General features: G+C 44.3%; 2 protein-coding genes and 1 pseudogene across 5 annotated transcripts; all 3 read right to left on the reverse strand.

The window, feature by feature from the left end:
* Positions 1–81549: 81549 nt before the first annotated feature.
* Positions 81550–82354, reverse strand: LOC307053178 (annotated as a pseudogene). Its single transcript has one exon. The product of its transcript is annotated as an uncharacterized misc_RNA (transcript).
* A 4489-nt stretch (positions 82355–86843) lies between these two features.
* On the reverse strand, positions 86844–177737 carry RYK (receptor like tyrosine kinase; the record flags this gene model as incomplete). Its single annotated transcript, XM_079704561.1, is given in 18 exon segments — positions 86844–87979; positions 89122–89258; positions 104790–104949; positions 105110–105219; positions 106184–106316; positions 111748–111817; positions 117040–117126; positions 118408–118533; positions 121488–121588; positions 127376–127520; positions 131192–131245; positions 134671–134805; positions 136534–136633; positions 147507–147628; positions 177172–177193; positions 177196–177396; positions 177398–177442; positions 177444–177737. Coding segments are annotated over 18 exon segments (2154 nt in total). The 3' UTR covers positions 86844–87867.
* Positions 177738–275276: 97539 nt separating this feature from the next.
* AMOTL2 (angiomotin like 2) lies at positions 275277–288347 on the reverse strand (the record flags this gene model as incomplete). 3 transcript variants are annotated; one of them, XM_079704303.1, is made up of 9 exons in its annotated part: positions 275277–275407; positions 276160–276336; positions 276906–277123; positions 277893–278194; positions 278984–279279; positions 282961–283053; positions 283418–283562; positions 284604–284901; positions 287614–288347. In XM_079704303.1, 9 exons carry the CDS (start codon positions 288345–288347, stop codon positions 275349–275351), a joined length of 2322 nt encoding a protein of 773 aa, XP_079560429.1. In that variant the 3' UTR covers positions 275277–275348. The 3 variants fall into 3 exon arrangements, with proteins under 3 accessions (XP_079560429.1, XP_079560428.1, XP_079560430.1); XM_079704302.1 differs by having other exon boundaries at positions 277893–278200; XM_079704304.1 differs by having other exon boundaries at positions 276160–276339; positions 277893–278200.
* Between the last annotated feature and the right edge of the window lie 11 nt (positions 288348–288358).

Genomic DNA, 288358 nt, shown 5'->3' on the forward strand with positions numbered 1-288358 from the left:
CAGTGCCCCCCTGGGCAGAGCTGCTCACCCTCCAACACCCAGGCCCAGGCAGTGGCTGCGGGGCTGGCTGGGGGCTTTCCCCTGGGCCCCAGAGGCCACTTCCAAGCCTCTGCTCTGTGAGCCCTGCCTCTTGCAAGGCTTGGACTTCCAGCCCAGGCCCCCTCAGCCTCTCCTCATTGCTGTCTCCCAACCTTCCCCAGGCCCCTCCCCTCATTTTCCAAGGCCGTGACTCTGACTCAGAGCTTTTCCTCTCGGCCTCCACATCACTGCGCCCGGGCAGCATGGATATCCACACGGACTGACCCCCAGCCAACCCCCTCACCGCATACCCTCAGTCCTTGACCTCCTCCACTTCGGAGGCCTTTCCCTCCCAGCACAGGGGTCACCTGCAGCCACACGCGGGGTGCCTCGCTCCCCTGGGAGCTGCTCCATCCCCGGAACACCCACATTCGACTCCGGCTCATCACTCTGCACCCAGCCTCGCATTTCACAGAGTCGAGTCACACGGTGCTTTAATGCCTTCAGTTCTCCCATTTATCTGTCCCCACCTACTTCCACTTCCTTCCAGCCTAGAAGCCAGAGAATTTCCGGCAAGGGCTATCCCTCCTCTTGACCAAGAGTGGCCAACCCTCAGGCTGTGCCCTGGGTCCATCCCCTTCTGCTTTCTTGGGCAGTAATTTGCTCCTTCAGATTTCCTCCCTCCCCACTGCAGATTCAACTCCCTCTCATTTCTGAACCTCCTCCTTCAGCAGGCTTGCTTCTGTTCCCACGTTTCCCCACATTAACAACAGAGGAACCACTCACCCCTTGGCCTCCACGTGCCACTGTCCTGTTTTTTGGTCCTCTTTTACGGTCAAGCTTCCTGAGATTGTCTCTGTTTTCCTCACCTACCGCTGATGGCTCAACCCCCTGCAAACTGGCCTGGGGATTGCACCATCACAATGGACTGCTCGTGACAGGATCACCAGGGACCTTGTTAACTTATTCCCTGGGCGTCTGGGTTCTTCTCCTGGCAGGCTCTCCGCAGCCGTGAACACGTGCTCGTGGAGGCTTTCTTCCGGCTTAGTCTGCACACAGCCCCCTCCTGCTTCCCCTGCCCCGACTCCGGCCGCCCCTCAGGCTCTCTCCCAGCACCCTCAGGGTACATAGCCTTCAAACACCCATGGGAGCTTCTGAGAGGCCAAGAATTTGCATTTCTTACAAGTTCCTGGGTGCTGCTGCTGCGGCTGGTCCACAGACCACGCTTTGAGAAGCACCATTTTGGAGGAAAGTGCCTTGTCCTGAGCCCCTCGGTGAATAAAACAGGCTCATTGCAAAGTGGGGCCCTGCCACCCAGACTGGGAGAAGGTTCTGGCTCCACTTGGGCTCGGCTTACAACAGTGAGGCCCTTGACCTTGGGTTGGACTGACTCTTCTCTTGGCTCATTTTCCAACTTATTCTTGGTCATCGTTGCTGTGGCTAGAGAGAAGGAAGTAGGTATTACTGGTCATTACTGGTGCTAAAGGTGGAGGCAGGGGGCAGTGATGGCCCTCCGAGGGGCTCTGCCTGCTCCGGGGGTAGACTCAGACCTTCCTTTCTTACCGCTGCATTTTATCTATGCCACATGCTTTGTGGTTTAAAGGCACACAAAGCTATGCTTCCTCAAAGACCTGGAAAAAAGTATCTAATAATTACATTCAGAATTATTACTCAGTTTCCTCTAAGGCCATGAGCTCCCTCCCCAGCACCCACTTCTGGGCTGAGGGTCAGAGGACCCTCCACGCAGGGCAGATGCCCCCCTGAATAGGAAACAGAGTGAACTTATTCCTGCTGTAGGAGCTCGCTCCCCAGGGGCTGAGCCTCAGACCTGCCTGGCTCCTTTCTCTCTGCCCCAGCAGCCTTCACTGTGAGCCCCTGCCAAGGGTCTGACCTGTTTCCCACAGCTGGCGTGGACTGGCGGGCTGATGGTACCTGCACAGGAAGGAGGGCTGGCATGCTCGTGCTCATGAATGCATGAAGCCACTGAGGCAGGGGTTGAATTTCTTTGCATGAAGCCTAAGAGCGACGCTTTCTTTGGTAAACACTGTAATAACATGGTACTCACTTCCTTACCGCGACTCAGATCTGACTCAGTCATTCAAAACAGCCACACTTTAATACAGCCCATGGAGCAGTGCCTGGATCCTTGCCTGGCACTCAAGAGATGCTCGATAAATATTTGTTGAGTTAATGAATGCGTTCACTCCAGTATAACCTGTCCATTCCAAGAGATCTGACGCGATCCCGGCTACTCTCAGCTAAACTGAGTTTTTCCTGTTTCTTTTTTTTTTTTTTTTTAACATCTTTATTGGAGTGTAATTACTTTACAATGGTGTGTTAGTTTCTGCTTTATAACAAAGTGAATCAGCTATACATATACATATATCCCCATATCTCCTCCCTCTTGCGTCTCCCTCCACCGTCCCTATCCCACCCCTCTAAGTGGTCACAAAGCACCGAGCTAATCTCCCACTAGCCATGCGGCTGCTTCCCACTGGCTATCTATTTTACATTTGGTAGTGTATATATGTCCATGCCACTCTCTCACTTCTTCCCAGCTTACCCTTCCCCCTCCCCGTGTCCTCAAGTCCATTCTCTACGTCTGCGTCTTTATTCCTGTCCTGCCCCTAGGTTCTTCAGAACCTTTTTTTTTTTTAGATTCCATATATATGTGTTAGCATACAGTATTTGTTTTTCTCTTTCTGACTTCACTCTGTATGACAGACTCTAGGTCCATCCACCTCACTACAAATAACTCAGTTTCGTTTCTTTTTATGGATGAGTAATATTCCATTGTATATATGTGCCACATCTTCTTTATCCATTCATCTGTCGATGGACACTTAGGTTGCTTCCATATCCTGCCTATTGTAAATAGAGCTTGCAATGAACATTGGGGTACATGACTCTTTTTGAATTATGGTTTTCTCAGGGTATATGCCCAGAAGTGGGATTGCTGGGTCGTATGGTAGTTCTATTTTTAGTTTTTTAAGGAACCTCTATACTGTTCTCCATAGTGGCTGTATCAATTTACATTCCCACCAACAGTGCAACAGTGTTCCCTTTTCTCCACACCCTCTCCAGCATTTATTGTTTATAGATTTTTTGATGAAGGCCATTTTGACTGGTGTGAGATAATACCTCATTGTAGTTTTGATTTGCATGTCTCTAATGATTAGTGATGTTGAGCATCCTTTCATGTGTTTGTTGGCAATCTGTGTATCTTCTTTGGAGAAATGTCTATTTAGGTCTTCTGCCCATGTTTGGATTGGGTTATTTCTTTTTTTTGATATTGAGCTGCATGAGCTGCTTGTAAATTTTGGAGATTAATCCTTTGTCAGTTGCTTCATTTGCAAATATTTCCTCCCATTCTGAGGGTTGTCTTTTCGTCTGGTTTATGGTTTCCTTTGCTGTGCAAAAGCTTTTAAATTTCATTAGGTCCCACTTGTTTATTTTTGTTTTTATTTCCATTTCTCTAAGAGGTGAGTCAAAAGGATCTTGCTGTGTTTTGTGTCATAGAGTGTTCTGTCTGTATTTTCCTCTAAGAGTTTTATAGTGTCTGGCCTTAGATTTAGGTCTTTAATCCATTTTGAGTTTATTTTTGTGTATGGTGTTAGGGAGTGTTCTAATTTCATTCTTTTACATGTAGCTGTCCAGTTTTCCCAGCACCATTTATTGAAGAGTTTGTTTTCTCCATTGTATATTCTTGTTTCCTTTATCAAAATTAAGGTGACCGCATGTGTGTGGGTTTCTCTGGGCTTTCTATCCTGTTCCATTGATCTATATTTCTGTTTTTGTGTCAGTACCATACTGTCTTGAGTACTGTAGCTTTGTAGTATAGTCTGAAGTCCAGGAGCCTGATTCCTGCAGCTCCGTTTTTCTTTCTCAAGATTGCTTTTGTTATTCGGGGTCTTTTGTGTTTCCATACAAATTGTGAAATTTTTTGTCCTAGTTCTGTGAAAAATGCCATTGGTAGTTTGATAGGGATTACATTGAATCTGTAGATTGCTTTGGGTTATATAGTCATTTTCACAATGTTGATTCTTCCAATCCAAGAACATGGTATATCTCTCCATCTGTTGGTATCATCTTTAATTTCTTTTATCAGTGTCTTATAGTTTTCTACATACAGGTCTTTTTTCTCCTTAGGTAGGTTTATTCCTAGATGTTTTATTCTTTTTGTTGCAGTGGTAACTGGGAGTGTTTCCTTAATTTCTCTTTCAGATTGTTCATCACTAGTGTAGAGGAATGTAAGAGATTTCTGTGCATTAATTTTGATCATCTCAATAGACGCAGAAAAAGCTTTCAAAAAAATTCAACACCCATTTATGATAAAAACCCTCCAGGAAGAAGGCATAGAGGGAACTTTTCTCAACATAATAAAGGCCATATACGACAAACCCACAGCAAACATCATTCTCAATGGTGAAAAACTGAAAGCATTTCCTCTAAGATCAGGAACAAGACAAGGTGGTCCACTCTCACCACTATTATTCAACATAGTTTTGGAAGTTTTAGCCACAGCAATCAGAGAAGAAAAAGAAATAAAAGGAATCCAAATCGGAAAAGAAGAAGTAAAGCTGTCACTGTTTGCAGATGACACGATACATATACATAGAGAATCCTAATGATGCCAGCAGAAAACTACTAGAGCTAATCAGTGAATTTGGTAAGAGTAGCAGGATACAAAATTTATGCACAGAAATCTCTTGCAGTTCCTGTTTCTTTTAATCCTTCCCTTTTTAAAGTTCTCAGATGGGGCATAAAACAAACCCCCTTTCATCCTGCCAGGAAACATGGAGCAGTCATGTGCAACCAATGCACACTTGAAAATCCCTAGCCACGGGCTCCCTCTGCACTCAGCCAACCCAGGCCTCCCTCCATGGGCCCCACCCCAGAGGGAGCCCCAGGCTACCTTCTGATGACCCCCCCAGTGGGATGTAAGTGCTGCCTCCCCTTCTCTGGAGATCTAAAACTCCAGGAATCTGCAAGGGCAGGTGTCCCCTAATGATTGTGCTGGTGTCCCTCCCCTTGTAGATTCCTCGTGACATGATGCCCCTTGTTCCCAGGCCTCAGGAGATCTGGGGCCTCAAAAGAGGAGTAAAGAACAAAGAAGAGCCAGGGATGTGAGCCAGGGGTCAATGAAAGATGTTTTTAAATAATTGATTTTGTCGCCAACTTGTAAAATAAACTTGCTTTTTGGAGCCAAGAGTTGGGAAGACTGCACCCAGCTCTGCTTCTCTTCATGCCCAGTTTCTCTTCTTGATCGGGCTCTCAATGCCAGAACCTCACCAATGCAGGCATAGCCCTCCCCTGTAAGGAAGTCACAGTCTTACTGGGCAGACAAAGCCATCTTCATCAAAACGGCCATGCAATGTGACCAGGTGGCAGAGGTAAAAGAAATCACTCTACAGCATGTCATGGTATCATAAACGGTTATTGGTGAATTTGGTGTCATATTTTTCTAGTTATGAACAAATTAGAAAAAATTTCATAACCATTTACAAAAATGCTAAAGTTTGTGTAGTTAAACTCATGTCAAGTACCCCCCACTGAAAGTGGTCCTTTCTTTGGGCAGTGTTGCCCCAGGCCCCCAGCCTTAGAAGACTCCCCGTGTGCTGCTCCAGCAGATGACTGTTGTCCCCTGAGGCCAGCCAGGCGGGCAGGGCTCATGCTGGATGGGGTTGGGCAGCGCCGCCCAGCTGGGCCATGTGGCCCAAAGTCAGAGCCCCAGGTTTCCCTCTCTGGGCTTGGATGCCTGACTTGTTGGAGGAGAGCCTCTGCAGCACAGGGAGCAGGAAGTCCGTTCACCAGTCAGCCGAGGCCGGGGTCTGCCGCCCTCCCACCCTGGCCCTTTGCCTCCACAAACAAAAGGCAATGCAGCTCCTCTCTCTCCCGTTCCTTCTGTCAACATCTGATGCAGTTCGTGACCTGGCATCTTCAGAGAAACCAGGACGAGAAGAAATAGAAGTCAACCTGCCAGCGATTTCAGCCCAGACTGATGTCGAGGGAAATGTGGCTACCACCCCTTCGAAGCTGGGGAGCAGGCAGGAACCCAGTCCTTGACCCCTCCCAGGGCTGACTGGGGCATGGGCACCTCCCCAGAACCCTGTGCTGTGATGCAGGGCGGAGTGTGTTGCAGACGTCGTCTTTTAGAGCAATCATCCCAAAGTGTTTCACAAGCATATGAGTAAAAACATCAGCTTAAAGTGTGATACTTTACAGGAAAAATTAATAAGCTTAGCTAAGTTTTCAAATATTGGATATTTTTCAATAAAGTTGATTCCATTTGCATATCTCCAATCCACAAGTATTATTAAGAAGATGTATTATTGAAGATGAAGAATAGAGAAACCTTATTTACTATTTAACTTACAGATGCATACAGTGGTATCATTAACCTGGATAACATCCAGCTCCGAGCTCACGTGGGAATCAGTCACAGAGATGCTCACGGTGTCTTCCACACCTGAGTGCGATGTTGAGCTGAGGGCTCTTGTCATGCTGCCTTCTTCCTTTCTAAAAATGTGTTCGAGCTACTATAACAAAACACCATAGCCTGGGTGGCTTATAAGCAACAGAAATTTACTTCTCATACTTCTGGAGTCTGGAAGTCCAAGATCAAGTCATCAGCAGATTCTTGGTTCATGGACAGCATCTTCTCGCTGTGTCCTCACAGGTGGAAGGGGCAAGGGAGCTCTCTGGGATCCTTTTTATAAGGGCACTAATCCCATTCTTGAGGGCTCCACCCTCATGACCGCATCGCCTCCTAAAAGCCCTACCTCCAAATACCATCACCCTGGGGGTTAGGTTTCAACATATGAATTTGGGGGACACAAGCATTCAGCCTATAGCAATGCACCAAGAAGAGGAAGAAAAGCAAGAGACATGGTGAAAGCATAAACTCGGAGCACTATGCAGCTGGTGACCACTGCAAAAACTGATGCACTGGAGTGACCTCTGGGGGGATGAGGGTCTGGGTATCAGTAAGATTGGCTAGAGGCTGTATGCACTTTCTAGAACCCAAGAGAGGGGCATTATGCCAGGAGCGGCCTGGGCCTACCCACACATATTGACAAACCTCAGTTCTTTACTGCCAGTTACAAGCTGCTTGCAGAGCCTCTGACACTGGATGGCATGCACCAGTGGATGTAGGTGCCAAGTGAGGGTCCCCAGATAAAATGCCGGATGCCTAGTTCAATTTGAATTTCCAACAAACAACAATTTTTTTTTAGTATAAGTATGTCCCAAATACTGCATGGGACATGCGTATACTAAAATATTATTTGTTGTTTACTGGAAATTCACATTGAACTTGGTGCCCTTTATTTTTGCTCGCTAAATCTAGCAACTAGCTACACTAGGTGCCTGACGGCCTTTCTGGACCAAGTCAGGGTGCTGATGGCAAGCATCCACCTGGCCAGGCCTCCCCAGACACTCAGGTCAGGGGTGTGATCTGGTCAGGTGACAGCAAAGCCACTCTTGAGTGACCTCCTAGAGAATGGGGCCATTGAATCCATTCCACAAGCAAGGGTCCTCATCCTAGCATTTCATCTCAGACACAGGTCAGTGGGGTAAAAATAAACAATAGCCAAATTTAACGTGAAGATTGTGGGTGAAACTGAATCTAGATGCTTTATATCAAACGTGTTACTGTTTCTTTTTCTGAGGTCACAGTTGTCAAAAGTTTAATGGGAGAAGGACTTAAAAGAGAGTTCTCTCTATCAACTTTTTCTGCGAATTGGGAAAAGACTAGCATTATCTTATTTGAAATGCAGAACATACCTACTCCAGCCTGAGAAATGTCAAGGATCCACCAGGACACAGCTTGTTAGCAGACTTGCAGCACAGACGGACACCTCGGAAGCGATGGGAGAGGGATCCAGGAGAGCAAGCCTCGGGCAGAGCTGAACCATTTCACAGGGACCAGGAGAGGCGCAGCCGACCTGAAGGCAAGCGGTGTTTTGGGGGAAGCGGTGTTGCCTAAGGATGCACAGTATCTGTGGGGGCACACGGAGGCCTGGGGGCTATGTGTGTCTGTGGTGTTGTCATTGTTGGGGGCGCTCTGGAGAATGCAGAGCCCAGATGACTGGCCATCAGAGCCCCAGGCCCTGGGAGGGGGCATGGGAAGCTGAGGGCTGGTAACCCAGAGAGAAATCTGGGTCTGCTCATGGCCTGCCCTGCCACACAGAAGAGAGCCTCCTGGGAGTAGGGGGGACCTGTCTGAAGGGTTGGAGACTAAAGCTGAGAAGCCCAAGTTTATTACCCTGGGAGGAGTCTTGGGGGGACCCCAGGGCCTGTCGGGTGAGTGTGGCCTGAGTGGGAGTGGTCAGGGCCTGCCTGCCACCTGACCGGGCAGGAGGGGACAGTGGGGTCCATGACAAAGTGGCCACACAGAGGGAGGCGCCCTGCGTGGCCTGGGGAAACAGAGGTGTAGGGAGACACGCTGCCTGATTTAGACTGTTAGCACACGGGTCAGGGGTTTAGCTTCTGCCTTTACTTGCTGTTGGCCCATTGGCCAGATGTCTCCCCCAATGCCAGGCCTGACAGCTGGGTCTGGTCCCAGCTCCGGCACCATCTCTGTGTTACTTTGGACAAACCATGCCTCCTCTTGGGAGCTGTTTTCTCAGCAGCACAAGGAGACCCGTTCCATGTGCTCTGGGAAGTCACAGCCTCTCCCATCGGGTGGGCCGTGTTGGCCCAGCAGAGCCATTGGCATGGACCAAGTAGGTTCTGGGCCCGCGGCCTCCACGCAGGATGGCCCGCCTTGGCACCTGAGCCAGGCACCCACCGCCAGAGCTGCCCCACTTTTCTCGGTGTTTCATCAAGGGAGTCTGAAAGTGAAAACAACAGAAAGAAAAGTGAAACCAGCCTCCCCTCCCTGGGGGACGGGCAAAGCAGCAGCTGCCCAAGTGGCACAGGCAAAGGTCACTCTGTGTCCCTTGAAATGAAAACCCAGAGAAACCTTTGGGACTTGCTCATTCCTGTCTTCCATCAGCGGTTCCTGTACGGCTCTGGTTCCTGGGACACAGCAGGCCCCGTAGAGGCTCTCACCACAGCCCTGTCAGCCAGGTGACCTGCTGGCTGCACTCCACACCCCCATCCTGCGCTGGGGCCAGCTGAGCCGCTGAAGACAAAGGGTCATCTCCCCACACGCCGGCCACACACAGAGTCACAAACACGCCTGGGCACGCACGGCCGTCTGTGCACGGGGCCACACTCACACCTGTGCACACGACCCAACCTCAGCCACCCCTGCAGCTGTCCCCAGACACAAGCCTGCACGCACCCACTCTGCCATGAGCACGCTCACATGCACGGACACAGGACCCCCTGTACTCTGGCACAGCCACCCTCCCTATGTGTGCTCACACCCAGTGCACACACACACACAGACAGGGGCATGGCCTCTCTGCCGATGGCCATCAAGCCCCTGGGGCTGCCGTTCCTCTGCTGGATGAAGCAGGGACACCAGCTCTCTCCCTCCACTGCCGTCCTGGAATGGTCTCCACCTCCTTCCTGAGCTCGACCCACGGGGCAGGGCCCCATAAATGCATTTCGTTCTGTTTGCACTGACCCAAAGGGCACTTGAGACCCAGCCCTTCAAAGACCAAGCCACCACCTACCAGCTGCTTTTCCCACACATTTAACATGAAGCGCTGGAGGAACTTGCATCCTGGCCCCCTGGGCTCTAGGGCAAGTCGATATGGTTCTTTTTATTTCCACGTTAGAGAGACTCTTGCAAGCTGCCAGAAACACAGGCACTCCAGTGGGTTGGAGTGATGGCTGTTTTTTGGAGAGGAAGACAGGAAGGACAGAGGGCGATACACAGGCAGGACCTCAGCACTGTCCTGAAGTCAGGACTTGGGTTTGGGTTTAACACTAAGAACACTGAGCATTTGTTGAGCGTCTGCCCCGCCTGGGTGCCGGCACGGCCCCCAGACACCCAACGTGCGTTATCACATGATGCTTACAGCAGTCTTATGGAATAATTCCCATCACCGGCCATTTGAGGAGGATGGTGAGGCTGAGAAGGTCTGTGACTTGCCTGCAGTCCTACAGCTAGTAAGTGCAGGGCTGGGATGCAAGCCCACACTGTCAGGGACCCATCCATGTGCCCAGGAGACCCCCTCACACTGCCGCTCCCAGAAGCTGGCGTCTGTGACTCTTGCCCTGGTGGATCTGCCTTTCTCTCATGATGACTTCCCCACACCTCTGCGTGTCTGTCTGTCTGTCTCTCTGCTTCTCACTCTGTGTGTCCCGATTTAAAAACTCCCTGACACCCTCAGTGTCAGTCGGATTCCAGCCGGTGGGAAACAACCTGAAAGCAAAGCCAGCAAAGCACTGGCCAGACTGGGCCCACACTCCAGCTCCTTCCTTTCCCACAGCGAGCAGCTGCCTTGGGGCAGGGCCCTCAGCTGTGGTCAGGACAGCCGGTCACTCTTGGAGCCCCTGGGGATGGGCCAAAGGTTCCACCGACCACAGATTGTCTGGTGTGGTTTCAAATACTGTGACTGGAAATCTGTCCTGAACATATTTCTTGTTTTCCTGACTTCATAAGATGCATCTAGTAAGCATAATTGAATATCTACAAAAATTAGTCAGGATTTGATGGTTCCTGGGACATCCCTCTGCATTCCAACTGCAACAGACAGCCGAAGCGGAAGGTACGGAGAGCTGATGTGTGGTGGTAACCAGGAAACTCCCTAAACGTCTTTTTAAATATTCCTGATGGGTTATTTGCCTTCATGTTAACATGGAGGCCACAGCGAGGAGGAAATTCCCTGGCAGTGGGTTCAACGAGCTTAGGTGGTGTCGTAGTATCCGCTGCAAATGCAGGCAGGCCCCCTGGGAGAGGCGGCTTCCTTCCCGCAGGACCTTCCAGCCCAGGCTGCAGAGGGCCGCCCGCACGGAGGGGCCTCTGGGCGCGCCTACACGTGAGGGGCCCCCGGCCAGCTCCTCGGTCATCTGCCTTCCCAGGAGCTCCCCCCGCTGACAGAGAACAGAGGTGGGGCCTCCGGTCCCTCAGCCCCGTAACACCTGCAAACACAGGCTGCTGATCCACCCTTGGAACTGTCAGGAAAAGCCCATTTCAATTTGGTCCTTTGCGCAATTAGATTAGAGGCCACACAGACCTCGACATCAGCGTGTGGCCCAGCTTCTGTTAGAAAACATCCATATTTGCAGAGGAGCTTGAAGGAAGAAGCAAAAGTCCCACACCCTTCACTGGAAATAATTGAGTGGGCTGGAATATTCACACCCAAAGCTACAGTCTGAATTCTGGACCCCGTCCAATGTCAAACAGAATTGCCTGTGGATCTGAAACCCCGCGTGCCAGCAGCTACCTCGGAGGCAAGGCTTTTACAGGACAGCCAGCTCCTTGGGGGCTGTGCCCCGTGCTGACCAAGGACTGACCTCTGGAGTCTCCTTCAGCCCAGGTGGCAGTTGGGCGCAAGGCCGTGGGGCTGGAATTCGGACTTCTCTCCCCACGGGCCTGGGCACCTGGGTGTGGGCAGCCTGGGGAATGGTGGCCTGGCCTGCAGTCTCCTGTTTTCCTAGGTCAGGAGCCAGTCAGATGAGGAGATGGCCTCAGACCACATGTTGCAGTGTGACAATTACACGACAGTAGACTAAGGCGCACAGTTACGGCTCGATTTTTTAAAGGTGTGTGTGGGTGGCCTTGTTTTGCCAAGGAAGACCTTGGTTTTTTCCCCCTTACTCTGCAGAAGAAATAAGATATATTCTACCACGGTTTCACAGGACTCCTAGCCCAGCACCTGACTTGGAAACTCTTCCAAGAGGGTCCACATTCATAACGTTGATATGTGGGTCTCAGTGCCCTGACCTTTAGCCTGCATTACTGACAGAAGCAGTTTAAAGGGGTGTGTGACCTGAAAGGGGGACAGGGTGGGAGGTTCTGGGGGGGCAAGTGGACCGACCATAGGCCACGACTAAACAAATCTGGTGAAGGAGAGGAGGGTCTGGAGACTAGCTGCCCCAGCGGAAGTGACCCCTGAGAGGAGTGAGGACCATCCTCGGGCAGCCCCCCAGTACCCCACACTCTCACGAGAGGGACCTGCACCACCACTGCCCAGAGGCAATTCCTCCACATGAGCAGATCTCCCAACCCTGAGAGCCCAGCACCCCAGACAGGGCCTCGGAGCACGTGAGGGACGAGGCAGGTGGGCACGGGGCCCTGGGTGTGCGCCAGCCCTTTCCAGAGAGAACAGACTCCTCTCCTCGGAAAAAGGTGAGCAGAGGCTGCACTTTCCATCCCAGTCAGTGTGACCAGGACCCTCCCAGACACCCGCTCCTCGGGGAACCTGAGCAAGGTGTGTTCCTGAGGGTCTTTGTGCAGAGATGGCCCCCACGGTACCAAGTGGACTCCTCTTGAATTACTGGGTATTTCACTGAGAGACACAAATGGACAGCTCCAGGACCGAGGGAGGCAGGGCGTGAACGCAGGGCCCTGGGGGACTGGCGTTGGGGTCAGTATGTGTGTCTGGGGAGGAGTTTCTGAGCAGGAGAGGAGGTGAGGGCTCAGTTCCTGGGCTTCCTATCATTCCATGATCTCATCCAGACCTACCCTCTCAGCCTCCTAGGGCTGCTGTAACTACAGTTCTGCAGTCCCGCAGGCTAGGGGGCTTTTATGCCACAGAACCTTATTGTCTCACAGTTCTGGAGGCTGGAAATCCAAGGTCAAGGTGTCGGCAGGGTTGTTCCCTCTGAGGCTTCTCTCCTTGACTGGTAGATGGCCGTCTTCTCCCTGCATCTTCACGTCGCCTTCCCTCCGTGTGTGTCCATGTCAAAAATTCCTCCTCATATAAGGCACCAGCCATGTAGGATTAGAACGACCTTAAGGACCTCTTTTTAATTTAATTATCTCTTTACAGACCTTACTTCCAAGTGTGGTCACATTGTGCGGGCAGGGCTTCAACATGTGAATTTGGGAGGAAGCACTCCAGCCCATAATACCTGCCGAAGCAGCAAGCTTCTTAACCCGGATGGCAGCTGGGCACCCCACCCGTCAGGGCAATCCTACATTGCCCACAAGGTATTTCACATGTGCTTTCTCTTTCAATCCCTATAACCTGGAGTCAACAGAGAAGGCAACCTTGTCTCATTTCACAGATGAGCAAACAGAGGTCCTGAGAGGTGAAGTCAGTGGCCCTGAGCCCCCTGCCAGGAAGTGAACTTTCTGGGCTGAGTCTGGGCCCCTCAACTTCTCGGCACTGTTCCTTCAAACTCACTGTTCCAGGGACCAGAACATTTCCCTCCAAAGAAGGAAGAAAGTATTTTCTTTGAGAAGAGCTTCACACCTGAGTCAAGTTTGCAGGCACCCACTCTGCTCGTCCTATTTAATGTCCCAGAGCTTCACCTCGTAACCTTTATTTGCTAAATAAAGTCACTTCTCCCTGCAGTTGGCTCTCATGTGGCCGCCGTGGGCCAGGCGCTCTGCAAAGCCCCTCATGTGCGTTATATCAAAGTATAAATCAGGGCTTCCCTGGTGGCTCAGTGGTTGAGAGTCCGCCTGCCACCTGCCGATGCAGGGGACGCAGGTTCGTGCCCGGGTCCGGGAAGATCCCACATGCCTCGGAAAGGCTGGGCCCGTGAGCCATGGCTGCTGAGCCTGCACGTCCGGAGCCTGTGCTCCGCAATGGGAGAGGCCACAGCAGTGAGAGGCCCGCGTACCACAAAAAAAAAAAAAAAAAGTATAAACCATACTTCACAGATGAGAAAATGAAGGCTTAAGGAGGTAAAACTGAACAGCTAGTCAGTGCTGGAGGGGGGCACTGAACTCAGATCAGAGCGATTCACAAGCCCATGTCTTTCTAGGGTAGTGACCTCAGCAAATTCAGTTATTCAGCAAGTGTTCATTAGGGGCCTGCTGTATGCCAGGCACCGTTCAAGGTACTGTTCTAGCTGCTTGGCGTTCATCCGTTTACAAAGGAGACACTGACCACTGGCCTTATGGAGTTAGAGTTTTCCAGAGGGAGACAAACAATAAGCATAATAAATAAGTAAATGTGTTATACGTTGGAAAGTGGTAAATGCTGTGGAAGAAAGAAAGGCAGCAGGGTGGGGGTGATCAGGAATGCTGGGCTGGGTAAGGCCAGGTTGCAGTTTTGAACGGAGTGCTCGGGGAAAGCGTCCGAAGCACAGACCGGAGGGAAAGTAGTTAGACCGTGAGGATGCCTGGAAACGAAGGCTCCAGGCAGAGAGAAAAAGCGCAAAGGCCCTGGGCCAGGAGGGTGCCTGGTGCGTTGTAGGGACAGCAAGGAGGCCCTGTGTCCAGGTGGGCAGGGAGGAGGGTGCAGGAGGGGAAATCAGTGCAGAACAGGGCCAGCTGGGCGGGGCTCACGGCCAGTGCCAGTGCCTGGGCTTGGCTTTCAGAAGTGGGACCTCTGCAGGGCTCTGAGCAGAGGCGGGAGGGACGTAGTCTGACCACATTCCAGTGGGATCCCTGCTGCTGTGTTGAGGACAGACGGCGAGGGAACAGAGAGGAAGCAGAGACACCAGTTAAGAGGCTTCTGAGATAATCCACACAGTGGCTTGGACAAGGTGGTACTGATGCGGAAAGTGCCAGATTCTGCTGCTGTTGCTGCTGTTTCTCCCTCTCCCCATCTCCTCCTCCTCCGCCTTCTTTTTGGAAAGTCTATGGAATGCAGCTGACTGCATTGCAGTCCTGGAGTCTCCACTGAGCAGCTCTGAGGCCAGAGGAAGCTGCTTCAACACTCAGAAAATCAGTTTTCTCCTTTAGAAAATGGAGTAAAATGGGGTTAACGATGCCAGCCTCCCAGGGCAGCTGGAGAATCACCTGTGGATGGATGGATGTGGGGCGCTTAGCAGGTAACAGATGCTCAGTCCCAGCTGGCTCTGTCCGGGCCCCTCCAACTCCAGGGCCTGAAACCTGCCTCAGATCGCGGGGCTCTGAGCCCTCGTCCCCCTGCCCCAGATGGGAACCCCCCATACGTGGGGCTCACAGATGGATGCAGCCCTTTGAGAGGCCCCAAAGGCAGAGCCCGTAGTCATGGGGGAACCAGCTTAGAGAGGCCCAGGGACCCGGGGATGAGCTTCATGTCTTCTGACCCTCAGGGGAGGGAGCTGTGGGCGAGCACTGGATTAGGAGTCCAGTAACCTGCATTTCTTTTCTTTTTTTAAAAATTGAGATAAATTGACACATAACATTACATTAGTTTCAGGTATACAACATAATATTTGTATTATGTTGCAAATGGTCACCACAGTAAGTCTAGTTAATAGCAACCTGCATTTCTGCATCAACTCTGCCAGGTTCTAGCTCAGTGTACTTGAGAGACAACTTCTCTCTGGGCCTCAGTTTCCCCATCTGTCAAATGGGTTGACAAAAATCTCCGTGCTTCTCTCCAGATTTCTGGAGGTTTTCTGGGCCTGAGGGAGCCCAGACAGTTGTGGAGCCGTGGAGTTACTCACTTCCTTATTTCCTACATGACTTGGCCCTATTTCCTGGCATCCACCTCTCCCCAGCCAATTACTTGGTCTGAGCCATTTCTGCAGGAAGGGCTGGTGAGCCGAGCTGGGATCAGAAAAGTGCTGGGACAAACCTGGGCTACACAGCTTAACGCCCTCCCCTCAAGATAGGCGCCGCCTCTAAGGAGCTGTGTGGATGGAGGGTCATGGAGATCCAGCTGGAAGGTCTCTTAGAGCCTCCCATCTTACAGCTGGGGAAGCTGAGGCTAACAGAGGGTAAGGGACTTGTCCAGGGTCTCACAGAGGTCACTGGAAACATCTGGTTTTTAGCTTGTTTTTTTTAAATAAACAACGAACAGCTTTATTCAGGTGTAAGTGGCATCCATTAAACTCCACATGAAGTGCACAGTTGGATGAGTTCTGACACACATATACCCCCATCAACCCAGCTCCACAATCAAGATGTTTCACATTCCCATCGCCTCCAGAAGTTTCCTCATGACCCTTTGTCCCGTCTCCCTCACCGACACTCCAGGCAACCTCAGGTCTGCTTTCTGTCCCTTTGAGTTTTTGCATCTATTTTAAGGGAGCGCTGACAGGGCTGGCGGGCAGGCTGGGTGTGGCCTGGGAGAGAAAGACAGCGGGGCCACCAGGACTGTGGCCTGAGGACTGGAAGGCTGGAGCCACCGTCCTTTGAGGTGAGAGAGGGGGAGCTTCCCAAGCTCAGCTCTGGGCACGAGGCGGGCTGTCCAGTCATCCCCGTGTGGGGAAGGGTCGGGGTGGTCAGCCACAGGAGCCCTGAGTCCCAGAGTCTGGGCTGGAGACTTGCAGAGGACTGGAAGCCGGGGACTGCCAGACCTCCAAGGAGTGAGCGTAGGCGATGGCCGGGCCCTGGCCTCCCACTAAGTGGTCGGTGAGGGGCAGCTCTCTAGAAAACGTCTGCTTCCCTCCAGGGCTCAGGCCTCCCCGAGCCCTGGAAAGGGGGCCCTCCAAGGGCAGAGTGTCGTTCAGTTTGCCCAGTGCCCGCACAGGGCCTGGTCCCTGGGAAGAGCTTGGAACACGTTTGTGGAACAACTGGGCCAGGAGGGCAAGGAAAACTCTCCTCACCTCTGCAATGTTTGCAGGAACCATTTCTTCGCAGAGCGTGAGTCACAAGAGCAGGATCTGTGACCCTTCACAGGAGGGCGTGTACCCAGACGACGACAACCGCTTCCCGTGGGCCTCACCTCTGGCCGGAGTTTTTGCAGAAAAGGAAAAAGCAAGATGACATTTGACTCACCTTTTGCAAACATTCCCTCAGCTGACCTCCCAATAACCCCATCAGTTAGGTCCCTACTTGACAGATGAGGAAAGTGGGGCTCCAGAAAAAAGATGGGACCAGATCTGAACCCACTGTCTCTGAATCCACTGCCACCTTGGTGACCCTTGGTGGCACGAAAGTTTGAGCAAATCTGCCTTTGGCCGTCCCCAGCGGAGCGCTGCCCCCTTTCCAGGGCTCTGCTCTCTCTGCAAACCTACTGCAAGACATTTTGTCCTGTTTGGACTAGCCACCCTATCTCCCTGCCCAGCTTCACACCTTGGCACTCCATCCTGGCCTTTCAGTGTGAGCCCACACTCCCCAACCCTGCCCTGTCCTCAAGGACCTTCTCTGGGCCATGCATAACTTCTCCCACCCCAGGTGTGTGCAAGGCCTCATGGCAGTACCTTCTGGAAACCCCAATCCTGCTAGAACATTCAACTTACCCGATAAACACAGTTGGGCAGCTCCCACAGTGTCTGGCCTGGCACACGAGAGGCAGGTACTGTCCTAGCCGTCCTGTGCCTGGAGAGGGGAAGTCCGTGGGTCAACCTCAGGTCATTCACTTTGACCATGAAGCGTGCTCTGAAGGAAAAGGTCAGGGCATGGGACAGAGGGACCCGCCATCCCAGGGTCCACAAAGGTGTTCCGGGGAGGGAGGGGAGGGCTGGGGCTGAGGATGAGCAGAAGTCGCCAGGGGAAGGCGGAGGAGAGACTGTTCCAGGCAGAGGAGGGAGGGGCCCGGCTGGGAGGGACAGAGAAGGCCTCTGTGCCTCGAGAGGGGACACCAGGCAGGGTGACTGGGGATGTCCCGATGGGAGGCGGGACCAGAAGCGGTGTGTCTCATCCACCAGAAGACACACACACCTTTCCCTCAGGCGGCTCGGTGGCTGGGGCCCAGGCATTGGGAGCGGGCAGGGGCCTGGGGCCTCACGGCACCCTTGGAGAGGGAGGCTCCCAGGTCAGTTCCTGCTCAGCAGAGGCCAAGCAGCTCCAAGAGCTTTTCCCAGCAGAGAAGGGGGTGCCAATCCCCACATCCTGTCCATTGCCGGCTCCATGCAGCCCAGGAGGCCTGGACCTTCCATCTGCTGAGTTTTCTGAGTGAGGCGGAAAGGCCAAACCCTGGAATGTGCTGACCTCTGCCTCCTGCAACGCCCAGGAGCTAAGGCCCATTCTTCCCAGTGCCAGAGCCCTGCTGAAGCCAAGGGTGGGCACGGCCCAGCACGGGGCAGGGCCAGGCAGGAGGGATATTTCCACTAGGATGGTTCCCAGAAGGGCCTTGGCTCCCCAGGGCCTGCTTCGCCGTCCCCAGCATCCTCCCCTAATGAGGAGAGGAAGGCCCCTGAGGCCAGGGTCAGCACGGCACACCGCAGACACCACAGGCTAGTACTGGCTCACTGCTTCCTGGGCAGGGCCCTGCCGGAGCCCTTGAAGCTGGCAGCCCTGGAGCGCCTTTCAGGAAACTTCGCAGTTGGTTTTGGAAACCACTCCCTTCGCACAGGAACGGAGGTATGGCCTGTGTTGGGAGGGAAGTCACCGGAGGCTGGAAGGAGCAAGGGGCTGCAAGGCAGGGCCGGGGTGTGGGGAGAACACCAGCCTCCGAGGAAGCCCACCCTCGCCCTCTGCAAGCCTCAGGGGCCTTATCTGTGAAATGGAACCCACAGTCGCTCTGCCAATGCCGGAGAAAGGGTTTGAGGTCACAGGAAGCTGTACGGTGCTTTCCAAGTGTGAGGTGAGGCTCTTATCAGGGTTGGGTCACCCTAGCGGAGGACACTGAGGTAAGGCAGGGACAGCCTCCTTGCGGAGCAGAGAAGCTGCTAAGCTGGGGTTCTCTGCTGCCTGAGGGCACAGCGGGACCCACAGAATGAGGGGACAGGCAAGCTCTGAAAACTCTCAGAGTCCCTGATTCTGAAACACAGAGCCCTGGGAGCCCAGATGAACTGAGCTCCGAACTCTCCCGGCAGGCCAAGACGTGAGCTTGCACTGGGGCTGGTGGTTCTTAAGGGTCACACACAGAGCCTCAGATTCCCGTCTGTGAGATGAGGAGTTGGACCAGAACTCTGACACATGGAAAGTGCCCATCCGTATCCCACGAAGGAAATTCCCTGCAGTGGCTGGAGAAGGAGGGGAGAGGAGGTGCTCCGGGCACCCAGGCCTGGGGCCCCCTGTCTGCCGGGCCAGCCTCCCTCCCTCCCAGAACGGCCCAGGAGCTCAAGACATGGCCAGCGGGTGGGTGTCAGGCCCCTGGTCAGGTTTGCCGTGTTTTGCTGTGTGGCGAGTCCTGGCCTGTGGTCAGCTGTCCCCCATATCCAAGGCAGATTTCCCAGGAGTGAGCCCTGAAAGTGGCTCCCAATTTTGCAGGAGGGAGAACAAACTGATTCCAGGGAAGGACTATTTTTTCTGGAACATTAAAGACAGCTGTTGTTTCTGCAGCCTGCAGGGGTGCCCCCCACCCTGTCATCCCCAGGGTGGCCGGGCCCTAGACCGTTGGGACCTGGGAAAGACCCTCTCCTCCATCCTTCCCTCCCAGCCACCCCCCTCACTTCCAACCAGCAGCCCTTCTGTTGGGATTCTCCGCCTTGGACTCGCTCCCGGGAATTTCTGGAAGCATCAGATGGTACAAACAGATTGTTTTCATTATGATTATTCTGTGTTTAACCTCCTGGCCCTGTGTCACCAAGAACTGAGGGCTCTTTCTTAGAATTGCATGGAGTGAGAGGCCTTTCTTTCCTCTGCTCACCCCCTGAATCAGTCTTATTTCTCTTCCCTCAATTCTGGATCTCTCCTGACTGGATCCAGTCCTCTGCATGCCCACCCCTAATCCTGCAGTCTTTGTCTGATGAAGCCTTGGGGTCTCAGGGCAGCAGACAGGCCCCAGTGACCCTGCCCTCCCGCCCGACCTGCACCATTATCAAATCCTGGCCTCTCTCTGTGGCTGCTTCCCAATGTGAAACCAGCGTCTTTGAACCTTCCTCCAAAAGGCTTAGGGGATCCGCCAACATTTGGTCTGAATGTTTTTAATATGAAGATTTTCCTATTCCTCAAAATTGTAATGAAAACAACACACCCACACAAATGTGTTACATACAAATTTTAGTACATTGAAAACTACCAACACATTAACTTGCGCTGCTGCAGGAATGTGTTCTTTGTGCAGATCCCAGAACAAAACCCTTATTTAATTAAAGGTGGTCCTAGGAGCAGCAAGCAAGCTGATAAAAACAAATGAACAAAACAAACAAACAAAACAATGACACTTCCCCCCCCCCTTTTTTTTTTTTTTTGCGGTACGCGGGCCTCTCACCGCTGTGGCCTCTCCCGCTGCGGAGCACAGGCTCCGGACGCGCAGGCTCAGCGGCCATGGCTCACGGGCCCAGCCTCTCCACGGCATGTGGGATCTTCCCGGACCGGGGCACGAACCCGTGTCCCCTGCATCGGCAGGCGGACTCTCAACCACTGCGCCACCAGGGAAGCCCAACAATGACACTTTTAACAATTGCAAATACTTCTCACTGTGAAACAGGATTTTTTTGATCTTGTGCAATCAAAGTAGATGGCAGTGGTTCTCACCTGGGGCGATATTGCTCCCCAAAGCACACCTGACAAGATCTGGAGACGTGTTTGGTTTTCACATCCAACGGGTAGAGGCTAGGGATGCCAGCAAACATCCTACAGGGCACAGGACAGCCCCACAGTAAAGAATAGGCTGAAGAATTCTGATATAGGGGGAGGTGTTGGATGCCCAGGTTGGCATAAGACTCTGATTGATTTCTGTAACCCTGGATTTCAGGTGGCTCTTTTCATCAAAATGGCCTTACTGTTCTCATCAGTTGGCTTCATAAGTAAACACTACAGATAGGAAGGCATCAGATAAAGCTTTGCTTAATAAAACACTGTTTCCATGGGGTTCCAGGTAAGATTCTTTAAATACAAAAATCTGTAGCCCGTGTCCAGCCGGGCTGGTTTCTGCTCATCACGCACCCGACAGTCTGACTCTCCCGCTTCAGCCTGTCCCACTCAGCCACCCTCTGGCTGCAGCAGAGACACAGCCCCCTCCGGGCTTCCTGACATGTAGGAAGGGGGCTAACCATGCCGATGGACCGCGGGCTCCACGGGAGCAAGGGTCGTGCTCTGCTTTGTGCCTGGCGCAAGTGGGTGCTCATTGAACACCCATTGAATGAATGCGAAACTTAACCCCAAGGTCTTCGAGGGCCTGGAGGGTGGGTCGGGCAGTGCTCGCAGCCGCTGCCCTGCACTGCCCTGCTGCTCTTGGCCTTGCTGCCCACGTCGCCCATGAGGAAGTCCTGAATCCCGTTCCCAAGAGACTGGCTCCTTGAAAGGGGCCTCTGGACGTCACAGGCTCACCTCCCTTCCCCAAGTCCTGTGGTCGGGAGTGTCTGTCTGGACACCGACCGGAGTGGCCCCCAGTCTTCCCATTCACCTTTGAAGGCTCCTCCCAGCTTCCCACGCCCCACGCCCCCCGCCCCAGGAGCCTCATTGGGGGATGGGGGTGCTTGGGCTGGTGCTCAGAGATACGTTCATCATCCACGGCCTCCAAGGCTAAGGGACGTTTCCAAAGTGCCGTCCCTTCCCAGGGCACAGGGCAGGTTCCCCGGGAGTCATCAACAGCGTCCACCTGTGCCGCTGGGAGCCTCACCCGGGTGGCCAGGTGCCAGCCTGACAGTGCAGCAGCCCCTCCCTCAACGAGCCATGCTCTTTGCTCGCTGGCGCCTCCCCAGGCACCTGCAACGTGCCAGGCCCTGTGAGCGCTCGAAGTTCACCCCACCCGAGGTCACGATCCTCCACTGTAGGGAGGAGGTTTGTAAGTCCAAGCCCCCTGAGGTAGGTGTCTCAGCCCAGCACTGTTACGTCCCAGCAGAAGTCACTGCTATACTGTTGCCTGTGCAGGGAACACTAGGGAACATGACGGTCGAGGCAGTGGTAGGGTGGTGGGCTTAGCACATGGTCAGGGACTTTGCCTTAGTCATCCTTGAACCCCCAGAGCAGGCCTGTGAATGTTTGCAAGGCCCTGTGCTGTGGTGACAGGATGGCTGAAGCCCCACCCACTGTGCGCTGGACCCCCTGCCCTGACCATGGGCCTCCGTCACCATGCGGGCTCTCGAGTTGGGCTGCGAGGGCTCCCACCCTGGCCCCACCACTCCCAGCTTGTGCGACCCCGTCTTGCCAAGCTTAGGTTTCCCCGACTGTAAGACGGCACAACAGTGTCACCTACCTCATTTGACAGTTGTGAGAATCAGACGGTATAATCCACGCCAAGCGCTTAGAACGGTGTCAGGCATACATCGGTGTTAGCCACCACCATCATTCTTCCTGCAGAGTCCTGCAGCCTGCAGGTCAGACCTGGCCACTGGGGGACCCCTGTTTACCTCCCGACTGCTGGGTCCCTGTCTTGCTTCACAGCCCAGCCCTGACATGGCTTCTTCAAGGAGGAGCAGGAAGCACCCCTACCATGTGGGGAGCAGCCTCTTGGGAGGCACTGCTGTGTGGCCAGAACAAAGCCTCAAGCAGCAGTCTCCAGAGAAGCAGACACTTGAGGATCTTTCCGGCCCCAAAGTTACAGACGCAGAGACCCACAAAGCACCCCCCCACCACTTCCTCACTGAAAGCCAGAGTCTGCTGGGAGGATGGGGGTGCTCCAGGCTCAGCCCTGACCTCTGACTTCGGGGAAGAGCCTCCTTGGAGAAGCTATTCAACTTGCAGAGACCTTGTGGGAGGGGAGGGGATGTCCCACCAGGACACCAGGGGGAAAGGGCGTTGTTTACATTTCCTCGGACTCTATTGTTTCAGAGGACACAGCATGGCCATTTCCCACAACAATGGCGGGACGGAGTCAGAATTCCTCACGTCTTGCAGTTGAGGCCGGGCTGGCTGGGTGGTTTGTTTATAACAAAAGTCATCATTTTACCAAAACTATTTACTCAAAACTATCTTCCCGTATCAAATTTGAGAATTCTGGTCTAAATGTGACAAGTGGGTTTACTTGCAACAGATGGTTTTCCTGCAAAGACTGGCCAGGCTTGGTTAGGCTGTTGAAGTGAAAACAGTGGCCCTGCAGGCACCCTACGTACAGGGAGGCTTGCAGAGCAGCTGCCCTGCACCGCGGGCCCGACGGGGAGCAAGGCTTTGTCTTCCTCAAGCCTGTGTGTCTAACCACCACGAGTTACGGGCTTGGAGAAGAAACGGAAGCCCGTTCAGTGATGAGTCAGACGGCGAGGCTGAGGGGGGTATCCTAGGTCCGTCCTGGACACCTCAGTACCTTCCCCATCTCCACCTTCCAGGGGCTCAAGGCAAAAACTGGAGCCTCTCTCCCCACCACAACTCCTGCTGGCCCTTCCTTCAGCATCTGTCCAGAGCTGGACCACCTCCCATCACCTCCACGACGGCCACCCTGGCCCAAGCACTACCTTCTCCTACCTGGGTCATTGCCGTGGCCTCCTCCCTCGTCTCCCTGCGTCTGCCTTTGCCCCTCTACAGTCTACCAGCTGGAGAACGATCATTTTAAAATGTAAGTCCGAAGTTGTCACTCTTCTAGAATGTTCCAGAGTCCAGAGGACCCTTCCCAGCTCACATGGAGCCAAATCCAAAGTCCTTTCTGTGGCCTGTACGGTCGCCCCCACCCCCAGCGCACTCACCTTGGTCCCCTCGCTCACCCCTCCCAACGTCCCTGCACAGCCCAGCTGTCCCCTCTGTTCCCACAGGGCTTCCCTCACTTCCTTCGAGTCCCTGCTCAGGTATCCCCTCATCCCTGACCATCTGGACAACTGCCAGGGTCCACCCCACTGCACACCCTGGTCTCCTCTACTATTTGCTTCATAGCCTTGCTGACACCTTAGCTGCTGTCTGCTTATCACGTACTTGGTCATCATTGGTCTCCCTCCCTAGAGCATCAGCTCCTCAGGGGCAGGAAGTGGTGGTATTCACGGCTCCATCCCCACTGCCCAGCCGCATGCATGGCAGGAGCTCGAAAAACTCTTGTTGAATAAATGGTGACTAAATGAGTGAATGCCGAGAGCAGCCCCAGACAGCCGTGATTCCTCTCTGCCCACCGCTGACGGAGCCGGGGACTGCCAACCCCCAGACGGGCCAGCAACCAGGCAAGTCAGGAGGAGAAAGCTCAGTCCTCCTGCATGGTGGGGACTTGTGGGCCAAGCCCTCATCCATCTCCAGCTCCCTGTTTCTCAGGAGTTTAGAGAAGATTAGCCAGGAGATACCAAGAGAGGGAAGTTACCTGCTGAGGGTTCCCAGTCACACAGAGAGTGGCTCCCCATGGAAAGACCGCGGGTCCACAGATGAGGCCCCGGGTTGTCGCAGACCCGTGGCTCCAGGTGCCACTGGGGGCCCGAAGGACTGGGTGAAGACCTGTTCCTTCCGCACTTATAATATTACGTCACTGGTGTGGGTGTTAGGTTGGGGAGCAGCGTCAGGGAGGGCTACTCTGTGTAAGTGTTGGGGTTCAGCGCAGTTCTGTGTGAGACAGAGGAATGCCTTCGGTGGCCTTTGGCTGGTCCGGCCGGCCAGGGAAATCATTCCAGAGAACGAGGGCCAGAGAGCACACTCTCAACTTCCACAGGCGATCGTGAACTTGGGAGAATATTCCAGGTAGAAGAAACAAAATACAATAAGAAATAACAAAACTGTTTCCTGAGCAAAGGTGGAGAAGCTGGAAAACAATCCTGTAGGTTTCATGGGTAATGTGTGGGATTCATGCTGCGGGTGGGGGCTAGGGGTCAGGAGGAGGCGATCAAATGTTTCTCTAGCACCTGCTGTGTGCCAGGCCCTGTGCTCAGTGCGAGAAGACGAACCAGGCCCGATTCTCCCCACGCTATCACACCTTGCACAAGGCAGTGGGTGTCAGAAATATGTGTGCAGCCAGCATCACGTACACACACATACATGCTTATGCACGTACACAATGCACTTCCACACACACATACATGGAGAAGACATACTTGGATGAGAGCTTACTCAGTGGCCCTTGTCAAGTCTCTAAAACGATTTCTCCCAACAGAAAACAGGCAGTGGCACTAGATCCACAGGGCAACTCACAGGCTGCACCCAACTCCCCTCCTGCAGGCCCCTGGAGGCCAGCCTCCCGCCCTGAAACAAGTCCCTTCAAGTGGCCCTTGTTCCTTCCAACTAAAGCACCCAGCTCCTTCCTCCCATCAGAAACGTTGAGAATCTAAGGTGTCATCAGTGGGAAAAAGCAGGGTGCGGAACAGCGTGTGAGTAGGTGGATTCCATTTGTGATGTTAAAAGTCGCCGTAATCATGGATGTGTGGGTTAGCTCTGGGGGGGAAACAAAGATCCTGGCAGCATGGGGGTGGGGGGCTGGAGTGGGAAGGAGAGAGATTTCGTTTTTACTGGGTTTTATAACACATTTTGAATTTTGTATCAGGTTTATGTATCAGGCTTATGTATTACTTAATCAAAATAAGAAACTAATTCATAACATTAAAAAAATGTTATGAGGAGTCAAGACTGCCTCACAGGCAAGTCTCCAAGCATGGTGGCCCACAGGCCTTCCTCACCACTGGGTGCCGGCCAAGTGCTGTGGGCCCAGGCACATCACGGGCTCTGGCCAACTCGTACACAGAGCGTCCAGGCTGGAAGGCACGTGGAAGCCCTTGGGCAGGGGGCCTGGAGAGCCAGGCGGCGTCTGAGCTGCTCCCACTGTGGCAACCCAAGGAGGCTCCAGTCCAGATGTTTGCTCAGCCCTCGAATGGCTCTGTTGGAGCATCGTGGTCCCAGGAGAGGAAGTCCCATTGGCCAGTCCTCGGTCTGATGCCCGCCCTCAGCTGCATCAGAGCAATAATGGGAAGGGCCTGGGGCTGGGAGTGGACATCCTGCCTGTGCCTGGGATCACCCTGCCAGGGCTGTCCACAGAGGGGAAGCTTCACTCACTCCACTGGGTGCTGCAGGGTGCCAGGCCACCACAACTGGCTGAACATCCCCCGCAGGGGTGATGTAACACAACGCACTTGAAACTACAGGGTGGAACGTGGTGGTGGACAGTCAGATCAAAGGAAGCACAGATTGAGTGACCAGCCACAGGAGACGGCTTGCATCCCCACTGACAGAGTGCCCTGTGAGAGAAACGAATTGGGTCTTCAAGAACTGCTAAGCTATTCTGAACATGAAGTTACAATTTCAGAGGCAATTAACGGGATTCAGTTGTGTGACTCACATTATAAGCCCATCAGGGCTAAACCTCCCAGTGACTGGTGTGCCACACCCTGGGCCTGTTTCTTGGCAGGAACTGGAGAGCTGATCACCGGTGATGCTCCCGGGGAGCATGTCAGAGGTGGGTTGAGAAAGTCAGCCACCCGAGAATGTCAGAGGTGGGTGGGTGGATCCCAGCATGTTCCCGAACCTTCTGGCTGAGTGGCTTACTTCTTGGCAATCTTGCGGTGCCCTGCAGTCTATGGAAGGACATTTCTCTTTCATGAAAATATTGAAATAATTGGAGCTGAGTGATGCAAGTCTGGCCTGAAAATCCCTGCCATGAGTCCTGAAGCTGAGGCTGTCAAACACCAGTGTTCTCACTCGCTTGGTCAGTATTAAACAATGACTTTCTCCTATGAATAAGGATGATTAAATCCATTTTCCTGGGATTGCTTTTTATTACATGAAAATCTGTATTTTGGAATAGCTAATAGGCTAACTATACACCTAACTATTGTTATCAATAAGATAACAACCATACTGTGGTGGCCAAGGGGCTTTTCAGTTATGGTCGATACCAAAAAGCCAAAGGCCTTATGAAAAATTATTCCTGGTCACAGACTTGGAGAAAGGAGCCAAGCACCCCCAACATCCCTTGGCATCAGCCGTTCAAGATGAAGGCTCCGTTTTAACTTCAAAACATTTCTTCTGGTCCCTTCTGTGAGAAGAGCTTGTTTTGTTCTGCCATGTATTCTGCCTGTCTTCAACCTCCGGCAGAGATCCCTGGGGCCCTCAACCCAGGCCTGTTTCCCCAAGAGAGTGACCAACTGCCCCAGTTTATGTGGGACTGAGGAGGTTCCCAGGGCATGGGACTTTCAGAACAAAAACTAGAAAAGTCTGGGGCAAACCAGGACAAGTTGCTCAACTTGTGATCAGCTATGATCATTCAGTCCCATCATAGTTGCTTTCTCCACTCTGAACCACAAGGACAGGGAGGGACAGTGTGGTCTTCGCAAGAATAAGTCAACTCCCAATCATTTCTCCCACATGGTGGTCCACCTGCTCCAGACTCTGTCCCAAGGGCTTTTCATGTATTACCTCATCTCACACTTTCCACAAATACTTTCCCCAGGAATCCAGAGAGGTTAAATGACTCATCCAAAGTCACCCTGACAATAGGTGGAGAGGCAGGAACGGGGACACAGGTCTACCTGACATCAAAGCCTCACCCTTCACCTGGGAACAACATGCATATAAACCAAACAATCATTCTACAGTTTCTTGCACCACTTGTCTTTTAAAACTTTGCTCAGGAAACCCTAAAAGATTTCTGAAACACTTTGTACTGTCTCAAAATTTAACTCTACAGTATTTTATTATAAGTCTAAATTGCTCTAAATATAAATAATTTTTGATATATTGTAAATATTAAATAAACTGCCACATCACTCTTTAAAATGTATGCAGTGATGGGAATGCAAAATAGCACAAACTCTAAAAAGGGGAATTTGGTAATACCTAGCAAAATTACCTGAGTGTTTATCCCTTTACTCATCAACCTTACTTCTAGGAATCTATCCCAGAGATACACTAGTAAAAAATACAAAATGACATATTGTAAGACTGAATCACTGTTTATAACAGCAGAAGTCTGGAAATCCACATTTCCAGCAATCAGGGACTGATTTAATAAACCACAGCATGTCAATACAATGGAGTTCCACGCAGCTATGAAAAGGAATGAGAAGAATTTCTGTATACATTTTTGGTATAATAGGACATGTGTTGTCCTATGAAAAAAAGGCAAGGTGTAGAATCATGTGTATAGTATACTACATTTTTATATAAGGGCCGGGGAAATATATGTATATACATATTCATTTTGTCTATATTTTAAGACAAAACAACAACAGTTGAAGAGGAGATAAAAATGGTATCCTGCATGGAGAGGGAGTGTAAGGGATTTAGGGGAAGAGACTGGGAGCTGAATTTCTCTGAATTTACCTAACTTTATAGCTTTGACTTTGGAATCATGTAGCTGTTTTACAGAATAATTAAAGAAAATTAAATCAAATGAACCTAAGTGGCTATCAAGCTGGTGGCTTAACCATACAGAGAATTATTAAAGTGACATTAAAATACAGTAATTTGGCTGAATATTAAATCTTAATCTTAAATAGAAATCTTAAGTTGCTTAGTTGCTTAAGTTGCTTAAGTTGCTTAGTTCAGTAATCATACTGTGGTGATAATATTAGTAATATTATTTTGAAACTATTGTATATTAGGATAAAAGAAATAATTTTGTTAGTGTTAATAGGAATCAAAATTTTCAGCATAAGAGAAAGGAGGTACAAATACAAAATTTTAAATGTTAAGTCAAATTCTGTAATCTTAAAGTTTAATGTGAAATATTAATATTGACTCAATTTATTTTTATGTTAGAAAACAAATACTTATTTCCTAGCTCTGCCCTCTGAAAAGACCTAGAATTAATGACTCATCCAGTAGAAATGAGCACTCCTAGCACCCAGATTATGGTCTCTAAATACCATCTCCCAATAAAAGGCTTCTGGGAGAAATGTCCAGAGTCTGAAGTAGGAAATTTACAAGGTGAGCCTGTAATACCTTGTTAAACTAGAAAGAAAGGATGCTACCCAAGACTATTAGGATCATGTCAGAAGATCACAGGAGTCAAGTCTTACCGGCCAGATAGACATGAAACAATTTGAGCATCAAAATGAATAATGACTGCAATGAAATTTTACATCAAATATACTTAAAATAACTGAGTCCATACATAATAACACAAACACAAAAACACTGACTCAGATCATGGGCCTGGAGCACCCTTGCATGTCTTTTATGGGTAGGCAAGGGATGCAAGCCCCTGGCCACTCGTTGCCCAGACCATTTATCAGGGTTATGTTAACAGAGAACAACCTTGGGGATGAGCAATATCTCCCTCCAGGACAAAGGTGACTCCTCATCCTCTAAGCTAAGTGTTTCTCCTCGCAATGCATCTGCACTGCATGTATGGCATCCACCTGGGCTGCTCTGTCTTACCCCATGGGACCTGGAAGACAAGGGGACTGACACTTACATGAAACCATGTTGCTTGCTGTGACGTGAATAAAAGTCCATTGTTTCTGACCCAGGAGTTGCGTGTCTTCAGCTGACATCCATGAGACTGTGGCAGCTAACTTGATGGCTCTTTGTAAGTTAAGATCCCAGACAGACACTCATCCAAATCACTGGTCACCTTTAGAAGTTATAAGGACACCAGCTTATTATTTTGAAAATTAGTAAAAAGCAACCATTTATGGCAAAACCGGCACAAACTATACTTCAGGGTAACTAAATAGTTGACATAGGAAAGTTCTTTATAGAAGGATCTTAGCTAATAAATTCAAAAAGGGTGGATAGAATTCGAAAGTCACCATTTTGCACACCCTAATGTAATAATGAATCTAAGCAACGTTCATTAATGACTGTCCTTTAAAACCACTAGCTAGAATGTTGTTGAAAAACTCTGCAGGGCAACACTCACACAAACAAAGACAACAGGCATTTATGTGACTTTTGCTGCAATAAAATGAGAACGAAATCACACCATCTATGAAGTGTTCTTATAGAAAATCACCTACGAACCTGATTAAACCTCCAGACCTAACTACCATTCACAGGAAAGAGAGGGAACAGAGAAACCTGTGAATGACACCAAGAGGGTGCAATCAACAAAGTCCGGAATATGGGAAACTCTATAGTACAGATGCCTTGGTTTCTTCAATAAATAAAAGACCAGGAAAAAACAAAAAGAGAGAGGCAGAACTGCTAGATATTACAGGAGACTTAAGAGATGTCAACTAAATGCAATGACTTTGCGAACTTTGTTTGAATCCTGATTTAAACAAACCAACTGTAAAAAGGCACTAATGAGACAACTGAGGAATTTAAACATGATGGAATATTTAATGATATTAAGGAATAATTGTTAATTTATTGTGTCACAATAGTATGTGGTTATGTTTTTGAAGGAGTCCTTACTTCTTAGAAACTGAAATACACACAGATGAAATGATATCTCTGGAATTTACTTTAAAATAATCCAGTGGCCCAGAGGCCGGGGAAGAAGTGGGAGTGGGGCTTGGAGATGAAACAAGACCCATCATATGTTAATTATTAAAGCAGGTCATGGGCACAGGGGGATTTGTTTAATATTTTCTTTACTTTTGTGATTGAAAATTTCCATAGTAAGAAAGTATTTTTAAGCAAAATGGTACTATTTCTGGGCTTCTTAAATAATGTAACTAAAATCCAAATACACAAAAGTTATGTGCTTGATGGAATTAGAACAGTACATCAAATCTGAGAAGAAGAAATTAATCTATTGAAGCAAAGCCGATTTTCTAAAAATTGTGAGCATTCCATCCTATACAACATTTGGGAATATTTTGTCCCACTCCCATACCTAAGTAGACAGCCTGCTTTTACTTTACTTTCTAGAAATTATTAGCATAAAGAGAAGGTAAAAATACTGTCAGTCATGTGAAAGACATTAGAGTTTTGGATACTAAAAGGGGACTGATATACTTGAAAAGATTGGAGCCTACTGGACTGGGGGTAAGCGGGCGTGTGCCGGCTCACACGCTCTCCTGGCTTCCTCCGCCCCAGCCTCCCACCCCATCCCCGAATCCACTAGGTCTCCCCACTCTGCACCGTAAGCCTGCTATCGGGCCCTCCTGGGTACAGTTTGCTCAGGTTGATCCTCCCCTCTTCTCTCTCTTTCTTTGCCCATCTCTCTCTAGCTCCTATGTCGGGGCCTGCCGCCCTAGGTGACATATATGGGAAGGGGTGGGTGACTGGCCCTGCCATAAATCTGCCCACAGGGAGGGGGACCCAGTCCTCCCAGACTTCAGGGAAGGGCCATGATCTCTGACCCCCTCCTCCCCATGGGCCTTCCCCTCCGTCCTCACTTTTCCACCTCTGGGTCTCCAGGTAGGCCTTCCTTCATTGTCTCTCCAGGAAGGCGGCCTCCTGTGTATCATTCCCGGGCCCAGCAGGAAACCCACATCAGCTCCTGCAATGTGCTGGCCTCCTGGAGAAGCTGGCCAGGCTGGGACCCCCCTGAGCCATCGCAGTCATTAGCAGGCTGCTGCCCACGATGAGAGGAGGTGCACACGGAATGAGAGGGGACAGCGTGGAGGACCAGCACAGGACAGCGCGTGGCGGAAGGAAAAGGACGGCTTGGATGCCCCTCGAGAGGGCACATCTGCAGTGCTCAAAGAAGGAACAGGTGAGTCCAGAAGATGACGAGCGGATGGTCAGCAGGCACTCATTAGGGTGGGGGGACCGCGGGCTAATGAGGAGGAGGAACAGCCAGGGGGAAGGAAAGCAGCCAGTTACTGCGTCATTCATTCCAAAAACAGATGCAGTGAGAGCCCCTGGCTGGGCTGCAGTGCCTGAGACAGAGTCCTCCAAGAGAAGGTTCCCTATTCAGAAGATATCACAGAGCTTGTGCCTGAGGGACCACTATGAGAGCTCAGGGCTGGGGGCCCTCATCAGGGTTCAGAACCTGGGGGACCCTCATCAGAGCTCAGGCCTGGGGGACCCTCATCACAGCTCAGAGCCTGGGGGACCCTCATCAGAGCTCAGGACTCCTCAGGGCTGGCCCTAATGCTCCATGGCTTGCTGGAAGCCACTTGTCAGAGTTTCAGTGTTTCCACACCTTCTTGATAACAGGGCCATACACCCTCTCCAGGCACTCAACTCCTGTTGGGAAAGTTTGGTTGGAAGTACAGTGAGATCAGGCCAGGTGAGAAGAAACGAAGGGCCTCCCCAGGGCTCTGGCCTGAGGCCAGAAGCTGGCCAGTGTGCGCCTGCAGAGAGGAGGAACCATCAAAGAGGAAGTCCCCCCAGATGAGGGGCCGGGAGTGACAAGGTTGGCAGATTTCTGTCTGGAGGGCCTCTGATGTCCCTGACACCCCTCAGCATCCCCACTCCCACCCCGGGGCAGCAGCACGGGCAGAGAGGCTGTGGTCCGAGGAGCATCAGGTCCCCAAAGTGGAATCCCTGTGAGTCCAGCTACCCTGATGCATCTCACTCAGAGGCACTGAGAATCCCCGCCATAGCTCTGACCACCCCACTTCTGGGTTCTCTAGGGCAGAGTGGGACATAGGCCTGGAGTCAGACTGGAGGACAGGTAGGCCAAAAGCAGGAACATTTGATCTGACTGGCAAATGTGCACAGACTTGTCTTACAGTGGCCCTGTCAGCTCTCACTGTGTCCTGCACACACTCTGTCACGGCCACTCAGCTGTCTGTCCTCTGTGAGGGTGTGTCGCTGTGTCTCCCCGACTCAGCGGTGGAGCCAAGCTTACCACAGAGGAGTGAGGGACAAAGCTGAAGAGAGGAAGAGAAGAATGGATGATGCCTGTGGCCTTGGGAGTCCCCCAGGAAGTGTCCTGCTTCTTTGGACCTTGGCTCTGTGACTGCAGAAGGGAATGGCACTCAGCCAAGCCCAGAGCACTGCAAAGTCAGACTTCCAGGGGAAAAATGTCAAAGCACTGAAGTTACTCAGTCCTTGAGTGAGAGGTTAGCCAGGGACTGGGATCCGCTTTTCCGGGAAATGCCCAGCCTCTGCCCAGATGTGTGAAGAGCCGGGCTCTCCAGATGGCCCGGCCAGCATGAGTGTGCATCCAGAGTCTGCTCAGCAGAGGCCCCATGGCTCAGGCCCCGCACCGCCACTGGATTCCAGTTCAGAACCTCCCGTGGGGTCAGTGAGCCTGAGCCGGAGGGCTCAGGAATTTACACCGTCCAAAACAGAGGTCCTCACCGGGGGCTGCAAATCAGGGTCACCTGGGGCGGGGGAGATTTCTAAAAAGAGTAATATTTCTATCCCACTCCAGACCACCCAGAGTCTCTAGGGTGGGACCCAGATCAGGGGATTACAACGTGCAGCCAGGACAGAGAGCTCCTGGCCCGTCTCCTGACATGTGAAGGTGGGTATGGGAGGGTGACCCTCCAGCCACAGAGCATCTCAGCGAACTGACTTAAATTCTGCCGTCACCTCTCCTGGACCATGCATCAGTGTCCTTCTAACTAGCCCTTATTCCCAAGAGAAAACACAGACTCCTTGGCCTGGGACCCGGCCGAGTGCCCACCGTCCAGAAAACAGCCCTGAGCGATACGGCATGTCTCCCAGGGGTGCTGCTGGGTCTGCAGCTCCTGACAGCGTCAGAGAAAGGGAGAGAGACTGCAGGGGTAAGAACATGGACTTATGGTCAGTTGGGCTTCAAATCAGATCCTGCGACCTTGGAAAAGTAACCTCTCTGAGTCTCTTTTTCCTAAAATGAGGACGGAAATTCTGACTGACTCAGATTTAAGGTGAAGCATTTAATGAAGAGACCCCAACTGGCACCCAGGAAGGGCTTGATACAAGGAACTGTCGTAGCATCAACGTGGGCCTTAACGTGTTATCTGCTGCAAAGGGGAACTATCTTTGGGGAGGGGTGTCGGTAGTCTGTCTGCCTCCCTGTGACTGGCCAACAAGAGTGCTGGTTCCTGCTGGTCAGGCTTTGAAGGAGGTAGAGTCCAGCCCCAGAGTTTAGCTCGTCATGAGAAAGCCCTGCCCAAGGCCACCCTGGAGGCTGAGTAGGAAGTCTGCCAGAGTGAGCTGATGTTTGGGGACAGTTCCGGAACCCACTGAGTCACAGCCCTGGCTTCTGCAATACTTGGACGCCTGGAGGCTGGAAGAAAGACACCACAAATGTCACTTGCCCATTGCTCAGGAATGTCAGAGGGCATGAAGGTAAATCCAAAATTCTGTGGGATTACAGAACCCCTATCAGAACCCCCTCCTTCCCTTGTGCTGGGGATGAGAGAAGCACAACTCTGGGCTAGGCTTCCAGCCAAGGATGCTGACTCACACAGGATGACTAGGTGACATTTGTGCAGGTGTGGTAAGAAGTGGCTGACCGTGCTCAGCTTATCAAAACTACTGGAAAGAAAATCCTCTGAGTCCCATCCCTAAAGAAATGAATGAAGATTGGTTTAACTTTTATGCCTGAGAAATGGGACTGTGGCCTTCCCAGGAAACCTTCCCTGACTGCCTGCTATACCCCCAGTCTACCCTCGTCCAAGTTCCTGTTACTCCGATGCTTGCTCCATTGGCCATTTGCATGACTGCCTCCCCACTGGATGGCAAGCCCTGTGAGGCAGGCCTGTGTCTCGATCATCACTGTACCCCTGGCACCCAGCACAAGGCTCCTTCCAGTACAGCCTATGAGGCCCCAAACGTGGAGTGAGAACATTCAAACACCAGGCTGGACCCTGGTCTCCAGATGGCACAAGCAGACACCCTGCCCCCTCCAAAGCCAAGGAGGCTGCAGCTGACCCACTCTGACCTCAGGACCACCTAGACTTGACACACAGCTCATCAAGAAATCAGCCAACTTGGCTGCTGGTCAGGCTAATCTCTCTGGGGTCTCCCCAGCCTCCCCAGCTTGCTAGTGTAGCCTTTTAGAATGGGATTTGTGCCCAGTGCCCCTTTGAGACTGGCCTGTGTGCAGTGGCGAGGCCCTGTTATCTCAGGGAGGGAACAGGAGTTTGGGCTGGGCAAGAACACACTTCCTGGAGGGCAGGGCAACCTCACAATGGGAGAGGGCAACTACCCTCACCTGCCCCCCAACAACTCACACAGCTTCCTGTAGTCTACTCCCTGCAGAAGGGGGTGTCTGAGCTGTGAGGTGCGGGATTTCATAGAGCCTCCTCAGCCTGGACTAGCAGGCTCTTGGGAGGTCTTTGACTTTTACTCTGAGTGAAATGAGAACCACTGCAAGGTTCTGAACTAGAAAGAGATAAACTCTAACTTATCTGTTCACAGGATCCATCTGACTGCTGTGATGAGAATAGACTGAAGGGGGCCAGGGCTGGAAGTGTGAGACCTCCTAGGGAGCTATTGGATCCTGACATTCAGTGTGCACTTCCTGTGAGCCAAGGCTTAGTCCTCACAAAACAACAACAAAAACCCACTGTAAAGTTGGTATAATTATAATCACACTCTTTATAAATCAAAAGATTGAGTCAAAGATGTTAGGTAACTGCCCAAGTATACAGCCAGTAACTGGTAAAGTCAAGATTTGAACCCAGGCTTTCTGGCTTTAGAGTCCACACTTTTAACCAGCTTGCATTTCCAAGAAAGAATCAATATGATCTAATAATGACATGATGTGGGAACTCAAGAAAGAAACCAAGAAGGATCCTAAGATGTTTGTCTTACCACTTCTAATCAACATAATATTGGAGGTACTTGCCCGGGTGATGACGTAAAAAAAAAGAAGTAAATGAATAAAAGTTAAAAAGGAAGAAGTAATACTGTCTTTATTTGCAGACAACATGCTCTTATATGTTGAAAATCCTAAGGAATCTACCCCCAAAATTACTAGAAGCAATAAGAGAATTTAGAAAGAGTGCAAAATACAAGGTCAATATTTAAAAATCTATTTTATTTCTATTTACCAGCAATGAATAATTGGAAATGAAATTTTTAAATACCAATTACAATGGCATCAAAAACATGAAATACTTAGGGACCAATTTAACAGTATGTACAAGTTCTGCTCACTAAAAATGACAAAATATTATCAAGAGAAACCAAAGAAAACCTAAAGAAACAAAGAGATATACGATGTTCATGGGTTGGGAGACTCTACATTGTTAACATGTCAATTCTACCCCAGTGTGAGTTATAAATCCAATACTATCTCAATTAAAATTCCAGTGGGCTTTTCTCATAGAAATAGAAAAACTGATGCTAAAATTAATATGGAAATATTAAGGATTTAAAAATAGCCAAAATAATCTTGAAAGAGAAAAACAAATTTGAAGAACTTATACTATACTTGATTTTCAGATATACTGGAAAACTACAGTAATCAATAAAGTGTTATATAGACATAAGATCAATGGAACAGATTAGAGAGCCCAGAAATAAACACACACATATATGGTCAATTTATAGTCAACAAAGATGCCAAGATAATTCAGTAGGAAAAAGGGTATCATCTTTTCAACAAATGATGCAGGAACAACTGAATATCTGTAAAGGAAAAAAAAAGGAACCCCAATTCTTACTTCACATCATACACAAAAATCAATTTGAAGTGGAGCATTTACCTAAATCGAAAAGTCAAAACTATACAATTTCTAGAAGAAAATATAGGAGTGAATCTTTGTGAACTTGGGACAGGCAAAGATTTCTTAGACAAGACACATAAAGCTTAAAAGAAGTGATCACTTAGATTTTATCAAAATTAAAAACTTCCATCCTTCAAAAGATACTGTTGAGAAAATGAAAACACAAGCCACAAACCAGGAGAAAATATTCACAATACAAATATTATACAAGAGATTTGTATCTAGAATATATAAAGAACTCTCAACTCAATAATTAGATGACAAACAACTCAATTTTTTAATGGGCAAAAGATTTAAACATACTTTATAAAAGAAAATGTATGAGTGACCAATAAACCACATGAAAGGATTCTCAGAGCATTAGTAATCAGGGAAATATGGATTAAAACCACAATGAGAAACCATTGTACATCCAATGATTCAACAGAATGGTTTAAATTTAAAAACTGATAATACCAGACGTTGGCGAGAATGTGAAACAACCAGAACTTCCATACATTGTTCAGACATCATGGGAGTGTAAAAGGGTACAACTGCTTTGCAGTTTCTTATAAAGTAAACACATACTTGCCATGTGACTTAGCAATTCCACTCCTAGGTTTTGAGAGAAATGCAAATGTATGTTCACGAAAAGACTTGTACACAAATACAAATTTATAACAGCCTTATTCACAATAGGCCCTAAACTGGAAAGAACTCAGGTATCCCTCAATAGATGAATGGGTAAACACAATGCAGTATATGCACACCATGGAAGATTACCCAGCCATAAAAATGAACCAAATCCCTAAAACATTATGCTGAGCAAAGGAAGCCAGACACGAAAGAATACGTACTGTAAGATTTCATTTATGTGGAATCCTAGAAAAGGCCAAACTAATCTATAGTGACAGAAAGTGGATCAGCAGTTGCCTGGGGCTGGGGTTGGTGGGGATTGGCTGAAACGACCTGAAGGAACTTTCTAGGGGTGATGCACATGTTCTATATGTTGATTTGGGTTGTGGCTACTCAGGTGGACACATTTATTAAAAATCCATCCGAGGGTACGCTAAAACGGGTACATCTTATTGTATGCAAATTTATAGTATCTAAAAAATGCCCTAGGGAGGGGGAAGGGTAAGCTGGGACCAAGTGAGAGAGTGGCATGGACATATATACACTACCAAATGTAAAATAGCTAGCTAGTGGGAAGCAGCCGCATAGCACAGGGAGATCAGCTTGGTGCTTTTTGACCACCTAGAAGGGTGGGATAGGGAGGGTGGGAGGGAGGGAGACGCAAGAGGGAAGAGATATGGGGATATATGTATACGTATAGCTGATTCACTTTGTTATACAGCAGAAACTAACACACCATTGTAAAGCAATTATACTCCAATAAAGGTGTTAAAAAATTTTTTAATAAAAATGCCCTATAAAATTGATTTTAAAAAATTAAGAGAGAATAGGAGGAGAACTAGAGGCAGTGGGTATAGGGTGGGGGGAAGTTGTTTGTGGCTGGTGCAAAGCCCAGTGCTTGCAATATAATAAATTGTCAATAATTGTTCTAATAAATGAAGAGGGGCTGGAGAAGGAAGGAGCAGCAGGAGATGACACTGGGGAGAGAGAGAGATTCCCCCAGAGACAGGGCGCTCAGGAAGACAAGGTAGCAGTGTGGCTGCTACCAGCCCTGGCTTGGGGTCTCTCGGCCACCCACCAGCTCTCTGCCCTTCCCAGACCAATGTCTCCACGAAAGGGAATGCTGACAGGGCCGACTGCAGGGATGAGGTCCAGGCGAGATCATTCCATGTGCTCAAGGCCTGAGCACATCCCTGGCCTCAATCGATATTAGATGTTATTATACTAACAACAAAGATGTCCCACAGAGATCTGCTGGCCCCCTTTCTGCTCTGGACGTGACCTAATGAGCGCATATGTGTCCCTGGCTTCTGCCTCCCTGCCCTGCTCTTCCTGACCTTCTCGGGCAGCTCTCAGCCCTGGGTGAGGATGTGCTGTCTTTCTCTGTGGCTGCTCCACAGACGGGGAGGGAGGATGCCTGCCTGGAGTGTCTGGTGGTCCCCGAGGAGGTCGGCAGCTAAGCTCCTGAGGTACTCTCCGCTGCTATGCTTCTCCCGGAATGTCTTCAGATGGGATTGGATACCACACGGGACTACTTCTTTGGGTATATTGTTTGTCCCAACATCAGAGGCCTCTCTGGACGCAGGAGCCCCAGACCTCTGTCCCTTGCCCTGCGAAACCACAGGGATGATTTTTTGGTCCACAGAGATGACAGTGGGATGATGAGTAACACTGGGGCGTGCTCCCCATCTAGGTCTGTACCTGAACGGCAGGAGGAGGTACAGGTCATGGAAGCATCGAGCTGGGAGGAAACACAGGAGCTGCCCTGCATTTTCCAAGTGCGGTACGTGGAATCGCTGCAGGTAGAATAGGATACACCTGTTATCCTAAACTTACCTTTTGATTTTTATGGACACTTTCTTTTTTTTTTAATTAATTAGTTAATTTATTTTTGGATGCGTTGGGTCTTCGTTGCTGTGTGCAGGCTTTCTCTAGTGGCGGCGAGCGGCGGCTACTCTTTGTTGCGGTGCACGGGCTTCTCACTGCAGTGGCTTCTCTTGTTGCAGAGCACAGGCTCTAGGTGTGTGGGCTTCAGTAGTTGTGGCATGAGGGCTCAGTAGTTGTGGCACACAGGCTTAGTTGCTCCGTGGCATGTGGAATCTTCCCGGACCAGGGCTTGGACCCGTGTCCCCTGCATTGGCAGGCGGATTCTTAACCACTGCGCCACCAGGGAAGTCCCTATGGACACTTTCTATTTATGTCAATTTTTCCATTTATCATAAGTATACATGGAGTTTCCTTTTCAAATCATTGCACTTAAGTTTTCATTATAATAGGTCTTTAATAGGTTTTTAAAAAAGAGTGTTGAGCAAATAACAGATGATTCTATGCAAATATAGCAAAAAACACAGATAACACGCAAATGACTGAAATCTAGAGAACACTGATAGACCAACTCCCCATCTGTCAGATGGGAAGCAGAGGCCTCTGGAGGTTGCACAAAAGTCTTAATAGCGAGATTCTTAGTGGTAAATCCAGAGGCACCTAGGAGCCCTGATCCAGAGGTAGTAGTCAAAGAGGGCAGGGTGGGCAGTGCTGAGCTGATCAGTGCTGTAGGAGGGGCCCAGACCCAGCAGACACTGTGGATTTTAGGGCTCCCTCCAAGACCCCCAGAGCATTCCCCAGGGTTATGGAAACCTTACCCTTGGCGCCTTCAGCTGCTTTCTAGGGAGCACAAAACAAAAAGGCACTCACCCTCATGCTTCTCTCTGTTTAGTCACCAACCCTGACATTCCTCAGCCAAACCCTAGGCTGACAGGAGCGAGGAGAGGGGTTCCTTGTCCTGAATGCCAGGAGCCCACCCCTTGCCTAGCATTAGGGCCTTTGTGTTAGTGGACCAACACCAACTGCAGAACACTTGTGTCCCCAACCCAGGCAGACACTTACTCGTGGAGTCCTCCCAACAGTCATAGGAGGTGGGCCCCATGGCCATCTGCCTTTCAGAGATAGGGAAACCGAGCCTCAGAAGTGTTCAGAGCTGGTACAAAGACCAAAAGGTGTCAGAGCAGGCAACTGAACCGGGTGCTGAGGTTAAATGCTGTTCCCCGCCACCCCCTCCCATGGCATCTTGGAGCCTTGAGTTCAGTGCAACCAGGGCCATTCCCTGTAAGGTGCCAGGCACCCTCTCCAGCCTCTTACTGGCGTCTCCTAGGGCCAATCCAGCTTGATGGAGTGTTTGCTGTACCCACTTACCCAAGGGCTGGGAGCTGATCCCCCTTTTACAAATAAGAAAACTGAGGCTCAGAATGATGAAGGGATTAGTGCAGGGTCACACACATGGTGAGACCTGGGAATCGAAGCCAGTGCAGAAAGCTTTCCCTCCAATCTCCAGAGTCCCTAGGAGAAGGGAGACCCTTGCTCAGAGAGGTCACCCTCACAGGTTGGAGAGAGAAGCAGTGCCCCATTTGAGGTACCCACTCTCTGCTGCCTAAGTGTCTGAGGCCCAGCATCCTGGAGAACCACCCCAGGTAAACCTCACTCTTCTGGGCTTACCTTCTAAAGGATCTCAAGTCCTGGAAAAAACAGCATCCCCAGGCAGGGGGCCTCTAAAGACAGTAAGATCTCTCAAGCCACTGCAAGCTCCACCCAGGAAGAAGGTCGTTTCCATGAGGCAGCAAAGAGGGCTGCCTGGGGGCAGCCCAGGCCTGGGTTTGAATTCCATCTGAGACATTCACCCACTATGTGTCCATAGCCACATTAATTGACCCCGCTTTGCCCATCTACCTACCTATAGTATATGGATAATAATACCAACTTCAGACGGTAGCTATAAAATATGCAACACCTCTGGCATAGTGCCTAGAATATAGCATGTGCTCAATAAATCAACAATAATAGCAGTCACTGCAGTAATTGTACAAGGGTTAGCCATGCAACTTTTTTGCTCTCACAGCTTCTTGATCCTTAACCTTCATTCAATCCTAACTGGTATTCTAACTGTCTCTGAACAATCCTTTTTTGGGGGGGGGCTCTATATCTTTGCTTATACTTTAGCGCTTCCTGAAACACCATCTCCTTCCCTCTCTATATGCCTAAACTTTATCCATCCTTCATGGCACAGCTCTTCGTGGATCTTCCTTATAAAAGAAGCGGAGCTGGAGGGAAGAAATCAATAGTCAGGCAGGGTATGGAAGACCAAGAACCATGGCCCAAAGCTCTGGAAGAATCTGAGGCCTGGGGCTGAGGTATCTGTTCAACTACCTTCAACTCACCACCCATCCACTTCCCTCCCTCCCACCCAGTCACCTAGAGACCCAGCCACTTACATCTTACCCTCCCACCTGCTCGCTTGCCACCTGTATCTGCTCTCTAACAAACAGCGCCAAACCTCATCTGTCCTTTGTTCTCTTTTCCCTGTTTTTTGGCCTTCTTTTGGATCAACTTAGAACTTTTTTCATGTCCTCCTCCTTTATTGGCTTATAAGCAATAACTCCATGCTGTTTTAGTTGTTACTTCAGAGTTTACAGTATACATATAATATTTGGCATCATCTACTTTCAAGTGATGTTATACCATTCCATGTACAGATAAGACCTTACAATAATATATTTACATTTTCCCTCTTTAGGTCTTTGTGCTATTGCTGTCATACATTTTATTTCTCTATGTGTGTGTGTGTTTTTTTTTTAGATGTTGGGGGTAGGAGTTTATTAATTAATTTATTTATTTTTGCTGTGTTGGGTCTTCGTTTCTGTGCGAGGGCTTTCTCTAGTTGTGGCAAGCGGGGGCCACTCTTCATCGCAGTGCGCGGGCCTCTCACTATCGCGGCCTCGTTTGTTGCGGAGCACAGGCTCCAGACGCGCAGGCTCAGTAGTTGTGGCTCACGGGCCTAGTTGCTCTGTGGCATGTGGGATCCTCCCAGACCAGGGCTCGAACCCGTGTCCTCTGCATTAGCAGGCAGATTCTCAACCACTGAGCCACCAGGGAAGCCCTTCTCTGTGTTTTAAATGCCACATTACATTGTTTTTATTTTTGCTTTAAACAATTATCTTTTAAAGAGATTAAAACAAAAACAGTCTTTATATTTACCCACATGGTTATTATTTCTGGTACTCTTCATTCCTTTGTGTAGATCTGGATTTATAACTGGTATCATTTTCATTCTGCTTGTAGGACTTATTTATTTATTTACTTTATTTTATTTATTTATTTGGCTGCATTGGGTCTTTGTTGCTGTGCTTGGGCTTTCTCTAGTTGTGGTGAGCAGGAGCAGTTCTTCATTGCAGCGTGTGGACTTCTCATTGTCATCGTTTCTCTTGTTGCAGAGCACGGGCTCTAGGCGCATGGGCTTCAGTAGTTGTGGCACACAGGCTCAGTAGTTGTGTCTCGTGGGCTCCAGAGCACAGGCTCAGTAGCTGTGGCTCACGGGCTTAGTTGCTCCACGGCATGTGGGATCTTCCCAGACCAGGGCTCGAACCCGTGTCCCCTGCAATGGCAGGCGGATTCTTAACCACTGCACCACCAGGGAAGCCCAGGACTTCTTTTGGTATTCCTTGTAGTGTAGATCTGTTGGTGATGAGTTCCTTTTGGATCTTTATACCTAAAGAGGTCTTTATTTCACCATTTTTGAAAGGTATTTTTACTAGGTAAAAAAATTCTCAGGTTACAATTCTTATAGTTCAGTACTTTAAAAGTTTGATAGGCTATTTCTGATTTACATTTATTCCAACAAAAAATCTATGGTCTTTTCCTCTAGCTACTTTTAAGATTTTCTCTTGTTTTGAGCAATTTGATTATATCTTGTACCTTGGTATAGTTTTATTGTTCCTTGTGCATGGGATTCACTGAGTTTCTTAAATATCTGGATTTATAGTTTTTACTAATGTGTCCATTAGTTCTTCAAAAAATTTCTTTTGATAGAACTACCATGTGATCCATCCATCCTACTTCCAGATATATAACCAAAGGAGATGAAAACACAATCTTGAAGAGATATCTGCAGTCCCACGTTCATTGCAGCACTATTCACAATAGGCAAGATGTGGAAACAACCTAAGTGAATGGCTAAAGAAGAATACACAGCGCACACACACACACAAACACACACACACACACACTGGAATATTATTCAGCCATGAGAAAGAAGGACATTCTGCCATTTGCAACAACATGGATGGACCTTGGGGCATTATGCTAAGTGAAATAAGTCAGACAGAGAAAGACAAATACTGTGTGAGCTCACTCATATGCAGAATCTAAAGAAGCTAAACTCACAGAAAAAAAAGTAGAATGGCAGTTACCAGGGACCAGGGGGTAGGGGAAATGAGGAGATATTGGTCAGTGAGTACAAACTTTCAGTTATAAGATGAATAAGTTCTGGGGATTTAATGTACAGCATGGTGATTATTGTTAGCAACACTGTATTTTTACAATAATACTGTGCATTTGAAAGTTGCTAAGAGAGTAAATCTTAAATGTTCTCAACACAAAGAAGAAATGGTAATTATGTAATGTGATAAAGGTGTTACCTAATGATATGGTGGTAATCATTTTGCAATATGTAGGTGTATCAAATCAACACATATACACCTTAAACTTACACAATGTTATGTGTCAGCAATACCTCAAAGCTGGAAAAATTTTTTTCACCTCCTCTCCTTCAGGGACTTTAGGATACTTGAAGTTTTCCTACAGCCCACCGATATTTTGTTTGTTTAGTATTTTTCCTTTTTGTGTTTCATTCTGGGTATAGTTTCTATTGCTCTGTCTTCAAATTCACTAATCTTCTCTTCCACAATATCTAATCTACCATTTGTAGCATCCAGTGTATTTTTTAAAAATCTCAGACATTACAGTTTACATGTCTATAAGTTCAATTTGAGTATTCTTTATATTTTCTATGTCTCTATTTAACAGTTCAGCCTTTCATCTATCTTTCTGAACAAATGGATTATAGTTCTAATAACTGTGTTAAGGTCCCAACCTACTATAAGGAGGATAAATTCTATAGAATCTATAGAATCTACCATCTGTAGAATCTATCATCTATATTATTTCTGGGTCAGTTTCTAATGATTGATTTTTCTCTTCATTATGGATCATACATTTCTGCTTCATTGGATGTCTGGCAATCTTTGAATGTATGCCAGACATTTAAAATTTTACCTTGTTGTGTGTTATTTGTTTCCATATTCCTATAAATATGCTTGACTCTTGTTATGGGACATGATTAAGTTACTTAGATCCAGTTTAATTCTTTCAGATATTGCTTTTAAGCTTTTTTAGATAGGGCCAGAGTAGTGTTTAACTTAGTAGAGGGGCTAAATTTTCCCCACTACTGAGGCAAACTCACCTGATAACTTGTGAATTATGTACTTTTCCTCTGGATGTTGAAAACAAACATATGTCTGTCCCTGTGTGAGCTACAGGGATTTTTCCTCTGATCCTTTTTGGGCAATACTTTCTCCAGCCTTGTGAAATTTTCTCATATTCATGCACTGGCCAGTACTCAGGTGAATACTGCAGGAACCTTCTACAGCTTTCTAGACTTCTCTCTCTGTGCAACTCCTCCTCTCTGATGATTTGCCCTGCAAACTCAAACCACCTGGGTCTTCCAAATCCAACTTTTCAACCTAAGGAGACCACTAAGCTCTCCTTGGTTTCCTTTCTAAGAATTAAGCTGGGACCATCATAGGGTTCACCTCATTTTCTTCCCATTTTTCAAGAATCACTGTTCTTCATTGCCTAATATCTAATGTCTTAACAATACTGTTTCATATATTTGTCCTGATTTTTAGTTATTTTGGGTGGAAGTAAATCTGGTCCATTAATCCATCTTGGTCAGGCTTGGAAGTTGTAAATGTTCACCTTTTGATAATGAACATGTTTAGTCCATTGTGCTTGTTTCCTTGAAACTTGCTGCAAATACCTTGGCTGCTGACAGATGAGAGATGATCCCAGGATGTTCTGTACATGGAGGAATGTGGGGTCCAGGCTCACCTCTCACTGCACTGCCACTGCCATTCTGATAATTGTTTTAAGTATTGAACAGTTAGAGCCAGTTTTTGTCCAGGCTGTTGTAGCTTACAAAATTTAATTCCTTCAAACACTGGGTTGCTAATCTACTTGCTTTCAGTTCCATTTATTAATCATAACTAGGGTTTTTTCCTGGTCATAGTTCTCAAATCCTGAAGTGCTTTCCCACCCCTCTCCTTTGCCTCTCTCTCAATGTAAAGGCAGCTACTTTGAGCCTATCCAGCTTGAACAAAAAAGACCAAAATTTAAAATTTTCCCTGAGGGCTTTATTCAACTGATAAGTTTTACTGAGCCTTTATTGCTCAAAGCTTTAAAAATACTATCTCTATTTGGGGCTTCAAAATACTTGTCTTTCCCTCCTTTCAAGGTGCCAAATTTCTGGAATCTCCCAATTTCCTTTCATTTCAACATTTACACTGGCTGAGTCTTTCCTGAATGCACATCATCCTTGTAATACCCTGCCATCAAGGCCAATAATATCCACACATATTAATACTCTACTTCCCATCTTTTTCCTTGGTACTGATGACTCATTAAGCATGGGATCTTCCTCTCACATTTCAAAAAATGATGATTTTATGAAATGTTTTTTGTCTAACAACATGGATCTCTATTTCTCCAGCCCCCGGCATAGCTTCCTCACTGCTTACCACCTACTGCTATGCTAATGTCACATACTGTAGGATTTAATTTCAGCAAGACTCCACTTCCTTTACCAACTTCTGTATCAGTCAGAATGGACTGACAACTATAACAAAACTAAATCTCAGTGGATTAATACAAAGACTTTTTCCTCCCTCATACAAACAAAGTGAATGTTCCTGGTTGGCTGTCCCTTCCATCTTATGGATCCTCCATCGTCTTGCAGCCTTCTTCTGGGTCCTTTGTATTCAGATAGCTGCCTTATAGATAATGAGAGCAGCCAAGAACCTCATGGTATATCGTAGGAGCTGGGCCAAGAAGTTGAATTCCATTGATCAGAACTAATCACATGGCCCCACCCAGAGGCAGGGGACACTGGGATATGTAGTCTTCCCGTGTGCCTACAAGAAAAAGTAAATGACTTCACAGCACTGTCCAAGTGCTTACCTTTACACTCACTCATCTACCATGAACCCACCAAGAACAAAATGAGAATATCAACAAAGAGAAAGAAAGTATTCAAAAAAAAAAAAAAAGAAACAGAAATTCTTGAACTGAAAAATACATTAACTGAACTGAAAACTAATGAGGGGTTCAACAGCAGACTTGATCAGGCAGAAAAAAAATCAGCTTGAAGAAAGGTCATTTAAAATCATCAAGTCAGAGGAGCAAAGGGAAAAAACTGAATGAAGAAAAATGAAGAGAGCTAAGGAACTTATGGGACACTATCAAGTGGCCCAACATACACATTGTGAGAATCCCAGAGGGAAAAGACAAAGAGAAAGGGGCAGAGAGTTTACTTGAAGAAATAATAACTAAAAATTTCCCAACTCTAAGGAAAGAAATGGACACACAGATTCAAGAAACTCAAAAAACTCCAAAGAGAACCACAATGTGACATTATAATCAAACTGTCTAATGTCAAAGACACAGAGAGAATCTTAGATGTAGCAAAAGAGAATCACAAACAAGGGAGCCGCCATAAGATTTTCAGTGAATTTCTCAACAGAAACTTTGCAGGTCAAAATGAAGTGGGATGATATATTCAAATTGCTGAAAGAAAAAACTGTTGGCTAAGGATACTATATCTGGCAAAACTGTCCTTCAAAAAATGAAGGAGAAATTAAGACTTTCCCAGATGAACAGAAGCTGAGAGAGCTTATTACCACTAGACCTGCTCTAGAAGAAATGCTAAAGAGAGTTCTTCAAGTTGAAATGAAAGAATGTTAGCAACATGAAGCCATTTTAAAATATAATAATCTTGCCTTTGCACAGCAAAGGAAACCATCAGCAAAATGAAAAGACAACCTAAAGAATAGGAGAAAATATTTGCTAATGATATGACCAATAAGCGGTTAATATCCAAAATATATAAACAGCTCATACAACTCAATATCAAAAAAATCCAAACAACCAGATTAAAAAATGGGCAGAAGACCAAAGAATGAGAGATGGTCAACAGGTACATGAAAAGATGCTCAACATCGTTAATCATCAGAGAAATGCAAATCAAAACTACAATGTGATATCACCTCACACCTGTCTACTTGATAGCTATCATCAAAAAGACCACAGACAACAAATGTTGGCAAGGTTGTGGAGAAAAGGGAAACAAATGTTCATAGCAGCATTATTCACAGTTGCCAAGATATGGAAACAACCTTAAGTGTCCATCAACAAATGAATGGATAAAGAAGATGTGGGGGCTTCCCTGGTGGCGCAGTGGTTGAGAATCTGCCTGCTAATGCAGGGGACACAGGTTCGAGCCCTGGTCTGGGAGGATCCCACATGCCGCGGAGCAACTAGGCCCGTGAGCCACGACTACTGAGCCTGCGCGTCTGGAGCCTGTGCTCCGCAACAATAGGCCGCGATAGTGAGAGGCCCGCGCACCGCGATGAAGAGTGGCCCCCGCTTGCCACAACTAGAGTAAGCCCTCACACAGAAATGAAGACGCAACACAGCAAAAATAAATAAATTAACTAATAAAAACTCCTACCCCCAACATCTTCTTTAAAAAAAAAAAGAAGATGTGGTATGTATATATACAATAGAATACTACTCAGCCATAAAAAGAATGAAAATTTGCCATTTGTAACAACATGGATGGACTTGGAGTGCATTATGCTAAGTGAAATAAGTCAGACGGAGAAAGACAAATACTGCATAATATCACTTATATGTGGAACCTAAAAAATACAACAAACTAGTGAATATAATAAAAAAGAATCAGACTCACATATATAGAGACCAAACTAGTGCTTATCAGTAGGGAGAGGGAAAGGGGAGGGGCAAGATAGAGGAGGGGGACTAAGAGGTCCAAACTAGTATTCATAAAATAAATAAGCTACAAGGATACATTATATAACACAGGGGATATAGTCAATATTTTATAATAACTATACATGGAGTATAAACTTTAAAAATTATGAATCACTATGCTGTACATCTGTAACTTATATAGTACTGTACATCAACTATATCTCAATTTTTTTAAGTAAAAAAAGAAAGAAAAATGTAAAAAAAATAATGATATCCAGTAATAGTAAATACATGAATAAATATAGTAATCTTGATGCATGGAACTTATATACACATGTGACAAAAAGCATTTTTTAAACCAGAAAACCTATGTTATGGGAATACAATGTAATTTGAGACATCAATAATATAAAATAGAGGAAGTGGGGAGCTGTAATGGAGTAGAGATTTTTGTATGCAACTGAAGTAAAATTGTTATCACTTTAAAATAGAATGTTATAGTTTTAGGAGGTTTTATGCAAAATTGCAATGGCATCCACAAAGAAAACATCCATAGAACATACACAAAGGGAAATGAGAAAGGAACCAAAGTATATTACTACAAGAGAAAAATAAAGAAATACAAAGGAAGGAAGGAAAGGAAGGACAAAAAAGCTACAAGACATACAGAAAACAGTTAACAAAATGGTAACAGTAAGTCCTTCCCTCTCATTAGTTACTTTAAATGTAAATAGTTAAACTCAACCAAAAGACATAGATTGGCTGAATGGATTTTAAAAACAAAATCAACAAAAGGGTGTCTTTAAGGGACTTACTTTAGACCTCAGGACACATTATAGGATGAAGGTGAAAGGATGGAAAGATATTCTACAAATGGTAACCAAAAGAGAGAAGGAGTACTAATATCAAAAATAAAAATATACTTTAAATCAAAAACTGTTACAAGAGATAATTCACCAAGAAGATATAACAATTATAAATATTTATGCACCAAACCTCAGAGCTCCTAAATATATGAAACAAACTGCAGAGTTGAAGGGAGAAATAGACAGCAACACGATAATAGCTGGAGACTTCAACACCCCTATTTTCAATAATGAATAGAACAAACAGACAGAAGATCAATAAGAAAATAGAGAACCTGAACTTGAACAATATAGCAATTGGACCTAATAGAGCACTCCACCTAATAACAACAGAATATACTTTCTTCTCAAGTGCACTTGGAACATTCTCTATGACAGACCATGTGTCAGGCCATAAAACAAGTCTTAACAAATTCAAGATTGAAATTATACAAAGTATCTTTTCTGATTACAAATGGAATGAAATTGGAAATCAAAAGCACATGGGAAACAAAAAAATTCATGAATATGTGAAAATTAAACAGCACACCCTTAAACTACCAATGCACAAAAGAATAAATCACAAGAGAAATTAGAAATGTAAATTAAAATACAATATACCAGCACTTATGGGATACAATGAAAGCAGTGTTAGGAGGGAATTTTATAGCTGTAAATGTGTATATTAAAAAAGATCTCAATTTAACATCTTAAATTTACACCTACAGAAACTAGGGGTAAAAAACTAAACCCAAAGCTAGCAGAAGCAAGGAAATACAAAGATGAGAGAAGAGATAAATGAAATCGAGAATATAAAAACAATAGAAAAAATCAATAAAATTGAGATAAATTTTTGAAAGATTGATAAAATTGACAAAATCTTAGCTAGACTAACTAAGAATAAAAGAGAATACTCAAATAACTAAAATCAGAAATGAAAGAGGAGATATTACAAATGATGCCACAGAAATAAAAACAATTCATTTTTTATATAAAAAAAAGAATACTATGAACAATTGTATACATAAATTGGAAGAAATGGATTAATTTCTTGAAACGCACAACATACCAAGTCTGAATCATGAAGAAGCAGAAAATTTGAGCAGACTAATAATGAGTAAGGAGATTGAATAAGTAATCAAAAAGCTGCCATTGCTGCGAAGAGGGAGAGGGTGTACCTACATGTAATGAAACCAGCTCAGACCTGACCCTCAGGGCTCCTCCTCCAGCATCTTGGGATCTGACACTGACCCAATAGGGCAGTGACAGACACTGAGAATAGGAGAACTAGACACTGATTCATATCTGGCTCTGGCTTTAGCCCCTCCATCTCCAGCCCCACCTCCCGCCATCACACTCTTTGACTTCAGACACAAAGCTATAAAACAATGGAACAGAATAGAGAGCCCATAAATAAATCCAAGCACTTATGGTCAATTAATCTATGACAAAGGAGGGAAGAATATACAATAGAGAAAAGACAGTCTCTTCAATAAGTGGTGCTGGGAAAACTGGACAGCTAAATGTAAAAGAATGAAATGAGAAAATTTTCTCATACCACATATAAAAATAAACTCAAAATGGATTAAAGATCTAAATGTAAGATCAGAAACCATAAAACTCCTAGAAGAAAACACAGGCAGGACACGCTTTGACATAGATTGTAGCAATATATTTTTGGATCTGTCTCCTCAGGCAAAGGAAACAAAAGAAAAAATGAACAAATGGGACCTAATTAAACTTAAAAGATTTGTACAGCAAAGGAAACCATCAACAAAATGAAAAGACAATATACTGAAGGGGAGAAAATATTTGAAAATGATACATCTGATAGGGGTTAATCCAAAATATATGAACAGCTCGTATAACTCAATATCAAAAAAACACCAAACAACCCCATTAAAAATTGGGCAGAAGACCTGAATAGACATTTTTCCAAAGAAGACAGACAGATGGTCAACAGGCATGTGAAAAGATGCTCAACATGGCTAATCACCATAGAAATGAAAATCAAAACCACAATGTGATATCACCTCACACCTGTCTATTTGATGGCTGTCATCAAAAAGACCACATATAACAAATGTTGGCAAGGATGTGGAGGAAAAGGAACCCTAGTACACTGTTGGTGGGAAGGTTAATTGGTGTAGCTGCTATGGAAAACAGTATGCAGATTCCTCAAAAACGAAAAATAGAACTACCATATGACCAAGCAATTCCACTCAGGGATATATCCGAAGAAAATGAAAACACTAATTCAAAGAGACACATGCACCCCAATGTTTATAGTAGCTTATTTACCAGAGCCAAGATAAGGAAGAAGCCTAAGTGTCCATCAACAGATGAATGGATACAGAAGAAGATATATATATTCCAATATATACATATATATGTATTCCATATGTATATATGTATATATCAGAATACTACTCAACCATAATAAAGAAAGTTTTGCTTTTTGCAACATGGAGGCTATTATGCTTAGTGAAATAAGTCAGGTGGAGAAAGACAATACCATACAACTTAACTTATATATGTAATATAAAAAATAAACAAATACATAAATATACTGAAACAGAAATAGATTCACAGATATAGCGAGCAAACTAATAGTTACCAGTGGGAGAGGAAAGTAGGGAGAGACAAGAGAGGGGAAGGGAAATATGAGGTATAAACTACTAGGTATAAATAAGCTACAAGGATATATTGTACAACACAGGGAATATAGCCAATATTTTATAAAACCATTAAATGGCGTTTAATCTATAAAAATACTGAATCACTATGCTATACACCTGAAAATAATATAGTACTGTAAATCAACTATACTTCGATAAAAAAAGAAAATTAAGAAAACAAATCCATTTACAATGGCATCAAAAAGAATCATATCTAGTAATAAACCTAACCAGAGAGATGAAAGATTTGTACACTGTAAACTACAAAACATTGTGAAAAAAATTAAAGAAGATACAAGTAAATGGAAAGGCATCCCATGTTCATGGATTGGAAATTGTTAAAATGTTTGTACTACTTAAAGTGATCTACAGATTCAAAGTGATCACTATCAAATCTCAGTGACATCCTTTGTAGACTTAGAAAAATACATCCTAAAATTCATATGGTACCCCAAGAGACCCTGAATAGCCAAACAATTTTGAAAAAGAGAAACAAATTTGGAGGTCTCATACTTCCTGATTTCAAAACATATTACAAAGGTAGAGTAATCAAAACAGTGTGATATTGGCACAAAGACCAATACATAAATCAATGAATAGAATAGAAATCCCAGAAATAAATACTCACATATATGGTCACATGATCTTCAACAAGAATGTCAAGACCAGTGAGTACGGAAAGTATAGTCTTTTCAACAGATAATAGTAGGAAAACTGAATATCCCCATACAAAAGAATGAAGTTGAACCCTTACTTTACACCATATACAAAATTTTACTTAAAGTGGATGAAAGACCTAAGTGTAAGACTTAAAACTATAAAAGTCTCAGAAGAAAACATTAGGGAAAATCTTTATGATATTGGAATGAATGTTTTCTTAGATATGACACCAAAAGCATAGGCAACAAAAGCAAAAATAGACATATGGGATTACCTCAAGGTTTAAAACTTTGGTGCATCAAAGAACATAATCAACAGAGTAAAAAGAGAACATAAAGAATGGAAGAAAACATTTGCAAGTCATATATATGATGAGGGTCTAGTGTTCAGAATATAAAAAGAAATCCTACAACTCAACAAGAAAAAAATATAATGACCCAATTAAAAACGGGCAAAGAATTTGAATAGACATTTCTCCAAAGATGATATAACATGGCCAAAAGCATATGAAAAGATGCTCAACATCATTAATCATCATAAAAATGCAAAGCAAAACCACAGTGAAATACCACCTCAGAGCCATTAGGATGACAATTACTAAAAAAAAGAAAGAAGTAGAAAATGACAAGTATTAGCAAGGATGCATAGAAATTGGCACTCTTGTGCACTGTTAGTGGATTTGTAAAGTGGTATAACTGCTATGGAAAACAGTATGAAGTTTCTTCAAAAAATTAAAAATAGAACTGCCATACGATCTAGCAATCCCACTTCTGGGTATATATCCAAAATAATTGAAACCAGGGTGTTGAAGAGATTTTTTCACACCCATGTTTATAGAAGCACTATTCACAATAGTCAAGAAGTGGAAGCAATCCACATGTCCATTGATGGATGAATGGGAAAACAAAGTGTGGTGCATACATACAATATTATTCAGCCTTAAAAAGGAAGAAAGTCCTGTCAACATGTACAACGTGGGTGAATCTTGAGGACATTATGCTAAGTGAAATAAGTCATCACAAAAAGACAAATATTGTATGATTCCACTTATATGAGGTATCTAAATTAGTCAAATTTATAGAAAAAAAAAGTAGAGTGGTGGTTACTAGAGGCTGAAGAGAGAGGGATAGAGGAGTTGTTTAATGGGTATAGAGTTTCAGATTTGCAAGATGATAAAATTCTGGAGATCTATTTCACAATATGTTAATATACTTAACAGTACTGAAATGTACACTTTAAAATGGTTAAGAGGGCAAATTTTATGTTGAGTGGGTCTTTTAAAACCACTATTTAAAAAATGTGTGTAGGAATAAATAAAAATGAGACCACTAAATTTCAAACCCTGTGATTTGTAGCCAAACACACACTCAGAGAAAAACTTATAGCCTTAAATGCATTTATTAGAAAGGAAGGTTAAAAATTAATGAGGGCTTCCCTGGCGGTGCAGTGGTTGAGAGTCCACCTGCCGTTGCAGGGGACGCGGGTTCATGCCCCAGTCTGGGAAGATCCCACATGCTGCAGAGCGGCTGGGCCCATGAGCCATGGCCGCTGAGCCTGCGCGTCCGGAGCCCGTGCTCCACAACGGGAGAGGCCACAACAGTGAGAGGCTCACGTAACGCAAAAAAAAAAAAAAAAAAAAAAAATTAATGAAAGAAGTTTTAAACTCAATAAGTTCAACAAACAAACATATTAAAAACTATAGACCAAAGATAATACAAGAAACATGTCAAAGTCAATAAAAACAGAAAATAAAAATAAAAAATTTAAAAGAAGTGATCAATACAACTAAAAACTGGTTATTTGAAAACTTCAATAAAAAAGACAAATCTTTGGCAAGTGTGATCAAGAGAAAAAAATGACAAAAAAAAAAACAGTTAAAAAAAAACCCCAATATCAAGAACATGAAATAAGACATAATTTTTGGAGAAGAATATTTTTCAATTATGAAAGAATTTCCATATACCAGATTTTTTTCTCACAGGTTATTACAAAATATTGGGTATAGTTCCCTGTGGTATACAATAGGTCATTGTTTGTTATCCATTTTATACATAATAGTGTGTATATGTTAATCCCAAACTCCTAATTTACCCCTCCCTCCTCTTTCCCCATTGGTAATCATAAATTTGTTTTCTATGTCTGTGGGTCTGTTTCTGTTTTGTATGTAAGTTCATTTGTATCATTTTTTTGTTTTAGATTCTGCATATAAGCAATATCATATGATATTTGTCTTTCTCTGTCTGGTTTAATTCACTTAGTATGATACCCTCTAGGTCTATCCATGTTGCTGCAAATGGCATTATTTCATTCTTTTTTATAGCTGAGTAATATTCCATTGTATACCACACCTTCTTTATCCATTCCTCTGTCGATAGACATTTAGGTTGCTTCCATGTCTTGGCTATTGTAAATAGTGCTGCTATGAACATTGGGTGCATGTATCTTTTAGAATTATGGTTTTCTCCAGATATACGCCCAGGTGTGGGATTGCAGGATCATATGGTAGCTCTATTTTAGTTTTTTAAGCAACCTCCATACTGTTCTCCATAGTGGCTGTACCGATTTACATTGCCATCAACAGTATAGGAGGGTTCCTTTTTCTCTACATCCTCTCCAGTATTTATTATTTGTAGACCTTTTGATGATGGCCATTCTGACCAGTGTGGCCACTGTAGTTTTGATTTGCATTTCTCTAATAATTAGCGATGTTGAGCATACTTTCATGTATCTCTTGGCCATCTATATGTCTTCTTTGGAGAAATGTCTATTTAGATCTTCTGCCCATTTTTTATTAGATTTTTGTTTTTAATATTGAGCTGTATGAGTTGTTTGTACACTTTGGAGTTTAATTCCTCATCAGTCTCATTGTTTGCAAATATTTTCTCCCATTCTATGTGTTATCTTTTCATTTTGTTTATGGCTTCCTTTGCTGTGCAAAAGCTTTTAAGTTTAATTAGGCCCCATTTGTTTAATTTTGTTTTTATTTTCATTACTCTAGAAGATGGATCCAAAAGATACTGTTGCGATTTATGTCAAAGAGTGTTCTGCCTATGTTTTCTTCTAGGAGTTATATAGTATCTGGTCTTCCATTTAGGTCTTTAATCCATTTTGAGTTTATTTTTGTGTATGGTGTTAGAGAATGTTCTAATTTCATTCTTTTACATGTAGCTGTCCAGTTTTCCCAGCACCACTTATTGAAGAGACTGTCTTTTCTCTGTTGTATACTCTTGCCTCCTTTGTCATAGATTAATTGACCATAGAGAGGTGCATGGGTTTATTTCTGGGGGAAACCTGAATTTATGGATGAGTTTCTTGGAAAATATTTGAGTGAGGATTACACAATATATTTTTGTTGCATATAAATTATAACTTAATTTTAAACATAAATAATAAAACTTGTTTATCCTTCAATGATTTCCCTCTACATAAAACACCAGGATCATATACTGTGCATAGGAAATCTATCAGACTTTCAAAGAACAGATGACAATAGCTACGAGCCTAAAAACTTGTAGACAGTTTCTCAATATAACTCTGAAGCCAAAAAGTGGCAAGTGTAGTACAATGAAATGAGAGTATAGAGTGGTTGCACTTATAAAGTTACATTTAACTTTTATAATTATTAGAAAATCAAATCTGGATCATATCAAAAGAACAATATGTTATAACCAAATAGAGTTACCTCAGAAATATATAGGTGGTTCAACATTAGATAACTTAAAAATAAACGTACTATATTAACAGATTAAGAAGAAAGGGAAAATGACCTTCTTAATTGATGCTATAAAAGCATTCTTTTAAAGTATCTCTCAGAAAGCTACAGAAGACAACAGAGTAAGTGAGGAAACACTGGAAGTATTTTCATTAATGTAAAATAACAAGGCAACTGCAAATATTGAAGATTGTCCTAAAAGGCTTTTTCCAAGGGAGAAAAATACAAATAACATATAAACCCAGAAAAAATATAAACAGACAAAATTGTCTAACTGTTGGTAATATAATCAAATACATAGAAAATTTTATAACATACCAATTGATAAATTGTCAGAACAAGTAAGAGAGTATAGCAAGTAACTTTCTTTTACCAGCAAAAATCATTTTAAAACTATAATAGAAAAATTCCCATTCATTTTTTCAAAAATCTGTAAAACTTCTATTTCTACTTTTCTAATGTGTAATAATAATAATAATAATTTTGAATTGTGAAAGACATATGGAGCAAATTATAAAATTTTGGAAGACATACAAATAATAGATTATAGTTGGAAAATATACTGTGATAGTGGATGGGATGACTGTTAACATGTCAGTTCACTAAGATGTAATTATTAACTGCAATTACAATAGAAACATTTAAAGGGATTTTATGAGAGATTCCAAAATTCATCTGAAAGAGAGAATCTCAAGAATATAGAAGATGATTTGAAAAAACAATAAAAAAGTGATACATGAGGAATGTGGCCTTTAATATAAGAAAGCATACTGAAAAGCTATAATAATTATAACTGTATGGTGTTGATTCAGGTATAAACAAGTAGATAATTAAACAGAATAGAGAATACAGAATGAAACCTGTGGATGCATAGGAATTAAATATATTGAAAGTTGCATTGCAAAAGAGTTTTTGAAAGCATAGAATATTCAATCAACAATTTGGAAACAATTAACTATATAATGTGGAAGTGGAAACAAAGTTGCCTTATCCCTTCACAAATATGAACTCATCTATAAAAGTACTAGGAGAAAATTTAGGCTAATATGTTTATTATAATTAGCAGATAAGAAGGAGTTCTTAAGACATAATTTTAAATTGCAAATGGAAAAAACTAACGAATTTGATTATATAAAAACAAAGGAGAAAAAATTAGTGATAGACTGGGAGAAGATGTTTGCATAAAACATATCAGCTAATAAATAATATCCAGAATATATAATGAACTACAGTGAAAAGAAGAGACAAAAGAGACAAGCCACCTGTCTAGAAAAAGGGCAAAAGCTATAAACTGACAATTTCCAGGAAAGGATATACGGATGGGCCTAAAACTTTAAGGGAAGGACCCTTACTCTTTTATCAGAGTTATCTGTAGTCAAAAGAGCACCCCAAAAGAGTGAGACAAACCCACTTTGCTGTTTTTTTCCCTCTATCTTTCTGCCACTTGGCCCAAGACATGGGTGCAATTGTGGGAAGTGGGGTAACTAGAGCTCCAGCTTTAGTTTTCTAGCCAGAGGACCACAATGGGGAGCCACAGGGAAATAAAAAGTATGCGGAAGTTTGCAGAGAAGAGGGAGCTTGGTAGAACAAACCCATGAACTTGTTTATGAAATCCTGGGCTCACCTCTGAATTGTGCATGCATAGATCTAATTCTACACAGCATACCAAGGGTTTTGAGAACTAAACTAAGAGATAGACTGCCTTCCAGGACCCAGACTGACCACTAGGTGGCATACATGCAGGACAGATCTGAATAGCACTGCAAAGGCTTGAAAATTGAACTTATTTAAAACCACAAATGACAGAAGGCTGATTGGAGTTTGCAGCCAGAACTGAAGTGAGTCGATTGCCTCTACAAACAAAATTTCAACATTATATATAGAATTTAAACAAGACCCAGTATCCCATAACATAATAAGCACAATGGCCAGGATGCAATCCAAAATTACCTGGCATACAAAAAACTAGGAAAACCACAACTCTCATGGGAATAGACAATCAACAGATGCGAACATCAACATGACATAAATATTGGGATTATCTGATAAAGACTTTAAAGCAGCTCTTATAAAATAAGAATGAAACTGTTAAAATGAATGGAAAGATAGAAAGTCTCAACAAAGAAATAGAAGCTATAAAGAAGAACCATGTAGAAATTTTAGAACTAATACAATAACTGAAACAAAAACCTCATTGGATGGACTTTTAGTAATAGAACGGAGATGACAGAGGGAAAAGTTGTGAATCTGAAGATAGATCAGAAGAAATTATCCAATCTAAACAACAGAGAGAAAAAGATTGGGGAAAACAAATGGACAGAGCCTAAGAAGCCTGTGGGACAATATGAAACTGTCAAACTTTTTTTGTCAACACAGTTGCAGAAGGAGAAGAGAAAAAGTGTAGTGTAGAAAAAAAATACATGAAGAAAAAAGGCTAAAAAACTTCCCAAATTTGGTGAAAAATATAAGCTTATAGAGTCAAGAAGTTAAATTAACCCCAAAGATAATAAACCCAGAGAAATTCATGCTAGACACTTCATAATTAAACTGCTGAAAAATAAAGAGAAGGGAAAAAATCTTGAAAGCAGGAAGAATAAAAAAAAAATGATGCATCGTTTATTCTAGAAGAACAAAGAGTCAAATGACTATGGATTTCTTATCAGAAACTGAAGAGGCCAGAAGGAAGTGGAACAACAGTTTGAAAGTGCTGGGGAAAAAAAAAAGTGTTCTGATTATGGTGGGTGGTAATAAAAATCTATACCTGTTTCAAAACTCATAGAACTATACACATTTTCACTTGTTTTTGCAACAAAAACAAGTTGCAAAAAAAAATTACAGTTCAGGAGTAGACTTCATCAATTAAATCTTACTTCTACACAGAAGTAGTTTCTTTGCAGCTTCTTCATTTGCACTCTCAGCTACCCATATGGTTAAAGTTACCAAGTGTGTTAGATGTTCTTAAAGCCACTAAAACAGCCTCTGCTTGCATTACAGTTAGGCACTTCTGCAGAATTTTTAGCTTTTTTTCTTAAGGTCTTCACATCACACTAAGGTTTTGTCTTTAATTATAAGAAAGCTTGCCTCTCATGGCTTCAAAACACTAACATGCTGGAGAAAATCACATGCAAATTAGCAGAGTTTCTGAGTTATGCTGACATCATTGTTTATCAATCATGTGTGAGCTAATCATTAAAGAAACATTGTAATGGAACAGACTGTATTTGATAACAATGGGAAAACATTACACGAAGTTAAAGTGTTCTAAGGTCATTTTTGCCCAAGAGGTAAGTAAAGGTATTGACTAATACTGATCTTTGGTAAATCAAAGATGAATGTTATAATTTTCTGAGTAAATACTAAAATAATGAAAATAGAGTGTATACTTAGTGTACTTAGAAGCTAATTGAGGGGAAATGAAATTATTAAAATAAATACCTACTCAAAAATAAGAAAAGAGAGAAAAGTATGAGACCTATGAGACAAACAGTAATCACATGGATTTGAATTAAATTGAAATATACTAGTAATTAATTATCTAACTACATAAAATCAACACAAAAGTGATGTTATTTACAAGCTATATGTTATAAAGAAGCAGCAACGTAAAAAGGAGGAAGGAATATATCATGTAAATATTAACTAAAAGAAAGCTGGCTTAGTCAATTTAACATACCTCTATCTGTAACTGATAGAAAAAGTATACTAAAATCAGCAATATTTTTAGCTCATTTGAGCGACGCTATTAAGAAACTTGACCTACAGACACATTGTTGTACTGGACAACTTATAGATACATGTTCATTGTAAGCACATGTGGAACATTTAGAAAAATTTACCATAAAGCTATAAAACAAATTTGAAAAGAATGAAAACACATAGAGCATGTTCTGTGACCACTATGCCACTACTCTAGAAATTGACAACAACAAAAAAGATAACTAGAAAATTTTTGTATATTTTGATATTAGTGAATACACTCCTAAATAACCAGTGGGTTAAGGAATCATAATGGAAATCAAAAGGTATTTTGAACTGAATAATAATTAAAATGGTAAATAACAAAACTCATGTGATCCAGGGACTTCCCTGGTGGCGCAGTGGTTGGGAATCTGCCTGCCAATGCAGGGTACATGAGTTTGATCCCTGGTCCAGGAAAATCCCACATGCCACAGATCAACTAAGCCCATGTGCCACAACTACTGAGCCTGCGCTCTAGAGCGCACAAGCCACAACTACTGAAGCCCACACGTCTACAGCCCGTACTCCACAACAAGAGAAGCCACTGCAATGAGAAGCCCACACACCACAATGAAGAATAATTCCCGCTCGCTGCAACTAGAGAAAGCCCACCCACAGCAATAAAAACCCAACGCAGCCAAAAACATATTTTAAAAAAACTCATGTGATCCAGCTGAAGCAGTATTTAGAAGAAAAGGTAGTGGCTGCAATGCATATATTAGAAAAGAAAAAAAACACTTAAAATAAATATTTGAATGTAGAGAAAGTGCAAAACAAATCCAAATAAATGCAGAGGAATAAAGGAATTTATGAAATAGAGATGCAATAGAGAGGATCAGCAAAGTTAGAAGTTTATTATTTGAAAAGATTTTGAAAATTGAACTCTGATAAGACCTGTCATTAAAAGAAGAAGGCACAGTATCCAATATCATGATTTTAAAAAGTGAAATAACTACAACACCATGGACATTAAAAGTATAACAAAATAATTTTTAAATATTATGTATAAATTTGAAAGTTATAGGGAAGTTGCTAGGGAAAATATAACTCAAGGATGATAGAAAACTAAATATTCATAGGCTTCCAAAGAAATTGAATCAGTAGTCAAAGATCTTGTCACAAAGAGAACTCCAGATCCAAGTCACTTCAACAGTGTCCACAATTAATCAAGAAATAAATAATTGCAACCATACATGAACTCTCCCAGGGAATAGAAAAGAAGGAATATCCCCAATCCATTTTTCTTTTTGGGAGTTGGCATCAAAACCCTGATGCCATAATCTGACAAAGAAAGTATAAGAACAGAAAATTAGAAACTATTATCACTCATGAACATAGATTTTAGAAATCATTTTAAAAAATGCTATTATATCAGATACTGTACAGCGATATACAAAAAGAATGCTACATCATCATTAAGTTGCATCATTCAAGTAATACAAGATTAGTATATTATTAGAAAATCAATCAATCAATTAGTTTGCCACATAACAGATTAAAGACTGTGAGGTCCATCAATACATTTTGTATTGTGTTGTTGTGATGGTTGCACAACGGTATAAGGTATTAGAATTAATAAGAGAGTTTAGTGCATTTGCTGGGTACAAATTCAATATAAAAAATCAATTATATTCCTTCAGCAAGGTTACTGGATACAACATCAACATACAAGAATCAACTGTATTTCTATATACTTGCAATAAACAATCTGAAAATGAAATTAAGAAAACAATTCAATATACAATACCATCAGAAAGAATAAATACTTAGGAATAAAGATACTTAAGAATAAATTTGGGCTTCCCTGGTGGCGCAGTGGTTGAGAGTCCGCCTGCTGATGCAGGAGACACGGGTTTGTGCCCCGGTCCGGGAAGATCCCACATGCTGCGGAGCGGCTGAGCCTGTGAGCCATGGCCGCTTAGCCTGCGCGTCCGGAGCCTGTGCTCCGCAACGGGAGAGGCCACAACAGTGAGAGGCCTGCGTACCACAAAAAAAAAAAAAAAAGAATAAATTTGACAAAATAAGTGCAAGACTTGTACACAGAAAACTACAAAACACTGTTGAAAGAAATTAAAGAAGCTTTGGAAAGTCATCCCATGTTCATGTATTGGAAGACTTATTGTTCAGATGGCAGTACTCCCTAAATTGACCTACAGATTCAAAGCAATCCTAATCAAAATCCTAGCTGGGGTTTTTTCTTTCTTTTTTTTTTCAGAAATGACAAGCTGGTCCTAAAATTCATGTGGAAATATAAGGGACCCAGAATATCGAAAACAATCTCAAAAAAGAAGAACAAAGTTGGAGGACTTAAACTTTCTGATTCCAAAACTTACTACAAAGCTACAGTAATCAAGACAGTGTGGTGCTGGCATAAGGATAGGCATATGGATCAATGGAATAGACTTGAGAGTCTGAAATAAACCCTAACACTTATAGTCTCTACATATTTACCTATTCTGGACATTTCATATAAATGAAATCATATAACATGTGGTCTTCTGTGACTGGCTCTTGTCACTTAGCACAATGTTTTCATGGTTCATACTTGTTGTAGCATATATCAGTATTGCGTTCCTTTTTATAGCTGAATAATATTTTGTTGTATGGATGTACCACATTTTGTTTATCCAGTCATCATATGATGGACATTTGGGTTATTTGCACTTTGGGATATTATGTAGAGAGTTTAGAAGTCATCACCCTCATTCTCGCACAAGAAAAAAGCTAAATGAACTGGAAATCAACAACTCTTTTTAGATCCACAGAGAATTGACATCATAGGGCAACCTGTTTCCCTGAAAACTAGAGAAACAGATGGATACAGAGAACCATATCTTACCAGGAGAATCCCAGGACCAGAAGCTTGCAGCTGGAGCCAGTACTGATAGGAACACAAACTATAATTGACAAATTGCTGGAAGCTCAATAGACGAGCTTGAGAGCAAAAAACTCTGGAGGGGACAGTTGTGGGGATTCCCAACACTTTTATTACTTCCAGGAGCCCCTCTGAATCTCATGTGAAGATTGGAGAAGGTTCCCCTCTTGCTTCTGGCAGAGGAGGGAGAGAGTAACCAATTTAGAATATGCCCAGAGCTCTCTGTTCTCCTTAACACTGCCTGCCCTCAAGAGAAACTATTTTACCATAGCCTGACTGACTTGAGTTTTGCCCAAGACTAACCACCCTGAGGAAAGGAAAATATTCAACTCCAGTCCCATATAGCCTTCTGTCTCACTTTTAAGGGGTGAGGGAGCTGAGAAGCACTTATGATGCTCAGGGACACAGACCTACTAAAAGATTGAGATCCAGTCATAGTACTATAGAGTGCGTCCCCTTCCCCACACCTCACCTACACATCTTCAGAACTCCTGTACAACAACAGGGGATTACTCATAGCTAAAAGGTTGCAAACCTCAGGCCCTATTTAAGAAGGAGTCTCTCAGGAAACTTAAGGACAACAGGGCAGACAAAAACAAGAACACTAAAAGAAATTTTAGCCTCTGACACCACAGCTACAGCAAGTAGTAAACACATCCTAATTCCTAGATGGATAAATATAAAACCTCACACTAATGCCCTATTGGTTCATTTTACACAATATATCATGTCCAGCTTTCAACAAAAAATTCCAAGGCATGCTAAAAGGCAAACAACAACAACAAACAAAACACCCAATCTGAAGAGACAAAGTATCAGAACCAGACTCAAATATGGCAGAGATTTTGGAATTATCAGACTAATTTAAAATAACTATGATTAATACACTGGGGGCTTTAATGGGAAAAAAAATGGACAGCATATAGAAACATGGGTAGTGTAATCAGAGAGATAAAAACTCTGAGGTAAAATCAAAAGGAAATGCTAGAAATGAAAAACACTCTTAACAGAAATGAAAAATGCCTTTGATGGGCTTGTCAGTAGATTGGACATGACAGAGGAAAGAATTAATGAGCTTGAAAATATGTGAATATAAACTTCCTAATAAAGCAACTATACACCAATAAAAATTAATTAAAAAAAGAAACTTCCTAAATTGAAAAGCAAAGAGAAAAAGAAGGAAGGAAGGAAGGAAGGAAGGAAAGAAGGAAGGAAGGGAGGGAGGAAGGAAAGGAGGGAGGGAGGGAGAGAGAGAAAGAAAGACAGAAAGAAAAGTAAGGGGTAAAGTCATTAATCATTGTAATGAACTTACCCCTTACTTTGAACAAGGGGGACTACAGAGAGTATAAGCAGAAAACGCCTTTATTCCTGCCCCTGGTAAAATTTCCAGCAGGTTCCATGGCTTTCTGATCACTCTTGAATAATAAAAATCTTCCAGTCTCAAGAATCCTATAATTAATATGACTAGTCCAGTGCAACAGTCCAATCCTTCTCTCTTCACTGTCAGCTTCTCCTGCACTGCCTGGCAAACATTGCTGGTCTGGAAGTGCTTGTGGAATGGATTCTCTGAGCCTCAGTTTCCTGATCTGTAAAACAGAGGTATTTTACACTGCATTGCTTACCTCTCAGGGTTGAGGTGTACAATAAGGAGAATAAAGCGGCAGAGCATGTCACTTCCTGAATGTGTGACCCTCTGGTGTGTCTCTAGGGCTCTGCATACATGCTCTTTCTGGCCAGGAAGACTCCTCCCAAATCCGCTTCTCCTGGCCAGCTCTACTCTTCCTCAAAACTTGGCTCCTGGGAAGCCTTCCTGACACCCCCGGCTGAATTTGGGGCCCCTGCCTCACATTGCCCTCTCTTGGAGATTGATTGCACTGTTTGTGCTTGTGTGTTCTTATTGTCCTCTAAGATCCACCAGCACAGTCTGCAGTGGTGTTTGTTGAATAAACAGAAAGAGAGCAGAAGGGAGGAGTGTAATAGTCCTTGATAAGCGGCGATGAGAACTTAGCGATGTGAGGTTGGTATTATTGGCAATAAATGAGAGAGGGGAGAGGCAGGCGAGGAACGAAAGCAAGAAGAGGGAGAGGCAGGGTGGGAGAGAAAGCAGAGTGAGGGCCAGAGGCAGAGCAGCTACCCAACTCACAGGCTTCTTGTGAGAGTGCAGGGGGCAAAGGGAGTGGGGCCAGCCCTTCCCAGTCTCCTCCAGAGCAGCTGGAGGAAAGAGGAGGGAGCGGGGTTAGGAGGCTGGGCAGCTTCTCTCTCCCTGCTCCCTGCTCTCCCTCTTGTTCACTGTGGCCCAGCCCTTCTGTGGGTGGCCTGTAGGCAGGTGGGGGGGATTTAGAATAAGACTGTCTACAAAGAAGTTCTCCCAATTTCTTCTTCCTTGCTCTTCCCTTGTATTCTTTTTTTTTTTTTTTTTTTTTTTTTTGCTGTATGCGGGCCTCTCACTGTCGCGACCTCTCCTGTTGTGGAGCACAGGCTCCGGATGCACAGGCTCAGCGGCCATGGCTCACGGGCCCAGCCGTTCTGCGGCATGTGGGATCCTCCCGGACCAGGGCACGAACCCGTGTCCCCTGCATCGGCAGGCGGACCCTCAACCACTGTGCCACCAGGGAAGCCCCCTTGTATTCTTGAAATGGAACATTCCTTGGACATTTTCTTTATAAGTTCTACATGTGGTGGTCTGTCTCAGACTTGGTGGAATCTGATTGTCTATCACATCGGTGACTCAGACAAAGTGAAGAGTCCCATTTTAACATTGCTTACGCTAGTTTAAAAAATGGCAAAAGGAAATAAAACGTACAGCACTAAGAATGGGAGAGGAGGCCACCAGAAGAATTTGAAGAAAATCAGAGGGGACCATCCTGATGGGCAGAGCAGAGGAAGCAGCCACAGAGGTAGATGACTAGCAAGTAAGAACCACTGCTCACGGGGGCCTGGGAAGACTCTGTTGTCAGAAGGTACGGGCACAGTGGGCAGGAGACAGTGGGGAGGAGAAATCGTGGCGAGTCTTAGGCCCACCTGGAAAGAATTGTGTCCAAGAGAACATCCACCGTATGCTTGCCTCTGTCTTGAGTAGGCACAACAGTAGGCCAAGATGGCACCCACCCAGGCCAAACCAGAAGGTGCCCTATAAAAGAAACTAGACAGGATTTGGGGGGAAGCCTGGGGTTCCTCGGGCCAGTGCTGCCATCCCAAGAAAAGACTTCCCCATTTTGGGGGGGGGCTGGAAGAGAAGTAGTCCTGGTCATGACCTCTAAATGGAATCTTGCCAGTCAACATGCTCAAGGCTCCAACTTGGAGAGGGCTGTTGAAAAAATAGATCCTATGCTGGTAGAGAAGACCAATAAGAGCCACCTATATTAAAACACAAATCCTTCATTCACAGATATAAATGGATAGCCAAGGATCCCCAGATCTTTGAGTAAAACCAACAACCCATAAAAAAGAACCAAGATAAACAAACAGAGCTATGAACCCAGGAGAAACGGGGATAGTGTGGGGAATAGGAAATAACATTTAAAAAGATCTACTTAGTATCCTCAGTGAGGTTTTAGGAGGTTTTTCTTCCATAGACAAAGGAAAAAATCAACCAAAAAGAGAAAATTGAAAACAATAAAAATGTCCATGAAAATTAAAAATGTAATTGTCAAACTAAAAAAATGCAAAGTGTAAGTAATACCTGAGAACAGTAATTCTCAAAATGTGATAACCAGCCACCAGCATCAGTATCACCAGGGAACTTTTTAACATGAAAGTTTCTGGGTTCCAGTCCAGACTTACTAAATCAGAAACTGGGGGTGGGGCTCAGCAATCTGTGTTTTCACAAGCCTTCCAGGAGATTGGGGTGCACCTCAAGTTTGATAACCACTGAGACCTAAAACACAGAACAAAAAGATAAAGAGGTGAGAAACATGAGAGAAAAATTAAAAGATCTAGAGAATCAATGCAGGAAGAGTTATAGAAAGGGAAAACAGACTTCCGGGGAGTACACAATCAAATACATAATTTCAGAAAATGTCCTTGAACTACAGAAAGATACAAATCTTTAGATTTAAGAGTTTCCAGGGTTCTATCCCCTCAGAATTGCTGGGAAGTTTAGAGCTAGTACATGTAAAGAATCTGTAAAGAATCATGTAAAGAATCTCATAGCACAAAGCAAACACTCAGTAACTGTTACTCCCTTCTCACTCCTTGGGTGCTTGGCATGTACCCTTCCAGACCTCTCTCTACACCTTTATAGAGTCCTGCTTGTAGTTTATTTTTTTCATAAAGTTCATCTTACTGTACATAGTGTTTTGCAACTTTGTTTTTTGCATTTAACAAACAGGATGTTCTCCAGGTCAGTTCCTCCAGATTTACTTTAATTACTAGGCAGTATCCATACTTCACCTGCCTCTTGTTGATGAGTTTGTGTCTATTTTTGCTACAGTTATGAATAATGCTCTACTAAGTTTCAGGTCTACCAACAGTATGTGAAGGTACCAAATTCCTTCACCATCAACACTTGATATTAAAAGTGAGTTTAATTCTTGATACATGTTATTAAAAAGAAAAGATCCCCTTGCTGCATTTTACTGCATCTCCCTGACTTCAGAGGAGATGACCTCTTTCTTGTGTTTGTGGAACATATTTATGTTCGCCTCCATAAATTTTACATTCATATCCTTTGTCTAGTTTTTTTCATATCAGGTTGTTTATCTTTTACTTATTGTTTTATATGTTCTGAAAATTAATTTTTTTCTATTGTATATTTAACACATTTAAATTTGTAGCATAAGGTTGTTTAATATTAATTTTTGAGAAGGTTGTAAGATGACTTTCTAATTTAATTTTTCTCCAAATAGATAATTTTTCAAAACCAGCATTTGAATAGTTTTCTTATCTTAAGAAAATATCATTTAAATCATTCCCCCAGGGACTTCCCTAGTGGTGCAGTGGTTAAGAATCCACCTGCCAGTGCAGGGGACACGGATTCAAGCCCTGGCCCGGGAAGATCCCACATGCCATGGAGCAACTAAGCCTGTGCACCACAACTACTGAGCCTGCGCTCTAGAGCCCGTGAGCCACAACTACTGAGCCCATGTGCCACAACTACTGAAGCCCGCGCACCTAGAGCCCATGCTCCTCAACAAGAGAAGCCATCACAATGAGAAGCCTGCGTACCACAACGAAGAGTAACCCCCACTAGCCGCAACTAGAGAAAGCCCACATACAACAACAAAGACCCAACACAGCCAAAAATTAAAAAAATAAAAATTTATAAAAATAAAAATCATCCCCCCATTTTCACATGTAAATGTGCCCAATTCTGGCCTCTCTATTCTGTTCCAGTGATACATTTTTCAAGTCCTTAGTAATCTACCCCCCCAACCATCATCACTACTACCAATCACCATCAGTGTCTATGTTTTCAAAATATTCTTATCTATTCTTGAACATTTTTTCTTCCAGATAAATTTTAGAATAAGCCTGCTAAGTTCATTTTATTTTACATTCACTTACTAATTTTTCAACATTCTTCCTTTGTATAGATCCAAGTTCCTGACTTATATTATTTTCCTTCCCTCTAGAGAACTTCCTTTAACATTTCCTGTAAAAAAAAAAAAAAAAAAAGTCTACTGGCAACAAATTCCCTCAATTTTTGTTTGTCAGAGAAAGTCCTTATTTCACTTTTACTTATGAAGGAAATTTTGCAGGGTAAAGAATTCTAGGTTGGTGAGGTTTTTCTCCCTACATCTTAATTTCACTCCACGATCTTCTTGTTTGCATGTTTTCTGAGGTGAAGTTAGATGTTAATTCTTACCTGTGTTCCTCTGTAGGTAAGATGTTTTCCCCCTCTGGCTTCTTTCAGACTTCTTTTCTTTAGTTTTGATTTGTTGTAGATTGAAAACGATACGCCTAGTCTTTCTTCCCTCCTTCCTTCCTGCTTTCCGTCCCTTCCTCCCTCCCTCCCTTCTTCTCTTCCTTCCCTCCCTCCTTCCTTCCTTCCTCCCTCCCTTCCTTCATTTCCTTCTTTCTTTTTTGGCATTTATACTGCTCGATGTTCTCTGAGCTCCTTCCTAGATCTGTGGCTTGTCTGACGCTAACTTAGAAAATTTTCCAGTAATTACTGTCTCAAGCGTTTCTATGTTCCTTTCTTTCTTCTCCTTCTGGTACTCCCATTACATGTATGCTACACATTTTGTGTTGTCTCACAGACCTTGAATATTCTGCTCTTTTTTGATTGTTTGTTTTGTCTTTTAGTCTTTGTTCTATTTGCTTTTCAGTTTTGGAGGTTTGTATTGAGATATCTTCTAGCTCAGATTCTTTCCTCAGCTGTTCCTGTCTACTAATAAACTCATCAAAGGAATTCTTCATTTCTGACATGCTTCTGATCTCTAGCATTTCTTCCTCTGCTTACACTGCTCATCTGTTTTTGCATGCTGACTACTCTATACATTAGTGCCCTTAGCATATTAATCACAGTTGTTTTAAATTTGTGGTCTGATAATTCCAATATCCCTCCCACGTCCAGTTCTGATGTTTGCACTGTCTTTTCAAATTGTTTTTTGCCTTTTAATACACCTCATAATTTTTCTCTTGAAATACCCAGCTCTAGTCAGCTCTAGCCTTCCACCTGGCAGAAGGGAAATTCCCCACTCTAGCCCCCTCTAGCCATTCTGTCCCACTGGAATTCCTCCCACATTCATTTAAAAAGTGCTCATTTATAACTGTATTGAACTTATTAGCTAATTTGGGAAGAATTGACATGTTTATAATTTCGCATCTCTGTATCCAGGAACATGTTTGACATCTCCATTAATTCAGGGTTCCTTTTTAAAAAGTTCAATAACTTCAGTAATGTTTGATAGGTTTTTATATAAGTCTCTCACATTTTTTGACCTGTTTATTCCTAAGCATATTATATAGTTGTTTTTAAAGTTATTTTTTATAAAATCCTTTAAAAAAAATCAGGTACCCTTATTGGGTATTGTTGGCTTCTTGGAATGCTAATGGTTTTAGTAAGTTATTCTTTACTAGGCCTCTTTCCTTTGTTTTTTGTTGTTTTTGCTTTTTTATTAGTTCCAATAGTTTGTCTGATAGCTTTATTAGTTTTAATTGTCAGTTGAGTCTCCTGCATTTTCTAGGTACATAATGAAATAATCTGGAAATAATTACAATTTGTGTCATCCTTCCTGCACCACCACCCGCCCCCCTCCCTGTATTATTTCTTATTCATGTCTTACTGTCCCATGAGATTTTGACAAATAAGGCCAGGCAGAACATGAGGTCACAATCCAAATTTATGGACCACATGCGAAAAGAATCCACCGCGAACTAAAGTCAGCAAAAGCATGAACAGCTTCAAATTTTTAAGACCTTCAAGAAATGGAATTAATAGATCCAGATTATTAAAAAGGGATGTGTACAATAATTAAAGAAACAAAAGGTGCAATGAAAAACATAAGCAACTACTTAGGTAAAAAGGGGTATATTTTTACAAGAAAAAAAAGAGAGCTTTTAGAAATGAAAAATACAGACACTGAACTTTAAAACCCAAATTCCAGGGCTTCCCTGGTGGCGCAGTGGTTGAGAGTCTGCCTGCCTATGCAGGGGACACGGGTTCGTGCCCCGGTCCGGGAAGATCCCACATGCCGCGGAGCGGCTGGGCCCGTGAGTCATGGCCGCTGGGCCTGCGCGTCCGGAGCCTGTGCTCTGCAACGGGAGAGGCCACAACAGTGAGAGGCCCGCGTACAGCAAAAAAAAAAACCAAAAAACAAAAAACCCAAATTCCATTAAAGAACAGAAGAACCACAACCGAAAAAAAAAAAAAAAAGAATTGGTGAATCAGAAGCTAGGTTACAAAAAGCTACCCAGAATGCAGTACAGAAAGTTAAAATGAGGAAAAATATTAAAGAGAGGTTAAGAGCCATGGAAGGTAGGAAGAGGCAACATTAGACTTCAAAATATTTGTTTCTCCCTCTTATTGTTAAAGATTAATTAACCCAACACTACACTCTACTCCTATATCCACACTTGGCATTCCCTCCCAGACAACAGGAAGTTAATCAAATGCTTACTGTAGCAAGTACACTTGCACAAAAATATATTTTCCTTAGATCTTCGAAAATAATTTCAAGGCTGCTTCCTGGTATTCTGTGCCTAGATGAGAAAGTATATTTGTAACAAATGTACTGGGCACTTTCTAACTTTGCTGCATAAAAATTTTTGAAAATAAATCAAGGAACCTAATTCTTGGGGCAAGAAGGAGTGAGGGAAGGCATTTGTCATGAAGTCACCGTGGCAGTTGCTGAAGCCTCCCTTCCATGGTAGGTCAGCCAACAGTGTCAGCTCTTCAGAATGACATTCTAAGTGATGTTTGTGCTGGTGAATTAGAGCAGGGAGTCGATGATGTCTAGGTCATGGGTCATTTCCTTAGTGGCTCACGGCCACAGGCAGCAGCCCAACCCCAGTAGGCGCCTTGTGGTCTCAGGTCTGGGTCCAGAGGTCAGGGTTGTTGGGCTGACGTTGTTATCACTACTAGAAAAGCAACTCCAGGAACTCTAGCTGGATCATGTACATGCTTAAATACAGGTTGAGTGAATGCATAAACATATGAGCCAGCACTATGCTATGCTGTGGGAAAGGCATCCCATCAGTTGGTCTCATGGAAAAACTTCCTGCATATGGACATCTCACCCGGTAGATCAGCATTAAGGATTAAGTCCATCCTTCTCTCTCTTTTTTTCCAGGAGTGTGTGTCTTAGAAACCAACCTTGTCTCCGGCATACCTTTCTCCAGGGCTTTTGAATACATTTAGATTTTTTTTCTGCCAGTAGGAACTCTTGGAATAATGAATTCCATATGTGTCTATTTCTCGGTGGGAAGTGGGAAGATTACCTTTATTTGGTCAGTAAAATGACTCTTTGCTCCAAGAAATCATTATATTTCATAAGCCCTAAGTGCTAGAAGAACCTGCAGAGGAGAGGGTGGACTGGTCCTTCATTGCTTAGGGAGCTTACAATGTTAACAGACTCCAAAATACACGTCTTTGATGTTCACGTGAAGCTATGCATCCATACTTGTTGAAGGAAAACATTTCTCATACCAATTTTTCAGAATGCTTAAAATACATGCTTGAGTGATTTTCAAAAAAGGAAAAAGAAGGTAGCTCTGGTAACCAGGGTAGCACTGGGAAGAAAATGGGAACAGGAGACCCAAACAAGTTGTTATTTTCAAACACTGGAGGAGGGGCCGAGGGCATAGGAGAGGTTGGCCCACAGGCAAGACTCTCAGGAGGATGGGGGCTGGAGAGAGCTCGTCAGAGACCCAAACTTCCGCCCCTGGATGGCTCAGTAAGAACCACAGCAGATGGAGTGAAGGTAGCTCCCTGGGGAGGCCCTGATGGAGGACTGACAATGGAGAGGACGAGTTTTGTGTTGTCTGTGTTGGGTCTGAGGTAGCTGTGTGACATCCAGGTGGGGATGTCCAGGAAGAGATATTCAAAAGGCCTGGACCAGAGCCCCAGGTGTGGAGGTGCTGGGCACAGAGCAGGAATCTGAGCATAGAGGGAACACCTTAGGGACACGATGGAGAACGAAGACTGGGGGAGGAGCCTCAGGAAGCCCTCACATTTGGGGGGATGGGGGAGAAAGGAGTCTGTGTAGAAGGTAAGAGGAAGAAAAGACCCGGGAGAGAAGCACTGAGGGAAGAGAGGGTCTCAAGCAGGGTGATGTGGTGGGTAGGGCCAGGAGGAGGAGGACTGAGGACACCGAATCTGGTCGCCTTGGGAGTCTTGGGACCTGCAGAGGAAGGCATCCCAGAGCGTAAGGACACTAGTCCCAGGTCAGGGTGCTGACACCCGAGGAAGCCAAGAGATGCCCCAGGGGTTCTTGAGCCCTCCTCTTCCAGGCAGTGCGATGGTACCAGGCAGGGGAGACTGAATGGAGAGTGGAGGGAAGTCCTGGATCGAGGAGGGACCACCAGAGATGGGAAAATCACAGGGAATGAAGACCACCCTGGGTGGGAGGGGACAGTAGTGTTGGCAAGAGGGAGAGATGAGCAAGGTCTTTAGAGAGAGGGGAGGGGTGTCCCAGGAACACGAGGTGGACTTTTTCGAGAAAGAAAGGGGAGCCGCTGACTGGGGCTGAGTCAGGGAGGGGGTAGGGGAGGGAGGGGCCAGCAGGGGGGAGAGGGCTAAGATGATGAGGGGGCAGGAAGGGCCAGAGTGAGGGAGAGGACAGGAAGGACAGTGTGTGGGATACCAGCTGGACAGACCACAGTACAAGGTGACTCGGGACAAAGAACAGCTGGGCTTCTGAGAGGGCCCCTGGCCTGGCCTGCAACTTAGAAAAGGAGCCCGAGGTCATGCTGGGGCCAGCCTTCCTTATTCCTGAGCCCCAGGGACCTCGAGGCCTCCAGGTGACCACCCAGTGGTGGCTTCTTTTCTGGGAACACTCCCCAGCCCAAGAAGCCCTCTGTCTAGTATAACCACCCTGGCCTCGCTCTGTTTCCTGTGGTTTCCTCCCTTCACCCACAGCTTCCAGGGGAGGGAGGGATACTTCCTGTGCAATTCCTTCTGGAATTCCTGCCCAGGCTTCTGGAGTCTGCAGCTGCTGTGGAGAATCAAGCTGTGCCACACTCATCCACTGTGATGATCCAGACAGGCCTTTGGTCGGGAGGGTCCCCCGTCACAGGATGGCTCAGGCAGCTGTGAGGAGAGCGGCCTGGAGTCGGGGAGGCTGGAGGGTAGCTTGGTTAGGAAGGGCTTGCGGTGTCCGGGCAGCAGTGATGGGGGCCGGGACCAGAGGGCTGCTGACGCGGTAAAGAGAAGTGGAGGTGCAGGGACGCGTTTTAGAAGGAGGGGATTGAGCAAGGGGCTGAGAGAAAGAGGGGAACCAAGGCTGCTCTCTCAGACCAAGGGACACTGAACGTCGTCACCTGAACAGCAGACTTCCCAGTAAGCCGTGTACTCAGTGAGCGTGGGACGGCCCAGAGGGTTTTCTCCAAGCCTGGGAAACCTCCGCAAAGACAGCAGGTGTCTGTTTTCCTGAGACGGGCAGAGGGTGGGTAGGGCCTCCAGACGGGAGCATGAGAGGGGCCGCTTCTCCGGCCCAGCCTCTGCAGGGACTTCCACGAAAGGTTCAGGGTCAAACCTGAAGCTCCTGGGGGAGGTCCCGCCTCATGGGACCACCTCAGGCCTGACCCCCCAACTTCTCCCAGCTCCTGCCCTGGGTGCAACCATGGTAGTGTGGGCTGGGAGGCCAGGCCAGACTGCTTTCACCATCCTGAGAAGAGAAGTCCCCCTTGACCCAATGTGATGCAGCTTCCCACAAGATGGACATTTTTGGTTTTCATCTCTGGGAAATGGAGTATTTGTTTTCCAACAAACAAATTCTTGGATAGGAAGAACTGGATTTGCAAATAAAAGTTTTAATAAAAATGGCGGGATTAGGGGAGGAGGGCAGCCAGACGGTTTCCAGCTGATGCCACAAAGGATTTCCTTACTGTCAGGATGAGGCTCAGCCTCAGGGTGTGTGCAAAGCTGCAGTCATACTCTGGGACCAAAGTGGTCTGAGCCACTGGGTTTGGGGGGGCTGGGGGGTGGGGAGCAGAAGTTCACAGACACAGGCTTTCTTCACACCAATTAGAAAACCAAACTCCAGGACAGAAATGATGGCCACTCAGAAGAACAAGGGCCGCACGTGTGCACGTAATCCACACACAAACCCTAGCAGCATTCTGATCCCACAGACAGTGGCTCGAGCCGCTCCCCCTTAGAATGGGGGCCACTGCCCCTCCAGGGACCACCCCATGTCTCTGGAGATGCTGGCAATGCCCTCCCCAAGTGTTTAGGCTTTGCAGGTTTTTACCGGGCCCTCGAGGAAGGCTCTCTGGGGCTGGAACCCTGGGGGCGCCCACAGTTTCAGAGCCTTTCCTCCCATACTCATTGCACCATAACTGGCTGGTTATACACCCTAAGCCCCCTCTTCTGTCCTCCCCTGCTACCCCCACTAGACTGTGAGAACAGGGCGGCTTCCTAGCCTTCTTCATTCCCAGGGCCTGGCAGAGCTTCTCAGTGTTCTAGTGGAATAAACAGACCAATGACCAAATACTCAACCAACTGATCGAATCCCTTGGGTACAATATAAATTTATTCCTGAGTGGTGAGGACAAACAGCCGAATTGTATCTCCCTAAAAACCCCTCCTATACCCAAGGCCTGGCAGGAAGATAAAGCCATGATGGGGTGCCTCGTGCCCACGCGTCACAGCCACAGCACTGAACACAGCACGGGAAGCAGCTGGGCAAGCTCTAGATCTGCTCATTCTGCTCTCCTGCACATGACTGATCAGCTGACAGCAGGTAATACACAGGTTAGCTATGCTCTGGTATGAAAGGATGAGATGAGCTGGGCCAGTGAGATGGCCTGTCCCAGAAATTTAATGTGAATACAAGCGAAGAAACGGCCGGTTAGTTGCAGATACGTAGTGTGTACATACAGGATTAGGAAGGCCCAACTGGCCGTATGTAAGCTTCAGTTACAAACTATAAATAAGCAGAGAAAGAAGCTAGCTGGTACCCAGAGAGAAGCCAAGAGGAGGCTTTATAAGGCTAGGGATCAAGTACAGCCTCTTGAACAAGGGAAACAAAAGCAAAAATAACCAAATGGGACTACATCAAACTAAAAGGCTTTTGCACAGCAAAGGAAACTATTAACAAAACAAAAAGGCAGCCTATGAATGGGAGAGGATATTTGTAAACCATATATATGATAAGGGGTTAATATCCAAAATATATAAATAACTCATACAAGTCAACATCAAAAAAAACGACCCAATTACAAAATGGGCAGAGGACCTGAATAGAGTTGACATTTTCCGAAGGCGTATAGATGGCCAACGTACACATGAAAAGATGTTCAACATCACTCATCATCAGGGAAATGCAAATCAAAACCACAGTGAGATAGCACCTCACACCTGTCAGAATGGCTATTATCATAAAGACCACCAATAAGTTTTGGCAAGGATGTGGAGAAAAGGGCACCTGTCATGCACTATTGGGGGGAATGTAAATTGGTGTAGCAGTCACTATGTAAAAGAGTATGAAGCTTCCTCAAAAAGATTAAAAATAGAACTACCATCCAAACCAGCAATTCCACTTCTGGTATTTTTCCAAAGAAAAGGAAAACACTAATCTGAAAACATATGCATCCCTATGTTCACTGCAGCATTATTCACAATAGCCACGATATGGAAACCATTGAAATGTCCATCCATAGATGGACAGATAAAGAAGACGTGGTGTGTATACACGCGCACACACACACACATACACAAACACGAATATTACTCGGCCATAAAAACGAAAGAAATCTTGCCATTTGCAACAATATAGATTATAGTAAGTGAAATAATTCAGACAAAGACACATGCTGTATAATTTCACTTATATGTGGAATCTAAACAGCAAAAGGACAAACAACACAGAAACAGACTGCAGAGAACAAACAGGTGGTTGCCAGAAGGGAGGGGGAGGGGGATGGTGGGAAACAAAGGTAACTGCGAGGTGATGAATGCTGACTGGCTTAACTGTGGTGATCATTTCAAGATGTATGTTCACAGGAAACCATCACACTGTACACCTTAAATACATACTTTTGTCGGTTACACCTCAATAAAGCTGAAAGAAGGTTTTAAAAATTAAATTGTAAAAGGACAGTCTCTTGGGGGAGATGACATGCGTGGTGGTTTCTGCAGGTGAGGGGTTACCTAGATGGATGGGGAGTGGGGGTACGCTGCAGCAGTTACAGGAAGGGAGATTACATGTGAAGGCACAAAAGGGATGTGTGTCTAAGAACCACTGGCTTCGTGAGTGAGTAGAGAGCAAGGGAGGGGAAGAAGGTGCGTGTGAGGGGGACAGCAGGGCCAGATGGTGGAGGGAACTGTGTGCTACGGTGGCAAGTCTGGCCCCTGCAGGGAACGTTGAATACGCTCCGGGAAGGCCTCACCTCTGGACACCCCCATCTCACCATGTCGCCCTCCCAAACCCACGGCTCCACCATCTCCCAGGACTAGGCCACCTCTAGACCCAACGCCAGATCACACTCTACCCACAAACCACTGACTCCTTTCATCTCACATCTACGCTGCAACCTCTTAAAGACACAAGGCTCCAGGCCTTCAATATTCTGGTCTACCTACCTTGCCCAGCTGGAACTCACAGTTGACCATCTGAACTACATCTCACCAACACCCTAAACTCTCCTGCACTGCTGTCCTCACACCTGTCCAGAAAACCCACAATCCTCCACCAACCCCCCAGTCAGCCTTCTCCCCTGTGGCAGGCTCCTAGCTGGGCCCCAGATCTATTCTCCTCTTCTTCCACAACGCTAGAGTTTTAGTTGGTGACATGGCTGCCCAGCTAGACCCATTTCCCAGACTTCTCTGCAGCCAGGTGCCTAAGTTCCCACCAATGGAATGTGAGCAGAAGTGATGTGTACAACTTCCCTCTCTCTTACCTAAGAGGAAATTATTTGCTTTCCACTTCTGCTCCTACCCTTTCAGGAGCTGGAACACTGATGTGTAGAGACCCAGCTCTGGCCATGCAGCCACGTTAGCATAGTCTATGGAATGGTAGAACAAGATGGAAGGGACCGAGGACCCTGAGCGGTCCTGAAAAATGAGGCACTCCACCCTCCTCCCTTTGCACTGTAACATGAGAGAGAAATAAACATTTATCATATTTAACCCACTCCTTGTTACAGCAGATTCTACTACTGTCAAATGTGTGGAGAACAATACCATAACCCATCAGGGCAGTCCCGTGTCCAGGCCTCAGCTGAGGTCCACCTGCACTTGATCCTGATCAGCTCCCTTGCAAATTTCCCCTAGTCAAAGCTTCCAACTTTCATGTTTATCAGGCCCCCATCCAACCTCTCAGTCTCAACAATCCTGTCTTATGGCACAACAAATGTGGAGACCACCAAGCAGGGTCTCCCACCATGTTCTACACACCCCTGCGGTCCTCTCCTCTTATCTCAATGGTTGGTGTCCTTTTCTCTGTGCTCTGATTAGACTCCCTGGATTAAATTCACAGCTCCACTACATGCTACCTGTGCAACCCACCTCAGCCTTCCTTTCCTCAACTGCAAAATGGAGGTGACAATACTACTTAACAGGACTGTGGGGACTAAATGATAATGCATGAAAAGCAACTAGCACAATGCCTGACACATAGTCAGCAATGGGCACCTGCCACTAACATCAATGAAACAAATGTGGCCACATCACTACCTGATGGAGGCCCTCCACTGAATCTCCGTCACCTACAGAACACAGTCTAAACCTCTCAGCATGTTAGGCCCTTCATGACACATCTGCCGTTTACCCCTGGAATCTTCTCTCTTGCTACTCTCTGCCTTGAACACTATGTTCTAATACCAAACTGCCCACAGATCTAAAAAACAAAACAAAACAAAAACCCATTCATGGATTAGACACATATATATTAAAGTGCCCACTTTTGGAGCGTTAGTGACTACTCCAATACTCTACTACTATTCCCCTTCCTGGAAAAAAAAACACCCACCTCCCTAAAAATCACCATGAGAAAAAGCCTATTTTTCATCCTGTGTCTGGGAAATGATACTGAATTCAGTTTCCTAAAGTAAAAGTTAGGTTACCCTTCTTTCAGCTTTAAAATGCGATGCTACGCTAAGATGGTTATGGGGGAAAAAGCAATCTTTATATCTACTTTTAAATCTTATTGTTTAATGCACATGAAATGTTGTATCCCATGGAAAGGGAAGGAGGTTCCTTTCAGAGGGACATTTGACACATGAGCCAGATGGTGAGGCCGGCAACAGGATGTTGAAGAGTAGGAAGACGGCCAAGGTGGCCAGCAAGGACAGTGGAGATGGGGGCAGGCCCTCAGGGCGGAGCCAGTCCCAGATTTCCACAAAGCGCGCGGCACCTGGCTGCAGCCTCCCGTCTCTTCCTCTTCCTGCCTTCCCAGAACAGGCAAGAGGGACCCTAGGGAGTACTTTCCACGAGACAGGAGTCTGCTTAGCCAACCAAGAATGCTTGTCAGATCACATAAAGCTGCCCTCCTTTCAGTCAGGTCACCTGTGGGTCTTTCTAAGGGGAAAAAAAGAGCAAAGGCCAGAGGGACGCTGCCTAGAGATCCCAACACAACACTTAAACACAGGTTTATCAGGACACTGCACTTCCTGACGAAGAGATTACAGTCAAGTCAAACCCATTCTGGCCTGAGCAAGTCAGAGTTAGAGGAACTTTATTCAGAATATGAACTCTAGTACTTTTCTGGGGCCAGGGCCTATGACCAATTCCTCCTCAAGTCTACAAGAGTGTCCAGAATGTCCTGTTCTCTGAGTTATGTAGACAACATCTAAGGTGTTCTTTAGATATATAGTAAGTAATGCTATCACCAAATAGTTCCAATTCAAAATTAACAAACCTTATATGAATGCAAATAGTCTTTAAAAAGGCATATAAAATATAGTCCAATAGATTCATGTGATGTTTCATTAAATGAATAAACAAATGTTTAAGATCTTTTAATAAGAATTTTTATGGAGACAGATAGCTAATCTCTAGCTTACTTCCAAAGGCCCTAGGTAGTCAGACCATGAAGCTAGAGGAAAGGCACCTGGTGGGAGATACTGCAGGCCAAACACTGAGGAGAACAAAAATATCCCTGCAAGGCCAAATCTATAAAGTGGTGGCAGAATTATGGACTCGTGGAAAATAGTAGGGCCGAGGCCAAAGTAACAGCGATCACGATGGAATAGTAGGGTTTTCTGGACATAGAGGCTAAAATGTTACCTGGTAATCCCTACCAGGCTTTCTCCTCAAATAATGGCAGTACTTACCAACCTGAAAACTAGCTGACTGGGCACTCTCTACATTGGCAAACACTCCATAACCACTGCACCTCCTCTCATACTGACAATACTCTGAAGCAGTGATATACTGCTAAAGGAGGCCAGATACCAGTCCCTTACCCCATTTCTGCACAGGGGCAGACAATGCTAGCTGCCCACCAACAGCCATCCCTACTTTCCTACCAACAGAAGCCAAATTTTGTTCAAGGTAAGAATGTGCTCAACTAAAATGTTTCCTCAAATGTGCATAAACTGATGAATGGTGTATATATATATATCCATTACAACAGAAAATTTGGCAATAAAAAGGAATGAAACCCTGATATATGCTACAATATGAATGAACCTCAAAAATGTTATGCTAAGTGAAAGTAGCTAGACATAAAAAAGTCACATATTTGTATGATACCATTTACATGAAAGGTCTAGGATAGGCAAATCTAGAGAGACAGAAAATGGATTTGTGGTTGCCGAGGGCAGGGGTGGGGATGGAATTAGGAGTGACTGCTAATGGGCATGGGGTTGCTTTCTGTGTTGGTAAAAATGAATTCAATTGTGGTGATGATTGCACAACTCTATGAATATACTGAAAATCAGAGCTGTACACTTTAAATGGGTGACACGTGAATCAAATCTCAATAACGCTGTTGAAAACAATCCAACCAACCCGATCTCCCAAGATGCTGGACTGCTAGGGGTGCCCATGTGCCCATGTTCCGTCCAGTAAGGTGCTGGTGGAGGTATACGATGGGAAAGTCGTCGCCTCCAAAAAGACTCAAGTAACTCATGCCTTTTGCCTTTCACCTTTTTCTCATCTCCTTGCCTACTGAAAGTCTAGGCCCTGGGGGCTCCCTCAGAACAAAAACATGTGAAAGATGACAGGGCAGCAAAAATGGAGGTAGCGGGTAATGGATGATATCCTGGGATCACTGCACGAGCCCTGGTTTGTCTCTCTCTGGAACTGTTATGGGAGAGAAATAAACCTGTATTTCATTAAGTGATTATAGTTGTATTTCTATCACTTGCAGCCAAAGGCTATCCCTAATGATGCACGCCTATGTAACATCAGCCTGGGCTGATTCTTGGAGCCAAGAAGGAAAAGGAAAAAAAAAGTAGACTCAGAAAGACACAAAATAGTTGATTCCAAATGTAACATTCAGACACCATGGAGTCGGCGTTAATTTTTTTGTTTAAAGGGTAAATAGTTATTTTCAAACTATACATGTTTTTCCCAATTCTTGTATACCCCCAAGGGAGTGCTTACCCCTCTCTAAAAACAAATCGCTAAAAAATGCTTTAGTTTTAAAATACTGATGAACCAAATACGAGCAAATGGCATATTATTTTTTTTTTGGAGGGCCTGGTTCTTTATTTCATAAAGACATTTATCAATGTTCAGTATCAAAACAGTGACACTATTGGTTTTTCTTTCTCCCAGTCGGCCCCCAGAGACGACACCAAAGGAGAGTACATTTTAAGCCAATTTTGCTGTAGGATGCACACCTAACTGACCTCACCAAAAAGGGGGGATCGGGTAGGGAAAGAAACTTTAAAAGATCAGCACACTGCCAGCCCAGACTGTAGAGAGCTCTCATAGCCAGGTGGGGTGACCAGTGTGCCCCAACCCCAAAGAAGCAAAGTTTCAAAATAATGTAAGATTTAAAAACACTTTTGTACATAAGCTATTCAAGATTTCTCCAGCACTAACTGATACAACGTACAATGAGATGGCACTTTTAGAGACAGCAGCTTCAGACCCAGAAAAGGGTGATGAGTTTCATATGGCTAAATCAGTGGTAAAACATAATTTTCTTTACTTTCTTTCAAGGAGGCAGGAGAGCAAATAAGTGGTCACCTCAAAATAAGGGGCACATGATCCATTCTGTGGGCGGTGGGGAAAGGGTTAGAGCTGGGACAAGGATTTGGTCTCAGAGGTCTCACCACCTTAATTTCGTTTGGTCACTTCTGATGGAAAAAAAAAAAAAGTTGCCCCAAAATACTGTAAAGCTGAAAATCTGAACAGTGTTTGTTTTTGTTTTTGGAGAACTCCTTCTGGAATCACCTTTCTGGTTTGGCAGGGACTTTTTGCAGAGCAATGAGGTTTCCCAGAATGGAGCCCTTCTCTGGGCTGTTTGGCTCTCAGGAAGGCAGGCCCATACCTTTTCCCTCCTCTACGGAGAGGGCAATATGCATTAAGCTGAAAAGTTACCTTCCAAAAGTGAGAAAGGGATTAGACTGCTGCTTCAGAGCTATGGAAGTATCTGGAATGTTTTACCAATGGCTGCTACATCAATAACAAAAAAGGTAATTACAAAATGTGTACATCACAGCATGCTTTTGAAGACACTTAGCATTGTGCTCACATTCCCTTAAACTTTGTTCCCAAAGGTGCTCAGCCTCTAGCCCAAATGGAATCTCTGGGGACGGGCAGAGAGAGTTTGGCGAAAAGGACCCAGGGGTGGGGGTGGGAGACGTGGCGAAAGGAGAAAGCAGCCTTCCAGTTAAAGATCAGCCCTCAGCTTAAAGGTCAGCTTCAGGCAGGCTGGCCTCAGAGGGGTCAGAGGGAGGGGCGGCGCAGGGCGGGACTGGGGCGCTCTGCATCTCATCCAGGTCAAGCAGTCTGGTGCAGCATCCTTTGTGTACAGAGGTGCTCCTCCTTGGTGCATATCAGTTCATCTTCCAAATCACCAACTGTCTTTTCCAGCTTGGCTACCTATCTCTCAGCAAACGCAGCACGGGTCTCTGCCTCCTTGAGTTTATCAGTAAGAATCTTTCTCTCTTCCTCTTATGTCTTCTTTTTGAGGGCACGTTTCTTCAGCAGCGCTCAGACACTTCAGCTTCTGGTCCATCAGTCTGACCTGCTTATCCGTCTCTCGGCAACGGGACTCTGCCAGCTCAGCTCGCTCGTCTGTGCCTTCCAAGTCTCCCTCAATAACCACCAACCTAAGAGCCACCTCTTCATACTTCCTATCTGCTCTTCTGCAATGTGCTTAGCTTCTTTGAGTTGGAGTTCCTGGAGCTCCAATTTTTCTTCCTCTTTTAAGGCTCTGTTTTCAGTAACCTTCATGTCTCTCTCGCTGTCATCAGCAGCTTTCTCGGCTTCCTCCAGCGTTTTCAGGGCAGCGGCCAGGCGTTCTTGAGCGCAGTCCAGCTCTTCAACCAGCTGGACCCTATGGTTCAAGGAGGCCACCTTGGCCTGTTCCCGGGCCGCCTTTCTCCTCCACTTCCGCAGGAGGCACTCGGCCCTCTCCCCCGTGTCCCTAGCCTGCTGCTGCAGAACCCAGGTCTTGTGCTTCACCGCCTCGGTGGTGGTGACCCCGACCATGGTGCCACCCGGCCCCTGCTCGCCTTCAGGTTCCTGCCTCCTCTGCCGCGAGCTGCAGTTGCTTCTCCGCCAATGGCATATTATTATTTGCTCAAAGAGGAATCATTTAAACTATAATCGATTCCCAATTTTTTAAAAAAATACGTTTCTAACATCTGTTCTTTGAAGGTTAGAAGACATCTCCCATTAAACCCTTTAGGCCTGGTCAGCCTTAATCCTTAAAGAACAGCACTCTGAGAGAGAAAACAAAGGCCCAGAGTTTCAGTTTACTTATATATACAATGTATGTTCTCAGTACACTTATGCATGATGTTCATGTGTCCCAGAGGATTAAGTTCAATGTTATTCTGAACTATTAAGGGCAAAAATAAACGTAGAAACAAAAATTATTAACAAGCAACTGTTTATGTTTTCCTTTTCTAGCCCCATAAATTATATCACCTCCTTTTTATCGTATGGGTGGGGGTGCAGGGCATGGGAAAGTAACACCTGGAAAAGAATCTTCCACTCAAGTCAATGAATTACTTCGAGATGATTATTTCATGTACAACTCCAAATAAAGTTGACCTTATAGAAGTATTAAACAGAATCTGCAATCAGGCTGTTTCTGTGACCAAAGAAAAAGAAGGGAAAATGAAGTATCAATGAAAAGGTGGCTGGGGGTGGGGCTGGGGGGTACTTAAGCCAGCTCTGGGGTGGGATATGGTCTTCCCTACCAATCTGTCTTTTTATTTCATGCTTTATTGGTTTATATTGCATAAAACTTTAACCCTTTAAATTTGAATATAAATATCACATTATAATAGAACACAGTATTTTAAATGAGATGTTTTACAGTTACCTTTTTTTTTTTTAAGCCTAACTGCTCTCATGTGCAAATTTAGGTGTTTTTACTTACCAATTCACTAAATACTCAACCCTACCATGTGTCAAGCACTAAGTAAGCCGTGGAGATTCAGACCTGAGTGAAACACAAGTTTCTATCCTCAAGAAATATAAACAGCCAAGTGATAAAAATAAGCCCCCATCTTAGCTTTGTCAGAATGTAAACCCAGGGAACAAGGCTGAAAAGCAACTATGGCAGAGCCTGGAGGAGTGGGGTGAGGTGTCAGGGGAGTCTCTTGGGCACCGGGCAGTCTGGAGTAGAGTGTGGCACAGGCAAAGGAAAGGACACATGAAACAGCACCACGCTCAGGCAGGAAGGTGGTAAGCTGGTGAAGCAGGAGGGGACACAGCAGAGACGAGGGGAGGCTGTGTACACATAGGTGCTCTGAACTCCACTCTGAAGGCTCTGGGAAGGGGCTGAACGGTTCTGAGCAGGGACAGCTCAGTTTTAGGAAGCATTGCTCTGGCAGAGGCTGGTTGGGTGGGATACAGACCAAGGCCAGTCCAGCAGTTTCAGGGCAAGAGGTCAAAAGATGATGACGGTAAGCAAGACCATGGCAGGTCTCAGGTCCTAAGGACGCAACCTCAACAAAGGCAGGTTTTCATATAATGGAAACGTTTAAAGCTCTGTGCACCACTTCCCTTCACCCTTGCATTTTCCCCCAATAAAAACATAACCTTTACCATGAGAGGCTGGTGGCTAGAGTGGAGAGGCTTTCATGCTTGCAGATCAAATGACAAGAACGAAGAGTATTCCACACCCAAAGGGATTTTTCTCCCTCTGCTCGCCCATTCCCATCACCAGTGAAACATTTCCTGGAAAACAAACATGCCCCGTGCCTGCCCCCGCAACCCCCCACCCCAATACTTCTTTGATCTCCTCTAGCTCTGTTCCATTTCCCTTCACAGCAAAACTTTCAAGTAGGGTCTCCACTGTCCCACCTAGTATTACACGTCCACTTGCTCCAATCCCTACAGCCTCTGTCAATAAATGCATAATGCCAAATCCCACACAGGCTTCTTCTTCCACTTTGAAATACTTTTCCTTTTAGATCATTAAAAGCTGGAGTTACCAGGACCCTGTCCCAAGACCTCCTCTCCATCTACACTGGCTCCCGAAGCAAGTTCATCCAATATCATGGCTTTAAATATGGTCTGTATGTTACACTCCTACATTTATATGTTCAATGAGACCTGCTCCCTGAGCTGCAGGTTCTCATCTATCTACTCAAAATCTCCACTTAGATGACCAATTGGCATCTCGAACATGGCTTACAACAAATTACTGATTCCCCCTGCCAAAGCAAAATCCTGTTCCTCCTAGAGTTTTTTTTTTTTTTCCATCTCAGTATATAGTTTGGCCATACAGCCAGACCATATGTTCAAGCTCCAAACCAACTAGTTATTCCTGATCACTCTCTTTCCTTCTCCACCCCACCCTCCAACAGCCAATGGATCCAGGCCCAATCTGCCCCTCCCAATCTCCTGCACTACTCAAATTAGTCCAAAACCATTATCTTTTCTCTCCTAAACTATGCAACAGTTTCTTATAGTCTCATTGCCTCCACCCTTGCCTCCCTACAATCTAATCTTCACAAAAATGTTGGCATAATCTTCTGTAAACTGCAAATCAGATCACGTCACTCCCTTATTTAAAAACTCCTTGACAGCCGCATGGCACAGGGAGATGAGCTCCAGTGCTTTGTGTCCACCTAGAGGGGTGGGATAGGGAGGGTGGGAGGAAGATGCAAGAGGGAGGGGATATGGGGATATATGCATATGTATAGCTGATTCACTTTGTTATAAAGCAGAGACTAACACACCATTGTAAAGCAATTATACTCCAATAAAGATGTTAAAAAATAAAATTAAAAGAGTTTTTAAAAACTCCTTGAATGAAATCCCACTGTACTTAGAATATAAATGTGTCCCACAGCTTACAACCACCCCCAACCCTGCTCCAATGTCTGTTCCTACATCTCCCAGACCTCTTCCCTAACTACATTCTAGCCACACTGGCCTCTGTTCTTTTCTTCCAGTGGCAGCAGCTGGAGGATGAACAGAAAGGGCTGACACTGGAGGCCAGCTCATTCCTGCTTTAATGCTTCTGCAATTATGTCCCTTCTGCCTGGATCTTCTCATAGGTGGCTTTTTGTTACTCAGATCTCAGCTCAAATGCCACCTGCTCAGAGAAGCCTGACTAAAGACATGTAAAGTTATTCTCTATGATACCACTCTGTATTTGTTTTTATAGCACTTACCAAAATCTTACGTATGTTCATTATCTGCTTCTTCTAACCAGAATGTGAGACCTAGAAAGGGAGGAACATCACGTCTTGTTCCCTGCATACCTTGAAGGCCCAGATATACAGTGGGTGCTCAATAAATACATAATGAATGAATAACCCAATCCTCCTTACTTCTATAAGTAAAATTTTCTTACAATGGGGGTGTTACGAGAAAGGAGAGACTATAATAGAGCTCTTGGTCACTAGAGCCAGCTTATACCACATCAGTGCTTTGCTAATTTGCTTCTTTCCTATAAAAATTACATTTTCTACAAAATCTATTCAGGAATATTCACAAACCACTGGAACAAGACCAGCCATGGAAATCTCGTAACTGCTCTCTTCACTGAAGTCAGTGACTCCAAGTAGTTCCGCAAGAAAAATCTATTTAAAGTCTTAAACCGCCTCTAAAACAAATATACATACACAAAATAAAACAGCTTACAAACAGAGATATGGTTAAAGGCACCACACATCCAAGCAAACTGAGAGCACCTCTTACTCCATGCTAATTTGGGACAGAAGTCAATGACAGCACTTTTCTCTTTGAACAGATCTTGTGCACAGAACTGTGATATATAAAAAATGCACGAACCTGAGCACATAAAAAAATGCACTGAATGTTGGAAGGGATGCTAGAGCAGAACCACTCACTTCATGTGCATAATAATACATAATAAATGCCATAAATAAATATTTGTTGACTGAATGCCTTCTAAGATTGCAGCTTGTCAACCAAAACTTCTGTAACTTACAAAGTTCAAAGAGCTTTGAAAAAGCTGGCCCCTTAGGGGGCTGAGTATTTCATAAAACCAAAGAACCAGTGTTAATAAATGGCATACAGAAAGATCATGCTCTTGGCCTGCTTGTGACAGAGCACGTACCATGTGAGCTATTTTCCCAGATGTGCTGCTGATTCATAAAGCTCCTTTAGGAACAGCCAAAGCCTCCAACTGCTACGCATTCTCTCCTATGTACCTGTGAGAACGGGAGCAGAGGCAGGCCCGTGCACGCCTAGCTATTAAAGAGGTCCATTCAACTCTGCCTTAGGCCAACTCTAGCCAAGTATAAATATATACATACCCGGAATTTAACGGCTCTGGAGAAAAGTTTCAGTGCTGTAATATTTCCTTGTAATAATAATCTCAACTTTTTATTAGAACCTGGAGGCCGAGCAGAGTCAGCTGCACTTGTGTTAGGGCTTGGGAGTCTGAGTGAGACACCCATGAAATGAAACAGGGCTATCTAGCTGTTGTGTGTTCAAAGACTTACCAGACACAACCAATCATTCATTATGAACAATATGTTCAATGCTGTCATAATATAAAACAAATCCTTTAATTTCTCAGGTGTTTTTAAAAAAAACATTTTATACTTAAGCCAGCCTCGAAGATAGGTACAAAATCTATCTGTTTACATTTTTTTACTCAAAACAACTCAAGCACCCATTCTGTGCATGGCACTATTCTAGGTGCAATAAAAGGAATTCCTAACCTTAGAAACAAGATTTCACTTTCTGGAATTGTGTTGTCTCCTTTTCCAGAGAGTAAAAATAAATAAGATCGCCACTGTTCACTACTGACCTGCCCCAAACCCACTTCTGGCTCACAGAAATGCTAGGTTCTGCCAAAATTAAGATGTTTCAATGAACTCAGCTCCTACTTCCCCCAAAATAAAAAAGGAGAACTCCTTTTCATTAAAAAAATAAAAAACAATTCTCCATGGAAGGGCAGTTTCTGTTTCTAATAAGTATTTTTCTCTTTTTTTCCCCTCTAGCTTTTCTTTAAGTTTTCTTCCTCCAATATTGCCTTTTCCTGTACAAGGCAAACCGACATCTTTTTCTGTTTTTCTTTTCCTAAGAAAAAGTACTGCATCTTGAAGAGAAACCATTCCCAAGACTAGTGATAAATATTAAAACAAACAAACAAAAAAAACTTTAAAGGTGAATCACCTACATTACCTTGATGAAGTAAAAAAATAAAAAGCAGTTGCACTAAGGTAGCTATTCCAAATATCTGTGTTTAAACAATTTTAGAAACTGTTTATTTATTTTGTAAGAATGTACCCCTAGTCCAAAGTTAACTATGTTTAAAAAAATTTTTGGCCAAAAAATTTACAAAAACATTTTCAGTTCAACCTAATGAAAGTGATATCTAGAAAATATTTGACATCATAAAGTCTGCCTTAGATAGTTCCGATTCTAAAGCATTCCTAAGGCACGGTGCTCTGGAAGACAAATGTGCTTCTGCGGCGCTGCATGGCGTATGCGGCATCCGTGACTGGCTGCAAGTGAGCCCTGGCAGGCTCCTTCCTCCTGATGCTGGGGGACTGTGAGAGGAGTCAGACGTAGGCCCCCAGGGCTGCATGGAACTCTGTAAGACACTGGACCAGCTGCTGGAACTTGGGCCTCTCCTCCGGATCTAAGGCCCAGCAACAAGCCATCACAGCAAATCTGCAGAGTGACAAGACCAGAAAATTTGGCTAGTGATGATATAGTACTCCTAACCTTTTGGTCAATATGATACCAGTTATGTTGTCTATCTAAATGTGGGCGTGGAGAGGACAATATATTAAAAAAATCAATCAATATTACTATCTGTTGGCAGAGCTAAAATGAGTTATCTGGATGATATCTGTGGATTTCAATTCTAAAACATGTCAAAATATATCAGCAAATAGAGATTGTATATAACTACCTAAAACACAGTCAAAATAATAACCTGTGTTATCCTGTACAGTTGACTCTTAAACAACACAGGGGTGAGGGGTGCCGACTCTGCATAAAAATCTGCACGTAACTTATAGTTAGCCCTCCATATCCCCAGTTCCCCCTCATCCGCATATTCAGCCAGCCACGGACCATGTAGTACTGTAGTATTTATCACTGAAAAAAATCCACACATAAGTGGACCCACATAGTTCAAACCCGCATTGTTCAAGGGTCAACTGTATTTGAGTGCTGAAAGAAAGAACTTGGAAAAAGAGGAACCTTTAACTAAACTGTAAGAATCCTGGATCTATAGCAAAATCTGTGCAAAAGCTGCCACCTTGCCACAGTATAAAAACCTTCAGGGGATTCTGGAACTGAGACTCAGTCACCCCTGAACAGCCTCCTGCCCACTCCGATCCCATTATATGGGAAGACTAGCTATGTGATAAAAGCAGGAAACAGGAACTATCCCACTCACCAGACCAGAACATCTTCCTTATACGTATATCAGTTCATACCAGCTGGCAAGGCACAACAGCAATGAGAAAGGCTCTTTATAACTAAGGATGTCCTTAAGGCTGTGTAGGTCCTCACTCTACACAGGAAAACCAACAGTGTTCAGTGTTTTCTCACTATGTACATAAGTCTCTTGGATTAATCACTACAAATATGAGATGCAAAAAGTCCTAATGTCAAATGCATTAAAAAGAATGAATGAGTCTGGCTGACTTTGTAGTTTCTCTACAGGAGTATAATTCAAGTCCAAAGAGGCATTATTCTCAAAAGGGAAGTCTCTGTATGAGTATGGACACCTGTTCTTTTTCTTTTATCCAAACATCGTAAATGGAATGAAATCCATGTCTTCAAGCTCAGAAAAAACTTACAGTTCATCAGGACAGTTGATCGGCTGGGCTATTCGGTAACCGTCTTTCAGGTACGCGGCCATCTCAAACGGGTCGATGTCCACGTAGGGCGTTTGGCCCAGAGTCATGAGCTCCCACAGTGTCACTCCAAAGGCCCACTGAGAAGAAGAACAGCAACACCGTGAGGGGATATTTAAAACAGCTGTCAGAGTGCTGCTGCCTGTGGCCAGGTAGGGACCAAAAATAGCAGATTGATCAACTCTTTTTTTTTGTGTGGCATGTGGGATCTTAGTTCCCAGACCAGGGATCGAACCCACACCCCCTGCATTGGAAGCGTGGAGTCCTAACCACTGGACCACCAGGGAAGTCCCAGCAGATCAATCAACTCTTAATGAAAGCAAAATGTTATTTATAAAAAGAAGTCTACCATACCCAGTTAGATTCTCTTGTTGGACAGAAAGGAACATTTTAATGAAAGCATCCTTCAATGTGAATATCATTATTGTATATTCTAAGGTAATTAGAGCCATTGGAATTATTCTTACTGTTGATTACAAGCCCCACCACCCAAAACTGTTAATTAGGTCTAAACTTTTCCTAATATGTAAATGTGTTACTTTAAATACCATAGCTAGTCTGCATAGTTGAAAAGTGGAAAATGCAAATCATGTAAAATATAATGTCATGGATTTTTACTATATTCAGATAATTTAAATTAACAGATGAAAGTATACTGAAAGAATATCTTCCAACCTTGCTTGGGTAAAATATCAGATTTATTTAAAATCAACATGTAAACTATTGGTAGGAGCAGAAATCATAGGCAGTGGCAACAGTGCTCAGTCATGGTCCAGCCAGGGCTCCTCAGTTTGCCTGTGGCTTCTGGGCAGTGTGTGGACGGCAGGAATATGTCTCCACAAAGCTGCTGCCATGAGGCGGAGCAGGACTCAGACTGGGGGCTTCCACTGATCTGCTGCCACGCATGGGCCTTGAGGTCAGGAGAGCTGAAGGTGGATGAGGAGGAAGATACCTGTGTACCATGCTATCGTGTTTATGAATACCTTCAAGTTCTAGACATTTTTTTTTCATTTTTCTTTTTGTTTCTCTTTTAACTTTCACAATGAACCTATGAGAATCACCGGTAGCCCAATTTTACAGATGAGGAAACAGGTTCAGAGAAATAACTTGCCCCCAAAAACAAAGTGAAGGGGGGAAAAAAGGAAAGGGAAAAAGAGGAAAAAAACACACAAACAGGTCTGTTTATAAAGTCTAAGCACAATGCATCAAATTTTAAGTTATTTTGTTCAATAATAATGAAATACTATCTAAAGTATACAGATTTTTTAAAGCCTTATATTTGTGAACAATAGTTTTCTTATTATAATCTAGGCAAATAAGGAAACAGTGGAATGATACCTTAGAATATTTTTTAAAACTGTCAGTGGAGAATTCTATACTAAGCCAAAATGTACTTGAAAAATGAAGACAAAATACAGTTTTTCAAACAAAAGCTGAGAGAATATGTCACTGGCAGACCTACACTTCAAGACACGTTAGAGCAGTTCTTTATGTGGAAAGAAAAAACACCAGTGGGAATTTGGATCTATACAAAAAATGAAGAGTGCTAAAAATATATGAACAACAACTAGGTATTTTTTCCTCATTTAAAAATTTCCTTAATAGACTGTTTAAAGCAAAACCCCATGCACTATGGGGTTTATAATATAAATGGATGTAAAATGTATGCCCGTAATAGCATAAAGGATGGAAGGGGATGAGTGGAAATACTGTATTGTAAGCTGCTTATATTAAACATGAAGTGGCATAATATTCGAAAGTAGGTGTACACTGTAAGCCCTAGAACAGGTTTCCCAACTTCAGCACTAGTGACACTGTGGACTGGATGAGTCTCTATTGTGAGAGGCTGTCTTGTGCATGGCAGGATGTTTAGTTCAGCAGCATCCCTGGCCTCCACCCACTGGATGTCCCAAGTTGTAATAACTGAAAATGTCTCCAGATATTGCCAAATGCCCCACACCCCCAGGAGGGAGGGTGCAAAACTGCCCCCAGTTGAGAAACCCTAAGCCAGACTGATGAAAGAAAATAAAAAGACACAAATAACCAATATGAGGAAGAAAAGAGGGAACAGCACTACAGATCCTACAGACATCAAAGAATATTATAAGCAACTCAACTCTATGCCAATAGATTCAATAACTCAGATGAAATGAACAAATTCCTTGATATATACAAGTTACAAAATAGATACAAGAACAAACAGAAAATCTATACAGCCCAATATTTCTTAGAGAAATTGAATTCATAATTTAAAATCTTTCCACAAAGAAAACTCTGCATCCAATTTCACTGGATGAATTCTATCAAACTTGAAAGAAAAAAATACAATTATCAGTTTCCTAATACAATGTTAGTTTCCTAGGGCTGCCATAACAAAGTACCACAAACTGGGTGACTTAAACAATGGAATTTGCCTCACAGCTCTGGAGGCTAGAAGTCCAAAATCAGGGTGTTGGCAGGGCTACACTCACTCTGAAACCCACAGGGGAGAACCCTCCCTTGCCTAATCCTACCTTCTGGTGCTTTGCCAGCAATCCTTGGTGTTCCTTGGTTTGCAGCTGTAGTACTTCAATCTCTGCCTCTGTTTTCACACAACATTCTCCCCTTGCATGCCACTGTCTCTTCTTATAATGATATTGGTCATATTGGATTAAGGTCTGCCTTAATTATGACTTCATCTTAACATTATATCTCTAATGACCCTGTTTCCAAAGAAGGTCACATTCTGAGGTATAGGGGTTAGAACTTCAACCTATCTTTTGGGGGAACACAATTCAAACCACAGTACAATCCTACACAAACTCTTTCAGAAAACAGGGGAGGATGGAACACTTCTCGACTCATTTTTAGGCCAGCATTATCCTAAATACCAAAACCAAAGAGTTTAGCTTTTTGAATTAATTGTTACCATTAAGGGAGAACAACGGCCATCCTTGAGGTCTGTGCTCTGGGAGGAGGGAAGAGACAGGGATCAGATGCAGATGGATGTATATTTTTTAAATCTTCATAGAGACAGAATCTACTGGAATTTCCCTAAACCTATTGGCTTAAGGAGAATCTTCTGTTCTGCTTAAAAATAGAAAAACGATTTCAAATTAATAAAAGTTAAAGGAAGGTGCCTGCTGACATACAGGTGTTTGTCTTTAAACTTTATATGAACTTTTAATAATGACAGTAATTAGTCACTGTAATGCTTAATTTTTAAAATAGTGTCCAGGGCTTCCCTGGTGGCACAGTGGTTAAGTATCCGCCTGCCAATGCAGGGGACACGGGCTCGAGCCCTGGTCCGGAAAGATCCCACATGCCACGGAGCAACTAAGCCCGTGTGGCACAACTACTGAGCCTGCGCTCTAGAGCCCGCGAGCCACAACTACTGAAGCCCGCCTGCCTAGAGCCCATGCTCCGCAACAAGAGAAGTTACACAATGAGAAGCCCGTGCACCTCAATAAAGAGTAGCCCCCGGGGCTTCCCTGGTGGTGCAGTGATTGAGAGTCCGCCTGCTGATGCAGGGGACACGGGTTTGTGCCCCGGTCCAGGAAGATTCCACATGCCGCAGAGCGGCTGGGCCCGTGAGCCATGGCCGCTGAGCCTGCGCGTCCAATGCCTGTGCTCCGCAACGGGAGAGGCCACGGCGGTGAGAGGCCCACGTACCGCAAAAAAAAAAAAAAAAGAGTAGGCCCCGCTGGCCTAGAGAAAGCCCGCGTGCAGCAATGAAGAATAAATAAAATCTTTATTTATTTATAAAGCACCCAAAAAATAAAATAAAATAAAATAAATTTAAATAAATAAATAAAATAGTGTCCAATTGCCACAGGGAAGGTAGTTCACTACACAGATGGAACAGAGCCCAAAGAAGTGAAGCTAGTTGGAAGGGTGTTCCTACCCCTTATTTACAAGATGAGATGGGTCTGTTCTTATTCACTGATTGTGGTAGCAGCTTCGGGGAAGGAATCATCAATCCAAACTAGATTTTGAAGGAAGAAACAATAAGAATTGGTAAGAAGTGGATACTGCCACTTGATGAGTAACCCCATCCACTGACAAGGGATGTTCTAACAACTTCTGACTGCAAGACTTTCATAGTAATGCTGGTGGTATCTGAGACCTGGACTGTACACAGGTACCATAACAGTACAAAATATATAAGATGACTTTTAAAAAATACTTCTTTCACATTGTTGTATCCACATTATCACTAAGCACCCATCTCAGTTTCTTATGTTACATATTGCAGCACTAAGAAACACCGAAAAAAGAACAATAAAGCCAAAGGGAAAGTTGAAGTTTCATTTCCTTACAAGCCAACAACCAAAAAAAGTGATTAATTACATGTTGGCTCACCAACCCTCTAAAAAAAATCAAGACCAAATAGCACAAGGATAATTTGTGGAAAACTTGCTCTCTAAAGTCTTCTGATAACTGAACCATTTAAAATTTAGACAGACTTATTCTTATTCTCTTGTTTGACGTCTTTGGAAAGGGGGCAATGAGAAGGTCAGCCTCTTTTTTCCAGAGTTTTATAAAACTTTTATAAAAGGCTCTTGCTACATCCATTTAAAGAACATGTAGAGAATAACAGTGTTCTTCTATTCATCTTATTTCTCTTCTCCCAACTTGTGTTATTTTACAGCTTCTTAATATATAGGATACAAAATTTTTTTTTCACTAACAACTTATACAGATGTGACTTGTCAAAAAGTATATAATACTCGGGACTTCCCTGGTGGTGCAGTGGTTAAGAATCCGCCTGCCAATGCAGGGGACATGGGTTCGATCCCTGGTCCGAGAAGATCCCACATGCTGTGGAGCAGCTAAGCCTGTGTACCACAACTACTGAGCCTGCGCTCTAGAGCCCGCATGCCACAACTACTGAGCCTGCGCACCTAGAGGCCCCCTGCTCTGCAGCAAGAGAAGCCACCACAATGAGAAGCCCGCACACCGCAACGAAAAGTAGCCCCCCGCTCGCTGCAACTAGAGAAAGCCCATGTGCAGCAATGAAAGACTCAACACAGCCGAAAATAAGTGAATGAAAATTTAAAAATAAATTTATTTTAAAAAAGTATGTAATAATTATTTTTTACTCTTTGATGTAATGTTCACTAATGTTGGGACTATTCAGAGATTTCCATTCTGTTACTTCAGGCTGACCTCAATATATTACATATGATGAGAAAAAAATTTTGTCCAATTCTAAATGATCTCATCTGACCATAGCAAAAGCATAATCAAGTGTTTTATGGCTAGGCCTTTCTGTTAACACTAGAAACCTAACATCCCTTTCTCATATATGGAAATGGGTTCAGATGACCAAAGTGGAATTAACTTAATGTGGCACAAGTGCTTTCCAAGCTTGAGTAATAAGAAAAATCACCTGGAGTGTTTGTTAAAATTACAGATTCCTTAGCCCCATCCTAGTAATTCTGAGGCCTGGAACTCAATACTTTTAAGAGTCCTAGCTGGGTCTTAAGATCCTGCAAACGTAGGAACTAGTCTTAGATGTGTTAGCAGTGGTGGTCAGACAGCAAAGACAGAAGACAGTTTTTATGTATTTTTATTGTAGTATGGCCAACATACAATAAACTGTTCGATTTGATATATTCTCACATATGTATACAGATCTGAAACAACTGCCACAATCAAGATAATGAACATATCACATATCCATCACTTCCCAAAGATTCTTACAGCTCTAATCCTTTCCTCCCAGTCCTCCCACCACCGCCCCACTATCTCCAAATAACCATTAATCTGCTCTCTGCCACTAACATTAGTTTGCATTTTCTAAAATTTCACATAAATGGAATTATTAAAACTGTACATTTTGTCTAGCTTCTTTCACTCAGAATAACGATTCTGAGATTCATCCACGATATATCGACAGTTCATCCCTTTTCACTGCTGAACAGTAGTTCATTGTATGAATACAGCAGTTTACCCACTTACCTGTTGATGGACATTGAATTATTTCCAGGTTTAGCTACTAAAAGTAAGGCTGCTATGAACATCTGTGCCCAAGTACTGGTAACGACATATGCTTTCACTTACCTAGGAGCAAAATGACTGGATATGGTATGTACGTGTTTAATGTTTTAAGAAACTGCCACACTGGGAATGGTCCCTGGTGGTCCAGTGGTTAGGAATCTGCTTTCCAACGCAGGGGATGCAGGTTCGATCCCTGGTCAGGGAACTAAGATCCCACATGCATGGGGCAACTAAGCCCACATGCCCCAACTGCCGAGCCCACAGGCCTCAACGCGTCACAACTTCAGAGCCCACGTGCTGCAACGAAGAGCCCTCGTGCCACAACTAGAGAGAAGCCCATGGGCCACAATGAAGATCCTGCGTGCCACAACTAAGACCCAACGTAGCCAAAAATATATAAATTAAAAAAAAATTATTAAGGATAAAATATCTCATACTTAAAAAAAAAAAAACTGCGAAACTGTTTTCCGAAGTGTATGTACCATATTACATTACCATCAGCAGTATAAGAGAGCTACCGTTCTTCCACATCCTTGCAAAGACTTCAGTCTTCAATTTTAGCCATAGTAATGGGTGGGGAATGGTATTTTGTTGTGGTTTTAGTTTGCATTTTCCTAATGATTAATGATGTTAATCATATTTTCATGTGCTTATTTGCCATTTATATATCTTCACTGGTGAAGTGTCTGTTCAAATATTTTGCCCATTTTTATATTGGGTTGCTTTTTTATTACAGGTTTCCCCTGCTATCTAAAAGTAGAGCATTCTTATGAAAGCTTTTGTAAACAGAAGTGCCATAAAGTGAGGCAGCAATTACTTTAGAACACATCTTACTAACACATGCACAATATAAATCGAGATAAATCACAGATGCTCACAAGCACAGTTCAAAGCCATGGTGGCTTGATGCTGAGATGCTGAGTGTAGTGTCTGGGGAAGGAGCTTGGCGGGGCCACTCTCACTGCCTGGGCTGCAAGATGCCTCTATAATGGCTGCTACAAAACAAACACTTGAATGCTATTTTTTGCTTTTCACCTTTTTTTCTGTAAAACCAAAAATCTTCTTTGGATTCCTCTTGGTTTGTGAAAACAGGTACTAACATAGGTCTTTTGTAAAAGCGAAGTGGCATAAAGCAAACTTTTGAAAAGTGGGGAATACCTGTACTGAATTTTTAGAGTTCTTTATATATTCTGCAAATATGTCCTTTACCAGATACATGATTTGCAAATATACCCTGAGTGTGACTTGTCTTCTCATTCTCTTAACACTATTTCAAAAAGTACAAGCTTCAAATTTTGATAAAGTCTAATTTGCTCTTTTACAGATCTTGAGTTGGTGTCTTGTCTAAGAAATCTTTGCTTAAGGCAAAGCTCCAAAGATTTTCTTCTATTATTCTCTTCTAGAAGTTTTATAGTTTTAGGTCGCGCACTTAGATCTGTGATTAATTTTGAGTTAATTTTTGTACATGGAGCAAGGTATAAATTGAAGTTCATTTGTTTTGTAGCTGGATATCCAGCTGCTCCAGGACCATTTGTTTAAAAGAGAATCCTTTCTCCATTGACTTGCCTTTGCACTTTTGTTGCAAATTAGTTGTCCATACATATGTGGGTCAATTTTACATACTCTATTCTGTTCCACTGATCTACCTATCTACCTTAAGGCCAATACCACAACTGTCTTGATTACTGTAATTTGAAATCAGACCCGTAACTTTCTTTTTTCAAAGCTGTTTTGGCTATGGTTCTTTGCCTTTCCATATCAATTTTATCCATCTGTCAACTTATACAAAAAAAAAAAAAAAAAAAAGAAAAGAAAATTAAAAGCCTGCACAGATTTTCTTCAGAAATGTGTTGAATCTATAGGTCAACTTGGAGAGAACTAACATCTCAATATTGAGTTTTCTGGCCAACAAACAAGGTACACCACTCATGTAGGGCTTTAATTTCTCTCAACAGTGTCTCATAGTGTTCATCATATAGGTCTTTCACAATTTTTGTCATATTTATTCCTAAGAATTTCATATTTTATGATGCTTTTGTTTTTAAAAAACTTTAATTTCTGATTTTTATTAGTATGTAGAAATACAACTGACTTTTGTACATTGATCTTATATCCTGTAATCTTTCTAAACTCATTTATTAGTTCTAGTAGCTATTCTGTATATCACATTGGATTTTCTTCATAGACAATCAAGTTGCCCACAAATAAAGAGTTACTTTTTCCTATGCAATATTTTCTTGCCTTTTATTTCCTTTTCTTGCCTTAGTGTACTGGCTAGAACCTTGAGAACAATACTGATGAGAGTGGGTGCCCTTGTCTTGTTACTGTTATTAGGTAAAAAGAATTCAGCCTTTTAGCATTAAGTATGATAACAGCTATAGGGTTTTATTTTTGTTTTTGTAGATGCCCTTTATCAGACTGCTAGGAATTTTTACTAGAAATGAATTTTGGATTTTTTTCTAATACTTTTTCTGCATCTACTGAGATGATCATATGGTTTTTCTTTAATATGTAGTACAGTGAACTGCACTGCTTGATTTTTCAAATGATTGAAAAAGCTTGTATTCTTGGGATAAAGTCTATGTGGTCATAATATCATTTTTAAATATATTCACGGGTTCTAAACTTCTGTTTAATTTTTGCATCTGTGATCATGAGTGATAATGATTTGTACATCAGTTTCAAGGTAATGTTGACTTCACACAATGAGTTAGAAAGTATTCTCTCCTCAACTTTCTGAAATTGTATAGAATTTTTATTATTTCTTCCTTAAATGTTTGAAGGCATTCAGCAGTGCCCTAGAGTTTAATCTAGACCTAAAATTTTCTTTTGGGGTAGGTTTTTAACTAAATATTAAATTCTGGGGGAATTACCTGGCAGTCCAGTGGTTAGGACTCCACACTTTCACTGCTGAGGGCCTGGCTTTAATCCCTGGTTGGGGAACTAAGATCCCACAAGCCACGCAGCAAGGCCAAAAAAAAAAAAAAATTCAATTTTTATATGGCTATTCAGAGTATCTACTTCTTGAGTGACCTTTGAAAATTCTTATCTTAAAAAGAATTTGTCCATTTCACCTAAGTGTCTAAATTTATTGGGAAAAAGTTGTTCATAATATTCTCTTACTATTAATACCTGTGAGAATCTTTAATGCTATCATCTCTCTCTTTCATTATATCGTTAATTTGCAACTTTTTTCCTGATTAGTCTGGCAAAAAATTCATCAATGATATTCTCAGAGTTAAGCATTGGTTTCACTTGATTTTTCCCTACTGTTTTTCTTTTTCATATTTCACTGACTTCCATCTAATCTTTATTATTTCCTTTCACCTACTTACCTGGGATTTAATCTGCTCTTGTTCTAGTTTCTTAAGGTGAAAACTAAGGTCACTAATTTGAGACTTTTCTTCTTTTCTAATATTGACGTTTAATAGTATACATGTCGCCCTTGAGCAGCATCCCCCAAATTTTGAAACGTGTCTTTACTTTCATTCAATTCTAAGTACTTTATAATTTCCCTTTTGATTACTTCCTTGACACATGGGTTACCTGAATGTGTATTATTTAGTTTCTAAATATTTGAGGATTTTCTAGATTCCTTTTTGTTATTGTTGTTGTTTTAATTTATTTTTATTTTTGAGTGCATTGGGTCTTCGTTGCTGCTCGCGGGCTTTCTCTAGTTGTGGTGAGTGAGGGCTACTCTTCATTGCGGTGCACGGGCTTCTCACTGTGGTGGCTTCTCTTGTTGCAGAGCACGGGCTTCAGTAGTTGTGGCTCATGGGCTCTAGAGCACAGGCTCAGTAGTTGTGGCACACGGGCTTAGTTGCTCCATGGCACGTGGGATCTTCCCGGACCAGGGATTGAACCCGTGTCCCCCGCACTGGCAGGCGGATTCTTAACCACTCTGCCAGCAGGGAAGTCCTAGATTCCTATTTTTGATTTCTAATTTAATTCCATTGTGTTCACAAAACACTACTTTGTGTGAATTAAATCCTTTTAAATTTATTGACTTGATCATGATCCAGAATGTGGTCTACCTTAGTAAATATTCCATGTGAACCTGCAGATATGCATTCTGCTGTTGTTGAAGTGTACAATGACTATATAGAAAGTGCATTTTGACTGCATTAGGTATTGAATTTAGTACATGTTGCTAACTCAACTTCAAAAATCAGCAATCTTTAGGCACAGAGTGTCCTACATGACTGAAAAGAGACCAAATCTGTCCTAGGATCTAATAGTGGATGCCTACCAAGCCATCACACATATCTGCTATATATGGTACTTTCCTCCACTGTATCAGATGCTTAGACATTGCTCTATCAGAACACTGGGGCTATTTGAAGGGGATATTAAATAGAATGATAAGGACAAGGCAGGAAAGGAAAGGAAGGACATGGTCACAAGATCTCTTAAGGAAAATATCTATTCTCAAGGAGAGCCAAATACAGAAAATAAATTGAGAGCAACTACTTGATCACAAGACAGGAACTGGTCACTCTGAAAACATATTAACTGTTCCTAAAGTAAATCCATTTATTCCTCATTCCCAGGAAATATTAGGACTATTTCATAACACTAAACAATATTTTCTTAATGTTAATAAAATTAAACTTTAAATCTTTATTTCCTAAAGTAATGTCTGAATGATTTTTTCACCTCTCCAGCTTTTTTCTAATGTTTTTTAATCAATTCATCTTAACATGAATATTTAAATAGTAAGTCTAAGATTGTTGATGTGTAAAATGTACAACCATAATGGAAACAAATTAAATAATGGGACTCTAAGTATTATTCTAAAATTAATAATGAAGAAATGGAGTAAAATAGAAAGTTTTCTATTCTTTTAAAAATAATAAGCATTCTCTGAAAACTATAGCTCTCTCTGATACCACAGTAGTTCAGAAGACCTCTCTTCATGGGCATATTATGAATGTGAGTTTCTCCTGCGCAAGTCTGTTCAGGGTTGTGGCAGTGACTTTCCATGGCACTGGGCAAAGAGGAGCAATAAGAAGCACTCTGCAGCAAACAGAGTATCTGCAGAACTACAGATTTCTCTCCTTCTTCTGGAGATAATCTCTAATGTTCACAAAAGAAATAATGTCACGGAACACACTTTCATATGCCCTGCACCCTAAAAACTGTTCAAATACCTTAAAGGATCTCCTCATTGCCATAAACCACGCTGATAAGACTAACATGGAAATCATTTCCTTGACTTGTTTTTTTCCCAAGAAAATGCTTTGTAAACACAATGTAATACCATAAAGGCAAGAAAACCACCAAGAAAAAACTCTTAATTGTGTATTCCTGATTGCATTCAGTCTCTTAATAGAAGGTAGCCTCTTACAGAATTATGTTAGCTACTATAACTAGCTAAATAATTCAAAGAAGACATAAATCAAGAAATCTATTTTCAAATAAAGGAAAAGAAAGTCACCAAGAAAGATCTATGGCAGTACCACATCTGATGAAAACAGAATAAAAACAATATCCAGAAATTCTTAATAATGGCTATGATGATGTCATATCTTAGAATAATATGAGAGATTTATAACTAGTCAAATCTGGTTGTGCATATTTCCTAAGTTCAAGAGTTAAAAGCTGATATTAACATTATAATAATCTTGACATAGTAAAATATTGAATCCTTCCAGTAAAAACTGTTAAAACACAACCCAGAAATGCAATGTATTATTTTTAAGACAGAAAACATTAATGTGTTTCCAAATAAATCAGGGAGAATTTTTAACTATAAAGGAATGCAAAAATGTTAAGGGTCTTTTAAAGGGCAGAGAAAATGTTCCCTCCAAGGCAGTAATATCATTTGTTAGATGCTACATTAATAGCTAAAATATGTATTTTACATGTGTAGATATTCTGGGGGGAATGGGGTTACATTACTTATTTTGCATTTGACTCTGAATGAAGTTTTACAGCCCAAAAGTAGAATATTAAATGTAACTTTTTAAAACCCCAACTTAATCCATAAAGGAAAAGTGGAAACACAGCATAACGATTATGTATACACATTTCAATACAAATGTTAAAAAGCAATTTAACATGTGTGCTTCAACATAAGAATTCAAAAAATACTCAATCCCACAAAACAGAAAGGTAGGATTTTTACACTAAATAGCCCCATCACAGTCACAGGAAACAGAACAGTATTCCCATTCCTTTCAATCTCAATTATCCAAGGCAAAAGATATTTAGGGGAAAAATACATTTTAAAGGAAATGAATTTATAAGAATCTAAAGAAGAAAAATCTGAACATTTTAGGAGTTGACCATGTTAAACGTGAATCAATGTGGGTATTCTCACCATCACATTCTAAGTACAGCTCAGAAGAACTTGGGTCACACAGACGTTTCAAGGAAGTTTATGCCAAGACATGCTAAAAGTGGTCATGATTTTAAAGTAATTCTCCTGTTAAGGCAAGTTCTTACACAAAATATGTGAATTGTTGCAAAGTCTGTAAAATATCATAATTGTAAGAATAACTAATTCTAAGTATGATTTTGAAATATTTGCTTAACCAATCCATATATCCTCTACATGGACTTTACCAACTAATACAGCACAGTGTACCCAGCTGAAGAGATGTAGATCACATTGCTTAGAAATGTATTATTAACTTTAGTCTCATTAGTTGAAGTGTATCATCTAATTTTCACTCTGGAGTTCCTGTGAAATATGCGATCATAAGTGTTATAAAAAAATTCCTAAAAAAAATTTCCTATTACTGTTTAAATACACAATGGAATACTTACATAGAAATAAGCAAATACATTAAATTAAGCATGCATAGATTGGGGGCTTCCACTGTGCAAGCTAACAGTACTACTACTGGCCATCTTGCATACCCCTCTGAAATATTACTTATCAATATTCCTTTTTCTAAGAGAATAATCAAACAATTCCCAATCTCCTTGAAGTTACATGGCATCTTTGTATTATAGACTGCCATCTAAGAAACATCTTCTATTTCCTGCCCGTTAGACTAGTTTTGGGTTCACCGCAACTGCCACCTCATTTCTATAAGGCAACTATGCTATATTTCAATGAGTAATAAAATCATAAAATTTTTAAATCAACCATTAAAAAGAATATTAACATCCCAAAGAGATGAGTGAATTAATCTTTTAAATCAAATATGGAATTATATTTTCAAAGAAGATGTGAGGAAAGTGTCTTTTAGTTTTCTACATTCAAAAATGTTCAGATGCAGGCTTTTCTACTAAAGGGGTGGATTTGAAAACCATGTAGCTCTAATTCAACTGATATTATGTTTTAGAACTATGTTCTAAAACCAAAGTTAAACTCAATATTTTCCCCATGAAAACAGCTTTGCTTAATGTAGAAACTGGTAAAGAATCCCACCTACAATTCAGAACTTCTGAATAAAGATTTGGCAACCTGAAAAACAAGCACGTGAGTATAACTGGTCCTTACTGTCATTCAATACAGCAGCTGTTTGCTAGCCTAAATCAAGCTCTGCTTTCTTTTTTTTAAAACATCATTTGAGAAAAATAAACATCAAAAACAAAAAAAGCAACCCCTCCTTCCCCCAAAAGAAGTCCAGGTTCTCTCTAGATGACTATGAGAACTATGTAAGTTGCTTGGCGTATTTGTATTGCTTTACTTGGAATTTTAACTTCTTGACATTAATGTTAGAGAAGTTTTATTTTATTATCACAGCTCTGGAAGAACAGACTAGGTCTAGTTTCCCACTGCTATACAAGCTGAACCCTCAGGGCTCTGTGTCTAAGAATCAGGATTTATTCCTCCCACCTCCACCCATTCTCCAAAAGGCCCCATGCCTCTGGCTGGGAAAGACTGTGGCAACAAGTTTCCATCCACTATTAACTTTTGCAGCTGCTCCATGAAGCAGAAAACATCCTTCGCATCATCACTCACATCTATTCTGCCTATCTCACAAGTGTCAGATAAGCTTTTTTTTTTTCTTTTCAGAGAGTAGTTGATTTTAAATTAAGTTAAAACAAAGTATTTTGAAGATATGCATAATGAAAGACCTTCACTTACAGGAAAAAAGTTTAAAAACTATATATGTAACTTGTTCATTCACATCAAGTGAGCACATTTCATCAAAACACTTGCTATGCAGAAAGGCACAATATATCAAATAGCTAACCTAGCTCCCGAAAAAGAAAAAAAAATTTAAATTAAAAGACTATAATAACAAGAGAGGGTTCCTCCCTTAACAAACCATTTCAAGGATTTTAAATTGGAAGATTAGTTTTTCAATAAGGTAATCTTAGGTAATTTCAATTACTGAGTGTAGTGGATTGAATGGTGGCCCCAAAGATATGTCCACATTCTAATCCCCGAAACCTATAGATATTACCTTATATGACCAAAGATGTGATTAAGTTAAGGACCTTGAGAGTAGAAACATATCCTGGATTATGAGATAAATCCTAAATGCAATCATATGTATCACTGTAAGAGAGAGAGGTAGAGGGAGTTTCGAGACAGACACATGGAGGATAAGGTGATATGAACATGGAGCAGAGAGATGCAGCCACAAGCCAAGGAGTGCCAAGAGCCACCAGAAGCTGGGAGAGGCAAGGACCGTTTCTCCCTTAAGGTCTCTGGAGGGAGCACGGCCCTGCCTACACCCTGATTTCAAACATGTGGTTTCCAGAATTCAACTGTGAGAGAATAAGCCTCTGCTGTTTTACCACCAAGGTTGTTGCAATCTGTTACAGCAGCCACAGAACACTAATACACTGAGGGAAATTGTGTATTAAAAGAGTAGTCCTTAACCCACACAAACTTAGTAAAAGGGAAACCCTATATTATAAATAAAATATATCACTGAGACACAAGATATAATGATATGGTAAGCCCAATTTTTATAGCTGAAACTTTGAAGCAAATTACTCTATAAAATTTTACATGTAACACTAACAGATATTGAGTGATACAGGGGGACCTTATAAGCAGAAGTTTTACCTAATCTCTAAATATTCAGCTATAATAATAAAGTGCATTAATCAAGAGATAGGGAAATACATTAATTTTCCAAATCAAACTAAAAAAGTGGCAGAAATTAAAAACAATTAAAATGCCTACAAAATACACGCAAGTAATTGTGGCTTCTGAAACTATACATCACTAAGTGTAAAGGATCCCATTATATGATCTGCTTGAATAGACAGAACCACCCAGAAACTGACAAAAAGGAAGAGAGTGACATCTGGGGAACTGTAAGTTACACAGGCCACAGAACTCGGAAGAGGTCGTTTGAAAAAAAGAAAACAATAAATCTTTACTATCTGACAGCCACCTGGTCATTCTGAGACTTAAAAAACCCAACTTCAATATCATCACCTTTAAAACCGGGATAGTGTCTACCTATCTCATAGTGTTAATAGCCCCCTCACAGGTTATCATGAGGATGGAATGAGATTACACACAGTGATGGGCCATGGTTTGGGGCACAGCTTATCTCCACAAACTAGCTGACAGTTAGAAAGCTAACTATACTTGCTTTCTGAATAAAAAATTTCAGGGAACAGTTATCAGATTAAAAAAATTGAAAAACGTTTTAAAAGCATTTGGAGCCTCCTCCATTCTGCTGATATCTGGGGGTCCCAGCACTTACCACATCACTAGCACTGGAGAACTCGTTATTAACCAGACTTTCAAGAGCCATCCACCGAACCGGCCTGTTTTCGTTGTCTCCCAGACAATGATAGTCCATAGGGAACAAGTCTCTGGAGAGGGCATTGTCTGTGATCTTAACTTGAAGTGTGTCATCAATGCTGAAAAGTAGACATGAACATCAAATACAACTGAATACTGAAAAAATATGGACCACTATCACTCATAAATACAACACAGTTCCCACTGTGACTCCTGGAGAGATCCCAAATTCAGGGAACACTAAATATCAAATGACAGTGACAAGCTCATGGCACCTACACACAGTTCCTAGCAGCCAGGTCTTTGTGGATGACTTCCCTTCTGGCCAGATAGCTCATTCCACAGGCAATCTGAATAGCCATGTGGACCAGGTCTTGTTGAGAAATTGCCTGTGGTAACAGAAAATGACAATGTTTGCAGTTAGCACAAAAACTTTGATGGTAGTTATTTTATTCCACAATCTTACTCCATCCCAAAATACACCTACACACTAAGTTTTAAAAAGCTACTTCTTGACCAAGAACATGTTCCCATAGCTTCCTATACTTATACCTACTACAGTACTTAACATTCTGTACTGTAATTTACCATTTACTTCACTCTCATCTGTTAGGTGTATCTCCCCAACATCCAGCATATACAGTAGCAGCTCAATAAACATCTGTTCAATGAATGCTGAATTCTAAGGGTAATATTTCAAATGTTTATTATTCAATAACTTGTTCTTTTCTTTTACAATATTAAGCTTTTATTAGGTTATCCCCCGGGGACCATTTTCAAACTAATGCTAGTTTACAGCTCTCTCTGATGTGCTCCTCTAGAGCTAGTGTGCCAGGACTGTAGGTTGAGGAATGAAATTCTTCCCCAGGTGATGCTGGTGGGCTATGGCTGCCAACCACTTGCTGGAAACCCTGGCTACCAAATTATCACCCACAATCTACATCTCCAGCTACCACCAGCTTTTTTTTTTTTTTTTTTTTTTTTTGTACAACATGGACCAAATGGCTCTGTAAGGTCTATTTCCATTCCTAGAAGGGAGTTCTAGTACAAGTACCTTCAAAGAGTTATGAGGAAAATGACTGAGATGGTGTCACAGAGGGTTTGAGGTGATTATGAATAATACACAATGGTTATACACGGAAAACCTTCAGCATCAGCAGAGTGTAAGCCTCAAGACAGGAATCAGAAACCATCTCCCTCTAAACCAACAGGGTAGCAGTATCTTCTAGTTCAACTTGAGTTTCTTTTTACAGACTTCTAAACAGTTTATATATAGGAATGTTAACATCTACCTTCAAAGATATTATTAGAAGCTACTGGTAAATAATTGCTATTTGGGCAAATATTTCTCACCTGTGGATTATTGGCCTCTACTAATTTGCACTGCCGTAAAAACAATTTAAGATTCCCCCAATTCATGTAAGGCAATATCACCATGGGCTTTTCTCCTTCTTCTATACAGACATGGGTAATAGGAAGAAGATTTCTATAAAATAATAAGAAATCAGGAGAAACACAAGTGAAATCTGAAACTTCAGGGGGTTATTTTTAATAAAAAGTAATAAAATAAAGATAGCCTAAAACAAAACAAGAAAATCTCAAACTTACTTAAAAACATATAACCATTAAAAATGTAAAATTATAAATGCTCTTTTAGACTAGACTTTAATGTTTTCCACATATCCACTTTCTTGATAGGGAAAAATTATAAACTCAGAACTTGTTTCCTGTGGACTAGATTCTCTTAAGAGACACTCTACCCACACTAAATCTCTACCCTAAAGGGTAATCAAAGGGACCTAAAAAATGACTTGATCATGAGCATATGATAACAGCCCATTTGGTTCATTATCACACTTAAAAAAAAAAAAAAGGCCCCAACGCAAGTCTGCAGAAAAGAATATGATAATCAAGAGCTTGAAACTGTCACAAAATGCCAAGAAGTTCTTAGCAGGTCACATGGGATTTCTAAATCCTAAATTTACCATTTACTGTCTGTGTGACCATCTCTCTTGGCCTTAGTTTTCATACCTCTAACATAGGGATCCCACCAGCCATACAATGTTGCTGTGATATACAAATAAGGCCAAGCACGCAGTAAAAAAAAATCTTGTTCCTTTTAAAATCTCCATGGCACACATAAATACTTTCCTCCTATTGCCTAATGACACCTTTGCCATTGGTACCTGGAAATAACTTCATTTTTCCCCAGGCTATGTAACTTTTTACATAATTACCTCATTTCCCCCACTAAGCTGAAAATTCCTGGATGGCAAAAACTAAAGTGAACTCCTTTTTTACACTCAATGCTTTGTATTCTGTGCCACAGAAATAAGCATTTAATAAATATTTGATAAGTAACACCAAACAACAACCTGAAAAACATTCTTCCTCCTTAACTTGGAAAATTCTGCCTCTAAGGATATTAATAAGGAAATATTATTAAACATATGAAAGCTATACGAACAAGGATAGTTAATGCAGTATTACTAGTAAAAGCTGCAAACAACAAGATTGTCCAAAAGTAAGGAAGTACAACCAAATAATAGGATAGTATATAACAATTAAATAGTCACAAAGGGATGTTACAAGAATATGAGTAAAAGCTTACTTATAGGAACGCAAGATACAAAATTCACATATGTTTGCAGGATAATTACAAGTATGGGGGCAAATACAACTCTGCAGAGAAGTATGCCAAGAGCTATTGTTTTTGAGTTGTGAGACTTTGGATCATTTCTACCTTGCTTTTCTGTATTTCCTAAATTGTCTCAATTGAGTATGTATCTCTTTTAAAACCACAGTCACACAATTCTGGCCTAACAGTGCAGAAGTGAAAGCTGTGGGCCCCCCTCCTGCTGTGCAGAAGTTACTAACAGGGAAAGCACTGACCCTGAGGGGCCGGGAAAATGAGGACTCAGAGATCAGAAAACCTGTATGCGGCAACTTCTCTGTACGGCTTCTGCTTGCCTTACAGCCCAAGAGTGGCAGTGATGATTAGTCCCACTTTACAGATGAGGGAATCCATGGAGGGGGTAAGGGGTGAGGTGCTCTGCCAAGGGGAAACAGCAAGCACAGAGAGGGAAACATCCAGTCGTCATCCGAGTCTAAAAACCTCGTGCTTTCCACTGGAGCACTGGACATTCCCTCCCAGGGGAGCAAGACAGAGCCTGTTTTCACACCAAGTCCCACACATACTAAAATGACTACAGCAGGAGGATGGAGGGAGGGGGAACTGGAGGAAGGCAGTCAAAGGTACAAACTTCCAGTTATAAATAAGTACTAGGGATGTACTGTACAACCTGACGACGGTAGCTAACACTGCTGTGTGATATACAGGAGAGTGGGTAAGAGAGTAAATCCTAAGAGCTCTCATCACAAGGAGAAAATTTTCTTTCTTCTTTCTTTCCCTTTTATTGTATCTATATGAGAAGATGGATGTTAGCTGAACCTACTATGGTAATCATTTCACAATATATGTAAATCAAACCATCATGCTGTATGTTTTAAACTTATACAGTGAGGTATGTCAATTATTTCTCAATAAAACTGGGAAAAAATGACTACAGCAGGTGTGCACTCAGGTTTAACTGAACCTACCATGATTTCAGGAGTAATGTGAAGAGCGGCCCCATCTCTTTAACCCTCCCAAAATTATTTCTCTGCACCCTTCCTCATGACTGAAATTCACTGAGCAAAGTTAAAGGAATCTGACCCAAACACAGGAAGTTTGCTGGATGAGATCAAATCATTTATTCTATCACCAGAGGATTAAACGCCCTCCGGGAGAAGTAACAAGCTGCATGAAAATGTTTCAAAGAACAAACGGCTGCTCTTCATTCTGCCCAGTTTATAAAGGAAAGGAAGATAAAGAGGAAGATCTGGGATCTATAGGAAGAGTGGATGAGGCAGAAGCAGGTGCTATAGAGGAAAGGCAGGTTCTGCAGGGACTTGAGGCAAGAACTGGTCCAGTTCTCAGTCTTGCCGAGCGTGCCTGCAGAGTGAGAGCCATGAGGCGTTCAGCAAAGTGCCCATCATCAGGCACCCTTGGGCCAATGGAGAGTCAAACTACGAGCAGAAATAGCTTGAGTACTTTTTATAAAGCATGTCTGATGGAATTTAAATAGATCGACAGCTATCTTTTATTTATACAGCTATTTTAACTTATAATAAAAATTATTCTCAAAAATTCCAGTGGAAAAATGAATGAAAAGAAAGAATTTCAAGATGCTTTAAAATATTTCAACACTTTAAAACTCTTAATCATGGAATGTTAAAACATGAAGTAAACATGATGAATTACATACCAAAACTAGTTTTTTAAAAAAGGTAAAATCAGAAACCAGGTGTCATTTCTTGCTGAGTGTATTGAGTTTGCTTGATAAATTCTATGATCACTGAAGATCATTATTTCATTTTTAACCCTCATGCCTAGCAGTGTTCCAAGTGCAAAATGGGCACTTAATGAATGAGAACGTATGCATACACAGAGCCATGGACAGTCTAGACGTCAGGGGTCAAAAGAAATGTGTTATAGGCCCTAGTCCCCTTAAAAATGAAATAAATTGCTACAGTGAGTAGAAAGAACCATATACTTTCTACATATTGACAATGTGTTTTTGCTCATTAAAAACCAGGAGTCCTGGTATCACTTTATGATGAGGAAGAACAATTAACCAGGATCAAACCATAACTTGCCTTTAGAAGACATTCCCTGATCACTGAATGTACAGTAACAAATAACCCTAATTCAGTATAGGTCATCCTATTCCACCACCTAAGTGTATCCTGGGGCTACTAATTCATCCTAGTTGGATGCTGGAAAATCCTATAGCTTAAAGCTGCCTGAGAAAATGCTGCAAATGCTTGCTCTGAACGTTTTTCAGCCAAAGCACCTTTGGGCTACTGTGGATATAAAACTGCTTCTTGAGAAAATCCTGGCTTTGTCTATATTTATCCCTGCCACCCACTTCTGTGCTGATGTGGTACAGACCTTTCATCAAGGTAAGAATACTAGCTAAGTACCTAAGTACTAGGTTAACATTACATACTAGTATTAAACACTCTGGTTCTTCCCGCTAGGGTCAGCATAATAAATCAAGTACTCCCAACATTGCCAAAAAGGACATTCCCAATTGATCATTACCCAGTTCTTGCTTTGTTACTCAGAGGAAACAAAATGTGTGGGGTTTTTTTAGAAAATATAGTCTAAAGGGTAAGTTATCTATCCATTCCTCTGCAAATGAGTTCTATTCTTGGAATGAATCAGTGAATCAGGTCAATGGAAGGTAACAATCTTAAACCACATGACTTTAACCCTTCAAAAGGACACCTTTAGTCCCTCATTACTGTGTGGTCAATTTTTTTCAAATGTCTCTGGCTTTTTTATTTTCAATGAAACTAAAAAGTGTATCTGTTCATTATCTTAATCAATGTCCCAAGTGTATGATAAGGCTAATGACATCTGTCTCAGAATGTGAAACCAGAAAAAGTTTTCTCCCCAAGAAACATGTACACTTCCTTTCCTTCTAATACTGAGATGTATCAAACTTTGTTTCCTTCAGCCTTGCTTGCCCAGAAGCTGAGTTGTTTTATGTTCAATCACAGTAAAAATAATTGTCTCCTTAATATTGGCTTATTTGTCTTCTTTTCCACCATCAAAATGCCAAAAAACTCAATTTCATTTTCATTACCATTTTATTGATCTTACTATAGCTGCCTTCTTTTTAGGTTCTCAAATTTTTGACTATGAACCAAAGTATAAATAAAATTCAAAAATAAAACTCTGCATAGTCATCTTATTTTTTGGCAGAATTCAAGTAACTGCTCAAAGTACACAGAAAAGTACAATGCATAATGCCTTTTGCACACATCACTTTCTATCTTTTTTTCCCCGGAAGTCCATAAATATCTTCCAACAATGACGGTCACCATTCCATTTTTTAAACATATGTGATCAAATTTTCAGTAGGCACCCAAATTAAGCTGACTCTGTATAGTGCTTTAAAACAACAACAAAAACCTTGCCCAAACATTGATACTGCACATTTTGATACTATAATTACGCCCTTTTTGGCTCAGAAGATAGAATCTCATTATAGCTCTGTGAAAAGGACTGATATAAAGCTTTTAAAAAAAGTTCTTCATATACAGAACTGTAAGTATTTTTTAAAAATCATACTGCAAACTAATGATAGGAGACTGGTTAAATAAAATGTGGTGCATCCATTCAATGAACTACTATGCAGTCTTTTTAAATGTGGATGTGAATTTATAGTTACTTACATGAAAAGTTAGATACATTGCTTTGCCATATCAAGAAGTGTGTTAACCTTGCTAAAGATAATGGTATTGTGATTATATAGAAAAATGTCCTCAACTTTTTGGAAAATGCATGCTGGAAATGCCTTGAAAGTGCTGAGATATCCAATTTAGTTTAAAATATTTCCACACTTGCAAATATCTATCTATATCTACCTAAATAGATGATAGATACATAAACATGCACAGCAAAAATGGCAAATGTTAACCACCAATGAATTCAGGAGGTGGGCTTAATGGTGTTTATTATTCTTTTCTTTGGTACTCTACATGTTCAACATTTCATAACAAATATTTTTTAGCATATGTATGTCATTATCCTACTTTTTAAAGGGAAAGATGCACATAAATATAAACTCCTTCCTGAAAGCTCAGCTATAATTATCCAGATGTGGGCTTACATACTCTTCTTTATATTTTACTGTGTTTTTAAATTTTGTGCAATGAGCATGCATTTCGCTTTTATATTCAGGAAAAAATAAATTAAGCTATTCCAGAAATGCTTTCTATTAACAGCACATTACAACATTCTTAAAAATGTAGCATACAATGCTACCATGCTTAACACTTAAATGCTGGGTGGTTTCTCCTCTCACCTGTGATGAAGACCTCGTAGCTTACAACTTTCAGTGAGCATCATTGTCACCTGAATTTCAGAAGCTTGATCTACATAAAGAAAAGGACACTGTCATATATAGTATGATAATATTATACATATGACATCAATATTTTCTGGTATTAGTAAGTAACTATCTCAGACTGTATGGTAAATTTCATTAAAAGTTACAGGCAAATCTAAATAGGTCTAGCCTAAAATTCTATTGTAGTAGGTAGAGTCTCACTGACAAAGTCAACATTTACAGATGCCATTAAAGTAAGTTTGACTACATAAAAATCAGAAATTAGTAAGGTTCCAGAAACAAAGTAGACAAAGTAATAACAGACTGGAAAAATATCTGTAACACATAAGGCATATAAAGGGCTGATTTCGTCTTTTCCCCGCTTCTTTAAAGAACTCATACGATAAGAAAAAAAACTGAAAAAGAGGCAAAGGATATAAACATATAGTTTACTAAAAAAACAACGCAAATGACCAGCAAAATTTAAAAAATGACTTTCTGCCTCATTCCTCAGTAAAGAAATGCAAATTAAACGAGGAGATGCCATTTTCCTCATCAGATTGGAAGAGACAAAAAAGTCAGCTACCTGTCAGTTTGGGCAAGAGTGTGAGGAAACAGGCTCATCCACAGTATCTTGGGTAGGTGGGGGAAACAACATCTAACAAAATTTTTAATACCTTTTACCATCATCAATACCCCTGCTAAGAGTCTACTCACAAAAACTCATCTATATATAACATAACAAGAATACTGTTCAATTATAACAGCAAAAAAACAAAACAACCGAAGACCAAAGTGCCCATCACAGAGAACTAGTTAAATTAGCACGTAAGAATAATATGTAGCTACCTTAAGAAAAAAAAGTCAGATTTACATGTACTGACAGAGGAAAATCTGCAAGACATATTAAATTTTAAAAGCAAGGTGAAAAACTGTGTTTGTGCGATCAGTTATATTCCAAAATCGAATTTATTTGGAAAATTAGATATATTTGGCTGTGTTTTTCTTCTTACTCACAGAGGGAATCATAAGAAATTGTTTATGGTGGTTATTTTTAGAGATACGAGAATTTACATTTTGCACCTTTCTGTCCTGTTTAAACTTTCTAACCTTACAAACATAAAATTAGAAAAAAATGACCACAGGCGTTCTGACTGGAGATTGTGGTGCATTTTATTGTTTTCTTCTTCTTACCTCTATGTGGTTAAACAAATAAAAAGTACTATTATATTAGTAGAAAAAGATTTAAATTTTCATGTAATAGCCCAAATTAGCATGATTATTCCATTTTATTTTTAGCTTCTGAACTCATGGTTTTTGGTCCAGGTAACAAACAGAACTAAAACTGGCTTTTAGTTCAATGTTTTTGAAATAAGACATGATAATGCAATTTACCAATATCTTTAGCCTGCACCTTCAAAAGAATTTGAAGCCATTAAATATCTGCACAAATCTACAAGGATGCCCCCTCTTATAGGGACCACTACTTTAATAAGTATAGAGGATTTTCTCCCCTGTCTGAAAAGAACATTTCCATTAAGTGAATAGTATATTTTCATTATAAAATTGAAAATGAGTTTTAATTTTTTTAAAAATGGTTTTTAAATATCAAAAACAAAATTAACAGTATACCCTTAAAAATACTTTCAAAGAAGCCAATAACAGATTTGTATGTCAACAATTTAAAAAATAGTAATAATAATTTATAGATCTTCTGATCAATGCAGTAAGAGGGAGAAGAAGATAGAAAGATGGGCAAAGCCAAGATCCACCTCCCAGCCCTACCTCATAAAATGCTAAACCAACAGTAAAATCCAGACCACTAAACTCAGGCACCATGATTATACACTCATTCCTTAAAAGTGGAGCTGTCAAAGCTGAGAAACAGTAAATTTCATTTACTTCCAAGACTAACCCGTGGAATCACTCCCTCTCTCATTACGTGATATTAGTGTTCCCTTTCCAGACAGCTTCACTTAGTTAAAACTTTTGTAGGAATACAAAATGGGTAGACAAAAAGCCACAGACTTGGAATACTTGCTACTTCTTTGAAAAAGCACTTTACCTCAATGTCTGCTGAAATAAACTCTAGTTGTTTAAAAACTGCTTAAAATTTAGGAACATTTAGTAAATGGCAGAATATGCCTTTTTACTCTTTCTGTAATCTAAATAAGTGTTAATAAAATTATGGCCAGAACTATTTGGGGGCTGAAAGGATCTTTTTAGAACTGAAAACTAGTAATAGTTGGAGGTCTGTACCAATTTGGTAAGAGTTTACCTTCTTGTCAACTGGTACAGAGATCCAAGTAAAATGAAAGGTAATTTCAGGATGTGTCATTTTTTGCATAATTTTTAAAGTTTTTAACTTTGATAAGCATGTTCTATTAAGCAAGGGACACTTGAGCTGGATAATGAGCTAAGGAAACTTTGGAGAAAAAATAATTTTATACATTTAGTAAGAAAAAATCATTTTCCTGGATTCCTTACCCAGTCTGGTCCTAGTCTTATAATTTTAAATACTGAAAGGTCTATCTTTAAGACGTATATATTTGAAAAGAATACTATACAATAATTTACATTCTAAAGTTACAAGAACAAAATGATTTTTAAAAAACCCTACTTATTTCTAATTTGTAAAAAATTAGAAGCTATAAAAGAAAACAAGAACTTAATACAAATAACTTCAAATTAATTAATTTATTTCATGGAATTCAATTTCACAATATTCACTGTGTGAAATTCAGATTCCTAATTTCAATCTCTGGAAATTTATATTGGAATATCCATTAAGTCTCCGCGAAAAATGATAACTTTTAAGAAGCCAAACTCCAATTTCCTGCTTATGCCTAAAGGCAAAGGTAGGGACTTCCCTGGTGGTGCAGTGGTTAAGACTCCATGCTCCCAATGCACGGGGCCCGGGTTCGATCCCCGTCAGGGAACTAGATCCCACATGCATGCCACAACTAAGAGTTCACATGCCGTAACTTAGAGTTCGCATGCCGCAACTGAGGAGTTGGCGAGCTGCAACTAAGGAGCCCACCTGCTGCATCTAAGACCTGGTGCAACCAAATAAATAAATTAAATAAATATAAAAATAAATAAATAAAGGTAAAGTAACTGATCTTTTAAAACATTATTTTTGCATTTTTAGCTGTACTTCTAATTGTATAGCATGTAACAAAGCATACATATTTGTGAAAGAACTGTCAACTCTACGCAGCTTCAATTAAAAAATAAAAATAACATTCCAAAAGAATAAATCTCAGAGACACTCAATCATGTGGAGTTATCTAACAATTTTAAAGCAAATACCGTGGTCAGTACACGTCCCCTGTGTTTCCCACGCAAATCATGACCATATCTTGGCCAAGGACTCACTATGCTTTCTCTTGTTTCCATCTAGCTCAGAGAGAACATTATAATTACAGTGGTAAGACACAGAAACAAGCAAGTGACTACAATTCAAAGGTACAGGGAAAGAGAAATCTTATCTTGTGAAACAGTCCCAGTATCTGCATTGTGTTTTCTTATCACTATTATTTCCTTTCCCCCCCACTTCCAATCCTAAATCAACCTAATTCTATACAGAAACCTCTTTTGTTAATTCAACATTCCTTCAGAACAAATTAATAATATCCCAGTTCTAAATTATCCATAGAATATTTACAAACCACAGAAGAAATATTAGAATTAAGGGGGAATGTTTCCTTTAAAAAATGGAGAAACTGTAACAAAAGGCAGACATTATTAAACTTAGGGCTCAAATTTTACATTTACAAAGAGTAATATGTAAAGTATCCTTCAAAACTAGTCAGAAAACCTAGTGGGACCAAACCTAAAATTCAATCTTTAGAAGTGTTTTGGGGTTAGGAGAAGTGAATGAATAAATTCATTTTATTAACTGTTAACTTACTCACTTAACAGTAAGTTACACCATCTGTTTAGAAAGAAGGAAGTGTGTGTTTGTAGCATCCTTAAACAAGCAATTTTGCTAAATTAAAAGAAATCAAATTCCGAAGTTTTTTCGTTAGATTAGTACAACCCAACTTTTTAGAAACAATAAACACAAACCTTTCATACTCCTAAGAATTCCTTTAACTAAATTTAGAAACATAAGTTCTTATAAATTAACTTTGTGAACTTCACAAAATTGTTACCTCCTACTCATAAAACTGAATTTAATTTTGCCCTTAATTTCTGCATTTGGAATGCTAAATTTGTTTTTCCAAAATTAATAACTAGTTATTTTAACTTACATCAGATACTGTCAGACATTAAGCACTCTTTAAATTACATTTTCTCTCTTAAAGTGAGCAAATAGACTTACCTAAGAATTATTTAAGCTTTTACAAAGCTTAAATATACAAATCAATTATAAATCATTAAAATTCTAATATTATAAAAGGTCTTGCTAATTTACCAGTATTAGGCAATAAGCCATATAAAAACATATTCTAGTATATGTTGGTAGGGAATCTCTAAGTGAAAATTTTATATAAATCAGTAAGTGAAATCAGTAAGTGAAAAATTAAGCATCACATTTCTCCAAAAGGAGAATATGTGAAAATAAGTATTCTGTTCATGAAAATATAAACTATCACTACCTTTTAGAAAACAATCTGGCAACAACTATCAATATTTTAAATGTAAACACCTTGTGGGGCAGCAATTCCAACTACAGCTATACCTGCAAAACTCTACCAAGAAATAACACACACACATACACACACACACACAGAGAGAGAGAGAGAGAGAGAGAGAGATTTTCTGCAAATTATATATAACAGCAAAAAAAAGAGAGGAAAGGGAGTGAGAGAAAGGCAAACAGCAGCTATTCACATAAGGTTCAGTGGGTCTGGGGGTCATTTTTTTTCTTTATAAGTCCTCAGTATTGAGGGTGGGGGGGGGTGCTGAGATGGAGGGAAAACTACTATCAATGTTTTTTAAGAAGGAAAAACCAAAGAGTTTTAACCTAGGAAAAACATAATATTAGATATAGCAAAAATGAAGTCAAGTGGATGCAGTTTAATTAGAAGCCTGAGTAATATCTGATAAATATATAATGTCTTAATTTATTAGTTTCTATTTTCTATATCTTAATGAAAACAACATAAATCTCCTAAAAGGTTAGACTGTATGAGCTAAATTAACACGGACTGATTAATGATTAAGGCCTGGCACACACTGAACATCTGAAACAATTTCGCTGACATAAGCCACCTTAGACAGAAAAGCAGTATGGAAACAGAATGGGAAATAAAATCCTACCTTTAACTGTTTTTACAAATGCTTGTTTTTCCTTATTTGGATCTTTTTCATCTACTAAAATCCCATGGAAAATACGCCCAAAAGTACCTAAAAGGAAAAATAATAATTATTGAGATCATATGATAACGTTCATAAAATTATAAGTACAAAACTTTCTGTCACAATACAACTTAAACATAACAAGGGAAAATGTGATCAACATTACTCCAGCCCTAGCATAAAAAGACTCAAATCTTTGTTTTTTAACGACTGTTAAAGGCTCTTTTTAACTACAAAATATCTTAACTTGCCTTTTGAAATACCAAATTTAAACTACATATGAGAATTCATTCTCAAATATCCTAAATAAACTAATGATATAGACAGGAGCACTGGAGCTCAGTAATGGGGTATCCATAGAGACATTTATGAGTTTCTAGGCTTAGCCTCAGAGCAACGACAAAGGAGAAAAATGGACTCTCCTCACACATTCAAAAACACCAAAAAAATCTGCTTCCATTAATTACTATTTGCCACTGGAGACAGTTCAAGCCCCTCCCTTGGCTGTGACTGACCTACAAGCATCTCAACCAAACAGATGAATTCAGAATGACTCACATGCATCCAAAACATTCCAAACTGAGTTATGGAAGGGGGGAAAAAGTAATTATCTATTTAACACTTGAAGAGCTCAATAAAGTATTTTATTATTAATCCGTCTTCTTCTTTCAGCATTCTCCCCAGTCAATACCCTGAAACTCAAAAAAGAAAGCAAGGACCAGCAAGAGGGGAAGGGCAGGGTACTATCTCTCAAACACCTACCATGTGTTAGTTCATTTAATGAACATCAGTTCATCTAATCTTCATAACTGTCTAACAGTAGACAACGGAGTCCAAATTTAGAGAAGAGGAAACTGGACATGGAAAACAGGAAATGATCTCTCCAAGGTCACATAGGTAATAAATTGTGGGACTGGGATTGGAAGTTGGGCATAACTCCAATCCCCATGCATGCACCTTCTGTCAGAACCCATACACTTTCCATCACAGAGAGGATTACTTAGAATGTTTCAAAGAGGTCTGCTAGGTAGTGATCATCTTCAGACAAGAACTAAACAGAAAATATACTTTAAAGGTGACAAACACTAATAATCATGCCTTAATATACTTGAAAATCAACAATTGCACCAAAGCTGTCCATATTAAGGCAAAATGAAAAATCTAAAGAAAGGGAAAATAAAAATCAGTGTTATAGAGGAAACAAATTGTGCACTGCTTTCTATCCTTAAACTCAAAATGAGATGAAATTCTTAAATTCTGAAACAAAAAAAGTTTTATACTACTAACATTAAATCTTCCTTGAAAACCTGATTTTGAGATAATAGATACCTTCTTGGAGTACATCTTTTAGAGTTATCCTCTCCCTGGATATTGCGATATCCTTCACCTTAGCTTTGGCCTCCAAAAGAGTGACACTTCTCAGGTCATTCTTCTCTATCCGCAAGGTAGGATAACCTGAGGAGCCAACAAAGCCAAACCAAGAAATATAAATACCCTTATTATGGCATCAGGGTCAACTAGTTCAGTTAGAACCTCAGGACTCAAGTCACAGGAATGAATGAATGCAAGAATCATAAATGGAAAAAGGCACACACACGAACAGGGAGAATTACTTATGAAGGCCATACTAAATTTTAAAGAAACACTTTCCCACCTATCCCAAAATCTTAAAATGCAGAATTAAAACAAGAAACACTAAAAATAATATTATATTACCACCACTTCAATTGCTTTTCAGCCAAATGAAACAAGCTTTGATTCATGGAATTTAATTTAATCCCTCATATGGACTGCTTTTCTCTCCAAAGATTTTCTAATATAGTCTCCTCACAAAAAAAACCTTTTCGAATGAAGAGGTGTTTGTAAAAATATCTTTTCTAAAAAAATATATATAATTGATTTAATCATTCTGGCATCCATACAGCCTAGTCATACCACTGTGAGATTCATATTTGTTTTTCGGTTCCCTTAATTCCCATTCATTCTTAATATGATGAGAGCAAAACAAAATTTCTGGCCATAAATTAAAATTCTCATTGCACAAAAAAAAAAAGTCAGAATAAAAGTTAGTGTTAGCAAGCAGAAATTGGAATGGTATCCCCACTGGAATAGTATTTTGGGGAAGAAAAATCCCTAAAGAATGGGTGGACTTGGACAATGGTCATCAGTGGCTGCTAGAAGAACTACATGGAAGGCTTTGGAAACCTTTATAATGGATGGATTAGGCTGACAAAACCTGATTCCACTAATCAGCACTTTGACCATGATATGTCTAGGTGTGTGTGCATATGTGAGCATTTATGAGTGCATTTATGAGCGTTTAATCCTTCCTGGAGTTCTCTGAGTTTCCTCCATCTGTGGACTGTTGTGTTTTGTTATTTTGGAAAACTCTTGGCTATTTTGTCTTCAAGTATTTTTTCCGCTCCTTTCTTATTTATAGACAAATGTATTTCCATTGGGTTTTCTTAAAAGCACTATTTGTTTTTATCATACATAAGAAATTAAGTATCTATCTCCTTAAGGTAATGTCTACAAAAGAAATAAACTTCTTATTGGCAGTAAATAAAAAAATTTGTCAACAAATAAATGTATTTCCACTGACCTTTTTAAAATGCATTTTGCTTTTACTATCTACCTCTTTAAGGTTATATCCACAATCAAGAATTGACTCTAATGAGCAAATCTTGACAGCTAGACATTAAAAGCAATGATGTGTTTCTTATAAATAGTTTGGACTACTCTCACATCTATCATTATATTTCCTGAGGAACATACGTCTTTCTTTCCTTGGTGGAGATGTTAACTGCTGTTATGATTCCTCTCAGATTTCTTTTAAGCTAGAGTGCCCCCTCCTTCCCTTTCGTTTTTCTTGCCACATCTTATTAAAGAAACTGCGTCAATTATCCTGGAGAATGTCCAGCATCTGCCTCTTCTAGTGTCATCTAACTTGTTTCTCTATCCCTGTATTTCTTGTAAACTGCAAGTCAGTTTTACAGCCTTGATTAGATCCAGGTTAACTCTTGGAGGGGGAGGGGAGACAAGAATATTCCATCTGGGAGCACAAAATACTTAGCTGTCCTACTTTTAATGATGCTAAGTTTCAGTAGTGGATTCAGGCGGTGACACTCTGATCCCTCAAATGGTAAAGTTCCCTACCTCCCTTTGTTCGTATAGTTTAAAACACGGACGATCTTTTCCTGAATCAAATATTTTATTAGGGGATGCAAGTATGATTTTCTAATTCTGCCACTCCTTCCACATTTATTAGCTGGGATTCTTCTGTAAAAAAAACATTTTCCTTCATAAACCAGCACTATCTGGTTACTGTGAAATAGTTCAGATAGCCAGTTGTCAGAGTAAGGCATTATTGGTGCCTTAGTTAACTCCCATAATGACCGATTTTTCTAAAAAGTATCATTACGAATTTGTGGATATTTACACATTTTTATATTTCACATTTACATCAATCCACTGCAGTCATTATTCTTTCTGATGCTCAATGGTCCCATTTTGGGGAGCTCTTGTCTTTAGTAGCTTCCTGGATTTTTGGCTCAGCAAATGTCCCAGGTTTATCTTACACATTCCCGACCCAGTCCTGGAATCATCCGTTTCTCCAAAGAATCCTGGTACTTCTTAATGAGAAACAGTACTGAAAGACCACAAGAGGGCACTGGGTGAAGAACAGATACTCTTTAATTTTAGTTTACTAGAGAATAAATGTCAGCCCAGGGGAGATAATAGTTAATTGCCTACAAGAACCTCATTAATCAATGGCACCACTGAGTTGAGCCCTGACTTGTGGTCCACTGTCTATCCTGATGATTGTGTAGTTTCTTATTTGTATGGTGACTGAGTCCTCATTATGCCTAAATTATACTCTAAGAATGATTATTTTCCCCCAAACATCTACATGTTACAGTATAAAAACTTTCATGAAAATCCTGTTCAAAAAAAGGAAATCAGACCCCATTCTCAACTCTAACGGCAGCTAGTTTCCCATCATGATCAGAAAACAATGTAAAGTCCTAACCACAGCCCATGAGACCATCAAATAATTCATTAAAATCCAAGTCTCTGCCTTCATAGAGATCAGTGGCTTATTCTATCTAACTACCTGAAAATCCTCCTTCTGAATTTGTATAGAAATGATTCAGCAGCCCTCTTAATACAATCTATAGAAACCTCTCCAAAACTAATTCTAGCAATTAAACCTAAATTTTAATACTCCAATTTTGGAATGTTTCATTCAATGCTCTAGAAAGCAAAAGTTAAAGCCTAATTCTGTACATGTTAGATACTATGTACAGAGCATGGCACACGTCCCACAAGTAACTAACCACACAGGACCAAAGAAAGACAGAACATAGACAATTTTAGTAAACCATCTTTAGAATTAAATTAACTCTTACTGGTGATAGGAGTTGCATTGTTGGGTGTGTCGGCTCTCAGATACTGAGTCGTCTGGGTAGATGGCTGAGACAGCCCTTGGGAACTACTGCTGGCACTGATGCTGCAAACAATTTTTAAGAGAGAAATACTTGGCAAGTCAGCTTCATTGAGAAATTTCCTTTTTCCATACATACAAAATGCATGTAGCCATTATAACCAGCTTAAAACCCTAACGGAGATCACAATAATGCATGGATCTCTATCACAAATGTTCCATATTGAAATTTTAATCTGCCTCATAACGTAGAGCTCTACTTTTTTCCTTCCTTTCTATCTCCACGACCACCAGGCAGGTTCATCATATCATAGTCATTCACAAATGTGATATTCCTCAGACACCATAGATAGCAGTCCTGAACCTCACAAAATGTTATGCTAGTGAACCATCTCTTAGGAAAAGAGCTCATGCCACTCAATTAGATTGCTTTTAAGAAAAGGAGTATAAAGACAGGCCTCTTTTTAATGATGGTCCAAAATCAAATGGCCTACAGATGATGGAGTATGAAAGCAAATCAAACGTGCCAACGTGCTCAAAGCTTGGGAAGGGACTTCCTACCTGTTTCAAATCTGTTTGATCATATACATTTTGCTTCTTCTTCTTCCCCAATCCCACATTTTTAGAATTTACGGAACTTATTAGAAATCTCTAGCACGTGAAGCATTCTATTATGCCATATTCTTTAAGTAAAGAGGAGACCCAGAAAATGGTAGGCTCAAATAAATGTGAACCCCAGGCTCAAATAAATGTGAACCCCATACTCAAGATTACTACAGATTAATGAATGTCCTTTTGTCTTGTCAGTGGATGACGACCTTATCCCAGGGTCACCTTTGCACACATTCCAATTTCACTGCCTCAGCCCTTGTACTTTTGCAGCAGTGGAGAAGTGAAGCATAGAAACTCAGCACGAAGAGTGAAATCACAGGCAGGATGTCATCCCCTCAGGAGGAAGGTCTACCTTTCCATGCCTCCCTTAGCTATAGGATTGGCAGAGTCCCATAAGAGGCTCCCAAATTTCCTAAATATGAAAATCGTTTAAATGACCACACCCCACAAAATAGTTCTGTATTTTCATAACCTGATGATTAAAAAAACACACAATGATAAGAAGCTGCTACTCAAAAATTGATCTACATAGGTCTACACATAGAGCGGGTATGGGACAGTACAGTGAAGAGATGTAGAGCATAACCTTGAAATCAAAACTGCCAGCACCACCATTTATTAACTAGTTGTATGACCTTAGGCAAAATGCTTCTGGAGCCTCAAATTCCTCGTGGATAAAATAACCATAATACTACCTCCTGAAAAGGTTGCTAAAAGGATTACATGAAAAATATAATCCTTTTAGGGCAATGCCCTGCCCTCAAACATACACTTACAAATTATTATTACTAATTATGCATATTATTACCAATATTATACATCCTTAATTCCTGGAACCACCAGGCACCTGTTTTTGGAGTTCTGAGTACATACTACTCAAAGACCATGTTGGAAATCAAATCTGTTAAAAGTCCAGGATTCAATAATGGGGAGAGAAGAGAAGCATTATCATCCCCAAAGAGGGGGGGGAATAACAGAATACAATTTACTTACCCATAAAATGGGACTAAGAAAACCTACCTCCCAGGATTTTTGTGAGGCTCAAGTTGTATAATATACGTGAAAGTACAGTTCAAATATTACCTGCAACCAACGTACAGGTTGAATAAATATGCACAGACCCCAAATTATTTACTAGTTATTGTGTTTCTCTTCAGCAACTCAACAGCAGGTGGCACTCTTGTACCACCTCAGAATCCCTGAAAAGCCTGGGCATGCAAAGACGTTATGCGCTCCTCCATATTTAGTGGTCCCTACAATGAGCACAGCACTAATGTTAAGCGATGAGAACAAACCTTTGAAAGCCCAGACTTACTGTTATAAGACAAGCATGGAGCAGTTGGGGATCGACCCCTGATACCTATTAAATTCAATATCTACATAGCTACATCACATGAGGTAAAAAATGAAATAAAAACGTACACTTGCTAGCACTTAATAGTTTAACACCAGTCTAAATAAATTATCTCATTTGACTTTCATAAGCAAGTAAGATTAGGTATGAAGACATTAACCCTGCTTTAGCGTTCAAGTTAGAACTTAGGGCAAAGATCATCATTTTCCTTCAGAGCGCTTATTATGATTTATATTTCTCTATTTTTCTGTGTAATTCATTTATTTAATTATTCATTCAAAAACTATTTACTAAGTGTATACTAGATGCTAGATACTGTGCCAGGTGCTGGGGATACAGCAGTGAGCGTAAGAAACAAAGATCCCTACCCTCATGAAGCCTACATTCTAGCAGGGATTTCTGGTTTAATGTCTATCTTGCCCAAGCAGACTGTAAACTCCATGAGGGCAGGGAAAGTACCTATTTGTTCACTCCTCCCTTCCCAGCACTTAAGCCAGGGCCTGGCACAAGAGGCCTCAAGTGGGCCCAACTCTTAGTGAGAGCTCAATTAACACTGAATCAATCAATCAATAAACAGAGAAAAACACCCTTCCTTGGAATAGAAAGCTATAAGCCACACAGAAGAGTTGCTGCTGACATGAGCTATTGATATATACTGAAAGAGGGAAAGAATTACTGCTCTAACAGAATGGTTTCCTGTCTCTCTCTACTCATTCCTCATTCAACAAATTCTTCATGCAACATTCATTCAGTGATACCTGTTAGACACTGAATAAGGGGAATACAGAAATGATTAAGGGGAAATAAAAGGGACCGTGTCACCAGTAATGGCAAGGGTGACGGGGCAATGCAGATAATGGAAAATGAAGATATTGCCAAATAACAAGTTCAAGTATCCCACAAAGGAGTGAACTCTCCTATAGTTGCAAGCTAACAGGGAAAGACTACAGTACAGACAGGGTGCAGGCCAATCCCTCTGTGGAAGGACTTTACAAAAGCTCTGCATCTCCAGAATACACTCATCTGGTACAACACAGAGACTGAAAAGATGAGCTTACAGTGTCAGGAGAGGGAAAGTCACACACTTGGGCTCCAACTGCCCCTGGCATGAGTACACCTCAGGCAGTTTTATTCTCTGCCTCTAAATAAGCTCTGTGTATAAGAGGACTCTGGCTCCTGAGTGTCAGGAATGGAAGAACTCTCTACCATCTCTACCAGCCATGGGTTCCATCAAGCCTCACAGGGCTGCTGTGAGGATTAAGAGGATTAATGGATGTAAAAGCACATGGAACAGTGCCTGGCATATAACAACTGCTTTATACAGTTACAATACTGAGCTATTACAATACAGCTATTACAACAAGTCCCTCCTGATGCTCGGCCCTGGTCCTAGCAGTGCAACCCTGAAAAAGTTATTTAATCTCTTCAAGCCTGTTTCTTTATCTTTAAAACAAGGACAGTACCATACCCATAAGTGGCTGTGAGTGTCAAATAAGATAATACATGTAAAGTGCTTGGTACAGTACTGGTAAATAGCACTCAATGAAATGGCAGTCATTGTTATCTCAGTGGCCCCAGCGCAGAGGGAAGAAGCAGTGTCTCTTAAATGCTATTAGATTACTGGATGGGAACTTTCTAGTCACCACTATTAGCTTGCCTGGCATGTAATAAATAACAGCTACTAGAATAGGAAAGAGCTGAAGAAGAAATTAGTCCATCACTACCAACACACTGCAACTTTCTGAAAAGAAAAATCATAATAATGGCACTTACTGTATGCCGGGCTTGTTCTAAGAGCTTACACTTTTACTTCACTAAAACTTCGCAACATGCCTACAAAGTATGTGCCATGATCATCTCTGCTTTAGAGATGAGGAAAACTGAGACATAAAGCAGCTACAAAACTTCCTCTATCTGGGCCACAAAGCTAGTAAGTAGCACAGCTAGAATTCAGAGATGTGCTGGATCCAGTCCACGCTCTTAACCACTAGGCTGTACTCTGAAAACAAGCGATGATGAAAGCTGCTTCTATTCAGGCAACGTCTGGAAACATCTGCCTGAAAACTAGAGAACTGGAACACCAATTCATGGGTGGTAACAAATTATTTCAGCAGCAAAGGTAATAAGCCCTATGGATTCTGAAGTTCTTGCACAACTCTGATCTCTGTGGGTTCAGAGCGCCCCCACACAAGCACGCATGCAAGGAGAATGTGTTCATCAAGACAGACTACTAAATGCCATGTCTTCCAGTGACCTCTAACTCTGCCATATCCCCTCTCAGAGTCCCATCAAAATGTTCCTGTTACTTCACTTCCCCCTCAGTTCTTTCTCTACAAAACCCGATTCTAACTAACACAACCATATATACAAAACATACTCGGAAACACCCCACCCGTGAATTTCCCTTCTCACTCTGACCTCCTCTCTCTTCTTTCTCTACTCAGATAAAGAAAGTGTAACAGAGGGGACAGAGAGTACTCAGGGGCAGGAATTAATCCAGCCAGGATCCCCATCCCCTCGTGCTTTTGTTTCTGCTGTATGTATGGCACCACGTAGGACTGGGGAGTCAGCAGTAAGACGCACTGCTCCCTAACTGGGAAAAGCTTACGTTCTAGCAGGAGAGACAAGTACACAAAAGCTGATTTTAGAAGGAAAAAGTAAAATAACTGCTACCAAAAAGAGAGAGAGACAGAGAAACGGAGAGGGAAGGAGAGAGAGACAAAGAGAGGAGGGAGAAATTGATGGTTGGGAGGCTTAAAAAAGAGTTCATGAAAGAGATGGCAATGGCGTTGCAATGTGAAGAATGGTTTGAACCAGTGGAAAATGCAGGGAGCCCTGTGGGCAAAGGAAGGCATGAACAGAAGTCCTGGAGGGCAAAGTGGAGGGCAAAAGTGGGGAACAAGTAATCATTTAACTGGAGCGTGAAGTAAGGATGAGAGACAAGGCAGGCTCGTCTCCAGACTGTAAAGGAGGGTGGCCTTGAAAGCCAAGTCACAAAGCTGAGAATGTCTTCAGTCAGCAACTGGGAATCACTGAGGAGGGAAACGAGAACTGTGCACTAGGAAAATAAACCTGTCTACGATTCCATCTTTACCTCTCACCCTATCCTGGCTATAATGTCCTCCTGGTCATCTGGACTCACCCAGGCTGGGATGAGCACTTGTTTTATTCCCACACTATAATACACATACCACAGTCATCAAATTTACAAACTTTTGTAACATGGGTTAATGTCAAAGATTAAATACTTGAAGCCATGAAGTGTATCATTATTTTTTTTTATTCCAAGCACTTAGCATAACATCTAACCCAGTGTATCTCAAAGCCTACACATTAGACTCATCCAGAAAGCTCTAAGAAAAATACTGATGCTCAAACACCACCCTAGAACAATGACATCAGAATTTCTGGAAGGGGGTACCTAAGTGCTGATGTATTTTAAAAGCTTACCCATGACTCTAATGTGTGACCAGGTTGCGAACTAATGATTTAAATCATAGCAGGTTCTCAATAAATGTTAATAAATTGGATGGATGGATGGATGGATGGATAGAAGGATGGATAGTGATGGAGGGACAAACTAGGAGGAAGAAACAGGGCTATTTCAAAAAGGTACTAGGAGTCTAGAAGAGAGTCATGTCAAAGGGGATGGGGAAAGAATTGATCTCTACTACTTTCCACCAACTAATAAACTAATTTCTGACTTCACAGATTTTTAAAAATAAAACCAGAGAAACACAAAGACAGTATTTTTCCCCTTGGCTAGGGCTTAACCACCCTTCTTCCGCTGCACCACTGTGCACCAGTGGGCATGGGTGTGTGTGGGCTCCCATGTAAATGCAAACAACTGCTTTTATTTTTTTCCTTTCCCAAAATATATACGATACCTGTCATCCAGTTCAATCCTTTTCATACTATGAAGGTGCAAAACAGCTAATATTATTGCTACAAGAAATATTACTGCACAGCAAACCCCTACGCTGATATAAAATACACGTGTAGAAGTGGTTGGAGCTGCATGTACAGGATCATCTGAAATAAAAATGAACAGCACATTAAGCTTTTTAAACAAATATCATCAATTGCTTTGTGACCCAACATACACAATGAGTACCCTGTTCTTTGTAAAAGATTTTCATTTCATGTGTCCATTCTTTGATAAGATCAGTTACCAGTAGCATGTTGATGTAAGTTCACACAATTTAAAAAGTGCTTTTGTTGTAGTAAAAAAGGGATTTTAAATACAACTTTTGGTTAATGAGTAAAATTTACAAGTGGTATACATATAATAAACCATCTATAGCAGTTCTGTGCAATAGGGGAATGCTCTATAGGGTGCATTCCAATACAGCAGCCACTGGCCACTTGTGGCTATTAAGCACTTGAAATGTAGCTAGTACAATGGAGGAACTGAAGTTTTAATTTTATTTCATTTCAATTAATTTAATGTTAAATAGCCACACATGGCTAGTAATTACCATACTGGACAGCAAGCTCTACAGACCGTTCCTCAACAGTGACACCTGGTACGGAGAGATCAGACATCTTTGTTGCCGATGACCACTAACTCACAGGGGGAGGGATATACAGTAGAGCGACCCACAGGTAAAACAAACAAACAAACCTTTCATCTTTTTCACTTTTGAGAGTAACAGAAATTATTTTGCTTATCTGTTTTTAAAGATAAAAGCAGGAAAACAAGACTATACTCATGAAATAAAATAACAGTCACCTTAATATTACTCAAAAAGAAAGAAAGCCTCAGCAATATGGGAAATAATTCAAAGACACAGAGACACATGTATACACATACACACAGGAGCAACTGAGAAAGAGACACAGAAACAAAGATCCACATGATAAGAGCAAGCAGAATGGAAGGCAGAGAAATAGAAACAGAACTGGTGTAACTGGAGATTCATGTAAGTTTTGATGAGTACTCACATCAGAATTCTAGTGAAGAATTTGGGTTTTATCCTAAATGATATGGGAAGTCACTGCAAGGCTTCAACCAAAGGAATGATACACACGATCATACTTGAAAATAAAAGAAACAAAGATGACTCTGCATGCTGTATAAAGAATACTGTGGGGAGAAGCAAAAGCAGAAGCAGGAACAAATCAGGTTACTCCAGCAGTCCACGAAAGAGAGAGCAGTGGCCTGGACAAGAGTGTTATGGTGAAGGTGAGAAGTTCATGGATTGGGAAGCAGAGTCAACAGAGTTTGCTAATGGATTGAACCGGGGTAGAAAGAAAAAGAGGAAGCAAAGCTTTGGCTTAAAGAATTAGGTGGATAAGGTACCTTTACAAGGAGAAAAAAGAAGCAGGCTGGGGAAACAGAGAATCAAGAGTTTTGTTTTGTCCAAGAGTACCTAGTACACATCTACGTGGAGATGTCAAATTGACAGAAATACAAATGTGGAGTTATGGGGATAGGTCAGGACAAAAGATAAAAGTCATAGCTTTCAAAAACTTAAAAATAAGATTGCTTTCTAAAAGTTAAACTTTGAATCAACAAATAATGAACCAGAACAGATCAATGCAGAGAGACCGAGTGGCTTCTAGGGCAGCTACACTTGACAGCAGCCTGCATGAAGGTATGACTTTCCTTAAGAATGCCACAGGCCGTTCAACCTTGAAGGGGTGGGAAAGGAAGGTCCCAAAGGCTGATGTTGGCAGTATCCGTCTCAGCACACTCCAAGGCAGAGGAGAGGGTACCGCTCTGCTGGGCAGGTCCCCAAATGCGCCCCACCTGACTACCTCCAAATCCCAAGGCTTGTGTATGCACTGTTCCCATTCCCTCACTCTGACATTTCACCTGCCACCACCTAGTCACCCTTCAGGTCTCAGACGAGATGCCACCCTCCTCAGGAAGCTCACCCTCATTCCCAGAGGAGGTTACTTGCTCCTCTCCTCAGGATTTCCAAAGCCCCTTGTGCTGGCCTCGTCACAGCCTGCCATAAGATGCTGTCGTCACTGGGACTGCAACTCCATTTCCTCTGCTACATTAGAAACCCGTGGGGGCGTACAGAGTGTGCTTTGTTCACAGTTTAATCCTCTGCCTCAATCATACCACCTGGCACATCACAGCCTCTCGGTAAACGTTGGATGGATGAACACACAGAAAGGGAGGGGAGGAGAGAGGGAGCAGGGAAGAGACAGACAGAGACCAAGGATGCGCAACACTGGATCCTGCTTATCAGAAATAACAACCCCACTAGCATAAAAGAGACGGATACAATCACCAGAAGTTTACAAGTAAAGTTGGAGAGCAGCAATAGTTTAAAAAATAGTTTTATTTTCTTCTCAAAGACAAATCCGAATGAAGTATTTCTAAAAGGCAGACAAATCTCATATTATTTTACCTTCAAAAATGGTCTACTTTGAGACAACCAGATGCTTTGTGCCTCTTGAGGCGATGAAAAAGATAAAATAGGAAGCACATACTACCATCTATGAACTATTCTAGCCAAAAGAGCTGGTTCTCAACCTAACGAAGTACAAAATCTAACTACCAGTTTAGAAGAGAGAAAAACATGTTAAATGACACCACAAAAATGCAGATGTGGAAAATTCTATGAGACAAATGACTCAATTTCTTCAACAAATAAATGACAGTGAAGGGAAGGGGGTGGTTTCTGATTAATATAAAATACATGTCAACCAAATACAGTGTGTGTAGGCTTCATTTGGATCCTTATTCAGGGAAGAAACTATACAAAGACAATTTTGAGACAATCAGGTTAATTTGAACATGGACTAGCTATCAGAAGATATTAGGAGTTAATTTTGTTACATGTGATAAATCAAATACAAGTGAATAGGTGTTGGGTGATTGTGGCTTATTTTTTTAATGGCCTTTTAAAAAGTTACCTACCCTGAAACATTTATGGGGTGAAATGATATGATGCCTAGGATGTGCTTTAAAGTACTACTCTATCCTTTCCCACCCACGCACCCAACTGAAAAAGGAGGAAGGAATCAACGGTACAGGACTGGCAAATGTTGATCATTACTGAAGCAGGGTGATGGTCACATGGGGGTTCATCAAAACATTCTCTTGACTTCTGCATACTTGAAATTCCCTCCCCTGATTTTGTTTTAGTTTACGTCCATAAAAACAATCTAGTAACATTTTAAGATACTGCTATTAAAATGATTTCAGGAAGAGTAAGAGTTAATGATGTATCCATGTCAGAAAAGGAAAAAGAAGTCTAAGTTATACGACCTTATACAACCATTATCAAAAAATAAAAATCTCCTTCAAGTTTCTGCTCTGTAGGTTTAAACAATGTGGATATTTAAGCCTGTATTTTCACCTGGATGAAACTAGCTGAGGGTTACATCCAGGCCATGAATTAGATTTTCTGTCCTTCTGTTAAACAGATGAAGATCTTACACATATTTCACGTTCATACTTTAATTATGACCATTTGAAATGATGATATAAATTCTTGCTTATAAAAGTTTTTTAGATCACATGAAATATGTACGAATTTTGCTTTACAAAATTTTCAATATTCTAATAGTTTCATCTGAACATACCAATCTACAAAACATCAGTGAAATAAGCAGCATGGCGTCATTTAATCTTTTGACAAACTGGAAACCACAAAACATCCAAGCTACACAAAACCATGTTCATTTGCAATCCATCATTTTTCATCCCTAATGATGGAAAAAGATAATACAACAACACTTACAAATAGTTCTGCTAGTGTTTTTGTCCAAGGATGAAGTTTTTACTTCTTCAAGTTCTGAATTAAAAAGGAGATAAAAGATGCTTTAGAAATTCTTTCTTTTCCATGAAAATCCTTAAATACCAAATTATATTTTCTGAATTTTTTCTCACATAGCTTTATGTTCTAACAGAAGTCCCTGAACTAAGTAACAAGGTATTTGTTGCAAGATAATAAATATATAGCTAGCTAGTGGGAAGAAGCTGCATAGCGCAGGGAGATCAGATCAGTGCTTTGTGACCACCTAGAGGGGTGGGATAGGGAGGGTGGGAGGGAGACGCAAGAGGGAGGGGATATGGGGATATATGTATGCATATAGCTGATGCAGTTTGTTATACAGCAGAAACTAACACAACATTGTAAAGCAATTACACTCCAATAAAGATGTTAAAAAATATATATATAATAAATGCTACATTACTATTCTGATAATCATCACTATATTCATCAATCAATAGTCTATGCCTGTATTAGCCAATGGGTATTACTTACAGATAGATGCTCAATGAAAAAGGGTTTCTGTGGTCAAGAAGTCTGGGGAAAGCTACATACTATAACCTCTGTGGAGGTTCACAGTGCACATTAGCAGAGTGCAAAGGCTCTGAGGAGTTTGAGAGTAACAAAACCTGTCTGATCCAATAATTTACACCCTCATAAAGGAAAATTTTCTTCCCAGTAACACCCATTAACATTCTATACAGTACATGTATGTTTTCTGTGGCAGACAGTTTTCAAAATGTAGTAAGCTGAAGAATCATATAAATATATTAGGATCACATATTAAAGAGTCACGAATGTAAACTGGATGATTAGGGCGGCCAGAAGTATGACCACCAAATAAAAAGGGTGGTACTATATTAAACTTAAGTCTAAAACAGAATAGAAAATTACATCAACTGTTAATTTTCATGTACATATTAAAGAACATGGAGAAGGTATGGGATTATTCTGAATATCGGCTGATCATTAACCTTAGTGGGCTCCACAGACCCCAACACACTTGTCCAACATTCTGCCTTTAAGCACTAACAGATGAAGCGCCATGGTATAGGCAGCGCCACCTCCCTAGGGGCCAGGAACCACCTGTTCTGCATTCCTCACTGACTGCCTATGCACGCTTAGGTGACCACTCCAGGTCCCAGCCTCCTCATATTATATAACGACTAGGTTGAACTAGAGTCTCTAAAGTCTTCTTTGGCTTTAAAATTACATGAAGGTATAACTGGATATGCAAGAACTGACAAATGTATCAAAACACCAAAGCTAACAAGGGACTAACTTTTCATTATAAAAATGTCCATTCTGACGAGATCACGCATTCAGGGTGGTGTGGCCATAGATTAAAAATGTCCATCCTGGATAAAGAAGTGCTGAAAATACACATGCATGCACGCACACACCACACACATAATGGAATACCATTTAGCCATAAAAAATAAGAAAATCCTGCCATTTGCAACAACATGGATAGACTTTGAGGGTCTTATGCTAAGTGAAATAAGTCAGACAGAGAAAGACTATGAGATATTCTATGATCTCACTTATATGTATATAGAATCTAAAGAATCAATTTTTTTTTAAATCGTAAAAGATCAGATTTGTTATTATCAGAGGCAGGAGGGAGGAGGAACTGGAGGAGGTAGTCAAAAGGTACAAACTTCCAGTTATAAGATAAACACTAGGGATATAACGTACAGCACGTTGTACTTTATATGTTATTTAATACAATATGTTAACTGTATGATATATGTGAGAGTTGTTAAGAAAATAAATCCTAAGAGGTCTCATCACAAGGAAAAAATTTTTTTGTTTTTTTGTTCTCTCTTTCTATTGTATCCATATGAAATGATGGATGCTAAGTAAATTTACTGTGATAATCATTTCAAAATGTATGTAAATCAAACCATTATGCTGTACACCTTAAACTTATACAGTGATGTATGTCAATTATATCTCAATAAAACTGGGAAAAATATACATGGAGAGTAACTGTTTACTTATTATTTACTCTAATTAAAAGATTAAATTAGAGCTTAAAAAAGTGCCCATTCTAATGCAGTACAGCTTTTTTACTGGCATGTTATCTGGACATTAGCCATTATAACTCATGTGCTGGCCTCAGGCGTTCTCATAACACTCAGCACTAATTTTGGCTAGGAAATGTGTTAAGAGACAGTTTGCCAAAGAAGCAAGAGCATGGGTTTGCAACCCATCTCCACCACTTAGCTGTCCAGCCTTGGCAAGTTGGTTGGATTCTCTGAGCCTCAGCTTCCTCCTCAGAAAACGGAGATAATGAGAGAACCTACTGCCTAGGGCTGCTATAAGCATTAAGTGGGTTTAATGTGTGTAAAGCACTTGGAACACAGTAGGCACTCAGCAAGTTTAGAGGGGTTTTCTTTAGCTTTTTTTCCCCCTCTCTTAGATACTAACCAGCTCTACCAATGTGACTTTGTAAATTCAGGTCACTTTAATCTCTCTGGAACTTAAAGTGAGTGGGTTGGACTAGATAACCTTTAAGGAGAATTCTAAAATTCTTTGATCTATGACCTAGTATGCTGAAGCTCTTTCATATCCACTGTAATTTCTTTTTTTTTTTTTTTTTTTTTTTTTTTTTTTTTTTTTTTTGCGGTACGCGGGGCTCTCACTGCTGTGGCCTCTCCCGTTGCGGAGCACGGGCTCCGGACACACAGGCTCAGCGACCATGGCTCACAGGCCCAGCCGCTCCGCAGCATGTGGGATCCTCCCGGACCGGGGCACGAACCCGCGTCCCCTGCATCAGCAGGCGGACTCTCAACCACTGCGCCACCAGGGAAGCCCCACTGTAATTTCTTGAGTAACAGATTATTCAAAACCAAAAACTACCAACATGTATTAAGTACCCACATATGGTATTCCAAGTTTCAGGTTATTAGCTTCAATTAATCTAAAATCAACCAACCAACCAACCTCTTGAAACAAGTTACTATGCCATTTTACAGATGAAAAAAACTGAGACTTAGGTTAAGAAACCTGTTCCAATTATCCTGTCAAGAACAGAGCTGTAATTCTAACGCAGGTCTTTCTGGCTCCAGGGCAATTCTTCTACATAACGGTAATTCATAAAGGAAACATAGTTAACACCCCATGACTCAGGGGTCCCTACCAAAATTACCTGATTTCTTTACCTCTTCAGCCACTAGTGCTATTTCACATTCCTAAAGGAAAACGTCCTTAGCAATTCTGATGAAAATTTTGAGAAAGCAGGAAATGAGTGGGGCCTGAATGAGATTCCTGGCTACAAGCTATCTCGGTGATTATTTCGGAATTTCATCAGTTAGTGCTTTCTTTTCTCACTTGCAACTATAATCAAGGTTTGATCACAAATCTGTAAAAAGATGACAAAATCTATTTTTGACCTTCTCACATCTATATAAAACACATACTTTGGTAAATAAATTCCTTACTTTTGTAGCACATTTTCCTTCGTTTAAAATTTAAGACTGTGAAGTTTTTTGAAGAATTTACTGTCAAGTTGAGCTGCATTAGTATCATAACCTCAGAATCTACTTTGCCAGTACAGGAAAGCTCGACCCGAAACACTGTTTAAAAAAAGAAAAAAAATATTTTAATTTTCTAAAAATCAACATTAATGCCCATTGAATAATTTAGAATTTATTTTTGTTGCAATAAAACTAAAAATAATACATTTACCTAACATACTAAGCAGAAACTTTCAGAGAACTTATCTTTAGACTACACAGCTTTGGACATTAAGTACTTCATTCATTACAGATATAAAAGTTAGCATTAAAGAACAAACCAAGACATAAAGGAAGAGAATTATTTTCAAATTTGCTCATGATTTTTAATATATCACTTTGTCTCATAAGTTCTCTTATTATAATATAGTAAAGCTACAGAATCATAAGGCAAACCCTACTACCTCATCAGTCACAATCAACAGTAACAACAAAAATTACTTGATAAAAAAGGAAAGACAATTCACCACCAAAATGCAATTATGTATTATTCTTAATGAAGAGATTAAAAATAAACCTGTAGATGAAACTGATAAATTCTCAACTATGAATTAAAAAGAAAAAAAAAACCTTTCTAAACAGAAACTGGCTTTAATCAATTAATGTAGCAAAGGGATAAGAGACTTTGGTGCACATCTTTTTTTTTTCAATCTTTCAGTTTAAGACTCTTTTTCTACAAATTTAGAATACATCATTCTACCATCTACATCAGCGTATGAACAATATGGGCATTTTTGAATTTCTTTACTGGCCCATAAAAATTAACCAGCCTTCCCATGTTTTCTTAAAGCTTAGATTAATGAATGTCACTAATAACAGTGAGTAAGACTGTCAAAAAAGTTCCATAACACTGGGGCTTATACTGTCAAGTTTTAAAATTTTTCATTTTCTTTAAATCTCACATCTTCAGAAGCCTCTCTCAAAAGGCTGGCTCAAAAGTAGTTAAATTGGTGTAAATATGACACTTAAATGATTTACTCAGACATGTCCTGAGTGCCTATCCTGTTCCAGATGTTATGCTAGGCACCAAGGGTAGACAGCTGAAAAAGACAGCTCCTGCCCTCAGGGTGGCACACGCTAGAGGGAGAGACAAAGAATTACAAGATAATGTGATCAGTTCAAAACAGTTAAATACACAAGAGTTAACAAATGGAGGGAGAGGAGGCAGGAAAAGGAGAGTACAGATTTTGAGTCTTGCAGAATATTTAGTATGAATAGAAATTCACAAGCAGGAAAGATGAAAAAATGGTTCTAAATACAGAGACCAGCTTGTGCAAGGGCATGGCTCTGAGAACTACATGTAGCATGGCATTGCTGGAACACTGGGGCAAATGCAGCAATAAGGTTTAGACAGGCAGGCAGGGGCAGATGGTAAACACAGCACGCTGGCTGGGGAGTCTGCAATGTACTCAGCTGACTGGGGTGGGGGCACTGAGGGGCTTGGTATCACACGGTCGGAAGTGAGTGTTCGGTGGTTATCAGGGCTGCAGTGTGGGAACTAACGGAAGAGAAACAAGACCAGACAAAGGGACCCATCTGGGGGCCAACAGTGCATATAAGGAGACAGAGAAGAGTTGAGTGCAGACAGTTCTGGAAGGGATGGAAAAGAGGAAATGGTTTAAACAGTCCAAATAACCCCTATTTAAAAAAATTACTTTTCAAAGTACTTACGCATCTGATACCTACGTGTGTGCGTAGAACACTACATTATCAGTAGTTTAACTGTTCTTTGAGAGTACGTGGGACACAGTTAAAAACAGTATGTTAAACTCTGTCCCTGAGACTCACCTGATAAAGTGCGTGGAACTTCCCCCTGAGCAGAAATGTTGACCTGGGGCATGTCCATAGCCACGAAATTGTCTACTTGGAATCCCAGCTTATATTCAACCTGTAAAATGGAGAAATAAACAAACTGGATCCGTCATAACAGAAAAGGCACCAACAGCTTGACCTCACTGATTCAGGTCATTAACTAATGAATGCATGAGCCTTTCATAAGAACAAATAATCTAGCTATTTTTTAAAAAGTCCAAATTGTCAGAAACAGTGCTAGGAATGTTCCTTTTGTTTTAAACAGTTGAGGAAACCAAGCCAGGGAAGTTGAATATACGCAAATTAGCTAGAGAGGGAATCCAGCTCAGCTGCGTCTGATTCTAAGACTTTTCCCCACCAGACTGCATTGCCTCTTACATGACCCATTAGATTACTGTCTTGGGGGTGTGTTTATTTTTTTCTTCCAGTTTTATTGAGATGTAATTGACATATATCACTATATAAGTTTAAAAGGGTTACAGCATAATGATTTGACTTACATACATGATGAAATGCTTATCACCATAAGTTTAGGGAACATCTATCATCTCATATAGATACAAAATTAAAGAAATAGAAAAAAATTTTTCCTTGTGATAAGAACTCTTAGAATTTACTCTCTTAACAATGTTCATATATAACATACAGCAGTGTTAATTCTATTTATAAGGTTGTACATTATATCCCTAGCACTTAGTTATCTTATAACTGGAAGTTTGTAGTACCTTTTCATTGCCTTCATCCAATTCCCCCTGCCCACCTCCTCTGGTAACCACAAATCTGATCTCTTTTTCTATGTGTTTGTTTGTATGTTTGTTTGTTTTTGAAGTATAAGTGACCTACAACGCTATATTAGTTCCGTTTATGCAACACAGTGATTTTTTTTTTATACATTTCAAAATGATCACCAAAATAAATCTAGTTACCATACGTCACCACAAAGATACTGTTTAGTTACTGACTATACTCCCCACGCTGTAAATTTCATATCCTTGACTCTTATTTTGCACCTGGGAAGTCTGCACCTCTTAATCTCCCTCACTTATCTCTCTCCTCCCCCTCTACCCTATCTCCTCTGGTAACCCTCTGCTTGTTCTCTGTATTTATGACTCGGTTTCTGTCCTGTTATGTTTGTTCATTTGTTCCTAGGAATTTTCAGTTGGATAAAAATTCAATCCAGTAAGCCACCCTCTATTTCATGCTCAGAACAGTACCACCACTCTCCTGTACAATCTGCCATCTAGGATTCAGAAATTCTGCTGAGGACCACAGCCACTGACAGAGAAGCCCTGGAGAGGCAGATAGATATGAAGAGCCAAGGGGCTGAGATGTATAATTTACAGACCATGACTAGTCACCAATGTCTTCTCTATCTGATAAAAGCCAAGCTCTGAGGGCCTGCATGTGACTGGTGGATGAAAGTCTGTTCTACAGACCCACTCACCTCACAAGCAGATTCCAAGGTACACATTTCTCATAGTCCAGCTTTCACCACTGAGAAAGTTTATGTTTGGATGCCCATCTAACCTCTGGATCTGTTTCTCAAGTGATTCAGAATCAGGAAAGGAAGAGGGGTGACTAGGAAGATGTCCTGGCAACACCACTATTCTCTATCAGTACCTGGCCTACATAGGTGGCTTAACAGAACCAATCAGCATCAATCAATAAATATAGTCCTGTGGCTAGAGAGATGTTCATGAAAGAAAGAGTTCAAACTGCAAAGCAACAGGTGGAATTCAGAACGGCTGCCACCTTCAGGACCTCCAATGGGCCTCGTATTTCACGTCACTCTTTGTCCTGCCCTTGGGGACTCAGTAAGAATGGAACCCCTCTCCCATTCAGTGGTCCCAGGGCTTTTGGGCACAGGCTGGGACTGGCAGAAGCCAAAGGGCAGTGGGTTAGGAGAACAGTAGTGGGAAAGAGGTTCAAGAAACCATTCTCCAAGAAACTGAACTAGGAAGACTGGAATCAGGTAATGGTGGGGAGCAGGGCTGGGGTGGGGGTGGGGGAGATTTCAAAGCCTTTCTTCTTTTTTCAGTGGAAGAGACTCAAACGTGTTTATATGCTCATGAAAAAAACCAGCAAAAAAAGGACGTAACAAAGAGGAAACAGGGAAAGAGTAACCTTCCAGATTATAAAAGAAAGGATGGACACCTGAGTATTAACTGGGTCAGGAGGTGTTTCAACCATGCATAAGAAGGGCTCCATCCAATGACTGTAACTCCCCCTCTGGGTTTCTCTTTTCACACTCTACTTGAAAGTCCCAGCACGCCGTAGGGGGTATGCAAATATTAAAGTATTGCTTTACAGTTAAGATAGGTATACAAACAACTGTTAAAGGCTGTATTTGCTAAGTGCCATGTTCACAACAAAGGGAATGTTCTTGCTGTTGCACATCAGTGACTTAGTGGCACCTTGGCTAGAAGTGCTCCCTCTCATCTTAGCATACCGAAACACCGTCACTGCCACCAGGGGGTGCGAGAGAGCTGCAGCCCAGCAAGTCTGGGCCAAGAATGGTCAGGCTTTCCCAGCAATACTCATTGACTAACATTAAGAGAACGCATTGACTATATCCCTATATCCATGCTACCTCTAAACAGGGCAATACATGAAGGTCAAGTGCATGAAAAAAAAATCAAGCACAGTCAGCAAGAACTGGATTAGAACCATGAGACTGTGTGACCATTAGGTAAATTACTAACTTTTCCGAGTTTCAGTTTTTATAAAATGAGGCTAGTATAACCATGTTATGAGGACCAAACAAAATAATTAAGATGACACACCTGTCAGTCTGGCACAGGTCCCCTCTAATAAACGCAGACCCCAGTGGCATCAGCAGTCATTCCAGAGTAGCTACCCTAGGCCCTGCTGCACTTCCCCGTAAGCACCAGCCTACTCCTGACCCCAGAGATTCTGACACAAGTTTTCCTATGCCCTGCCAAGAACAATACTGCAGCCCTTCTGTTTTGTCCCCCATCTTGGGAACGCCACTATTCTAAACAGCCTCCCATACTCTCAGCCTCTTCACAAGTGTCTTCCCCACATTCTCCCCCAGCCTGGCTTTCCTAACCCTCAACCCTCAGGGCCTAGACAGTAGGGTCAGCATTCTTCCAGGATCATTAGGTCCTACACACCCCTTCCTCATGCAAAACCCCCTATACTCTGAAGCTCCCAACTTCTACTCCTAACGGCTATTTCTCACGCCAACATCATCAGTGACACACAGGGACTCTGCAGAGGCCTGGGCGCTTGGCTCACTCTGTCTCCTGCCATCTTCCTGATGGCTTCAATATTAACATTCAGTATTCCTATGTACTGAAGAATTGCCCCATAACCAAAACAAATGCAAAAATCCCACTCTATCAAAGATCCCATCATAACATCTGATTCCTATAAAACCGGTTCTTTGTCTCCAACACTCTGATTCAACCAACATTCATGAAGCACATTTGTAAGCCAAGGGCTATGCTCATTGTTGGGATGCAATAGCCAATAAAGCTATTTCCATCCTCTCCAGCCTAGCTAGTGACCTGGTTTCAGTTTCCCATAGACTGTGCCCCAAAGACTAGTTACCGACACAGTCATATTGCCCTCAGGACTCTGACCACCTCTCACTCTACTTCTGCTGCCCAGCACTGCTGGGGGAAATCACACCTGGAAGAGAAAGTTGCTCCTACACAAAGATGATCCGCGGCTTCAGGGTAGGCCATTAATCCTGCTCAGCAATCCCTTCCCCACTCACCCCTCTCTTCCTGGTCTTCTCACCCCAAATCTCACAGGATCCACAGCTTCACCACCTGCTGCCCTCCCCACTCCCTTCTCTCAGACAATGCTCGTCCCCTTCGGCTGGCACACAGGAGCCCCTTCTGCCGGCACACAGGAGCCCCTTCTGCCTTTCTTTTCAGCTCCAGGCAGACCTGTGAGAACACTCCACCTCTGTGCACCGGTCCCAAGGAGAGACCTGTTCTCCTCTCCAAATGACAAACCCTCCTCTCCTCATATACTACTTCTAGCCCACTTCACCACTGATGGGATTCTGTATCATCAACTCATCTCTCTCACTCTCCTGTATCTTCATTTTCTCCCATATGCCCAATTACCTACTAGACATATCTACCTAATAATCTTACAGCTCTCAAATGTAGCAGATTCAAAAACCAAACTTATTATGCTTCCCCACACTTGCTGTCTCCTTTATTCTAGGTCTCAGTGATTGTAAGCAGAGGCAGAGCTAGCCAGGGACCAGAACCCCTGGGGCAGCAGATCAAGCCAGCGGCAAACAGGGTCAAAGGCCTTAACTGCAGTGCTGAGGGCGGGAACAAGACTAGCTCTGGAGAGTCTCAGTGTGGCCAGGGGTTGGGGGCGGAGAAGGGCAGGAGGGAGAGAAGTCAGCTTGTGAGTGGAGCTGGGGAGAGTCAGGGGCACGGGGAGAGGTGGTGAAGGGCTGAGTAAGATTTCTGAAGAGCCCACACCTTTGGCCAAGAGCAGCCTGGAACACTAAGAAGTGTGAAAGCACCATGCCTGCCCTTTGCTTCCTCCCTTTTGGATGCACTGCCTAAACATGAAAGGCATTCCAAAGCAGTTCTCTTCTCCCTCTGGAACCTTCAGAGTATAAAATTTTAAGTTGCAGTTTCTGGGGTTAGAAACTGCCAATTATTAAAGGCCAGTTTTTTCCTATTTTGGCATGTATCGCTCTATATCGAATCTCACTTGCCAATGATCCTCTGAAGAAACAGATCTGCTCTAGAGCTAACATTTATAATCTACTGGAACAAAGGAAATCTGAACAGCAGTTGTTTATCAGAAAAAAGAATGAGCCAAAATACTTCAGAAAAGAAACTAGAGAAAATATAAATATTTGAATAAGCTAAGAAATAAACATTTTTGGTAATCTTCCCTTACTTGGAAACAAATGGCAATTGCAAAGAGGCAGCTGCTGAGTAAAGCCACTTCCTTTTGGAACACAGTACAGATTTAAAGTGAATACACTTGCCTACAGCCAAATAGGCTTTTAATTTCTCTGAAATTACCAGAGGTGCTGCATTTCTCATAGAAACCCCACTCTGCAGGCGATACAGCAGGCTGAGCCCCAGGGCTGCTGTAGGAACTCTGGACAAGTTCCCTGCAGACCCTCCTGACAATGATGAATTCCTGAAACCAGATAACAGCTATGGGATGGGAGTGAGTGCGGATTGTATTCTGCTACATTTTGGTATATTTTTGCTTTTCAGCTATCTAAAATATCTACTGACACTTAACAGATGCAGTTGCATGTTTTTTTCTGGATATTGGAGAATGTTCTGGAATACAGAAGAAACTAATTATTTGTTAAAGCCACCAGAAGTCTTTTTTTTTTTTTTTTTTTTTTTTTGAGTGTGTGGCCTTGTGAAAGACAAGCAACACCAGAGTTCTCATCCCATCTGGAAATGCAATTAACCCATCATATTTACCAACCACTCACTAAGGCAGTGTGACACAATGTCATGAATAAGGCACAGCTCCAGCCTCTGAGAAGACCACAACCTGTTTGGCAAGATAAAAGAGAATCACGTATACACTGGAGAACACTATTATCAAAAGCTTTGATGTGTAAAAACTAATGTTAAAATATCTACAATGTGAAGTGAAATACCAAGAGGCCTGGAGATCTCTGGAAGCAAATACCTCATCTTCTGGCAATTCTTAAAAAGCAAGAACTACAAAGTGTTGGAGCCTGGGAGCCATGGCCCTCCTTCTGAAAGTTCCTGATTGCATCCCAGAGCCAACATGATCAGGTGAAGAACTCTCCAACATGTCTCTCCTGGCCCCTTGCATGATTTTCCCATTTCAAAAAAATACACACACACACACACACACACACACACACACAGATGCTTGTCTACGCACAGACTATCTTTAGAAGGGGAGACTAGAATCAGGTAACAGTGGTTGCCAATGGAAGGGGAACTCGTGGCTAGATTGCTTGGGGATGGTACTAGTAAGGTGTAGGGGATTTAGTTTTCACTGTATACCCCTGTGCCTTTTGCACTTCGTACCACATGCATAAATGAAATACTCAAAAGATTAACTTTTAAAACAGACAAACTTCAATTAAACAACTGTGCTAAATAAAATCACCGAAGAGATTATGACCTAAAACTGGAATTAGGAGCTGCAATGGAGGCCGAACCTGAAATTAGATTTAACGTACACACGTTCCTTAGTTTTTTACTATAAAACGTTTTAAGATATAACATGATTAGCACTTTCCTCTAAATTCTTACACCTGCTACAGATGAACTGTGAAATAAGTTTAGCTATATGTTCAAACTATGAATTCCATTCATTTTTCCAAATTTACAACTTTATTCAGACTAAAATATCTGGAAAATCCCAGGTGTGCAACTAGTTTGTGAACTAGCTTGTCAAGTGTACCCAACCTATGTTTTCACACTTCTAGATACAGGAATCCACCACTCCTAAAGCAGCACATTCTAACTTTGAAAAGCTCTAACTGTTCAGAAGTTCCCCATTTGTTGAGCTGTGCCCTGTGGCTTCTACCTGTGCATCTCTTCCACAGTCGGTTAAGGAATACCTGTAACTAACTACCAGGTGCTACACCAGGCACAAGGGACACAGAGAAGGACAAAAAGAGGTTCCTACCCTTAACATGCTCAGCACCTTGGAGGGAGACAGACAAGAAAATCAACTACTAAAATATTCTTAGAGTATGATAAGGGCTATGAGGGAGGAAAGAGAAGGTCACTGTGGGTACAGCAAAGGGCACCTGACATAGAAGAAATAGAGGTGACACCAAGTGTAAGTTTTGAGATAAAAAGAGTAATGAGGTAAAGAATGAGGAAAGGGCATTTCTAGCAGAGCAAACAGCAGCAATGTAACAGGGCACAGGGCATTCCAGAAATTGCCAGACACCCCCCCCCCGAAAAAAATGGCAGTAAACAATTAGCAGGAGGGCAGGCAGAAAAAGAAAAGGCAGGGATGAGATCATGAAGGCTCCCTAAGAAATAGAACTTTATTCTGGTGGCAACCGAGAGCCCTAGGACAGCTTTGCGGGGGGTACAGCAAGAGGTCAGTCCAGAGGCAAGACCAGTTAGAAGACTATTTCTGTATCTAGTTAAGAAACAATGAAAGCCCAAACTAAGGATGAGGCATTAGTCTCGAGAGAGATAGGAAACGAATTTAAGGTGTAATTATGAGAGAGAATAATCTGGACTGGGAAGGTGAAGGGGGAGTCTAGGATCCCTTCTAGGCTTCTGGCTTCGACGTGTAAATAAATGTGATGGCCTCCAACAAGTCAGGGAGCTTCTGCCTTTCGAGGACTATCACACCAGCAGGAGCAGTCCACATGTGCGCTAATGATGGTATTTAATACCCGCCACAGGAGTCGTTTAGAAATGATGCTCTACAAGATAATGTGAAGACCATGAACGTACAACAGAGCTATGCCAAGGCTCCTCCTAATCCACATGCGCCCACGCCAACACTGCTTCCCGTTGAAACATATACATTCATCTGAGCCCCTTCTTCTATCCGCTCTCCTCCACTCCAATTTCCTCCTTGTGACAGGCTCCTAAAACTCCTCAGGCACCCACTATCGGCAGTCAGACCCCTGAAACTCACTCCAAATTAAAAAAAAAAAAAATTAGTGTATATTTTTAAAAACGAATGAAAAGAGAAGGTTTAATTCTGTTCAATTCTAACTGCTACATCCCACACTGCCTTTTTATTCGTAAGTCACTACTCGTACACTTGCCCAGAAAATATTCTCATGGTATATCAGCATTTTTTTTCCCAAGTGGGCCCAGAAACAATCACATCCTATTCAAAGTCAGCAGCTTACCCAGAATAGAATCTCTACTATTTCATTAGATTTTTCACGATTTTAAAATATATGTATTATTTGTTTTCATATTCATCAACATTAAAGATAGGAAAAGTAACAAAGGACTAACCATCAATTTTTTGGAGAATATAAAAAGCTTCTCTGCCTGAAAGATTCACAGAAACGATGGATCTCAGAGCTGCAAGGGAACTTAAGATTCAAGACTGCCACTCCACAATGTTTAAATTCCTTCTACAGCACTACCACCAAATGGCTACCCAGTGCAGATCACCTCTTCCAGTGAGAGGAAACAATCACACTGGCTAAAAGTGAAACCTAGTTCTAAACACAGGTGCAAAAATTAGTGGTTGAAAGGGTGTTGCGTTACGGGATTTTAATATATAATTTCAAATTATTTCCCCACGATTACCTGTTCATTATAAAGGAGAGAACTTTACAGTGGAGAAAACTGGTGAACTGTGTGATCACAGTTAACATCAACAGTAAGGGGACAAATTGACATCGTGTGCACTGTGGAGGACAGCAATGCTGTAGTGTCACCACCAAGGAGACATTCCGGAATCTAACCGTAAGGAAACCTCAGACAATTCAAACTGAGGGACAGTCCACTGGCCTGTATGTTCCTAAATGTCAAAGTCAAGAAACACAAAGAAAGGGCACAGGAGAAAAAAGGGCTATAAAGAACATGATTAGGATAACGGATGAAACATGAGTTCTGTAGATTAGATAATAGTATTGTGTTAATATTAAGTTCCTAACCCTGTTCTTAGAAAATATACACTGATATATTTAGGAGTGAAGGGACACAATGCATGCAATTCACTTGCACACAGTTCAACGGAAAAAAGTGTGTGTGCATGAGGGTGGGGAGAATGAGCGAATGAATGATAAAGTAAGTAAATGGAGCAAACCAGCAACAATTAGTGAACCTGGGTAAAGGATACTCTTTGAGAATTCTTTGGACTGTTCTTATAATTTCCTCTCTGTTTGAAATTATATCAAAATTAAAAGTTACCCGCCACAAATAATAATGTCACACAATGTTATATAAGAATACTGAAAAATGTGTTAGCTGTTTCCTTGAAGAGTCCAGGTGCCTACCCATTCAAACTAAAAGACCTCAGATTAAAATGTCTCAGGTGAACCTTTTCTGAATTACCTATATCATTTATGCTGGCACTTCAGTACATCCAAGTTACCATCCACTATACGTTCTTAGTTCACATGAAATTTCTCCCTCTGTTTTTGCAGATTTCACCCTAAAGAGATCTATCCACTCCTAAAAGAACACCCCCCAAAGCAATAATGTTGGACAGTTGAGGTGCTCTGGACAGCAAGGCACATATGCTTTACCCAGGATCCAAGCTAATTCAACTTTAATCACAGAATTCCTGCAGCTATGTTTTAATGCATGTATGTGTATGTGTGTCTATTTCTCTAATGTACATGTGAGTATATATAATAATGTGGATATATGCATATTTATATAATCATTTTTACTTATCTGACTGGCAAACAAATATACTTAAAATATTTCGCATTACATGGTGAATTGAAAGAAGCACTCTTATTCACTTTGTAAGGACTGTTGGCTGATTGGTACCATCTTGGGAGCGGGAAGGGAGAAAGAATGTGACGATATCAATCAACATTTTCATCACGCACAGTCTCTGACCCAGTCATTTCACTTCCTGGCCACAACGTACTACTCAGAAATAATGCCAAAAGTACACAAAAATTTCTGAACAAATTAAGATGTTCTTAATGTATGTATACATACATACTCATAAACATTCACACACCCATATTTTTTGTTTCTATATTCATCAATAATAAAGTTAGAAACAGCAACAAAAGATGAACTATTAATTGTTTTTACCATCCTTTTACCATGGATTTTGCCTGCCAAATGAAGAAACTATTTGTAATAGTGAAAAGAAACATTGTTTGAAATAGTAAAATGCTATTAAAAATCCATGCATCAATGAGGCACTTAACAAATAACAATACATCGTACATCCATATGGTTTCATATTATAAAGCCATTAAAGAGACTGAGTTAAATCTGAAAGTAGAGAAATAGAAAGATGCCAAGACATAGTATCAGGTGGGGGAAAAACACTGTACAACACGTGTTAGAAAATCCCCTTTTTGTTTAAAAAGGAAAAAGAAATGAGCTTTGAAGTATACCAAATTATAAACAATGATTACTTCTTGGTACAGAGGTACAAAGTCTTAACAGTTCTTAAAACAATTCTATAATAATTGATTTTCCCAATAACCATTATTGTTTTCTAAGTAGACAAAAAATGATCTATATTAAAGTGATCAAACTTAAATGACCTGCAACAAAGATAAAGACAAATACCACTTTATAATAATTTTAAAATAAACTGTACAGTAGGTATTCTTATTTGTTTTTAGTAGCAAAAACTATTTTTATTTCCCAAATAAAACCCTACTCAGAAGCTTATACATAATGCTGCCAAAAGAAACTGAAGTCGATTGGGGGAGGTGGGCTCTACATTCAGCCTCTCACTCTCTGACCTAAGAGAAAACTTATCATGTTAGAGGAGCCCAGACAGTCAGAAGACATGTGAGGAATTCAGCAACAGGCAAACCAGGCAAGAGGTTCGTCATAGTTACGCACAGGTGTTTATGTCTGCTGCACCTGACTTTTACCACTTCTCCATAAATGGGAGAACTATATCCAATACCTCAAACGTGTCTGAACCACCTAACGTACAAATCCCTCCACCCCTCACTCATATCACGTCACCATAACAGCACAGTCATTAACAGGTCCAACTGTCCCCTCTTCAAGCTAGAGCTACATCCCTATTTGAAAAGCTTGAAAAGATGTAAGTGTTCTGCCATAAGCTAGTCACATAAATGATGACTACCTTCATTTCCAAGGATCTGAGAAAGTCTAGAGGACTAGGCTCAAGATTTAAAATAGAAATCTGAAAAGATCCAGTACTGCTACAGCCCACCACCCACTGACCCCCTTGTGCGGTTGGCAGCCCATTCCTCAGATACAGTCCTTGCCTCAGCCTCTGGGCCTGGGTGGTCCTGTCCTGACATCTTTGGTTAACCGCTCTCTTACCTTGGACTTTGCATGCCAAGTGAAGTGCAGGAAATTCGTCTCGCTGGGTACTAACAGGTTAAAGGATAGGGCGTAGTGACTAATAAGATCATTTCTCACATAATAAAGTTCTGCATCAAGACCTAGAAAAAAAATAGGGAAAAAAATTAAACGCCCATAATACCCTCAAAAGCATTAACCATCAGTATTTCAAATACTGATTATTATAAAAATAACATTGATGTACAAATGCACATCACAAACATATCCCACATGTGCTGCCTTACAAAGTAGGAAGAACACGGGATTTCATCATTGCCAACAAGGATTAAGAAACTGAGACTCAGGACAATTAAGTGGTCCTCCAGCTAAGCACAGGGGTGCTGGAGCCACAACTCTGGGAGCCACACTGTCTTCCGAGAACCACCAATGTGATACACTTCCTTTTGGAAACAGACCTTCTCAGAGAAATGCCTACAAACAAAAGCCCCTTAACCCCACAAAACTGATGAGGATTTAGGAAGACAGATAGGCGCCTGGGTGAAAATATTAGTGTGAACCAAGGCCTCAAGACCCCAGCCAGAGATGACCTCGGCTTCTGTCAGTAAGACATGCTGGCTGCTTGGACGGCATGTTACTAAGGTACACTCACACCACTGCCACACAGACACACGTTCTCTTCCCAATCTGAACTACAAGGTGGAGAACACCATATTTCTCGTATTCTTGGGACAGTCCTCTGCACAAAGCAGATGCTCAGTAAACACCTGTTAGACAAGTTAGCACTGCAGATAAAAAGAGAAATAATCGAGATGCCTGAGAAATGTTGGAGATTTCAAATCTCACTCATTGCCATACCACTTTCTTGCCCAAGGTCACATCCAACCTCAAACACACATCACATTTCTCAATTAGGTGATACCCCTTCTTAAAATAAAAATTTTTAAGGCAAAATTTAATCACCATCTTGAGTGGAAAACCAGTAATTATTGTGAAAAAATACAGGGTAACCAAAAAAAAATTAATCAATTAAAAGGAAAACAAAACATTACTAAATGCTAGCTAAATACTGTGGCCTACACCAAGGCAGTGAGCCTCAGCCCAGCTCATTGTTTACAAAAAGGGAGGAAGGGGATAATAGCAAGTGTTTGAGAGAGGTAAAGAATCAGAGGTTTTCTCTACGATAACCCAAAAGAACTGAAAGAATGAAAGCAGGGAGTAAGTTCTCTCAATTGATTGTTATTTAAAGTTGGGACTAGGTGTCCCTCTAGTAATGCATGACACATATTCCACACATAGGAGGGAAAAAGGTACAGGGGAGGCCAACTGAAATGCATATTTCATACTTACTGAGCCTTATACCATGAGTCTAAAACACCTTGTGGTATGCAAAGAGGTCAAGGTGACGCTCTCACACCTCCTAAGATACAGATATAGAAATGAGTAACTCTGCTATAGGCATTTCTCCTGTAAAATTAGTTTTCTCATTTCTGAACTGAATCTAATACAATCATTAATTCAGAAATGAGATTTGAGGCTTACATAGGGGAAAGTTGCTGCACTGGTTGAGCAGCACTTCTTTATTGATCCTATAGAGGAAACCAAATGCCATGAGAGAAAGTTAGAGGTCTTCTGCAAAAGGCTCTCCCTGCCAGCAGAACAGGAAGTGCTAGCAAACAACTGGGGAGGGAGGACTGGTGGGGCTGGAGAAAGGAGGGTAGGGGAAAGAAAGTAAGAAGGTGGGAGAGAGGTAGGAGGGAAATGCAACAAGAAAGCTGGGTACAAGGAAGGCCATCAGCAAACACAATAACTGTAAATAGCTTAAATTTTGCTTGTTTTTAAAAATTTTTTTTTTACTCTAGTCTAGATTGATGCTGTTCACAAGAGATATACAATACCTAGAACAAAATTTTAAAATATATGCCAGTTTAAAAGGGGGAGAAAAACAAAGAAGTAAATATGGCAGTACTGACATGAGACAAATTAGAACTTAAGGTAGAAAGACTTTATATTAATAAATTCATTAATAAATATGAATGTATTAGTAAGAAAAAGTTCATATTCATAAAAACATAAGATACAGTAGTACAACTAACAAACGAGCTTCAAATATAGAAAGCCAAAAAAAAAATCAAGAAGAAATAAATACACAATCATAGTTGGAAACTAACATCCTTCAGAAAACAAAAGATCAAAACAGATAAAAATTTAGTGTGGACATATAATTTGAACAATGTAATTATGGGACATGAAACAAGGGAGGTTAATCATGAATGAGACCCATAAACATTTTTAAAAAAGGATTCTAAGTTGAAATAATGCAGGCTACCTTCTCTGATCAAATACCACAATAAAGAAATTAACCATAAGGATAAAGTCAAAAGATGATTACTTTAGAAGATTAGTAGGGACTTCCCTGGTGGTCCAGTGGTTAAGAGTACGACGCGGACTTCCAACGCAGGAGATTCGGGTCTGATCCCTGGCTGGGGAACTAAGATCCCACACACTGCAGGGCAACTAAGCCCGAGCGCCACAACTACAGAGCCCACATTCCCCAACTGCAGAGCCCACGTGCTCTGGAGCCCATGCGCCACAACTAGAGAGAAGCCCGCGCACCGCAACGAAGAGCCTGCACACTGCAACAAAGGATCCCGCATGCCACAACTGAGACCTGAGGCAGCCATAAATAAACAAACAAACAAATAAATAAATAAGAAAAAAAGGAGACACAGACTAACAATATGAGGCAACGTTACTACAAATCCTATAGATGTTAAAAAAAAGAATATTATGAACAACCTAATGACAATTCAGTAATTTAGATAAGATTTTAAAAATCCTTGTATTTACCAAAACTGACAAGAAGAAATTAAAAATCCAAATAATTAAAAACCTTCCCTCAAAGCTCCAGGTCCAGATGAATTCTACCAAAACATTTAAGGAAGATATAACACCAATCTTGCACAAACTCTTTCAGAAAATAGTCAAAGAAAGAACTTCCTAACTCATTTTATGTTACACTGATATTAAAACCTGACTAAAACATTGTAAGAAAATTAGACTGACTTCCCTCGTGAACATAGACACATTCTCTATCAAACATTAGCAAACTGAGTCCAGCAATACAGAAAAAGGTTAATACATCATGACCAAGTGTTTACAAAAGGTAAACCTTTAAAAATCAATATAATTAAACACATTAATGAATAAAAGGCAAAACCCCAGATCATCTCAATAGATGCAGAAAATGCATTTGGTAAAATTCAAAGCCTAATAATGATTTTAAAAAACTGGGCAAACTAGGAAGAGAAATAAACCTTCTCAGTCTGGTAAAGAGTATCTACAAAAACACTATAGCTAACATCATACTCAATGGTGAATTTAAATTCTTATTTCTAAGATCAGAAACAAGGCAAGGATGTCCACTTCCAACACTTCTATTCAACCTTGCGCTGGAGGTCATAGCCAATTTATAAGACAAAAAGTATAAAAGTCGGGGCTTCCCTGGTGGCGCAGTGGTTGAGAGTCGGCCTGCCAATGCAGGGGACATGGGTTCGTGCCCCGGTGCAGGAAGATCCCATGTGCTGAGAAGCAGCTGGGCCCGTGAGCCATGGCCGCTGAGCCTGCACGTCCGGAGCCTGTGCTCCGCAACGGGAGAGGCCACAACAGTGAGAGGTCCACGTACCGCAAAAAAAAAAAAAAAAAAAGTATAAAAGTCAGAGAGGATGAACTATAGCTCATTATTCACAGATGATAGGATTACATGTGCAGAGAAAACACTATGAAATATATTATTAATAAAATACTACTAAAACCAATTCATGAATTTAGCAAAGCCTCAGAATACAAGGCCAATATTCAAAAAATTACTTGTATCTCTATATACTAGCAACAATTGGAAAATAAAATTTAAAAATACCATAACATAAAAGAAAACAGTATCTAGAAATAATTCTAACTAAAGATAAGACCTCTTTATTTGGAAACTACAGAACATGACTAAGAAAAATTAGAGATGACCTAAGTAAGTGGAGAGATACCATTCTCTTAGATAACCCTCAGCATTGTTAAGAGGTCAAGTTTCTTACATTGATCTATAGCTTTAAAGTAATCCTAATCAAAATCCTAACAGATTTTCTGAAGAAACAAATTAACTCTAAAATGAAATTTAAATGCCAAAATAATCTTGAAGAAAAGAAAAAGACAACGTTGGAAGACTCACACTACCTCATAGGTAATGTAAGGATTCCAGTTATCATCCTATTTCACAACAGGATGAAGAACTAGAGTAATCAAGACAGTGTGGTATTGGTATAAGGATAAATATATCAATGGAACAAAACAGAATCCAAAACTAAACCCACAAGGGTCAATGGCACAATGGCAATTCAATTAAAGCGATGCTAAACCAAATGGATAAAGGTATGGGGGAAAAAATTTTGAGCCCTATCTTACATATTACACAAAACCTGATCTGAAATTGATTACAGACCTAAATGTAAAGGCTAAAACTATAAAGCTTCTAGAAGAAAATGATTATCTTCACAACCTGGGTTAAGCAAACATTTCTTGGACTGGCCACATAAACCACAAACCCAAAGAGAAAAAACTGATGAATTGGTCATCATTAAAATTAAAAACTTCTGCTCCTTAAAAGATATTAAGAAAATGAAATTCAAGTCACAAACTGGGAGAAAATATTCACAACTCATACACCTAAAAGGACTTGTTTCTAGAATAAAGATCTCTTATGAACCAAAAATAAAAGACAACCCAATTAAATAAAATAGGCAAAAGATGTGAACATACATGTTCTAAGAAAAGATATGTAAATAGACAATGAGCATATGAAAAGGTGCTAAACATTATTAGTTATCAGCGAAATACAAATTAAAACCACAATGAGATACCATTTCCACTCACAAGAATGACTAAATGTTGGCAAGGATGTGGAGCAACTGCAACTCTCATACATTGCTAGGAAGGTAAAAATGTTCAACTACTTTGGAAAACAGGCAGTTTCTTATAAAGTTAAGCATATGCCTACTCAGACCCAGTAATTCCACTCCTAGGTAATTATCCAAAAGAAATGAAAACACGTGATTCCACAAAAAAACTCGTATGTGAACACTGATAACACTTTTATTCAGAATAGCCAAAACTGGAAACAACACAAATGTCCATCAGCAGATGAATGAATAACCAATTGAGTATATTCATACAATGGAATACTACTCAGCAATGAAAATAAACTGTTGAGACTCTGTAACAAAAGGGATGACTCTCAGAGACAATGAGCCAAAGAAGCTGTACACAGAGTACATCCTATGTAATTCCATTTATATAACGTTCTAGAGCAGGCAAAATTAATCTGTGGTGACAGAAATCAGATTAGTGTGGTTGCTTGGGAGGGGGTTGGGAGGGAGATTGCTGAACTGATTACAAAGGGAACCTCCTGGGGTGATGGAAATGTTGTGCATCTAACGGGGGTGGTGGTTACATAGGTGTATGCATTTTTCAAAACTTGACCAACCGTATCTGCACGTTTCATTGTATGTAAAGTTTACCTAAATGTTTTTTAAGAGGGAAAAAAAGAGTCAACAAGTTTTTACCTCTCTTTTCCAGTCTCAAAAAGCTTACATACCATAGAATGTTACTATCACCAACATAAAAAGTTTCAGAAAAAAAGAATTAATCTTAAGTGATCAACAACTTCCAAATTTAAATTTCAAACATCATTCACAGGGAAAGGAAGAATTCTGTTCCTAATAAGTAACAGTTATAAGGTTATTACTGGTAATAACACCATGTGTAAATATTTAAATTTTCCAGACACAGTTCAAAGTGTCAAGAACATCTAGGAGTTGTGTAAATCCAACTCCACATAAAGCTCCTTCCCAGTACCTTAGCTCCCTCATTCATTGAGGATTCTGGAACCAGTTTATGAAATTTCTACACACCCTTTTCCTGTGACTTATTATGGCAGACTCCCAATGTACCTGAGACCAACCCACTCTCAACCCAACTGCAATGATCCTTTTATTCCTCCACTCCAACAACCTTCATCCATACAAAAGCAACCCATTTCTACGGACAGTGACAACATACAAATTGCTCTACCTCCAAAATCTTAAACTGTAATTATCTCAAGAGTTAGTAGCTCCTGAGCTCCTTCCCTTTATTGTTACAACAGCTGTTCTGTGGGCTCATAATATCGCCAGTGTCCATAGCCCTCTTGTTTCTCCCATTTGATGACAGCAATTATTTCCTTATTTTCTTCTTACTGGCCTCAATGCCAATTACTGCAATTACTTTCTTACCAGTGCCCTCAACTTTCTTCCACAGCCTATATCAAGACATGCATACCCTACGCTGAAAACAGCCAATCTTGAACTTGACTTGACACCCCTACTCCTTGTCTTCTCTGGTGCTATAACTGAATGCTGCATAATCCTGAATGAAGTCATTCCCACAAATGAGTCACTGCAAAACCATGACTTCTATGCTCAACAAATAAAGTAATATACATAAGCTGTTGACAGTCTGGAGCCCTGGGATCCATATCTTAATGACCACCAGAATAAACTGAAAATTTTAAATTCACTACCCTAGATTGAGGTATTGAAACTGTAATACAACCGTTAAACAGAGTTGCTGTTTCCTGACTAGATTTTGAAAGCATTTATTTTGAAATAGCCATTCTTTATTAACTTGGGTAGTTATTCCTAGTTTGGAAGGGTTTGAATTTCTTCAAAGAAGCCATTAAATTTAGGTTCAAATTTTCACCTATCAAATTAGCAAATACAGTCTGTTCTGTCATAAGACAGGTTCCTGAACACCAATTAGCTTATAAGTGGTTAGTAAATAACAATACCAGTACAACACAGAAATTGTGTCAGTTTACATTTGAATTTTCCCAGGCAAGGGGAACTGGAATAGCAGGTAAAGAATTATAACTTTCAGTGGAAAAGGAAAAGACCCTCACTCAACTCAGCTACCGCCAGGCAGGAGCCCTCTCAGCCCTATTTTAAGAAAACTAAAAATAAGCACCTGCACGCAGGGCTCTCTCCTCAGAGGACCACCACCAGTCTCTGCATGGTTCCTGGACCTAGGAAGCTGCACTTTCTCTTGTGTCCAACTCTATGGCAGCCCCAATGGCTTAGAAAGCTGCTCTCATCTGCACTATCTCAAGAACATGCAAGCCAGCGATTTCCACCCTATTATGTTTTAACATCTTTAACTCTCCTCTGAAGCAGCCTCAGCCTCCCTAAGTGATTTGACCAGGCTGTCCAAGTTATCCCATAAGGTATCAATTATGCTTTTGTTAGTAATTAGTTTGAAAACTGCAGAGGTCTTGAATGGTTTGCCCTTAACCTTATTCCTCCCGTAAGTCCTGTTATTTTCAGTGACTTGGAAACCTTAAAGGTTTTGTTTTGTTTTTTTGAATGTATTTGATGTTGTAACAGAAATGCTTATGTTCTTTAAATACAATACTGAATGTTAGGCAGGGTGGCAAGCAAGCAATTTGTGAACATATATCGATGTTTTATAAATATTTATACTCTGACCCACTAAGTCCAATTCGAAAAATTCATCCTAAGGAAACCAAACATAGATCCAAATGTTTATGTATGAAGATATTAATCCAAATAAGACTTAAAATTGAAGAAAAGTAACAATATAAACTACCAGCAATAGAGCAGTAATCAATAAACTATAATATATCCATAACAGAGAACAATAGTTTTCAACAATTTACTCTAAGCCATTATACCCCTTCAGTCAAATCTCTCCTGTTCATCCATGTGACATATTGAGCTTCCCCTTTGAAGACAGGTTTTAATGACTAAAAAAACACTGAAAAAGACTATGAAGCCATAAACAGGACTGTTACAAATAAATTTTAATGAATTGAGTTTTGCTTAGAATGTTACATTCAATAAGAACAGGCAAGATACAAACTATATACAGCAAAATTTTAATAATGTCTGGCATCTAGAATAGTTCCCTTGCATAAAATAGGTGTTCAATAAATGTCTGGTGAATTAAAGTTAAATGTACATGTATATGCACCCTCAGTGTTCATAGCAGCACTATTTACAACAGCCAAGACATGGAAGCAACCTAAATGTTCATCAACAGATGAATGGCTAAAGAAGATGTGGTATATATATACAATGGAATATTACCCAGCCATTAAAAAGAATGAAATAATGCCATTTGCAGCAACATGGATGGACCCAGAGATTATCATATTAAGTGAAGTAAGCCAGACAAAGATAAATATATGATATCACTTATATGTGATACAAATGAACTTATTTACAAAACAGAAATAGACTCACAGACATAGAAAACAAACTTATGGTTACCAAAGGGGATGGAGGGTGGAGATAAATTAAGAATTTGGGATTAACATATACACACTACTATATATAAGATAAATAAACAACAAGGACCTATTGTATAGCACAGCAAACTACATTCAATATCTTGTAATAACCTATAATGGAAAAAGAATCTAAAAAAGAATATATATACATTCAGAATATATATTCAGTTATATATATAACTGAATCAGTTTGCTATACACCTGAAACCAACACAACATTGTATATTAACTATACTTCAATTTATAAAAAGGTTAAAAAAAAAAGAGGACCTGCATTAAAAAAAAAACTGTACATGTATATGCACAATGTGTGTGTTCCATTTCTCAAAAAAGAAAGGAAATACCAAAAAATATGAACAGTGACTGATTATAAATGGTGGATATGGGTTATGCTTTTATTCTTTTTCTTAAATTTCTTATGAAAGTTAAGTTAAACTGGGAAAAATAAAAGTTAGTTTTCAAAAACATGTTTAAAGAAATATGCATACAGCTACAGCAACTCACTAAACAAAAACCCAATTACTGCCTAGAATAATCCATGAAGGCCAGTAAAAGCTAGAGAGAAAGCCCTCAAACAAAATTCAATTTTAAAAAATCACATTGGTAAAGATAATATCTTTGATATATCAAGATTAACACTAGTAATAATAATTTACTAATGACTAAAACACTTTCCTTCAACTTTCCCTTAAAATACCCAACCAAAAGGTAAAATTTGGCAAAGCACTATGAACTGAAAAGCTCATAGTGAAAAGTTCAAAGCTCAGAAAGAACTTCACCATGCAACAGTGACAATGGGGCTGAAATGAGAAGAAAATATCTGGACTACCCATGCTCACTGTCTGAATAAGGATAACATGGGAAATCCTGAAGATGACAGGGAAGGCAATAAAGCTATAGGTTTCAGGGAAATCAGAAGCGGGCCAAGAATTACATTCCCAGACAAATTCTCATCATACGTGAAGACAACAGATTCTCAAAAAATACACCAATTATGTATCCTTCCCCAAAAAAGTTACTCCAAAACATACTGAAAGGTTAATAACACTTTTATTTCTAACGTGAGGTAATCATTTTACACTGAGGTTTACATAATACAAAATAATTCAAGTATAATCATCATGAATATAACTCTAAATGAAATGTAAGGAGTCCAAAAAATTCCCCAAATATTAGAAATGCAAAGAGAACCCAATGTAAGTACAATCTTCCCAAAATAATAGAAATATGAAGAGAACCCAATGTAAGTATAATCATGGTACAAAACTTATGACTGATCTTAGCATGTTGATATGTGTATCTCCATCCATAATTAATATGGCTGAGTGGACATGCAGACTCACCACGACCATACTCTAAAGGAAATTCAATTCTTTCAAAGCATCAATAAGAGATTTAGAAAAAGTGATCTGCTATAATGAAAAGCACAGTCAGTTTCATAAAGTAGAAAATGTATAAGCCATAATCTGACCACAGGTAAGAAGACAGAGAGTGAGGGAAAACATAACATTATAGATTGTGAAGCACCATCTATATCAAAGAGTTACCTATGTTCTAAGATTTCAACTACATACAGAAAAATGAGAACATGGAAAAAATACTGGAAAGATATTTACCAAAGACTGCCAATGCACGGTTAAATAATATATACTTTTCTTCTTCTTTATGGTCCTGTACACTTTCCAAATGGCCTGTCAGTATGTTTTTACTCCAATAATCAGGAAATAAAATTAATAAAATAAAAAGAATTTTAAACAAATTGATTTTCAGAAAAAGATGAAATCTGTAGAGACTATCATATATTTATTTCTGAACGTAATCTTTTTTCTTTCCTTCCCCATCACGCTCAAAACAATTTTTAAGTAGAAGTGAAAGACAATGAAGACAGAATCTAGATAATCTACTTCTTTCTAATTGCTTCTAATTATTAGTGTTTCAAATACGACAATAACAATTAAATGCAATCTCAAAGCAGGGGTAGCAGACAGCAAGGCTTATCATTGTCTGGGAGTGGTGTGGTGGGCTCCGCAGAGGAGAAGTGGGCAGTGAGGAATGGTTAGAGAGGCAATGAGGGAAACAGTTTATTCAGTGATGCTTTATTGAGCCAGCTGGGCACAAGACAAGAAAAGGGTAACTCTTTATGAGCCCAGGAAACAGAGCCTGGTTCTAGTAGAAGGGAGTGACTGAGAAAGTAGGCTGGGGTGTCCTGATCAGAACAAGGAAGTTCCGAGGGCTGAGAAAAGGACCAAGTCCAAAGTGGCCATTTCAATGAGTGCCTTATTTAGAAAAGAGACCTGAGAACTGGGACACCAGCATGGTCAAAGGAGTAACAGCTGAGAAAAAATAATAATAATAAATCACAGGGGCTTCCCTGGTGGCGCAGTGGTTGGGAGTCCACCTGCCGATGCAAGGGCCACGGGTTCGTGCCCTGGTCCGGGAAGATCCCACATGCCGCGGAGCGGCTGGACCCGTGAGCCACGGCCGCTGAGCCTGTGCTCCGCAGTGGCAGAGGCCACAACAGTGTGAGGCCTGTGTACCGCAAAAAAAAAAAAAAAAAATCACAGTAGATTTTAATATCCTTTGGGATAAAGGGAGGGAAATAGTGAAAGCAAGTCAGGGTATAGTCACTGAGGATCATCTTGCAACTGAGTGGCTGCAACAACCCTAATGGGTCAAAGGTCATACAAGTATCAATAAACCTCAATGATATCAAAAGAGACAAGGATGCTGAATCACTGTCCTGGGGCAAAACAATAAAAAATCAAAGTAAGAAAGAAAGGATATAATGCATGATAAAAGCTGGTCCCTTAATAAACAATCCAAAAAGGAAATTAAGAAAACAACTCCATTTATAATAGCACCCAAAAGAATAAAATACCTAACAATAAATTTAAACAAGGAGATAAAAGGTTTATCCACTGAAAACTACAAAACATTGCTAAAGTTAAGGAAGACCTAAATAAATGGAAAGACATCCCATCTTCATGGATTGGAAGACTCACTATTACTACTGTTAAGGTCGAAATACTACCCGAAGGGATATATCAGCGCAATTCCTATCAAAATTCTAACCCCTTTTTTTGCAGAAATGGAAAGGCAGATTCTCAAATTAATATGGAATTGTAAGTGGCCTCCAATAGCCAAAACGGTCTTGAAAAAGAACATAGTTGAGTCACACTTTCCAATTTCAAAACTTACCACAAAGCCACAGAAACCAAAACAGTGTGGTACTGGCATAGTGATAGCTAAATTGATGAAACAGAACTGAGAGTGCAGAAATAAGCCTATATATTCCTAGCCAATTGATTTTTTTAATTATTTATTTATTTTTTATTTGGCTGTGCTGGGTTTTAGTTGTGGCACACAGGATCTTCGTTGCCACGTGCCGGATCTTTAGTCGCGGCATCGCTAGTTGAGCCATGTGGGATTTTTTTTTTTTTTTTAGTTGCAGCATGCGGACTCTTAGTTGCGGCATGAAGGATCTAGTTCCCTGACCAGGGATTGAACCCCTGCATTGGGAGCGTGGAGTCTTAACCACTGGACCACCAGGCAAGTCCCCAGCCAACTGATTTCTGACAAGAGCGCCAAGACCACTTAATGGGGAAAGAACAGCCTCTTCAACAAATGGTGCTGGGACAACTGGATATCCACATGCAAAAAGAATGAAAATTAGACCCCTACCTCACACCATATACAAAAACTAATTCAAAATATATCAACAGGGCTTCCCTGGTGGCGCAGTGGTTGAGAGTCCGCCTGCCGATGCAGGGGACATGGGTTCGTGCCCCGGTCCGGGAAGATCCCACATGCTGCGGAGCGGCTGGGCCCATGAGTCATGGTCACTGAGCCTGCGCGTCCGGAGCCTGTGCTCCACAACGGGAGAGGCCACAACAGTGAGAGGCCCGTGTACCGCGAAAAAAAAAAAAACACATATATATATATATATATATCAACAACATAAATATGAGACCTAAAACTATAAAACTCTTAGAAGAAAACATAGGGATAAATTTTCATGACCTTGGATTTAGCAGTGGATCCTTCGATATATCACTAAAAGCAAGAGCAACAGAAGAAAACTAGATAAACTGGACTTCATAAAATTAGAACACTCCATAATACCATACACAAAAATAAACTCAAAATGGATTAAAGACCTAAGTAAGGCCAGACACTATAAAACTCGTAAAGGCAAGCATAGGAAGAACACTCTGTGACATAAATCACAGCAAGATCCTTTTTGACCCACCTCCTAGAGAAATGGAAATAAAAACAAAAATAAACAAATGGGACCTAATGAAACTTAAAAGCTTTTGCACAGCAAAGGAAAACATAAACAAGACCAAAAGACAACCTTCAGAATGGGAGAAAATATTTGTAAACAAAGCAACTGACAAAGGATTAATCTCCAAAATTTACAAGCAGCTCATGCTGCTCAATATCAAAAAAAAGAAATAACCCAATCCAAAAATGGGCAGAAGACCTAAATAGACATTTCTCCAAAGAAGATATACAGACTGCCAACAAACACATGAAAGGATGCTCAACATCACTAATCATTAGAGAAATTCAAATCTACAATGAGGTATCATCTCACACCGGTCAGAATGGCCATCATCAAAAAATCTACAAACAATAAATGCTGAAGAGGGTATGGAGAAAAGGGAACCCTCTTGCACTGTTGGTGGGAATGTAAACTGATACAGCCACTATGGAGAACAGTATGGAGGTTCCTTAAAAAACTAAAAATAGAACTACCATATGCCCCAGCAATCCCACTACTGGGCATATACCCTGAGAAAACCATAATTCAAAAAGAGTCATGTACAACAATGTTCATTGCAGCTCTATTTACAATAGCCAGGACATGGAAGCAACCTCAGTATCCATCGACAGATGAATGGATAAAGAACATGTGGCACATATATACAATGGAATATTACTCAGCCATAAAAAGAAACGAAACTGAGTTATTTGTAGTGAGGTGGATGGACCTAGAGTCTGTCATACAGAGTGAAGTAAGTTAGAAAGAAAAAAACAAATACCACATGCTAAAACGTATATATGGAATCTAAAAAAAAAAAAAAAGAAAGAAAATGGTCATGAAGAACCTAGGGGCTGGACAGGAATAAAGACGCAGACCTACTAGAGAATGGACTTGAGGACATGGGGAGGGGGAAGGGTAAGCTGGGACAAAGTGAGAGAGTGGCTTGGACATAGATACACTACCAAACGTAAAACAGCTAGCTACTGGGAAGCAGCCACATAGCACAGGGAGATCAGCTCGGTGCTTTGTGACCACCTAGAGGGGTGCGATAGGGAGGGTGGGAGGGAGGCAGATGCAAGAGGGAAGAGATATGGGGACATATGTATATGTATAACTGATTCACTTTGTTATAAAGCAGAAACTAACACACCATTGTAAAGCAATTATACTCCAATAAAGATGCTAAAAAATAAAAAAAAACTGCGCATTGAAAGTCATTATCAAGGTGAAGACAACCTAGAAAATGGAGGAAAATATTGCAAGTTATGTATTTGACAAGGGTCTAGTATCCACAATATATAAAGAAGTCTTACAACTCAACAACAAAAAGACTATTTAAAAATGGGCAAGGGACCTGAAAAGACATTTCTCCAAAGAAGACACACAAATAGCCAACAAACACATGAACACCAGCAGTCATTAGGGAAATACAAATCAAAACCACAATGAGGTAAAACTTTATACTCACTAGGATAGCATTAATTAAAAAAAAAACAAACAAACAGAAAACAGCAAGTGTTAGCAAGGACATGGAAAAATTGGAACTTCTGTACATTGCTGGTGGGACTGCAAAACGGCTCAGCCACTGTAAAAAAGTTTGGTGGTTCCTCAAAAAGTTAAACATGGAATTACCACATGACCCACAATTCCACTCCTAGGTATATATCCAAAACTGAAAACAGGTACTCAAGTACTTAACACACATGTTCATAGCAGCATTATTCACAATAGTAAAGATGTGAAAACAGCCCAAATGTCCGTCAACAGATGAATGAACAAACTGTGGTATATACATAGAAATGGAATACTATTCAGTCACAGAAAGGAGTGAAGTATTGATACATGCTACAATGTGAATGAACCCCCAAAACATTATGCTAAATAAAAGAAGCCAGATAGAAAAGGTCTCATATTGTATTAGTCCACTTATATAAAATATCCAGGATAGATAAATCCACAGAAATAGAATACAAATTGGTGGTTGCCAGAGGCTGGGGGAAGAGGGAGGTGAGGAAAAAACTGCTTAACGGGTGAGGAGTTTTACTCTGGAGCAATGGAAATGTTTTGGAACTAGACAGGGTTGGTGGTCGCACAACATGGTATATGTACTAAATGTCACTGAATAATTTGTTCACTTTACAATGGTTAATTTTATGTCATGTGAATTTCACCCAGTAAATTATTATTTTTAAAAAAGAAAAGAAAAAAAGCTGACCCCTGCCCCATAAATGGGGAGGGAGTGTACTAAAACTGACTTCCAGTGACTAGAAAGTATTATGAGGAAAATACCACTCACAGGAAGAAAGCAGGTTTCAGTTAAGCTGAAGAGATAAAGCAGCACCATGAAAGAGTCAGAGGAGACCTCCAAACAAAACTGGAGCCCTACAAGATAAAACTGAAAGGACCAGCAGGACAGAGGACAGAGCTGGCGAACCAGAGTGGGTGGGAGGTGGAAAGGGGCTCTGCGGGAAGGCGGGCAGGAACAAGGGTGAACAGCCCTGGACTGAAGACGTAGCATTTTGTTATTAGAATGTATAGAGCTTTTCTCTTCGAACCTAAGATGAAAAACATTTCAGTTCTTCGCCTATAATAATCAGACTTAAATTTCTCACTGCCAATTCCAGCAAAGTAGGAATGTTACTCTATTGTTAGAAAATATGACATTTGTTCACAAGTTATTTTTAAACAACCCAAATTCCAAGCTGAAAATCCAAAGTTATTTCTGCAAAACTCTCCACATCCATCAAGGAATATTCATTTTCCCCTAAACAATATTAAAAAAAGCTCAAGCTTAGTTCAAGGCCTGTGTTCTACATGACCTGGCCTGTGTAGCTCAAGTTCAAATAACACAATAGTTTAAAAATTATTCTAAACGATTTTAAAAGTTAACTATTGGATTCCTAAGGCCACAACAATGGTCGATTAGTGTCAATGACCAAACCACCTCCCTTTAAAAAAGAGCCACCTTACAGCACATAACAAAATACATTCCAGGAGCTGTTCACATGTCTGTCTTCCCCACTACCTTGCACACCTCACAAGCAAGGCTGGGGTCTTAGGTTATTTGTAGGTACTCAAATGTTAGATGCATGAATGGCTGGCTGTAGATAAAAATCAACTACATCAAAGATAGATTTTAAGGGAGATGATGTTTTAAAGAAAACATCAGGAATCAGTTAAGGTAGAAAAACAAAAGTGATGTTGTAGAAACAGAACTAAAGCAGAGTTTTTGCTAATGAGCAGCTGAGTGACCTTTGGCAATCAATTATTTAACCACCTTCTCCAGGCATCAATTTTCTCAACTATGAAACAAGGGAGTTAAACCAGATAAAGCTAAAGTCCCTCCTCAGCCCCCAAATTCTATTATTCTATGATATCATCCATGGTTTCCAAATGTCAGCCAAAACTCTATTATTCTATGATATCATCAATGGTTTCCAAATGCTAGTCAAAGCTTAAGTTAAAAATTTATTTAGTCAAAAGAATCTTCTAGGTTCAAAGGACAGTGTGGTATACAAGCCAGAGGAAAAAAGCCAAAATCACTTACTATGTATGAAACCACTAAATACTCTGTATTTTAATCAATGCTGAAATTAAATAAATACAGAGCTCTTACTTCAAATTTTCCTGGTTTATGGAAACTAACAAACTGAAATAAATATAATAAAGTAACAATTTGTCCATCAAAATCTCATAAACCTAGCTATAGTCAAATTATACCTAGAAAATTAGCTGAGACCTAATATTTAACTACATCATAAGAAGGGAATTTACAAATGTTAGACTACAGGAAAGGGGCATCCTATCTTCATAATTAAAAATGAAAAAGCACGTAAATCTTCAATCCCCATAGCTGTTTACACGATATTCTTGTAGATTAAATGAGATGTTTCATGTGATCTCTGCCCATTCAGATTTTCCTCCTACATTTCTCCTGCAACCATTAAGTGTCTGGATAGAAGTGGGCTGAGAGTACACATGTACACACAGAGAGTATAAAAAGAACTAAAGTGAGCTTTTAAGAGAAAGAAGACATCAACAATGGAAGACAAAGTAAACATGCCCCTTCCCTCCACCCCCTTCCTACAGGCTGCCTCCTCGTCCCACGCCTAAAACTGGCCTCTTCCAAGGAAAGGCAAGAGGTCCATTCTTTGGTCCCTAAGAAGTGGCTAGGGGGTCAGCGTCAAGGAAGGGAACCTCCTGATCCTCTCAAGGAAAAGCCAGCATCTGCAATCACTGAGCAGATGATTTAGGAAGAGTACATGATGTGTGATCAAAATCAACAGCTCACTTAAAACAATCCACTGGAATGGCTATTAGTTGCCACTGCTTTAACAGATCAGGCTCCAGGATACAACTATTCCAGTACCAAGCATCTCCCCTCCCGTATCTTCCATTTCAGTACATAACTTCGACTGTAATTCAGTGATCCCTGAAAATGGAAACCCAAAGCTCTCCATCACAAATGCTGTGCTCAGGTTTGCCTCCCTAGTACCTGTGATGATATGACCTTTGAGAGAAGTTGTGTGGAATCAAAGGGAGAGTGTGGTCAGTTTTTTTTCTCTTCATGAGTATTGTCACTTTCGATTTCAAATGGATGACTCAAATAATACCGTCACCTTCCCCCTCTGAAAATAGTACAGCAGATGGATACGAAATTATAAAGAGAGCTGACACTAAAACACAGGATCAGGGAACAAGATTTCACATCCAATTGATATAGCTGTCATCTTAAAAAAAAATCCATAAAAGAATTCCCCCGAAGATGTGATTTGTACCACAACTGCAGAGATGTTAAAGATGCTCCCCAATTCCTATGTAAGAATAGTAAGTAACAAAAACATAACCCATAATCTCTAGTACTATAACATAAAATATGAAGCATGCCCTGCCATAGCGTGAGAATGTTCTAGCATCTGGTAAAATGATACTCTGGAAACTAATTTATCATTGGTTCCTGCACTATTTAAAGAAAAAAATGATCTCACCAAGCTCATGCATGCATTGCAAGTACAGCTCTAGTGTAGAGACGGAGTAATTTACTCACAGTTTGACATAACCACCATTCAATTTCTTTCATAGCCAACTCCTAATAGGAGCACACACTCTCAGTCAGCCGTGGAGGCCATTAGTAACTTAGAGTTGGCTATTATGGCCAGGGGCTCAAAGCACAATGGAGAACTCACAAACATCGTTCCTCCCTCCCAGCCACTCCAAGTGCTAACTTGGAGTCCAGTTCCAAAGCTACCTGAATTCTTTTCTAAGGCAAGTCACTTAGCTCTCTGCTAGAAGTTAGTGCCATGAGACCAGGGATCTATATCTGCTTTACTCACCAAAACATGTCAAGCCCCTAAAATAAGGCCTACTGTACATTCAATAAGTAATTGCTCAGCGAGTGATAAATGTTGCTACCCAAGGCAATCAACCAGGTGATGTCTAAGTGATCTCTCTTTCTAACATTCTATGATTTGAGTTTTTATCCAAAAACATAAAAATCCCCCACCAATAACTAAAATAAATTATTTTGAGGATTATGTAGCATTTTCATATACATTACGGCAATATGATAACAGACACCCTGCTATACATCTCATACGTGAGGAAACCAACACTCAGAAACATTAATTACTTGCCTACCCACATATAACAGAAGGAGGAGATGGACTTAAAACTCAAATATGCAGATTCCAAATCCAATATTTTCCCACACCATGTTATCTACTATAAATCCACATTTGTGCACATGTGCATGCATGCGTAGCTATACAACCGTAGAGCTTTTTCTTGAAATTAGACTAAATTCTCTCCTTTAACAAATAATCTAAGGAGTTAAACAACTTTAGAAAAGATGCAAACAATCAAAAAGATAATCCTTGGCCATTTCCACTTCTGGACAAGATAGAATAACAGGACAAGATTAACCCTCTCATCTGAAATAATCAAAAAACAGACAAAATATATGAGAGTTCAGAAAGACAAAGACAGCTAGAGTACGTAGGACAAAGTACCAGAGAACAGAGAGCTACACAGAGAGAATTTCCAAGATCTGCAGAGGGTTGCCCCTCGAGCCTTCAGCTGAGTACTGATCATGCATAAGGAAGCTACACAAGGGCAGAGAAAAAATAAAAGGTTAACAGTGCATAGCACTTCATACATTTTGGAATATCACCTATTCCCACCAGCCAGACTGGAAAACCTCGTGAGTCACAGGTCAATGGAGAAAGTACACGGAAGGGTCTTGACTCAGTAGTGGGGAATAATTGGACCTACACTGAGCACTGCTCCTGTCTTATCTAACAAGTCTTAAAAGCAAGACCTGAAAAGATCAAACTGCTTCCAAGTAACTTAACTGAGTCCCAGAACAAAATGTAAGAATAATTACAGGAATACAAAAATATCCAGCACCCAACAGGGTAAAATTCATAATGTCTGCCACCATCTAGTCAAAAACTACCAGGCATGTAAAAAAGCAAAATAAGTAGATAGACAGATAGATGACAGATCAACTGAAACCAACCCAGAACTAGCAGATGTTAGAGTCAGCAGACATTAAAACAACTATTGTAACAGTACCCCACAAAAAGTTAAGTAGAGACATGGAAGATATAAAAAGACCCAAATCAAATTTCTAGACATGAAAACTACAATGTACGAGATGAAAAAATACACTGGCTAGGATTAACAGCAGGTTAGCATTTCAGAAGAAAAGATGAGAAATTCTGTTTTCCAGCTTTTAATTATTTTGCCAGAATCTCTCTTGAATATTTTATATCCTTCAACTGTAGTGTGGACCAGCAGTCTGCTGAGAGACAGCTATGTGCCAAGCCATGAGGTAGCCCTAATGCAGTAGGGAAACTATAGAACATGATGGGTACAGTGATACAGATGTGTTTGTACATGGTATAGAGCTATGGAAGCCAAGATGGGGGGCACCTTATCCAGAGGTGTTCAGGGGACAGGGACTTGGGAAAATTAGGCAACTTCAAAGGAAATAAGCTATTAAAACTAATTTATTTAAACTTACATTCATAAGTTCAGTCCAATCCCCTTTTGGATAATAACTTAGCGGGCAATGGGAAATGATCAAGAGAATGATGACCCCAGTAAGGCACAAGACAGTGAATCCAAAAAAACAAAAAGAAAATATGATTCATTCATTTATTCATTCACGGAACTTTTACTGAATATCCTACCATATGCCAGGTACTGATTTAGGTGCTGGGCATACAGAGTGGAACAATATAAAAGGTCTCTACTCAAACAGAATTAGCCTTCCTACAGAGGGAGATGAAAACAACAAAAGTATCAGGTACTTAAAAGAAAACAGGGTGGGGGCTTCCCTGGTGGCACAGTGGTTAAGAATCCGCCTGCCAATGCAGGGGACACGGGTTCAAGGCCTGGTCCGGGAAGATCTCACATGCCACGGAGCAACTAAGCCCATGCGCCACAACTACTGAGCCTGCACTCTAGAGCCCGCGAGCCACAACTACTGAGCCTGTGTGCCACAACTACTGAAGCCCGTGTGCCTAGAGCCCGTGCTCTGCAACAAGAGAAGCCACCTCAGTGAGAAGCCTGCGCACCGCAACGAAGAGTAGCCCGCGCACCGCAATGAAGAGTAGCCCCTGCTCGCCGCAACTAGAGAAAGGCCGCACGCAACAACGAAGACCAATGTAGCCCCAAATTAATTAATTTAAAAAAAAAGAAAAGAAAACAGGGTGACAGAACAGAGTGGCACTGAGGGTCAACCCTAGGAAGGCAAGGCTCTCTGAGGAAGTAACATTAAGCTAAGATCTAGAAGGCTCCAGCCATGTAAAGATCTAGGAAAAGTACATAAGGCAGAGCAACCATCGAATGCAGACCCTAGGGTGAGAAAAGCTTGGCACCAAAGGAACTGAACGGTGGTATGGTGGGGAGCAGGGATAGGGAAGAAACAGGTGGCAGGCAAGAGTCTCTACATAAGCATTCATTTAGAAATCAGGAAGATCTAAGCCTAGATATTTGGTATTTATGAGTTACTGTTAATTTCTTAGGTGTGATAATAGTTATTACAAAATTTTAAAGAATTCCTATCTTTTAGAGATACATACCAAAAGATTTTTTACAAACTTTTATGTCTGAGTTTGCTTCAAAATCATCCAAGCAGAAGATGAGGGGTCATAGGACCAGGGAGCAGACTGGGGAGTGGAGAGGTATAGACCAAACACAACGGGCCACGAGCTGATAACTGCTGGAGCAGGATGACGGATACACAGAGGTTCATTATACTATTCTGTCTACTTCTGAATGTTTGAAAGTTTACATAATAAATACGTTTTTAAAAGCAAACTTATTCAAAATATAAGGAAAGGTATTAATAAATATAAATGCCCCCCTTCACAGATGACTTATTAGGGCTGCAAAATTATTCTATAGGATACTATACTGGATGCGTTGGTCACAACCCATATAACTACAACAGAATAAACCTTAATGTATGCAAATTTGTTTTTAATTCAGGCGGCAGGGGGAGTTGGATGAAGGTAATCAAAAAGTACAAACTTCCAGTTATAAGATAAATAAGTATAACTAGGGATATAATGTACATGATAAAGATAATTAACACTGCTGTATGTTATATATGAACACTGTTAAGAGAGGAAATCTGAGTTCTCATCACAAGGAATGAAAATTTTTTTCTCTAATATTTTATCTATATGAGATGATGGTGTTCACTAAACCTACTGTGGTTAATTATTTCATGATGTGTGTAAGTCAAATCATTATGCCGGACACCTTAAACTTAACACAGTGCTTTATGTCAATTAAATCTCAATAAAACTAGAAGGAAAGAAAATCACGTAGGAGGTCAAAGAATCCTAGGATGAAATACAGAATGTTAATAGATGCCCCCTTCCAGAACCAGCTTTTGAGGGATTCAGATGTACCCATAAGCTTTCATCAGGGGGCCCTGTAAGGTCCCCAAAGTCTGAGAACCCCTATCAGAGTGTGCAAAACTTAATATGTGTGGGATCCACACCCTTGTCTAGGAAAAGGCCCTAAGGCTTTCACAAAATAAGGTTGAGAACCCCTGATATTTCTCTTGCCAGCAACTTCCTAGCTGAAAACTGAGTTGCCATTGTTCTAAAACCTAACGGTAATATCTCACTGCCATCATCTGCCTACCCTACAAGGACATTACTACACAGCCATTACCACAAGTAAATAATTTACCACCAGCAAATTTTACAACTCTGAAAGAAAGTTGTGACAGGTACCCAAAAAAAAGGAAAGGTGGCAAATTATGTCTGTCTCCTTCACAGTATCACCTTGTTGGGACTTCCCTGGTGGCGCAGTGGTTAAGAACCCTCCTGCCAATGCAGGGGACACAGGTTTGAGCCCTGGGCCGGGAAGATCCCACATGCCGCGGAGCAACTAAGCCCGTGCGCCACAACTACTGAGCCTGCTCTCTAGAGCACGCGAGCCACAACTACTGAGCCCGCGTGCCACAACTACTGAAGCCTATGCACCTAGAGCCCGTGCTCTGCAACAAGAGAAGCCACTGCAATGAGAAGCCTGTGCACCATAATGAAGAGTAGCCTCCGCTCGCCACAACTAGAGAAAGCCTGTGCGCAGCAACAAAGACCCAACGTGGCCAAAAATAAATAAATAAATTTATTTTAAAAAAAATCACCTTGTTACAATACTGTATTTCATTTAATCTAAAATGCACCATTATTTTTTGTGCCACTAAGAAAGAAAAAAAGCTGTCAATTAACTGATGATTCACCATTGATTGTGAAATGGTTCCAATTTCAGAGATGTTCAAATGTGAAAAAGCCGTACATCTTACAATTCATGCAACATGCCATTCAGAAACCTCACTGGCTGGGCCCCATCTCAGATCTCTTAAACAAATTGCTCAGAGTAGGTATAGGAATCTGTACTTTGTTTAAGCCCCTCAGATGATCTGGTTAGATAAAGACTGAACTGTTCACTTTCAGAGGCAGCAGAGTAGAGAAGGCATGCACTTTAGAGTCATATAGCCCTAGACATCTCTGTGACCTCCAGCAAATTCTGTAATTTCCCAGAGCCTCAGCTTTATCTATAGAAAAATGCCAATGCCATCTATTTCCAGTGGTTGATAAAATAAAAGAAAATATGTGAAATAGTTGACACAGAGCAAGACATTTATATAAGAACATGTTCATTATTTATGAGCAAGACACAACATATCTTGTCTTATGAACAAGAATGGGACCTATTAAATTACTTTTCAGAAATATTCTACCACTCAGCACTGTCACTTGCTGGGCACAGTTAAGAAGAATCAATTAATAAGTGTTTATTACTTAATTCAGCAATACACACATTTGTTTTGGCACACCACATTTCTAGAGGTCCTACATAAATGAAAGCTGTTTAATAACATCTTGATTAGAAAACACTGTACTTGATGTACCTCGACAATAACACAAAAAAGCACACTTTTAAGCATAATATAATTTCAGAGTAGCTAATGGCTCTACTTCATGTCAAGTTTTTGTTTTGTTTTGTTTTAGTATGTATAGCTGGCAAGTGTTTTCAGAACACTGGCATAACTGTGTTAAAACCCCAAAAGTAATGCTGTGGAACTTCTCAATGTGTGATGCTCAAAAAAATACCCACGTTTCATTTGTTTCTAAAATGATCCTTAAAATCCAAACAGTGATTCAGGCAGCACCTTCAGAACTGACTAGTCAACTCAGGATATGACTCACAGGGGACAGGTTAGCCATAACTGGACAGAGTTCTCCCACACGTGTAGCATGAAGAAGGAAAAAAAACCCCTCAAAACCCACAATTGCACAATGTCTCAGTCTTGCTCTCCCAGTGAAGAACACATGGATTCAAATTAATGCTGCATCAATGCCACCAACCCTACCCGAAGGCCCAGGATTGAGTGTGCTGCAAGGTGCTAACCACCTCCACCAGCACCCACCTCCTCAAAGTCTGGGCAGTGGCAGGGTATGCCAGACAGCAGCAGAGAGGACACCCTCACTGCCCTCCCCCAAACACTTGGCCTGAGGTTGAAGAGGAAGAGAGGTGCTGGGAGGAGAGGAACACGTGGCTCATCTCATCTTTCTTTTTCCTCGACCATTTCCCAAAAAGAGTCCTTTAGTTCAGCTGCCCAAATCTGAAACTCAGATTCCTGTGACTCCTCCCTCTTCTCTAGCCCTGAGGTGTCCTCTACTAAGTCTTCTCCAAACTCCCAGAAAACTCCTCACAAATCCATCCCACCCCCCCTCAACTGCCCTAGTTGAGTCCTCTTACCAGCACAAGGCTGATTCTGTCCCATTTCCCAGAGCCAGCCTTTCAGTCTTCAAGCCACCCTTTTCACTGGGGCCGAAGCTGTCTTTTCGAGGACCCAGTCCTATCTGTATACTCTCCTTTCCTAAGTTAAACAGCACCTCATTACCTATAAAATAAACTTCAAATTCCTAACCCAATTTCAACCTACCTCCCAGCTTTATATTCTGCCACTTCCTGGTTTTGCCAAATTTTCTCACCTTAGCCTACCACTTGAATTCACACACATCTGCTTCCATACAGCTATGGCTTTGTTCGCGCTATTTTCTCTGCCTGACATGAAATGCTCCTCTTTTCTGTCTTTCAAGTTCATCCTTCAAGATGAGGCTCAAATGTCTCCTTTCCTGGAACACATTCCTGAAAGCCCCTAAGCCTCTCCACTCCCCCTCCTTCTACAGTCAAAAGTAATCATTCCTACAACAACTTATATCAATCAGCAGTATAACTCTTATCTCAGTGTTATAGTTGTAGATACAACTGTTAGTCTCCCCTACGAAATTTTGAGTTCTTCAAGAAAAGGAATTCGGTAGTTTTGAATTGCTATTTTCTACCACAATATATGGTACTTGGTTGGGCTTCAAAAATTTTTACTGGACTGATTTGGGGAGCAATGATCTCAACTAGTATTGAACTGATTTTTAAAAAGATGTGAACAACGCTTAACTCTTTCAGAGGATATTTATTTTAACGGAGAGGCAAGTTATCCAAAGTGAATTTCTAATTGGTGTGAGGCGGAGTCTATTCTCAGAAGTCTCCCTGACTCCTACAGATTCCCCATCACCACCGCCATGACCAGTTTATATCATACCCCCCACCCATCAGCATTTTGTTCCTACACCCCTAGTACTGCCCCAGCCACAGAATGATTTCACCAGCTCTGGACTTGCAGGGAACTCAGCTATTAGAATTATCAAGTAGATAGAGAACAGGAGAGAATGCAGGTAATAATCAAGACCACAAATGAGCACATGTGGCAGCAGGCTTGCTGATTCTACTCCTCAAGCATTTTGGTTAATCACAGCTCCTCCAGAGCTGACAAAGAGGCAATATGGATTCCAGACTGAGTCAAGACCTGGCCCTCTACTCACTGCCCAAAGGGCCCCAGATCAGTCTTCATCAGTAAAATGGAGAAATGGATGCCTACCCTGCAGCCTAAGCAGGGCCTGGGGACACAGGGATGCCACATAAAGCTTCTGAGGCTTTTGGAGTCTCTATACCGATCGACTTCCATCAAGACTGCATGCCCTACTACCCAAGGAATGAGCTAGTTACATACTTCCTGCAAATCTGTTTCCTCATCTATATTATGGAAGTAACAATACACACCCAAAACAGGGATTACCTTTGTACCTGACACAGGCAAAAGATTGCCACACGTCAGCTGCACTCTAAATTCAAGTGTCAACCATTTATTTATGTGACCACCACCACTACTCTTCCTAATACTGTTAGTACCGAAAAACTACACATCACCAGCTCTTCAATAGTCAAAGCCCAACCATTTACACATTGTAGAATGACCACTTGCCTTTACCCCCATCCTCCTAGGACTCCTCTAAAATGACAGTAATGAAGTCACAGACATTAAACCACAAACACAGAAAGGGAAAGAAGACAACGCAACATATATTTCAACAAACTTTTGCAAGATGGGGAGCAGTTGAAGGAGTGGTCACTGCCTCGCAGGACCTCTGGAGGGACTCAGCCCTGGATGCAACAAGGGCCACCAAAGGCTGGCCTGAGGCTCTGGCCTGTCAAAGGGGGAGCCTCTGATGAGGGGCATTCAAAGCAGTTGGGCCCCCAGGTCCAGCAAGAGACCCGAAGTTTTTCTGAAGAAACTGAACCACAGAGGCTGGTGTACCACCAAGCACACCAGAGGCAGCAGACTGCAGGTGTCTTCTCTGCAGACACTGACCAGTCCGAAAGAAGATGTGAAGGTGCTGATATGTGTGTGCGCGGGGGGGCTCCCAATGAAAAGTTCACCCACATTCCAAGGGAGGCCAGTAGACCACCCACCTACCCACCCACAAGCTTGCCCTCCCCTAATCAACTTTTCAGCATCTCACTCTTAATTATAGACAGCCAAGGATCAACAGATACTATCTAAATGAACAGAAAAAGAACTCTGAAATGAACAGGCACATTGGAGGAAGCAGAAGAAATATTTTAAAAATGTTAAACATACAGAAAAAATTAAAAACAACAAACACATGCCTCAAAGATAAGTGAAGATAATACATCCATAAAATTAGAATAAAATGAAATGGAAATGGAAACAGAGAACAAAAAGAGTTCTAAAATTTAAAATCATCATTAAAATTTTAAAAATAAAAGAGCTTGGAAGACAAAATTGAGAAAATTTCCCCCTTCCCACCTCCAAACATAGAAATATAAATAAGAGGCAACATATGTTGAGTATCTGAAGATCAATTCCAGAAGATTCAATAACCAAACCAGTAGATATCTCAGAAACAAACAAAAAAAAGTGATGGGTAGGAAATTCTCAGAAGTAACAGACATTTTTGAAAACTGAAGGATATGAGTCTCTAGATTGAAAGGGCTCACTAAGACTAGAGGGACCACAAACAGAAGGAAGGACCCACACAGAAGCTGATAAAATTACAGAATTTTTTTAAAGACAAAGACCCTAAGTGCAAAAAACAGAAAACAAACAAACAACAACAACCAAAAAAACAACAACAACAACAACAAGGAATCAGAATGATTTTGGATTTTTCATCAGAAACCCTTAAAGCCAAAAAACTGTGTAAAAATGCCACCGAAAATCGTGAAAAAATATATATTTTTTCTGTCTAATATTCTAAATTCAGCCAAATCACCTATTAAGCATGAGGATAGGATAGACACCTTCAGACATGTAAGGCTTCAAATTATTTACCTCCCATACAACGCTTCTCAGTAAGCTACTGAGGATATACTTTAGCAAAATGAAGCAAACAAAGAAAAAGGAAGACAGAAGATCCAGGGAACTGAGGCTCCAAGACAGGAGAGAAGGGTACAGAATGTGCAGGAAAAATAATCCTACTGTCCAGATTGGAAGAAGAGGATGGAAGGCTCCAAAGCAGGGAGTCGCTAAGAGGAAACCAAATGAAGGTGATAGATGATTTGATGTGTTACCTGGAAAAAAAATATCAAAAGGCATTTAACATATTTCTTGGAGTATATGAGAGAATGCAGCCATAGATACAGAAGAGACTCAAAAAGTTTATAAGTCACTTATTTGCTCCAGGAAAAACAATAACATACAGGAGAAGAAAACATAACCATGGGTCACTATTTAACTCACAAGTGAGTTTATATATGTGTGTGTGTGTATGTATATGTACATGTATACATATAATAATGTATAATAAAAATTTACAATATAAATATATACACAATAATCTAAATACAGACTGCTGGTTTTACCAAAAATGATGTAACGATATTGGGGGGTTTGGGCAAGAGAAGAGGGCAACTGCTCAGTTATGATACTAGAAAGTGAAATGCTTATTCTACATTGATTTCAAAATATGAAAAGTAAAAAAAAAACAGGAAAAAAAGAGCTAGCTTGGGATAGTAGCTTCCACTGGAAACTAGGGCCTGGAGGATAAAAAGGCCAAAGGCAGAAGACTGCTGTTTTTTCATTTGAGGTCTTTTAGCACTATTTGATTTCTTTTTTTTAACTATGTGCATATATGAATTGGATTAAAACAACTTATTCTCATGTCAAGAACAATCGGTTCAATTTATAAAGATGTCACTACCAACTTCATTTATAAGTTTCATACTTGGAATTGCAAATTCATTGTCTTAGAAACATTATAAAGTGATGGTTAGTTTCCCAAGTCAGCTTTCAGAAGGCATTTAACCCATAATGATACAAAAACATGGTATAAAGTATTTCAAGTAGTCTTAAACACCATAAGCAGAAGAGTTCCTGTGGGAAACTGCATTCTGAGAAATCAGTATGCCTGGTATACATCTCAGCCCCACCCAACTGTTCTTCCCCAGACAGGGGCAGCCAAAAAATAAAGTCAGAATAGATGAGGAAGATGGAAGGAAGGAGAGGACCTGGATCTGGCAGGATGGAGAGTCAAGAGACCTACTGTAACAGGTCAACTCTGTTTGCATTAGAGAAAATACTGCTGAAGGCTCCCCTTGTCCCAGAGGTGGACCAAGGTTGATCACTGAGGAACTCCTCCGTCCCCTCTTCCCAACAGCTCATTCCTGGGCACAAACTGGATGCTCATCAATCAGGTAACAAATACATCATTTCAAGTATTAATTAGCAATGACCTCTTTTCCACCATGCCATAATCAAACTTCTAAATAAATACCTTTATTTCATTCAATGAAACTTGCAACTTGAAACTTGTTGTGGTCTGTGTCAACACTATGTTTGATTATTTTTTTAAAAAGATTATTAAATGTGTGACCTTGAGCAAATTAAAGTCTCACTTTCCTCATCTCTAAAAGAGGAATAATGATATCCACCTCACTGGGTCACAAGAAAATGAGAGGAAATAATGTGTATAAAACATGTAGGAGGAAGTATATGGCAGGCACTCAATCAATGTCAGCCTCTGGTTGTGCCATGTCCCCTACCTCAATTGGTTTCTTACATGTAAACAAAGTCACAAATTATATACACGCTTTTAACCAAAAAACCTTTACAAAACCATGCATAATACATTAATATTTTTTAAATTAAGGTTATGAGTCAATTTGTAAGCATTCATTATTTTTCCTAACCCTTAGTCTTGTTTCAAGTACTAATCCAATTTGCTGTTTTAACTTAGCTAAGTTAAATTCAGCTAATTCCACTAGACTAAAAAGAGGATTATAGAACGGCAGGACATTACAAAAACACAGCATTCTTTGGTGAAAGGGGACAAACCCGTATATGTAACAATGTCTAAACAGCCTGCTTAAAAGCAGTTTCATTTTAACACTGAGTGGACTTCAGTAGACCTCAAGAAAGTCTTATAACAAAAAAAATTGAATAAAATGACAGCTAGTGGATGCTTAAAAGAATAATTTTTCCCCTCAAACACTTAGATGCACCACAAATCTGAGATGAAATAAAGATGAAAAAAATGTGGTTTTCTGGCCCATCATAATACACAAAAGAAAGTGAATGTCTAGCTATCTGCAACTACCAAAGACTTCCCATTTGGGGCCATTTCTATCATACCTTCCTCTAAGGGGTCATTTCCAGAATCAACAAAGTCACATTTTTCAAATTAATTCCCCAATGACAAAGCTACTTAGGTAGCACAGAACCACCAACTGACCCAAAGCCAAGTTCTCCTTTTCTTACAAGGTATTCTAAGTAGAAGAGTGGCCCAGAAATTCAGAATCAGTCCAAACTCCAACATATCCAAGACAAGAACCAAAAAGGTACTGAAGAAGCTAAAAGGTCGGCTACCTGGAGATTCATTCACTATTGTAAAATACGCTTATCGGTCCCAAGATTTGGAGACTGCCACGAACATGAAGTGCCCTTATAACCAATCTCTGGCTCTCATTTAAAAACAAAACAAAACAAAAAACTAAGATAACCAGAAAGTGTAAGCACCGTAGTGTGGCCCCTACTGGGGCATCAAAACCACAGCAGATTTAACCTAAATAAAACGTGGATTTCGAGTATCCAAAATCCAGGGCCCTAGAGTGACACGTTGAGGAAAGGTCAAAGAAACTTGGAGCGGCAGGGAAGAAGAGTCTGCCTCTAGGGAATAAGGCGAAAGGCTAAAGAGGCTGTAAGCAGGCTGGAATGGGGTAGATCGCCAGGGGCCGAGGGGTCCCCGGGTCTTTCCGCGGCGTGCGGGGGAGGCCGGAAGGCTGGCCCAGGGCGGGGGCCGGGCAGGGACCACACCTCCCGGCCAGCAAGGCAGGCAAAGGCCGGGGCCCAGAGGCGACCCGGGGCGCTGGGGCCTGCCCGCCCGCGGTCCAGGTCGCGCGGACTGGGCCGCCGGCGGCCGGAAGCACCGGGGCCCGACCCTACCTGCCCACCCCGGCGCAGGCGGCCCCACTCACCGATAAGCCGGCGCACCTCGTCCTCGCTGAGGTAGAGGCTCACGCTGGGCCCCGCGGACGCGGGAGGCAGCGCCGGTGGCCTCGGGGCAGGGGCGGCGGCGGCGCCTGGTGCGAGCAGCAGCGGCAGCAGCGCGAGCAGGAGCAGCAGCGGCGGCGGCGGGGCCCTCAGGCCGCGGGTCCAAGGGAGGCGGCCCCGGCCCGGCGGCCCCGGCCGCGCCGTCCTGCGCATGGCCACCGCCGCCGCCGCCGCCGAGGAGAAGCGTGGGCCGTCCGCCGCGCCGCCGCCGCCCACCCCCGGCCCCGAGCCCCTCACAGCCCCGAGCCGGGGGCGGCCGCCCAGCTCATCGCGCCGCCGGCCCGTGGCAGCTTGCCGCCGCTTCAGACCGCCGGAGCGCGCCGCCGCCGCCGCCGCCTCCTCGGCCGCATCTTCCGCTGCGGGAGGCGGGCCGCGGTGGCGCGCGCGCGCGCGCTGCCGCCGCCTCGAGAGCGCGCACGCACGCACCGCCTCCTCCGTGCGGGCCCGAACCCGGCGAGTAGCGCTTTGGGTTTCCAGGTCCTCTGAAGGCGAAGGGCTCCACGGTCCCCCTGTAAAGGAGCCCGTCCCCGCCCCACGTTGTCACCAGCCTGATGTTTGCTTGTCTATTGTCTGTAACACACACACCCCCGCCCGGGATGGAGGGTCCAGGCAGGCAGGGCCGGGCCGCGCCTGCAGCCGAGTAGGCTTCCAGATTCAGGGAAATGCCTGGATGCGGCCGCTCTGATGGCAAAAGAGAAACATGCTTTTTATTTGGAGAGAAAAAGAGAAAAGACCTTTTATCCTACCAACGGAGGTCAACATTAACATTTCTGTGTCTGTTTTGATGGATGTATACTATATACTTTTATTTTCCAAGATCTTGCTGAGCAAGATCTTATTCCTCCTACCCATTGCAAATTTTTATTTTTTATAATCGTTTTGCGTCTCTATAATCAACCTGAATTTGGGGCTGTCAACCCGTGGTCCATGCTGGACTTTGACAGCTCCCCCCGCAATATGAAGTTGTGTGCAAAAGTGTGTGTCTGTCTCAGTGTGTGCTGTGTGTAGGCTTGAGCACACACAGAGAAGTGATATGTACATCTCCTCATTTGTTCTAGGGAGTCCTTGTCCCTGAAAGACGTTAAGAATCACGGATACACCTCGTCTCTTTTAAAGGCCGACCAGCGAGCTGGTGCACCTCATGATGTATTTATTGACGTGTCGCGGTCAAACCTGCTCCAGGTGCCGCCTCTCTTCGTGAGGTTTCCAAGCATCCCGGCCAGGCCCGGGTCACCTAGCCCCTGTGGGCAGGTCCCTGCCCTGACCCTATGCCTCCCACCAGGCCTGTGCCTCTGGGAACAGCTGCTCCCGGCCAGGCCCAGCTTCAGTGCACAGTTGCCGCCAAGAGCAGTGAGGCCCTGGGAGGCTGCTATTTTTATCCTCTGGGGTGGGTGGCGGAAGAGCCGGGCTGATGAGGCGGGAAGTCCTGGAACTTGATTTCTCCTCTACTGAGAGTGATGGATTGCGTTTAGAGATAAACCGGCCTCGATTTGTCAAGCCTCGACTCCCCAGCGCAGAATACTGTGCCCATCATTCTACAGGAGGAAGCTGAGAAGAGGGTGCGGGCTGAGGAAAAGTGCTCCACCTGAGAACGATAAAGCCACAAAGGTCAGCAAAAATACTTCTCTTGGTGCAGCCACTGCTACTTATTAGGGGACCAGGGCTCTGTCAAGAAGGGCTTGGGGGGCTTCCCTGGTGGCGCAGTGGTTGAGAGTCCGCCTGCCGATGCAGGGGACACGGGTTCGTGCCCCGGTCCGGGAGGATCCCACGTGCCGCGGAGCGGCTGGGCCCGTGAGCCATGGCCGCTGAGCCTGCACGTCCGGAGCCTGTGCTCCGCCACGGGAGAGGCCACAGCAGTGAGAGGCCCGCGTACCGCAAAAAAAAAAAAAAAAAAAAAAAAAAAAAAGGGCTTGGGGCTGGTAATGTGCTGTGTCAACAGGCTCTCAATTCAGACAGTAGGAGTTTTTTTTAAAGGAAGGCATCTTCCCGGCATTTTTTAAAATGACTCACAGTCCCCATGTAAGGAAGCCCCTGTCTTCAAGGCAATCTCCTCTTACCAGTGACTTCTTGAGGGAGAGTGTGGTGTCAGCAGAGCACGGAACTGTCTGGCAGTCAGGCCTGGCTGGGCTCTGGTACTTGTTAGTGGTGTGACCTTGGGAAAATTACTTAAACTCTCTGAGCCTCTGGTTTCCTCATTTATAAAATAAGGGGGATAATGCCAGATTCACAGGGCTTTTACAGGATTTAATTGGAGAAGATGTCAGTAAAACACCTAGGCAGACACCGGAATGGGTGGGTGTCACATCCATTGTTGTTGTTATTATAATTAACCTCTTCCCTCTAATGACCACTTCCTGGAAATTTCATCACCAGTTATCTCCAACCATTCAGACCAGGGATCCTCAAGACCTTCATTCCAGGTACCACCATGCCTGGCGCAGAGCCAAGCGCAAGACATTAATGCCAGGTATCATGGTTGGCCCTGGGACGCAGGGGTGCCAAAGGAGCTTCCTTGAGGAGGTATGATAAACATCAATTGCACATTTTCATCAGTGCTAGGAAGAAAAAGCTAGTGGTTGTCAATGTTCCCAGACCAGTAGTAGTATCACCTGGGAACATGCAAAAATGCTAACTCCTAGGCCCCGCCCCAGACTAATAGCAGTAACAACTTCAAGGGGTAGCAACACACAGAGAAGTGGTATGCACATTGCATCACTTGTTCTAAGGAGTCCCTGTCCTCCAAGGAGTATCACGGGCCCTCCAAGTGATGCCAGCCACTCTGTCAAGAAAATCTCAGCTCTACCATCTCTCTTTTGGACTACTTCAGTTGCCGCTTCACTGACCCCCTGCTTTCCCCTTATTCCTTTAGTCTGTTCTCAACACAGCAGCCAGGGCCATCCTGTTAAACCTTAGCTGGATCAAGTCACTCCCTGCCTCTTAGACTGCCAATGGCTCCCTAATTCATCTAGAATAAAAGGCAAAGTCCTTACCAGATGTCAAGGCAGTTCTCATTCTTCACCTTCCTCCCTTCCTGTCCACTCCCGTCTTCTTCTACTCTTCCCCTACTCACTTAGCTCCAGCCACAGTGGCTTCCTTGCTGTACTTCCAATGCATCAGACGTGATCCTACCTCAGGGCCTTTGCACTGCTGTTCCCTGTACCTGGAATGCTCTTCCTTCTGACATCCACATGGCTTCATCCTTCACCTGTTCAAATCTACACTCAAATGTTAACTTCTGAAGAAGATTAAAATTTTGACTTCCCAACAGTTTAACTCCCCAGAGGGGGAATCAGTTCCCAGTCTCTCCTATCTCTGCAGGGTACTTGGTCTTACACAACACCCAACCAATCTCTGAAGTCTCCTCTACCTCCTGGGTCAGGGTACGGGTGGTAACTTTTGAAATATCCCAATAAGCCTCAGTGTGAAAATGCTGGGAAGCCCTGACCTCAGCCTTCTGAGGTTTCTTTGCCTGGAGGAAATGAAGGCCACAGTCGTCATCCTGCTCCACCCACTGCCCCCGCACTTGGTTTTGCTTGTCACTGTGGTTGACCTTACTCTCCTCTAGGAGACAAATTTCAGGCCCAGAAACTACCATCATCGGGACTTGTTTCACTGCTCCTAAAAAAGGCCAGCCTTGCGTTTGAGATGCAGCAGGGTGTGTGGGTAGAAGCACTGGGCCATCGGGGTCCAGCGGGGAAGGGGTGAAACATCCTGGTTAAGGGAAATGACTGGGGTGTTCATGCGTGGAGTCTTATGCCCACTCAGAGCCTGGCTCACTCGTGTCCACAAGGATAGATGCCCAGTTCATAGAGCCCTGAGAACAACTCCCAACCCAGACTGCGCTAGGGGAGGGATCTAGAAAGGGGTGGCTCTAAGTTCTGAAAACACCCCCTTCCTTTGCAAGTGGCAGTTGGGAACACTGCTCTGTGTGCTATGGAACAGTTTACTTTTTAAACCTTCTCCCGCTACTTGCAGTGTGAGTGAGTCAAGCAGCACCAAAGTCCTGGAAGAAAATATGAACATCCTCTTTGACACAAGTCATCATCTCTCTCCACCACCTCCCAGATTGGCGTATGTTCTTATAGCCCTTTCTCTAGACATTTACCTACACATATCACATATGTGCAACTGTATGTGTGTGGTTTCTTTCAGTTTTACAGAAATGGGTAATTGTTGACACGATTTGTTTTTCCCCTGATTAAAATGAATTGAGGTCTTGAGGATGCTTGCATGACAGGACACACAGAGGCATTTTGGTTGGGAGGGACAGTGCTAGATTTCACAGTTCTGGTGATGGACCACACATCCTTTTACGTGCACGTACATAGATATTCAGAAGGGCAGATTCTCAGAAGTGAAGTGCTGAGTTAAAGGGAGTTAACTTTTAATGTTGATGGATTCCACTGAATCGCCCTCTGAAAGACTTTACCAATGTACCCTTCCACCAGTGGCATAAATGAAAAAGACAAGGTAATATATCAGGGTTTTTTCATTTTGCTTTTGACAGTCTGATGAAAGAAAAAATAACTCTTTAATCTGGGCTTCCCTCATTACCAGTGAGGATGAGCATCTTCTTGTAGGTATTTATTGCCCATTCAATGTACAGCTTTTGCCTATTTTTCTAGTGAGTGGTTTGCCTTTTTTTCTTGATTTGAAGATATTTTCTTTTCTGTATCCCGTGTCATTTAACTTTGCTTATGATGTCCTTTACTTAATTTAAATTTTGGATTTCATTTTAGATAAATCTCACAATCTGTTCCTTTATGGCTTCTGCATTATGTGTCTTGCTTAAGAAAAACTCCACAATTAATAATTTTTGTGTTTTTATAATGCTTTTGTACCTTTAAAAAAATTAGCCCCTTAATCCATCTGGAATTTATGTTTATATATGGCATATGACACAATTTTATTTTTCCATATGGGGAGCCATTTGTCCCAAACGCTATTTTTTGTATTTATTGAATATTCCACTCTTAGTTAGTTACAGTTGTAACTAACTGTATTAGGGTTCTCCAGAAAAACAGAACCAATGGGATATAAATATAAATAAGTAAATAAATATATGTGGGGATGTAAATACATGTATATATATATATATATATAGAGAGAGAGAGAGAGAGAGAGAGAGAGAGAGAGAGGAGGGAGAGAGAGAGAGAGAGGAGAGATAAGAGGAGATTTATTATGGGAATTGGCCGTCATGATTACGGAGGCTGAGAAGTCCCAGGATCTGCTGTCTGCAAGCTGGAGACCCAGGAAAGCCTGCAGTATAATTCAGTCTGAATCCAAAGGCCTGAGAAGGGGGTGGGGACAATGGTGTAATTTAAATCCCAGTCTGAGGCCTGAGAACCAGGAGTAAGTCAGAGGGCAGCAGAGAGGGAATTAGCCCTTCCTCCACCTTTTTGTTCTTTCCAAGCCCTCACTGGACTGGATGATGGCACCCTCATTGGTGAGGGTGATCTTCCTTACTCAGTCTACAGATTCGAATGTTAATCTCCTCCAGAGACACCCTCACAGACTTGTCGGAAATAATATGTTGCCAGCTCTCTGAGCCTCCCTTATCCCAGTCAAGCTGACACATAACATTGACCATCACAAGTCCACCCCTTGTGAACTTGGCACCCATATACATCTCCTTAAACTATATTTAATCTCTAAATGAAAACAATAATGAGATCATAACTCTGCAGACATGATACAACTCCCCTATGTACAACTGAAAACATGCTGATTTCTTCCCCAGAAGTGGAGGTAAAATCCTTGAGTGGTGTTTATTCTTCTCCTGATATCCTACAACTCAAATACTATGATGTGAAATTAATAATACTGATATAAAGTCAATACATCTTATGTTATATGATAAAAGGAAATAAGAGTGGAAAGAAGACAAAGATATTTGTGTAATGTATGTGTGTATACACACAACTGTATTCATAACAGAATTAGTTTTTTTCATAATAAAATAAGCTTTGGGGACAAATGGTTCCCATATGGAAAAAATGAACGTAACAAAATTCATGATAATTACAGGCATCATTTCTGTAGCTGGACCCATGACTGTAGCTGGTATTTACTTTTTTTTTTTTTTTTTTTTTTTGCGATACGCGGGCCCCTCACCGTTGCAGCCTCTCCCATTGCGGCCTCTCCCGTTGCGGAGCACAGGCTCCGGACGCACAGGCTCAGCGGCCATGGCTCACGGGCCCAGCCGCTCCGCGGGATGTGGGATCTTCCCGGACTGGGGCACGAAGCCGTGTCCCCTGCATTGGCAGGTGGACTCTCAACCACTGTGCCACGAGGGAAGGAAACCCCTGTAGCTGGTATTTATAACTACCTTCTTCTACTACTCATTCTGTAGTATTCCTTTTGCCTTCGGCAAGCACTTCAGCTGGTCATAGTTCTTTATGTGGTAGGGTGACCCAAGACTTCATTCCTAAAGGGTCTGGCCATTACTAAGCCTGCCTGGATTGGGTTGTCATAGTTTTCCATTGACCCTAATCAGAGGGCAAGGTAAACTAAGGACATCCTCAGCGGTCTCCTGTATTCCTAACATACTCTTCCTTACTTATCTCTGGTTTCCATGATTGCTTTTGAAAAGTCAGTTGTAACTCTAACTGCCAGTTTGACACATTATTTGTCTTTTCTTTACGGCTGTTTAAGAGATCTTTTTTAGCGGTGTTCCAGTAGGTTATATGTAAATGTGGATATCTTTTCATTTACCTTGCTTGAAATTTATTGAGATTCCTGGACCTGGTGTCTTTAAAAAAAATTCCAGGAAATTCTCAGCTCCATTTCCTTTGTCACTCCTAGATGGATAGATTGAAATGCTTTTTTTTTTCTGAACCGTATGAGAATGGGTGGGAGACATCATGAGTACTTCATTGTACATTTCCCAACAAACACATTCTCTTTCATAACTAGAGTACAATTTTCAAAATATAGACACTTAACATTGATACAATACTATTTTCTAATCCACAGTCCATATTCAAATTTTGTCAATTGTCTCAACAAAACCTTTATAACTGTTTTTTCCTGATCCAGGATCCAACCGGAATCACACATTGAGTTCACATGTCATGTCTTTTTAGTCTCCTTAATCTGAAAGGTTCCTCAACCTTTCTTTTGCCTGAATTTCTTGTATTTTGTAGAACATTCTTCAATTGGTGTTGCCGGCCATTTCCTCATGACTAGATTCAGGTTACATGTTTTTGGCAGGAATATCACTGAAATGATGTATTCTTCTCAGTGCATGGTATCAGAAGACACAGGATGTTGGTTTCTTGAATATCCCATTCTTTTTAAAAATATTTATTTTTTTATTTGGTTGTGCTGGGTCTTAGTTGCGGCCGGCGGGCTCCTTAGTTGTGGCTCGCCAGCTCCTTCGTCGGGGCACATGGGCTCCTTAGTTGTGGCATGTGAACTCCTAGTTGTGGCATGCATGTGGGATCTAGTTCCCTGACTAGGGATCAAATCCCAGGCCCCTACATTGGGAGCGTGGAGTATTAACCACTGTGCCACCAGGGAAGACTCCTGAATATTCCATTCTTAAGTGTTTTAACCAATTATATTAGGGTTCTCCAGAAAAACAGAACAGATAGGAAATAAATATAAATAAATAAGTAAATATATATGTTAACTTTGATCACTTGGTTAATGTGTTGTCTGATACATTTCCTTTTAGTAAAGTTACTCTTTTTCCCTTTGTAATTAATAAAGAATTAGGGGTGGTGGCGGAGATGCTTTGAGATTCTTTAAATCTCTGGTTCTTCATCAAACTTTTATTCACTAATTTGATCATCCATTGATGATTTTTTAACTTTATTATTCCTTCCATATTTAGTTGGCATTCAACCATAAGGGAGACCTTTTCCTTTTCTCCTATTTATATTTAAAATTTACTTATATCAGTGTGGATTCGTGAATTCTTGTTTTATTCAGTGGATTATAATCTATTACTATCATTATATATTTTTCAGTCTCAAGACATATTTGATGATATTTGAGATTTGGCCACTTCAGTTGGTTCCTGTGTCCTTTGGTATGTCTCTGGCATTGGTTGAACATTTTCTTACTTTATGGAACAACGAAATATTCTTGTCTCCTCTTGTACTTTTCTGTCCCAACCCTGGGATCAACCCATTTTTCTTAGGAGCCCCAGTTCCTTTTAGTGGAGAATAGTATTCAGAAACCAAGATTGGGGAGCTAGGTATGCTTACTGCTACTGGGGTATAATTGGTTCTAGGCCCTCTGAGGAGACCGAGCAAGGAAATAAATGCATTTATGTATGTATATTCCTGTGTGTGTATATGCATGCATACACACATGGATCTGTAAAATCCATGAGTTTGCATCAACACCTCTGGTTCCATTCTCATACCATTCCTTCCTCATCCCCTATTTGTAACTCCCTTCTATGACAGTAAGAAACCTGGCTCCATTATCCTCGCTGTATCTGCTTATTTGTTCAGTCCTTCCATAGTTAAGCATACTCTTGGCCTTGCTTTCTAAAAACTTAGCCCCAGGAACACCAATCTCCACCCCCACTCCCCACTCCAGGTGTGCCAGCCAAAGCTCTGCCACCATGAAGGGGAAGGAAGGGAGGCCAGTTAAAGACTGGGCCCTTGACATGCCATCCCTTACCTCTTGGGCACACTGGCCAGAATGTCAGTCACTGATTCCCTTTTTATCTGTGTCCATTGTATTTTTCAGTTCATCTTTTTCAATTAAAAAATTGCCATAAATTTGATTTTAATTTACAAATTCTCAAATGGTTGCTTTTCTACCACAGCCGGTTCTTGATTTTTTTCTAAATAATAATAATAATAATAAAAGAATATCTAATATTTATTGAGCACTTATTATTACCTGCTTAACCGAGTGTTTTTACATGGATTATCTCATTTAATTTTCACAATAATCCTATGATATTGGTATTATTTAAATCCCCTTTTTATAGATTAGGAAATCAAGGCACAAATTAATTACCATGCCCAATGCCATCCACACATCTAGAAAGTGGTAGATCTAGGAATTGATTTCAGGTACTTTGATTCCTGAGCCCATGTGCTTAGCCATTCTGGAGCAATTACTCATATGCATTTAAACTCTTCTCTTTGTGCTCACTCTTTCGCCAGACATCAGTCTTTCTTGTTGAGTTTGCTACTCTCTTTTAGGATACTGGTTTTCCTCAGGTATCTCCTGACTCTTGACTGCCTTCTCCTCCTTGGGCTTGTGAACCATGTTGGTCTTTGAGGTGCAGGTTCTGGGGATGAGAGTGTGCCCCTGCCTCTCCCCCCGCCCAGAGTATGGGGGCGCCTCTGCATGCATATCTTTTGCTGTGAGGTCTTCATGTCTGTCCTGGGTGTCACTTGCTACCTAGACATCAATCTGCCCCTGCGTCCCCAGTGCCCAGGCACTGCTTTATCCTGGGGACAATGCCACTGGTAACCCCTGCTCAGCACAACAGGAGCTGAGAGAGGATTCCACCAGCCCTGTTGCTTCAAATCAAATATCCTCATGGTTGACCCAAGGAGCACCCCCCGCCATTCCTCAGGTCCATGGACTCTGAGCTTTGATCCATTGAAGAACCATTCCCACCTCCAAAGCAGGACTTTTCTGGTTTTTCACTGTGGTTTTCTCTGATCTTGTTTCTCCTAATTTGATACCATCCAGTTTCTGTTTTCCAGGGGATTTCTCAATTTTTCTGATCCGTGCAAAAGAAATCAGTATTTCTGCATGACAAAACTACCATAAGCAAAATTAAAAAGCAAAAGTTAAGTTGAGGAAAAATCTTTACAATTTTTATCCCAGTCAAAAAAGCATGCTGTATGAAGAACTTTTGCCAGCTGATGTAAACACACACACACATATCTACAATTCAACAACAACAAAAGCAGGTAAAGAAATGGACAATTTACAGAAAAATACAAATAGTTTGGAAATATATTAAAATGCTTAAGCTCAGTCATAAATAAGAAAAATGCGAGTTAAAACTACACTGAGATACTGTATTTTAACCTGTTAGATTGACCAGTCTCTAACAGTTTGTTAACATGTCATAGCTGATGGGAATGAAAATTACAAGTCTCCAAGGAAGGCATTTTGATAATTGTCTATCAAGTCTACAAATGCAGGTATTCTCTGCCCAGCATTTTCACTTCTAGTACTTTATCCTAAAGATATATTTGCATACTTAGGAAGTGATATGTGGACGAAGTTATTCACTGCATTATTTCATAATAGCAAACAATGGGAAACGTGCTCATGGATAGTGCAATGGTTCAGTAAGCTATGGTGGGTCCCCATGGTTATGTGGGTATAAAGAAAAATGAGAAGGCTCTTTATGTGTGTGTATGAGTAAGACCAGGTGCAAAGCAGTATGTGGAGCATGCTACTATTTGTACAAAAAAGGGGCAATGGAATATAATTTATATGCTTGTACGTGCCTAATATAGATATGGGAGATTACACACACACCACCATCACCATCACCACCACCACCACACGCTGATATTGATTGCCTGGGGCAGCGATGGGAGGAAAACTTATTGTACATCCTTTGATACTTTTTAGAATTTTGAACTAGGTGAACATGCTCTCCTTTCCCTCAACAATTTGTTTTATAATTCTTCTCAAAAAACAATGTGGTTCAATGATTAGGCTTATTCTCTGGTGCTATTGTGTATTCTCTTCCTCCTCCTCCCCTCCTCCCCTCCTCCCCTCCTCCTCCCCTCCTCCCCTCCTCCCCCCTCCTCCCCCTCCTCCCCTCCTCCCCTCCTCCTCCCCTCCTCCCCTCCTCCTCCCCCCTCCTCCCCTCCTCCTCCCTCCTCCCCCTCCTCCTCCCTCCTCCTCTCCTCCTCCCTCCTCCTCTCCTCCTCCCCTCCTCCTCCCCTCCCCTCCTCCCCTCCTCCTCCCCCCTCCTCCCCTCCTCCTCCCTCCTCCCCCCTCCTCCCCTCCTCCTCCCTCCTCCCCTCCTCCTCCCCTCCTCCCCTCCTCCTCTCCTCCCCTCCTCCCCTCCTCCCCATCTCCCCTCCTTCCCCCTCCTCCCCCTCCCCCTCCCCTCCTCCCCTCCTCCCCTCCTCCCCTCTCCTCCCTTCCTCCTCCCCTCCTCCTCTCCTCCCCTCCTCCCCTCCTCCTCCCCTCCTCCTCCCCTCCTTCCCCCTCCTCCCTCCTCCCCTCTCCTCCCTTCCTCCTTCCCTCCTCCCCTCCTCCTCTCCTCCCCTCCTCCCCTCCTCCTCCCCTCCTCCTCCCCTCCTTCCCCCTCCTCCCTCCTCCCCTCTCCTCCCTTCCTCCTCCCCTCCTCCCCTCCTCCTCTCCTCCCCTCCTCCCCATCTCCCCTCCTTCCCCCTCCTCCCCCCTCCCCCCTCCTCCTCCCCTCCTCCCCTCCTCCCCTCCTCCCCTCCTCCCCCCTCCTCCTCCCTCCTCCCCTCCTCCTCCCCTCCTCCTCCCCTCCTCCCCCTCCTCCCCTCCTCCTCCCCCTCCTTCTCCTCTTCCTCCTTCTCCTCCTCTTCTTCTTGCTCCATGACTTTATGAGATTTGGGAATGTGGGGATGGACAGCAGATATGTGCACCTAGTTTGCTACCTGTTTCCATTCTCATCTCTCATTATTAATCTCTAATGTATAGTAAGTATCAAGTTCAAAATAGCATAAGCCAGTGTGTTATGACTGAGAGAGAGAGAGAGAGAAAAGAGCCTGATTTTAAGGAACTGGTCCTGTGATCGTGGGAGCTGGCAAGTCCAAAGTTTGTAGGGCAGACCCACAGGCTGGAAATTCAGGGAAGAGTTGATATTGGAATCCTGAGCCCAAAATGTGCAGGCTAGAAACTCAGGCAGAAGTTCTATGTTGCCGTCTGGAGGCCAAATTCCTTCTTCACGGAAACCTGGGTCTTAAGGCCTCCAACTGATTAGATTGAGGTCCACCCACATGACGGAAGGTCATCTGCTTTTTCACAAACCTATGGAGTCAAATGTTAATCACATCTAAAAACTACTTTCACAGCAGCATCTAGGCTGGAGTCTGACCAAATATCCAGGCACCACTGGGGAGCCAAGTTAGCACTAAAATTAGCCACTGCAGCCAGTCTTCCTGTTGTTGTCCTCTGCACTGCCCACGGCTCTCTGACTACTCGTTGTTGTTGTGGTCGAGCAGTGTGTTCACAGCATGCTGACTCCTGTGCTCAGCCACGCGGTGCTCTCCAGGCACCCATGCCACCACAGAGATCATAGGGTGTCATTTTCACTCAAGTGTCGGAATTGCTCCATGGTTCTCCCAGCCTCGCACAGAGGGAAGATCCCCCGGGACTACGATTTCACTGGACCACATTTCCCTTCCCTGGCTTCATTGATTTACTGAAGCTGTCTCTAATCTTTTTCTCTCTTTTACTACAAATATAATCATAACAAATAAACATTATATTTGTGACACAATGCACTCTTGAAAAATTTCTTCTCCTTCTCCTTCTTTTAATGATGCTGTTAGGGGTACCTGCTATGGATTCATCATTCAAAGAAAGAAAAGGCACTTTTTCTTCCCTGTTCAACAGGATCTTAGGTCATGGTAGCTTTAAATGCTTAAGGTCAGCCTGGCTCTCCTGAACCCCAAAGAGTTACCAGACCTGTGTTCTCAGGAGCTTGGTGAAAGAAACTTAATTGGATGAATTGGAAGTGGATGCGAGGGCTAGGTTAGAACTTCCAGGGAAGGAGGGATCAGTTGCCAAGTAAACCTGATGGGGGCTGGGGAGGGGGAGTGTCTCAGGTTTTGTGAGGAGGCTGGAAGTCTGTGGACACTGAGTGGTGGCCCTGGTTGCCACAGGGGCCCCTGTAACTGAGCCCTTCTGTGAGGAAGGCCCTGGTAGGGCCATTTCAGAGTCCTGCCTGGAGAGACAGTGCTGGTCCAAGCTGAAGTCCAAATCTACCCAGCAGGAGAGGCTGCTCTTTCCCCACTGTTCTGGACTAGACAAGCCTAGGCTTCTGATGTGACTTGAGGGAAGGGGAAAGAGACACTGAAAATGACTGGTACTTTTTGCTGACCATTATGAGTGGGCCAGGTTTGACTGAGAAAAATAAAGGTATATGTCATCCTGACAGGTATGTGATTTTTAGATCCGGCCTCCTTCTACTCAGATTCTTTCTGCTAGATTCTGTCCTTTCTCTCAAAGCAAAGTTCCTTCCCTTACTCAGAATAACCCTTCTCTTTGGCATCTGTCTCCATCCAATTATATTAAGAAATATATGAGACCCTGCAGGATTCTGGGGGTTCCTCATTCTTTCTGTAGAAAATATTATCTTTCTGGGTGATCAGTTTGCACTACCTAAAACCCCTGCTTAATGCAATGCCTGCATTTCCTCCAAGTAAATGCTTTTCTGCAAGGAAAGCCAGAGTTCCCAAACTCTGTCCTATGATATACCGGCTTGGTAAGTGGTTTATAGTTCCACCAAACTTTATCCAGTAAGTTTGAGGAACGTTGCATATCAATGCCTGCTTTTGGAGAATCAAATGCACATTAATGGGGGCGGGGGAGAGATGGAGTGGGAGTTTGGGGTTAGCAGATGCGAACTATTACATATAGAATGGATAAACAACAAGGTCCTACTCTATAGCACAGGGAACTGTATTCAATATCCTGTGATAAACCATAATGGAAAAGAATATTAAAAAAAATTGTATATATATATATATGTATGTATGTAGGTATATATATATATATATATATATATATATATATATATATATATAACTGAGTCACTTTGCTGTACAGCAGAAATTAACACAATATTGTAAATCAACTATACTTCAATAAAAAAAATAAAAATTTAAATGTACGTTAATATAATAAAGATTGTGAGAAGTCCTGGTAAGCTTTACTTAACTCAATGATTTCTAGACATATTAAATCGCCACTTTCTCATGGTACACTTATTGGCATCATCAGTTCTGCAGACCATGTTTGGGAAACTGGAGCAATGGAAGGACCACTAGGCTTGGAATGAAAGGAACTTTGTCCTAATCCATGGGACCCCCTCAACGGGGTCACCGTGCTTCCTCAGAACAACCTCTTCCAATTTGCAAAATGAGATGGATAGACTTGATTTTTTATTCAGACCTGAAATTGAACCTACCTTTTTATCTGACCACTATTAGAAAATTGGGGCATACAGGAGGAGCTGAGAGTTTATCCAAGAGAAAGGAGAGAGCACTGAATGATGGTGAGGCAGATCGGGGCTCTGACCCCCTCCAGCTCTGTGACCCCAGGCAAGTTGTAGGTCCTTGGTTGTAAATGGAGTCAATAATAGCAATTCTGCAGCAGGGATGAGGAGAGGAGGGCGTGAGGCTGTGCATGCAAAGCACCCAACCAATGGCCTGGCCCATAGGAAGCATAGCTGTGAAATCGTTGTCCTAGTGACGATACCACAGAAGTAGAGCTGCGGCACTCTCTGAGATTTAAGTATAATTGATTTGAAACCCCACCTTTGCTTCTACTTAGGTTCATGCACCCCCGCCAAAAAATGCCCTTGTGTTCCTAGGATCCGCAGGCTCCAATGTCACCCTCCACCCCTGCTGTCAGTTCTCTGTTCCGGGCAGATCCAGACAGCACCAACCTCTTTCCTCCATTTGCAGGATGGTGGGGGGCAGTGTTACTGTGATAAACTTTGTTACAGATGTGGAGTAAAGGGAAGTGGGGTTGAGAGTAGAATGGGAAGGGTTCTAGGCCAGCACAGCATGGTCCAAATCTTGAGACACTGCTGATCTTTACATGACGGTCACTCCCACCGAGACCCAATTCTCTCCAGCCACCCGCTGAGTTGGTGAGATATCTCTCCCCCCACCTCCCCCCACCCCCCAAGGCTGTCCTCAATTCCCTTCCCAGTCGAGATGCCTTTAACTCCCCAATTCAGGCTTCTTTCCTGTGCGGAGGAGTTGAACTATCTCTCTGTTTTCTATTCTCAACTGTTCACCTTCTGTCTCCACCCAGGTGTTTTTGTCAAACAAAGAGCCTTGTGCACAACAGGAATGCACGCCTGGGGGGAAGACACAGCTGCAGTGTGTTATGATTTTAAATATGAGCTTTCCGCCCTCTCTGCTACAATTATAATTATTACTGAAATATGCCTAGGAGAGACAGGACAGTCAGACTAGCATGTAGATGGATCATTTTGGTGAAATATAGAGGATAGACTAGAAGTGGGACGTAAGATCAGAGGTCGGGGAGCCAGGCATCAGGGCCTTCCTGACAGAGTAGGTGAGAGAGGATTGGGCCTAAACAGGGCAGGGCAGTGAGGATGGGAACAGGGGACCTGAGGTGAGAGGTATTTACGGGATATGACCAGTAGGCTTGATGATAGAGCGAGTGAGGTGGTGGGGAGGAAGCAGAGGCCAAGGACGAACCCCAAGTGTTTGGACTGGGAACAAGTGAGGATGGTGCCATTTTGGTGGAGAGAGGATCACAGCCGTATTAGTGTTCTCCTTCCCCGCCATCCTTTCCTCCTTCTGCTACTACTAATGATCAGGGCCATTTATTGAGCATGGACAGGAGGTCAGACACTGACGCGTGCTCAACACGCATGATATATGAGACCACTTGATCCTCTCAGGAATGCAGTAGCATCCAATTTTCCAGGTGAGAATACAGGAACTTTCCCAAAGTTTCACAGATGACAAAGTGCACTTTGAACATGGTTAGGTTCTGAAATAGCGATTTTGGTGCGGGACATGCCGAGTTCGAGGTTCCTGTGGAATATCCTGGCAGAAATGTCCCATCAGAAGATGGAAATGTAGGTCTGAGCTCAGCAGAAAAACCGAGCAAGAGACACAGCCATCCATACAGAGGTGGCAGGAGAGGCCAGGGCGAGCAGCATGGGATGGGTCGGGGAAGCCTATGTAGAGAGAGGAGGAAAGGGACGTGAGATGAACGCTGGGCATTTCAACGCAAGGGACAGGAGAGGACGAGAAACTACAGGAGAGGAGTGACCAGAGAGTGAGGAGAGCCGGCAGAGCCGCAGTGCAGTCCAGTAAAAGTTGTGTGTCCCGCCTGCTCAACGCTGCCAGGGAAGCCAAGAACGAAGCATGCCCAACGCATCTGTCAACCAAGGGGGCAAGAGGGGGTGAGACAGAAGGACCTGGGAGCAACGTCTGCAAGAAAAGGACATTGACTTAGAGGTAAGTACGTAGAGAACTAAGCAAAGGGGGAAAAGGGCAATTATTAAATCCAAGGAAAACAAAAATCGTTCAAGAAAGGAAAGGCAATTAGAGTATACTATAGGAAGCTAGTGTGTGTGGGAGTCTTCATAAAAGCTAAAGCTTTTATCTCCCATGCTGGGAAAGCAGTAAATAATGTCCAAAAGTCAAGAGGTAGCGATATAACTTCACTCTTTAGCAATATGGAGGAAGATATTGTTAAAACACGAGTTAAAGGTGTAAAGTGAGAAGGGGAGTCGAGGACAGGAGAGAGGCCCAGAAGACCACTGGTTTTCCAACGTTTTAGAGAATTACTTGACTGTTAAAATTATATGTACGCAGAACTTAAAAGATTGAAGTGGGATAAAGAAGGGTCGATTGGAGCATGATGAAGGGTTCTGCCCACCCCGTGAGCTGAGCTGTCTGGTAGACCTCATTCCAGCTACGTAGTAAAAACCCGTGTAACTCACAAGACAGGATGGAACATGAAATCTTAATCTGTGATGGACTAATAGCTGAGACATCAAATAGCAGGTTCCCTCCCCTCAGCCACCACAAGAAGCCCTCTAGCAACAAGAATGGCAGACGCCTTAGCTTATCACTTCAAAGAGGTTCTGTTCTCCGGTGGACACGAGACAAAACAGTCTGGAAAGTCTGCATAAACTCGGAGAACTGGTTTCCACTGTGTCTGTGGTGTGTGTATGTGTTTATAAAAAGAGATTTGTGCCGGAGAAGGACAGAGACGGGAGACAGGGCAAGAGAGGGAGAACAAGGGTGATAAGAGGGAGAACAGTCCTCCCGCTGACATGGTTCTGACGTGGGGAGAAAGCAGGAGAGGAGCATTGCCCTGGAGGTCCAGGGGCACCTCCGAGAAGGGGAGGCTTGTGGGCTTAGTGTCCAAGTTGCAGTTGCTCAGATGGGTCTTCTACCTTCTGATAAGGGGAAGCGAGTGGGATGACAGCACAGAGATGTGAGTGGGCCCCTGGGTTTGCAGGTCCTAGAGTGGCTTAGAGGCTTCTAGGAGCTTGTAGTGAGTCACAGGTTAGTTGGGAGGGTGAGACGTGCTGGCCTGGTTGGGAAGAGACACCTACCCACGGGGGCCTGTGCCAGGAGGTAAGAGAGGGACAGGCCTGATCCTCAGCAGTGAGGGAAGGGTGAGGCTGGGCTCCATGGGATGGAACAGGATGTGCCCCTGACCAGAGCTGCCCCACTGTCATCTCTGAGAGAGCACCACAGACCAGAGGACATCAGGAACTGACAGCAGCCTGGGTCCCAGAGCCTAGGAGACCAAAAAAGGGATCCATTTCTCCCTTTGCGTGATGACTGTGCTGATGAGCAAGGTTCTCGGATTATGTTGGACCAGGCAGCAGCGCAGAGGAAGAGGATGAGCTGAGCTCCAACTGGATACTGATCCCAAATGTGGCTGTGAAGTCATGGGCTAGGACTGCATGCACCAGGATCAGCTCATCCTTCAAAGGCCAGGACAGAGTCACAGGATCAGAAAATAAGGCCAGTGCGAGAAATTAATAAGTTTCTATTTTACACACTTGAATTTTGTGAATGGCCATAACTGGCTATTATTTTCATTACACTGTTAATATCCTTTGACTCGAGAGGCCACAGGGGCCTGAAAACCTACTTATCCTAACAGTCTAAGAGCTACTGTTTATTGAGTGCATCCTAAAGGCCAAGGGCTCCACACCCAGGACCTCACTTACTCCTCTTACACCCAGTGGTGTAGCCCCATTACAATCCCCATTTTACAGGTAAAGGAGCTGGGATTTACACAGGTGGTATAACTTGACCAAAGTCTGTAGTAAATGGCAGAGCCATTTACTGAATTCAGACCCAGTCTGCGCTGATTCCAAAACCTGAGCTGACACTGAAGAATGACGTGTGCAAATTGTGCTTATAGCCACAGAGCCTGGTTTCTAGAAAGCAGCTGGTGTCTGGACATTAGTGAGTGAGTGCACACATCTACTTCTGGGGGCCGGTCGGCACAGAAGGGTGTTGTCAGTGGTGTGCAAGGGCTGCCAGTGAAAGCCCTGACATGCGGTTTGGTGCTCTAACCTGTTAACAGTAGCAGAGGCAAGCATAGAACAAGAAGCCTGAAAGTCTTCAAGCTCGAGGCATCCTTTGTCCTAGTGATTTTGAAACAATTGAGGAATTTCTTAACTTTGGAAGACGTTCAATAAATTTCTATTAAGTGAGGTATTTAGTTCATGTTCTTTCAATTCGTGCCAAAGAGCTGTCAACTTAGATCACGAAAGATCATAGCATAAAAAGCTCTCTGTTCTGGCAAGATTCATCAAGCCCCCTGCCTTTCCCTGTTAAATTCTTCCACATCTGTCCTCTCTCCTTCTCAGCTCCCCGCACTGGCTTACGCCTTCATCACGTCCAGCCTAGGCCATGGCATCAGCTTCACCATTCAGCAGGCATGGACCAAACACACTCCTCCGGGTCAGGCAGCAGGCTCAGCGCCAGGGTCCAGAGATGAGGAAAATTTAGTGGATTAAAATAACAATATATTTTTATTGCTCACAGTTCTGGGGTTTGACTGGGCTCAACAGGATGATTCTCACTTAGGGCCTTGCACACTATTGTGTTCAGATAGCAACTGGGGCTGGAGTCAGCTGAAGGCTTGTCTGGGCGTGTTGCTCAGGATGGCTCACTCATGTAGCTAGAAATTGATGCTGCTGTTGCCTGGGAGCTCAGCAGGTCCTAGTAACCAGAGAGCCTACATTTGGCCTCTCTGTGTGACTTGGGCTCTCACATAATTATAGCTGGATTCCAAGAATCAATGCCCAAGGGGATCATGCAAAAGCCTTGTGACTTAGCCTCAAAAGGCCCAGCATATCCCTTCCCCCACATTCTATCGGTCAAGCAAGTCACTATGGCCAGCGCAGGCAGGGGAATTAGACTCTACATCTTGATGTGCATCAGGGAGATGAGGAATCAATGACAGCCATCTTTGGAGACTATCTCACACCATGTAATTGCGGGATATGGAGTGATGGTGACTGCCAAATCCAAACAAGGGACCATCCTGTATTTCCTCACCTACAAGTCAGAGCCCCAGGGTGACGATGCTTCCCCTCCTCCCCGAGTCAATGAGAAGAATTCAACGTGATTCTGGCATTAACCTGGGGATGGGAGAGCCATTCAAATGCCAAACTGTCCGCCCAAATCTGGATGGCTCTGTGCTGTGAGCCAAGGAGGTGCCAGGGGAGGTTAGAAGACACCGTAGAACGCAAATGCCTCTGGGGAGTTGGGGATAAAGTGTCTGTTCCTCTGAGTTTCCTCTGAAAGTCACCGGCCAGCCCCCCGTGCCCACCTAAGCTGGGCGTTAAGGACACGGATGGAGCGGAGCTGAAACGGGGAGGGGTTGCAGGAGGCTAAACCTGGAGGAAGGCTTTGGCTTATCCTGAGTGGCTCAGCCTCTTAGCGCCCATTTGAGTTGCGTTCAGGCCTTTGGCTAAAGGAGGAGGGGACTGTTCCCCACCATCTACCCCCAGCCACTTCGGCCTTTGAACTCCGGTAGACTGAATGATGTCCCCCCGCAAAGTGTCCATGCCCTAATCCCCAGAAACCGTGACTATGTTATGCTACATGGCAAAGGGGAATTCAGTTTGCAGTTGGCATTAATGTTGCTAATAGGCCGACTTTAAGATAGGGAGAATACCCTGGGTTATCGGGCAGGCCCAGCGTAATCAAAAGGGCCCGTACATGTGCAAGATGGAGGCAGAATCAGATAAGGAGATAGGTGGTGAAAGCAGAGGTCGGTGTAATGTGATTGCTGGCTTTGAAGAGGGCAGGGGGCCACGGAACAAGGAATGTGGCAGCCTCCAGAAGCTGGAAAAGGCCAAAACCAGCTTCCCCTCCAGAGCCTCCAGAAAGGGGCACAGCCCAGATGACACCTTGATTTTAGCCCACTGAGACCCATTTTCGACTTCTGAACTAGAGAACAGTAAGATAGTAAATCTGCGTTGTTTAAAGCCACTAAGCCTGCGGCAAGTTGCTACAGCAGCAATAGGAAATAAACTCAAAGGACCTCAGTGATTAAAATGGGAGTCCCATCACTGGGGACAGTGGGCCTGCACACCTCTTTGACCGAAAACATACAAGAGCAGGAAATATCTTGTCAGGACCGGTCAGGACTGCTGGGGTGAGGGCTGGAGAGGAAAGTGACAGAAGCTGAGAGCAGGCCAGACTCTCTGGCTGAGAAAGTGGTGGGGGGCAGGGAAGTGAGGAGCGAGGGGCCAGTGGACTGGGTAGAGGGCGTTTTGTGAAAGAGATGACTTGCCCTCTTCCCAAGAGGAGGGACCAGGAGAGGCTGCCGTGGTGGGTGGCCCGATCCCCCCTCACTGCCCCTTTTGGAAAAACATTCAGTAAAAGCTGTCTCATTCTACAAGGTTTTGGAGGTGGATTTGTGTGTGTTCTGGATATACCTCTGGGTGAAGTGCGGCCACAGAGCAGCCAAATTTGCTGATTAAATGAACGTCTCTTTTCCTTGTCTAAAGGCAGAAACTTAGGCCTGTCTGAGCAGTTCTTGCCCAAGTCCAAGGAGGAAATTTTAAAAGCCATAGGAGCAGAACAAGCAGGGCTCTGGGAAGGGGGCACGTGTACAGGTCAGTTTGCTGGAAACGAGGAGCAGACTTATCTAGAATCCTTCAAACCAACGAATATCAAGGAACGTCATGCCTGGTGCCTTGGGTTTAGGATTCAAAACCCAAAATATGTTTCCTTACCTCTCAGAGCAGCAATTTCCCCCTTGAAGACTAGTTCAAAATACACGGAGAAGAGAGATGAGGTTGGTGGCTTTTCAGATGGATGTTTGTGGTTTCCTCCTCTCTCTCCTGTCTCTACTGGAGAACAGGGGGAATGGGGGTGGGGAGGGAAGAGATGCCATCTCTGCTGCTTCTCAGTTTCCATCTGTTGGTGAGGGAAGGAGCACCTCAACCCCCATGGGTGCTTGGAGTGTCAGGGACAGTCCTGGCTTTGCCCTTGTGGGAAGGTGAGGGGACAACAGGGCACTGCTCACAAAATTATCAGGTGGAGAGTATTCCCGAGGCTGCTCACCTCAGGGCAGCCTGCTCCAAGGGTTTGGCCACTCAGCTAGGGCACTCACACGTGGGTGCTGCTAGGCAGACCCCCGGTCTCCGCTGTCAGACCTCTGCCCAGGGATGGGGCTCCATACCCCTCACCCCTCACTTGCCTACACTCTCGGTCCCCTGCCTTAAGAGATGATTCTTGCTTTAAAAATACTCACGCCCTGATTTAGACTTAACATTTTTAGCTAATGTCTTCCACTGCCACTGTCATAGCTGGTTAAAAGATAATATATTAAAAACATATGCAGGGGACTTCGCTGGCAGTCCAGTGGTTAAGATTCCATGCTTCCACTGCAGGGGGCATGGGTTCGATCCCTGGTCGGGGAACTAAGATCCTGCATGCTGCACGGTGTGGCCAAAAAAAAAAAAAAAAAAAAAAAAAGAAGTATGCAAAATGTAAAACAATTTACATTTATTTTCCTTCCTCTTTGTAATCTTCACACAAAGTAAAGAAACCATGAAACCTCCACAGCTTCCTGAACCAGAGTTGTACTCAATACAAAATGCTGCGGGTAGATAGTAGAGGTGCGGGCTGTGGATTATGCCCCAACTTGATTCTTCCCAGCTATCTCTTATTCATCATCCCTGAAGGATTTCTCAAATGCATTGTCAAATTGGCAATTCATTCCAATCCAGCTTCCATCCCCCCACTCAAGGGAAACTGCCCGTGCCTTGGTCACTAGAAACTGCCAATGGCTAGCTGTCTTTTTTCCACTTTCGTTACTTCTCAGCAGCATTTCACACAGTTCTTCCTCGCGAAAGGCTTTCCTTGTTTTCCTCCTGCCTGACTGATGGCCACTTCTCAGCCTCCTTCCTCCTCCTTACCCGACCTTTAAGTGTAGGGGCCCAGAGCTCAGACCTGTGCCCTCCCCATTTCTCTATTTATAGAATCTCCACAAGTGATCTCATCCAAGTTTCTACCTCTGGCTCAACTCTTTCCACTCGGGTTCCAGATTTGCCTTTATCAATGCCTTTTCCAACTCTACTTCTGTCTTTAATAAGCAGCTCACCTTTAACATGGTTCAAAGACAAACTCGGTTTCCCTTGAGTTCTGTTCCTCCGCAGTATCGTTCACCTCTGTAAAGGTACCCCAGGTTGCCATATTCCTGAAGCTGAATCCCTTCTCTTATCTTTCGCTCCCCTCCTTTTGCTAAGCCATTGGCAAATCCCATCTTTTCCATCCTGAAAATATATCCTGAATTCCCTCTACTTCTCTCCAATTCCATCATCTCCTTGGAAATCTTGACCCTGACTTCCCCCTCTGCCCCCACCACCTAACATTATCCACACCTACACACACCCACACACACACACTTGCTCTCAGTCTCTCTGGCTCCCACTCCCTAATGGTTCTCCAAAAAGTTGCCTTTATAGCATTCATCACATTCCGCAGTTGCATTATTTATGTGCTGACTGCCTTGTTTACATTGTCTCCTCAGGACCAGGACTAGAGTAAGCTGAGTGAGGCAATTGCCTTGAGCACTTAAGGACATGCCAGAAAAACTCAGTAATCAAGGTAAGTAATACTTTATGCAATATTTTTAAAAATCAAAATGCAAGAAAGTTCATGATGAGCAGAGCCAATTCCAGCATCGCATAATTTAATTTTATCATAAATTCTTCAGTAGACATCTCTATAGATAAGGACAATAACAACAACAACAAAAACCACCATCCCATTATCACACCTGACAAACTCAATAATAATTCCTTAATGTTATTGCATATCTGGTTCATGTTCCATGTTCCTTGTTGTCTCACAATGTCTTTTACAGATGGTTTGTTTGAATTGATTTCCAAATAGGGTACATGGGATGGTTAATTTTATGTGTCGACTCAACTGGGCTAAGGGGTGCCCAGATAGTTGGTAAAACATTATTTCTGGGTGTGTCTATGAGGGTGTCTCTGGAAGAGACTAGCAGTTAATTCAGCAGATTGAGTAAAGAAGATCGCTCTCACCAGTTCGGGGCAGGCATCATCCAATCCATTGTGGGCCTGAATAGAACAAAGAGATGGAGGAAGGGCAAATTTGCACTCTCTACTTGGGCTGAGATGCCTTCAGACATTTTGCTCCTGGCTTTAGGGCATTCAGATGCAGATCAGGACTTACACCGCTGCCCCCCACTTACCCCCCACCCCCACCCCCAGTTCTCAGGCCTTCAGACTCGAACTGAATGACGTCATCAACTTTCCTGTGTCTCCAGCTTGCAGACACAAATGATGGGACTTGTCAGCCCCCATAACTGTCTGAACCAATGCCTATAATAAATTTCCTCCTGTATATATCCTATTGGTTCTGTTTCTCTGGAGAACCCTGAGTCCACCCATTACTGCCTGGGTTATCTCGATTCTCTTTTTTCACTCTTTTAGGCAATTTGTTTTTTGAAGAAATCGAGTCATTTATATGTAGAGTTTTCTACATGTCCCCTGTATTTCCTATAAACTTGCAGTTGAGACTTAATTAAATTCAGGTCCAATTTTTTTTTTTAGCAATAACATTTTACACATAGTTTTGGGTACTTCTAATTGCATCACATCAGGAGGCTTATAATGTCTATTTGGCTCTATTTTTGTGATGTTAAGATTGACCAGTGAGTGAAATGATATGATGTCTGGGATTTACTTTAAAGTACCCAGTTGCTTTAAAAAATTAATTACTAAGTTCAGATATTGTCAGCCTGTGGATCCATCTATTATAAAGTTCCCCCTTAGCTTTGCACCTATGATTTTCGTAGTTATTGATGCTCATTAGTCAGTACAAATCTATGGTATTCTAACTCTATCATTCCTTGTATTGGTGATCTACTGCTGCACAACAAATTATCACAAAATTTAGTAGCTTGAAACAACAAACATGTATTATCTCATAGCTTCTGTGGGCAGCAATCTGAAAGTGGCTTAGCTGGGTGGCTCTGGTTCAGGGTCTCTCGTGTCATTGCAACCAATCTGCTGACTGGGGCTGCAGTCATTTGGGGCTGGACGATCTCCTTCAAACTCACTAACATGGTTGTTGGCAGGGCTAAGTTCCTACTGGCTCTGAATAACTCAGTTCCTCACCTAGTGAGCTTCTTTCTTCATAGACTATTTGAATGTCTCACAATATGGCAGCTGCCTCAGAGTGAGTAAGGAGAGAGAGAGAGAGAAAGGGAGACTGAGAGAACAAGATGGAAGCCAAAGTCTTTTCTGATCTAATCTCGGAAGTGACATGCCATCATTTCTACTATGTGCTGTTGGCCAAACAGACCAACCCTGATACAGTGTGGAAGGGGACTGCACAGGGTGTGAATACTGGGAGACGCGATCGTTGGGGGCCATTGTGGAGGCTAGTTACCACATTCCTTTGCATGTATTAGCTGGAAATCTATGATGGAAAATTCTCCTTCATCAACTACTCAGTTACTCTAAAAGACAGTTTGTATGAAAGAGGCAAAATAAATTCTCTATTCTTTCCTTTACTTTACCACTTTTCAAAATAATGAGTTGGTTCCCTAGCATCCACTTATCTGCCTAATAAATTATTTTTAATAGCATAATGAACTCATAACTTTAATATGCTTATTGTGTTTCAATCAAGTACACACGTCATTATTTTCTCAGATATTTTTCGTTTCTATTTTTTGTTTATTTTTCATTTTCAGATTGTTCCATCTTTGGTTAGTGGGAATTCCTTATTGTTAGCTGTTGTGTCCTTTTGGCACAAATCCAGTCGTCTCTGATAACTTCCTTGTTTTCTGGTACCACAAGACATTTCAGGCTTATCTGGTACATTTCCTGCCCTAGCAGTTTCTCCAAAGAGCCCTTTACTTTTTTGGTCTATTCTTCCATTTTTTCCTTTTTAAAATTATATCATATAATCAAATATGTATGTATACACATGGCCATATTTCTCCTGCCTCTTTCTTAAAATAAATATGGCATACTGTTCCTTTACACACTGTTCTATATGTTGCCTTTTTCACTTAACAATATATCACAGAGATCATTTTGTAGAAGAATATATCGATATTTCTGAATACATTTTACATATGCATTGTATTCCTTTGTGTGGATATACCCAGTCCCCTACTGAGGGACATTTGTGTTGTTTCAGCAATAGCATTTTCAAAGGAACAGTTGTGTGAAAAATATGATCAGAGGTTTAATTAATTTCACAAAGATTAAGTATTCAAATGAATGTACATAACTCCAGGGTTTTATGTGATGTAATCTTTTCCATTTATTCTTGAAATGTAGGGGCAATAGGATCCCAAGTTGATCCTATTTTTCAGCTAGGGAAATTCAGGTGCAAAGGGAGAAAGTTCCTTTAGATATCCTGGAATTTATTTACCCCTATATCTCATAACTACTTTTACAATAAAATTTGTATTGGTGACTAGAGAGATATATTAGCATTCTCTATTATATTAGCAGTAAGCCATTTCTCCACCTTCAATTAAAACAAAAAAATCAAAGTGAGTTTTTGTTCTTTGTAATGAACTCCTTGCCCCAACACACACTTCTTGGGCTCATCCCTACCCCATCTCCACTTTAAAAGATTTTGCTGGGGGCTGCAACTAAACAGCCTTCTCGATACAGAAACCTGAACATACCTGATGACATAAATCACAGTATTGGCCTGTGGCACAAACCCCCAAACCATTACCTGATATAGACAACCTGAGAAAAAAAGTCGCACAAGTCCTAAAATAAAAGCATCTACCCTAACCCTCCATTCCCTCCACCAACTCTCAACCCTGTAGATGTTACACTCAAAAAAAAAAAAAAAAAAAAAAGAAAGAAAAAAAACCAAAGAAGGATTGTAACAATTGGAGTTTCTTCTATTCTTCTTAAGGGCCTCTGATAGAAAAGGCGTTGAACAGGTGGGCGATTCCCAACCCTTGTTCATTCATCAGAAACGCAAGGGAATGGAAGGAGAGGCTAAAGAAAACTCCTATTCCCAGGCCCATCCCCAGGCCTCACATTGCCCGAGATACTTTTGGTCAACTTCTTATTTATTTATTTATTTATTTATTTATTTATTTATTTATTTATTTTATTTATTTGGCTTAAGGGATAGTAGAAAGACTTACAACTCCTACTTGTTGGAAAAAGAAATGGTATAGCTCTAAAGTAAGTTTCATTTGGATGAAAGATTTAAATATTTTCTCAATAATCACTTTGTTGATTTTATCAAAAATGGATGTTGAATATTGTCAAATGCTTTTTCTGCCCCTATTGAGATTATCATATGACTTTCATTCTTCATTCTGTTAATGTGGTGTATCACATGATTGATTTGTGGATGTTGAATCATCCTTGCATCCCTGGAATAAATCCCACTTGATCATGGTGTATGATACTTCTAATGGGTTGTTGAAATTGATTTGCTAATACTTTGTTGATGATTTTTGCATCTATGTTCATCAGGGATATTAGTCTGTAATTTTCTTTTTTTGTGGCATCTTTGTCTGGTTTTGATAATGAGTAATGCTGGCCTCGTAAAATGTGTTTGGAAGACATTCTATTTTGGGGGAGAGTTTGAGAAGGATTGGTGTTAATTCTTCTTTGAATGTTTGGGAGAATTCACTAGTGAAGTCATATGGTCCAGACTTATGTTTATTGGGAGAGTTTTGATTACTGATTCAACTCCTTGCTAGTAACTGATCTGTTCAAATTTGCTATTTCCTCATGATTCAGTCTTGATAGGTTGTATGTGCTTAGGAATTTATCCATTTCTTCTAGGTTATTCGATTTGTCAGCATATAATTGTTCATTGTAGTCTCTTACGATCCTTTGTATTTCTCTGGTATCAGTTGTAACAGCTCATCTTTCATTTCTGATTTTATTTATTTGAATCCTCTCTCTTTTTTTTCTTGGTGAATCTTGTTAAAGATTTGTCAATTTTGCTTATCTTTTCAAAAAACCAGCTATTAATTTCACTGATACTTTTCTGTTGTCTTTTTAGTCTCTATTTCAATTATATCTGCTCTAATCTTTATTTTCTTCCTTTTACTAACTTTGGGCTTCATTTGTTCTTCTTTTTCTGTTTCCTTATGGTATAAAGTTTAGTTGTTTATTTGAGACTTTTCTTGTAAGGTGGGTTTAGTGGTGATGAACTCCTTTAATTTTTGCTTGTCTGGAAAACTCTTTATCTCTCCTTCAATTCTGAATGAAAACTTTGGTGGGTAAAGTATTCTTGGTTAGAAGTTTTCTTCTTTCAGCACTTTGAATATATCGTGTTTCTGACCTGCAAAATTTGTGCTGAAAAATCTGCTGACAGTCTTATGGGAGTTCCCTTGTATAGAGCTAGTTGTTTTTCTTTTGCTTCTTTTAAGATTCTCTCCTTGTCTTTAACTTTTGGCATTTTAATTATGTGTCTTGGTGTGGGTCTCTTTGGTAGCAGCTTTTTTGGAACTCTCAGGGCTTCCTGGATCTGAATGTCTGCTTCCTTCCCCAAGTTAGGGAAGCTTTCAGCCATTACATTTTCTTTTTTTTTTCCTTAAGTTTTATTTATTATTTATTTATTTAATTTATTTTGGCTGTGAAGAGTCTTAGTTGCAGCACGCAGGATCTTCTTTGAGGCATGCGGGATCTTTCGTGGTGGCGCACAGGCTTCTCTCTAGTTGTGGCGTGCGGATTTTCTCTTCTCTAGTTGTGGCACATGGGTTTCAGAGCGCGTGGGCTCTGTAGTTTGTGGCATGCAGGCTCTCAAGTTGAGGCGCTCAAACTCAGTGGTTGTGGTGCGTGGGCTTTGTTGCTCCGCAGCATGTGGGATCTTAGTTCCCTGACCAGGGATCAAACCCACGTCCCCTGCATTGTAAGGTGGATTCTTTACCACTGGACCACCAGGGAAGTCCCCAGCCATTACATTTTCAAATAAGATTTCTGTCCCTTTCTCTCTTCTCCTTCTGCGAGCCCTATAAATTAAATATTAGTCTGTTTGATGTTGTTCCATAAATTCCTTAAGCCATCTTCACATTTTTTCATTCTTTTTTCTTTCTGCTCCTCCGATTGGGTAAATTCCATTGCCTTGTCCCTGAGTTGACTGATCTTTTCTTCTGCTTCATCTAGTCTGCTGTTGAACCCCTCTATTGTATTTTTCAGTTCAGTTATTGCATTCTTCAGCTCTCTGACTTCTATTTGGTACTTTCTTATATTTTTTCATCTCTTTGTTGAAGTTCTCATGTGTTCATCCATTCTTCTCCCCAGTTCAGCAAGCATCTTTATGACCATTACTTTGAACTTTTTATCAGGTAAATTACTGATCTCCATTTCATTAAGATGTTTTCTGAGGTTTATCTTGTTCTTTCATTTGGAACACATTCCTCTCTTTCTTCATTTTGCTTGACTCTCTGTTGGTTTCTGTACAGTAGATGAAACAACCACTTCTTCCAGTCTTGAAGGAGTGGCCCTGTGTAGGAGATGAACCTTGTTATTACAAGGTTATACCTTGTTATAACCCTACCTCAGCTCCTGGTTTTCTCTTAAACCTCTGTGCTTGTCCAGGCAGCCTATTATATTTTTAGTAGCTCCCAGTAGTTGAAGATGTGCCAAGACCTGCTACTGTCCCTGAGTGGAGGATCTCAGCACCTAGATTGAATCTGACTGGAAGCTAACCCTCAGACAGCAGCTTTTATGCAAATATATATAGTTCTGAGGGGCTGCAAGGGCAAGCCCCACTGGCTACCAGAGCCAAGTGATCCAGAGATGTCCACCGTGTGGGCTCCAGATGAGTGTATAAGCTCTGGTATCTGGGAGATACCAGAAAGCTGGAGCAAGGCAGAGGGAGAATGCCAAGATGGCATCCACAGCTTATCTTCCTTGAGAGCAGCTCCATAGGCCACTAAATGTGAGCCAAACTTCGAGCTGGCTCCTCAGTTTGAAGCTCCAGGACAAGCAAAGTGGCCTCCTTCACAGAAAAAATGGTGGGTGTGCCTCAGTCCACTGTCTGTGCTGTGCCCTGGGCATGGTAGTTTGTTAAGGACTGTTCCTCCAATTCCCACATTCCCATGGGACCCAGAAACACAAGCTCCTCCAGCCACCAGAGTCAGGTGATCAAGGGGTGCCCTCTGGGCATCAGCTGCATAAACCAGACACCAGACATGTGTAAAGCTTCTCTCCAGGAGACATAATAAAGGCTCTATAGGACAAGCTCACAGCTAATATCATACTCAACAGTAAAAATTGAAAAATTTTCCTCAAAGGTCAAGAACAAGAAAAGGATGTCCACTCTTGCCACTTTTATTCAAGACAGTGCTGGCAGTCCTAGACAGAACAATTAGGCAAGAAAAAGAAATAAAAGTCATCCAAATTGCAAAGGAAGAAGTAAAACTCCCTATTTGCAGATTACATTGTATTATATATAGAAAACCCTACTCTATCAAAAAACTTTTAGAAATAATAAACAAATTCAGTAATGTTGCAGGATACAAAATCAGCACACAAAAATTTGTCATGTTTCTTAACACTAACAACAAACTATCAGAAAAGGAAATTAAGAAAACAATCCCATTTAAAACTGCATAGAAAAGAATAAAATACCTGTCAATAAATTTAACCAAGGAGCTGAGAGATCCATATATTGAAAACCACAAGACATTAATGAAAGAAGTTGAAGAAAACACAAATAAATGGAAAGACATTCCATACTTATGGATTGGAAGAATTGATATTTTTATAGTTCAGTTTGCTTAAAACTTGGGACAGAGTTATCTCTAATCCTTCAAACCAATGAAAATCTAATGCCTGATGCCTTGGGTTTAGAATTAAACACCCCAAATAAGTTTCCTTACCTTTCAGAGAAGGTTTCTATCCCCTCTAAGGCTAGTTAAAAATAAATGGAGAAGAAAATAAAAACAATCATTCAAAAATATATATATGCACCCCCAAGTTCATTGCAGCTTTATTTACAATAGTGAAGATATGGAAACAACCTAAGTGAATGAATAAAGAAGCTGTGGAATATATTTATATATTATATATAGATATATATAATGGAATATATTATATATATCATGGAATATTATTCAGCCATAAAAAGAATGAAATTTTGCCATATGCAGCAACAGGAATGACCCTGAGGGTATTATGCTAAGTGAAATAAGTCAGAGAAAGACAAATATACATATGATCTCTCTTATATGTGTAATCTAAAACAAAAGAGAACAAAAACCAAGCCCATAGAACAGATTGGTGGTTGCAAGATGCGAGGGATAGGGGTGTGGAGGGTTAGGAGAAACGAGGGAACTGTTTTTTTTTAAGTTTAAATAAATTGAATAAACATTAAAGAAAAAGATTAAGAAGCAATCCATGTTCAAACAATTGAGTTTTCTTTAAGTGCATGCCTGGGGGGAAAAAAGATTTAAATATTAAAAAACCAAATCATAGAAGACAAACTAGAAGAAAATAAAATCACATAATTGTCAAGTTTCTGGATAGGAAGTACTTTTGTAAGCTTTTTTTTTTTTTCACAACTCACACACACACACTGTATTTTATTTTTACAAGAGATAAATAAACTGACACCAAGCATTGTAAATGGATGACCTCAACAAAAGCAACAATGATTGCAATTACCATACACAAAACACACTCATACTATGTCATAGTATTGACATTCAGTCCAGTAATCCTCCACTGTAACAGCTTCTTGACTTTGCAGTGAAAATTGATTTGTATATTTTTTGCCTCTGAGTCCTTGTGGGATTTTTTTTTTATTCAAACAGAAAGTCACAAAAATTATAATCATCCTCATCAGTTCACTCAGTCCCATGTAATTAATTTTTTTATCTTGATCTTTTGTTAGCACTTTTGTGAATTCATCAGTTTTCCATTAGAGTTCTGAAAATGCTTATTCATTCAGCTCAGCCATATAGTCAGTTACCAGAAACCTGTACTTGGCAGAGTCTTTTCCATGAATTCCTTGAAGATGAGTCCCTTTTATAGGAACATTTTTGCAAAAGCATCAGAGTACACCCAGAACTGTCTGTAAATGACAAAAGACTTAAAAATGACCACGGTTAAAGATTTGATGAAAGTTCATAACAATGCAATTGACAAGGAAATTTAGTTATTTCTGAGATACACATTTTAAAGTAATAACTAGAATTATGACTTATAACATTATACCAGAACATATAAGATTTTTAGCAATTTCATGTAATATCTGGAACATTTCTATTAACATATTTCCATACAAATAACCCAAAGAAAGTTTAGTTGTTTTTTGTTTGTTTGTTTGTTTGTTTTATACTGCAGGTTCTTATTAGTCATCAATTTTAACTTTTGTAAGATTTGAAGTGAAAACAAAAAAGAAAAAAGAAGAAACCACAATGGAAAAGACTGACAAATTTGAATGAATTAAAATTTAAAACTTCTGCACTACAATGAAAACAATGAAAATAAAATAACCAAAATAAAAAAGCAAAGAGGCCAGAACAGGGGCAGTGGGGTGAGGCTCTAAGGTATAATTACCACAGCTAGAAGACTAACATCTTTGTTATGCAAAGAACTCATAAAAATTGGTTTAAGAAATTAAGGTTGAATAAATAAATCAACACCTGCAGTGACAAATCACACTAGTATAAACGCTGCTATAAATAAAGATGGCAAAAAATTAAAATCGGGCTTCCCTGGTGGCGCAGTGGTTGAGAGTCCGCCTGCCAATGCAGGGGACATGGGTTCGTGCCCCGGTCCGGGAAGATCCCACATGCCACGGAGCGACTGGGCCCGAGCCATGGCCGCTGAGCCTGCGCGTCCGGAGCCTGTGCTCCGCAACAGGAGAGGCCACAACAGTGAGAGGCCCGCGTACCGCAAAAAAAAAAATAATAATAAAATAAAAATAAAAATAAAATCTGTGGTATTCACAGAAATACAAATTAAAACAAGGGAAAAGTATGGCTTTTTTCCACCACAGTGACAATATTTATAACAATGATAATTCCTAATCCTGGTGACAGTGCAAGAAACTGGTATTATCGTAGATAGTGCTTATCACCACACAAATCTCAGAAAACAATTTGTCAACTTGAATCAAGAGCCACAAAAAATATTTTAGCACTTTGACCCAGCTATCCCACATCTGGGAATTTATCCTAGGGAAATAATGTAACGAAGAAAGAAGCTCTTCTTGGTGAAGTCCATTGAGTGTTACTGGCTTCTCAGCGGCTTCTGGATGACCTGAGCCTGAGTCTACAGTGGTCCTGGTGGGTGGCATTAGGGGACACCCCTTTCCACAAGTGTGTGTTTCCATCAGTTGATGTACATGGCAGCTTTGGGATTTTGGTTGAAGAATGAGTAAGAGGTTCCCAGGGCTGATAAAGGTGGGGACTATGGGGGACAAGAAGGTTTGAGTCTCTGCCACCCTAGAATTGGCTGCCTCACTGGTTTTGATGCTTTGCGGGAGAAACAGAAGGAAAAGAATGAACAAAGGACTATGTGAGACCCTAACGTCCAAACAGTGTAGTTTCAGGGCCTACATGGTCAAGTGCCATACGGAACAGAGAGAGAAGCATTCTCCTACCCCCTCTACTCTGTCAAGGCGCAGAGTTCTCAGCAGTGCTCCGAAAGGTGCGGGCAGAGGACAAGAGCATGAATGGAGTATGTGAGGGTGGGGACTGCATCTGTCTGATTTTCTGCTGTATCCACCGGTGTGTCAGGCACAGTGCCTCACCTCCAGCACGCACTCAATGTATATTTCTGAGTGAATAGAAGAACTTGAGTGGTCTTCACTCACCTGTGGACTCCGGGAAACAGGGCTGATCTGGATGAGTGGGGATGAGAGCCGAGGCTCTGCCTGAGTGGGTGGTGGCCTACGTCTGCAAGATGGCAGTCTTAATGCTAGTGTGGTCCCACCTGTAAACACAGTGAAACTGGGGAACTCTGATTATATTTATAATATTGAAAAATTGCAAACAATCTAAAGGTCTAACTATAAATGATGGAATGTGCAATTAATGAAAAGTCATGCAAACACAAAGTTGAAAAGATGGCTCACAGGTAATCTCAGTTTCCTTCCTGGACACATGGAAGACTGCATTGTCCAGGCCTCCTCACACCCTGCCTTGCCTTAAGATACAGCTTCGTGGCTAGGAAGTGATACTTGTTCTGCTGGGCTAGAGCATCTAAGATGCCACACCCAATTCTTCATTACAGTCAAGAAGAGGACCATGTGTTCAAATGGAGGGGCCATAAGGTTTAAGGAGCTTCCATCTCTAAGTCATCCCATAGAAGATCACTGCACGAGAGTCACTCGGGTCCACACAGGACATTGGGGAAATAAGGAATAAGCCTTTATTATTTTAAGCCTCTGAGATTTGGGGGTTGATACTGGAGCACAAGCTATTCTAAACCTAAGGGGCGACATAGAAAAAGTCTCAAAACACAGTATTTCGAGAATGCAAACTTACCTTTAAGTATGAACAAGGCAAGACGTTTGGGTTACCATCATGAGGCTGTGAGTGTTTCTTTGCATTTTTTTTCTTCTTTACTCCTAAACTTTAAAAAATTATTCTCTATTCTCTTTATAACTAAAAATAAAATAGTGTGAGAGAAGGAGGAAGAGAGGGCAAAAGGAAGAGGAACTGGGAAGCCCCGCCCTCCAGCTCCTTCTGTTCTTCTCTCTGAGCCTGAGGGTCCCACAGGCTTCCTGTCAACCCATTCACCAGTTCTGAACAGACACTTTTTATCAAATGACAGCTGTGTGCTGAGAACCATATAGGTTCACTTTACATTATGTCCACACAAGAGTCTATAAAGGGGATGCTCAACCATCATTGTACAACTGTGGAGATCATGATTCAGGAAGGTTGTCACTTGTTCAAGTTTATGGAGCAGGTTAGTGGCAGAGCCAGGATTCAAACCCAGGGCAACCTTCCTTGTAACCAGCCTGTTCAACTTTACAACTTAGCTCTCTGGGATACATGGAAAGAGTGTGGTTTTTGGAAAGTTCCCTCATCTTTCTGCTTTGAAAGTCCATTACACTTTTTTTCCCCACCATCCACATGATAACATGCTTTCTGTTTCCTGAACACAGCTAAATTTTACCGAATTTTTGAATCTTAACCTGTTTATAAATAACAGGGAGGCAGCAGTGATGGTTTCCCATGTATGTGGTATGGCTGAAGAGACCTCTATGGGACCAGTTGTGTTCTTCCCTCCCCACTGGCCAGTCCTTCAAAGGACAACTATGATGTGATGATGAGCCCTGGACCAGGTAGAGGCAAACAGAGCTGCTCAAGTCCCAATTATGCCTCTATGAGCACCTGACCTTAGGCAATGCTCTTAACCTTTCTGAGCCTCTGATTTCTCTTCGGTAAAAAGTATTAATTTCTGCCTTTTTGTGAAGCCCACATGGAAGGGAAAGCTCTTTGAAAAGTGTCAGTGCTGGGAAAATGAAAGTTAATATTATTATTTTCCATAGCAGATATGGAATCAGGAAATGGAGCCTGCATCACCCAGAAAATCATCTTATTTTCTCACTGCCATCTGGCCTGGCTCAAGTGCTTAGAGCTGGCTCACGTTTGATCTCTTCCTCTTGACTGGACTGGCCAGGGCTCATCTGAGTTCCCTGAGCTCTGGGAGGTGAAGTGAGCAAGCAGAAGAACATCTGTGTCCAAACAGGCTTCTCGCCCACGTTGCCTCTCCTCCTCTTCCCCAAGAGGGTGCCTAGGAAGAGACATCTACTTCTTACCAAGTATCTCTAGGCTCGCCCACATTCCCTAGACCCCTGCTATTATGTGGAGCCATGTGACCAATTCTGGACAAAGGGCTGTGAGTGGATGTGCTGGCCCTCACTTCTGGACTGACGCATTTAAGAACCAGGGTGGGTCCCTCCATCTCTATTTTCCTGCTCTGGACAGGGGGACCAGATGACCCAGCTACCATTCAAAAGAGCCTCCATCAGTCTGGCTTCCTGAGACTTGGTACTGCAGAACCCCTGCCAATTCACTTTGGACATGTATCGTATGTGAGGAGTAAATTTCTGTCTTATATGACTGAGATTTTGAGTCTGTTTGCTACCAGACTGAAGGCTGTCCTCTCCTAGCTAATACAGACCAGAGAACCAGTGATTCTCTGCAGGGAACCTGAGCCTGGGAAAGGGCACAAGGAAGATGTTTAGTGGCATTTGCTCTTGGCTGTCAGAGCCCCCACATCACTCTTTTTCACACTAGACATAAAGAAAATCAAGTCAATTTTTAGAAATATTACTCATTCATGAAAAGATATTAAAAACATAAGTGGCAAAAAGAGATTGGGAAAGAGGGAAGGAGGGGGAAAGGGATAGAGAAAGGAAAAGAGAGAGAAAGGAAGGGAGGTGAGCTGAGCCAATCAGGTTACCCCAGTCTTGTGATGGTGCCCCCGAGGAGTCCTGGTGGGGCACGGAAATGTTGCCAAAGGGGGCCTTGAGCAAGATAAGTAAGTGGAGAAAGATTAGAGCAATCCCTCCAAGAAAGGAAAACACAGCAAAACCCCCTTGTTTTTGGACTTTCCTGGCTGTGCTTCTTGTCCTTGGGTTTCATCATTGGTTCAACAAGTATTTATTGAGTGTCTATTATGTGCTAAGCAGGATTCTGGGGCTGGATACTCAGCTTGAACAAACTGTAGTACCTGCTCTCATGAAGTCTGCTTTTTAGTGGGGAGAGAGAGAGCCAGCCAACACATATGTGTACTGTGGTGTGTTCGGAGCCGACACATCACCATGCGATGGAGAGAAAGCAGGGAGATGACAGAAGGTAGGCTGGCTCCAGTGTTTGTTTAAAGGATGGTCAGAGAAGACATCACTGAGAAAGCAAAGCCCTAAAGAAGGAGAAGGAGCTAGCAATGCGGCTACCTGGGAGAAGTGCGAGGCACAACAAGGAAGCCAGGGTGGCTGGGCTGGGTGGCCAAGGAAGGGAGTGGTAGGGAATGAGATACAAGAAGTACTGGGGGGCTTCCCTGGTGGCGCAGTGGTTGAGAGTCCGCCTGCCGATGCAGGGGACACGGGTTCGTGCCCCGGTCCGGGAAGATCCCACATGCCGTGAGCCGGAAGGCAGATCATGGTAAAGACTTTGCTCAGAGATGGGAAACTCCTGGTGAATTTTGAGCAGAGGGATAATGTGAGCTAATTTACATTTTAAAAGGCTGACTCTGGTTGCTACATGGTTAGGGTTGCCAGATTTAGCAAATAAAACTTCATGATGTCCAGTTAAATTTGCATTTCAGATTAATGAATATTTTTCTTAATAGAAGTGTATCCCAGATAATATTTGTGACATATTTATACTAAAAAATTATTTTTTGTTTATCTGAAATGCAAATTTAACTCAGTGTCCTGAATTTTATCTGGCAACCCTGTACATGGAGAAGGCTTTAGGGCACGGAGGTAAAAGCAGGAAGATCAGCTAGGGTGTTGCAAGAAACCAGGTGAGAGATGAGGATGGTTCAGACTGGGGAGGTTGTTGGTCGGGTGGGGGGGAAAGTAGCTGGTTGGATTCTGGGTCTATGACATCCCCTGTGTATGCTCTCTCTCTCAGACCTTTTTTGTGAGCTACTTTGGTTCATTTTGCCACAAAAATAGAGGAAAAGGGGTGGTGGTCATTGGGAGGATATGGCTGGGGGTCTTTTGGCATAGGGGAAGGATGTGGGTTTTACCACATGTTTCATATAGTTTTAGAGAAACCGTGAGAATAGAATGAGTCACTTGAAGTTGGAAAGGAGCCAAAGGCCTGGTGACAGCCGCAAAAGAACTCTGTCCCTCCCTGCTCGGGGGCATGCGACATGCTCCTGGAGAGGCGGGAAGACACTTTGTCTATGATACCTCCTTTTTTGTTCCTTCCCCTTAGCTTGGCGCCAGCAGGCATCTCCTGGTTGGGGGAATGTTGACTTGTCACTGGATCATTGTATTCAGATCTTTTGTTCTGAGCCAATATACTGAGGATATTCTTAGAGGACAGGGGCAATGCTTTACAGGTGGTAGGCGCTGGTGGGGGGTAAGAGAGCCCCTGAGATGTGTCCTAAGGTGTGTTACTCACAGCAAGCCAGATCCAGACATTATCACCCCCTCTCACGGTGAGGAACTGGCACAGAAAGGTATGGCGACCTCCTCAGGGTCACTCTGCGGGGCTCCCTGACTTCCCATCATCATCATGTGTCTAGTTCAACAGAAATCACTCCGGTGCTAATGAGCTGAGAGTTTGACAGGAGATAAGACAGCTGCACAGTTTTCATTCCACTAAGCGTTTACGACCAAGTGTTTGGCCAAAAGAGGGCCACGTAAACATAATTCTTACCAGCTGCCTTCCTTTCTTGCCTGCCTCCTGCCTCATTCCTTCAATTGTTCAACACGAGTGTATTGAACAGCTTCTATATGCCAGGTTCTATGCCAGGCCCCAACGGCGATACATTGGTTGAGCAGGTAGAGGTTTGGAGGAAGAGGATAGTTAATCAGGCCAAGGGCAAGGGATGGGGATGGTGTCCCATGAGGAAAGCTTGTGCACATGCTATGTGGCAGAAGGGAGTGTGGATGATACCGGGGGTGAAAGAAGGCTGGATGACAGGGTGCCGTGTGAGAGTGTCTGTCAGGTCATGGTTAAGGACTTTAATTTTTATCCCAAGAGCCAGGAGATGCCACAGAAGTATGGCATGGAAGTACTTTAAGCAGGACTGCAACATTTTGAAAAGATAAAACCCAAATGTCTGTCACTAGAGGACTAGTTAGATCAATTAGGAAACACCCATATGGGGAATCCCAGGCACCTGTTCAGAAGAATGAAAAAAAAAGACCCAATGTGCCCACAGAACCCAGCTACCATGCCACTTGGTTACATGGGCCCATTGAGCAAGCACTGGGTGGTGGAGAAAAGAGGCTGACGGATCTCCATAGCACATGTTTTGTTCACCTGATTGAAAAAAAAAAAAGAATGAATAAAGAATGAATGCAAACTAATAGCATGATTTCTATGAATGTTGGTAAATATACTCATACGGTACAAGACAGTGCATATTGTATTCTCTCATTTGTGTAGGAAACACATATATAGAAACAGTTGATTCTTGTTATTCATGGTAGTTATGTTCTATAAAGTTGCCACAAACACTGAATTAGCAGATATTGAACTATTGTTCCCAGGGGAAATACAGGGTTAGGTTCCTGCAAGCTCTGGTCACAATATTTTCATCAACAGACCAACACATACATAACTTCATTGTTTCTGTTTAAAGACATCTTATTTAATACGTATTGCTGATTCATTAACACTGAGCTCATAGCCAACAGCGCTGGAACTCGTACCTGAATGAAACTCATCTAGCACATGTACCTTCTCCGTAAGGCACATCAAAGTCTTCTTGTGTGCTTAGGAACCCTAGACAGCACTTCAACACTGTGAACTGGAGGCAATTTTAAGCAGCACAATTATTAACAAAAAGCATGAAAATTCAAAAAACACGGCTAAATAGACACTAAATAGACTGCAAAGAGGACACTTGTTTACAGGCTGAGAGCTGAAGCAGGGAGGGAGGGGGCCGCCTTGTTTGACCTCAGCTTGGAACGTGCATGTTGGATGACTCAGATTTGTCCCTGCTCTGCACGTGCCTGTGAATGGCTGTGCAAGTGCCTGGAGTGTTGATTTGGGGCTCCAAATAAAGGTTAGTGAGTAGATGAATTTGCAAATACTTGAACCCATGAATATGAACATCAACTGTTTAGGAGAAATAACCTCAAACTTAGAAATAAGTTGTAAAAATAAAAATACTACAAAAATATTCATCAACACTTTACCCAGATTCACCTATTGTTAACATTTACCCCATTTTCTTTATCATGTGTGTCCTCCCTCCCCTTCTTATGTACACACACACACACACACACACACACACACACACGTTTTTCTTCCTGAAACATATGAGGGTAAGTTATACATCATGGCCCCTTTACCCCTAAATATGTCAGTGTTTATGTCCTGAAAAAGGGATTCTCGGGCTTCCCTGGTGGCGCAGTGGTTGAGAGTCCGCCTGCTGATGCAGGGGACATGGGTTCGTGCCCCGGTGCGGGAAGATCCCACGTGCTGAGGAGCGGCCGGGCCCGTGAGCCATGGCCGCTGAGCCTGCGCGTCCGGAGCCTGTGCTCCACCACGGGAGAGGCCACAACAGTGAGAGGTCCACGTACAGCACAAAAAAAAAAAAAAAAAAAAAAGGGATTCTCTTACATAACCGCGGTAAACTTATCAACTTCGGTAAATTTAACATGGATACAGTGCTTTTATCTGATCTACGATTCTCCTTAATTCTGGAACACGTCCACAGTCTTTCTTTGTGTTTTGTGATTTTGATGCTTTGTAACTGCCGCTTTAAAAAGTGGCAGTTCGTCTGATGCTTCCTCATAGTTAGATGCAGGTTGTGGAGTCTCCTCCCCTGGAATGCTGCACAGGTGGTGACGGACAATATATTTGCTCTAAAACACATGGAATATCTATGGAAAGAAGCTAAGGAAACTGTTGACAGGGATTGTCTTTGGAGAAGACAACTGGGAGTCTGGAGGAGAGAGACTTTCCACTCTGTGTCCTTATATACCTTTTGAATTGTGTACTAGGTATACCTAGAACCTATTCACAAATTAAATTTTTAAAAATTCTGTAAGGTCGGTGGGTCTGCTATGATTACCCCATTGTCCATATGGCGAAACAGGCTCAGAGAGGGTAAGTGAGCAGCAGGAGGGCCCCAAGGCAAGCGCCGCGCCCGCTGCCACTCAAACTGCTCCTCTGACACTCGGTGGCCAGGTTGCAACGAGTGCCCAGAGGGGACAGTGAGGGCGGGGTGTTAAGGACGCCTTCCTGGGGGAGATGCCTGAGCTGAGTGCAGAAAGGTGAGAAGTTAGCCAGGTGACCTGGGGTTACAGGACTAGGGTGGACTGAGGTGGAGCAGGCAGGAGGGTATTTCAGACAGAAAGGGCCTTGGATCCAGGGTAGCTGGCTTGCAAAAGTCCACACGCCATTCCGACCTGCAAAGAAGATGAGGGTCTTACTTAGCAGTTCCACCCTACCAGGCAGGGGGAAGCCTGGGCTTGCCTCTAACACTACACCCGGATCTCCATGTGGAATGGTCTCCCTTTGGTCTGAGTAGTCAGTCTATTTGGAGTTGAACTCCCTCGTGTGGCTGGTTTCCATAGTCTCTTGGAAAACTCACTGTCCTGAGCTCTGTGCCTCACCCTTCCTCTCCTCAAGATGCTCTCTGGGTATCTGGGTAAATAAGGACCCTTACTGTATCCACTGAAGTTTAGGGGGGCCCTCAACACACCAGGTCCTCTGGACCTCTGCTACTCTCTTTGAGGAAAGGGGCATCTGCATTTGTATTTTACTCATACCAAACAGTAGAAATGTTGCATAAAACCAACATTTTAATTTTACATCTTGGTATGCTCACATGGTACCAACATTGTCTACCTTCACCTTACCGATGATTAAAGGACTGAACATCACAGGAACTCTGGGTTACCCTATCATTTATCTGTCATCATTTTCAAAGTGAGTGACTAACAGGGAAGTAAGTGAATACAGGAAAGTAACACAAGTAAGAAAGGATACGGTGGGCTCCTTGGTTGTTTGTGTTTCCTAAAATGCCGCTACCTTCTTTCTGTATTTGAAGCAAGTTCTGATTCCAATGGAGAGCGTGGCCTCTCAGGGCTGTGGACTCCCACTTAGTCACGGATTATAACACGCTTACCTGTACTCGCTTTGAATCTTGATAAAAGCCCACAGGTGGTGAGTCCACTGAAATTCTGTGCTCCTGGCACACGTGGAATGGAAGGCACACATACTACACATCAGCCATTGTCCTACTGGACTTCACTCACAAAGCACAAGTTCAAAGATAGAGTTAATTGCAAATTCAAAACAGGAATCCAGAGCATTAAATTAATGACTGCATGGAGGCCCTTTGATCGGAGTACAAGGTAAGCATGTCATGGAAGCTGCATGCCAGGCCTTACCTATGTTGCGTGAGAATGAGGGCTGCAAGGAGGGATGACACACAGGCACATTGCATGGATCTCCTCTGCTCGTGGACATGCTCTGTTGTCCCATCGGACTTCTTTTACAAAACAGCAGTTCAAAGATAACATTACTAAGATTTCAAGACGGTGACAGTCCACCATTAAACTGAGTTGGGCCCCAAGTGACTGCACAGGTCACCTGTCCACGGAGCTGAGGGTAGGGAGGGCTGCCCCCTTCTGCTATCCTCCTCCTGCCTGCTGGATGTGAGGGGTATAATGGCGGAGCTTCAGCAGCCACCTTAGGCCATGTGGATGAGCGCTGTGCCTAGGAATGGCGGAGAGGAAAGGTCAGGCAGACACCTTTCTGTCCCTTCCCCTGGGACATGGGAACTTCTGGATCCCCTGCAAGCTACTTGGAGGCCATGGGGAGCCAGAGGTGGGACCTCTAGCTCAAATATCCAGTTACCCAGCTACCTCCAGCTGTGAGTGCTGAGCCATTTTCTGGGCCATATCTGAAGTGCCCTCCCAGGGGATTTATCTCACACCAGGGCTTGGCAAACTACATGGCCCAAGGGCTGGCCACTTAATTGTAAATAAAAGTTTTATGGGAACACAGCCATGCTCATTCATTTAGATATTGTCTATGGCTGCTTTTGAGCTGTAACAGCAGGGTTGAATAATTTTGAGATACTCCTATTTATTTGAACCTTTAAGGAAAAGTTTGCTGACTCATACCTTAGAAGATTTCACTAAGAATGCCACTAGTTCCCCCATGACCCATCTAACCCTGCGGCCACCTACTTTCACCACCTTCGTCTGCCTTTTTATTCTTACAATACTTCAAGCCAGACGGGTCAGGCTTTCCCATGAGTATCCTGGTAAATATTTAACAACACGCTCTCTGGGAAGAAAAAAAAGCCCTCAAGTATAAAGTTTGCCATATCTGTGGTGTAAATATTCCCACTATGGCTAATTTCAAGCTAACGTCATGACGTCAATGAGAGTTGGGAAGAGATGAAGACAATCAGCTCTAAGGAACTGTTAGGATGCCTCCAATACAGCCCTGGAGCCACTTCCTTTACATCTGGCCTGGGCTCTTCCACCAATTTTGTGATTAATAGAACCCTAAACTCTAAACAACCAGGCCTGCTAAAGGAATTTAGAGAATTTAGCTTTCTGGCTTTCAGCAAAGTAAAATTTCCCCTTTATTTTGTCAAAGTTTCTGTTCTGTTCATTTCATTACATGTTTTGTCTCCAGATTGAGTCTAAGATATCAAACCCCACACAATAACACTATTGTAACATGTAATTCTGATGTTACAATTGTGTAAATATTATTTGCTACAGATTCAAGTTGTATGACTGGAGCACTTAAGAAAAAAATAGCCTTCAGTTACTACATCTCTGTAGAGCAAAGGAGAATGTTCCAGGTATCCAAGTCCAAACTAGTATCAGTTCATTTTTTTTTTCTATGTTTATATTTCTTTGAACATTCAGCTTCTGTTTTTTTTAAATCTCACTTACTGTTTTTTGAATTATTTGGTTTCAGTGGGACATCTTCTTGAGTGATTTCTTCATAGACCATGCTTGAATGTTAAATTTTCTGACTCCCTGGATTTCAGAAAATGTCTATATTTTGTCTTCACTTTGGGTGGTACTTTGGCTGGCTATAGAATTCCAGATTCAAATTAATTTTCCTTCAAAATCTGATGCAAAATCTGATGTCAGGCTGAATCTCATTTCTTCATAGGTAACCTGTTTTTTCTTTGAAGGTTATATGATTTTCCTCTTTATGCTTTAATTTCTGAAATTTTACCCAAGTGCATTTAAATGTGATATTTCTTTCCTCAGCCTCATTGGCCCTCAGTGGGACCCTTAAAAAAAACACAAAACCAAAACCAAACATTTATTTGGTTTAATGTCAAAATGTATTGTGAGGAAAACAAGGATGGCAATAATAACAACACAGAGATAACTCCAGTTAATTTTTTAAAGCATAAAACAAAACAATATCATGGAAAAAGTTAAACAGTTCTGTACTGTTTAAAAATGAAAGGTACAGCTCTCCTCAGGCCTCACCTGCAGTCCCTCTCCCATTTTTCCTTGGTTCATTGGGTATCCATCCATCCAGGAAAAAATGTTTCTACTGGCAAATAGTACTCACTTTTTGGAAAGTACACACCGCACACGCTTAACCACACAGTCAGCTTTCCCTTACTCCACTCCCTCAGGGATCTAACTGTAATAGGGAAGAACAAATCTGATTCCAAATGGATCTGTTTCTTTTACTTTGACCTTTGTATTCTATTGCTTTTGCTACAAACTAAGAAGGTTGCCTATAGCCTGAAGTATACAGCATAGCTTTAAAGTCAAGGCTCTGACCTTTAAAGGTATAACACTTTTCCATTAACAGAGAGATGAAAAAAAATAGCAGAACAGAGAATAACAGTTGTCTTGTTGGAGGTTTACAGGAGCATCATGACCTGACTTAGGAGGACAGCTGCAAGAACAAAGGATTCTGACACCAAGAAGTTTGCACCAACCAACCACACCTCCTCCCTTTTTAGTATAAAAGAAGCCTGAGTTCTAACGTGGGTAAGATGGTTCTTTGGGGCACTAGTCCTCCATCTTCTCAGTCTGCTGGCTTTCCAAAAAAAGTCACTATTCCTTGCCCCAACACCTCATTTATTTATTGGCATCTCATGTGGCAAGCAGTACAAGCTTGGACTCAGTAACATAACCAGTCCCTTGTTGATGGACATTTAGATAATTTCAAGTTTTATGGCTGTGCAAACAATACTACAGTAAACACCTCTGAATGACTATAGGTATCTTGACATACTTTAATGACTATGTGCAAGGGATAAATTCCTAGTGGTGACATGGCTGGAATAACGAGTAAGGACATTTTATTTTTTGATCATATTTTGTCAGTTTGCCCTGCAAAAGTTTGCACATTTCATTCTCAATAACAGGTTATCAGTGTCTCATTCTCTACAAACTTATTAATAGTAGGTATTATCAAGCTTTCTAAGTACTGCCAATCTGGACAAGTGAAAATATTGGTGCTTTCATGTGTGTTTCTTTGGCTGAATGTATGGCTTAGTATCATTTCCTATGTTTACTGACCCTCTGAATTTCTTTTTCCTGACTCCCCATTTATATTCTTGGCCTCAGTGGATCTTTTCTTGGATGACCTGTGTCTTTCTTTGCCTCAGGAAAAAGTCTTTTGGTTACTTCTCCAATTGTCTCCTTTCTTCTACGTTCTCTGCCTTTTCCACTGCATTCAGACATCTACATTTGTCCTTGGGTTATTTTATTTTTATCTCATATTTTCCAGCTGTTTGTCTTTTCACTCTGCCTTAAAGAAAATGTTTTTCAACATTATCTCCCTAACATTCAGCTTGCTTTTTAAAAAATGTATAAATAAAATATGGCTTATCCAGTTTATAGATAGCACTGTCCTGCAATTTCTTATTCCTGATACACTTTCCTAAACTTTTTAGCAGTATTTTTCTGGTATGTACCTCTGTATTTCTCAGTTCTTTGTATTTCTCAATCAAGACATTATCTTGATTTCCTGGTATGGAAGGTGAAGGTTTAGTACTAATACCTCTTCCGTGTCCCCACTGCCATTCTCTCCATCCTACTGCAACAGCTGTGCCCCAACTTTTTGTTAAAGTATTAGCTACTTTTGGAGATAAGTATGTGAGTGTAGTTCATGGCTAAGTTAAAGTGTTCACTATGGTTATGTTTCCTTTATTTTTCCCCCTGGAATTAACAATTACCTTAAAAAAATCTTTTTTTTGGCTTTAGTTTTACATGCGTCTTTAACTAAAGCCTTCTAAGCCCTCCAAAAGGAATTGCAAAAGACTTCTGAATTTTAAAGAGCCCTTTTCCATGGATTGGCTCCCTCCTTTGTTTCTCTCCTTCTTGAGGTCTGAGGACAGAACTAAGAAAGACAGGATCAGGGTGTCAGGGGAAGATGAGAGGTAGGAAAGGGCTGGGGCCCGGAAAGGGGAAACAGATCTGCAGTGATCCCGGGTCTGGAGCTTCAGGGGTCAGTTGTCTGAGCTGGGAATGTCTCTACAGAAAGGGTGCTCTCGGTGGTGGGTGGTTCCCAGCCCCTCCACCCCCAAGATGAACAGCAGTACTGAATCTTTACAGGAGGACTGTAACACTGTAGCAGTGTCATTTTTTTCAAATTAGCACCAACAAGTTTGCATTTTTCTAAGAATAGTGTGTTGAGGGCAGAGGGGTACGTGGTGAGTCGTACTTGGTGGAGGCAGAAGTGGGCCAAAGGCAGGCCCTCAATGTCTCCAGCTGGGCAAATGGGGTGAGACAGGTGTGAGAGAGAGAGAGAGACCAAGTCATGAGGAAGGGGGAGCTTTAAACTGGGCAGGAGCCCTCCCCTGACCTCCGTGCCTTCCTTCCCCACCCCTGCCCAGCACAGAGCAGTTGTTAAGAAGTAATATAAGTCCTAAGCCCCGTGAGAGCTCAGGGCACCTCTCAAGGCTGTTGGAATGTTAGAGGTTTGTGATTTAGAGGCAGGATGGGGCGCACAGCAACAAGTGGTCCATGTATTTTGATATAATTTTATTCAATGAATTGTGGAAGGACCAAGAGTCCCAGAAGGGCCCACCAAGGACTTGGCAGATCTCTTCTGGGACACCAGCCCCTCCTTCTTTCTCCACCAGCAAACCCTTCTGCAGGTGGTGACAGGAACTCTCAGAAGTTGCTAGTTTTGAACAGAACCAAATTTTAGTTGAATGGAACCCCAGAGGTTGGGTAGGGGTGATTGAGAGACTGTACCTCAGACTTTTCCCTGGCTTCACCTGAACTGTGCGGGGCCCAGGACTTTCCAAAATGCTGGGTGGTGAAGCACCCCCTGCAGGCCACCTGAGCAGGCCACTCTGCCTGGGCCTGGTTTTGTGAACTTCCCAGGATTCTGTCCTGGTGGCTGCAGGGGATACAGTCGCTAGTCCCCAGACCGCCAGTCTAGGCTGACCTCCCGACATCCCTCTTGTTCAGCCCTGAACTCTATCTGAAAGTGCCTTGTGACAGGTATTTGTTCCATCTTGTTAACCCTGCCCAGCACATAGGAGGTGATCAATAAGTAATTGTTGTGTGAATCAATAACCCCCAGCCTCTCTTAGAGTTGAGCTCTGCAGTGTGATTAGAAGAGGTGACACTGGCTTCCCTTTGTCAGCACTGCTCCCTGCTGGGCGGTGCCCTGAGCCTCTTCCAGAGCTCTCTGCCTTTCTACGGCGGCTGTGCTTGTACACACACACACACACACACACACACACACACACACACACACAGGCTGATGCTCACCACCAGTGTCCAGGACACATTCACTGCTCATTTGTGTCTCTTAGCACAGAAACACAAGAGTTCCTGCTCACAGTTTCCCACTCCCCCTCCAGGGCTGCCCCCAGAGATATTTTCCAGGTGTTTTTAGATGTCTAGAGGCACTAGCATCAATCATCATGACATCACAGTTCAGTTCTTCCTATGTGCTTGGCACTGTTCACTACTTTTCACTCAGCATCTCATTTAATCCTAGCAGCAACTCTAAGACTCAGAGAACTTAATTTGCCTGGGACCATCAGATGAGCCCAGATAGGAAGCCAGGCCTTTCTTACCTGTGTCTGTTCAACTGATCACACCACAGTACTTGAACACCAAAGCCAGGGTTCAGCAAATGTTAGCAGCAGGAAGGATGCCAGGGTTCTGAGGCACGGTGTGTCCCAGCCAGCAGGGGCCGCTGTTTCCCCATGCTCGGGTCAGGAACCTGGCCGCGGTCCCCCACTGACCTAGTTTGTCCCCCACAGAACACAGTCGGAGCTTGGACTTGTGAGCCCAAGGGAGTCCCCCAAACTCTAGGGGACCTGCCCTACCTTACCACAGTCCTCAGCACAGCCTTCAGCCTGCATGCCCCCCAACCAGACACAAGGGAGCATAGGAGGTTAGCCATTGCAGATGCCAAAGTAGAAGTCTGAACTGGAGAGTTCTTCTGCTCTGTCAGAATTTCTTCTAGGTGTAGGGGTCTATCCGTCTGGTTTTGGGGGCCTGGCTAACTGTTGGGTTCTCCTCCTGAGAGAGGAAGGTTGGCTTTCAGGGAGGTGAGCCCCTGGGGTGGGAGAATCCAGTTAGACTACTGGTCTCCAAATTGGGGTACGCAAGATGATCTGTTGGAGGTACAGGGAGAAAATACTAGAACTTTTATTTATGTATTTATTTATATTTTTAATCTAAAAATAAGAATGTAGCCTCGCTAATATTTAATATCCAAATTGGTGGTGGTTCTCACACTGGAATGGATGTCAAATAGTCCTGTATCAACAAAGCATGTGTGACAGACTTTATGTGTCCCCACCAGGCTGGACTTATGGAGTGTATTATGTACGTTACCTAAAGTAATCCTTGGGACTTCCCTGGTGGCACAGTGGTTGGGACTCCACGCTCCCGGGGGCCCAGGTTCAGTCCCTGGTCAGGGAACTGGATCCCATGTGCATGCTGCAACTAGGAGTTCACATGCCACAACTGGGGAGCCTGCCAGCCACAACTAAGGAGCCCACTGGCAGCAACAAAGGCCCGTCAAAACCAAATAAATAATAAAATTTTTTAAAAAAAGAAAGTAATCCTTACAGCACAGACAAGTAGCTTTTAAGAATTCCCTGTGAAGAAACCAGAGTCTGAAGGTAATACGAATGGTACCTGCACAAGTGACCCAGAGAAAGAGAAATGACTGAGCTCTTATTCCACTCCTCGTACGAGCTCTTAGCTGCATATGACATAAAAACAAGGACAGCCCATTCAGATCTGACAAGACATCAGTCTCCCAAATTCAAACCTGTCAAAACCGTTTGAAATTATATCTATTACCATTTATAGAGAGCTTTGCTATAATAACAAACATAGCTAGGCCTTGATATCAGTAGTACTAGCGATAGGAGTACAGCCATATGGCTTATCAGGGGTGCAAGCAAAAATGTGTTTGGAGGCTGAGGCCCAGATCAAAAGAGCCTGGAGATCACTGGTGTGTGCCACTGCCAACAGTCCTGTGTTCCTGTCCTGACAGTTCTTACAGTTTGCTGTGTACCAAAGGCTTAAGCATTGGGTTTTGTGAAGATTGTTGCTGACACTGCTCAAGGCCAGACATCAGAACCATGACCCTTTGGGATTTGGTTCAGATTCCAGCTGAGGCATTTCAAATAGGGTGGTTTTTGTTTGTTTTTGGTCTGCTTCACGAGTGCCAGATTCCTGTCACAGAAGGAGGAGGAAGGGGAGGTGGGAGCCTTCTGTGCGTGGCCCTCTTCTGGGCTCACTGGAGTGGGCCTACTTTACGGGACCCCCGAGGGTCCGTCCTGGTTTACTGCATGTTTCCCCACCCTGCATAGTGGAGGGGCCTCCCTCTCAGCCCCAGTCCCTATGTGCTTCCTTTCGGGGGCAGAAGATTAAAAAGATCGGCCCAAATCTTGACAGAGGGAGAGTTCATTCTAAGTGGACTCACTGAGAACAGATGCACGGTCGCCTGTATCAGTTCTTATCAAAATGCCGTCCAAAGACCAATTGCATCAGAATTCCTTAGGATGATTTGGAAACATGCAGATTCCCACGTCCCACCTGAGACCTCCCGACTCAGAATCTGTGAGTGGCCTGAGGAAAAAGCATTTTAAATAAACCCTTGTCCCCACCTCTACCAACTGATGATTCCAAAGCATGCTCATATTATAGAAACATCACTCTATATGATGATATGTTTGAAAACTACAGTTTTTCCAGAGGGCTTATAATCTGAATTCATTTTTCTCAATATGGGAGAGGTGGGGCCCAGTAGCCTTCTGTTGATTTTAAGCCCAAGGGTGGAGTGAGGCTCAGAGGGGGTCAGTCACTCACCCAAGTGTGTGGGACGTTCCCAGTGGATGGGAGCCGCCGCCCACACCAGACTCACAGGGCTGTGGGGAGTGAGATGACAGTCCACACATCAGCGAAGGGGGCCCTGGCTTCAAGTAACTCCATGAGAAGGGGGTGAATTTCTGGGGCAAATTCATCCCTGAAACCACAGCCCAGCCTGGGCCCAGTGGGAATTACAATCCCACTCATCTTTAGAAAGGGACCTCAGAACTCCAGGCTTAAAGGCTGGCCGATCTAACCACGTGACCAGCAAAATCCATGGAGATCCTTTAGCAAAAAATAGCACAATGCATGTTGGCCTCACAATACTGAAGAGGCCTCTGGAGTAGAGGCAGGAATTAGAGCGCCCTCTTCTGGCAGAGCCTTCCTCCCCACCCCCCACCTCCGTAAAAGACCCTCCTGCCCATGCTCTGCCCCAGGCTGGCCAGCACTCCCTTCCCCAGTCTACCCCCCTCCGCTGCATCCTGGGCCTGTCTCTACCTCGTCACTCATCACACCGTCACACTGCATTGCGCTGCCCGGGTTGGCGTCTGTCTCCCCCAGTGCACAGTAAGTCTCCTGGCGGTAGGGCCTGGGTTCCGTGAATGTTTGTAAAGTGAATAGACTCACCACTGGGGCTTCTCCTGTGTCTTTCACGATCACCTCAAGCACCCTCACACCCCACTGAGACAGAGCCCTGGCACTGCCATTCGGTGAACCGCCAGGGTGGTGAGAAAAGTCTAGAATGTCCATTTTCTCTGTCATGGGGAAGAGGCAGACCTGGAGCCAGGGCTGCAATCGCAAACCAGAGCTGCAGGGCCACCTGCCAACTTGTCACTCTGGGCCTACCTCCCTGCCAGGTAGGAAGGGACCACAGTATTTTCCTCCTCTTAGAGGCTAAGAAATCAGCTGAGCAAGGTAAGCCAGCTTTCAAGGCCAACTTCCAATCCAGCTCCCTGCCGCCCAACCCTTTCTTGCAGCTGAGGTGCTGGCCAATGGGAGTTTGGCTTCTGCTTTCCCATCTTTCTTGGCAACATTCACAACCCTCCCCAATGGTGAGCAATGCAAGTTCCAGGCATGCCTGCTTCATTACTGGCTGCCCAGGTGTCACTTTAACCACAGGGTGAGTGCCTAACTGGTCGTGGGCCGATAAACATGCAAATTTCCATATGCAAACAGTGTTAGGTTGAAGCTTCTTTCCCACTAAGAAAGGTACCTGACAACAAGCTGAGAAAGTTGGGTGCCAGCCCATGTCTTCCTGGCACCATCCACCATCCACGGTTACCAGGTATCTGGGAAAACAAGCTGCTTGTCCCCTCATGCAGGAGTGAGTATACACCCCTCTTCTTCAAGTCCCTAGAGGGTGACTTAAACAGGTACAGCCCGATCCTGGTCTGGGTAAAAGTACTTTTTTGCTTACGTGTTTCAGTGGTGTTTGAGGTTGGTGCAGTTTGTGTGCAGGTGATGTGAGTGGTTTCCACACTAACATGGAAACCCTCAGCCTAGTGGCTTTCTACTTCCTTGGGGCTTCGACTCCCATCAGTAGCAGGGATCCTCGCTGTGAGGCAGTGGTGCTTTTTCCAGTAGGTGCCAATGTACAGACCGACAGACCCAGGCTCATTTTCTCACAGGTTTCCACCTGGGGCCACAAGAACTAGGGACGGACTGCATCTCCTTTCCTGAAGCCCTCAATGGAGCAGTGGGAAGTGACGGTGCAGGCATGGGTGACTCGGCCAGGGTGAGGCCTGCAGCTCATTCATCTTGGTCTCTGGCCCTGATGGGGAGGAGATGACACACAACGGTGGGAGACTCCCGCAGAAGCACCCACCAGAGGAGGGTCGAGCGCAGCTTTCTGGGTACAGGATGGGAAGCCAGGAAAGGAAACCACCCTGGAGTTAGGATTTTGTGTTTAGGCTCTGGGAAGCCATTCTTTTTTACCTGATTTGATTGGCAGCAAATAACAAAAAACGAAAACAACGTGGAGAAGGGTTACTGAGATACAAGCAACAAAAGGCCCTCTGGAGTCCTAATCAGTGTCCGGAAGCTGGAAGCTTCCCGGGGAAGAGGAAGGAGTGGATTCTTGGATCCAAAGGTCAGGCGGGGTGCAGGCGGGCGCAGGGAGCAAGGGAGGATCGGGGGAGGACGCGCAGGGGGCCGGGACTGGAAGGCAAGGGCCGCCCGCGCCGCCAGGGGGCGCCCTCTCGGCCGGGGGTCCCGCGTCCGGGGGACGGGGCCTGGGGGCGGGGCCCGGGCCCTGTTCCCGCGCCGGCCAGAGGAATGCGGCCTTTGGCTCTTCCCCTGTCCGCATTCCGGTCGGCGCAGGAATGTGAACAGGGTGTTCGCTGCGCGCCCTGGACGCGCGAGTCCCGTCCCCTCCCGTCGGAGAACGCCTGGCAGCGGCTCCAGGGGAGGCCCCCTGTCTGCCACCCCGCAGGACCTGCCGCACGTCCGGCTGGAGGGCAGGGTCCTGAGGGCTGTCAGGCCAGCTGGGCCTCAGCACCAGCCCCCGGGTGGCGGTGCTTCGAGCGAGACCAACTGTGGTTTAGAAAAGGAGGGAAACCCGAAGTAGTCCGCGCGGGCGCCGAGAAGGCAGGGCCTGTAGCTGGGAGGGGAGATGGAATCCACCTTCTCTGCCCCCAGCCTCAAGGGGCAGAATTCAGACCTTAGATCTGCCCATCTTTAGGGCATAGTGTGGATGGCAAGGCCTGAAGATAGGAAGGGAAAAGCAGACAATCCAGTCTGGGATTAGGTGCTCTTTGACCAGCCAGGGAGAGACTGAATATCCAAGAATAAGCATTTAATTCATTCAACAAATATTTACCAAGCCTCTGCTCTGTGCCAGTCCCTGAGCTAAATTCTGGGGACACAGAGGTGAACAAGGCATCACCTGGCCTTTAGGAGCTGACGTTCTGATCCTAGAGACAGTCGCTCAAACACCCAGAGAGAGGGAAGAAGCTGAGGGTGATGGGGAACATAAAAGAATAGCCCAGATTGGGAGATCCAGGAAGGCTTCCTGGAGGAAGCTGCCAAGTGACCTGAAAGGCCAATAGGAGTTAGCCCAAAAGATGGGGGAACAGTGTTCTAGACAGAGGGAACCTTGTGTTCAGAGGCTGAAGGAAGACCATGTGATCCAACGGGTTCCCTGAGCCTGCCTCCCCAAAAGTGCCTGCCATGCCACCAGCTGAGTCACAACAAGGATCAGGGTTCCACCTCAGTTGAACCCATGATATTGGTTGGTTTATGGGGCTCCCATTCTGCAGGAAACACAGTAGTGGACCTGCGAGGAATATAAAGAGCATCACGACTCAGCATGATGCTTTGGAGTATTTTGGGGACAGAGACATAAAGCCCATAAAGCATCTGGCATGGTACCTAGCATCTAGTAGATGCTCAGTAAATACTGGCTGCTCTTCAACGCCCTGCCTGATTCATTGCCTCCTCTTTCCCTTCAAAGTAGCTGTTTGTGCTTCTGAGAAGGGCGGCTGTCCAGCTCTTCTGCACCGGGGAGGGGCTTGGCTGAGGGATGGACACTGGTCATGGAACTTCCTATTCTTTTGTCCCTCCCTGGTTGAGGAGGGGAGCAGGCAGGAGATGAGAGCGGTGTGGTTGGCCATCACAAAGGTCCTGGAATACATCTGGGCGTCTGGTACTGCCGGTGCAAAGGACTGGGAGCAGGGAAGGGCCTCGCCTGTAGGTGCATTGTGGGAAGACGGCCCGTGGGTGAGGATAGGAGGGTCAGGGCCAGGAAGGCTGGACTTGGGCAGTAGTTCAGAAAAGGCGCGGTAAGAGCCTGATAGGAGCTGAAGGGGGAGTGCCGGGTGATAGAGACTGAGGAAGCGGATGAGACCAGACTCTTCAGCTGATTGGCTGCAGGGTGGAGCCAAGGCCCCATATCCACTGTTAGATCCTCACCTGGTGTGGATCAGTACGGATCTGAGTACAGGAGGCCACCTGGGATGATAGTCAGTGCGTCCCAAATGCTCCTGAGTGATGGAACAAGAATGTTTACATCCAGAAATTCCTTGTCCAGCCGCCCTCCCAGGAATGCACCAAGACCTAAATTCTTCTGTATAGAGAAAAAGTGCAGGCCTTGGAATGGCCTCTCCAGCATTGTTCCTTGGGAAACACAGGAAGATGGGTTTCCTTTAGCTTTGTGGTGCTGACATCTGAATCCGGACCCCTCCCCCAGCCTTTGGGGTGGGGGAAGGGAGGCAGAGGACCAGGCAGTCAATGGAAAATAAACAACCACCTCTGCCCTTCTGATTTACTTCACATTCTTAGAATTTCCTCCCTTAGATTCTGGCTTTGTTATTTTAAAACTCCACACCTTGGTTAGGGCTGGGAGAATCCCTTATTGCTGTTGCTGTAGTGAGGCAGGTCCACACAGGGGGCACAGGCCCGGCACCCCAGGAGAAGGGACCCAGCCATCAGCCTGGTATCAGTGAGCTCCTGACTCAGCCTGTGTGAGGGAGACTTTTGGGCCGGGTGTAGTGTTTCCTTCCGTCACCAATTCATTCATTCATTTATTTATTCGTTCTTTCAACAGCTGTTTATTGAGCACTGTCAGGTATACTGCACTGTGCTGGATGCTGGGAATAGAGAGATGAATTAATTGGAAAAATTGAAAATAATCTTAGGGGAAGATGCCATAATCAAGATGAATAATATTTTAATGCAATATTAAAAAAATAAAAATCAATCCATGCTGAACAAAACAGTAGAATTTTAAATAAAGACAGAAGAATTCGAGGGAAAGGAAAAATGAGTAATACTGATTATGGGTTCAGAATTGAATACGGCATTGGCAGAATATCACACAAGTATTAAAATATCTCATGGAAGTTTTCTTATCGACTTTTAGAAAGAAGCTCATGGTATATCATTGAGTGAAAAATAGATTACAGAACCATATATAAAGTATGGTTTCTATTTAAAATATATCCAGGTCCTGGAAACTGTAAGAGCATATGCCAAGATGTTAATTGCTTTCTCTCTTTTATGGCCTTCATTTTGTTTGTCTCTGCTTTTTTCATTTTTCGTGAACGTGTAATACTTGTATAATTAAAAGTATTTCAAAAAGACAAGAGAATTGTAGCAGAGCACGCTGGGCTGTACAATGTAGTTAACCCTGGGCTATGAGAGACTGGAAAATTCCCCAAATCACCCTGCTTCTCAGTGCTGGCAAGGGGGCAGGGCCAGGTTTACCACTCCCACTTTATAGATGAGGAAGCCGAGGCTCAGCGAGGTGGAGAACTCAGAGAACAGTACCATTGGGACCTGGTGGAACCGGCCTTTGCATGCTGCCCTACTGGATCCGCATTACCCACAGCCTGGTTTGCTGGCTTCCAGCTTCTTTCCCAGCTTCTTCCAAACTGAAACCTCTAAGCCTCCCTTCTTCTTGGCCAGCTGCTCCCCCACTGACCTACCTCTTCATTGGTGCTTTCTCAACAGAGAGCATAACTGTAGGAAGAAAACCTGCAAGAAATATCTGGGTGGGTGTGGCTGGCCCCTCTCTGGGCTTGTGAGGGACTGAGTGAAGGAATGAGAAAGTATTTCCAGTGTTATGTTTTTCTCTCTGGCACAGACACGCCCTGCAGATTGGCATGAATCATAAGTAATTCTCTAAAGACCCCATCTTCCTGGAAATGCCTGGTGGTATTTCCCAGAGTTCAGAAGCCATCAGCCCCTCATGCCAGCAGGCTTGCCTATTGCCCACCCGCTGCAAACTTCTGGCCGTCCCCGGGGGAGGGCCCTGAGGGGAGAGGGGCCTGAGGCAGAGGTGCCACTTCTGGAAGCTGCGGCCACTCTGGGGTTTGTTCACACAAGCCTCAGAGCTGAGACCTTCCTGACTTAGCAATCCAACTGTCTTAAGCATGGTGCCTGTGGTGGCAGAATAGAGGCCCTTTCTCTCCTAAGAAGCAGGTTTCCGGGCTCCAGCCCACTCTTAGCACTGTGTGGTGTCTGCTTGTCTATTGAATGTCTATTGAATGTCGTGAAGCAAGGGCACCCTTGCTTCTAAATGTGGGTGTGGCAGATTTCATTTCCCGAAGATGGCTGTGATAATATTCCTCTTGCAGCTGGCTATGGCTATGTCTCTAAATTATGGCAATGACTTGTAAGTGGAATTATTGGGTAGAAATTTCTGGAAAGTTTCTTTCAAAGAGAAGTGGAATGCCCTTCTTGTCACTTTCTCCATACTGCTGCCTGTAATACAGATTGGATGGCTGGAGCCCTAGCAGCCTTATTGGACCATGAAGACAGGGTGGGGGAAAGCTTTAACAAATGCAAGAAACCCAGAAGCTATGAAAGAAAAATTGACATATTTGACTAGATTATAATTTTAAACTTTGTGTGGCAAGAGATAACACAAAGACAACAGATAAAGAGATTTGAAGACCATGTTTATAAACCAGGACAAAAGAAGCAAAGAATTTTTAGAAACTGACAAGAAGAAGATAAATGACCCAATAGAAATATTGGCAATTTATTTAAGAACAATTCTAAAGAACCAAAAGATATGAAAAATCACTACGAGTTAGCAAAGTAGTTAAATCAGCCACCCCCCAAAAATGAAAAGGATTGGTAATACCTATTGCTTGTGGACCTGCAGAGAAAGAAAAGGATATTCACATACATTGTTAGTGGAAATGTTCATTTTTATAGGCTTTCTTAAAAATCAATCTGGCAACATCAATTAAAATTATTATATAAAATTAACAATTTGATATATTATAAGTTGTATAAATTATATGTACATAAATATATTTTGACTGCCAATCTATTCTTTATCATCTATCCTCAAATATCTGTACGAGATAATGATAATTATTGCAGCTCTGTCCATAGTGTCCAAAAACTGGAATCAAAGTGAATGACCATTTATAGGTTGAGTAAATTAGGGTGCATCCATACCTAGGAAAGTTGTGCAGCCATTTAAAAGAATGAAATAGAGAAATGCCATAATAAATTTTCATTAGACATTGATGAATAAGTAAAGCAAGATGAAGAAAAGCATTTACAGTATTTAGGGAAAACAATGATTTAAAAACCTAGATATAGCAGAAGCAAGAAGAACTACAATCATGCAGCCTTTGGAACAAAAACCACATTCACAGAAAGTTAAACAAAGTGAAAAGGCAGAGGGCTATGTACCAGATGAAGGAACAAGATAAACCCCCAGAAAAACAACCAAATGAAGTGGAGATAGGCAACCTTCCAGAAAAAGAATCCAGAATAATGATAGTGAAGATGATCCAGGACCTCGGAAAAAGAATGGAGGCAAAGACTGAGAAGATGTAAGAAATGTTTAACAAAGACCTAGAAGAATTAAAGAACAAACTAACAGAGATGAACAATAAAATAACTGAAATGAAAATTACACTAGGAGGAATCAATAGCAGAATAACTGAGGGAGAAGAATGGATAAGTGACCTGGAAGACAGAATGGTGGAATTCACTGCTGCGGAACAGAAAAAGAAAAAAGAATGAAAAGAAATGAAGACAGCCTAAAAGACCTCTGGGATGACATTAAACACAACAACATTCACGTCAAAGGGGTCCCAGAAGGAGAAGAGAGAGAGAAAGGACCCAAGAAAATATTTGAAGAGATTATAGTCAAAAACTTCCCTAACATGGGAAAGGAAATAGCTACCCAAGTCCAGGAAGTGCACAGAGTCCCATACAGGATAAACGCAAGGAGAAACACACCAAGACACATAGTAATCAAACTGGCAAAAATTAAAGACAAAGAAAATTTATTGAAAGCAGCAAGGGAAAAACGAAAAATAACATACAAGGGGACTCCCGTAAGGTTAACAGCTGATTTCTCAGCAGAAACTCTACAAGCCAGAAGGGAGTAGCATGATATACTTAAAGTGATGAAAGGGAAGAACCTACAACCAAGATTACTCTACCCAGCAAGGATCTCATTCAGATTCGATGGAGAAATCAAAAGCTTTACAGACAAGCAAAAGCTAAGAGAATTCAGCACCACCAAACCAGCTCTACAACAAATACTAAAGGAACTTCTCTAAGTGGGAGACACAAGAGAAGAAAAGGACCGACAAAAACAAACCCAAAACAATTAAGAAAATGGTAACAGGAACATACATATCAATAATTACCTTAAACGTGAATGGATTAAATGCTCCAACCAAAAGACACAGGCTCACTGAATGGATAAAAAAACAAGACCCATATATATGCTGTCTATAAGAGACCCACTTCAGACCTAGGGACACATACAGACTGAAAGTGAGGGGATGGAGAAAGATATTCCATGGAAATGGAAATCAAAAGAGAGCTGGAGTAGCAATACTCATATCAGATAAAATAGACTTTAAAATAAAGAATGGTACAAGAGACAAGGAAAGACACTACATAATGATCAAGGGATCAATCCAAGAAGAAGATATCACAATTATAAATATATATACACCCAACATAGGAGCACCTCAATACATAAGGCAACTGCTTACAGCTATAAAAGAGGAAATTGACAGTAACACAATAATAGTGGGGGATTTTAACACCTCACTTACACCAATGGACAGATCATCCAAACAGAAAATTAACAAGGAAAAGTAAGCTTTAAATGACACAATAGACCAGATAGATTTAATTGATATTTATAGGACATTCCATCCAAAAACAGCAGATTACACTTTCTTCTCAAGTGTGCACAGAAGATTCTGCAGCATAGATCACATCTTGGGTCACAAATCAAGCCTCAGTAAATTTAAGAAAACTGAGATCATATCAAGCATCTTTTCTGATCACAGCGCTATGAGATTAGATACCAATTACAGGGAAAAAAATGTAAAAAACACAAACACATGGAGTCTAAACAATACGTTACTAAATAACCAAGAGATCACTGAAGAAATCAAAGAGGAAATCAAAAGATACCTAGAGACAAATTACAATGAAAACACGACACTCTATGGGATGCAGCAAAAACAGTTCTAAGAGGGAAGTTTATAGCTATACAAACTTACCTCAAAAAACAAGAAAAATGTCAAATAAACCATCTAGCGTTACACCTAAAGGAACTAGAGAAAGAAGAACAAACTAAACCCAAAGTTAGCAGAAGGAAAGAAATCATAAACATCAGAGCAGAAATAAATGACACAGAAACAAAGAAAACAATAACAAAGATCAATAAAACTAAAAGCTTGTTCTTTGAGGAGATAAACAAAATTGATAAACCATTAGCCAGACTCATCAAGAAAAAGAGGGAGAGGTCTCAAATCAATAAAATTAGAAATGAAAAAGGAGAAGTTACAACAGACACCGCAGAAATACAAAGCATCCTAAGAGACTACTACAAGCAACTCTATGCCAATAAAATGGACAACCAGGAAGAAATGGACAAATTCTTAGAAAGTCATAACCTTCTGAGACTGAACCAGGAAGAAATAGAAAATATGAACAGACCAATCACAAGTAATGACATTGAAACTGTGATTAAAAACCTTCCAGCAAACAAAAGTCCAGGACCAGATGGCTTCACAGGAGAATTCTATCAAACATTTAGAGAAGAGCTAACACCCATCCTTCTCAAACTCTTCCAAAAGATTGCAGAGGAAGGAAAACTTCCAAACTCATTCTATGAGGCCACCATCACCCTGACCCCAAAACCAGACAAAGATACTATAAAAAAGGAAAATTACAGACCAATATCACTGATGAATATAGATGCAAAAATCCTCAACAAAATACTAGCAAGCAGAATCCAACAACACATTAAAAGGATCATACAACATGATCAAGTGGGATTTATCCCAGGGATGCAAGGATTCTTCAATATATGCAAATCAATCAATGTGATACACCATATTAACAAATTGAGGAATAAAAACCATACGATAATGTCAACAGATGCAGAAAAAGCTTTTGACAAAATTCAACACCCATTTATTATAAAAACTCTCCAGAAAGTGGGCATAGAGGGAACCTACTTCAACATAATAAAGGCCATATATGACAAACCCACAGCAAACATCATTCTCAATGGTGAAAAACTGAAAGCATTTCCTCTAAGATCAGCAAAAAGACAAGGATGTCCACTCTCACCACTATTATTTAACATAGTTTTGGAAGTCCTAGCCACAGCAGTCAGAGAAGACAAAGAAATAAAAGGAATTCAAATTGGAAAAGAAGAAGTAAAACTGTCACTGTCCGCAGATGACATGATACTATACATAGAGAATCCTAAAGATGCCACCAGAAAACTACTAGAGCTAATCAATGAATTTGGTAAAGTTATAGGATACAAAATTAATGCACAGAAATCTCTTGCATTCCTATACACTAATGATGAAAAATCTGAAAGAGAAATTAAAGAAACACCCCCATTTACCATTGCAACAAAAAGAATAAAATACCTAGGAAGAAACCTACCTAGGGAGACAAAAGCCCTGTATGCAGAAAACTGTAAGACATTGATGAAATAAATTAAAGATGATACAAAGAGATGGAGAGATATACCATGTTCTTGGATTGGAAGAATCAATATTGTGAAAATGACTATACTACCCCAAGCAATCTACAGATTCAATGCAATCTCTATCAAATAACCAATGGCATTTTTTACAGAACTAGAGCAAAAAAATCTTAAAATTTGTATGGAGACACAAAAGACCCCGAATAGCCAAAGCAGTCTTGAGGGAAAAAAACGGAGCTGGAGGAATCAGACTCCCTGACTTCAGACTATACTACAAAGCTACAGTAATCAAGACAATGTGGTACTGGCACAAAAACAGAAATATAGATCAATGGAACAAGATAGAAAACCCAGAGATAAACCCACACACCTATGATCAACTGATCTATGACAAAGGAGGCAAGGATATACAATGGAGAAAAGACAGTCTCTTCAATAAGTGGTGCTGGGAAAACTGGACAGCTACATGTAAAAGGATGAAATTAGAAAACTCCCTAACACCATACACAAAAATAAACTCAAAAAGGATTAGAGATCTAAATGTACACCTGGACACTATAAAACTCTTAGAGGAAAACATAGGAAGAACACTCTTTGACATAAATCACAGCAAGATCTTTTTTGATCCACCTCCTAGAGTAATGGAAATAAAAACAAAAATAAACAAATGGGACCTAATGAAACTTAAAAGCTTTTGCACAGCAAAGGAAATCATAAACAAGACCAAAAGACAGCCCTCAGAATGGGAGAAATATTTGCAAACGAATCAACGGACAAAGGATTAATCTCCAATATATATAAACAGCTCATGCAGCTCAATATTAAAAAAACAAACAACCCAATCCAAAAATGGGCAGAAGACCTAAATAGACATTTCTCCAAAGAAGACATACAGATGGCCAAGAAGCACATGAAAAGCTGCTGAACATCACTAATTATTAGAGAAATGCAAATCAAAACTACAATGAGGTATCACCTCACACCAGTTAGAATGGGCAACATCAGAAAATCTACAAACAACAAATGCTGGAGAGGGTGTGGAGAAAAGGGAGCCCTCCTGCACTGTTGGTGGGAATGTAAATTGATACAGCCACTATGGAGGTTCCTTAAAAAACTAAAAATAGTATTACCATATGACCCAGCAATCCCACTACTGGCATATACCCAGAGAAAAACATAATTCAAAAAGACCCATGCACCCCAATGTTCATTGCAGCAGTATTTACAATAGCCAGGTCATGGAAGCAACCTAAATGCCCATTGACAGACGAATGGATAAAGAAGATGTGGTACATATATAAATGGAATATTACTCAGCCATAAAAAGGAACGATATTGGGTCATTTGTAGAGACGTGAATGTATCTAGAGACTGTCATACAGAGTGAAGTAAGTCAGAAAGAGAAAAACAAATATCGTATATTAACACATATATGTGGAACCTAGAAAATGGTACAGATGAACTGGTTTGCAGGGCAGAAATTGAGACACTGAAGTAGAGAAAAAAACGTATGGACACCAAGGGGGGAAAGCGGCAGGGGGTGGTGGTGGTGGTGTGATGAATTGGGCGATTGGGATTGACATGTACACACTGATATGCATAAAATGGATGACTTATAAGAACCTGCTGTATAAAAAAAAAACCTAGAGTCATATATATATATATACACATATATATATACATAGTTTATGTATATATATATATACATATATATGTATATATATATATATATACACATATATATGTATATATATACGTTGTTTGTTTAGGTCCTTCAAGAATGAGTCACTAAAATGGGATATTAGAGTTCAAGTTTATTGGGAAAAACTCCTGTGATTAAAAAAATGGGGAGTTTGGGGCTTCCCTGGTGATGCAGTGGATAAGAATCTGCTTGTCAATGCAGGGGACACAGGTTCGATCTCTGGTGCGGGAAGATCCCACATGCCGTGGAGCAACTAAGCCCATGTGCCACAAGTACTGACCCTGCAGTCTAGAGCCCGTGAGCCACAACTACTGAGCGCACGTGCCAGAGCTACTGAAGCCCGCGCGCCTAGGGCCCGTGCTCCACAACAGGAGAAGCCACTGCAATGAGAAGCCCATGCACCACAACCAAGAGTAACCCCCACTCACAGAAAGCCCACGCACAGCAGCGAAGACCCAACGCAGCCAAAAATAAATAAATAAATAAATTTTTAAAATGGGAAGTTTGCTGGAGGAGGCTGGGAAAATGCAGTTCTAAGAAAGTTTCGGCAACTCGGATGGGGTGTCACTGAATCAAAGTCCCAGGTTCCTGGAGTCCAGTGTCCTGGGAACAGACCTGGCTTAATGTCCATGCCTTGCTGGGTCAAAGACGGGGGAAGCCTGGCCTCAATGCAAACACTACAGTCAGAGGCATGAGAGGTGCAGTCCTGTGCTGCCACATGTTCACACATGTGGATATGCTTGCATATGTTTGTGTCTAAATATGGATATATCTGCATGTATGTATACATGTGGATATGTGTGTGTATATATACATTTAGTAGATGTGTGATATCTAGGCATAGAGACAAGTGTGGAAGGATACGCACTAGGTTGCTACATGGGTTATGGGAAGGGGTCCTACAAAAGGAAAAAGGAAAAAAGAGAAAGAAAGAAAGGAAGGAAGGAAGGAAGGAAGAAAGAAAGAGAAAGAAAAGAAAAGAAGAAAAAAATGCACTAAAATCTCTAGAATTCCAGGCTCCTATATTCAACAGTCTATACAACATCTGAAGAAGTATCTCAGTTTCTACATGTTTAAAAAATGAATTTGAGTTTCTCACCTCCAGTGATCAAACCCCGCTCTTCTTGCAGCCCTACTCAGTTTCTGATTCCGGTTTGTCTGTAGATTTCCTGTTTTCCTCCTACTGGAAGTCTTTAGAATCTTTTTTATGCCAGGTATTTGGAAATCTCTCCACCACTTCTCTTGCTCTGGGTCTTTCTTCATTTACTGTACTGGGTACTTGACAGGCACTTAACTCATGTCCTTCCGTTCAGGGAAGTTCTCTTGTGATATTTTTACATATGATTTCCTTCTCTCACTTCCTCTGTACCTCCTTTCCTCACTGGGCCTCTGATTGAGCCGCCAAATTTTTTCATCTTTTCTCTCCTGTCCTTTCTCTTTTTAGTCTCTCTGGATGATTTTTCTCATCTCCAACTCTTCCTATTAAATCTTATCTGTTTTATTTTAGAATCACAATTTTGATTTCTGATTTTTTTTCTTTCTGTCTTTAAAAAATATTCTGATCTAATTTAACAGAAGCCATTTTCTCATCTCTCTAAAGATATTACTGTTTTCCTTGACGTTTTCTTCTACTCTGTGCATTACATGTTGTCTGCTTTATTCTGTTTCTTTGTTGTGGTTTCTGTCTTTTGTATCAGGAGTTTTTTCAAGTGACTGGTGACTCTTGCACATCTGTTCATAATTCAAGAGGGGTGCTCAGAAAAATCTAACAGGAAACTGTGTGCTTGGCTAGAGCTTTGTTTCACTGGAGGGTGATAGGAGGACCGGGGTTTGTCTGGGGAGCCCCAGGTGTCAGTTTCTGTGGGTCTTTCCTCTGAGGCCATTCAGTTTCTTCTGAGAATGGTATAATCTACCCCTGGTGGGGAGGGCAGGGCTCACAGCATGGCTGAGTGGCAGCCAGTGTTTGGGGGTGTGGGGGCAAGCGGTCATGGGGCTCATCCTCCATGTGTGGACCTTCACCCAATCCCCCGTTTTCAGTGCTGGGTCTCCCTTACCCGCTGTTGTGCCCTGGTGCCCCTGAATCTGGAGTCCCCGGGGTCTAACTTTACAGTCTCCTCCGGCTGAAGGATAAGCTAGCCTGCTGCCCAGTGGGGAGGGAGCCGGGGTCTCACTGCTTGTGCCCTGCTTTCCACTGCAGCCCCTCCTGCAGGGCCTGCCTCCTGAGAACCCAGAAGAGTAGTTGGTGGGCTCCTGACGGGCAGGTCCCTCCAGACTGGCACTTGGTTTTAGTCTGTCCATCTGCCACTTACTTTTCCTCTTTTATAACATCTTTGCTCTGTTAGTTTTCCCCCTCTACCCCCTGCCATCTAAGGGTCCTTGTGGGACTACATATGATTTATATATATCTATATATCTCCCATATATACATATACATATATATATGTAGTTCTGCAATTTGCTTTCTTCACTCATTACTAGGTCATGGGCATTATTCCATACTGCATATTCAGGTCTATCCATCCCCTGGATGTATTTAACTATCCCCCCTTGTCATGACTTCATGTGGTGGCTTGTTTCAGCATTTTCACCCCTGAAACCAGGGTTGCTGGGAGCTTCCTGTGTGTCCACAGTGGTGCACCCTGCCCTCCACCCTGAGCCTCCATCTGCAGGACCCTGCCGGTCACAGCTGGATCGGAGACCCTCACGCCACGTCTCTGCTGGGAGATGTGCTGAGATGGAGTTGGAGGGTGGCTCTCGCCCTTCCGGAAGAGGGTGGGTGTGCAGGACGGTGCTAGCGAGGGACCTGGCTTCCCTGCCAATCGGCCCATCGGAGTGCCTGACGCTGACTCACTCTCAGTGTCTCCACTTTTCTAGGGAGGAGGCCTCCCCAACTGCCCAGGGCAGCACCGTGAGTCAGAGATGAGGCTCCTGTCCCACCTGCCCCCACCCTCGAGCCCTGGTTCCCAGGTCCGAGTTCCCAGGCAGGCTGCCGCAGACATGCCAGTGAGAGGGTGTCCAGGCTTTAAGATGACCCGGCAGCCTGGGCTGAGAAGGTCTTCAATGGTATTTATTTATTTTTTGAATAAGTAAGATATCCATAGACTCTTTACATTCTTGGACTCAAATATGGTGAAATTGTCCCTCACGTTCTTGTCACACAGCCAGGCAGCTCCTTTCATTACAGGCAACTGTTGCTAATTTCTTGTGCAGTCTTAAAGAGATATTTTAACGGGAAAAAGAAAAGGTCAAAAAAGGCCCACACGGGGCTTCCCTGGTGGCGCAGTGGTTGAGAGTCCGCCTGCCGATGCAGGGGACACGGGTTCGTGCCCAGGTCCGGGAGGATCCCTCATGCCGCGGAGCGGCTAGGCCTGTGAGCCATGGCCGCTGAGCCTGCGCGTCCGGAGCCTGTGCTCCGCAACGGGAGAGGCCACAGCAGTGAGAGGCCCGCGTACCGCAAAAAAAAAAAAAAAAAAAAGTCCACACGTCCCTATCTGGAACCCTCGGGGGCAGGTGAGTTTGGGAATTCGGAATTCGAGGAATGTACAAAAGTCGTACGTGTATATTATGTCACATCCCCAGCAGAGTCTGTGATAAAACATGCTAGTATTTCTGCACCAAGTAGGATAAATGGAGCCATAATCAGCCTGAAGTAAGTTCAGTTCAGTTCAGTTCAAGTTTTGCTACCACATGAGTTTGTGCCAAATTTCCTAAGCAAACAAACAAACACTTCTTTTTTTTAGAGAGTTTTGAACTTCATAATTGTGGATAAGGGAATGTGGACTTGTGTTTATACTACTCCTTATTTAAAAACTTACAGTAGTATTCTGTACACAATGGATCAGTACTAAGGAGCTTTTTTGGGTTTGTTTTTTGGTTTTTTTGCATCCGCATAGTATTCCATTATACACATGCACCAGTTAATTTAACCTTTTTAAGGACATTTGGATTACTTGCAGTTTTCTCCCCAGTTGCATCAGTGCTGCAGTGAATACATTGTACACTCATTTAGCACATGATCAAGCATATCTGTAGGATAAATTCCTAGCAGTGGGATTGCTGGGCCAATTAATAATAATGATATTAACATTTGCATGGCATTTGCTAAGAGCCAGACACTATAGTATGTGCTCTACAATTACTAATATATTTTAATCCTTTCATGAGCATCTCCAGAGGTAGGTACTATTATCATCCCCTTTTACAGATGAGAAAAACTGAGGCACAGAAAAGTAGGCGACCTGAACAGCTAGGATTCAGACCAAGGTTCTGGGGCTCCACTTCATTCTCTTAACTATTGCATTCTACCGCCTTTGGAAGGTCATGGGAATTTGTCACTTAAAGGGATGTTGTCAGTCTTCCATACAGCGTTACCAATTCCCATTCCCACCAGCAGTGTGTGAGAGCTCTGTTTTCAGGCCGACGCTGTGCTGAATCAAAGGTGTTGATCTTTGCCAATCTGATATGTGAAAACAGTATCTCTGTGTAGTCGAAACTGGAATTTCTTTCGTTATGAGTCAGGTCGGGCATCTCTTCAGCCAAGGGCCGTTTGTGTTTCTTTTCCTATGAACCATCATTCATAGCTTTTGCTCATTTTTCTGTTTGGTTATGTCTGTGACTTTTTTTTTTTTTTTTTTTATGTCTGTGACTTTTGTTGAGCTTTTTATATCTTGGGAAGGTGAATCCTTGGTGACTCAAGTAATACGGATTATTTCCCAGGTAGTCATTCATCTTTTTTTTTTTTTTTTTTTTTTGGCGTTACGTGGGCCTCTCACTGTTGTGGCCTCTCCCGTCGCGGAGCACAGGCTCCGGACGCACAGGCTCAGCGGCCATGGCTCACGGGCCCAGCCGCTCCGCGGCATGTGGGATCTTCCCGGACCGGGGCACGAACCCGTGTCCCCTGCATCGGCAGGCGGACTCTCAACCACTGCGCCACCAGGGAAGCCTGTCATTCATCTTTTGATTTTGCTTGTGGTGAGTTTTGGGCAGAGTATCGTGAGGAGGTGAATGAAGGAAAAGGCACCAGCGCTGGGAAGTGGAAGGAGGGAGAAGACAGAACAGATCCCCGGGAGAGATGTCCTCTGCCGACGGAGGCAGGAGGGAAGGAAGGTGAGAGTCAAGGGACCACTTGTGGAGACTGGGGGGCAGGGTTCAAATGCTCCAGGTGTGGTCCACTCAGACTGGCAGGTGGGGGGAGGAGAGGTTCCATGGCAGACGTGAAGGTGTCTCTCCAAGAAATGACTGCCCAGCTGCAAGGCTGTGGTCAGCTCACAGCCTACAGGTGTTGACTCCTGCTACATCCACCCAGCTTTCAGAACAAGTTTAAGGCCTTCTTGGGGTGGCCTTGGCAAATGACTGAGCAAGATGGTGGTACAAGGGCCGAGGCATTTCCACGCTTCCCCCTAACCCTGGGCTCCTCTAGTGCTCCCTGGTGGGCTGGCAGAGACTCTCAGGTCCACACCGCAGTCTGGAAGCTCCAATCGTGTCTTCTCTCCCTTCTTCCACAGGTGTTTTCTCCTCTGCCACACTTCACCCCATAAGGCATCTTGCATTCCTAACTCCATCTCAGCATCAGCGTCCTGAAAACCCAAGCAGCCCAGACTCCTAAAATCTTCTGGTAAAAATTGACATAAAAATTTTAGAATTCAAGAGCTATTCCTCAGTTTTAAAAAGTTCACTGAAATATATTTCTTGCTTGAGTCTAGAGATCTGCTTATTTGTTTTCCATTTGGTGGTGACTGTAAGTGTCCTTTGGCTTGGACATAAAACAAAAATGTTGGCCTGTGGTTGAAGACAGCTGAGGGCAGGCCCACCAACACCTGGGGGCGATTCCGATCTCAGCTCGGAGGCTGAAGGGGCATTATGGAGTAGCCGATCGGGGTCTGGGGTGACTGAACAGGCAGGCCAGGACCTCTGGACAGGTCTCTGAGGTAAGGAATGTGGGAGCACCTCCAACGCTGGCCCCAGGCCTGAGAACACACCACACAGGAGGTGGGGCTCGGAAACGTCTTCCCCAGCAACTGCAGGTGGACCTGACTGTGCAGCCCTCGTGGGCAGCCTCTCTCTGGCCCAGCCATCTCTCCCGGGCCTGCTGCCGTGCCCTGACTGGTCTCCAGGTTGCCAGAGTGACCCCATTATAACACTTCTCGGCCTTCAGCTTTGGATGATAAAACCTGGAGTCCATCTCCTTAGCCTGTGATTCAAGGCCCTTCATACACTGGCCCTGCTCTTCCTTTTCCGTCTCTTTTTAACCACCCCCATCCTTTAATCCCCTCATTCCACAGTCACAGGACCACCGGCCAGTCTGAGAACCCAGTGGGCATTGTGTCCCAGCTAGTCTCTCTGCCTGAAACACCCTCTCTTTCTCTCTCCACCCTTTAAGGCCTAGCTGATATATCAGCTCCTCAGATGTGATTTATGGAGAGAGAGGTAGAGAGGAGATAGGAAAGTGTGGGTTCAGTTTGCCATGTTCAAGTTTCCTTAAGAGACTGCAGTAAATATTCAATGTGCTCTTAATTAGAAAACATCTCCCCCACCCACTACCCCGTGGAACGGCCATGTCTTAGCAGATGCCCAGTGAGGAGCCTGGATCACATGGGAGCTGGGTTATATGGGTTACACATACATTCTTGGAAGAGACCCTAACAGGCAGTTCTTAGCCTTTCCTCCTGCAGCCATTTTCACCCCCTGCTGGCCACCCCCATTTCCTCCGTGACCACAATGACTGATCAACATTAAAACCACTAATTTGTGTCAGACATTCTTTCAACTTTCTTACCAAGATTGCCTGAAATGTTGAAATGCAGTAGAATGTAAGTCAGCCTTACTTACACTTACTGAGCATGTAATATGGGTGATGCATGGTCGTAGGTGGTAGGTCAGTGTGTTACAAGGAAGCATAATATGCAACAGAGTACGTGCCTCCACGGGAACGGAGAGCCCCATTTGTAGACAAGGCAAATATCAGTCAATCAATGGCTATGCGTGGTAAGTGACACAGGTCCTAAGTGACCGGGAACCTCAGAGGAAGGTGCTCACAGCAGCCGAGGCAGCCGGGGAGCGCTTCCCACAGGAGGTGGGGATTGAGACGGCTTTTGGAGAATGGCAGGAGCTAAGAGACTCTCCTCTTTCTCTTAGGGAGGAGGGCCTCAAGGGAGAATGCGGCTCTGTGAGTCACTCAGGAGGAGCCCTACTTAGTTTGTTTGATGAGCCTGGGATGCATCAGATATCTTTTTTCTTTCTTTCATTCTTTTAAAAACAAATTTATTTACTTTCAGCTGCATTGGGTCTTCGTTGCTGTGCGCAGGCTTTCTCTAGTTGTGGCGAGCGGGCTTCTCATTGCGGTGTCTTCTCTTATTGCGGAGCACTGGCTCTAGGCACACGGACTTCAGTAGTTGTAGCACACAGGCTCAGTAGTTGTGGCACGTGGGCCCTAGAGCACAGGCTCAGTAGTTGTGGCGCACGGGCTTAGTGGCTCCGTGGCATGTGGGATCTTCCTGGACCAGGGCTCGAACCTGTGTCCCCTGCATTGGCGAGTGGACTTTTAACCACTGCGCCACCAGGGTAGCCCCAGATATCTTTTTAAAGCACTGGTTGTCAACCATGGCTAATATTTTAATTACTTGGAAGCTTGAAAAAATGCTAACATCTGGGTCTCGCCTCCAAGGAGCATGATTGAATCGGTCTGGGGTGCGGCCCAGCTGCGGGGAGTTTTCAAAAGCTCTCCTGGTGATGTGCGGTGTGCAACCAGGGCTGAGAGCCTCGGCTGTATGGGAAGTTCAGGCAACGTGAGGCCGTCAGCCTGTCAGCCCTTGGGCGCATATGCAAACGTTGGGCTCTGGCACTTCTGAGGCATGCCTCTCATTCCATACTCCTGGACAGTAGCCACCCCAGGGCGGGGTCCGGGCCTCTCTTAAATCCCACTCTGCACACCTGGCACAAGGTTCCCAGGAGGATTTCACAGTTTCACATGAAGCAGTCACGCAGTCATCAAGCAGGCTGCAAGCTGCCTGGCTTTCCTTCTGCTGTCAGTTCCTCTCCTCTGGTGCTTTCCTGAAGCTCTGAAGCTGTGGCCGTCGGAGGGGGGTGGGGGGCGGGGACAGCTCCCAGGACAGCACCACGGGCGGGTTCCCTGGGCACACATCTACACACGCGGGCGGGGCAAGGGCCTGGCGCAGACCACAGAGGTGGTGCCAGAGGGGATTTCTCTCCCCACATTTCCTGGCACTGAGCAGGGCCTGAATAAAGTCCAGCTTGCCGTTTGAAGCTCTCTCCGCTCGGTGGTCTCAGGAATGATGCTCCTCATTTCAGAGAACTCTGTAGGTGTGCGGTTCGTGGCTGCCCGCTGGCATGCCCGTGCTGGGTGAGGACTGGCCACCGGTCGCAGGTTTGACCCAAGGAGACCACGGCCCCACCCCCTTGCAGCAGCGAAGACAGGTGTCCGAGCGACTCCAGGAAAGGGCACAGAGGGGTAACATCATGATTTTCTGACAAGAAAGATTGCTACACCCTGGGGTTTACAATCAAGGCAAGAGATGAAATGCCCTAGCTTGGTGGCCCTTTTATTTAGTTATTTATTTTAAAATACCTTTATGGATTTTTTTTAAATGATCCATGTTCTTTATTAAAAGGAAACAATGCAACCAGCAACACCCCCAGAAGAAATTGAAGTCCCACTGGCTCAAGAAAGCCGGTCTCTTTAACACTTTGTGAGCATCTCCATAGGTCAGTGCTGCTGGCACTGGGCGTGTGCGCCAGGCAGGGGCACAGAGAACTCGACCTCTGAAAACCTTCTTGGTCCTGGGCCTGCATAAATGATGCAATGACTCTCTCTCCAAACCTCCTCGCTCTAGAGACTTCCCACCCCCCTGCCTTCTTGGAAAGAACATCCAGTGCTCCCACACCGGAACCGGTCCAAGCAGAGAGGATGCCGAGGCGGTGGCTCATCTTCCTCGGGTCTGGTGGGAGCGGCCTCCTGGCACTTGTCTGAAGTCAGCTCCTTTGCCTCACAGCCCTGCAACTATGCTAAGAATGTGAACCATTTCCCATGGGACTGGCAACCGAGAAGCAATTCTGAGCCCAACCTCCTCAAATATCTGCCTTGCAAACAGATAAAACAAAGAAGCATCCTGAAAACGTGATCTTCGGCCGGTCACCTTAGGCGTGCACACCTGCTTGCCTGCCAGGAGTGTTTCTGCTTCCAGAGGCCATCTTGGAGTTGCTGAGGCTTGGGATGTGCATGTTCCCCAGCAGGGCAGAGAACAGAGGGCTCTCTGAAAGGAGCCTCTGAGGGGACTGGGGATAAAGTAATGACCCAGGTCCTTTGCAGGGGTCTGCCTTCTATCCCAGTTCTGGAGTCTTCTGGGTGCCTTTTGGCCCCTGAGATGTCTGGGCTGCCTTCACCGGCAGTAAGAAACCACCTAGAGCAGCCTTTGGCCTGTCCAGTCCACAACACCTCCGATTTTGTGGCCTGATGGGGCGGGGGCGGGGGCAGTGGCAGGGCCAAGACCATGGCAAGCTTGTGAGAGGAGGAAGAGGACACAACTTTCTGAGTCGGTCTCACCTTCTGAGAGGCTCCAGAATACCTTGCTGCACCACTGCAGGCATGATGGGGTCCCCGTGACCTAAACAACCTTTCAGACGTAGGGCAGGTGGGAGCCCTGACTCATCCCAGGGGAGCTGCCTTGGGGAGGGTGGAAGTGGGGATTAATAATCCCGAGACGTTGAAACCACCACCATGCTCAGTGATGGCTCAGTGAATCATGGTATGTCCACAGTGTGGAAAATCACGTAAAAATCATTACTGTGAAGACTATTTAGCAACATTACAAATGTTCATGATACAATGCTAGGTGAATAAAAGAAGAGATTCATGCAGAAAAGACTACAAAGGGATTAAAAAAAATAACAGTTGCTCCAGTGGTGTGATTATGGACATCATTCTTTTTTTAAAATTTATTTATTTATGTATTTATTTTTGGCTGCGTTGGGTCTTCGTTGCTGTGTGCGGGCTTTCTCTAGTTTCGGCGAGTGGGGGCTACTCTTCATTGTGGTGCGTGGGTTTCTCATTGCCGTGGCTTCTCTTGTTGCAGAGCATGGGCTCTAGGCACGTGGGCTTCAGTAGTTGTGGCACGCAGGCTCAGTTGTTGTGGCTCGCGGGCTCTAGAGCACAGGCACAGTAGTTGTGGCGCACGGACTTAGTTGCTCCATGGCATGTGGGATCTTCCTGGACCAGGGCTCGAACCTGTGTCTCCTGCCCTGGCAGGCGGATTCGGATTCTTAACCACTGTGTCTCCAGGGAAGTCCCAGGACATTATTCTTTTAAAAGAAAGCAGTGGCTTTAATGTCAGACGGATCTGGATTATTTGCTTAATTATACAGTTATTTCTCATTAGAAGCAACATTGGCAAGTAGCTTAACGTCTCTGAGATTGGTTCCTCATCTGTGAAAGGTGCACAATAATTCCTGCCTTACAAGATTCCTGGGAAGATAAATCAGATGATGCGTCTCCTCTCTTCTTGCCTTCTTTCCTCCTCCTCCTCCTTCTCTCCCTCCCCCTGCATATTTTTCACTAACACAGCACCATGCAGTTACCCACAAAGGATTCCACCACCGAGGCATCCTGAGGTCTGCCTAACTCTCTGTCTGTCTCAGGGAAGCGCATTTGCCTTTTTGGACTCCAAGCAGAGCTGGAGCCCACATGCTCAGGGGAGGAGGGCCACTAATGACAAGAGTCTGGGCCCCCAGGGGCTGGGGAGGCCTGTTTTTTTGTTTTGTTTTGTTTTGTTTTGTTTTTGCGGTACGCGGGCCTCTCACCGCTGTGGCCTCTCCCGTTGCGGAGCACAGGCTCCGGACGCGCAGGCTCAGCGGCCATGGCTCACGGGCCCAGCCGCTCCGCGGCATGTGGGATCTTCCCGGACCGGGGCACGAACCCGTGTCCCCTGCATCGGCAGGCGGACTCTCAACCACTGCTCCACCAGGGAAGCCCCCCTGTTTTGTTTTAAATTTAATTTTTATTTTATATTATAGTTGATTTACAGTGTTGTGTTAGTTTCAGGTGTACAGCAAAGTGATTCAGTTATACATATACACATATCCATTCTTTTTCAGATTCTTTTCCCATAGATAGTTTATCACAGAATATTGAGTAGAGTTCCCTGTGCTATACAGTAGGTCCTTGGTGACTATCTATTTTATATATAGTCGTGTGTATATGTTAATCCCAAACTCCTAGTTTATCCCTCCCCCACCCCTTTTCCCCTTTGGTAACCGTAAGTGTGTTTTCGAAGTCTGTGAGTCTGTTTATATTTTGTAAATAAGTTCATTGGTATCCTTTTTTTAGATTCCACATATAAGTGATATTATATGATATTTGCCTTTCTCTATCTGACTTCCTTCACTTAGTATGATAGTCTCTAGGTCCATCCATGTTGCTGCAAATGGCAGTATTTGGGGAGGTCTATTTTGTCTTTGCTTTCAGAGCTGCAACCGTGGTGCCCATCTCCAGCCCCCACTCAAAGTCACAAATGCCATAAAGGTTGAAGCAGGGGTTTGGGATGCGGCCCGGCTGACACCACACAGCAGACCCTTCTCCCCTCCCTGCTGGTGGGCTCTAGCAGGATCCGTGATTCCCAAGGCAGGAGGGCAGAGAAGTGATTTCCAGTGGCAAGTGGACATACACGTTTCATTTCAAGAGTGTAGGATTTACGTAGATGTTCGGAAAAAGTGAAGCAGTAGCTATAATGGTACAACAGACCGAAAACTGAACTAACATAAAGGGAAACGTTATGTAAATAATGACTGGGGTTGTGCCTGGATATGTCAAACACCAAGAAGGAGCAGGGGGATGACTGAATCTTGGGGGCCACTGCCCTGACTTCTTTTTTTTTTAAATTAATTAATTAATTAATTAATTTTTGGCTGTGTTGGGTCTTTGTTGCTGCACGAGGGCTCTTCTCCAGTTGCAGTGAGAGGGGGCTACTCCTCGCTGCGGTGCGCGGGCTGCTCATTGCGGTGGCTTCTCTTGTTGGGGAGCACGGACTCCAGGCACGAGGGCTTCAGTAGTTGTGGCTCGCGGGCTCTAGAGCACAGGCTCAGCAGTTGTGGCTCACAGGCTTAGCTGCACTGAGGCATGTGGGATCTTCCTGGACCAAGGCTCGAACCCGTGTCCCCTGCATTGGCAGGTGGATTCTCAACCACTGCGGCACCAGGGAAGCCCTGCCTAACCTCTTGCATCCATCCTCTAACTCTGACCCAGCCTCGTCTCTTCCAGTGTCTGTCCTGCCCCCCTCCCACTAAGGCCAGAGGTCTTCCTAAAAAGAAACCTTCACTACAAGGTAGTGCCCTTAGGGAGAGGAGACATCTGGACTTCTCCTTGGCAAGGCCTCCAAGATCTCCTAGGATGGGCCTCTGCCCATCTCGCTAGATTCTCTGTCACCCTTGTCCTTTTCCCACTTTAGATTCCTATGTGGTGGACTTCCAAACCCAGCTTGCTCACGGCGCCTCTGAGTCTTGGGATATGCTGACTCCTCTACCTGTGATGTCCTTTTCCCCTCGTCTGTCTTAAGGACTCCTATTCAACCTTCAAAGCCTTTGCAAGGGTCTCTTTCCTCTGTGAAACTGTCTTGATCTCTTTGCAAAGGGTTAAGCCCACTTCCCCCTCTACCTTTTCTTTTTATATGTAAATTTATTTATTTATCCTTGGCTGTGTTGGGTCTTTGTTGCTGTGTGCTGGCTTTCTCTAGTTGCGATGAGTGGGGGCTACTCTTCATTGCGGTGAGCAGGCTTCTCATTGCAGTGGCCTCTCTTGTTGCGGAGCACGGGCTCTAGGCACACAGGCTTCAGTAGTTGTGGCACATGGGCTCCGTAGTTGTGGCACACGGGCTTAGCTGCTCCGCGGTATGTTGGATCTTCCCGGGCTCGAACCCGTGTCCCCTGCGTTGGCAGGCAGACTCTTAACTGCTGCACTACCAGAGAAGCCCCTCCCCCTCTGTCTTGAACACCATTTTATCACATGGAGCCCAAAGCTGCTGTTTCCTTGACTGTCTCCTTGGAAAGGTGGTCTCTGTGGGCCCTGAAGGTTTAGTTCAAAGTTACTGTACTGGGACTTTGTACGGTAGCTGGTATATGGCAGGCACTCAAATACTAGAAAACATACAATAATTATAGCTACTGTTTGTGAAGTGCTCTCCGTGTATTATCTCCCTGAACCCACACAGCCGCCTTTAGAGAAAGAAACCACTGACGCACCCATGTGAGACGTGAGGCTGAGAGATGGAGCGCATTTACTGCAGCGCTGATAGGTGGAGGGGCAGGACCGAAGCCAGGCCGCCTGACTTTTGGGCTGGGCCCTCGGCCCACTGCTCTCTGCTCTTCTGCGCTCAGAGCTGCCCCTTGGTGGCGTGCACCAGGCGGGCCTCTGGCCCCAGTCGGTTCACAGGACTCCTTCCGGCCACCAGGTGTGGCCACTGCCCCAGGCTGGAGCGCACAGGCTCCTGGGGCTGCTCTATAAAGGGCACAAGGCTCAGGGTGGAAAAGCAAGAGGAAGGAGAAAATAGAGTTGAGTCAGATGCCTTGTGGAATTTCTGGCCTTTTTTGAATTCTGGGAAGAGAAAAAATGGCCGTACTTATTCCAAGTATGTCAAGAGAATAAGGGGCTCCCTACTGTTTACATGAAAAAATCTCTGGCAGCCAACACCTGCAAGCAAGAGGCTGGGAATCTGTGAGACCCAGACGCCCTGAGCTGGGGCCCCAGGCCCCCAGGGAGGCAGCTGGCCAAGAAGAAAGAAGCATGAAGGGAAAGGGGCGGACAGGACCGTCCTCGCAGCCCCAGCATTTCCTGCAGGAAGAATGTGGTCCCCGTCCCTGGAATGTGGGTGGCCCCTCCTGTGTGGAAGGGGAAGTGAACGGCCACCTCCCTCCAAGCCCGCACTGCCGGCTGGGCGCCCCTGCTCTTGCAGGCACTGGGCTGTCTAGTCCAGCCTCATTCCTCAGCAGCCCTCTCCTCGGAGGAGAGGCCCCGCGCCCAGAGCTCTGCAGAAATACATTAAGAACAATTAATTAGCTATCTTCATGCACGTGTACGTGCATGAATTCAATCAACAAACATTTATTCCTTCATTCAATATGTGACCTGGGGCTGGAACTGCTCTCATGTCCTGAGGAGCTGGAGGCATCTGGGAAGGTCTAGACCGCAGTTTCTCCCTTGGGGGTGGGTTTGCTTGAGAATCACATACACGTGCTGGGCCCCACCCAATCTAGGAATCAAGACTTTTGGGGAAGGGTCTGGGACCAGGCCTGAGGAATTTGAAAAACTCCCCAAGTGATATGGATGGGAATCTCTGGTTCAGACACAATGACCAGATTGGAAACATTTTTGTTCAGAGCTATCTCCACAGTCCTGTCTCCCTGGGATGGTGGAGGCGTGATCTCCATCTTGGATTCATTCATTCATTCATTCGTTCCACCGGTATTTAGTATTTATTGAATTCTAGGCATGGGGTTGCAGACTGACCCTGGCCTCCCGGGGCTTTCACAGGTGTGAGGGCCCATCACGCCACCCCCCTCCTCTGCAGAGCTCCCACTTCATTCTCACAAAAGCCAAAGTCCTCACCGGGCCCCATGCGGTCTCTTCCCTGGTACCTCTCCCACCGCCATAGCCCCTGCTCAGGCCTTTGCTCTAGCTGCCCCTTCCATTGCCAAGCTCCTCCGTGGGGTCCCCTCTGCTAACTCTCTCGAAGGCTACCACCTGCCCCCACCCTGAGCATCACTTTCCCTGCTCTTCAGCTTCGGTTTTCCCTAGCTCGTATCACTTTCTAATGTTTTCTGTCATTTGCTTATTAATTATGAATACTGTCACTGTTGTCTGTCTCTCCCTCTCCTCCAATGGAATGTAAGCACCCAGAGGGCAACATCTTTGCTTTTTTTTTTTTTTTTTTTTTGCAGTATGTGGGCCTCTCACTGTTGTGGCCTCTCCCGTTGCGGAGCACAGGCTCCGGACGCGCAGGCTCAGCGGCCATGGCTCACGGGACCAGCCGCTCCGTGGCACGTGGGATCTTCCCGGACCGGGGCACGAACCCGTGTCCCCCGCATCAGCAGGCGGACTGCACCACCAGGGAAGCCCCCAACATCTTTGCTTTATCACAGATCAGGAATAGTCCCTGGCTTAGAGTGGGTGCTCAGTAAATATTTGTTGAATGAATTAAGCAAATAATAACACAGATAAATATAAAAATTACTAATATGGTAAGTGCTGGCTAGAAAGAATGATCAAAATTCTCTCTGAGCTCCTCCTGGCTTGTCAACTGTATAATTTCACTTTTGTGTTTCTTAGAAACGTCGTTTGGTGTTTACAATTATCCCATGTGGTCAAGACCATTCCTTTCTATCTTTGTTTTCATTGTGTTCTTCCCATAATCCAGGCCTCAGGAGGGGAGAGTATGTTGAAGACCCAGAGGTCTCGGTCTCTCCGCTGCCCCAGGAGTGAGGGCAACAAGGGACCAGTTGGTAGCCGGTGGCCAGTCACGTATTCAGCCAGGACCAGACACAGAACCTGTTCAGAGGATGAGATAATGGGATTTTAGAACAATTGTAAAAATACCTTACATGCCAGCAGGGAATGGATCAGCGGGTTCAAGAGGTGCTAAGCCTTCTGACCTTCCATGGAAGCCAAGGGAGAGAGAATTCCAAGGAAAGTGCTCCAGGGTGTCAGTATTGCGTATGTTTGTTTTTGTGTATGTGTGCACGTATTTGTGTAAAAGGAGCTGACGCCAGTGACCCCATTCCCAGAACCCCAGCAGAGATCAGAAAAGCCACTTCTGCAGGGCAGAAGGAGAACCACATCCAAGAACTAACCCATCCAAGAAGGGATGTGTCAGGCAGCACCCTGGCACAGAGGGCAGAGGGGACATCAGCCTTAGCCCAGCCACATGGACCCTTAACCATGCCAGGGATGGGCCGGGGGGCAGCGGGTCAGTGCAGTCTGAGACTCTCAGGACCCTTTCTTCTGTCTCCCCTCTCTCTCCCCAGGTGGCTTTTGGCATCTGCCTATTATGAGTGCCCGGCATTCTGGTCAGGGTGACCATGAGGGTTAGTCTTTGGCCTGGTTGATGTGCCCATTTCCCAGAGAGCCAGAGATGGGCTCCAGGAAACCTGGGATGAAGAGCAGGCTGGGCCAAGGAGAGAGTGCCCGCCTGTGTTCTCTGGAGCAGGGGGCCACCCGCCAGCATTTTCTCCATGCCCAGATATTTCTTGGTGCCCCAGAGACGTTACCCTTCTTTAAATGTGCTGAGGGCAGTGCCTGATGATGCAGGGGAGTGGCGGGTGAGGATGGCGCCGCTAAGGAGTGTGCAGTGAGGGCAGGAAGCTTGGGAAAGCCCGGCGCACGGTTTTCCACCAGGGCAACATGAGGCCATCTCTAGGCCAGAGGGGGCCTATGGAGATGGAGACACCAGGCCAAGGAGGCTGCAGGAGGGAGTCCAAGGTCAGAGGTGGCATGGCTGGGTCGGAGCTGGCACACTCCAGCAGGGGTGAGACTGGAGGTCACAGGCGGCGACTGAGGTCACGTGGTGGGGACGGGGTGGGGACAGGTCCTGGGAGCCCACGGGGAGGAAGGAAAGCATCCCTTCTGCTGGGTATGACTCCAGGCTGGAATTGTGTGTGGATTGATCAAGTCATCCCTGTCTCAAGCACCTTCTGTGGTTCTGATACCCCCAGATCCAAGTCGAAATCCCTCATGGACAGCCTTCAAAGCCCCACCGCAGGTACCAGCTCCCTCTCCCAGCCTCTCCCAGCCTCAGCCCCACTTCTTCCCATAACCGCGGCTTCTTCCTTGGTGCTTTTGATCTTCTCATCCCTCACCACAAAGTGCCACCACTTCCCAGAAACCTTTGCCAAACATGCCTGTGCCCTTGGTGACCGGGAATGGCTCTTTTGTCTAGGGGTGTCCCTCCTTCAACCACAGACAGGCAACGGGCACAGAGTGGAGAGGGCTCTTGTGAAGGCTGGGCCCAGGGAGCCCAGCTGCCCCATTCTCCTCTGCCCAAGCTCGTGCACCCGCAACGAACCAAGCCTCTCAAACACAAGGACAGCACCAACGTGAGCACACACAGAGCTTAAGGCAGGCAGGCTTCCAGAGCCCAGTCCCTGACACTACCATCCAGACCAGCAGGCCCCAGCGTGGTTCCTTGGAGACAGCAGCTCTGTCGGGGATGAAGGGATTCCATGCCAAATGCATTCAGAAATCTCTCTGGTGATTCGGGAATCACCCATTAGCACGTTAAAGGCTCTGAAAAGTCCTGCAGGAAAGGGCCTCTTTGAGTTATTTAAGCCAGCACCTCCCAAGTTTACATGACCAGGAGAGCTGTTGTGTGTGTGTGTGACACAAAGTATGACACCCATTAACATTGCCCAGAGCTCCTGCGTTGGGCAGGCTTGGACCTCCTCTGACGTGCCACCTGACTTCAGGCAGGTTCCCTGGATGTTCTGCACCTCAGATGCCTATTTGCAGAATAAGTTCCTCGTGTGGTCAACGAGAGTGAGTACGTGTTTGGCTGGCGCTCCCAGGACAGACGGTGGGCTCCTGCGGGTCCAGCCTTGTAGTTATGGTCCAGGGCTCACGGGGCAGAAGCAGGAGTGAGTGCTCTGGAGGACATGGTCCTCGGGGTCACGCCCAGGACACCCCTTCCGACCCACCCTGTGGCCATCCGACGAAAGAGGCCCCTTCCGGGCAGCAGGCATTTCCTGGGGTCCGTGCTGTCCTGGTCACCCTCTCTCCAGGCCATCTCGTACCCCTTGGCCCTCCACTCTCTAGCCGTATAGAATGGCTGCCGGTCCCCCCTGCGCGCTGATCTCCCTGCCCTCACCCCGGCCACCGCCTTCCGTCCTCAAGCACCTTCCTTGTCTGGCAGGTCCACCTACAGGCCTCAGGTGAGATGCTCTTCCTCTCTGGGATTTCCTGGCTTCCCTCAGGTCTCTGCCCTGGGCTCCTGTAGAATCTCTGCTCCCACTTCACGAACTTCACGAACGCTTGCTGCACGCACTGTGAGTTTCTCTTATCAGCTGCCTCCAGCCGGCTTGAGCTCCCCCGAGGCAGGGCTGCTGCACCGTGCGTGACCAGCCTGACGGCAGAGGAGGGGTCGAACGCGATGTGGTTCCCTCTCACCCGCTCTGGGCCTGTCCTGGCCTCCTCCCCCCTCCTCCCGTGCGAGCCGGAGACCGTGTCAGCCTTCTGCTGCTGAAACGGATGACCCACCTGTCCCCGCATCAGCCCCACACGGCGAAAACCCCCTCCCAGGAGCATGGAGGAAGTGCCGCAGACTGTGGCTGGGCCCTGGCATTGGGAGCAAGTGAGTGCTGGGTGGGAGGTGCCTGTGCGAGGCGTGGGGAGCTGGTGGGGGGTGGGGGGGTTTGGGAAGCTCCCACCCTCGCCCTGAGCACCTTGGTCTCTGCCAGCTGGGGCTGTGCAAAGGGGCGGTTGTGTGGCCCTCAGCAGAGGTGGGTCTTAGGGACCTGGGCATCCCGGGCAGAGGATGGGGGAGGATGGCGCTCAGAAGCCCAGCCCAGCCCAGGCTGCCTGACGTGCCGTGGGATCCACGAGCCCCCGGGGTAGCTGGTGAGGAGCCAAGGCCCAGGTCATCCCCTCTTTAAGCCTGAGGCGGGAGGCGGACAGCAACCCCGACGCGGGACAGGTGAGTGAGGGACCTGAGACGGGGCCCTGGGACCTTCTAGCTTGGCCAGAGCAGCCCAACGGGCCACCAGCGCAGGGAGGGCCAGGCGGGATGGGAGGCGTGCAGGCTGGGCCCAGTGCCTTGGGGAGCCAGTGAGCTGCTCAGGGGCTCCGTTTTGGGTGAGGCCCAAGGCCCAAGGGCCACGCTTCCTCCCATTCCCCGGGGAGGCTGGGCCTGAGGGTTCCCATGGTCACTGCCCAGCAGGGAATCTCCCATGGGCAACTAGCCTGCCGGGGCCCCTGGCTGCCTCCCCCAGCCCTCCTGTACGTCACTATTTTGAACTTAAGGCCAGAGCTGCCAAAGAAGTAGCAGGATGCATAGCACTGTGGGCCTTGGGATAGGGATGGCGGGGCCCACAGGGTGAGTCTCCATCTCCTGAAAAGCAAACTGACCTGGCCCCACTCCCTGCCTCCCATCCCTCCCTGTGACCTCCAGGTAATCAGGGTAACATGCAACCCTTGCCTCCGGTGATGTGGTCTCGACCCCCTAGAACAGCCTCACCTCTCACTCTCCTCCCCTTGTGACTCATTTCTGTCTCCCCCGCCCTGAACGCTGGGTACCAGCACCCGCTCCGTCCCCTCCTCCTGTCTTTGCTGCTCCACCAGGGGTGACTCTGACCCCCAGCTGCTTCCTCTCTGCAGCCCCACAGCGCCCACCTCCCCTCCCGGCTGCCAGCTCTGTGCACTGCCAGGTGGGCCCAGATGTCACACGCTTGACCAAGATGCTGAGGATCCTCCGGGAGCCTCTCCCCAGCAGTCCCCTTCTCAGCCTGCGGATGCCTGCACCCAGTCACCTCCCTGAGTGCAGGGGCCACCTGGCTCTACCGGGAGTCTCCTACCCAACCTTCCGGGCCACTCCTGCTCCCGGGGGCTCCCTGAGCCTAGCTGTGGGGTCTTTGTTCATAATATCCCGGCAAGGTCTGACATCTTTCATGTTGTTCACATTAGGGCTCCTCCATGGGGACCCAGGCCCCAGGGTCCCTGTTCTCTGCCCTGAGCCCCTCACCTGTAGATTCCCCCCGCAGCACCTTACTCTCCCCCACCCCCCTCCCCCGCCATCACCTCCCTGCCTCTCTGTCTTCCCTGCTCCCAGCCTCCTCTGATAGGATGCTGCTGGTGGGGCAGCCTGAGTCCCCTTGTTCCTCTCCCTTTGCAGAGCTTGTCTTAGATCAAGTTCTGCTGGTCTCAGCTTGCTGCATGCCCTGCTGCTCTTGTCTGAGACCTGCCCTCCAGTCCCTGGGGCTGTCCTGGCCCTGACACCCACTGCTAGCCCTCCCTAAGGTCCTCATGGGAGCTGCTCAAGAGGTCGCTTATCCACTGACGGCTCCCACTGCCAGCCTCCACCCCACGCCGGGCCTAGGCTGGAGCCGGGTCCGCAGTGTGGACAACAGGCCCTGTCCTCAGGGCTCTCACAGCCTGCTGGGCAAACAGTTTACAGAATCAGATAGAGCCATTACTGCAGGAGCCGACCAAGGTGCTCGGGAGCTTGGTGGGCAAAGTGGGTTATGACCAGGAGAGAGTCCAGGAAGATGCATTTGAGCTTCTCCAGGCTCTGGCCGTGTGACCTCTGCCCCTCACCTGCTCAGACCATCTCCTCCCAGTGGCTTCTGTGATGCTCGCTGATCTCTGATCACAGCTTTGGGGGCACGTGTCCAGACAGTCCCATTGCCTTGAGCTCACCACCTGCTCTTGTGACCCCATCACGTGCTTCACATGGGCTGAGTTCTTGGCTGCCCCTGGAGTGAGGGCCCCTCTACTTGGTGTGCAGAATTGCACTTAGGGACTACTTGGGTAAGGAAAGGCTCTGATTCCTAGGAGGAAGCTACCCCTCTAGTCCTATCCAGCTGAGGGGCCTCCATAAAGGTCTCTCTGCCTCCTTCCCATATGAACCAAAAGCCTCACTTGTCATTTTTGTTGAGGTTGTGAGCAGATGTGTTTGCTGTCAGGGCAACCTGCTCCAGGTTTTTGTGGGAACAGAGGGCATGGTACCTAGAGCAAAACCAGCCCACTATGATGGTCTGCTGGCCAGTGCCCGCTGCTGAGGGGGCAGCCAGGCTGTACAGAGGGGCTGGCTCTCATCGTCTTGGTAACAGGGCCCAGACATGAGAGCACTGGAGGAGGCTGAGCTCCATTCTCCCCTGATGACCACCTCCAGGTGCGTGTCCCAAGGTTCAGGTTGAAGGCTGTAAGTGGAACACCATGTGAGTGGTCCTCCCAGCCCCTGGGCCTCACCTGGTGCATCTAACACCAGCTAAGGATGACCCTGGGTGAAGATGGAAGTTCCCATTCGAAGCGCATGGTTGGAGAAGGGTGAATAGCAGATCCTAGGAGGAGGGTTCTCTTCTGGACAGACAAAACAAAGTTAAACATAGCATGAGAGAATGAATGAATAAATGAATGAACCAGGAGAAAAACACATCTTTACAGATGATGGTACAGTTTGCAAATCATTCTTGTTTGTTCTTACAAAAGGCCTGTGACCCCATATTTTACACAGTGAATAAATATGTCCACAATTCCACCCATTTCTGTACCAACTCCCTGGTTTGAGAATCTCTTGCCTCAGTCAGCATTGTGCATGAAGATATAGCTGCTTCTTTGGAGATCTGAGATCATGCCATCCTTGCTTTACGGTTAGACTATGATTCCCAGCAATGATTATCTGAGTTTGTGACTAGAGCCATAAGGGCCCAAGACATGGGTCATTATCCAGAACCAAAGATGAGAGGGCCCTTCACCTGGGAATCAGAGAGCAAGCGGATTACTCAGTTTAAATCTCATACTATCTTCCCCTACATACACCAAAGAATGCACTGCTTTCTCTCATGCCTTTATCTAAACGCATAGCTCATTCTCCCCTGCATCATGATCAGCTGCTGCACTTGCTTCTTACGGGCAAGACCTGCATCTGCTCATCTTATCCTCCCAGAACTTGGGACCTATGGTAGATTGTTTGCAAAGATAGTTTCAACAACCCCTCTCATTCCTGTGTGTATGGCCCTTTGCAATGTGGCTCTGCTGCGTTTTCCATGAAGAGGTGGAGTCTGTCTCCCTACCCCTTGAATTTGGGTTTGCATGTGATTTGCTTTGACTACTATAATGCAGCAGCCTATTCCTCAAGAGGACTAGCTTTTGCTACTCCTAGTCCTCAGCTTTTGCTCTTGTACTCTTAGAATCTGCCAGTCTGTGTGTGAACACGCTTGGGCTAGCCTGCTGGAGCATGAGAGACACATGGAGAAGAACAGTACCATCTCAGATGAGACTCACAAGACTGACTGCCACCAGCACCAAGAACTGGACATATTAATAAGGCCATCTTGGACCTTCCAGGCCCAGTAAAGCCACTAGAAGACTGTAGTCACACTAGTGATACAGGTGAGGCTAGCAGAAGAATCTCCCAGCTGAGCCCAGGCCAAATTGCTGACTCATAGAATTGTGAGCAAATAATATGGTGGTTGTTTTAAACAGCTAAATTTTGAAGTGGTGTGTTACACAGTAATAGGTAATGGGTACAGGGAAGTTTGTAGTTGTAGAGGGTTGAACTGTGTGTCCCCCCAAAATGTGTTCAGGTCCTAACCCCCAGTACCTGTGTAATTTGGAAATAGGGTCTTTGCTGATGTAACCAAGTTAAGATGAGGTCATACTGTATTAGAGTGGACCCTAAATCCAATGCTGTTGTCTTTATAAGGGAAAGGAGAGAGATATTTGCATATAGAGACACAGAGGGAACACAGGGAAGAAGGCCACGTGACTATGGAGGCAGAGATTGCGGGTGTGATGTGGCTATAAACCAAGGAATGCCAAGGATCGCTGGGAGCCACCAGAAGCCAGAAAGGGGCAAAAAAGAATTCTCTCCTAGTGCCTTTGGAGGGAGCATGGCCCTGCTGACACCTTGATTTCAGACTTTCAGCCTCCAGAACAGGGAAAGAATACATTTCTGTTGTTTTAAGCCACCCCAGTTTGTGGTAATTTGTTACGGCAGCCCTAGGAAATGAATGCACTAGTTCAACAGTTTTGCTCAGGGAGTGCTGGCTGGATGCATGGAGAAACTGAGAAGCACAGAAGCCATCCTTATGGCATCTCTTCCCTGCACTGGCTGCAGTCACCATGTAGCTGGGTCACCACTGCCCATGCACACGCATGTCCTGCTTAGCCCTTGAGGCCTGGCTCCGGGTCTGCCAGGCATGCTCACGGCTTTCTTTGAAATGAAGATGCAGGGTGTGTGTGTGTGCGTGTGCACACTTTTTTCTGCACATAAAAGTAGTTTTGTGAGCCTTTAAATATGCTTAGAAAATATAACAAAGTAAAAAGAAGAAAAGAAAAATTACCCATAACTTTATCTTCTAGAGACAGCCACTGTCAACATCGGTTTGTAAATCCTTAGTCTCCTCGTTTATACAAGTATTAACATACTGTATGTGTTGTTTTGTGTCCTATGTTCTTCACTCAGTAATATGCCGTGGACTTTTTCTGTGTCAGTAACCGCGAGTCTGTTTACTCAGAACGTGTTTATTGAATACCCCTTGTGTGTCAGATGCATGAAACAGTGCAATGATGAAAATGACTGCATTCATAGTCCCTGTCCTCGTGAAGTTTATAGCCTAGCAGGGGACACAGCCATCAAGCAAATAATTACACAAATACTTTTTTGATTTTCTATTTTGTGACCATTTTAGAATTACAGAAGACTTGCAAAAAATGGTGCAGATTTCTCATATACCCATCACTTAGCTCAGCTTCCTCTGATATTAACATCTCCCACAACTAATATTATAGTTCTGAAGACCAAGAAATTAACATCGTTGCAGTACTATCTAGTACAGATTTTCTTATATATATATATATATATATATATATATATATATATATATATGCACACACACATAAGAATGTTTTTTTCTGTTCTAGGATTTAAACCAGTGTCTCATGTTATGTTTAGTTGTTAGTTTTCCTAAATCGCCTCCAATCTGTGACAGTTCTTTAGTCCTTCATGACCTTGAGACTTAACAGTACTGGTCAATTACTTTTTAGAAGGCCCCTTAATTTGGGTTTGTCCAATGTTTTCTCATGATTAGATTGAGGTTATGTGATCAGAAAGGATGCCACAGGGGTGGTGTGCCCTTCTCAGCACATGGTATCAGGAGGTACATGATCACAATATGTCTTATTACTACTGATGTTAACCTCTTGGTCACTTAGTTAAGTTAAAATCTGCCAGGTTTCTACACTCCAGTGTTGCCATTTTTCCTTCTGTCATTAATAAAAATTTCGTTTGGGGAGAGTATTTTGAAACTATGCAAATATCATTTTTCTTCTTTAATTTTTGCCACTAAGATTAACATCCAGGGGTGGACCTTGCCTGCAGAGATCTGGAGTTCTAGTGGTAGTTTTGTATTTGCTCTTTCCTTCTATATTTAGTAAGTAGAATTCTTCTGTAAGGGAGAGTTGTCACAAATACTTCTTCTGTGACAGCAGTGAAGAGTTTTACAAGGATGCACTGAGAACAGAAAACAGAGTGACTTCACTCAGTCGGGGTAGTCAGGGAAGTCTTGACTGGGGAGGTGACATTTGAGAAATTCCTGCAGGATCAAAACAACTTAGAAGGGCAAAGGGTTGGGGGCACAGGGGAGAATGTTCCAGGCACAGGGGATAGCATGAACAAGAGATCTACACCTAAAGCCAATGGAGACTGCATGAAACTGCGTGATTGACTTTGGCCAGGTAGAAACCTTGGTCATCTGGAGGGGCTTCCCCAGTTGAGAGGCACAGCTGCTTCTTACTCCAGCCAAAGCCTTGCCAGGTGGAAATAAGGGCCTAGAATTGCTGGAATTTCTGGAGTTCAAGAGAAGATGGACATCTGGATTTTTTTTTCCATAAAAATTTTCAATCTTTTTAATTTCAGCAAATAATCCCATTCTCATTAAAAGCCAAATGAAACCTGCGAGCTGTCAGGGTCTTGGTTTTTTTTTTTTAAGACTTTATTATTTTAGAGCAATTTTTGGTTCACGGTAAGATTGAGGCAAAGGTACAGAGATGTCCCATATGCCGCCTGCCCCCACCTCCCCACACAGCTTCCTCATTATCAACACCCCACCCCACAGTGGTACATTTGTTATAACTGATGAGCATACACTGACACATCATAATCACCCTAAGTCCCAAGTTTACATTAGGGTTCGCTCTTGGTACTTACATTCTATGTGTTTTGACAAATGTGTGATGACCTGTATTTACCATAATAGCATCATACAGAGTGGTTCATTGCCCTAAAAATCCCGTGTTCCGCCTCTTCATCCCTTTCCTCTCCCTTCCCTCCCACCCCCAGCTGTCAGGTTTTACCTGTGCATGGCTGAATCATAATTTATTTATATCTCCTATGGCTGGACCTTGAACTTACTATCAGTTGTTCACTGTTGTAAACAACGCTGTGATGAACATCCTTGTACAGACAACCTTGGCACCTTCTTCAGCTGTGAAGGTTTGCTCTGAATAATCACCTCTGGCCTCTCCATCACCAGACCCCGTGGCTTTTCCAGGCCTGCTCTCCTCCACCCCTCTGAGCCCGATGCCTCCATTCTCCCTCTACTTTCCTTCAAGCCAGAGTTGACTGAGACCACCCGGGAGTTCACACCTTAGTAGAGTGTGTGAGGTGATCTGGGATGTGGTCCCACTGAAGGTGCTCAGCTCTCACCTGGGCAGAGGGGCACTGCTGGTCCTGGTCTTAGGGGCATTTCAGGCCGGAGCTCTGGCCTGGCTCATTCTGCTGCTCTGCTTCCTGGAGGAGAAGGGCCCAAGGCCAGCTCTGCAAGAGCTCTGGTTGCTGAAAGGGCCGCAAATACATTCTTGGTAGATTCACTGAATTGCTCTGATAAGGCTGGTATGGAGGAGATAAGGAGCTCAGGCCTGGTGCCAGAATCCAGAGAGGAATTCCCAGTACACGGGGAGGGAAGAACCTGGGGTCCATGCTTAGAGCTGGCAGGCAGGGCCCATCACCCCAACTCTCTGGCCACGATCAGGTTTCTTCCAGTTGTGCCCCCTTGTGCCTTGGCGTCGTGACTGGGCAGTTCTCACTGTGTGAGTCAAAAGCCAGGCTGACACATGGTGGAGGGGAGAGGCAAAAGGAAAGGCAGCTTTCCTTTCCCCTAAAGCTCCTACCTGGGGAGACAGGAGAAAACTCCCTTGCTGGCTTGTCCTAAAGAAGTCTTCATCTGTGTCCAGGTGAGAGGAGAGGGAGGAGCCCTGATGGCTGCTCCTGGGGGGTGAGGTGGGGGATACCTCATGTTCTCTGGGTCTTAGATTGGTCCAAGTGGCACCTACTGGGGGATTTTTAAAGTTATGAATAGAATAAAGCTACAAGAGAGTCTGGCTGTCAGTGCACTTCCTTCCAGAATAATTTTAAAAGTTTAAAAAATGACCATAGAAATAATAATGTCCCCGTTTACTGAACACCTAATCTATGCTGGACATCATGCTAAGGGCTCTTCATACATTTTCTCACTTAACCCTCATGCCAGCTTCCAGCGGTTCAGATTAACAGCCTTGTGTTCAGGATGAGATTAAAAACCTATTCAGAAGTTTTATTAAGGCCAGGCCTGTGAGTGGTGACAGGCTTGGCGGCCACAGCATCCAGAAATCCCCACCCAGATCACAGTGGACAAGACCCCGCTGTCTGCTACACACCCACTCATCTGTCTTGTGTCTGCTTTTAGGGGCCCTAGAACATATGTCACCACCCTGGGGCTTTGTCATGTTTCCCCAGCTTGGGGGTGGGGGTGGGCTGCCTGTAGAGGGAGGGTTCCAAGTCTCCAGAAGCTTCTGCCTCCTGAGTCTGGGCTATCAGGTGAAATACCCTTGACTGGCGGAACAAGCTGCCCAGTGTCCCCTCCCCTGGGAAGGGCTTCATTCTAGTTCTGGATTTTTCATAGTCTCCCCTGCCTCTGTGCTTTACAAGGATCATGCATACTCAGACATTTGTGATAATGAAATAGACACTATTTCTAACATGGCCTCTTTGGAGGCTCTTGAGATCCTATGCTTTATAGATTCATTTTTTTCATTCATTTCTTGGGGCTCAGTGAGTACTCACTGTACCTGGCACTGCTGGAGGGACTGGGAACACTGCAGTGATGTGGCCCCAGCCTTCCTGGGCTTATATTCCTGTGGGAAAAATCCTCAGTGAAATACTAGCAAAATGAATCCATATAAAAAAGATTATATGCCATGACCAAGTGGGATTTACCCCAGGGATGCAAGCTTAGTTTAGCATCTAGATATCAATGTCATTCTCCATATTAATAGATTTAATAACAATAATCACATGATCATTTCGATAGTTGCAGAAAATGCATTTGATAAAATCTTACACTCTTTCGTGATGAAAGCACACAAGAAACTGGAAATAAAAGGGAACTTCTGAACTTGCTAAAGGGCATCTCCAAAACCTCACAGCTAGTATCATACTTAATGGTAAAAACTAAACGCCTTCCCCCTAAGATCAAGACAAGGATATCTGCTCTCACCACTTCTATGCAGTATTGTACTAGAAGTTGTAGCCAGAGCAATTAGGCAAGAAAATTAAATATAAGGCATCCATATTGGAAAGGAAAAAGTAAGACTCTCTCTATTTATAGATGACATAATCTTGTATGTAGAAAATCCTAAGGAATCTGCTAAAAAAAACTAATAAATAATAATAAATTACTGCACACAACAAAGGCTCAGACCCCTGACACAAGCTCCCCAGTGCTGCAAAGACTTAACCAAAGGGCTAGAATAAAAGACAACAACTATTTAACACCTGCTGCTCCATGACAGCTGGGTTTTCCCCAGTTCTGTTCCAGTCGACCTTGGGTCCCAGCATGTAGGCCAGCACTTCTTGTCATGGTGACCTACTTGTTGGGAATGCAAAAGGCTGTCTGCTCCTGGCCTTGAAGCAGCTCCTGGGAGCTCTGACACATTCCTGCCCCAAACTGATCCCACTCCAGCCTTGACCTCCTGAAGGCCTGGTGGTGAGGGGACAAGCCTGCTGCTTACTCCTGTGGGGCTGTGTTGGCGGGGCCACCTGAACACATGAGTGAATTTTGTCCCATCTGTCTGTCTGCCACTTGATGTAGATACCAGATGTTTTATCCTAGTAGAAACTCTCTTGGGAAGAGTGAGTCCATGTGTAAGGAGCATGTGTGCATCTCTGGGGGTTTGTATGTGGTGTGTGCATGGGTATGGATGTAGGCCCACAAGGCTATTATGTGTGTGAGTTTTTTTGTGTGTGTAAAAGTGTGCATACCCACTTTAGTGTACCTGAAGGTTTACCATGGATGTTGGTGGGCAGGTGTGCATGTGGCCAAGCCCTCAAGTATATTTCAAGTCTGGGTGTGTGTTTGGTGTGGAAGTGTGTGTATGTAACTGGATGTGAAAGTGTGTTCAGCAAGAGAAGGGACTCTCGCCTGTCCACTGTGCCACATATCTGGGCTCAGATGCAGAAAAAAATCAGATGGAACCTTCCCTGCAGTCATGGCCCTGCACCTATGTGCACAGGAATGGAGCTCAAATCACCTCCTGAGCTGGAAGCACCTCTTCTGTGCAAAGCTGGAGGTGGATGCACTGAGCAGGGAGGCCCTGCCTTAGCTTCAGATGGATGCTCTGAGGGGGTGTGGATCACCCTAGGCCCACCCTGGGGGAAGAGCCACCCGGGGAGCTGAAGACCCTGCAGGATTCAGAGAGGTCATCCTGGGGGATCCCCATTTCTCCCCCCTCACAATGCTCCCTCACTGCCTGCTCCCCTGCCCTTTTCCCTCCAGAGGCTTCAACCACAATCTTCATACACATGTGTGACTTTCTCTGTTACCTCCTTCAAATCTTTGCTCAACTGTCACCTTCTCAATAACCACCGCTTTAAAACTGCAACTCTCCCCTTAGCCCCACTGCCTTACTTTCAACTCCTCATGTCTCTTACACTCCTGTGTTTTTTTTTGTTTGTTTGTTTTTGCTGTACACGGGCCTCTCACTGTCGTGGCCTCTCCCGTTGCGGAGCACAGGCTCCCGACACACAGGCTCAGTGGCCATGGCTCACGGGCCCAGCCGCTCCGCGGCATGTGGGATCTTCCCAGACTGGGGCACGAACCTGTGTCCCCTGCATTGGCAGGTGGACTCTCAACCACTGCGCCACCAGGGAAGCCCCACTCCTGTGTTTTTCCCGAAGCTCTTTTCATCTTCTCGCACAATGTGGACCAGCAGCAGGAGAGGACGTGAGTGTAGAAATGGAGAGTAAGCATTTAGAAACTTCTGTACTACAGTACCTATAGATACTTCAGCATCTGTGGCAATTTGGCATTGCCCTGAAATCCAAATGCAGACTGGAAAAAAATACACTGGCTTTTTGCCACAGAGGGTTTAAGAATCATTGTTCTAACACACCTATAAAATTTATTCAGTTTCCTGTTTTTCTCCCCACCATCCCACTGCTGCTTGAATGCAAGCTCCACAGGACAGGGATTTTGTCTGCTTTGTTCCTCATGTTCTCCTAGGACCTAGAATAGTCTGGCACATAGTGGGGGCTTAATTGATATTTGTTGAATAAGCAAACTGGCAGAGATGGTCTGAGAGGGTGAAGCATCATCAGCTCGACATGGGGTAGGAGGGCAGCCAATGCTCCCGGAGCCCCTTCCTGCCTGGTCTGGCTGTGGGCACAGGGCTCTGGTCTGAACCCTTGTGAGTTGTTCTTGGGACTCAAGTACCACAGGGCATGGCTGGGAACAGTCATCCTGATACAAAGAATTCCACGTTGCCCCTACACGGAGGGAGCCCGGGGCTGGCAGGGGCAGGCAGGAGCGGCTGTCTTGGAGGCGGAGGGAATTGGGTTCCACCAGCTGTTCCCATGGCTGGGGCTGGCCGGGGCCCACGTGGCCTGCAGTGCCTGGGCCTGCCTCACGGGCCAGCCATCCTGCAGGGCCGGTTCTGGGCTCACACACCCCCGGCCACCTGCTCAGCGGCTCCCCTCCACCTCGGCCCAAGCCCTCGGGCTCCACCTCTCCTTCTCTGACCCCAAGACTCCACCCACAGAATCTCTTTCTTCCTCCCTTAGCTCCAGAATCGTGGGGTCTGGCCAAGGAGAGGGGCATCGGCCCTCTGGCCAAAACATCCTAAGAAGCTACTGTCCAGGAAGTGTTCAGGGCCACTTGTGACCTCAGCATGGGGACAGGAGGAACCTCTGTGTGATTGAAATTATATATTCTTCTTTTTTTTTTCTTTGCGGTACGTGGGCCTCTCACTGCTGTGGCCTCTCCCGTTGCGGAGCACAGGATCCGGACGCACAGGCTCAGCGGCCATGGCTCACGGGCCCAGCCGCTCCATGGCATGTGGTATCTTCCCGGACCGGGGCACGAACCCGTGTCCCCTGCATTGGCAGGCGGACTCTCAACCACTGTGCCACCAGGGAAGCCCTAGTCAACACTTTTGACCACCCCTGCGCTTGGCTCAGGATGGAATATAACAGTAAAAGAGATGGTGGGAACATAAAGGTGTTTGGACACACAATTGGCCTTATTCATCACTGTACCCTCAGTGCCTGCCCCAGTTCTGGGAACATGGCGGGCACTCAATAAACATCTGTAACACAAATGAATGAATGAATGAATGAAGAGATGGCCCAGTCATTTACAGAGAAATAGGATGGAGTAAAGAGAAGTCAGTCTTGCTGAGTCAGAGAACCCAAGCCTTAGAGAAGAGCTTCTGGGAAGGAGGGCTGTTTTTCTTTATTTTATTTTTCATTTATTTATTTATTTATATGATCACCTCCTTCTTTTCTTTTTCTCTCTCTTTCTCTCTTGGCTGTGCTGGGTCTTCATTGCTGCACGCTGGCTTTCTCTAGTTGTGGTGAGCCATGGCTACTCTTCGTTGCAGTGAGCGGGCTTCTCATTGCGGTGGCCTCTTTTGTTGAGGAGCACGGGCTCTAAAGCGCAGGCTCAGTAGTTGTGGCACACGGGCTTAGTTGCTCCGTGGCATGTGGGATCTTCCTGGACCAGGGATTGAACCTGTGTCCACTGCATTGGCAGGCGAATTCTTAACCACTGCGACACCAGGGAAGTGCCAAGCGAAGTCCCTTTATTTTAAATTAAAGAAGGTTGCTGTAGTTTTCAGGGTGAACCTCAGCTGTGGCTTCCTCAGTTAGTCACTCCATGGTTGCGATTTTGGTATTTTTGCCGCTGATGCAACTCGCTGTGAGGATTGCCACAGCACATTGTGTTGAGCAAGCAGAAGCTGTAAAGGAGAAATGGGGCAGGGCCTCCTGGAGCTGGAAAAGAAGGCCAAATTGATGCAAGAAGAGGCAAAGCAGTGCAGGGAACTGTCCACATTGTTGCCCAACCACACCTGGAATGTGGCCGCAGGTAGGAGCCTTTGGACTTGCAAGAGGCATTTATCCTGTGACATTTGGCCAGCTCAGAATCAAAAGCGGACAGACAGGCCCTGCCACCATCAAGTTGGCATGGCTCTCCAGGGCACCTGGGGAGCTGACTGTCAGATGTCCGTATGTCCCCACACCCACCCCAACCCCATGGCCCCACCAAACTCTGGCTAGGGGCCTGGAGCTTTGCTCGGTGGGTGAGAGCAGGGGGCGGACATGGGCCAGCCACGGGTCTGGTCCTCTGCAAGGCCTATTGTCCGGACTCTGTGGCGACATCTCTCCGCCAGATTCCAGGCCTCCTGGTTGTAGGCACCTCTGCCCCAGGGGAAAGAGCTGGGTACCCCAGGTGGGTACCCAAAAGCAGCCACTCCTTGTGTCCTGGGTTGGAGTAACTGCAGCTTCATTGATCCCCAGCTCCAAGTCTCATCGGAGAGAAACACGGATGAGCCCAAATTGAATCATGGTGCCTCCCAGGGCACCGTTCCTTTGGATGCTCGATGCCGGAAGCCCAGATGCAGACTGACTGGGAGGTTAATGAAGCTTATTATGCCTTGAGGCGCTCCCTTGAACAAGCCCCTTCCAAGACTCTAGAACTCCTTTTGTATTTGCCATTTTGCATTCTTCTTCTTCAAGGGGGACCCCTCAAATGATATAAACTTCAGGTCCCACAAAACTGAACCCACCCCTTGACTCTGTAAAATCTTGAGCAGACAGTGGGTGCCTGGTGGCTCAGCGCTTGTGGGCCTCCTGCCTGAATCTCAGACCAGGACTTCTGCCCGGCAACCTGGGGGTCAGATGGCGGAGGGCTCCAGCTCAGAGCAGGCAGTGTCCTCTTTGTGGCCCAGGGTGGGTGGGTTGGAACTGTCGGGCAGGCCCAGTAGAAGGAGACCATCAGCTACAGGAAGATCAAAGCCTCATCTTGAGAAGAAGGAGCCGACAAGTGTGAATGCACCAGATCAAATAGCACTTCTAATTATGTCCATATGGCCTACTGGCGGGGCGTTTGGTGCTAACCCATGGTTGACCGCTGGCTTAAAATGGATGCTGTGATATAAAATACCCTGAACTGTACACTTTAAAAGGGTGGATTTTATAGTGTGTGAATTATATCTCAATTAAAAAAAAAAAAAAAGGAAGGCTGAGATCTGGGTTGCTGTGGAGCTGGGTTGCTGGGTCCCAGCTTGGACCCAGACGTGGCGGGCCCATGAAGGCACTGCTTGGTGTCAGGGCTTCTGGGCTGCTTTTTGAGGCATCAGTCACACACGGGGACCAGTGTTCAGGGACTACTATGTCCTGACCGGGTCCTCACTGAGCTAGGAGACAAGACGGTGGCACTGCAAACAAGGTTCCTGTCCAGCTCAGGTCCCCGGGGCCCGTGGAGGGGCTTCAGCCACTCCTGGGCTACTGGGCCCCAGTTTGCTGCCTGCATCTTGGCATTTTTCACCAAACCCTCTGAGCCTGGTACCTGCTCTGCTGGGGCCAGGGGAAGAGTTAACCATTAACCTGGAGGTGAGAGAGAGGAAAGGGCTGGGACAGCGCCCGCTGGTTGCCTTCCCGCCCTCTGGGGCAGTGGGGGCCCCTCCTGAGCCGCACTCCCAGCCCTGTTGGCGGAGGCACTGGGTGCGGGCAGGGCAGGCAGAGCAGAGCTGTCCCTCGCAGAGGAACTGGGCCTCCAAGCGCCCGGCAGAGCCACCTGTGGGACCCAGGGACTGGCCCTGTCGTGGCCCAGGCCCCCTCACCGCGGGTGCCCGGGTACCTGGGCAGACACTCCCCTCCCCAGGGCCAGCCCAGCAGCACGCCCCCAGCCCAGAGCTTTGTTAGTTAGGCTGCATGTCAGATGGCACTGAGAAGCCTACTCAACCCCTTTTCTGAGAGGACACGGCCCCTCACACCCACGGGTGACCCTGTCGCTAGACGCTGTGGTGACCCGGCAAGGACACCAGCCAGAAGATATCGGTGCCCCTCCAGTCTTTCTCTGTGGGACACACTCAGGCACACATGTGCACATACACATACACAAATGCACATGCACATGTGTGTGTTGGGCACACTGGTTTCTTCTACCCCCTGGTCTGTGCCAAGGAAATATTAAAGTGACTCTTCATGGACTGGCTCCTGCAAAAGGCACAGATGCTTTGCAAGCCTCTGGTCCAGGTCCTGGGGGTGGGATGGTGCGCTCGTCAGGCCTTATAGCACCGGACCTGAGCTGCCCTCCAGGGCTCTCTTGGTGGCAGGTGGAGGTGAAGAGGAACCTTGTGGCCAGGCTCTTCTTTGGAGCGTCCTGCCACAGGCGCTGCCGTTTCGTCTGGACACCACATCTTAGCGAATGTCTCTGTGGGCTGGTGTGGCCGAGGGAAGCAGATGGGAGCAGCAGCTCCACTGTTCGGGCCACCTCCGAGGACCAGGCCTGCATCTGAGGAGGGCAACCTAGCCACAGTCCACATAGCAAATCACAGTCCGGGGCCTGGTAAGATGGGCATCGATGCTGCCCACATGGTGGGAGGTGGCCTGGAGGGGCTGGGGTGGAGGCGTGGCCACGGGGTGCATTGTGCTGGCCGCGGAATCTGGGGCCCATTGCTATCGCCAAGTTGCTAGAAGGTCCTTGGATGTTCCCCATTCCTCCAGCTGTTTGGCTCCATCTCTTGTGGGCAGGTTGGCCGGCTCGGGAAGCTGATCTCTAGGATCCTGCTCGGATACCCATCAACATGGCTGCTGAGTCCCTACACCAGCCCTGAAAATACTTCGCTCACTGCCGTGGAGGTGACCATTCCCATCACGGGCCTGTCTGGCTGCCCTCTGCCTGGTGGTTGGCTTCTGACAGCCTGATGAGGAAGCTCAGTGTGCTGACTGGCTGATGGCAGCAGGGGCTTTGTTTCTGATACAAGGACCCCTGAGATTGAGATGGTTTTCTCTTCTGTGGTTTGGAGTGATACGCTTTCCCGGAGCTTGGGCAGGAGCGCTGAGGTCACAGCCAGGGACGGAGGCAGAGCCCGAGGTCCTGCCGCACACACGAAGGCCCTCTGCGGGGCTCCAAGCAGCGCGGCTCCCCAGCTCTTGGATGGTCCCAGACAAGGACTCCATGCTGGGCAGGGGGAGGGAAGGGTAAAGCCACCTTGGGACACCCCTTCCTACTGTGGAGTGAGCACAGCGTGTGGGCAAACAAAGCCGGTTAGGACAAGGTTACCTGGGGAGGCCGCCGCTCTGCCAGACTCTCCCAGACTGAGAGAAATGTTCTCTGCGGAAAGCCAACCACATCCTCATTCCAACCTTGTCCTTAATGCAGCCCCACACACTCCCAGGACTTGTGGATCCTAGAAGACATTACACTGTGTAGCCTCCTAGCCTTGCAGATAAGGAGGGACCTGCCTTGCCCAAAGGTTTCCCACAATCAGAAAATGGAAATCAGCCTTCACTCCTCTTGTATGAGAAATGGCAGCCACCCTGAGCTGGTGGTTTATGGACATGCTCTGGTCAGTGTTTAAGAACCAAGGCGTACAGGAGCAAGGGGTGGACGAGTAGGGGTCCAGCTCAGTGCTGAGAGTGGGTGGGGACGTTGACATGGGTGGCCCCCCCAAAGTTCCTAACCCCTCTCCTTTCCCTCTCAGTGCAGTCTCTCACCTGTGCAAAGACACCGCTTTTAATTAAATTTTTTTTTTTTATTAAAATACTGTTATACCCAGTGGAATGCAGCAGCAATCCTGGTACAGGGTGGCATAACAAAACAGCCATGTTTACATTTTAAATATTTACGATAACTTAAACATTCAGACACACATCATGGTCTTTGGCAGAAAATGTTCACAGCACAAAAAAATACTTTAAAAGAAATACCAAATATTAATCCAAAATATATTAAGTTGTTTTTTTTCTTCCACAATATTTTTTTGCCTTTTTTTCTCTTTTTTCTTTTTTTCTTTGTAAACAATGCATATGAACCAAATGCATTTTTCAGCTTTCAAGAGGGGTAGGGGGATTTAAAAAAATATGCAATTGTCCAGCAAATGCAAATGTTTAAAAAGGAAACTTGAGGAACCATGGGAATAAAATAACACATATAAAACCTAAAAACGGTAAAGGAAAAAAAAAAAACACAAAGATTCAAGGAGAACTAAAAACAGTCAAGACAAACTGCTAAAACCCACCAATCGCTCCTGGGGCTGAGCTGGGGGCCTCTTTAAGACCAGAAGTCAAAGTCACGGCCGCTGGCAGGCTGCCATTGCATGCTTCACTCCAGTTCTCAAGCGCCAGCCCTGCTTCAGGGCGCTGGGCACGCGTGGCTCGAGGGGGCAGCCTCGCGGCGCCATGCTGTGACGGGGGCTCCATTCAGAGGACTGACTGAGTCACGTCTCGTGGACTAATTTTCACCAGCATAGCTCCCTCTCCCAATCCCTCCAGGGTGGGTGGACAAAGACCCTGATGAGAACAAGCCCATGTCTCCAGTTTCCTCTGGGAGAAGTGGTGCTGGGAACCCCACCACAGCGGACTTGTGTGGTGGCTCAGGGCTCATAACCAAACTGACAGGATGTCCCAAGGACAGGAGCTGTGGAGCCATTTCAAGAGGCTGGTGATGGGGGTGGGGTGGGGGGGTGTCCCATGGGCATTTCAAACGGGGTTCAAGATGGGGAAAAAGACAGCCAATATCCCGTGGATCAACTGGATCACGGGCCAAGGACTTGAGAAGGGGAGATAACTGGGCGGAACCGTGACAGCAGGGATGGGAGCACAGAACGAGGGGACACATCTGAAGCACCCCGCTTCAGTCTTCTGTTCCACAAGGAAGGGAATTATATACAAACCGCACAGCGCATCCCAGTCCTCTCCAAGTGAAGGGGTGAGGCTGTGGCCTCGACGGGCCCCACAAGATGCAAGTGTGGGTGAGCCCAAGGAGTCAGCGAGGGGCTGAGGAGGTTGGAGGGCCCACACTGAGCCAGGCCTGACTAGTGAACCAGCCCACCTGGCGTCCACGGGCAGCCATCCTTGGCAATCAGCCCCCAAATCAACATATCCTGTCCCTCTCTGCCCGAGTGTCCACGGGGGGTGCAGAAGGGGCTACTCCCTTCTGAGCTTTCAGTTGCTACCCCGGCAGCAAGCCTTGGGCTGCAAGCAGGTTAAGGTCCAGTCCTCAGTCCACATGGGCCCAGGAGGAATGTGGGGCTAAGCAGCAGAGTCTTCTGGGGGTCGGGTGCTCACAGCTCCCCTCTGCTCTGCAGCATCCTTCCTCAGCTCCTGGGGCCAGATGGTCAATGGGAATGAGTGCTGGGCTGGGGGAGGGTGAAGCAGCCGCTGGAGGGGCTGCTGGAATGGCCACGTGGCAGAGGGCAGAGGAGAGCAGGGAGTGGTTCGGAGTCCCCAAGGCACCACCTCCTTTCAGATCAGTATCTCCACCATGTCCGACAAGTCCTGGACTCTGGATGTAGCAACAGAATCTGGAGAGATAAGAACACAGGCACATGCCAACGAGCATTACCACACTGCTCTTTTAAATCCTACCACGTTTGAAAGATAGGATCTATCTTCACCAACTTTTCCCAACTTGGCTGCCCAGGTCGCCATAACTTGGCCAACCTAAGCACAAAGCTCCGCTCCCTCTCGGCTCTCTGTCCAGACCACCAGCCTCCAGAGTGGAAGACGCAGTTGTTTACAACTTGGAACTGGTTGGAGGGCTCGGAGGGAGGGTGGAGAGCCCCAAGGGAGCGAGGCTGCCGCATTCTTCTCATGCCTGTGGTTTTCTGAGATGGTGAGGCGCAGGCAAATATGCAAAGGCTAATGTGAAAGGGAGCAAACACAGTAATGGCATCTTCTCAAATTTCTCCTTCCCGGATTCTTTTTAAACAAAGTCTTCTAACTTGAGTGGAAGGGTAACTCACCAAGCTCCATTATCTTAGATATTTAGACTGGCAATGAAAGAAGACTTCCAAAGAGAAGATAAAGAGCCTCCCAGGTGGATCTGTCTGTAATCAGGGTTTTCAGTTCCCCTATTCATGCATCCAACCAGCTCTCACATGTACTGTGGTGGGCCTCACACCCTGCTCACCCATCCCTGTGCAGGGCTCCCTGTGGAGTGTGGGCAATGAGTGGGGCTGGGTCGGGGAATAAAGGGTCAGGGGCCCCAATTCACACCCCAACATGCCCTCAGCCCCGCAGAGAAGTCGGGGGGTGGGGGGGAAAGGGGACGTACCCAGCAAGGCTGTCCTCTGGCCACTGCTGCACCCCAGAAGGCCGTCGGGCTCCAGGCCCAGGCAGGCGGCGGCGCTGTCTGGGGGGCCGTCAGTCTGGGTGCTCCCATCCCTGCTCCCGTGTTTGGCGTGGGCAGCTAGGGGAGCCTCGGCCACTGGCTCCTCCGCTGGGGCCCTGTCTGCTGGAAAGGCAGGAGGTTCACAGTTATTGCCTTGTCCATAAGATGGAGCCCCCAGGAAGAACACCCCTACTTAACTGTACCTATTAGGGATGCGAATTGCTCTTGATTTGCAAGAACTTCGATGACAACTAAACGCTCCTGTTTCCAAATGGGAGTAACTATCAGGTTGGATTGGGTTCCAAAAACTTCGAGTAGAAAAGCCTTTCTTAAAGGGTTGTAGATTAAATCTTAAAACCAGTAGGGACTCTCGGATTTCTGTGGCATCTGCTTAGAAGGGGGAGTGGAAGGGCTGGCCCAGAAGGTACATCTGTACAGGGAGCTCTATTTTTACTTAGATGGTAAGTGGCTGGGGCCAGGGTGGTGGAATTTCCAGAGATGGGGGCTACAGCCTGCCTCTTCGCACCAGGGGGACAGCTGTGGGCTGCAGGAGCACTGGAGCCAGAGTATAAGCCAGCTTCCCTGGGTGAGGGGTTGGGACGCTCTGGCTCCTCTGAGCCTCAGTTCCGAGAGGAAAGGCCTGAGAACACCCTAGCCTCTGCCTCTGCCGCTTACCCGCCTCCTCTCACCTGCAGCCAGACGGGCAGCGGCATCCACCTGCCGCTCGCTGGAGGAGAGCCCTTGCCAGCCCTGGGCTCCTGCCGCTGCAGCCACGAAGATAGAAGGCACCGACTTGGCGGGCCTCAGGGAGCCCTGGGTGGCCTTGCCAGGATCTTTCCTGGAGCGCTGCTGAAGGACCTTGATCACCGCATCCTTCTCCAGGATCTGGGCGTGGAGCACCTTTAACCTGAGGGGTGAGAGGCCAAGCTTGCATCTTCAGACCTACAGATCCAACAGCCCCATCCTTCCCGCCTTGTAGACGTTGGAGGGAAAGCCTTTCCTACGACCAGGCTGGGCTCTCCTGGCCTTGCAGCAGGGGCCAGGAGGGGGCCTTCAGAAATGCCATCACAGCTCTGGAACTGGATGCTCTGAAAATTGCCCGTGCGTGAAGTGCTGGGCCCTTCTCACACCAGCAAAGGCAGGTCCTCAAGGGGCAGGTTCTGGGTTCATCCAATGACAGCAATGGTACAACCCCCGTCCTGGAGGACCACCCCCAGGGCTGTTGACCAAATAGGCTCAGTCAACGTGCTTGTGCTCTTGAGCCAGGTATAGGTTAAATGGAAATCTTGTGGGGCCTCTGAGATTGTTTTTGGAGAGAAAATACTAGCTCCCCCCAGGCCGGGGGCCTCAGCCACATTCCTTCTGGGGGTGGTACATGGTGTGGACTCAGTGGGAAAGTCTTACTCTCTGATTTACATGGGGGAGGGGGAGGGGATAGAGGCCCAGAGCCGTGGACGGCATCCAACAGCGGGGTCTCCTGGGCAGACCAAGGACTTGGTCGGTACCTCTGGGAAAGAATACGTGTATGACGCCAGCTATGCCCAAAGCATGGGGGTCCGCTCGGAAGGAGGAGGGATTGTTAGGCCAGGTGGGGCGAGGGGTGTTTATCACGGATTAAGGACGGGGCATCGCCAGCCCCCTACCCCCACCCAGGTGCCCGGCCTGTAATGCCCAACCTGCTTTCCATCTCCTGATGCCTGTGGCCGCCGGTGAGCAGGCCCTCGTTGAAGCTGCTGCTGGGTGAGGGCTGGGGGGAGTGCCGGATGAGAGTGGTGTCGCGCTGCGCAGCAGCCGTGGCCGCCGCATCCATGGCAAACTGCCTCATGGCACGTTCCTCCAAATACTTCTGCTCCCACTTGGTCATGTCGGCCTCCAGTGCCAGGACCTGCTCCTCCTTCTCTCGTAGCTGCTCCGACAGCCGCAGGGCACTGAGCTCCGGGGACCCACCGCCGCTACTGCCACCACCGAGGCTGCCTGCCTGTCTCTGCAGAGAGAGGAGCGCCGCGGTCAGGGGCGGCAGCTGGGGCGCGTCGGCCCCAGGTCCTCGCCTCCACAGGAGGACTCTCACCGAGCCTCGGGCTTGGTCAGCCTCCCCGTACACTCTTCGCAGCCCGCTTCCACCCAGAGACAAAGGGGAGGCACGGGTCCCCACACCCCCGCCCCAAATCCTGTGGCCAAGGGTGTGAGAAGATCAGGTCTGCCTTTGCATAGTGACCACATAAGTTATCTTCCAGTCTGGGAAAGGGGTGCAGCTCAATGACACTGCGACAGCCGGTGCAAACTAGGACAGGACTGGGCAATCCAGGAGGTCTGGTCACCCTATCTCTGTGGGAAGGGTAAGGCTGGGAGTGGAGACAGAACCCTATCTGGTCTGTAAACACAAGAGCTATTCACACAGTCCAAAGTGAGGATAAAGACTCAGCATCTGGGTGACTATCTTCCCCCAGGATCCTGAGGAGACACACAAGAGGTGGCTAGTCTCCTCCACCAATGCTCCTGAGTGACTTTCTCTAGAGACCAAGTGTGCCAACCCGTGCTGCTGCTGAGGGCAGAGGCCCAAGTCTTGAGTCCCCGAGGTCGGCACACGGCCCAGTGGCAAAGCCTCTGCTAAGACCGGTGGCTGGGAGGGGCCTTCAGCAGGGCCGGCACGGATCACCCTGGCTTTCCAAGGGGGCTCGGCTGGACCTCAGCAGGGGCTCCCGGGGGCTTCAGAGCCTCCTCTGATGCTGCTCCAGCTCTGCCGCCTCCGCGGGTCTGCCCAGCTCACCTGCTGCGCACGCAGGGCCTTGAGTTCCTGCTCCAGGCGCGTCCGCAGCCGTAGCTCCAGCTGCTCACGCTTCTCGCAGGCAGCCTGCAGCTGCCCCAGGGCCTGCTGCAGCCGCTCCACCTTCTCCACGTAGGCCTGCTTCTTCCGCAGCTCCTCCTCGGCTCGCGCCGCGCGGCCCTGGGCGTTGCTCAGAGCCTGCTCCAGCAGCTCGGCCCGCCGCCGCTGGTCCTCGATGGCTCCGCGCAGCAGCGCCACCTCCCGCTCCAGCTTCTCCTGCTCCTGCTGCTGCTCGTAGCCTGCAGGGACAGAGGGCGGGAGCCCGGGCAGTGACGACAGCCACTTCGCTGGCCCCACGGAGCACCCCCCCACGCACTGGGCTCTGGGCTGACCACTGCACCAGCATGACTGCATCTTATCCTCCCCACAACCTACGAGTTAGGTACCCTTATTAACCCCATTGCACGGGCCGGGAAACTGAGCCTCAGGTTAAGTCATGAGTAAATGACAGCGCCAGGCCGGGGCTCTTGCAGTAGTCACTGGGCTACACTGCTCCTCTGGTGGGACGTGGCCTTGCCAGGAGAGAGCCCCAGACACTGCCCCCGTGCGCCAGGTGTCACCATTTCCAAAACACATTCACGGTTCCCCTCGAGCCTCACGGTGACACTAGAGACTGGACCGGTAGGAACTGTGACGCCCATTTGCAGATGAGAAAACGGAGGCTCAGGTGGACTGTCGCGTGGTCATCATTCAAGTGGAGGAATTAAGGAAAGGGGAAGAGACCACCGTGTGCTGCCCCAGGAGCCAGGCACCTACACATCGTATTCCACCGAAGCCTCCAGTAACAGTCCCTTGAGGCAGGATTTGTGACCCCTCAACTTAAAGGGGAGGAAACATAGGAGGTGAATGGTGCTGCCAGGATGGGGACCCAAGTCCGTCTGCCTCTGAAGGACCAGGCTGCTTGGCTGTGGTGCAAGGCCCTCACACCTAGAGGGCTCCCGAAGCGGGCTCCAGGGCTCATTCTGTGGACCCAGGCACCCCTACCCGCAGAGTGTGTGGGCTGCCCGCCTTGCTGGAGGGCAGAGGGGGACAGGCTCTGGGGCCTGCCGGATGGACTCAAAGGCACTCTCTAGAGCAGCACTGTCATAGCACGGTGGAATTTTCTGTTGTAATGGACCTGTCCTACACCGTGCCAACCAGTGCAGTAGCCGCTAGGCATGAGGGGCTACTGGGCACTGGAAATGTGGCTAGTGTGAGGGAAGAGCTGAATTTTTCATTTTATTTAATTTTAATTAATCTTTGAGCCATCTTTAATCTTTGTACCTATCATATAGGGCAGTACAAGCTCTGGAATAGCAGAGCGAAGGCTTGGGACCTGGCAGGCAGAAGGGAGGATTCATTTCCTCAGGGCCCTGGGGCAGAGAGTGGGGACACAGGCGACTGACCCAGGTCAGCTCTGGTTCACTCTGGATTTCTGAAGGCTGGGTCCAGGCTGGCCTCATTCTTTGGGGTGGAGGGAAAAGATGGCAGAGCTCAGTCACACTGGAATTGAGCCTTTCATCCCAAGCTGGCCTGACACCTGAGTGGAGTGGAGGGGGCAGGCGGGAGTGCTGACTGGGACTTTGGACCTGGAGATAGTGACCCCGTCCTGGGAGGCCTCACAGAGCCCAACAGCTTACAGAGTTTGCAGGAGGCCTGCATCTCATCCCAGTCTTATGATGCCCCCATCTTACAGCCTCAGAATCTGAGGCTCAGTGGGAAGAAACTGCCCAAGGGGGACAGGGCTGGGAGAACCAGGCCTCAGGACTCAAGGCCAGCTCCCCACGGAGGACAGGGCCTGACCTGAGCTGGAGGTCTGTATGGCTTGCCTTGTAGGAAAAGCAGATGGCACTGGTGATAGTGGCCACACTTCCGTACTAGTGTCGACTGACTCCAGAAAAAAGGTGAGATCAACCAGAGGCATCTTCCCTGAGAATTCTGGTTTCCCCATGGCTATTGGGAGCAAGGGAGGGCTGCATGGCTTCCGTCAGCCCTTGGGGAGGATCCCCAGGACCCAGCCTTTGGCTTCCAGAAGTTTCCTGCCACCTCCCACACCTCTAAGGTCCTGGCAGGGGCTGGGAAGCCTGAGCCCTTGGCCATCCCCAGCCACCAGGATAAAACTCTGGGCCTGTCTTGGGGGCAGAGGGCAGGGGGCGGAGGCGCTCCCAGGCCGGGGTGGCCGCGAATCCGGGAGACAGGGCGAGCGAGCAGTGGAGGCAGCAGGGGGCCCTTCCCCCTGGGAAAGCGAGGCCCCACCGGCACGTCCCAGTCCCTTTGTCCCAGTGTCCTTCCTCCTCCCGCAGTGCGGGAGGGCGGGGCGCGGGAGGGAGCGGCGGTGGCGGCGGGGCGGGGCGCAGCGGAACAGCCCGGGCTCAGGAATGCCTGGCATCCAGGTCACCCGCCGCTGCCAGATTAATGGCTCCAGCCCGGAGCCAAGAACAGCCTGGCGCTCGCTCCCCGGGGAGCGGAAACGCCTCCAGGCCGGCCTCCCCCCTAACCCCTCCCCTGCCCGCTCCCAGAAACCCGCCGGTGACTTCCTTTCTTTGGCAGAGCCCGGGCCCCAGAGTCGGCCCTCCACTACAGGGCGCCCCATTCTGCCCCCTTCCAGAAACCCGCCGTCTCCGGACTCCCAACGGGACCGCCGGGGCCGTCCCCTACCCCCTCCCTCACCTCCACCACCTCCCTCCCCGAGACCCTAAGTCATCGCCTCCAGCCAGTACAGCCCCGCCTGCCCCCTGCCCACCCCCAACCCCCAGCCCTTCAGCGCTGGGCTCCGGTCGGCCCTGTCCAGGGGCTGCCAGCACCGCTCAGCCCTCAAGCTGCCCCTCCACTTCTGGACACCCCCTAAGGATCCAGCTTCAGCACAGCAGGCTTTCTGATGGGCTCCTCCTTCCTCGAAGCCACCCTCGCCCGGACACCAGCCGCCCCCACTCCACTCCTTTGCAAACACCCTGACGCCACTATAGCACATAGTAAGAGCATACAGGAGGAGTTTCATAAATAACTGCCTCTCTGTCTCTTCGGACCGCTGCAGCTTCTTCCTCCTGCTGAGCTCGGGGCTCCCTTTGTCCTCCCCCTTCCCCCAAGCTCCCTGCTCGCACCTCCACTTGAGCTGTCCTGCTGCTTCTTCACCTGTCGCCTGCTCCCCACCCTGCTACCTCACAGAGTCCCTCTCTCGGGCTGCCGGGGACCTCTCCTCATCTCGCCTGCGGGGCCAGGCCACGCTTGTTGCCTGGAATCGCTTGTTGCCTGGAATCCGGGGTGGGAAGACGCTGCTCCTTCCTCAAGCTCACCGCCTCTCTTGACCTCCCTGCCCTGGCACCTTCCTGACCTGTTCCTGCTGTGCTCCACGCCGGCCAGGGGCTCAGCACAGCTGTGCTAGTGAACAAATGAGTGACTGAATGGATGAGTCAACAATGAACTCATCTGTTCTTCAAGAAGCCTCTGACCACCCTCTTTAGGGGATCCTCCTGAGCCCCTTCTTTGGGCTGCCCTGGTGGTTACGCTCCATTTTTGGCTGGTGCCTCCGCCTGTTATGGCCCAGCCTCACCATGCTCCCCGGCTTCCCGCATTCCCCCTGGGCACCCCCTGCGAGACTCGGACGCTTCCTTCTCTCTCATCCCACCTGTCTCCAAGGCTCTCTGGCCTCCCCCATGCTTCGAAGGATACCGAACCAATGGTCAGCACCACAGCTCAGCAGACCACAGCTCCCCAGCTATCCCTCTGGACCCACTGATTTCCCCAGTACACAGAGAACCAGATCTTGTTCCTCTTCAGAAACTACCCCTCCCCCAGGTCTAGTCCACTGCTGGGTGCGTAGTAGGCATTCAATAAACCCAAGCTCCAAGCACTGCTTTGATAGAGGAGGCCGATCCTCCCTGTCCAGAGGGGCTGTCCTGGCCACACCTCTGGCCAGGCTCCTGAGTGGGACCCCTACTCACTTTGAGCCAGCAGCTTGGCCACCATGTCCTGACTGCCTGCCTGCGCTTCCTGTGTCTTGCTTGCCAGGCGCCGGTTTGCAGATTCCAATCTCTCTGTTTCAAATAAAGAAAAGAGGTTTTAAGGAAAAATGTTTGAATACAGGTGAAGCTGCCTGCTGGGGTGTCCCCTCGGTCCTATCTGTCGGGCTGCATTCTCCAAGTTGGGGGTGGGCTCATAGGGAAGCCCCAGGTCATCCTGGGCCACGTGGGTGGGAGCTCCATGAGGGGCCCTAAGGTCTAGAACACAGAGAAGCATCTCTCTATCAAGGTGGCCCCCAAGGAGTCTCAGCCTAGTCCCCTTTGAATCGATTTACACTATTATCGCAGAGGACAGAGATTCTGAATTACTCCCTAGAACAGAGAGATCAAGCTGTCCGCAGGCACTCCCCACCCCTCCACCTGGGGAAGCTGTCCTCACCTCTCAGGTCCCGGTTGAAGTCCTGCAGTCGCCTCATCTCACTGTCCATCTTGTTCCGCATAGTCTTCTCCAGGGCCTCCCGCTTGGAAGAGGCCCTCGTCAGGCTCTCGTGGGCCTCAGAGAGCCGCTGGATTTCGCTCTCCAGCTGCAAGAGGCAGACAGCGGAGCTGAAGGAAGGGGAGGGCTCCCAGGGAGGGAGTGGCATCAAGGTCCCCTCCACAGACCCCGGCTGACCTGCTATTCTCCATCAGAAAGGGTGAGAGAGGAGAGGATCAAAAGCCACAGCAAAAAAATCCACCTAGTTCTGGTGGGACGGGCTGCAGCCTGTAGCCTCTAGAGGTGGGCCAGACTGCTGGAACAGGCAAGCGAGGGTCCCCTCAACCGTCCCAAGGTCCTGAGCAAACCCAAGGCCAGGTTCTCTGGAGGTGGCTGCCTGCAGCGAGACTAAGCGCAGCTTTCTGGGGCCCACTGTCCAGAAAGAAGCATCTTCCTTTTGTCTGGCTTCGACTGAGAAATCTGAGCACAGTGGGCCCAAGAGTGGGCACTCAGACTCCAACCATGGTGTGGAGGGTGGACTTATCTTGGACACCACAGGACGGCCTCGGGAGGCCCGAGGCCACCTGCTGAGGCTGAGCGCACAGCTGGTAACCCTTCACTAAGAAGGGAGCACCAGACCCCAGCCTGAGCCGCCTCTGCTTGGAGGATCTGCCCCTCCAGCCATCGCCATCCACCCCAGAGGGCCAGCCTGGCCCTGGCTGCCCCGCCCACTTGGCGGCTAGCAGGTTCCGCACGTGCTCCCCGCTGGCCTGTGATTCCAATAAGTCGCTCGTTTTTTCCAAGAGGAGGGGCTTCCTCTGTGGCCAGGGCTGGCCTGGAACAGACTTGCTGTTGTGTGGGGGATACAAAGGGCTCTCTGTGGGAGGTGTCCACGGGAGGGGGTGTGTGCAGGGGAAGGGTGCGAGTGTGGGGGAGCCCTGAATGGGCTCTTTCTAATCACCACTGGGCAGCAACTGCTCATGCTCCAGGCCTGCTGTGCCGGCTGCTCCCCAGCTGTCTGGAGTCAGACGGGGTGGGGGTGCACGAGGGATGGGGGTGGGGGCTGAGGGATGGCTGCGGAGCCCAGCCAGGCCAGCCCCACTGGGGTCCCTTCTTCCCCCCGCCGCTCCGAGGCCCCAGCAGGGCCTACCTTCTCGATGCGGCCGGCCTTCTCCGCCGAGCTCTCCAGCTCCCTCTTCAGTCTCTCGTTGTCCCTCTGCAGCCTGGCATTCTCCCTCAGCACAGTCTCCATCTGGGCCAGGTGGGCACTGCCCGAGGACGCCTGGGTGCTTGCTGGGGCCTCCACCCCGGGTAGACTGAGGGAGCCTAGTGGGCCCTGGCTGAGGGGCGCCGGGGATGGGGGCGGGGGGTGCTCCTGGGGCTGCTGCAGGTACTGGTACTGCTGCCGCTGCTGGAGGAACACAGGGGGCACCTGGGCCTGCAGGATCCTGGGGAACAGAAGAGTGGGTGCTCAGAGACCGAGAAGCCACCCCGAGTCGCCCCAGCCCTCTTGGGCACACAGCCTCCCCACAGCGTGAGGCAGCGACTGGTGGGGAAGGCCTTTCCGCAGGGCGTCCCCCAGACCTTCAAGGGCCAGGAGAGCAGGGCTGGAGGGGATTACCGTGAGCATGCTTATTTCACGCCCAGCCTCACTGAGGCCGAGGCCTTGGGGATCAGCCTGAGCAGTCCTAGCAACCCGAGCTTAAGTAAGAGATCTTGAAAAGTGCACTCTTGACCCTTCTCATCAATAGAAGGCTCTTTTTGAGTGTGGAGGTCACATCCATAGTGACTGAACACACAAACTTCCAGGCCCCTGGGCCCCTTGGTGTCTGTTCGGGCCCCTGGTGTCAGGCCCTGCGCTCACACTCACTTCTTCTCCCTCCTATTTTGGGTCCCGTCACCCCTTGAAGAAACATTTTTAGAAGACTGCGCCTAAGGTTAGAGCGGCGAGACAGATGTCAGGGGTAGAGTCTGGGCTCCAGAGTCTGACAAAATAGGCATTCAAACTCCGGCTCCAGCGTTTAAGCCCACGGTGCGGCAGGACGCTGCTCAGTCATGAGGGTAAGGTTCTCAGCCTCAAGGGGCGCTGTGAGGGCTACATTTGCCTGGCAGAGCGCTGGGCCTGCAGTGGGCGTTCCCACAATGGCGGCCCATCCTCCGTCTCTCCTAGTGGAGACCGCAGCTTACTCTCTGCTCAAAGAGTAAATGTGACCCAGACACTGGATTTTCTGGGGCGTCGTGGTTGCCTCAGGACTATGACACCAGCCTGAGTTTAGGGACAATGTCCTACTGGTGTAACGTCAGCCTCAGGGCCCCAAGTCAAGGGAAGGAGCAAAGAGCAAGAGGCCTGTGGGGTCACAGAGCCTTTCTGGGGCCTCGTGGCTCCAAGTGTAAAAGAGCCGATGGCCTCAGTTTCACCAGGAACTTTCCCAAGTCCCGGAAGCCCCACAGGAGTGCATCACCTCAGCACCCAGGCCCGCCCTTCCCCTCCCCCCTCCAGACTCCGGCGCCCCTGCCCCTCTTAGGACCCTAGGCTACAAGAACAGTCCCTGCCCCCAGTTCCCAGAAAGCAAGCCTCATCGGACCAGCCAAAGGAGAGGCTGGCAGATGTGTTCCTCTTACTGCCCAAGGTAGAGCTTCCAGTGAGAGCTGAGAGTCCCCACTGGAATGTGCAAACTCTCCCTGTGCTGCTAAATGTGGCCTCTTGGGGTTCCTTCTTGAACTTGCTCCCCCTGCCCTGGGCCAGGCGGACACAAATGGCATTCTTTGGGGATGACTTGGCTCCAAGAAAGAATAGAGCCTCCTTTCCTTCACACTTGCTCTCCCTTCCCCTTGTTTGCCCTCCCCCTCCCTCTTTTTTTGTTCTCCTGCAAACAGTCTACTTCCTTTCCACGATATTATCTTTTCCTGACAGGGCTCAGTAAGGCTGGTCCAAGAGAAGAAACCACGACTCAGCTTCCGAAACTCTCCCAGGACGGAGCCCTGAGAAAGGAGATAAGGTAGGGGGGCCTGGGAGGTGGAGGGTGGCGCAAACCCACAGGCTCCATCTTCTGGTGCCTTCCCTCCAAGCTATCACGTCACTCATTTCTCGAGAGCTAAGAGAGGCGTCTTTCCCGGGAAGGGGCACACGGTGGGAGAGTGGGTGACTAAGTGAGGCCTCAGCAGGCATGAAGAGAGCCAGACGTGGGCCTTGGGCCATCAGAGGAAGAGGGAGTCTGCAAACCTTCAGGCTCCTCTGGTGGGGCTTCCTGGACCCCTGTGCGGGGGAGATGCAGGGCGTGTGAAAAGGGCGTGTGTCAGCTTCTCAGGAGAAGGTGCGGGGCCAGGCGAGACTCTCATTTCTAGGAACACTGTTTCTGCAAACTATCTGGGCGTCCTGCCCCTCCCGGGCATCCCTGTTTCCATTCTAGCCTCTAGAATCCATTCTCTACATGCAGCAGAGGAAGCTTTTTAAAAAGGTAAAAGCCAAACCGCATCCTCTAAAGGCTTCCCTGCACACCGAGAATCAAGCACTAAGCACCCCCCAGCAGCCTCTCCGGAGCCTCCACAGAAAGGGGCTCATCTGGACCAAGAATCCTCTCCCACTTCAGGCTCCAGCCACATGGACCACACAGAAAAACATGAAAGGAAATGAATGGTAGGGACAGGGCAGCTCCCGCCGCGGTGTAGCAGCGGCGAGAGGTCTCTAAGGAGGCCATCTGGTCCTTTCTTCCTGCCTACAGTTAGGAATGCCTCCCAGTAATCACAGAAAGCAAACATGTCCACTTGTTCTTAGAAACCTCCAGAGAAGGAGGTCCCACCTTCTTCCCACTTAACTTGGAACCAGTTTGGCAATGATGCCCAACCCCTGTCTTTGCAAGTTCTCTCTGAAACCCAACCTTTAACCCCCTGTTGTAATTCATAGCCTCTGAGAACCCTAGTTACTCAACTGCTACAGCCAATTAGACAATGGTGTCCACCTCCAAATTAAAGCAAGGGATGCTGCTAAGTTCTCATGTGACCCTGGCTAAATCCCTCTTTCCTTCCAGCATTAGCTCCCATCTTGGGAGGGAGAGGGTATCATCGGCCTTCCTCTGGAGCTCGCCAGGCTTCTGGAGGCTCTTCACCCTGGGAGAACTACGCTGGAAGCCAAGAGCTTGAAGACCGAGGTGGGCAGTTACCTTACTTCCGCATGCTGGAAGTGCGGGCTGCCACGGGTGCGGTACCGCGGGTCGGTGACAGCGGAGGTGGTCTCATGAGCTAGCACGATGTGTGGGTACTGAGGTGGAGGTCCGCGGGGCTCCGGGCCCTCGGCAGGGGTGCCCCTGGGCAGGGGTCCCTGCTGGTTGCGGGCCAGCTGGGGGAAGCTGTGGGAGGCGCTCATGTGGCTGGGGGTACGGGCCCCGTTCCTCTCCAGGGACAGCTGCAGGAGCCGCTCGCTCAGGGAGCGCACGTGCCCGTGCCTCAGCTCACGCAGGGCCTCATCCTGCCTCCGACTGACACCCGGGGCCCCGCGGGGATCCCGGTCCCCCATATGTGGCTGGGGCCCCGCCTGCTGGGCCGCATAGTACTGCGAGTGGGCTTTGGCCTCCTCATAGGTGGGCAGCTCCTCGCCCTTGCCGGGCTGTGGGCACAGCCGGTAGAGGCTGTTCTCTGCCAGGTGGGTCTCGGTGCCCTGGTGCTCCTGGCCCTGGGGCTCCTGCCTTGTGGCCTGCTGCAGCACCTGACTGTCCTCGGGGGCCACGATCTCCAGGGGGGCCTGGGGGCTCCCTGTGCCCCCAGCCCCAGCCCCACCCCGCAGGGCCTGCTGCTGGATGGCCAGCAGCGTGCGGGTCTCGGTCAGGTTGCCATAGCGCAGCTGCTCCTGGATGAGGCGGTGCAGGACCGTACCCGAGGAGTCTTCCAGTGTCCTCATGCTTCCTGGGC

This window comes from Hyperoodon ampullatus (genome assembly GCF_949752795.1).
Source record: "Hyperoodon ampullatus genome assembly, chromosome: 5".
In the NCBI taxonomy this organism is placed as follows: domain Eukaryota; kingdom Metazoa; phylum Chordata; class Mammalia; order Artiodactyla; family Ziphiidae; genus Hyperoodon; species Hyperoodon ampullatus.